Below are 288,358 nucleotides of genomic sequence, written 5' to 3' on the forward strand. Positions count from 1 at the left end.
GCTGCCCAAACGGGTTGTTGCTCAGCGCCACAGGTGATGTCTGAACAGTTTCTCCTTCTACTTCCAGGTCCAGCTGGGCCACACCCGGGCTCACTAGGCATACCATGCATTTTGCCCTGGACAGAGCAAGTTTTATACTGTCGATCTGCTTTTCGCAAGGGCTGTGATCTCCCGCTTCAAAATCCCTCGTGCGTGCTACCTTATAAGCTGCCTTCACGTCTCTTAACCTCTCTCCCTGTTCTTTTAACTGTTTAGTTAGGCGAGCGTTTTCCTCTCTTAACACTAACTCATTGCTTTTAGCCTCGGTGACTTGACACCGAAAATACTCATGTCTGTTCCTGTGTTTCTCTGCTATCTGTAACTTCTCCTGACTTTGGGCCTGTAATTCCTGCAGTAATCCCTCCCCTGCTATAGCTCTTGCTTGGGACAGTTTGGCTGCCTCCTGGAGCTCTTCTGTTCAGATCTTGATGTGCTGATGGCCTTTTCCTCCGACTTTTTATGATCCTTGCTCTCAGTCCATTTGGCTGCAGTGTCCATGGGACGCTCAGCGCGCAACAGACTGGTCACCCATTTCTTGGTGATATTCACCTTCTCAAACACATAAGAGGAAATCCTCTCTTCCATCTTCGTTGTTTCATCAAGTACAGGGTCCATTTCATTACATTCTTTTGCCAAGGTCCTGCCACGGTCGCCATTATCTGTAAGGGGTGGTGAGTGTGGTCAGATTTGCCACTGACTCCTGAGTGGATCGAATCGCTCCCACTCCCTTGGTTCTAGGCGTTGGACTTATTTGGGGTTGTAATGAAATTTCAACAGACAACTGAGTTGGTGAAAAATAACTTGGATTTTATTTGAGACAGGAAAATATACACAACACAACAATCTTATCACTCTAAAAGGGGGAGCACTTCGATATATACGAGGGAGAATAACAGTAGGCAGAATACTTCAACCCACCCAATCCCACTACACTAACTAGGTTGGACTCCAGAGGACCAGGGATAATGCTCACCCAACGACCTCTTTTAACAGTTGTAGAGGGTCGCGATTTCGGGGCTCTCTAGATGTGGTGGTTGGGGCCTGCCGTACTCCGGATGGGTTAGATGATTTCCACTGCGTTACTGCTTCAGTCACCGCGTGTCCGCTGATGCGGTCGGGTGCCTAGAGTCTTTTAATCAAATCTTACCCAGGGGTAAGTTAGAATAGTTTGTAGAGTGGAAATAAACTTGCGAATCTTCGGTTTCCTCCAGATTGGTTTCTTGTTGGTCGTGGTGGCCCAATACTACCTAGTTGCTGGTAAAATTTTGGTTATTTATTTCTTGGGGGCCTTTAGTTGCCGTGATGCATTGATGCTGTCTTCTCCTGCCTCGCACTCCAGATACTTTTGTGCTTCTTCTCAGAACCGAACTCCATGACCAAAAGAACCGATTTTTCTCTCTTTTCCTTCCGTTTTCCTTCCGTTTTCTTCCCGTTTCTCCGATTGTTTCAACTGAAAATGCAGGCCCCAATTATACCGTTTGAGGCCTTGCTTATATGCCCACCAAATCTTCTCTGGCCCATTGTCATTTTTGGCGGGCTCATTCAAATTAATATTTCTCGAATTCTTTAACGGGTTTCGAGCTGCTCCCATCTATCTTAATAGATTTAAGTTGGTGTGAACTAGTTTCGGGATGGTCCATCGAAACCTAAATTGGCTTTAAATGACTGTATAACCTCTGGTCGGATTAGTAAATTTTGTCATTTCCTGCTGGGGCCGGGGCCCCTTTTAGTGGTCAGTGGCAAGTACTGCATTATGCATCCTCTTGATGGCTCTGTAATTTTGGCGGGAACTGCTCTTCCGTTGGCCTATTGTCATTATGTAACACGACTGAGACTATCCAGTACATTCCCAGACGGTTTGGCTTATGCCAATACCCAAACTGCTTGTATTACAGGGGCCCATCACAACCCCTTTGTCACAGCCTTCCACAGGCCTGGACATGGCCTTTGAAAATAACCAAAATCCTGCAGTTTTGACTGTAAGCCCCTTTTTGGCCCAATATTCTTTAAACAGTCCAACAATCTCTGCTTTGGGGTAATCTTCTTGGTTTGGGGGAATCTGCAGAATTTTGCGAAAATTACACATAGATGGAGGTAGAGAGGAGAGATTATTAGAAATAGATAGGAAGAGAGAGGCTAACGGATATAAAGAAGAGCGATGTGAAATTATTACATAGCGATAGGGAGACAAGGAGAGAGAGGGTGAGAGGGATAGAGGAGAGATAGATGATAGCAGACAAATGCGGAGTGAGAAGCATATTATAGAGAGAGGGAGATGTGGTTCCCTCTTGGTTCTGTAAAATCATGTGTGCTGTGGGCCCTTTGAGCTGTTAAACATCCTTTGGCAGAACGTGATTTATTACTGGGTGTGATCACAGATTTTTTTATCTCCAAAAATGGCAATGAGCTGAGTTTTGCCATTTCCACAGAAGGCACTTGTTGGAAAGACAGTAGAGTTGTTCCAGGAAGAAAGTGGATTCATTTAAATAAACTGGGGTGACAGAAGCAAGAATTGATGTCTCAACACTGATCTGACAGAGACTGGAGCAGAGAAATCCCAGGGAGGGGCATTACTGAGAGTGTTAGGAGGCAGTGATCATTGGGAGAGGCCCAGGCTCCATCCCCGGCCTGTTCTGAGATGGCCTGATCTCACACCCGGTGTGGGACTCAGCCCCGCACAGGCAAACACAGTGCAGGAGAGGCCCAGGCTCCATCCCCGGCCTTTGCTGAGTTAGCATTATCTCATCCGCTGTGGTACTGAGCACCCCCAAACACAGAGCAGGAAAGGCCCAGGCTCAGTTCCCGGCTTGTGCTGAGTTAGCTTTACCTCACCATCTGTATTACTGAGCCTCACATGCGCACAGAGAAGGAATTGCCCAGGTTCCATCCCCGGCCTGTGCTGAGTTATCCTGAAATTAACTGCTGTGTTACTGAACCCCACACACACAGATCAGGAAAGGCCCAGGCTTTATCCCCGGCCTGTAGTGAGTTAGCCTGAACTCACACACCGTGTGGTACTGGGCGCCACATACACAGCGAATGGGACAGTGTAGAGTGAGCTTTACGCTGTATCTTAACCCATGCTATATCTGCCCTAGATGTGTTTGATGGGGCCGTGTAGAGAGAGCTTCACACTGTATCTAACACGAGCTTTATCTGCCCTGTGAGAGTCTGATGGGAAAGTGTAGAGAGAGTTTTACTCTGTATCTAATCCCTGCCGTACCTGCACTGGTAGTGTTGATGTGAAAGTGTACAGGGAGCTTAACTCTCTAACTAATGCGAGCTCTATCTGTCTGGGGAGTGTTGATGGGGAGTGTAGAGGCAGATTTACTTTTTATCTAACTCGGTGTTTATCTGCCCTTGGAATGTTTCATGGGACAGTGTAGAGAGAGCTTTACTTTGTTCTATCTCGTGCTGTTCATGCGCTTGGAGTGTTTGATGGGACAGTGTAGAGGGAGCTTTACTCTCAATTGTACCCTTGCTATATCTGCCTTGGGAGTGTTTGATAGGACAGTGTACACGGAGCTTTACTCTATCTAACCCTTGCTTTACCTGTCCTAGGAGTGTTTGCCGGAGGAGTGTACAGGGAGCTTTTCTCTGTATCTAACCCTTGTTATACCTGCCGTGGAAGTGTTTGATGGGAGAGTGTAGAGGAAGATTTACTCTCAATCGAACATTTGCTATACCTGCACTGTGAATGTTTGATGGGACAGTGTAGAGGGAGCTTTACTCTGTATCTTATCCCTATTATACCTGCTGTTGAAGAGTTTGATTGGACAGTGTAGATGGAGCTTCACTCTGTATCTAACCCTTGTTATACCTGCCCTGGAAATGATTGATGGGTCAGTGTTGAGGGAGCATTACTCTGTATCTAACCCCGTGCTGTACCTGCCGGGGGAGCAGATTAATTTAAGATGGCTGTCATTAACCAGGCCTCACATTCCTGACCATTAATCTGAGACTGTGTATATGTTGGTCAGTCCTGTTATTACAAAACACCTTCTGTTCAGCCTGTAAGGTTCAGTCTATCGCTGGCATCCCAGTTCTTCGGGCAGTTCATTCATGGTCAGTGCTGAGTGTTTCTATTGAACCCTGGGTGGCGTCACAGTCTGTCTCCATCGTGATTTCCACTTCGGTAACATCGACCGTCTCCACCCCTGCCTGAGCTAACCTTCTGCTGCAACCATCACCCATGTCTTGGTTACCTCCAGACATGGTATCCTGAGAACAAATAGATAGAAATAATGTAATAGAAATATAATCAATGATTATCAATTCACTGATTGAAACCTGGCGATGCCTGTGTTCTAAGTGTGGCGTCATGCTCATCTAAATAAATTACATAGAATCATACAGCACAGAAGGAGGCCATTTAGTCCATCGAGCCTGTGCCAGCTCTTTGAAAGAGCTGTTCAAGTAGTGCCCCTCCCTGTTCTTTTCCCAAAATCCTGCAAATCCTTCACTTCCATAAGTGATCCCGTTCCCTTTTGAAAGTAATTATTGTACCTTCTTCTGTCAGCTTTTATGGCAGTGCATTACAGGTCATAACAAATCGCTTCTTAGAACAGATTCTCCTCATCATCCCTCTGGTTATTTTCCGAATTATCTTATATATCTTTGTCTTCTGGTTACCGAGCAGATATTTTCTCATTTATTCTATCAAACACGTGCAAATTTTGAACATCTCCAGTATATCTCCCTTTTATATTGCGTGCTCTCTGGAGAACAATTCCAGCTTCTCTTGTCTCTCTGCATAAATTAAGTTCCTCCTCCTTGGTACCATTGTAGTAAATCCCCTCTGTGCCCAATCCAAGACCGCGACATCCTTCCTAAAGTGTGCTGCCAAGAATTGGACACAATACTCCAGCCGCGGCGTAAAATTGTACAACATAATTTATATTGTCACTCCTCATTGACTTCCCAGATTTAACCATCACATTTCTCTGCATTAAATTTCATTAGTCTTTATTTCATTTTGACTAATTCATGAGATGTGGTCATGGCTGACACGGTCAGCAATTATTGCCCATCCCTAATTACTCTTGAGAAGTTGGAGTTGCGCCACCTTCTTGAACCGCTGCAGTCCGTGAGGCAAAGGTTCTCCCACAGTGCTGAGAGGGAGTTGCAGGATTTTGACCCAGAGACGATGAAGTAACAGCGATATACATCCAAACCAGGAAGGTGTGTGACTTAGAAGGGAACTTAAAGGTGGAAACGTTTCCATGCGCCTGCAGCCGTTATCCTTCTAGGTGGTAGAGTTCACGGATTTGCCAGGTGTTGCCGAAGAAGCGTTGGCCAGTTACTGCAATGCATCATGTAGAGGGTACAAACTTAAGCCATGGTGCGCCGGCGATGGAGGGAGTGAACTTCTCAGTTGGTGGACTTGGTGCCAATCAAAGGAATTGCTTTATACTGGGTGATGTCGAACATCTTCAGCATTGTTGGGGCTGTACTCATCCAGACCAGTGGAATGTATTCCATAACACTCCTGACTTGTGCCTTGTAGATGGTGGAAAAACTTTGGGGTGTCAGGATCTGAGATAATCGCCACAGAATACCCAGGCTCTGATCTGTCTTAGTAGCCAAAATTGTTATGTGTCTGGTCCCAGTCCAGTTAAGTTTCTGTTGAAAGCTGACGCTCAGGATATTGATGGTGGCGGATTTGGCGATGGCAATGCCACAGAATATCACGGGCAGTTTGCTCTTGTTAGAGGTCATCATTGCCTGGAATTATGTGGTGCGTGTGTTACTTCCCACTTATCAGCCCAAGCCTGAAAGTCGTCCAGGCCTTGCTGCATGCAGACACGGAATGCTTCAATATCTGAGGAGTTTCGAATGGCAGTGAGCACTGCAATCGTTAGCAAAATTCCGCTTTTCTTAACTCATGATGAAGGGATGGTCATTGATGAAACAGCTGAAGATGGTTGGGCCTAGGACACTGCATTGAGCAACTCCTGCAGCGATGTCCTTGGCCTGAGGTTATTGACTTCCAACGCCACAGACATCTTCCTTTGTGCCAGGTATGAATCCAGCTAATGGAGCGTTTTCCCCCTCATTCCCAATGACTTCAATCTTACGAGGGCTCCTTGATGCCACACTTGGTCAAATGCTGCCTTGATGTACAGGGCAGTCACTCTCAACTCAACACTGGAATTCAGCTCTTTGTCCATGTTTCGATAAAGGCTGAAATGTAGCCTGGAGCCGAGCGGTCCTGGCTGAACCCAAACTGAGCATCGTTGAGTAGGTTATTGGTTGGAAACGACCACTTCAAAGCCGTGTCGATGAAACTTTTTAGCACTTTGCTCTTTTCACCAGACTGTCTCTGTCTCCTGAAGCCTGCTACTATCCCACTCACTGTTTACTACATTTCCTTGTTTCGTTTCTTCTGCATGAGTTCAAATTATGCCTAAGCCTATATCATTAATTTTTATCAAAATATCGATGGCTCGAATAGGGACCCCTTGGGGATAACACACGTTACTTCCCTCCAGTCTGAACAACAACCACTCACCACTACCTTTTGTTTTCTGTCCCTTAGCCAAAGTCCAATCCCAACTGCCACTGCGCCTTTGTTCTTAACAATCCATATAGACAATGTCAATCACGTCAAACTCAACAATCCGCTCCGTTACTTCATGAAAAACTTAATCCAGATTGTCAAACATACTTTTCCGTTAACATATCTGTTCTGGTTGTCATTTATTAATTCATGTCACTTTCCAAGTGACAGATACTTTTCTCCAGGAATATGGCCTCTAGAAATTTCCCCACCACCGACGTTACCCTGACTGGCCTGTAGTTACATTGTTTATCCCTCTCTCCTTTTTTTAGTCTTAGTGGACCATTTGCAAACCTACAATCCTCTGGCACCACACCCATATCCAAGGAGCAATGAATGATTCTGGCTAGATCCTGCGCTATTTCCACCATTCCTTCCCTCAGCAACTATCATTAATCCCATCCGGACCACGAACAAGTTCTATTTTACTATGGTTGAAAACGTGCTGGATTGAAAGGGTTAACTGATGCTGTTTGTTCAGTGACTGTAATTAATGTCAGTCTCCACGGGTTAACTGAAACTGTTTGTTCAGTGACTGTAATTAATGTCAGTCTTCATGGACCCTAATTGCATCAGTGCAGGGTTTCCCTCTTCTATTAATAAGGGACACCTTTCAATGTGTTATCCCATAGTATCAGTGACAGCATTGCCTCTGGCACTGACAGGGATCAACGCGCTGCTCTACATAGAGTGAGTTAGAATCTGAGAACATTAGATTGGAATGTTACACAATGGATTGGAATCTGAGAACAGAAGATTGGAATGTTACAACAATGGATCAGAATCTGAAAACAGTAGATTGGAATCTTACAACAATGGGCAGGAGTTTTTCCTGGGCGTTTGATGCACTTTCTGAATATTATGGTTTGCTATCATTACAAAGTCGGATCATTTATGCACTTCAGACGATTCAATCCATTTACTATCCCCTCCTTGCAGTTGTTGGTGTTCCTGGTAAGGCTCTCCATATTGCTATTAAGTCTATAAACCGTGTTTAACAGCATTACTGTTCTTATTTTTTACAAACCCCTACATTGCTGCAGTTGTTATTCCTGGTAAAACGCATTTTTGTGGCGCCTTCCAAGACCACCATATGTCTCAAAGTGCTTTACAGCCAATTAAGTACTTTTTGAAGTTGAGCCACTGTCGTAACATGGGTAAGTCTCTGTATCCAGCTATTAACACGGCAAACCTTTGCATACTTTATCACTATTCTCGTATGTTACTCTCTCATATTTGCTGCTATTGTTGTTCCTGCTAAGTCTCTACATCCAGCAATTACATCTGTTACACCACGTCTCACTGTATTACTGTGTTTGTCAATTAAATCTTGGAAACACCAAAACCAGTGTCTTCGGTCCTCGTCACAAACTCCATTTATTTAATCTACCAATTCAATCCCCCTCCCTGCCCAACGTGTCAGGATGTCCCAGACTGTTTGCAACCAGGGCGTTTTCTGTGATCCTGAGCTGAGTACCTACCTCGTATCCTCTGATTCAGCAGTCCTGCCTAAAATCACCTCCATAATATCGACCGTGTCCGTCTCTCCTCAGCCCTTCCACTGCATAAACCTGACTCGACTATTCCAATAATCTACTGGCTGACCACCATAAACTAGAGCTAATCCTAAACTCTGCTGCCCAAAACCGAACTCGCATCATGTCCTATTCACCCATCACCCATTTGCTCGCTGACCAACATTTGCTTCCGAGTGGGAAAAGCCTCGATCTTAATATTCTCCTCATTAAAGTCAAATCCCACCATGGCCTCACCACTCCAATCAGTCGCATTTCCCAATTCTTTTCCCATAGTCCTTCTGATTGCTACCCTTCAAGTATTTATCCAATTCCTCTTTTTAATTTAATGTATTCCCTGCTGTTCCCCTCCCAGTCTTTCTGTCTCTATCTTTCTTTCTCTCTATCTCTCTCTCTCCCTCTGCTCTCTCTCTGTTTCATGCTCATGGAATCATGAAATGGTACAGCACAGAAGGAGATCATTCAGCCCATCGTGTCCGTGGTGTCTCTTTGAAAAAGCAGTCTCATTATTCCTACTCTTCAGCCAGAGCCCTGTAAAAAATTCCCCTTCCACTAATTATCCCATTCCCTTTCGAAAGTTACTATTGACTCGACTTCCACCACGTTCTCAAACAGTTCATTCCAGATCACCACAACTCAGTGCAAAAAGAACATTCTCCTCATCTCTCCTCTGGTTCTTTTGCCTATTACCTTAACTCTGTGTCCTCTGGTTACCCACCTGTCTGTCAGTGGAAAGAAAATGACAAATGCACTCGATCAAATTCATTCAAAGTTTTGAAATCTATATTAAATCTCTCTTTATGAAAAATGATACAGATAAACAACGTGTAAAATCTTTCAATTTGGGAAATGCCCATTTTAATAAGCTGAGATGTGATTCAGCAAAAGTGTACTGGAAACATTCACCTGGAGTTAAATCAGTGTCAGAGCAATGGGCTCTTTCCAGGGTGAGATAGAGATGGTTCAGAGCAAATATGTTCCCACAAAGAAAAAAGTAAAGGAAAAACTTTCATTTATATAGCGCCTTTCAAGACCAGTGGACTTCTCAAAGCGCTTTACAGCCAATGAAGTACATTTGAAGAATAGCCACTGTTGTAATGTGGGAACTGCAGCAACCAATTTGCACACAGCAACATCCCACAAACAGCAATGTGATAATGGCCAGATAATGTGTTTTGTTGTGTTGATTGAGGGACAAATAATAGCCAGGACACCGGGGATAAATCCCATGCTCTTCTTCGAAATGGTGCCACGGGGTCTTTTACATCCACCTGAGAGAGCAGACGGGTCCTCAGTTTAACGTCTCTTTCAAAAGACGGCACCTACGACTTTGAAGCACTCCCTCAGCACTGCACTGGTGTGTTAACCTAGCTTTATGAGCTCAGCTCCCTGGAGTGGGTCTTAAACCCACAAAATTCTGACTCAGAGGTGGGTGTGCGACCAACTGAGCCACAGCTGGCAAAAAGAATGGGACTCAACAAACTAGAGCCCACTGAATGTGAAGAAGCTTCCAGGGGAGTATAAGGGAAATAAGGGAAGCTTTTCTCAGATACTGAGAGCTCACAACTACAGAATGTCCAGAGCAGTATAGGAATTGCAGGGGGTAAAAAGTATTACATAGCAACTCGAGACTCCTCCCGTCTTTCCTCATCTAACTCTATCAGCAGAACCCTGTATTCCCTTCTCCCTCATATGCTTATCTAACCGCCCCTTAAATGCATCGATACTATTCGCTTCAACCACTCCCTGTGGTAGTGAGTTCCACATTCTCACCACACTCTGGGTAAAGACGTTTATTCTGAATTCCCTATTTGATTTTTTGGAGACTATCTCATATTGTTGACCTCAAGTTTGCTCTCCCCCAGAAGTGAAATCACTCTCTCTGTGTCTAATCTATCAACACCTTTCATGATTTTAAAGAACTCTCTTAGTTTACCACTCAGCCTTCTCTTTTCAAGAGAAAATAGTCCCAGACACTTCATCCTTTCCTGGTAGGTGTTCCCTCGCAATCAGGTTTCTTCTTTGTAATTCTTCGCTGCCCCCTCTCCAGTGCCTTTATATCCATTTTTCTAATATGGCGACCAGAATTGCACACAATAATCCAAGTGTGGCCTAACCAAGTCCACACCAATGTTCGATACAAGTTTAGCTTAACTTCACTACTTTACAATTTTATCTTTCTAGAAATAAACCCTATTGTTTGGTTTGTTTTTTCTAAGTTCATGTTAAATTGTGCAAATACATTTCAATGATTTGTGTATTTGTACTTCTAGATCCCTTTATTCCTCTACCCCATTGTTGATTCTTATTTTCCAAGTAATATGTGACTTTCCTATTTGTCTTACCAAAATATGATACCTCACATTTATGTGTGTTGAATTTCATTTGCTAATTATATGCCCAGTCTGCAAGATTTTTAACGTGTTCTTGTAATTTGTTGCAGTCATCCTCAGTATTGGCCATCCCCTCCAATTTAGTGTCGTCCACAAATGTAGAAATTGTGTTCTACATTCCAAAGTCTAATTCATTAATTATAAATTGTGAACAGCAGTGGTAGCAGCACTGATCCTTGTAGAACACGACTACCCACGTTATGCCACCCTGAATAACTACCCTTTACCCCTACTTTTTGCTTTCTGTGTTGATGCCAGCTAGCTATCCATTGTGCTACTTGTCCCCGACTCTGCATTCCCTGAACTTATTGATTAGACTATTATGTGTTATCCATTTTCGAAAGCCTTTTGAAAATCTAGATAGATTCCATCTACTGCATTTTGATTGTCTACTCTCTCTGTTACCTCTTCAATAAATACCATTAGTTTTGTCAAGCAAGACTATCCCTTTTGAAATCCATGCTGACTATTCATTCTTATGTTTCTCATTGCTAGATTTTTTTTAATGTTATCATTTAGAAGGGATTCCAATATTTTTCCAACCACCGATATTAATCTGATTGGTCTATAGTTCCGTGGACATGTTCTAGCTCCCATCTTATATATAAGTATTACGTTAGCTAATCACTCGTCCTCTGGCACTAGAACTTTTGCGAACGAATGATTAAATATGTGTAGTGATGCCTCTGCTCTCTCTTCGCAAGATTCTCTTAAACACGTGGATGTAATCCGCCCACACCAGAGGTTTTATCCTCTTTTATTTTGATAAGTTTATTTAATATATCTCTTCATTTTATATTAAATGCAGTTAACTCGTTACTAATCTCATCATCCAATATCATATCCACCTCTTCTATTTCCCTTGTAAATATTGAAGCAAAGGAATTATGTAATATCTCTGCCAACTCTCTATTGCTGCTTGTGGCATTACCCTCCCTATCACTTACTGGCTCTATTACTATTGCGACTTTGCTTTTTTAATGAGATGCCTGTAAATTATTTCAATATTTTGTTTTATGTTCCTTGATAATTTAATTTTTTAGTTCCAGTTTGCCTTCCAACTTGTTTTTGTGAGTCCTCTGCTAAAAGCTTCATATTCTCCCTTATCACTCTCCCCTGCTGACAATGGTCTTAATGTATGCCGCTTTCCTTATGCTCAATTTTTCCCTTACGCCTTTCTTCATCCACGGTGATTCATTAATGTTTAGCTTGTTCTTGTTTATTAGCAGAATATATTTTTCCTTGGCACTATTGAACACTGTATTTAATGTTTACCACTGCTGTTCTACATCGTTGTTCTCCAATGTTGTCTATTTTATTTTCCCAAGTGCTATTCTCAGCCCCTCAAATCAGCTGTTCTCCAATCTATTACCCTTGTCTTTGACATACTTATATCCTTCTCATTTATTATCTTAAAGAGTATTATATTATAGTCACTATTGCCTAGATGTTCCCCTAATTTTACTACTCTTATCTGCTCTGTTTAATTCCCCATTACTAGATCCAATAGTGAATCCTCCCTTGTTGGGATTTTTACATATTGGTTAGAAAGGTGTCTTGTACACATTGTTGTAACTCCATTCCCTTATTCCCTTTACCTGCCTCAGTTGATCAATTAATATCTGGGTATTTGAAAGCCCCCTTGATTATTATTCTGTGTTATTTACAAATTTACCTAAGTTGTCTTCATATTTCTTCCTCCACCTCTCTTCCAATATTAGGTGGTATGTTGACGACCCCTATTAGTGTGATTGATTCTTCATAATTTTTCATCTATATCCACGTTATTTATATTTCTGTCTTGCTGATACCTGCATCACTTTTGTCTAATGCCATTATGTTATCCCGAATAAGTACAGCTACTCCAACTCCCATTTTTAACTCTTTCTATCTTTTCTAAATATGTCAAAACCAGCAATGTTTAATTCCCAGTCCTTATTTTCCGTTAGCCATGTCTCAAGTAAAAGAAATGGAGTGAATGAAAAAAATATTAACATGTTAAATCAAGGAAAACCCAAATATATTTAATAAATAGAGAAAGAGCAAGAGGATCACTAAGGAAAGTGTAGGGCCTATTAGAGACAAAAAAAGGTAACCTGTGTGTGGAGGCATAAGACATGGGTATGGTTCTAAAGGAATACTTTGCATCTGGCATCACAGAAAAGAGCAATAATAGAGAGTCATAGAGTCATAGAGTAATACAGCACGGATAGAGGCCCTTCGGCCCATCGTGTCCGCACCGGCCATCAAGCCCTGTCTAATCTAATCCCATATTCCAGCATTTGGCCCGTAGCCTTGTATGCTGTGGCATTTCAAGTGCACATCCAAATGCTTCTTAAATGTTGTGAGGGTTTCTGCCTCCACAACCCTTTCAGGCAGTGAGTTCCAGACTCCAACCACCCTCTGGGTGAAAAGGTTCTTCCTCAAATCCCCTCTAAACCTCCCGCCCTTTACCTTGAATCTATGCCCCCTAGTTATTGACCCCTCTACTAAGGGAAAAAGTTCCTCAGCATCCATCCTATCTATGCCCCTCATAATTTTGTACACCTCAATCATGTCCCCCCTCAGCCTCCTCTGCTCCAAGGAAAACAAACCCAATCTGCCCAGTCTCTCTTCATAGCTGAAGCGCTCCAGCCCTGGTAACATCCTGGTGAACCTCCTCTGCACCCTCTCTAACGCGATCACATCCTTCCTGTAGTGTGGCGACCAGAACTGCACACAGTATTCCAGCTGTGGCCTAACCAGTGTTTTATACAGCTCCATCATAACCTCCTTGCTCTTATATTCAATGCCTTGGCTAATGAAGGCAAGTATCCCATATGCCTTTTTTACCACCTTATCCACCTGTTCCGCCGCCTTCAGGGATCTGTGTACTTGCACACCCAGATCCCTCTGACCCTCCGTCTTGCCTAGGGTCTTTCCATTCATTGTGTATTCCTTTGCCTTGTTAGTCCCCCCAAAGTGCATCACCTCGCACTTTTCCGGGTTAAATTCCATTTGCCACTGTTCCGCCCATCTGACCAACCCATCTATATCGTCCTGCAGACTGAGGCTACCCTCCTCGCTATTTACCACCCTACCAATTTTTGTATCATCCGCGAACTTACTGATCATACCCTTTACATTAATATCCAAGTCATTAATGTAGACCACAAACAGCAAGGGACCCAGCACCGATCCCTGTGGTACCCCACTGGCCACAGGCTTCCAGTCACAAATACAACCTTCGACCATCACCCTCTGCCTTCTGCCACTAAGCCAGTTTTGTATCCAATGTGCCAAGGCACCCTGGATTCCATGGGCTCTTACCTTCTTGACCAGTCTCCTGTGCGGGACTTTATCGAAGGCCTTACTGAAATCCATGTATACCACATCAACTGCGTTACCCTCATCCACACACCTAGTCACCCCCTCAATGCAGACATTGTATTTAAAGAGGGAGTGTGTGAAATATTACATGAGCTTAGCATAGAGAGAGAAGAAGTATTAAGAGGTTTTGTATCTTTGAAAGCAGATAAATTGCCCGGCCCAGATGAAATGAATCCGAGGTGTTAAGAGAGGCAAGAGAAGGTTGTGTCTGAGTGACTTGATTGAATGTTATGAGGAGGTAACGAGGAGGGTCGATGAGGATAGTGCATTTATTGTAGTCCACATAGCTATTAGCTAGTCGTTTGACAAAATTCCAAGTAACAGGTTGGTCAAAAAGGTAAAACCCCAAGGGCTCCAAGGGAAAGTGCAACTTGGATCCAAAATTGGCTCAGTGACTGGGAGCAAAGCGTAATGATCGATGGGTGTTTTTGTGACTGGAAGGCTGTTTCCAGTGGGATTGTGCAGGGTGTAGTACCAGGTGACTTGTTTTTTGTGGAAATATCAATGACTTAGACCTCAATATAGGGGGCATGATTAAAATGTTTGCAGATGATACAAAAATTGGCCGTGTGGCTGAAGTGAGGAAGAAAAATCTAGACTGCAGGAAGATAACAATGGAGTGGTAAGGTGGCAGAAAATTGGCAGAATGAATTCAATCCGAGGAAGTAGGCAGGGCTAACAAATAAAGGGAATACACAACAAATGATAGGATACTGTGAAATGTAGAGGAACAGAGGTACCTTGAAGTGCATGTCCGCAGATCCCTGAAGGTAGCAGGCCAGTTAAATAAGGTGTTTAAGAAGATATACTGGATAATCTCCTTTATTAGCTGAGGCATAGAATGTAACAGCAGAGAGATTATACTAGAACTGTATAAAACACTATGTAGGCCACAGCTAGAATACTGTGTAAAGCTCTCGTCACTTTACAGGAAGATGTCATTGCACTCGAGAGGGTACAAAGGAGATTTACGAGGAAGTTGCCAGGACTGGAGAATATTGGCTATGAGGAAATATTGGACACGCTGGGGTTGCTTCATTTGGAGCAGAGAGGGCTGAGGCAAGATTTAATTAATGTGCATAAAATTATGAGGGGCTTGGATGGAGTTGATGGGAAGCACCTTTTTCCATCAGAAGAGTGGTCAATAACGAGGGGCATAGATTTAACGTAATTGGTAGAATGAATCGAGGGGAGTTGTGAATTCCTTTTACCGAGTGGGTGGCGGGAGTTTGAACCTCACTGCCTGAAAGGTTGGTAGAGGCAGAAACCATCATCACATTAAAAGGTACTGGGATGTTCACGTGAATTGCCAAAACCTGCAATGCTACGGACCAAGAGCTGGAAAGTGGGATCAGTCTGGATGGCTCCTTTGTGACCAGCCTCCTTCTGTGCTGTACATTTCTATGATTCTATGATTCTATAATTCTATAATTCCTTTAGATTTGCTGCTCTAAAAAAATCAATCCCAGCTTCTCCAGCCTCTCCACGCAACTGAAGTCCCAGATCCCTGGTACAATCCTTTTAAATCCCTACACCATCTCTAATCCTTGACATGCTTGGCAAAGTGTGGTGCCCAGAATTGGACACAATCCTCCAGCTGGGGTCTAACCACTGATTTAGAAAAGGTTAGCATTTCTACCTGAATTTTGTTACTCTGTGTCTCTGTTTGTAAAGCCAAGTACTCTGTATGCTTTATTAGCAGTTGTCGCAACTTGTCCTGCCACCTTCAATAAATTGTGTAATGTTCCCTTGCTCTGTCTGATCGTGCAGCCACTTTAAAATTGTACCGTTTAGTTTATATTGCCTCTGCTCGTAGTTCCTAAAAAAATGTATCACTTCACACTTCTCTGTGTTAAATTGTTTCTGCCATGTAACAGCCCATTTCACCAATCTGTCTATGTGCTCCTGAAGTCTGTTTCTACCCTTCTCACTGTTACTTAACATTTCGGAGATTTCTATTATCTGCAACCTTTGAAATTATGTGCTGTATACCCAACTCCATGGCATTGATATACAGGAAAAGAGCAATGGTGCCAATACCGACTCCTGGAACGACCACTGTATACTTCCCTCCAGTCTGAAAAACAACCGTTTACAACTACTCTCTGTCTCTTAGCCAATCTCCGAGCCCTGTTGCCACAGCCCCTTTAATCCCATGAGCTTCAATTTTGGTATTATGTGGTACTTTATCAAAAAACTTTGGAATGCATAGGGAAATTGGGAAAGCGTTAGCAGTATCAAACATAAAACCATAGAATTGATCATAGGTCGCACCTGGTTTCAAGCAATGAATTACAAAATCATTGACTTTATTCCCATTGTATTATTTATATGTACTTGCTCTCAGGATATGGGTGCCGCTGTCAAGGGTGGTATTATTTGCCCATCTCTAGTTACCCAAGATAAAATGGTGGGCCCTCATCTTGATGTGCTGCTGTCTGTGAGGTGAAGGTGCTCCCACAATGCACTTACGGAAGAATTTCAGGCTTTTGACACAGTGACGATGAAGGAACGGCGATATATTTGATGGGTATGGTAGCACAGTGATTATGTTGCTGGACTAGTAAACCAGATGCCCGGACGAATGACCCTGAGTTCTAATCTCAACAGCTGGGGAAATTAAGCTCAATTAATTAAAGACATCTGGATCAAAAAGCTAGTCTAAGTAACGGACACCATGAAACTAATGGATTGTAGTAAAAACCCATCTGGTCTTCTTTAACAACAATAACAACAGCAACAACGTGTATTTACATAGCGCCTTCAACGTAGTAAAACGTCCCAAGGCACTGCACAGGAGTATTATGGGACAAACACATAGACACCGAACCACATAAGGAGAAATTAGGGCAGGTGACCAAAAGCTTGGTCAAAGAGGTAGATTTCAAACTGCATCTTTAAGGGGGAAAGAGAGGTAACGAGCCGGAGAGTCTTAGGCAGGGAATTCCAGATGTCAGCGTTTAGGCAACAGAAGGCACAGCCACAAATGATTGAGTGGTTATCACCAGGAATGCTCAAGAGGGCAGAATTAGTGAAGCATAGATACCTCGAGGGGGATCGGGATGAAGGAGATCACAGAGATAGGTAGGGGCGAGTCCATCGAGTGATTTTAAAACAAGGGTCAGAAATGTTATATCGAGGCACTGCTTAACCAGGAGCCAATGTAGTTCAGCGAGAGCATGGGTGATGGGCGAACGGAACTTGGTTGATTTAGGATAGGTGCAGCCGAGTTTTGGAAGATCTCAAGTTTCCATAGGATAGAATATGGGAGGTCAGCCCGGAGTGCATTGTAATATTCAAGTCTAGAGTTAACAAAGACGTGGATGAGGGTTTCACCAGTGGCACTGAGGCAAGGGCTGAAGCCTGATTGCAGTGATTCAAACAAGGAATTGCGGGAAAGATAGGCACGGATTTGGACACATTCAATTAATTTAGAGAGGAAAGGGAATTTCAAGATGTGGCATTAGATTGCAAGCCAGTGAGGTCAAGGTTTCTATGCGGAGGAGAGGTTTGCTGATGGCAGTTTTGAATGAGAGGGGGACAGTACCCGAGCAGAGAGAACCGTTAACAACGTCAGCTAACATGGGAGCCTGAAAAAGAAGTAGGGTGGTCAGCAGTTTGCTAGGAATAGGGTAGAGGGAGGAGGAAGTTGGAAGTTGGTCTCCTGGACAAGAAGAGTGCGGAGCGGTCAAGAGCGGAGATCAGAGAGAAACTGGAGAAAGATTTGAGTTGGAATTGGCTGGGTAATAAACTAGCATGTATTGAGAATTGGTTAACAGACAGGAAACAAAGAGTGAGGGTAAATGGCTCTTTTTCAGGGTGGCAGGCAGTGACTAGTCAGTTACCGCACGGATCTGGTCTTGGGCCCCAGCTATTCACAATCTATAAAAATGATTTGCATGAGGGGACTAAATGTATCATTTCCAAATTTGCTGATGATACAAAGCTGGGTGACATTGTCAGTTGTGCAGAGCGTAGGAAGAGTCTTCAAGGGGATCTCGACAGGTTCAGAGAGTGGCCGAGGACATAGCAGATGGAATACAAACTTAATAAGTGTGAATTATCCACATTGGTAGAAAAAACAGAAATGCAGAGTATTTCCTAAATGGTGAAAGATTGGGGAAAGCAGATGCTCAAAGTGACCTGTGTGTCCTTGTACATGAGTCACTGAAAGTGAATGTGCAGGTGCAGCAAGCCATTAGGAAGGCACATGGTATGCTGGCCTTCATTACAAGAGCATTTGAGTACAGGAGTAAAGAAGTCTTACTCCAATTATACAGGGCCTTGATGAGACCATACCTGGAGTACTGTGTACAATTTTGTTCTCCATACCTAAGGAAGGATATACTTGTCATAGAGGGTGTGCAATGAAGGTTCACGAGATTGTTTCCTGGCGTGGGAGGACAGTTGTATGAGATGAGATTGAGTAAACTATGTCTGTATTCACTTGAATTCAGAAGAATGAGAGGGGATCTCATTGAAGCATACAAAATTATTACGGGGCTTGATAGGCTGGATGCTTGGAGAACGTTTGCCTTTGCTGGGGATTCTAGAACAAGGAGCCAGAGCTTCGAGATAAAAGGTAGGACATTCAGGACAGAGATGAGAAGAAATTTCTTCACACAGTGGGTGATCAATCTTTGGAATTCTCTACCCCAGAGGGCTGTGGATGCTCAATCATTTGGAATATTGAAAACAAAAGTCGATAGATTTATGACAAGTAAAGGCATCAAGGGATATGACGATAGGGCCTCCTCCTGCTCCCATTTCTTATTTTCTTGTGTTTTTAGTTCAGGGCTAGGGTAGGGGGGAACCTGAGAGCAAGTTTGGCCCGGTGGGCTAGAGGAAGGAAGGGAAGTAGCAGAGGCAGCTGAACGGATGGTCTCAATCATAGAGGCAAAGTAGTCCATGAGCTCCTTACACTTGTCATCGGAGGTGAGGGTGGAGGAGACTGTGGAGAGGGGTTTAAGAAGACGGTTAGCAGTAGAGAATAGGAGCCGGAATTCATCTTTGCTTTCCAGAATGATTCTGGAATACTGAGCAGTATTGGCAGATGAGAGCAGGATCTGAAAATGAATGATCTGACACACCAGTTAAAGACAAACCAGTCATATAGGCTCCTTTAAAAGACAGGACCAGTCACTCGGGCTTCTTAAAGAGACAGGACCAGTCATATAGGCTTATTAAGAGACAGTACCAGCCACACAGGCTTTTTAAAGCGACAGAACCAGTCGTAATGTTTATTAAAGAGGCAGGACCAGTCGCAGCGCCTTCATAAAGAAGCAGGGACAGTCGCATTCGCTATTTAAAGAGACTGAACGAGTCACACAAGCTATTTAAGGAGACAGGACCATTCACACAGGATTTTTAAATAGACAGTACTAGTCACACAGGCTCTTTACAGATACCGGACTGGTCACAAGGTCTTTATAAAGAGACAAGTCCAGTCACTTAGGTTTTTTTAAGAGACACTACCTGTCAAACAGACATTTTAAAGAGACAGGGCCAGTCACACAGGCTTTTTTATAGATACAGGACTGGTCACAATGTCTTTATAAAGAGACAAGTCCAGTCAGATATGTTATGTAAAGAGACACTACCTGTCAAACTGACATTTTGAAGAGGCAGGACCAGTCACTCGGGCTCTTTAAAGAGCCAGCACCAAACAAGGAGGCATTTCGAAAGAGACAGGACAAGTCTTACAGGCTTTTTAAAGAGACAGGACACGTGATAATGGCATTTTAATGAATCAGAAACACTGATAACTGCTTTTTCAAGAAACAGGGCCAGTTAAATAGATTTTTGAAGAGACAGAGTCAGTCACACCGGCGTATTTAGGAGAAACAACTGTGATAGCTGAAGGGTCTAGAACTTTCTCTCGAGCGAATGTACTTAACAGAAGTATTCGGACCGGCAATTCTAGGAACCCATATTAGTCCTTACAGATTAGTAGACAATTAAAGTTCGTTCACAGATTATAATCTTGTCCTGAATATAACCCCTTTGAACCTGATTATTTTGCAGACTCTTAGTTTTAATATGTTTAATTTTCCTTAATTTTGAGAAAGGTTCGGTGTTTTTTATTTATTGATTCTTTCATGGACTGTGAGCATCACTGGCAAGACAAGCCTATCCCTAATTGTCCGTGAGAAGGTGGTGGTAAGCTGCCTTCTTGAACCGCTGCAGTCCTTGAGTTTTAGATACCCTCACAGTGTCTGACTTTGGTACAACTGTGTGGCTTGCTGGGCCATTTCAGAGGGCAGTTATGTGTCACACACATATGAGCAGCCCTGGTGAGGATGGCCGATCTCCTTCCCCAAAGAACGTCATTGAACCAGTTGGGTTTTTCCAACAATCCGGTAGATTCAGGGTCTCCATTACTGATACCAGCTTTTTAATTCCGAATTTATTTTATTAACAGAATTTTAATTCCCCAGCTGCCATGGTAGGATTTGAACTCACGTCTCACGGATTAATAGTCCAAGCCTCTTGAATACTAGTCCAGTAAAATAACCACTACTCTAATGTACTCGGTGTCTACAGAGAGTAATTCATAATACTTTTGACTTATGCCTTTTAGGTTTTGGAAAGGCTTTGAGGATTCAGGAGGTGAGTTACACGCCACAGAATACCTAGCATCTGACGTGCTGTTATAGTCATTTATGTGGCTTGTCCAGTTGATTTTTTGATTAAAGGCGACCCCTAGGATATTGATGCTAGAGGATTCGGTGATGGAAATGCAATTGACTGTCAAATGCTGGAATTTAGAATATCTCTTGCTGGAGTTGGTCATCGCCTGCTGCTTGTGTGGAGAGAATTTACAATAATGATACCATGGGTGAGGGGCTTCAATTAAGTGGAGAGACTGGAGAAGCAGTGATTCTTCGCCATAGAGCAGAGGAGGTTAGTGGGAGATTGAATAGAAGTGTTCAAAATGTTGAGGGTTCTGATAAACCGGGAGAGTTCAAAAGCAGCGGGAGCAGAGTGAGAGCGCCAAAACCCGGGAGAGTTCAAAAGCAGCGGGAGCAGAGCGAGAGCGCCAAAACCCGGGAGAGTTCAATAGCAGCGGGAGCAGAGCGAGAGCGCCAAAACCCGGGAGAGTTCAATAGCAGCGGGAGCAGAGCGAGCGCGGCAAAACCCGGGAGAGTTCAAAAGCTGCGGGAGCAGAGCGAGCGCGGCAAAACTCGGGAGAGTTCAAAAGCTGCGGGAGCAGAGTGAGAGCGGGAAAACCGGGGAGAGTTCAAAAGCTGCGGGAGCAGAGCGAGAGCGGGAAAACCCGGGAGAGTTCAAAAGCAGCGGGAGCAGAGCGAGAGCCCAAAACCCCGGAGACTGCAATAGCAGCGGGAGCAGAGAGCGACAAAACCCGGGAGACTGCAATAGCAGCGGGAGCAGAGCGAGAGCGCCAAATCCCGGGAGAGTTCAATAGCAGCGGGAGCAGAGTGAGAGCGACAAATCCCCGGAGACTGCAATAGCAGCGGGAGCAGAGCGAGAGCGCCAAAACCCGGGAGAGTTCAAAAGCAGCGGGAGCAGAGTGAGAGCGACAAATCCCCGGAGACTGCAATAGCAGCGGGAGCAGAGCGAGAGCGCCAAAACCCGGGAGAGTTCAAAAGCTGCGGGAGCAGAGTGAGAGCGGGAAAACCCGGGAGAGTTCAAAAGCAGCGGGAGCAGAGTGAGAGCGCCAAATCCCGGGAGATTTCAACACAGCGGGAGCAGAGCGAGAGCGCCAAAACCCGGGAGAGTTCAAAAGCATCGGGAGGCGCTGAGATAAAAAAATAAAGTGTAAATAAGTAAAAGTTAATAGAAATGTGACGTCACTAGAAAGCAGGTAAGTGATTGGTTGGTAAGTATTTCTATATTTCTTGTCTTTTCTCCAAACTTGAGCGTCTAAATTTAAGTGCCATGGTGTAGATTAAAAGATATAAGTGTTCCAAATGTTAAAACGAATTAGTTAATTGAGATGGGACACCATGCAATGTGATGTTGTTTTTGCATGTCGGAGCTGGCGGACACCATTGAGGTCCAAGACGACCACATCTGCATAAATGTTGGCGGCTCGAGGAACATCGGCTCAGAGTTGATGAGCTGGAGTCCGAGCTTCAGACACTGTGACACATTATGGATGGGGCATGTTACTTGGACACTATGCACCAGGAGGCAGTCACACTGACTAAATATTTACTTCCCATTTGGCCCATGGACAGGGACAGGAGGGTGTGACTACAACCGAGGCAGGTATTGGGATACAGGAGGTAATGTTGGAGGAGCCACAGCAACTGGGCCTTGTCCAAAAGGTACGAGATTCTTGCTCCCTATGTGGACGAGGCCAGGGACTGCAGGGAGGATGAGCAAATTGACCACAGCACCGTGGTACAGGGAGCAATTCAAGTGGGGGAGCAAAAATAAATGTTGTAGTGATTGGGGACAGTATAGCGAGGGGGATAGATACTGTTCTCTGTAGCTGAGAATGTGTGAGTCCCGAAGGCTATGTTGCCTGGCCGGTGCCAGGGTTAAGGACAACTCCTCTGGGCTGGAGAGAAAATTGGAATGAGGGGGGGGAAGAACCAGTTCTCATGGTCCACGTAGCTACCAATGACATAGGTAGGACAAAGAAAGACGTTATGCTGATGGAGTATGAGCAGCTAGGGGCTAAATTAAAAAGCAGAACCACAAATGTAATAATCTCTGGATGACTACCTGAGCCACGAGCGAATTTGCATAAGGTAAATAAGATCAGAGATATGAGTGAGAGGTTCAAAGTCTGGTGTGGGAGAAATGGGTTTCGATTTGTGGGGCACTGGCACCAGTACTGGGATAAGGGGGAGCTGTTCCGTTTGGATGGTCTTCACCTGAACCATGCTGGGGTTAAAGCCCTGGCAAATCGAATAACTAGGGCTGTAGACAGGGATTCAAAATAAATATTTGCGGGGGGCGGTGGATCCAGGTGAGTGGGAAAATAAACAGTGAATGAGAAATGAGAATGCAATAGAGCAGGTTATAGATGGGGGAAACAATAACCAGAGTGTGGCAGGAAGGGACAGAATGTTTAAAAATATGAGTGTAACGGAAAAAAGGCCAAAGCAAGGAAAAATAGTAAAAAGACAAAGTTATAAGCTCTATATCTGAATATTGGTTCCTAACAAGATAGATGAGTTGATTACACAAAAAGATACAAATTGGTATGATCTGATCGCCACTACAGAGAAGTAGTTGCAAGGCAATCAGGGCTGATAACTGAATATTCAAGGGTATATGGTCATTTAGAAGGATAGAAAGAAATGAATGGGAGGTGGGGTGGTTTTATTGGTAAAAGATGGGATCAGTGCAGTGGTGAGAAGTGATATTGGCTCAGAAGATCAAGATGTAGAATGGATTTGGGTGGAGGTAAAAAAATAATAAGGGGTAAAAGTCTCTGGTGGGCGGAATGTACAGGTCCCTGAACAGTAGCAATGCTGCTGGACAGAGTATAAATCAACAAATAATGGAAGCCTGTAAAAAAGGTATGGTAACAATCATGGATGATTTTAATATCCATACTGATTGTACAAATCAAATTGGCCAAGTTAGCCTGGAGGGGGAGTTGATAGAGTGCAAGTGGGATGTTTTCCTGGAACAGTATGTAAAGGAACCAACCAGGGGTCAGGCTAGCTTGGATCTGGTACTCTGTAATGAGGCAGAATTAATAATTGAACTCAATGTAAAGGATCCTCTGGGAAAGAGTGAACATAGCATGGTTGAATTTCAAATTCATTTGGAGGGTGACAAAGTTGTATCCCAAACCAGTGTCCTGATGGTAAACAATGGCAAAATTATTGGCATGAGGGCAGAACTGGCTGAAGTGGAGAGAAAACACAAATTAGAGGGTAAGAAGTTGAAATGCAGTAGCGGACATTTAAGGAGATATTTCATAACTCTCAACAAAAATGATGGTATCAAATTGAAAAAGAAGGCATACAATGTTGTTAAGATTAGTGGGAAACCAGAGGATTGGCAATTCTTTAAAAACCAACAAAGAGTGACTAGAAAAATGAAAAAGGGAGAGAAGATGAATTAAGAGAGTAAGCTGACAACAAACATTAAAACAGGAAGTAAGAGCTTCTACAGGTATATAAAAAGGAAGAGGGTAGCTAAAGTAAACATTGGTCCCTTATAGGATGAGATTGGGGAATTCGTAATGGGGAACGGTGAAATGGCAGTGATTCGGAACAAATATTTTGCATCTGTCTTCACTGTAGAAGACACTAACAACATCCCAATAATGGATAATAAAGGGCCACAGGGAGGGGAACTAAAGACAATCACTATCACTAAGGAAATGAGACTCAGTAAAATAATGGGGCTAAAAGACGACATGTCCCCTGGACCAGATTGTCTGCATCCCAGATTCTTAAAAGAAGTGGCTGCAGAGTTAATGGATGCATTGGCTGCAATATACGAACATTTTCTGTACTCTGGAGAGGTCCCAGCGGATTGGAAACCGTAATGTAACACCCGTATTTAAGAAAGGAGGGAGACAGAAAGCAGGACATTATAGACCAGTTAACCAGAAAATGATGGAGTCCTTCATTAAGGAAGCAGTTGCTGGGCATTAGAAAAACATACTGTAGTCAAACAGAGTCAGCAAGGTTTAGTAAAGGGAAGTCATGTTTAACAAATTTGCTGGATTTATTTGAGGATTTAACAAGCAGGGTGGGCAAGGGTGAGCCAGTGGATGTGGTGTATTTGGATTTCCAGAAGGCATTCGATAAGGTGCCACATAAAAGGTTACTGCATAAGATAAGAGCTCACGGAGTTTGGGGTAATATATTAGCATGGATAGAGAATTGGCTAACTAACAGATAATAGAGATTCGGAATAAATGGGTCATTTTATGGTTGGTAAACGGTAACTATTGGGGTGCCACAGGGATCGGTGTTGGGGCCACAACTATTTACAATCTACATTAACGACTTGGATGAAGGGATCGAGTGTAATGTAGCCAATTTTGCGGATGCCACAATGATGTATGGGAAAGCAAGTTGTGCAGCGGACTCAAACAATCTGCAAAGGGATATAGACAGGTTAGGTGAGTGGGCAAAAACCTGCGAGATGGAGTATAATGTGGGAAAGTGCGAGGTTATCAACTTTGGCAGGAAAAATAAAAAAGCAAACTATTATTTAAATGGAGAGCGATTACAAAATGCTACAGCTCAGATGAACCTGGGGGTCCTTGTGCATGAAACATACAAAGTTAGCATGCAGGTCCAGCAAAAAGATCAAAAAGGCAAATGGAATGTTGACCTTGATTTCAAGGGGGTTCGAGTATAAAAGCAGGGAAGTCCTGCTACAATTCTACAGGGTATTGGTGAGACCACACCTGGAGTATTGCGGACAGTGTTTGTCTCCTTATTTAAGGAAGGATATACTTGCATTGGAGGCAGTTCAGAGACGATTCACTCAGATAATTCCAGCGATGAAGGGGTTGACATATGAGGAAAGGTTGAACTGGCTGGGCCTATACTCATTGGAATTTAGATGAATGAGAGGTGATCTTATCAGAACATATAAGGTACTGAGGGGGCTCGACAGCGTTGATGCACAGAGGATGTTTCCCCTCGTGGGGAAATCTGGAGCTCTGGGGCACAGTTTTAGGATAAAGGGTCGCCCTTTTAGAACTGAGATGACGAGATATTTCTTCCCTCGGGGTCGTAAATTAGTGGAATTCTCTGCCCCAGAGAGGTGCGGAGGCTGGTTCATTAAATACATTTAAAGTGGAGATAGACACATTTTTGCAAGATAAGGGAGTGAAGGGTTATGGGGAGTGGGCTGGAAAGTGCCTTTAAGCCCAAGATCAGCCATGAACTTATTGAATGGCGGAGCAGGCTCGTGCAACCAAGCGACCTATTTCTACTCCTATTTCTTATTTTCTTATGATACAGTACAAAGGGGACATATTTCCACTGGCTGAATTGTCATTACCAAATGGCCGAACCTTGATCACGCAGTGAAATGATCTGGAATGAAATCTCCGAAATGTTGGTGGAAGCAGATTCAATAGTCTCAGTTGGTAGCAAACTCGCCTCTGAGTCAGAAGGTTCTGTGCTCAACTCCAACTCCAGGGACCTGCGTTCAAAAATCAAGGATGATACTCCAGTGCAGTACTTATGGAGCGCTGCACTGTCGGAGGGGCAGTACAGAGGGACATTGCAATTGCACTGTCGGACGGAGAGTACTGAGGGACCACTGCACGGTAGGAGGCTCAGTACTGAGGCATCGCTGTACTGTCAAAGCGGCATTACTGAGGGAGCGCTGCACTGTCGGAGGGACATTACTGAGGGTTCGCTGCAATTATGGAGGGACTGTACTGAGACATCTGCACTGTAGATGGGCCAGTTCTCAGAGAGCGCTGCACTGTCCGAGGGTCAGTATAGAGGGAGCGCTGTACCATCTGAGTGGCAGTACTGAGGGTGAGCTGCACTGTCGGAGAGGCAACTGAGGGAGCGCTGCAATGTTGGAGGCGCTGCACTGATGGAGCACTGCACTGATGGAGGGACAGTACTGAGGGAGCGCTGCACTGCTGGAGGGTCAGTACTGTGTGAGAGCTGAACATTCTGAGGGTCAGTATACAGGGATCGCTGCACTGTCGGAGGGGCATTACTGAGGGACCACTGCACTGTGGGAGGGACAGTCCTGAGGGAGCGCTGCACTGTCTGAGCGGCAATACTGAGGGATCGCTGCACTGTCGGAGGGGCAGTACTGAAGGAGTGCTGCAGTGTCAGAGGGGCAGTACTGAATGAACTCTGCAGTGTCGGAGGGGCAGTACCGATGGATCACTGTACTGTTGGAGGGTCAGTACTGAGGTACCGCTGCACTGTCTGAGGGGCTGTACTGAGGAAGTGCTGCACTATCAAATGGGTATTACTGAGGGAGCGCTGCACTGTTGAAGCGCCAGTACTGAGGGAGCACTGTACTGTCGGAGTGACAGTACTGAGGGAGCACTCTACAGTTGCAGAGTCAGTACTGAGGGTGTGCTGCGCTGTCAGATTGACAGTACTGATGGAGAGATGCACTGTCAGAGGGGCAGTACTGAGGGATTGCTGCACTGTGGGAGCGGCAGTAATGAGGGAGCCCTGTACTGTTGGAGGGGCAGGGAGCACTGTACAGTCGGGGGGACAATATTGAAGGACTGCTACACTGCCAGCATAAAGGTACTGAGGGAGAGCTCCATTGTTGCAGAGACAGTACGGAGGGAGCGCGGCACTGTCAGCGGGGCTGTACTGAGCGAGCGATGCACTGTTGGAGAGGCATTGCAGAGGGAGCGCTGCTCTGTCGTAGGGGCTGTACCATGGGAGTGCTGCACTGTCGGATGGTCAGTACTGAGTGAGCGCTGCACTGTCAGAGGGGCTGTACTGAGTGAGCGATGCACTGTCAGAGTGGCAGTGCAACACGAGCGCTGCACTGTTAGATGGTCATTACTGTGGGAGCTCTGAATTCGAGGAGGGACTTTACTGAGGGAGCGCTGCACTGTTGTAGTTGCATTCCTGAGAGATCACTGTCCTGTCGAAGGGACCGTCTTTAGGATGCGACGTTAAACCGAGGCTCTCTCTGCTCGCTCTCTGGTGGATGTAAAAGATCCCATGGCAATATTCGAAGAAGAGCAGCGAAGTTCTCCCCAGTGTTCTGGTAATTATTGATCTCAACAAACATCACTAAAACAGATGACATGGTCGTAATTGCAATGCTGTTAGTGCGAACTTGCTGTCTACAAACTGGCTGCCGTGTTTCCTATAGTACAACACTGACTTCACTTAAAAGTTACTTATTTGCCTGTAAAGTGCTTTAGGTCATCCCAAGGTCGTTAAAGGCGTTCTATAAATGCAAGACTTTCTTTCTTAACAGAAACATTCAAAAGGTAATGTGGTATATCCGTGAAGAGGAGAAATGTTCAGGACTAAGGGGCAACGGCTTTATTGTTCACTACCATTGACGAAAGGAAATGACAGCTTTGAAATAATCTGATCTGTTGACTGTGGGTTCGCTTGAATCTGTCTAATTCAATCCCACTGATCAGGATGGTAGTAGCACTGGATACGATGGATGGTATCCACAGTGTGAAGACGAGAATTATTCTCCACAAATACTGTGCAGTGGTAAGTTCTACCAATAGCGTCATGGACTGATGCATATGCGATAGCTAGATTGGTGAGGACCAGATCATGCAGGATATCTTCCTGTGTTGGTCCTCCTGCCGCAATGCCAGACTGGCAGCTCTGTTCTTCAGGGCTCGGTTAATGATGGTGCTTCAGAGTCACTCTTGGTGATGGATATTGAATTCTCCCCCTCCCCACCCAGAGAGAACAGGTTGTGCCTTTTCTGCTCTCGGTGCTCCGATCAACTGGTGTTCAGCATGAAGATGTGCTGATTCATCAGCTGAATGACGGTGGTAGGCGGTAATCATCAGGAAGTTACCTTGCTCATTTCTGACCGGGAACCTTGAGAATTCATTATGTCCTTAGGCATTGTTGAGGACTCGCATTATCTCTCCCCGCTGGCTGTATATTCCTGTGACCCCGCCGCTGGTGAGTCTGTCCTTCCGGCGGTACAGGAGATACACTGGGATGGTGATGGAGGACTTGGGAATGTTAACTGATAGTATTGGTTCTGCGACAATGATTGTGCGAGAATGCAATGTTTCCAGAGCGTTTCATAGAGTATTGACATAGTTACAGGGTACTTATCGCATTGGTTAATATTTTAAGCATTTTTCTTTGATTCCTTGGTGTCAAACCATTGCTCGTTTTATTATTTTCTCCCGCTATGTAAATCACTATTACAAAATTGGCTGGTTGAGGTCAATCATTAGAAACATCTAGTTATTCTTGTTCTAGGTTCAGGCAAATAGTATGGCCTGGAAATCAACTTGCTGGACTAAGGCGGGACCATGTAACCTTGGCAGCCATGCAAATGAAATTCCTGGACTGAGGCGGGCGCAGTGTTATCTAGGCAACCCTGGGAATGAAATTCATGTGCAGAGGCCGGGGCAGTGTAATCTAGTCTGCCCTGGGAATGACATTCCTGGACTGAGGCAGGAGCAGTGTTATCTGGGTGGCCGTGGGAATTACATTTTTGGATTGAGGCGGGAGCAGTGTAATCCAGGCGGCCCTGGGAATGAAATTCCTGGACTGAGGAGGGCGCAGTATAATCCAGATGGCAAAAGGAATTCAATTCCTGTTATGAGGCGGGAGCAGTGTAATATATTCGGCCATGGGAATGAAATTCCTGGACTGAGGCAGGAACAGTTTAATCTAGGCTGTGAGTTAAATTCCTGGACTGAGGGAGGGTGAAATGTGATGCATACACTCACTTTTAATTTAAGGCTGTGTACAATAGTGTGAGCTAGATTGTGTTGAAGTGAAGTGTTGGGGTGATAATGGCTCAATGAGTCTGTTTGTTCAATGACTGTAATTAATGCCAGTTACTGTGAGGTCTAATGATGTCACTCGGGGATTTCCCTCTGCTCTAAATAAGGAGCTCCCTTCACTGAGTGACCTCACACAATCAGCGCGCTGCCTCCAGCACAAAGACCACCAGCCTCTCACAGAAGGGATGTCGTGGGTTCGAGGGTCTCCATGGAATGTATTCTGGAACAGTGGTAGTTAACAAAAGTACTTTGGACTAACAACAAAAAATGTGAAAAACACTCAGCAGGTCAGGCAGCATCCGTGGAGAGAGAAAGAGTTAACGTTTCAGGTCTGTGACTGTTCGTCAGAACTGAAAAGGTTTCGAGTTGCAACCGATTTTAAGCAGCTTTAGGGGCAGGGAAAGGTGGTAGGATCAGAATGAACAAAAGGGTCGGTCTGTGATAGGGTGCAAGGCAGGAGTGGTTAAAGGTTGCAAATGGGGATGGGAGTAACATCAACCGCTGCCGCCTGAAAAAATAGGGGCCGAAGTTATGGTCCGAAATTGCAGAACTCAACGTTGAGTCCACAAGGCTGTACAGTGACTAAAAGAAAGAGGAAGTGCTGTTTCTTGAGCTTAAGTTGAGCTTCATTGCAACACTATGAAAAGCCGAGGACAGATAGCTCAGGGTGGAAGGGGAGCAGAGAATTAATGTGACAGGAGACCAGACGCTCGGCATTAAGCTTATGAACTGAAAGGAAGTGTTCCACAAAACGATCACCCAATCTGCATTTGGTTTCCCCATTAGAGTGGAGACCGCATCGTGAGCAGTGAATACAGTATACTAAATTGCAAGAAGTAAAATTAAATGGCTGTTTCACCTTGAAGGAATATTTGAAGCCCTGGACAGTGGGAAGGGGGATTGTAAAAAGGCAGGAGTTGCAGCTCCTGCGCTTGCCCGGGAAGGTTCTGTGGGGATGGGAGGGGCTGTTGCGGGTGATTAAGGAGTGAACCAGGGTATTACGGCGGGGGCGGGTCCTTCGGAATGCTGAAAGAGAAGGGGAGGATATACAAAATATTTACTATCCCCTTCTCGCTGCTGTTAATGTTCCTAGTAAGTATCTATGTCCAGTTATTAATTCTCTCAATCATAGTCTACAGAGCTGCAGGGATACCCGCCCTCCTGTATGCCTCAGAGACATGGACCATGTACAACCGTCACCTGAAAGCACTGGAGAGCTACCACCAACGCTGCCTCCGCAAGATCTTGCAAATCCATTGACAGGATAGGTGCACCAAAATCAGTGTGCTCGCTCAGGCCAATATCCCCAGCAGCGAAGCTTTAACCATGCTCGATCAGCTCCGATGGACGGGTCACATCGTGCTCATGCCCGATTTGATTCTCCCAAAACAATCGCTCTACACGGAGATCCGACACGGCAGGAGAGCCCCAGGTGGACTCAGGAAACGCTTCAAGGACACCCTCAAAGCCTCCTTGAAAACGTGCAACATCCCCACTGACATCTGGGAATCCCTGACCCAAGACCACACAAAGTGCAGGAGAGGCATCCGGGATGGCCACAAACTACTCGACTATCTTCGCCGGGAGCAAGCGGAAGCCAAGCACAAGCAGTGCAAGGAGCACACGTCAATTCTAGCACCCCACCCATCCGCCCCTTCAACCACCGTCTGCCTCACCTGTGACAGAGTCTGTAGGTCCCGCATTGGACTTATCAGTCTCCTGCGAACTCATTTTTAATGTGGAAGCAAGTCATCCTCGGTTCCGAGGGACGGCTTAAGAAGAGAAACCATGATACACTGTAATATTATTCTCGCTAATCACCGTGGAATACTCTGTTATTAATGGTAATCTGTGTTACAAGTTGTTGCATCTTTGTTAATACAAGAGTTGTTGTTTAAAAAGAATGGCACATCCTCGCTGCTGTTGGTGTTCCTGGTAAGTATCTGTATCCAGCTATTATTTTTTTTAATCATCTTTAACTGTATTTCTCTCCAAGCCATTCCCCATCCCATCCACACTGCTGTCGGCTATTGAATCTGAAGGTGATACAGCGTTAACAAGATTTAATTGTTCTATATTCAACTCAAGAAAATATTTTGACGAGACTCTCTCCTTAATGAAATCCGTTCTGCTTTCTACACTGAACATGTGTAACAGATCAGAAAAATATTGTCTTAATTGAGGAGATTTTCACCTAATGCCGAAAGATCATCGACCTGAAACGTTAACACTCTCTCTCTCTACAGGTTCTGCCTGACCTGCTGAGTATTGAAAACATTTTTTGTTCTTATTTCAGATTTCCAGCATCCGCAGTAATTTGCATTAGTTTTCACTTAATGCTCGGTATATTTACTGACACAGAGTCACAGGAGCAAATCCTGCAGATCACAAACACATCGTTAAATGTCTGACATATCCTCTAATCATTCAGTTGCAGTCAGTGTCTCCTTTCCCACCATCTCCAGTTCTGCATTAGTGGCACTGCTTCTGATGGTTAGATAAGGATTACAAGGATTATTTACATTCTCAAAAAACGTTCAGTCAGCCATATTTCAATGCGTTTATTTCCAATCTTTGTTTTGAATTTACAACTGGAGCCCATGCCCGTCTGTCACAGTTCACTGGATTCAGTGAGACCCAGAGTGATTCTTTATTCCCTCCTGCTGTATTGCAGGATAAAAAATCCTCGCTGATTGAAACTGAAGGACTGATGATAAGAAAATCCTTTCCTATTTTCTCGACCAATATTTTCTGCACAATTTGGAAACCAATAGGTGAAAAGATACAAGGATATATCTCTTCCAGTTGTGTTCAGATACTTTACAAAGCGTTCGGCGGCTCGTTGCCTGTCGGATAAGTCGCGATATTACGATGCTAATAAATGCATTAGTGGGCTATTACCTGGTCAATTATAAATAGTTATTTTAATTCAGAGTCCATTTTTTGCAATGTTATATGGATAATCTTCCTTTCAATGAGCTACAATTTGTGTATATAGCCAAAACTGTAGAAAGCTCAATCATAAACACAATTCTTACAGCCCAGTTATCTTTATAGCTGCAGTGCACATGTATTTATTTTCTCAGTATTTTCATATTACAGCTGCACATGTAAATACTGTAATTAATGCACGCCAAGATTGCAGTTTCTTTATTTTGCCGTTGCCTTCATTTTCTGTCCTAAATATAATGGCTATCTAACCAGGAGCTGGATTCCAAGTGGGATATCCCCCTCTCTAACATAAAGGGCACTGAAGCAAATTGCGCTGCGATAAATGCTGATTGATCCCGAGACACGAATGCTTCCTGAGAGGTTCTGGTCCTTTGCATCCCTGGTACCTCGGGCGGTGCTTTTGTCTGCTGGGCTAAAGGCAGATCTATCATTTAATCTCTCATTTATCATTCATCTGTTGCTTTCCTGTTGTATTTAGACACGTTTCATTGTTTGATTCTTCCATGTTTTCCCGATTATTCTTAAAATAAACCCTGTATTCAGCTCCACTGGTAATCGAATGAGATTATATCAGTGAAAATCACTAATGAGTTGCAGATTTCTCTCCGAATTCCTTCAAACTGCTACTCTTGCTCCCAGCCTGATGTATAATTTCCCTGTTTATTTCCCCTCCCAGCCTGATGTATAATTTCCCTGTTTACTTCCCCTCCCAGCCTAATGTATAATTTCCCTGTTTATTTCCTCTCCCAGCCTGATGTATAATTTCCCTGTTTATTTCCCCTCCCAGCCTGATGTATAATTTCCCTGTTTAATTCCACTCCCAGCCTAATGTATAATTTCCCTGTTTATTTCCCCTCCCAGCCTGATGTATAATTTCCCTGTTTACTTCCCCTCCCAGCCTGATGTATAATTTCCGTTTACTTCCCCTCCCAGCCTGATGTATAATTTCCCTGTTTACTTCCCCTCCCAGCCTGATGTATAATTTCCCTGTTTACTTCCCCTCCCAGCCTGATGTATAATTTCCCTGTTTACTTCCCCTCCCAGCCTGATGTATAATTTCCCTGTTTATTTCCCCTCCCAGCCTGATGTATAATTTCCCTGTTTATTTCCCCTCCCAGCCTGATGTATAATTTCCCTGTTTATTTCCCCTCCCAGCCTGATGTATAGTTTCACTGTTTATTTCCCTCCCAGCCTGATGTATAATTTCCCTGTTTATTTCCCCCCCAGCCTGATGTATAATTTCCCTGTTTACTTCCCCTCCCAGCCTGATGTATAATTTCCCTGTTTATTTTCCCTCCCAGCCTGATGTATTATTTCCCTGTTTATTTCCTCTCCCAGCCTGATGTATAATTTCCCTGTTTATTTCCCCTCCCAGCCTGATGTATAATTTCCCTGTTTACTTCCCCTCCCAGCCTGATGTATAATTTCCCTGTTTATTTCCCCCCCAGCCTGATGTATAATTTTCCTGTTTATTTCCCTTGCTCACAGTGAATTTAATGACGATTGTGATCCTGTCTCGGGGAAAGTGTGGTCTCTCCACATGTGTCACTCGCTACCTGCTGGCAATGGCAGCGGCGGATCTACTGGTCGTTATCCTCGACGTGATACTGAGGCAAATTCCGATTGTTTATTACAGACATTTTTATTTCGTGCGGTCAATCCCCGTGTGTAATTTACATGCCGTCCTGCTTTATGCAGCCACAGACTGTTCTGTCTGGTTCACCGTCACTTTCACCTTTGATCGATTTGTGGCCATTTGTTGCCAGAAGCTGAAAACAAAATATTGCACCGAGAAAACGGCGGCTGTGGTTCTGGGAACAGTGACTGTGTTGAGCGGTTCAAAGAACATCATCTGGTATTTTATGTTCACAGATCGGTATTGGCTTTGGAACATGCCTTGGTTTTGTGAGGTAACAGTCGGTGTTATGAAATCACGGGCCTGGGCAGCAATCGAGCTCCTTCATTACAGTCTCACCCCGGCTGTCCCATTTGTTCTAATTCTGCTGCTCAATGCTCTCACTGTCAGACACATTTTAGTGTCCAGCAGAGCCCGTAGGAGACTCCGGGGTCCCAGCAGTGGGGAGAGTCACAGTGACCCAGAGATGGAGAGCCGCTGGAAATCCATCATTTTGCTGCTTGTTATCTCTGGCAATTTCATCCTGTTATGGGTAGCGTTTATGGTGGTTTATATATGGAGCCGGATAGGTTCTATCAGTTATATGTCTGCAAATTCTCCTCCTTTCTTACAGGAATTAGGATTGGTGCTGCAGCTGCTGAGTTGCTGCACCAACACTGGGATTTATGCCGTCACCCAGACTAAGTTCAGAGAGCAGTTGAAGAATATGGGGAATTATCCTTTTACTCTGATTGTAAAATTCATTAAAGGATGATGTGAAGCAGATAATTCGCAGCCTGACAGCTGCCTTGGTGTGATTTTAAATAAAAGTATTCGTGTATGCGATGTGGGCGTCGCTGGCAATGCCAGCATTTATTGCCCATCCCTAGTTGCCCTTGAAATGGTGGTGGTGAGCCACCTTCTGGAACCACTGAAGTCCGTGTGGTGAAGGAACTCCCACAGTCCTGTTAGGGAGGGAGTTCCATGATTTTAACCCAGCGATGATGAAGGATCCGCAATATACATCTAAGTCAGGATGGTGTGTGATCTGGAGGGTGAATGCAAGTGTTGGTGTTCCCATATGCCTGCTGCTGTTGTCCTTCTAGATGCAAGAGTTTGCGGGTTTCTGAGGTGCTGCCAAAGAAGTCTTCGTGAGTTGATGCAGTGCATCCTGTATATGGTACGCACTGCAGCCACAGTACGCCAGTGGTGGAGGGAGTGAAGATTTAATTTGGTGGATGGGGTGCCAATCAAGCGGGCTGCTTTGTTTTCAATGGTGTCGAGATCCTTGAGTGCTGTTGGAGCTGCACTCATCCAGGCAAGGGGAGAGTTTTCCATCACACCCCTTATTTGTGGCTCGATGATAGTAGAAAGGCTTTGGGGAGTCAAAGGTGAGAGTCTCGCCACAGAATACCTAGACTCTAACTTGCTCTTGCTCCACATTATTTATGTGGCTGGTCCAGTTATGTTTCTGGTTAATGGTGACACCCAGGATAATGATAGTGGGGAATTCGGCGACGGTAATGCCACTGAATGTTAAGCGGAGGAGGTGAGAACCTAACTTGTTGGAGATAGCCATTGCCTGGCACTTCGTTGGTGCAAATGTTACCTGCCACTTATCAGGCCAAGCCTGAAAGGCTTCCAGGACATGTTGCATGCGGGCATGGATTGCTTCATTATCTGTGGAGTTGTTAATGGCGCTGAGCACTGTGTAGTCACCAGCGAACATCCCCATTTCTGACCTTATGTTGGAGAGAAGGTCATTGAAAGAGCAGCTGAAAATGGTTGGGCCTAGGTCACTGCCCTGATGAACACCTGCAGTGATGTCCTGGGGCTGTGATGTTTGACCTTCAACCACCACAACCATCTTCCTGTTTGCTAGATATGACTCCAGCCAGTGGAGCAATTTCCCCATGATTCCCATTGACTTCAGTTTTACTAAGGCTTCTTGATGCCACATTCGGTCAAATGCTGCCTTGATGTCAAGTGCTGTCACTCACCCCTCAGCTCTGGAATTCAGCTCCTTTATCGATGTTTGGACCAAGGCTGTAATGAGGTCGGGAGGCGAGTGGATTGGCGGCACACAAACTGAGCATCAGTGAGCAGGTTATTAGTGAGTAAGTGTCACTTGATAGCAATGTCGATGACACCCTCCATCACTTTTCTGAGGATTGAGAGTAGGCAGATGGAGCGTTAATTGGCCGGGTTGGATATGTCCTGCTTTTTGTGGACAGGAGATATATGTGCCGTTTTCCATATTGTTGGATAGATGCCAGTGTTGTAGCTGTACTGGAACAGCTTGGCTAGAGGTGCAGCTTGTTCTGGAGCAGAAGTCTGCAGCACAATAGCCGCGATGTTTTCATGGCACATAGCCTTTGCTGTATCCAGTGCACTCAGCCATTTCCTGATACCATGTGGAGTGAATCCAATTAGCTGAAGGCTGGCTTCTGTGATGGTGGGGACCTCGTGAGTAGGCCGATGTGGTCCATTCACTCGACAGTTCTGGCTTAATGTGGTTGCAAACGCATCAGCCTTGTATTTTGCACTCAGGCGCTGGGCTCCACCATCATTGAAGATAGGGATTTTCTTGGAGCCTCCTACTCCCGTTATTTGTTTAAGTGTCACCAACATTCACAACTGGGTATGGCAGGGCTGCCGAGATTTGATCTGATCAATTGTGGAATCGCTTATGGCCCATGGTGCAAAGATGGTGCAATCGGCGCCCATCGCAAATATGGCAATGACATTGCCTCACACAAAGATAATGGTGCCAACATGCCACACAAACATGGTGGTTCCATTGCCCCATAGCAAATGGCGAAATGCATATTCTTCACAAAGATAGCGGATCCGGTGCCCAGCACAAAAAAAGCACCTCTGACACCCCAATCAAAAAGGGCAGCGCTGGCGCTATGCACAAAGACGGCGGTTCTAGCCCCCCGTGCAATAATGGCGGCTCCAGCGCCCGTAACAAAGATGGCGGCACGGGTTATGACATTATAAATCTTTAAAAAGCATTATGATAATTAATAAATTTTTATTATTCAATCTTGTAATGTGGGCACCGCGGGCCAGGCCAGCATTTATTGCCCAACCGTTTCTGCCCTGGAGAAGGTTCTGTTGTGACTCCTCATACAATGGAGTGACTTGCAGATAATATTCAAACACATTGCTGGGCATTTAGAGTCACATTGCGTCCAGGATGGGTAACAACAGCCGACTTCCTTCCCTGAAGGACATTAGAGAACCAGCTGTGTTTTTGAGGCCAACCGGTAGTTTCCTGTTCACCACTAATGAGACTAACCTTTTGTTCCAGATTTGTTTAATTCATTTAATTTAAATTCCCCAGCTGTTGGGTGTTGAATTGTAGAGCATGCGTCCATGCATCTGGTTTACTTGTCCAGCAACATAAAGACTATGCTACCATACCCTTCAATATATCACCGTACATTCATCGTCACTGGGTCAAAACCTGAATGCCTTCCGTAACAGTATTGTGGGAGCACCTTCACCTCATGGACTGCAGTGGCTCAAGTTGAAGGCACACCATTCAATCATGGGTAACTAGGAGTGGGCAAGTAATACTAGCCTTGACAGTGCCACCCATATCCTGAGAACAAATAAAAATAAATATTATAATGGGAATAAAATCACTGATTATGAAATTCACTGACTGAAACCAGACGAGGCCTGTGATCAGAGTGGAGCGTCATATTCTGCTAAGAAAATTGTCAACACAACTTGGCTCACCAATTCTATGGTTTTATGATTGATACTACTCACCCTTTTCCAATTTCTCTATATTTTCAAAATGTGCTTGATAAAGTACCACATATTACCAAAACTGAAGACCATGGGACTAAAGTGGCAGTGGCACCAGTGAGTGGTGCGATGTATATCAGTATCACAATGACTGGTGTGGGGTATAACAGTCCAGAGTGTGACATGTATCACACTGTTTCAGTGAGGGGTGTGGGTTATATCAGAGTGTGTTACAGTGAAGGGTTTGGGGTATATCGGATTGTTCAGTGAGGGGTGTGTGGTATATCAGAAATAGTGTAGGTGTACGGTATATCAGATGCTTTAAGTGAGGGTTGTGGAGTATATCAGTGTTGGAGTAGAGTGTGGCGTATATTAGAGTGCTACAGCGAGGGATGTGGGTTAATACAGAGCATAACAGTGAGGTGTGTGGAGTATCTCGTAATGATACAGTGAAGGAGTCGGTTATATCAGTTTATTACATCGAGCTGTGTGAAGTATATCAGAATGTGTTGCAGTCTGGGCTGTGGGGTATATAAGAGTGTTATATTGAGTGGTGTGGCGTGTAATAGAGTGTTACAGTACGGGGTGCGATCTGTATCAGAGTGTTACAGTGATTGGTGTGGAGTATAGCAGAGTGTGTTAGTGTTGGAGGTGGAGTATATCATTGTTACATGAGGGGAACGGATTATATCAGAGTGGTGTGAGGTATATCAGTTTTACAGTGCGGGGTGTATCAGTGTTACATTGAGTGGTGTGAGGTAAATCAGAATGTTACAGTGAGGGGTGTGGGTATATCAGAATGTTACAATGAGGGTGCCGGTATATTCGAGTGTTACAGCAAGGGATGTGGTGCAAAGCAGAGTGTTACAGTGAGGCATGTGTGCTATACCATAGTGTTACAGTGAGGGTGTGGGTTATATCAATGTGTTACATTGAGGATTGTGGGGTATATCAGAGTGTTAAAGCGAGGGATGTGAAGTATATCGTAGTATGTTATGGGTTGCGGGGTATATAGCAGTGTTACATTGATGGGTGTGGGGTGCATCAGATTGTCACTGAGAGTGGTGTGGGGTATATCAGAGTGTGACAGTGTGGGTTTTGGGTTATGTAAGAGTGTTACATTGAGGGTTACGGGGTGTATCAGAGTGTCAAGGTGAGTGGTATGGGGTAGATCAGGTTGTTTCAGTGAGTGGTGTAGGTCTATCAGAGTGTTACAGCGAGGGGTGTAGGTTATATCAGACTGTTACTGTGAGGTGTGTGTGTCATTTCAGTATGTTATAGTTTTGGCTGTTAGTTTATCAGAGATATGCAGTGAGGAGTGTCGGATATTTAAGAGTGTTTCAGCGGTTTTGTGTACATCAGAGCCTTACAGTGAGGGGTGTGGATTATTTCAGTATTTTACAGTGAGGGTTTTGCGTTATATTAGTGTATTACATTGTTGTGTTTGGGGTATATTAGAGTGTGACATTGAGGGGTTTATCACGGTGTTACATTGAGGGATGTGAGGAATTTCAGATTGTTACATTTCGGGGTGTGAATTATATCAGAATGTGTTGCAGTGATGGAGTTAGACTATATCTGAGTGTTACAATGTGGGGGCCGGAGTATGTAAGAGTGATACGAGATATATCGTTATTACTTTAGGATGTGTGGGCTATATCAGATGATTACAGCGGTTGGTGTGAGGGATATCAGTGTTAGAGAGAGGGCTGTGTGGTATATCAGAGTGTTAGAGCGAGGGCTGTGGGGAATATCAGCGTGTAACAGTGAGTGGTGTGGGGTAGACAAGAGTCTTCCAGTGAGTGGTGTTGGCTATATCATAGTGTTAAAGTGAGGGTTATGGGGTATATCATAGTGTTAATTTGAGGTGTGTGGGGTATATCAGAGCGTTCTAGCGATGAGAGTGGCATATATCAGATTGTTACATTTAGTTGGGTGTGGGATATCAGAGCGTTACAGTGAAGAGTGTGGGGAATAGCAGTGTGTCACAGTGAGGGATGTTAGCTGTATCAGATTGTTACAGTAAGCGTCATGGTGTATATCAGAGTGTTAAAGTGAAGGGTGAGTTGTATATTTGAGTGTTAGACTGAGGGTTGTTGTGTATATCAGGGTTTTACAGTGAGGGATGTAAATATGAGAGTGTTACAATGAGTGGTTTAGTGTATATCAGAATGTTACAATGAGTGGTGTGGGGTGTATCAGATTGTTACAGTGCGGGGTGTAGGGTATATCACATTGTTAAAATGAGGGGTACGGGTTAAATCAGAGAATTAAGTGTGGTGTGTGTGATATTACAGAGTGTTATAGTGCTGGCAGTGTAGTGTATCAGAGATTTGCATTGAGGAGTTTGGTGTATATAAGAATGCTTTGGGGGTGTTGTGTATATCAGAGTGTTACAGTGAGTGGTGTGGGGGTATCAGAGTGTAACAGTGAGGGTTGTGAGGGATTTCAGTGTTATAGTGTGTGGTGAGTGGTATATAAGAGTGTTCCTTTGAGGGGTGTATCAGGTTGTTACATCGAGAGATATGAAGTTTGTCATAGCATGTTACAGTGTGGGTTATTTAAGCTTATTACAGTGAGGTGTGTGGGCTCTCTCATTCTGCTACAGTGAGGGTGGTGGGGTGTAACAGCGTGCTACAGTGTGTGGGGTATGTCTTAATATGCTACAATTTGCTGTGTTGGGTATATAAGAGTGTAACATTGAGGGATTTCGGGCATATCGGAGTGTCAAACTGAGTGGTGTTGGGTATATCATAGTGTTACAGTGTGGGGTCTGGTGTACATTAGAGTGTCACAGTGAGTGGTGTGGGGTATATCAGCGTGTTACAGTGTTGGGTGTGGGGTATAGTTGAGTGTTACATTGAGGGGTGTATCAGGGTGATAAATAGAGAGGTTTGAAGTGCTTCATAGTATGTTACAGTGTGGGGTATATAAGAGTGTGACAATGATGGGTGTGGGGTATATCAGTGTGTCACAGTGAATGATGTGTATATTTGAGTGTTATCTTTTGTGATGTGGGGTATATATGAGTGTTACATTTAGGGGGTATGGGGAGTATCAGAGTGTCACAGTAAGTGGTGTGTGGTATATCAGTGTGTTACAGAGTTGGGTGTGGGGTATATAAGAGTGTTATATTGAGCGGTTTTTCACGGTGTTACAGTGAAGGGTGTGAGGTATATCACAGTGTTACATTGTGTGCTGTGAATTATATCAGAATGTGTTACAGTGATGGAGTTAGTGTAAATCAGAGTGTTGCAGTGACCGGGCTGGAGTATATAAGAGTGGTAGCGGTATATCAGTATTACAGCGAGAGGTGTGTGGTATATCAGAGGATTCCAGTGTGTGGTGTGAGGGATATCAGTGTTAGAGAGAGTGGTGTGTGTTGTATATCTGAGTTTTACAGTGAGGGATGTGGAGTATATCAGATTGTTACAGTGAGGGTTTTGGGGGATAACAGAGTGTTAAAGTGTTGGGTGTGGGGTATATAATTGTGCTCCATTGAGGGGTGTACCAGGGTGTCAGTGAGGGTTGTGGTTTATATAAGAGTGTTAATTTGTGGGGTGTATCAGGGTGTTTCATCGTGCGGTGTGAAGTTTATCATAGTATGTTACTGTGTGAGGTATATAAGAGTATTACAGTGAGGGGTGTGGGCTATATTGTATTGCTACAGTGAGGCTTGTGTTCTGAATCAGCGTGTTACAGTGAGGGGTGTGGGGTATATCACAACATGTTACAGTGTGGTTTTTGGGGTATATAAGAATGTTACATTGAGGGATGTGGGGTGTATCAGAGTGTCACAGTGAGTGGTGTGGGGTATATCAGAGCATTACAGTGTTGGGTTTGGGGTATACAATAGTGTTACATTCAGGGGTTTATCAGGGTGTTACAGTGAGGTGTGTGAGTTATATGAGTGTTCCATTATAGGGTGTGAAATATATCAGAATGTGTTACAGTGATGGAGTTGGAGTATATCAGAGTGTTACAGTGAGGGGGCCGCAGTATATAAGAGCTGTACATGATATATCAGTATTACAGTGAGAGCTGTGGTGTATATCAGAGGATTACACTGAGTGGTGTGAGGCATATCAGTGTTAGAGAGAGTGGTGTGTCGTATATCAGATGGTTTAGCGCGATGGATGTGGGGGGCATCATAGCCTAACATTGAGGGCTGTGGGGTAAAGAAATGTGTTACAGTGAGTGTTGTTGGCGTATATCAGAGTGTTAGATTGAGTGGTGTAGTGTATGTCAGAATGTTACAGTGAGTGGGGTGGGGTGAATCATCGTGTTACAGTGAGGTGTGTAGGGTACGTCAGATTGTTATAGTGAGGGGGGTTGTTTAAATCAGAGTGTTAAAGTGTGGTGTATGTTGTATTTCAGAGTGTTATAGTGTTCGCTGTGTAGTGTAAAGAGATTAGCAGTGAGGAGAGTGGGATATATAGAAGTGCTTCAGTGCTGTGGTGTATATCAGAGTTTTACAGTGTAGGTTGTGGGGTATATACAAGTGTTACATTGAGGAGTTTATCACGGTGTTACAGTGAGGGGTGTGAGCTACATCACAATTATATTGTGTGGTGTGATATATATTATAATGTGTTACAGCGATGGAGTTGGAGTATATCAGAGTGTTACATAGAAACATAGAAGATAGGAGCAGGAGTAGGCCATTCGGCCCTTCGAGCCTGCTCCGCCATTCAATGCGATCATGGCTGATCATCCAAGTTCAGTACCCGGTACCTGCTTTCTCCCCATAACTCTTAATCCCTTTAGCATTAAGAAATATATCCAAATCCTTCTTGAATATATTTAATGAATTGGCCTCTACTGCCTTCTGTAGTAGGGAATTCGACAGGTTCACCACTCTGGGTGAAGAAATTCCTCCTAATTTCTGTCCTAAATGGCCTACCCCTTACCTTAGACTGTGACCCCTGCTTCTGGACTCCCCAACTATCGGGAGCATCCTTCCTGCATCTTGTCTATCCAGTCCTGTCAGAATTTTATAAGTTTCAATGAAATCCTCTCTCATTCTTCTAAATTCCAGCGAGTATAAACCAATCGACCCAATCTCTCCTCAGACGTCATATCCTGCCATCCCAGGTATCAGCCTGGTGAATCATCGCTGAACTCCTTCCATGGCAAGAACATCCTTCCTCAGATAAGGCGGCCAGAACTGCACACAATACTAAAGATGTGGTCTCACCAAGGCCCTGTACAACTGCAGCAAATCTTCCTTGTTCCTGTACTCAAACCCTCTCGCTATGAAGGCCAACATACCGTTTGCCTTCTTAACCGCCTGCTGCACTTGCATGCTTACCTTCAAGGACTGGTGCACAAGGACGTACAGGTCTCGTTGCACTTCCCCTTCTCCCAATCTATTGCCATTCAGATAATAATATGCCTTCCTGTTTTTGCCACAAAAGTGGATAACCTCACATTTATCCACGTTATCTTGCATCTGCCATGCTTCTGCCCAATCACCCAACCTGTCCAAATCATCCTGGATTTTCTCGGCATCCTCCTCACAGCACACACTCCCACCCAGCTTTGTGTCGTCTGCAAATTTGAAGATATTACATCTAGTTCCCTTGTCTAGATCATTAATATGTATTGTGAATAGCTGGGGTACAAGGACCGATCCCTGCAGTACCACAGTAGTTACTGCCTGCCACTTGGAAAATGACCCGATATTCCAAAACTTTGCTTTCTGTCTGCCAACCAGTTCTCTATCCAAGTCAGTACCTTGCCCCAATCCCATGCGCCTTAACTTTACACGCTAGTCTCTTATGCGGGACCTTATCGAAAGCCTTCTGAAAGTCCAAATACACAACATCCACTGGTTCTCCCTTATCTATTTTACTAGTTACATCCTCAAATAATTACAGTAGATTAATCAAGCACAGTTTACCTTTTGTAAATCTATGTTGGCTTTGTTCAATCCGGTCACTTTTTACATTGAGGGGCCGGAGTATATAGGTGTGGTGTGAGGTATATCAGCATTACAGTGAGAGGTTTGGGGTATATCAGAGGATTGCTTGAGTCGTGTGAGGGATGTCAGTGGTAGAGAGAGGGGTGTGTGGTATATCAGAGTGTTAGAGCGAGGGATGTAGTGAATATCAGAGTATAACTTGAGGGGTGTGGGATAAAGAAGTGTGTTACAGTGAGAGTGTTGGCTATATCATAGTGTTAAAGTGAGGAGGGTGGAGTATTTAATAATTTTAACTTGAGGGGTGTGGTGTATATCAGGCCTTTGCAGTGATTGGTGTGGCGTATATTGGAGTGTTACCTTTAGTTGGGTGTCGCATATCAGAGTGTCAGAGTGAGAACTGTGGGGAATAGCAGTCTGTTACATTGAGTGTTGTTAAGCGTATCAGATTGTTACAGTGAGGGTCGTGGTGTATATCAGAGTGCTAAAGTGAAGGGTGAGGTGTATATTTGAGTCTCAGAGTGAGGGGTTTGCGGTATATCATGGTGTAACACTGACGGTGTGGTCTATATCAGAGTGTTACAATGAATGGTCGGGGGTAAATCAGATTGCTACAGTGAGTGGTGTAGGTTCTATCAGAGTGTTACAGTGAGGGGTGTGGTGTATCACAGTGTTTTACATTGAGTGGTCTAGAGCATATCAGACTGTTACATTGAGTGGTGTGGGGTGTATCAGAGTGTTACAGTGAGGGGTGTAGGGTATATCAGAATGTTACATTGAGTGGTGTGGGGTCTATCAGATTGTTACAGTGAGGGGTGTGGGTTGAATGAGATTATTACTATGTGGTGTCTGTGTTATTTCAGAGTGTTCTAGTGTTGGCTTTGTAGTGCATCAGGAATTGGCAGTGAGGAGTATGGGAAAAGCAGAGTGCTCCGGGGAGTGTGGTGTATATAGGGTGTTAGAGTGAGTGGTGTGGGGCATATCTGTCTGTTACTGTGTGGTGTGTGGGGTATGTTAGAGTATTACAGTGAGGGGAGTGGGCTATAGCATATTGCTTCAGTGAGAGTTTTCCACTATATCAGAGTGTGTTAAAGTGATGGAGGTGGATTATATCAGCGTGTGTTACAGTGAGGGGTGTGGGTATATCAGATTGTTACAGTGAGGGGTGTGTGGTATATAATAGAGTGAGAGATGTGGGGTATATAAAATGTTAAAAGTGAGGGGTGTGGGGTAAATCAGTGTTCGAGTAATGGATGTGGCGTATATAAGCGTTTTAAAGCGAGGTATGTGGGAAAATGCAGAGTATTACAGTGAGGTGTGTGGGCTATATCATAATGTTACAGTGAATGTGTGGGTTATATCAGAGAATTACATTGATGGGTGTGAAGTATATCAGAGTATGTAACGGTGTGGGGTATATAAGAGTGTTACACTGAGTGGTGTGTGGTGTATTAGAGTGTTATAGTGAAGGATGCGGGCTATATCAGAGTGTTACAGTGATTGGTCTGGAGTATATCAGAGTGTGTTACAGTGATTGGGGTGGAGTACAGCACAGTTTGTTACAGGGATGGAGGCGGAGTATAACAGAGTGTTAAAGTGGGGGTGCCGGACTATATCAAATTGATGTGAGGTATATCAGTATTACAGTGAGGTGTGTGGGGTATATCAGAGCATTACGGAGTGTGGCGTATATCAATTTTTGTGTGAGGGCTGTGAGGTACGCCAGGTTGTTACAGCGAGGGATGTGGGGAATATCAGAGTGTAACAGTGAGGGGTGTGGGGAAAAGCAGAGTGGTAAAGTGAGAGTTGTTGGCTATATCATAGTGCTACAGTGAGGGGTTTGGGGTATATCAGAGTGTTAAATTGAGGGGTGTGGGGCATGTCAGAGCGATATAATGATGGGTGAGGCGTATATCAGAGAACTATAGCGAGGTTTGAGGTCTATATCAGAGGTTTACGGGGTTTTTGGGCATCTCAGGGCGTTGCACTGAGAAGTTTGGGATATATAGGAGTTTTACATTTAGTGGGATGTGGTATATCAGAGATGGACAGAGAAGAGTGTTTGAAATAGCAGTGCGGGCTGTGGGATGTATCAGAGTGTTAGAGTGATGGGAGTAGGGTACATCAAAGTGTTAAAGTGAAGAGTGTGGGGTATATCAATGGTTTACAATGAGGCATTTGGAGTATATCAGAATGTTATAGTGCGGGGTCTGGGCTATATCATAATGTTATAGTGAGGGTATGGGTTATATCAGAGTACTACATTGAGGATATGAAGAATATCAGCTTAAGTTACACTGTTGTGTGTTGGTATATAGCAGTGTTACATTCAGTGGCGTGGGGTCTATTAGAGTTTTACACTGAGGGTGTCGGTTATATCAGAGTATTACATTGCGGATATGAAGCATATCAGTGTATGTTACACTGTGGAGTGTGTGCAAATAGCAGTGTTACATTCAGTGGCGTGGGGTCTATTAGAGTGTTACAGTGAGGGATGCGGGCTATATCAGAGTGTCACAGTGATTGGTGTGGAGTATATCAGTGTATGTTACACTGTGGAGTGTGTGCAAGTAGCAGTGTTACATTCAGTGGCGTGGGGTCTATTAGGGTGATACAGTGAGGGATGCGGGCTATATCAGAGTGTCACAGTGATTGGTGTGGAGTATATCCCAGGAACTTCCCCCAGACCAAGAAGCGGCCCGATCTCTGTAACCTCCTCTTAGCCAGAACCCACTGTCTCTGTAACCTCCTCCAGCCCCTCCAATATCCCTATTCCTGTAACGTGAACGAGCCGTTCAACCCTCCCTATCTGTGTAACCTCCTTCAGCCCTACAACCCTAAATAATCTCCCTATCTCTGTAATCTCCACCAGCCTAAACAAACCTGCTTAGCACTGTAACATCCGCCAGCCCTGTAACCTTCCCTATCCCTGCAACCTCCTCCAACTCTACACCCACCTCTATCTCGGTAAGCTCCTAAAGGGCCTACAACGCTCCTTATCTCTGTAACCTCTCCCAAAATCTACAAAACACCCTATTTCTGCATCGTGCACCAGCCCTACCACCCTCCCTACCTCTGAAACCTCCTTCAGCCGTACAACTCTCCCCATCACTGTAAACTCATCCAGCCCCTGCAGCTCTCTCTATCTCTGTAGCCTCCTCAAGCTCCTGCAGCCCTCTCTATCTCTGTAACCTCGTCCAGCCCTAGAAACCTCCCTGTCTCTGTAACCTCCTCCAGACCTACAACCCTCCCTATCTCTGTAATCTCCTCCAGCTCCTCCAGCCCGCCCGATCTCTTTAACCTCCTCCAGCCCTACAACACCCACTATCTATGTAATCTGCTCTAGCTCCTAAAAGCCTCCCTATCTAACGTCATCCAGCCCATACGACGCGCCCTATCTCTGGAAAATACCTCCATCCCTCCAAACCTCTTTATCCCAGTAACTTCCTCCAGCCCTAGAAAACTCCCTATCGCTGTAATCTGCACCAGACCTAGTAAACTCCCCAGCCCTGTAAATTTATCCATCTCTACAAACCTCCCTATTATTGTAACATCCTCTAGCCACACACATATCCCAATCAAAGTAACCACCTCCATGTCTACAACCATCTCTATATCTGTAACCTCCTCCTGCCCTACAACCCTCCCTAAATCTGTAACGTCATCCAGCCCCTACAACCCTTCCTATCTCTGTAACGTCATCCAGGCCTACAACCCACGCTATATCCGTAAACTCCAACAGCCCCTACAACCCTCACGTTGTCTGCAACCTCCTCCACCCCTATAACCCTCACTATCTGTAACATTTTCCAACATTACAACCATCCCTATCCCTGTAATCTCTTCCATCCTTACAAACGTCCTTAACATGTAACCTCATCCAGCCCTACAAATCTCCCCATCCCAGTAACTTCCTCCAGCCCCTACAAACCTCCCTATCTCTGTAACCTCCTCCAGTCCAGAAACCACTAGCTTTGTAACCTCCTCCAGCCGATACAACCCTCTCCATATCAGCAACGTCCCCCAGAGCATACAACCCACCCTATCGCTGTAACCTCCTCCAGCCCCTACAAACCTTCCTATCTCTGTAACCTGCTCGAGCCATACAAACCTTTTTATCTGTGTAACATCCTACAGCCCTACAACCACCCCTATCTCAGTAACCTCCTCCAGCCCTACAGCCCTCCGTATCTCTGTAACCTCCACCAACTCCAACAATCCTCCTTATCTCTATAAACCCCTCCAACCCCTACAACCTTCGCTATATCTGTAACATTCTCCAGCCCCTAAACCCCTCTTTCTCTCTGTAACCTCCTCCAGCCTTACAAAACTCCCTATCTCTGTAATATCCCACAGCCCTAAAACCCTCCCTATCACAGTACCCTCTACCATATCTACAACCATCCCTATCTCTGTAACTTGCCCCAGCCCTAGAAACCTTCCAATCTCTGTAACATCCTTCAGACCTACCACTCTCGCAATCTCTGTAAACTCCTTCAGCCTCTACAACCTTCTCTATATCTGTGAACTCCTCCAGCCCCTACACCCCTCCCTATCTCTGTAACCTCCTCCAGCCCTACAACACTCCCTATCTCTGTAACCTCCTCCAGCCCCTACAAACCTCCCTATCTCTGTAACCCCCTCCAACCCCTACAACCTTCGCTATATCTGTAACATCCTCCAGCCACTAAACCACTCTCTGTCTCTGTAACCTCCTCCAGCCTTACAAAACTCTCTATCTCTGTAACATCCCCCAGCCCTAAAACCCTCCCTATCTCTGTAACCTCTACCAGCCCTACAACCCTCCCTATCTCTGTAACCTCCACCAACTCCTACAAAACTCTGTATCTCTGTAACCTCCTCCAGCCCTACAACCCTCCCTGATTCTGTAACTTCCTCCAGCACTACAACCCTCCGTATCTCTGTAACCACCTCCAGCCATACATACCGACGGTAAAGAAATGACATACCAGAGGCCGGCAATGGAGCCTGGAGGCTTCCTTCTCTGTGCGGGGTGCTCAGTACTACACCGTTTGAGAACAACTAACACAGCACAGGCCTGGAATGGAGCCTGGGCCCTTCCTTCTTGTGTTGGTTTCCGTACCAAACCGAATATGTACAGCTGATATGTCACAGACTGGGAATGGAGCCTGGGCTCTTCATTCTCCATGTGTAGGGCTCAGTGTCACCCCGAATGAGCGCAAGTAATAGACCACAGGCAGAGAATGGAGCCTCGGTCCTTCCTTCAATGTATGGGGCTCAGTACCTCACACCATGAGAACAACTAACACCACAGGCCGTAAATGGAGCCTGGGCTCTTCATTCTCAGTGTGGTGCTCAGTACCACACCAAATGGGAGCAGCTAACAGACCACAGGCTGGGAATAGAGCCTCGGCCCTTCCTTCTGTGTGTGGGGGGCTCAGTCTCTCAACGACATCAATGACTGAGAACAACTAACACACCACAGAACTGGAATCGACCCTGGGCCCTTCCTTCTCCATGTCGGGGGCTCAGTACCAGACTGATTTAGAACAACTAAAACATCACTGGACTGTAATGGTGCCTGGGCCCTTCATTTTCAGTGTGAGGTCTCAGTACTAGACTGATTGAGAACAACTGACACACCACAGGACTGGAATGCAGCCTGGGCCCTTCCTTCTCAGTGTGAGGCTCAGCGCCAAAGAAAACTGTAGCAGCTAATTGACCACAGGCCGGGAATAGATCCTCGGCCCTTCCTTCACTTTTTTTTAGGGCTCAGTACCTCACTGATTGATTGAGAACAACTAACACCACAGGCCACAAATGGAGCCTGGGCCCATCTTCCTCAGCGTGGGATTCAGTGCCACACCAAATGAGAACAACTAACAGACCACAGGCCGGTGATAGAGCCTGGAGCCTTGCTAGTCTTTGTGGGAGGCTCAATACCTCGACGACTGTGAATAACTAAATGGAGCATAGGCTCTTCATTCTCTTTGTGAAGGGCTCAGTACCACAATGACTGCGAACAACTGACAAACCACAGGCCGGGGTTCGAGCATGGGTAGTTCTTGCTCTTTATGGGGTTCAGAGTTGGGTTTGCTTGTGAAATCAGCCTAAACATTCAAAGTACAAACCACCCAACATCGGGCTCGAATCCAGGACGCTTAAATTTAGAGATTCATTCTCTAGTGGTTGAGCTAGCCGGGCCTATGTCAATCGATCCTCTCTGTCTGATTAATTACTTACGAGACGGTAGAAATGAACGGAAGAGATTTACCAGATTGGTACCAGGGATGAGGGACTTCAGTTATTTGGAAAGATTGGAGAAACTGGGGTCCTTCGCCTTAGCGCAGAGAGGCCCGGCTAGCTCAGTCACGAGAGATTGAATTGTTTAATCTCAAGCTCGTGGGTTCGAGCTCAACAGTTTAAATCCCCAAATCGCCGACCCTGCTCTGTGTGTTAAAGCTCTGCAACATTGTGCTGCTTTCGTGATTTTTAAATTGCTGCAAATTCAGCAAATGGAAGAGACCCGCAGCGATCGTTAAAATAATCTAATCCCTCCGATATTTAAAGGCTATACAGCATGTTGAGAACAACTGCAATCCCACGTGGCATTTTATTCATATTTGTTGCGATGTGATTTCCATTACTGCCATTTGTGGTACCTCTTTAATCCGCAGGTACACAGATGAGAAACTATTTCAGCATTCTCTCTGTACCTGACACTGCACTGGCAATGTTCCAGCAGAGCGGGGCCTCTCTTCAGCTCTTAATCGTGGGTTTAAATTTTTGTCCATTTTTTATCTCAAAAAACACTGAGGCTGTGTTAAGTTCTCTTTCCCTGAGACATTAAGAACATACGAACATGTCAATTAGGATCAGGATTAGGCCACATGGTCCCTCCAGCCTGCTCCGCCATTCAATAAGATCATGACTGATCTTTGACCTCAACTCCACTTTCCCACCCGATTGCCATATCCCTTGAATCACCGAGAGTCCAAACATTACTTTTAAAAAGCAGTTTTTGAGAAATTTTCCACTACTGCAAGGAATCGAATCTTCAATACTGAGCCTGCCTCCCGCAGTTAAACAGATCAGTTTACTGTCATTGTCTGGTCTACATTTCTTAGGGTTGTCCAGTCAGGGAGTTTGATGATTGAATTGACATTGATTGAATTGTTGGCTTGCTTTGCTTGTTCATCTTCAATATTTCTATTTAAATATATTAACCATGAGTGGGAATAGTGTCTCACGCTGCTGTGCCCACCTGACTGGCACTAATAGGTTCAAGTAAATTGAGCGTCTCAGTGCAGGTTTCCTTTGTGTGCAAATCAAGCATCCAGTCAAGCGAACAGCAGCTGCTCCAAGAAGAGCAGAAATTACCACTACTCACAGAAAGTGCGGGCATATTTAATCGTTATTAGGACCAAACATGATTTCTACCTTACTCCGTCAACCTGTGTGGTCAGTGAGTGATTCTGGACAGTCCCTGAATATGTAAATATGTATTCCACGGTATGACTGCTTTTCTCCTGTCTTTTTGAGGATTCAGCCCCATTGATCTGAGCCGTTTCTTACACAGGTGGCTGGTTAGTCATGTCAGTGCCGAGAATGCCGTGCTTTTACCTTTAACTATTTATTCCATGTGATTGCTTTATTCAGACTGGAATATTCTTTGGATCTCTGGAATCAGTAATGTAATCGGGTTAATGTTTTCATCCAACAATTAATGATCCCTGAATCAGGCCGAGCACTGACATCACTTTCGGGCAATTGCTACCTTTAAGGTTTCTGGTTCAGTTAATTGATACTGCAGCAGTTTCTGGGTGTTGGGTCGGCTAGCGTGTGCTGTGTTAGGTCCAGACAGCAGGTGAGATTCAATAGTTCAGCATAGACCAGAGAGGATGCCTGGAACTGTCCTGTTCCTTGTGGCTCAGTAACTCACCAGGCCATGGAATGATCCTGGGCCCATCCATGCTTTGTGTGGGACTCAGTATCGCACTGGTTGATATCTGCTAACAAACCACAGGTCTGGGAAAGAACCTGTGCCCATCCTGTTCAGCGGGGCGCTCAGTAACTCACTGGGTGGGATCAGCTAACACACCACAGTCCGGGAAATGTTTCTGGGCCCATCCTGCTCTGCTGGGTCTCAGTGCGACACTGTGTTAAATCTGCTAACACACCAATTCGGTGGGCTGATCCTGATTCCATCCTACTCGTTGAGTCGGGATCAGTACCTCACCAAATTAAAACAACTGATATATCACTGTCCGGGAATGTAGCCAGGCTCATTTCTGCTTTGTGTCAGGTGCTCAGTATCACACGGGGTGAGATCAGGGAAAACACCACAGGACAGGGAATGATCCTGGTCACTTCCTGCTCGGTGTGTTGGGCTCAGTACCTCTCCGAATTAGAACAACCGACACACCGCATACCGGGAATGGAGCCTGGGCCCGTCCTGCAAATGTGTTTGCTGCTCAGTATCACAACGGGTGAGATCGTGGAAAACACTGCAGGTCAGTGAATGATCCTGTGCTCTTCTGATCCGTGTTCAGGGCACAGTCCAGCTCCAAATGCGAACAACTGACATACCACAGGAGAGGGAATGCTCCTGGACTCTTCCTACACTGTGTGGAGTTGAGTAACTCCCGAATAAGAATAACAGACATACCACAGGACGGGAATGCTGCCTGGGCCCTTCCTAATCTGTGTGTGGGGCTCAGTACCACACCGAATGAGATTAACAGACATACCACAGGTCGGGAATGCTGCCTGGGCCCTTCTTTCTTACTTGGAGGAGCTCCATAACTCACCAAATGGGATTAACCGACACACCACAGGCCGGGAATGGAAACTGGGCCCTTCTGGCTCGTTGTGTGAGGTCAGGAAACACCCCGCAGGACAGGGAATGATCCTGGGCCATTCCTACAGTATGGAGCTCAGTACCTCACTGAATGAGAATAACAGCATAACAGAGGCCGCAAATGAAGCCTGGCTCCTTCGTACTTTGTGTGTGGAGCTCACTACCTCACCAACTGTGAACAACTGCAATAACACTTGTTGGAAATGGATCCTGGGCTCTTCCTACTCTGTGTGGAGCAGAGTACCTCACCGACTGCGAAGCACTGTATTACCACAGGCCGGGTATGGAGACTGGCTCCTTTCTTCTCTGTGTGTGGGGTTCAATACTTTACCGAATGAGAACAATCAACATACCACAGGTTGGGAATGGAGACTTTGCCCTTCCTGGTCTGTGTGAGGCTCATCCCTCACTGAATGAGACCAACTACCATAACACAGGCCGGGAATGGTGCCTGGGAAATTCCTTCGCTGTGTTTGGCGCTCAGTACCTCCACGAATGTGAACAGCTGCCATACCACAGGCCGGGAATGGGGCCTGGGCCCATCCTGCTCTGTGTGGGGCTCTGTGCCACTTTGGGTGTTATCAGCTAACAAACCACTTTCCGTGGAATGATCCTGTGCCCAACGTGCTCAGTGTGGGGTTTAGTACCAGACCGAGTGTTATCAGTTAACCCACCACCAGCACTTCAATGATCCTGGGCCCATCCTTCTCTAGGTGGGTCTCAGTAGCACACCGAGTGAAATCAGCAAACACACCACAGGCCGTGAATGATCCTGGGCCCATCCTGCTCTGTGTGGGTCTCAGTACAACACTGGGTGAGATCTGCTAACACACCACAGGCTGGATATGATCCTGTGCCCTTCCTGCTCTGTGTGGGTCTCAGTACCACACCCGGTGAGTTCAGCAAACACACCACAGGCCGGGAATGATCCTGGGCCCATCCTGCTCTGTGTGGGTCTCAGTACAACACTGGGTGAGATCTGCTAACACACCACAGGCTGGATATGATCCTGGGCTCTTCCTGCTCTGTGTGGGTCTCAGTACCACACTGGGTGAGATGAGCAAATACAGCACAGGCTGTGGAATGATCCTGCACCCATCCTGCTCTGTGTCGGACTCAGTGTCACACCGAGTGTGATCAGCAAACACACCACAGGCCGGGAATGATCCTGGGCCCTACCTGCTCTTTGTGGGTGTCAGTACCACAATGGGTGATATCTGCTAACACAACACAGGTCGGAAATGATCCTGGGCCCATCTGCTCTGTATGGGTTTCAGTAACGCACCGGGTGAGATCAGCAAACACACCACAGGCCGGAAATGATCCTGGGCCCATCCTGCTCTATGTGGGTCACATTACCATACCGGGTGAGGTCAGCAAATACACCAGAGGCCTGGTAATGATCCTAGGCCCATCCTGCTTTGTGTGGGTCTCAGTACCACGCCGGGTGGTATCTGCAAGCACAACACAGCCGGGAATGATCCAGGGTCAAACCTGCTCTGTGTGGGACTCAGTACCACACTGGTTGTGATGAGTAAACACACCACAGACCGGGGAATGATCCTGGGCCTATCCTGCACTGTGTGTGATGCTCTGTACCACACCGGGTGTGATGAGAAAACACACCACAGACCGGGGAATGATCCTGGGCCTATCCTGCACTGTGCGTGGGTCTCAGTACCGCACCGAGTGGGAGCAGCTTACTCAGCACAGGTCGCAGATGGAGCCTGGGATCATCCTGCTCTAACACAGGATTGGCCAGGATGTATCCAGCCTCAATCATGTTCTTTGGGTTTGACCACAACATTGATTCAGATCAGTTAGCAGTGCCTGAGTCTCTCCTGCTCTTTGTGTGGGGCTCAGTTTCTCAACTAATGAGAATATTCGACACAACACAGGCTGGTAATGGACCCTGCGCTTAACCTTCTCTGTGCTGGGGCTCAGCACCTCACTGAATGAGAACAACTGACAAAGCATAGGCTAGCAATGGTGCTTGGGCTCGTCATGCTCTCTGTGGGGCTCAGTACCTCACTGAATGAGAACAACTGACATAACACAGGCTGAGAATGGTGCTTCGGCCCTTCCTTCTTTTTGTATGGCTCAGTACTGTCTTGTTTTAAACACTTTGAATAAAAATAATAAATTACAGGACAACGGAGTATTACAGTTTAACTCTTTTATTAAGCATTAGGTCTGTGGTCTTACTCATAGCAGCACCAGGGGAAAAGGATGGTGTTAGGACCCTAGCCTGGGTCTTCAAAACAATAGTAGTTCTTACAGATGCCTGCAGGCCAATGACAGCTCAGCATGTGGTCACATGTGAATATAAAAGGTATTCCGTACAGATGCCTGCGGGCCAGTGATAATTCAATATGCAAATGTTACATTCCCATTCTTTGAAAAGAAAAATGTTATGCATTACTTTTAAACATTTCTTCTACGTAATGTTCTCGGTAGCACAAATATATAAGTTAGCTCAGCATTTAACTAGCACTGAAAACATCTCAACTTTTCAATAGCAATGTACAGTTTTTTTAGGGCAGCCATCCGCCTACACCCTTTGACAGTTCACTCTAGGCTTGACCTCTCATCCCGACCTTGTGTGGTATGAAACTAAGCATGCTCCTGAACCGGTCAACAATTTAGGCTCAGGTTTAGGTTCAGGTAAGTATGATGTGTTTTGTGTATTGCTCTGTTCATCACGCTCTGTTGAACTGATCCTCTCGTCAGAATGACGGTGTTGTTCCTTGGTGTTCAGGAGGTGCCTGCGATTGTGGCAGTACACCTGTCCTTCTGGGGAGCGGACGTGATACGATCGTTCAGTGTCAGCGGGCTGGATGACGACTGCTGGCTTCCAGTAGTCATGCTCCTGGATTCTGACAGAATCTCCATTGTGCAGCAGCGGCAGTAGTCTAGCTGACCTGTCATAGTATCTCTTTTTGCGTTGCTGTCTCTGTACACGGTTTGCATGCACTTGCTTGCAGTTGACGACCTTTGGCTGCAGCTACTGGTTGGTGCTTGGAAGGATTGAGCAAAGTCTGCGGTTCATCAACAGCTGTGTGTGTGATTTGAAGTTTTCAACCGGATTGTTGTGTTACTCAAGGAGACTGATGCAGGGGTCTCTTTTATCCACTTTGGCTTTGTCCATGAGTGTTTTTGCAATCTTTACAGTTTTTGCAGCAAGGCCATTACTTTAAGGGTAATGTGAGTTTGATGTGACATGTGTGAAATCCCATGCCTTGGCAAACGACTCGAACTCTTTTGCTTCGTATTGGGGGCCATTGTCTGAGACTAAAGTCTCTACCATGCCATGACTGGCAAACGCTGCCTTTAGCATGTGAATCACAGCTGCAGATGTGGTGCTGTGAAGCTTGTCCAGTTCAAAAAATCTGCTGTAGTAATCAACAGTCACTATGTGGTCCTCGTTGTTCCATATGAACAGCTCCGTTCAGCGAACTGCCAGGGCCTGTGTGATACGGGGAATTATCATGGGCTCTTTGACATTTGATGGGCGGCGTTCTAGATGAATGGAACATTTTCCGACAATGTCTTTAATGTGTTTGCACATTCCGGGCCAAAACATAAAGGCCCAGAACTTGGTGTCGGGGGCTTGCCGCGCGTGGAAGCCCCCGATGGGTGCTCACCCTGCGCGCTGACATCTGAAACCTGGCCCACAGTGGATTTCCTGTCAGTGGCCAGGTTCTGATGTCGGCGCGCTGTGCTAACCTGACCCAGCGGCGTAGTTAGTGCGATGTGCCGGCTGGGATCAGGTGAGCACTGTTCAGCCAATCAGGGGAGGGGAAACTTCATTCATAAGTTTTAGAGTAAGAACTGTCAAACTCATGAGAAGTTCTGCACCCCAAAACACTACTTAAAACTTTAAATACACTTTAATAAAACATCCCAATCATTAAATTAAGTACAAATAAGTTAAAAAAAAATAATTTAAACAATAATTTTTTTTTTGATAAAAGTAATTTTTTAATAAAAAGGGTCTAAAACTAAACTTACCTTTATTGTATTTTGTTTAAAATAATAAACCTGTGGAAATTTTTTTTCTAAATTACACTAAAACACCACTTACCTGTAAAAATAAATACTTAAGTGTGTTTTTTACAAGTGTAAAGACCGGAGGCCTTTAGACATGCGCAAATCCCCCAAAACACAGGAAATCCAAGACGCACGTGCTGCCCCCTGCAGCGCATGCGCTAGCCTCTTCAACTCTCGGGTGAGAGGAGAGGAAATGCCGGTTTTCGGCACATGCGCTGTGCATGCTGAAAACCGGCATTTCCTCCGGCCAGAAGCGTGAGTACCCCTTCCGTACTCACGTGTTTTGGGAGGAATTTCTGCCCCATTGTCACATGTTATTTGTTTGCATTTTTCCATGCCCATATGTCCAGCATGAATTTTTGTCAACATCTCTTCTCTGAGACTGGAAGAAATGATGATTTTCTCCCCTTTGAATACGATTCTGTTGATTTGTGACAGTTTGGCTCTGTGGTTCCAGAATTCAAATACGCTCTGAGGCCATTTCCTCCTTTGCTCAGGCCATCCTTCATGTGCGACTTTGCTGTGAGTTGTGTATCTTTCTCTGTTCCTGCTATGATCTCCTTCAGTTTTGTGTCACTCACAGGTAAGCTGTTGTACACCATGTGCTCCTGCACATCGAAGCCTTCACTGAGGCTGCTGTCCTGGTAGCTAAGAGACTTTCTGTAGAGCTTGTCTGCGATAGGAATGTCTTTGCCTGGACGGTGAATGATTGTGAATTCGTACTTCTGTTGCTGAAGGATCATTCTCTTTAGCCTTGGTGGGGCTGTGGCTAATGGTTCCTCATGATTGACTTGAGGGGCTTGTGTTCGGATCCCACAATGACTTGTCGGCCATAGACCTACTGGTGGAAATGCTTACATCCAAACAGAATTGCTTATACCTCTTTCTCGATTTGAGCAAATTTGATTTCACTCTCTGTGAGATACATGGAAGCATAGCCGATGGGCTTTCCTTCTTGCAGTAATACTGCACGTAGTCCATACTTTCACGCATCCACTTGTAGTCTGAGCTCTTTTTTGCGATCAAAGTAGGCAAGAACTGGTGCTGGTACTCTGGTGATTAGGTCTTTCATTTTCTGAAATGCTGTGCCATGTTGTTTGTCCCACAGGAACTCATTGGATTGTTTGAGCAACTGACGCATGGGTGCATTGATTTCGGAGAGGCTCGGGACAAACTTGGCTAAGTAGTTAACCATGCCTAACACTGTCTCTAGCTCTGCGCGGTTCTTCGGCGGCTCCATCTTCTTGATGGCGGAGATTTTCTCTGGATCCGGCTTAATAGCATTAGTTGAGAGGAGATGCCCAAAATAAGTGATATCGGTGGATCCGATTATGCTTTTCTCGTGGTTGTGCCAGATACCTTTCTCCCGTGATCTTTGTCGCATCGCACGGAGGTTCCTGTCATGTTCCTCTCTACTCCTGCCATATATGAGAATGTCATCTACGATTGCGACTTCTCCGTCGAGGCCTTCATAGGTTTCATCGATCTTCCACTGGAATTCATCCTGAGCTGAGATAAGACCAAATGGTAAACGCAGAAATCGGTAGCGTCCAAAAGGTTTGTTGAATGTTGTTAGCTCAGATGACCCTTCCGTGAGCTTAGTAGTCCAGTATCCTGATCGTGCTTCCGTTACACTGAAGTAACGTGCTCCCACTAGCTTGGGTGTGATGTCATCTAGCTTTGGTAGAGGGTAGTGAGGGCGTTTGCCAGCCTTGTTCAAATTTCTGGGGTCGAGACAGACTCCGAGCTTGCCTGCATGTGGTTTCTCAAACACTACTAACACGTTGACCCACTCTGTCGGTTTTGTTTCCTGGACGATGATTACTGTATTCTCCATGCTCTGCAGCTCCACCTTCAGGCGACTACGTAGAGCAAGGGGTATCCTTCTCGGTCGGCATACCACAGGGGTTGCTGCTGGTTCAAGGTGAATAGTGCATTCACCTGGGAATAGTCCGATTTCTTTGAAAACGTCAGCAAACTCCTCCATGACTGTCTGCTTCTCAACTGGTGCTGTCAATGATAGCACTAGCTTGACGAGGTCCATGTCTAAACATGACTTTATACCTAGCACTAGAGGTGCTCGAGTGTCAACAATGTAAATGTCCAACATCATGTCACTTTCTTTGTACTTGCATTTCATCACGCATGTGTCTTTTACAATGAGCTGCTCACCCCCTTAGCTGGTCAGTCTGTGTGAGGTGGGCTGTAGCTCACACTCATCCTTCAAGCTGTGATACTCACTCAGAGGAATTACATTAACCTGAGCTCCAGGGTATAGTTTATACTTAAGCTCTTTGCCCTGTTTTCCTATCTCAAAATCTGCAATGGCTTGCTCAGTCTCTGAAATCTGTTTTTTCTGTGACACAGAATCAATAAACAGTTCCTCTGCATTTGGCTCTCTATCTGGCATTTGGCTGTCACTCACTGTGTGTACTGCTTTCCAAAAAGAGTCCTGCAATCTTTAGCAAAGTGGTTCCGTTTACCACATTTAGCACATTGCCTTCCTTTGGCAGGACAATGCTCCTTTTCCCCATGCACCTTGTTTCCACAATATCCACAGTTTTTGAAGCGTTTTTATGTCTGTGTCGCTCATTTTTAGAACTCTTTGTTCTTTCTGTTCTGGAGCACAATCTCTGGGCGGTGTTCTTTGGTGTGTCTATTAACTGTGTGCACTGCCTGTTCACGCAAACTGCTCTGGCGCCAGTTATGGTTTTCAACTGTGCTTGGGCTCTTTCGTGTGATCTAGCTAATTCCATACCTTTGTCCAGCGTTAGCCTGGACCCAACATTCAAAAGTTTCTCTCTCACTTAAGCTGAATGTATTCCAAACACGATGCGGTCTCTGACCATCTCATCTTTATCTGCATATTCACAGTCTTTTATTAGCAGTTTTAATTCAGTCACAAACTGTTCAAATGACTCACTAGCTCCTTGTTCTTTCTCCTGAAACTTGTACCTAGCGAATATCGTATTTGTCTTGGGCATCACATATGATTCAAAACGGTCAAAATAACTTTTCAGTACCTTTGCTTCATCCGCCATAAGAGAACATGTGTTAAAAATGTCTTTCCCTTTTTCTCCGATCCACAGGAGTAGGTAGCTGCATTTCTTTCCTCCCGTTTGCTTTTCAGCGGACCCGTGAACATCAACTCCATGTGTTGCTTGAACGTGCGCCGTTCTCCCGGTAACTTCAAAGATTCCCAATTCATTTGAGGCAAGGGAGCTCCAACGATGTCTATTTGAAATCCCACCACTTCTGACACCATTTCTTGTTTAACACACTTTGTATAGAAATAATAAATTGCAGGACAACGGAGTATTACAGTTTAATTCTTTTATTAAGCATTAGGTCCGTGATCTTACTCATAGCAGCACCAGGGGAAAAGCATGACATTAGGAGCCCTAGCCTGGGTCTTCCAAATAATAGTAGTCCTTACAGATGCCTGCAGGCCAATGACAACTCAGCATGTGATCACATGTGAATATAATGGCCCAGAAATTCGGCTCTCCACGGGTGAATGCGCACGGTGTACTCACCCGTAGGCCGAATGGAAGTGTGGGTTTCCTGCATGCAATGCGTATGCGTGGGAAACCGGCACATCCGATCCTCTGAACGAAGGGGTTCAGAGTTCAAACGCGTGCGCAGGGGAGGCTGTGCGTGCGCTTTGAACTTTGTTTTTTTTTGCAGGTTTTCATGCGAGGTTAAGCCTGTAGGATTTACACATTTAAAAAGCAGGCGTAAGGCCTGCTTTTTACTAGGTAAGTGGTCAATTAATTAAAATGAAAACATTTTTTCCACAGGTTTATTATTTATAAATATTTTAAAGCAAGGTAAGTTTATATTGAGCCCCGTTTTTTTGGAAAATTATTTTTTTCAAAAATTTAAATAATATTTTAAAATACTTATTTAATGTAATTTGTAGCTAAAGTGTGATTTGAAGGTTTAATGGTAATTTGAGGCCCGTAGTTTCCATAAGTTTACACAGGTATTCCTGTCAATTTTATGAATGGGCTTTTCCCTCCTCCGATTGGCTGAGCATGGCTCACCTGATCCCAGGGGATGCATCGCACTAACTACACCCCTGGGACACGCAAGCACAGTGCGACAGCAGCTGGGCCAGGCCCCGGAGCGGAATTCCACGGGGCCCTGCAGCTCAACTGCAGGCACGCAAGGTAAGTGCAGGTCGGGGGCTTGCACCACCGGGATGCCCCCGACCCGAATTTCTGGGCCATTAGGTATTCCTCACAGATCCCTGCGGGCCAAAGATAATTCAACATGCTAATGTTACAAGTACCTCACTAAATGAGAACAACTTACTTCCCACACCGTGGAAATGGTGCTTGGGCCCTTCCTTCTGTGTAGGCCTCAGCACCTCACCGACTGTGAACAACTGACATGCCTCAGGCCGGGAACGGAGCCAGCACCCTTCCTCCGCTGTGTGTGGGGCTTGATAACCTCATCAAATGAGTATAACTGACATACCACAGGCCGTGAATTGATACTGGGCCCATCCTGCTCAATATGTGACTTAGGACAACTCTGGGTGATAACAGCTAACATACCTCAGGCTGGGCATTGACCTGCATCCATCCTGCTCTGTGTGGGATGCAGTATCATACCTGGTGAGATCAGCTAACACACCACAAGCCTGGGATGATCCTGACCCCATCCTGCTCTGTGTGTGGTGCTCAGTATCATAACGGGTGCTACCTGTTAACACATCAAAAGCCTGGTAATTTCCTCAGCCCAACCTGCTCTATATGGAGCTCTGTACCACACCGGATGTGATGATTAAACACACCACAGACCGTGAAATGATCCTGTGCCTAACGTGCACAGTGTGTGGGTCTCAGTACCACACCGAGTGGGAGCAGCTCACTCAGGACAGGTTGGGGATGGAGCCTGGGGCCTTCCTGCTCTGTGTGTGACTCCGTACCACACTGAGGAGATCCGTTATCACAGGATAGGCCAGCATGGATCCTGCGTCAAAACTGTTCTGTGGGGTTGAGCACAACACTGGTTCAGATCAGTTAACAGTGTCTGGGCCATTCCTGCTTATTTGTGATTCATTAACTGAACGAATGAGAATAACTGACACACCACAGGCTGGTAATGGAGCCTGGGCTCAAACTGCTCAGTGTGTGGGGCCCAGTAGCTCACCGAATGAGAATAATTGACACACCACAGGCTGGGAATGGTGCCTGGGCCCATCCTGCTCTGTGTGGCGCTCAGTATCACAACGGGTGAGATGAGGAAAAATACCACAGGACAGGGAATGATCCTGGGCCCATCCTGCCCTGTGTGGAGCTCAGTACCTCACCGAATGAGAATAACAGGCACAACACAGGCCGGGAATGGTGAAGGGCGCTTCCTGATCTATGTGGGGCTCACTACCTCACTCAATGTGAACAACTGATATACCACATGCCGGGAAAGTTGTTTGTGCCCTTCCCGCTCTCTGTGAGGCTCAATATCTCACCCAATGAGAAGAAATGATATACCACAGGTCGAGCATGGTGCTTGGGCCCTTCCATCTTGTGTACCTCACCGACTGTGAACAACTGACATAGCACAGGCCGCGATGGGTATCAGTACACTTCCTTCGCTGTGTATGGGACTCAATACCTCATCATATGAGAATAACTGATATACCACAGGCCGGAACTGGAGCCTGGACCCTTCTGGCTCTTTGTGGGGCTCAGTACCAAACCGGGTGAAATTTGCTAACACACTGAATCGGTGGAATGATTCTGAGCCCATCCTGCTCTGTGTGGTGCTCAGTACCACACCGGGTGTGGTCAGCTAAAACACCACAGGCTGGGGAATGCTCATGACCTATCCTTCAATCTGTGTGGGGCTACTTACCACATTCGGGGAGAGAAGCTCAGTCAGCACATGCCAGGGATGGAGCCTGGGATCTGCCTGCTGTGTGTGTGACTCAGTACCACACGGGGAGATAAGCTAACACAGGACTGGCTTGGATGTATCCTGCATCGTTCCTATTCTGTTGTGCAGAGCAATAAATGAGTTCAGATCTGTTAACAGAGTGTGGGCCATTCCTGCTTTGTGTGTGCGGCTCAGTAACTCACCAAATGAGAACCACTGATATACGACAGTCCGGGCATGGATCCTGGATCCTTCCTGCTCCTGTTTGTGTGCTGCAGTAATTCAGTGAATGAGCTCAACTAAAATATTGCAGAACGGGAAAGGAGCCTGAGCCCTTCCTCCTCTCTGTGTGGGGCACAGTACATCACGGAAAGTGAATAACAACATATTACAGACCTGGGCACATTCTGCTCTGTGTTTGGGGCACATGCCTCACAGAATGAGAATACCTGACACAACACAGGCCGGGAATGGAGCCTGGGCCATTTCCTGCTCTGTGTGTGGTGCACAGTACCACAACGGGTGAGATCTGGAAGAACACCACAGGACAAGGATTAATCCATGGCCCCTCCTGCGCTGTGTGGAGCGCAGTACCTAACCGAATGAGCATAGCAGACATAACACAGGCCTGGAACGGAGCCTGGGCCCATTCCTGCTCTATGTGTGGTGCACAGTATCACAACGGGTGAGATCATGAAAAACACCCCAGGACAAGGGAGGATCCTAGGCCCATCCTGCTCAGTTTGGGACTCTGTACCGCACTGATCGCGATCAGCTAACACACCACAGGCTCTGGAATTATTCTGGACCCATCCTGCTCTGTGTGTAGTTCAATGCCACGCCGGGAGAGATGAGCTAACACAACATAAATCTCAAGGTCCGGATGACCTACATCCTAGGTTTTTGAAAGAGGTGGCCATTGGGATAGTGGATGTATCATTTGTCATCTTCCAAAATTCTATTAATTCTGGAACGGTTCCTGCAAATTGGGGGAAAGCAAATGTAAACCCACTATTTAATAAAGGAGGGAGGGAGAAACCGAGGAATAATAGACCTGTTAGCCTCACATCAGTATTTGGGAAAATGCTGGAATTTATTATAAATGATGCAATAACTGGGCACTTAGAGACTAATAGTAAGATTGGGCAGTGTCAACATGGATTTATGAAAGGGAAGTCCTGTTTGATAAACCTATTGGAGTTATTTGATGATGTAACTAGTGGAGTAGACAAAGGGGAAACGGTAGAGTGGTGCATTTGGATTTCCAGCAGGCCTTCGATAAGGTCCCACACAAGAGGTTTGTGAACAAAATTAGGGCACATGGAATTGGGGTATTATACTAGCATGGATTGAGAATTGGTTAACAGACAGAAAACAAAGAGTAGGGATAAAATGGTCTTTTTCATGATGGCAGGCTGTGATTAGTGGTGTACTGCAAGAATCGGTGCTTGGACCTCAGCTATTCACAATCTATATCAATGATTTGGATGAGGGGACTAAATGTAATATTTCCAAATTTGTCGAAATCACAAAGCTAGGTGGCAGTGTTAGTTGCAAAGATGATGTGGAGAGGCTTCAAGCGGATCTCAACAGGCTCAGTGAGAGTGACAGAACATGGCAGATGTAATATTAGGTGGATAAATGTGAAGTTATCCACTTTGGTTGAAAAAATAGAAATGCATAGTATTTCCTAAATGTTGAAAGATTGGGGAATGCAGATGCTCAAAGGGAACTGGGTGTCCATTTACATGACTCACTGAAAGGGAATGTGCAGTTGCAGCAAGCCAATAGGAAGGCCAATTGTATGTTGTCCTTCATTACAAGAGGATTTGTGTACAGAAGTGAAGAAGTCTTACTCCATTTATATAGGGCCGTGGTGAGACCACACGTGGAATACTGTGTACAATTTTGGTTTCCTTACCTAAAGAAGCATATGCTTGCCATGGAGGGAGTGCAACGAATGTTCAGGAGATTGATTCCTGTGATGGCGGGACTTTCGTATGATGAGAGATTGAGTAAACGAGGCCTGTATTCTCTTGAAGTCAGAAGAATGAGGGGGGATCTCATTGAAGCATACAAAATTATTACAGGGCTTGTTAGGGTGGATGCTTGGAAATTATTTCCCTTGGCAGGGCAGTCAAGAACCATGGGCCACGTCCTCAGGATAAAGGTAAGGCCATTCAGGAATGAGATGAGAAGACATTTCTTCACAGAGGGTGGTGAACCTTTGGAATTCTCTAACCCAGAGGGCTGTGGAGCCTCAGTCATTGGGTATAATCAATCAAAAGTCGATAGGTTTCTGACCAGTAAGGGCATCAAGGGATATGGCGATATGGCCTGTGAATGGAGTTGAGGCAGAAGATCAGCCATGAACTCATTGAATGGCGCAGCAGACTAAAGCGGCCGAATGGCCAATCCTGCTCCTATTTCTTATGTTTTTATGTTCTTAGGTACCACAGGCCGTGGAATGATCCCGTGACTATCCTGTAAAGCGTGTGGTGCTCAGTACCAAACAAAATGAGAACAACAAAAATTCCACAGGCCAGGAATGGAGACTGGGTCCTTCCTGCGCTGCATGTGGGACTTAGTTCCTCACCAAATGAGAACAACTTCCATAACACAGGCTTGGAATGGGAGACTTGAACCATCCTGCTCTGGTTGAGGTGCTCACTATCACACCGGGTGAGATCAGCTTAAATACCGCAGGAGAGGGAATGATCCTGGGTACACACTGCTCTGTGTGTGGGGCACATTCCATCTCCAAAAGAGAAGAACTGACATACCACTGGACAGGGAATGATCGTGGGCCCTTCCATCACTGTGTGGAGCTGAGTACATCATGGAATGATATTAACAGAGATACCACATGCCGGGAATGGGAACTGGCTCCTTCCTTCTCACTGAATGGGGCTCAGTACATCACCTAATGAGAACAACTGACATACCACTGGTCGGAAATAATGCCTTGGGGCTTTCTTCTGTGTGAGTGGGATTCAGTACCTCACCGAATGAGAACAACTGCAATACCACAAGCCGGGAAAGGAGACACTACTGCAGGGAATCGAATCTTCAGGCCGGGAATGGAGTCTGGGACAATTCCTGCTGTGTGTGTGGTGCTAAGTATCACACCGGGTGGGATCAAGAAAAGCACCACAGGACAAGGAATGACCCTGGGCCCTTCCTGCACTTTGTAGATCTCAGTACCACACTTATTGAGATAAATAGACATAACACAGGCCGGGAATGGAGCCTGGGCACTTCCTGCTCTGTATGTGGAACTCAGTACCTCACCGAATGTGAACAACTAACATACCACAGGCCGGATAGGAGCCTGGTCCCATTCTGCTCTGCGTGGGTGTCAATAGCACACTGACTGATATCAGCTAACACGCCACCAGCACTAGACTGATCCTGGGCCCATCCTCCTCTCTGTGCTGCACAGTACCACACCGGGTGAGATCAGCTAACACACCACAAGCTTAGGATGATCATAGACGCATCCTGCTCTCCCACACTGGCCGAGATCAGATAACACACCACAGGCATTGGAATGATCCTGTGCCCATCATGCTCTGTGTGGGGCTCAGTACCAAGCCGGTTCAGATCAGTTAACAGGCCACAGGCCGTGGAATAATCCTGGGCCTGTCCTGCAGTGTGTGGGACTCAGTACCACAGTGAATGAGAACAACAGAAAAACGAAAGGCCCTGACTAGAGACTGGGTGCTTCCTGCTCTCTGTGTGGGGCTCAGTTATTCACCAAATGAGAACAACTAACATACCACAGGCCTGGAATGGAGCCTTGACCCATCCTGCTCTGTGTGTGGTGCTCAGTGTCACACTGGGTGAGAGGAACTAACATACAACAGGAGAGTGAATGATCCTGGGCACATTCTGTTCTGTGTGCGCTGCACAGTTCATCTCCAAATGGGAAGAACTGATATACCACAGGACAGGGAATCATCGTGGGCCCTTCCTGCACTGTGACAATCTGAGTACCTCACTGAATGAGAATAAAAGACATACCACAGGCCGGGTATGCATCCTGGTCCCTTCCTTCTCAATAAGAGGGGCTCAGTACCTCACCTAATTAGAACAAGTGACATAGCACAGGCCAGGAATGGTACCTTGTGCCTTTCTTCTCTGTGAGTGGGGCTCAGTACCTCAACGAATGAGAAAAACTGAAATACAACAGGCCGGGAATGGAGTCAGTGCTGCAGGGAATCGAATCTTCATTACTGAGCCTGCCTCCCGCAGTTAAACAGGGCAGTTTACCTGTCATAGTCTGATCTACATTTCTTAGGGTTGTCCAGTCAGGGAGTTTTTTGATTGAAGTAACATTGATTGAATTGTTGGATTGCTTTGCGTGTTCATTCTCAATATCTCTATTAAAATATATTAACCATGAGTGGGAATAGTGTCACCTGACTGGCACTCTTAGAATCAGGTAATTTAAGCGTCTCAGTGCAGGTTGCCTTTGTGTGCAAATCAGGCATCTAGTCAAGCGAACAGCAGCCACTCCCAGAAGAACATAAATCATCACTTCTCACAGAAAAGTTGTGCATGTTTTGTCATATTTAGAAGATGATTTCTACATTACGCCTTCAACCTGTGTTTTCAGTGAATGTTTCTGGACAGTCCCTAACTGTGTAAATTGGTCTTCCACGGTATGTCTGCTTTTCAGCCGTCTGTCTGATGATACAGCCCCATTGTTAAAGCTGTTTCTTCCACAGGTGGCTGTTTAGTGATGTCAGTGCCGATAATGCTCTGCTTTTGCCTTTTAATATTTATTCCTTGTGATTGCTTTATTCAGACTGAACTATTCTTTTGTAGGGGTTTTTTTCCTGCTCTCTTGCCCGTTCTCGCCTCCTGCCAGGCTTCGTGCAAGAATTACCCTTGAGTGGTTCGACCCACTCCCCCTACGGTTCTAGACCTTGGACTTAGATGCAGAGAACAGTTGTGCAGAGAAAAGAACTCAATAGACCAGGCTGAATAGCACGAAATGGATGCTTTTATTTTTAAACAGTTTGAAGCATTACAAAATACATGTCATAGGCACAGATTTAAGTAACTACAATCATGCACAAATTTATGAAATTGACTCTATGGAAATGGGGAACACACGGCACGGGTATAAAAGGGGAAACACATTACGATTTCCCTTAACTCCCTCCCCTATACCTAAACTAAGTTTCGACCTGGGGAACCTGGGATCATGCTCACCACTCTCGAAATCGCGAGAAAGGGGGGTTCGCAGCCTTTTTGGCACCGCTTTCCGTCGTCACGTGGATTTGGAAACTTCTGGCGCAGTCGATATTCTCTCTCTCTCGAAGCGGTGGGGTAGACGCAGCCTCGATGAGCGCTCGTTAAGGTTGAGATCCACTAAGTCGATTTGGGTTCATGGAGCAGACCCAGATGCAGGCTATGCACATGGGAGAATCTTGTGGCCTAGATCGCCAGTCCTCCAGAGGGTTTCTTCTCCGTCGGCCTGGGTCATCGATGATCTCCCGACCCCAGTACCCGGGCCACCCTCGTCGTCTTCTCGTCGTGGCCGAGCCTTGTTTGGCTGAACACCGACCACGTTGTCCTTTTACCGAAACCGTCCGTCTTTAAAAAAAACGAAAACGTTTTCATCGACTCTGCATCTGCCGAAGTGGAAGAGGCGCCGATCCTGGCCCCGTCCGAAGAAGTTGAAGTCGTCCAAGAAGAAGAAGCAGCCGCCGTCCAGTCAAGTGAAGTTGTTCAAGTTACCCGAAGTCCGAAGTAACTTAGATGGACTTTCAATCCATATTTATACTCTTTTGGGACAGTCTTATCTCCCGCCAAATCATAGTCCTGTCTTTGTATTAATTTTGGCGGGCAGAAATCTCTGCAGGGGCGCTTTGTCTTGTAACGGAGCCGGTGATAACTTAAACTGGCCTTCCTGGCCGATAATGTCTTTTGCATTGTCACCGCGGCTCGGTTCGCATATTGATCGGTCCGGAGATTTTCCTTGATGGCTGCTAAACGGTTTTTCCTTTGTACAATAAATGGGTATGAGTGATTTTGCATTGTCCGCCCATATCTTGATGGGCCCATCCTGTACTTGTAATCCATTGAATATGTATGCTGTTCCTCTGAGTTTCGGTTCCCAGATACTGGCTTTCGCGGGCTCACTGTCTTCAATCCACAAGCCTGTCTGGCTTGCAGTAACAGAAATAAAATGGTTCAGAAACTGATCACGGGGCCTGCCAGCCATTTTGTATGCCCTTTTATCAAAGGTTTTTCTGTGCAAGCTTACTTTGGTCATTAAACAGTCTTATTTTATCCATTTTTCTTGCGTGATTTTTGCTGAAAATTGCGAATCTTACACTTTGAATATCTGGAATCAGTAATGTAATCGGGTTAATGTTTTCACCCAACAATTAATGATCCCTGAATCAGACCGAGCACTGGCATCACTTTCGGGCAATTGCTACCTTTAAGGATTCTGGTTCAGTTAATTGATACTGCAGCAGATTCTGGGTGGTGGGTCAGTTTACATATGCTGTGTTAGGTCTAGACAGCAGGTGAGATGCAATAGTTCAGCACAGACCAGAGAGGATGCCTGGAACTGTCCTGTTCTTTGCAACTCGGTAACTCACCAGGCCAGGGAATGATCCTGGGCGCATCCTGCTCTGTGTGGGGCTAAACAGCACACTGGGTGAGATCAGCTAAAAAACAGAGGCCGGGGAATGCTCTTGGGCCTATCGTGCACTGTGTGTGGGGATCACTGGGTGAGAGCAGCTCACTCAGCACAGGCCGGGATGGATCCTGCCTCTTTCCTGCTGTATGGGGCTGAGCACTACACCAGTTCAGATCTGTTAACAGAGCCTGGGCCGTTCCTGCTCTGTGTTTGGGGATCAGTACCTCACCGATTGGAGAGCACCTGTTATACCACAGGCCGAGAATGCAGCCAGGCCCATTCCTGCTCTCTGTGAGGTGCACAGTATCACAAAGTGTCAGTTTGAGGAAAGCACCACAGGACAAGGATAGATCCTGGGAACTTCCTGCTCTGTGTTTGGGGTTCAGTTCCTCACCAAATTAGAATAACGGCACACCACATGCCGGGAAAGGAGCCTGGGCCCTTCCTGCTCTGTGTCTGGTGCTCAGGATCACACCGGGTGAGATCACGAAGAGCACCACCGGACAGGGAATGACCCTGGGCCCTCCCTGCACTGTGTAGAGTTCAGTACATCTATTGAGATTAACAGACATAACACAGGCTGGGAATGGAGCGTGGGCCCTTCCTGCTCTGCATGTGGTGCTCCGTATCACACCCGGTGAGAACAGCTAACATACCACAGGAGAGGGGACAGTCGTGGCACTTGCTGCTCTGTGTGAGGTGCACAGTTCAACTCCAAATGGGAAGAACTGACATAGCACATGAAAGGGAATGATCGTGCGTCCATCCTGCACTGTGTGAAGCTCAGTACCTCACCGAATGAGAATAACAGACATACAACAGGCCGGGAATGGAGCCTGGGCCCTCCCTTCCCTCTGGGTGTGGTTCAGTACCTCACCAAATGAGAATAACTGACACAGCACAGGCTGGTAATGGAGGCTGGGCCTATCCTGCACTCTGTCGGGCCAGTGCCATACCGGATGCGATCGGCAACACACCAAAGGCCAGGGAAACATCCTGGGCCTATCTTGCTCTGTATGGGGCTCAGTACCACACGGTGTGAGTTCAGGAACCACACCACATGCCTAGGAAGAGTCCTGGGCCTGTCCTGCGTAGTGTGGTGCTCAGTAGTACACTGGGAGGTGTCAGCGAGCCCGGCACAGGCCGGAGAATGATCCTGAGCAGATCCTGCTCAGTCTGGGAGTCAGTAGAACACTGTAGCTATCAGCAGACACGCTACAGGCTGCAGAATGACCCTGGGCCCATGTTGCTCTGTGTGGGGCTCATTAGCACACCGGGTGAGTTCAGGAAACACACCGCAGGGCTGGAAATTATCCTCGGCACATCATGCTCAGTGAGGGGCTCAGTAATACACTGGAAGTATCATCTGACACACTATAGGCTGCGGAATAATACTGGGCCCGTCCTGCTTTTTGTGGTACTTAGTACCACACCGGGTGAGATCAGCTAACATACCACTGGAGGGGGAATGATACTGGACCCATCCTGCTCAGGATCGGGCTCAGCATCACACTGGGTGAGATCAGCTAACACACCACAGGCCGTGGAATGATCCTGGGCCTACACTGCTCAGTGTCGTGCTCAGTATCACACTGGGTGAGATCAGCTAACACACCACAGCCAATGAAATGATCCTGGGTCCAACCTGCTCTGTGTGGGGCTCAGTACCACACCGTGTGAAATCTGCTAAATCACCAATTCGTTGGAATGATCCTGAGCCCACTCTGTTCCGTGCGAGCCTCAGTACCACACCGGGTGTGATCAGATAAAACACCACTTGCCGGGCAATTCTCCTGGACCTATCCTTGTCTAGTTTTGTCTCAATACTGCACTGGGTGAGAGCAGCTCACTCAAAACAGGCCGGGGATGGAACCTGGGTTCTTCATGCTCGGTGTGTGACTCGGTACCACACGCAGGACAGGCCGTGATGGATCCTGCATCATTCCCCTGTTCTTTGGGGCTGAGCACTGCACTGAGTCGGAACTGTTAACAGAACCTGGGTCATTCTTGCTCTGTGTGTGGGGATCAGTACCTCACCGAATGAGAACGACTGATATACCAGAGGCCGGGAATGGAGCCAAGCCCCTTCCTGCTCTAGAAACATAGAAGATAGGAGCAGGAGTAGGCCATTCGGCCCTTCGAGCCTGCTCTGCCATTCAATGAGAACATGGCTGATCATCCAAATTCAGTACCCTGTCCCTGCCTTCTTCCCATATCCCTTGATCCCTTTAGCATTAAGAAATATATCCAACTCTTTTTTGAATATATTTAATGTACTGGCCTCCACCGCCCTCTGTGGCAGAGAATTCCACAGGTTCGCCACTCTCTGGGTGAAGAAATTCCTCCTCATTTCAGTCCTAAATTGCTTACCTCTTATCCTTAGACTATGACCCCTGGTTCTGGAATCCCCGGCCATCATAAACATCCTTCCTGCATCTAGTCTGTCCAGGCCTGACAGAATTTTATAAGTTTCGATGAGATCCCCTCTCAATCTTCTAAACTCCAGTGAGTATAAGCCCAATCGACACAATCTCTCCTCATACATCATTCCTGCCATCCCAGGTATCAGCCTGGTGAATCTTTGCTGCACTCCTTCCATGGCAAGAACTTCCTTCCTCAGGTAAGGCGACCAAAACTGCACACAGCACTCAAGGTGCGGTCTCACCAAGGCCCTGTACAACTGTAGCAAGACATCCTTGTTCCTGTACTCGAACCCTCTTGCTACGAAGGCCAACATACCATTTGCCTCTGTGTGTGGTACACAGCATCACACCGGGTTAGATCAGGGAAAACACCACAGAACAGGGAATGATCAAGGGCACTTCCTTCACTGTCTGCGGGGCACAGTTTCCCATCAAATGAGAACAGCTGATATACCATAGCACAGGGAATGATCCTGGACCCTTCCTACTCTGTGTGTGGTGCTCATTACCTCACCGAATGAGAATAACAGACATACCACAGGCAGGGAATGATGCCTTGACATTTCATGCCCAGTGTTTGTGGCTCAGTACCTCAGCGGATGAGAATAACAGTCATAGCACAGGACGGTAATGATGCCTTGACCCTTCAAGCCCCGTGTGTGGGGCTCAGTAACTTAACGAATGAGAACAACTGAAATACCACAGGTTGGAAATTGCGCCTGGGCCCATCCTGCTCTCATGTATGACTGCGTACCACACGGGGGAAATCAGTTAACACAGGACAGGCCGGGATAGATCCTGCGCCTTTCCTGTAAAGTGGGGTTGAGCACTAGACCGGGTCAGATCTGTTAACAGATTCCGAGCATTTCCTGCTCTGTGTGGGTGTCAGTTGCTCACTAAATGAGAACAACTAACATACCATAGCCCTGGATGGCTCCAGGCCCGTTCCTGCTATTTGTGTGGTGCTCAGTACCTCACCAAATGAGAACAACAGAATACCACAGGCCAGGAATGGAATCTGGGCCCTTCGTCCTCTGCGTGTGGGCCTCAGTTGCTCAACAAATGAGAATAACTGGCACAGCATAAGCCGGGAATATAACATGCACCCATCCTGCTCTGTGTGTAGTGCTCAGTATCACACCGGGTCCGATCAGCTAACAAACCAGAGGACAGGCAAAGATCCTGCACCCTTCCGGCACTGTGTGGAGCTCATTAACTCACCGAATGAGAATAACAGTCATACCACAGGCCGGGAATGGAGCCTGGGCCCCCCATCTCTCTGGGTGGGGTTCAGTACCTCACCGAATGTGAAGAACTGACACAGCACAGGCCTGGAATGGAGCCTGGGCCTATCCTCCACTATGTGGTGTTAAGTACCACACTGGGTGAGATCAGCTAATACACCACAGGCCTGGAAATGATCCTGGGTACAATCTGCTGAGTGTGGGACTCAGTAACACAGTGGGGGAATCAGGTGACGCGCTACAGGCTACAGAACGGTCCTGGGCCCATCCAGCTCAGGGTGGTGCTCAGTACCACACTGGGTGAGATCAGCTAACGCAACGCAGGCCTGGAAATGATTCTGGGCACATCCTTCTAAGTGTGGGGCTCAGTACCACACTGGGTGATATCATCTAACACCCCACCAGGACTGGAATGATCCCAGTCCAATTCTGCTCTGTGTGGTGCTCAGTCCCACACTGGGTGAGAGCCGCTCACACACCACATGCAGAAAAACAATCCTGGGCCAATCCTGCTTTTTGTGGGACTCAGTACCACTCTATGTGTGATCAGCTAACACAACACAGGTCGTGGAATGATCCTGGACCCATCCTGCTCTTTCTGTGGGGCTCAGTAACACACTGAATGAGAACAGCTGAAATAGCACAGGCCTGGAATGGAACCTTGACCCATCCTGCTCTGTGTGTGGTGCTCAGTATCACACCTGATGAGATCAGCTAACATCCCACAGGAGAGGGAATGAACCTGGGTACTTGCTGCTCTGTATGCGGGGCACAGTCCATCTCCAAATGAGAACAATATACATACCACAGGCCGGGAATGGACCCTGGGCCCTTCCTTGTCACTGAATGGCGCTCAGTACTTTACTGAATGAGAACAACTGAAATTCCAAAGGCCGGGAATGGAGCCACTATGGATCTTCATTGCTGAGCCTGCCTCCCGCAATTAAACAGGTCAGTTTACCGTCATAGTCCGATCACCATTTCTTAGGGCTGTCCAGTCAAGGGGTTTGATGATTGAAATGACATTGATTGAATGTTGGATTGCTTTGAGTGTTCATTCTCAATATCTCTATTTAAATATATTAACCATGAAATGGAATAGTGTCTCGCGCAGCTGTGCCCACCTGACTGGCACTAATAGAATCATGTAATTTGAGTGTCTCAGTGCAGGTTTCCTTTGTTTGCAAATCAGGCACCCAGTCAAGCGAACAGCCACTACTCCACGAACAGAAAACACCACTTCTCACAGAAATGCGGGCATCTTTAATTGTTATGAGGACAGAAGTTGATTTCTACCTTATGCCGTCAAACTGTGTGGTCAGTGAGTGTTTCTGGACTATCCGTAACTGTGTAAATATGTATTCCACGGTATGTATCCCAGTTCGGGGGAGAGCAGCAGCAGCGGAGGTGAGCCCGGTATAAAAACCGGCGCCAAGGCAGAGGCCCGACCAGTTCGGGGGAGAGCAGCAGCAGCGGAGGTGAGCCCGGTATAAAAACCGGCGCCAAGGCAGAGGCCCGACCAGTTCGGGGGAGAGCAGCAGCAGCGGAGGTGAGCCCGGTATAAAAACCGGCGCCAAGGCAGAGGCCCGACCAGTTCGGGGGAGAGCAGCAGCAGCGGAGGTGAGCCCGGTATAAAAACCGGCGCCAAGGCAGAGGCACACCAAATCAACAGCAGAGGAGAGAGGTAAAAAGTAATCCAAGTGTGACGTCACCAGGGAGCAGGTAAGTGATTGGTTGGTGAGTATTTCTCTCTTTTCAATACAAGCTTGAATTCTGTGGTGTTACACTTCTGTGGTGTAGTGGGGACAGTTGGTAAATAAAGCGCCCTAGAGTATACCTGTAACTGGGGTATTGAATAAATTTTTTAATTAATTAAAGGAGTAAGTCATGGGAGGAGAGCTCAGACCCGTGTTCTGCTCCTCTTGCTCCATGTGGGAAATCAGGGAAGCTGCCAGTGTCCCTGACGACCATGTGTGCGGGAAATGCATCCAGCTGCAGCTACTTGCAGACCGCATTGCGGCGCTCGAGCTGCAGGTGGATGAATTTTGGAGCATGCGCGATGCTGAGAGGCTCGTGGATAGCACGTTTAGCGAGTTGTTCACGCCTCAGGGCAGGGCGGCACAGGGGGTGACCATCAGGCGGAGCAACAAAGGCAGGCAGGTAGTGCAGGGAACCCCTGTGGGCATCCCCCTTTCAAACAAGTATACCGCTTTGGATACTGTTGAGGGGGATGACTCACCAGGGGAAGGCAGCAGCAGCCAACTTCCTGGCACTGGGGGTACTCCTGCTGCCCAGGAAGGGGGGAAAAAGAGTGGGAGAGCAATAGTGGTAGGGGATTCTATAGTAAGGGGAACAGATAGGCGTTTCTGTGGCCGTAGACATGAATCCAGGATGGTTTGTTGCCTCCCTGGTGCCAGGGTCAAGGATGTCACTGAGCGGCTGCAGGGCATTCTGGAGGGGGAGGGTGAACAGGCAATGGTCGTGGTCCACATTGGTACCAACGACATAGGTAAAAAGAGGGATGAGGTCCTGCATCAAGAATTTAGGGAGCTAGGTAACAGATTAAAGAGCAGGACCTCAAAGGTTGTAATCTCTGGATTACTCCCAGTGCCACGTGCTAGTAAGTATAGGAATGGGAGGATAGAGCAGATGAATGCGTGGCTAAAGAGTTGGTGTAGGGGGGAGTGTTTTACTTTCCTGGATCACTGGGCCTGCTTCTGGGAAAGGTGGGACTTGTACAAGTCGGACGGGTTGCACCTGAACCAGAGCGGGACAAATATCCTTGCGGGGAGGTTTGCTAGCACTGTTGGGGAGGGTTTAAACTAACTTGGCAGGGGGATGGGATACAGAGGGGAGCTGAAATAAGGGGGGATGTGCTGCCAATTATAGAGAAAAAAACAAGTCAGCTTGGTAGACAGGGCAAATATATAAGGGCAAGGCTGGATGGCATCTATTTTAATGCAAGGAGTCTTGCGAATAAGGTGGATGAACTGAAGGTGTTGATAAACACATGGGAGTATGATATTGTTGCTATCACGGAGACATGGTTGAGGGAAGGGCAAGACTGGCAGCTCAATATTCCGGGGTACAGAATCTTCAGGCGAGACAGAGGGGGAGGTATAAGAGGAGGGGGTGTCGCAATATTAATTAAGGAGTCAATTACTGCAGTAAGGAGGGATGATATATTAGCAGGGTCCTCTAATGAGGCCATATGGGTGGAGCTTAAAAACAAAAAGGGGGCAAGCACTTTGCTGGGAGTGTACTATAGGCCTCCAAACAGTCAGGGGGAGATAGAGGAACAGATATGTAGGCAAATCTCAGAGAAATGTGCAAATAATAGGGTAATAATAATGGGGGATTTCAACTTCCCCAATATTAACTGGGATAGTCAGAGTGTGAAAGGCTCAGAGGGTGTAGAATTCTTAAAGTGCATCCAGGAGAGCTTTTTGAGCCAGCATGTAGAAAGTCCTACAAGAGAGGGGGCGGTACTGGACCTAATTCTCCGGAATGTGGCCGGCCAAGTGGAAAAAGTGCTAGTAGGTGAGCACTTTGGTGATAGTGATCATAATATGGTAAGATTTAAGGTGGCCATGGAAAAGGACAGGGATGGGCCGGAAATAAAGGTTCTAAATTGGGGGAAGGCCGATTTTAATAGGATAAGGCAGGATCTGGCCAAAATGGACTGGGATCAGCTACTTGTAGGAAAATCCGCATCGGAGCAATGGGAGGCTTTCAGAAGGGAGATTGAGAACATACAATGGCAACATGTTCCCGTAAAGGTCAAGGGTGGTTCCAAAAACCACAGGGAACCTTGGATGTCAGGGGATATACGGGAATGGATTAGGAAAAAAAGGAGGGCTTTTGGTAGATACAAAAGGCTAAAGACGGAGGAAGCCCTAGAGGAGTACAAAAAGTGCAGGGGGATACTTAAAAAAGAAATTAGGAGATCAAGGAGGGGCCATGAAATAACACTGGCAAGCAAAATAAAGGAAAATCCGAAGATGTTTTATAAGTATATTAAGGGTAAGAGGATAACTAGGGAAAAAATAGGGCCCATTAGGGACAAAAGTGGCAATCTGTGTGTGGAGCCGGAAGATGTAGGAGGGGTTCTGAATGAATTTTTTGCGTCTGTTTTCACTATGGAGAAGGACGATGTAGACATAGAAATAGGGCGGGGGGACTGTGATATGCTCGAACATATTAACATCGAGCGGGGGGAGGTATTGGCGGTTTTAGCTGGCCTAAAAATGGATAAATCCCCAGGCCCGGATGAAATGTATCCCAGGCTGCTGTGTGAGGCAAAGGAGGAGATTGCGGGGGCTCTAACACATATATTCAGGACCTCTCTGGCCACAGGGGATGTGCCAGAGGACTGGAGAACCGCTAATGTAGTACCATTATTCAAGAAGGGTAGTAGGGAAAAACCGGGGAACTACAGACCAGTGAGCCTAACATCAGTGGTAGGAAAATTATTGGAAAAAATCCTGAGGGACAAAATGTGTCTCCACTTGGAGAGGCAAGGATTAATCAGGGATAGTCAACATGGCTTTGTCAAGGGAAGATCATGTCTGACTAATTTGATTGAATTTTTTGAGGGGGTGACTAGGTCTGTGGATGAGGGTAACGCAGTGGATGTGGTATACATGGATTTCAGTAAGGCCTTCGATAAAGTCCCGCACAGGAGACTGGTCAAGAAGGTAAGAGCCCATGGAATCCAGGGTGCCTTGGCACATTGGATACAAAACTGGCTTAGTGGCAGAAGGCAGAGGGTGATGGTCGAAGGTTGTTTTTGTGACTGGAAGCCTGTGGCCAGTGGGGTACCACAGTAATCGGTGCTGGGTCCCTTGCTGTTTGTGGTCTACATTAATGACTTGGATATGAATGTAAAGGGTATGATCAGTAAGTTCGCGGATGATACAAAAATTGGTAGGGTGGTAAATAACGAGGAGGGTAGCCTCAGTCTGCAGGACGATATAGATGGGTTGATCAGATGGGCGGAACAGTGGCAAATGGAATTTAACCCGGAAAAGTGCGAGGTGATGCACTTTGGGGGGACTAACAAGGCAAAGGAATACACAATGAATGGAAAGACCCTAGGCAAGACGGAGGGTCAGAGGGATCTGGGTGTGCAAGTACACAGATCCCTGAAGGCGGCGGAACAGGTGGATATGGTGGTAAAAAAGGCATATGGGATACTTGCCTTCATTAGCCGAGGCATTGAATATAAGAGCAAGGAGGTTATGATGGAGCTGTATAAAACACTGGTTAGGCCACAGCTGGAATATTGTGTGCAGTTCTGGTCGCCACACTACAGGAAGGATGTGATCGCGTTAGAGAGGGTGCAGAGGAGGTTCACCAGGATGTTACCAGGGCTGGAGCGCTTCAGCTATGAAGAGAGACTGGGCAGGTTGGGTTTGTTTTCCTTGGAGCTGAGGAGGCTGAGGGGGGACATGATTGAGGTGTACAAAATTATGAGGGGCATAGATAGGATGGATGCTGAGGAGCTTTTTCCCTTAGTAGAGGGGTCGATAACTAGGGGGCATAGATTCAAGGTAAAGGGCGGGAGGTTTAGAGGGGATTTGAGAAATAACTTTTTCACCCAGAGGGTGGTTGGAGTCTGGAACTCACTGCCTGAAAGGGTTGTGGAGGCAGAAACCCTCACAACATTTAAGAAGCATTTGGATGTGCACTTGAAATGCCATAGCATACAAGGCTATGGGCCAAATGCTGGAATATGGGATTAGATTAGACAGGGCTTGATGGCCGGCGCGGACACGATGGGCCGAAGGGCCTCTATCCGTGCTGTATTACTCTATGACTCTATGACTCTATGACTGCATTTCTCCCATCTGTTGGAGGATTCAGCCCCATTTTTCTGAAATATTACTTACACAGGTGGCTGTTTAGTGATGTCGGTGCCCAGGATGCCGAGCTATTAACTTTCACCGTTTATTCCATGTGATTGCTTTATTCAGCCTAGAACATTCTTTGAAACTCTGGCATCAGTAATGTAATTGGGTTAATGTTTTCCAACAATTAATGATCCCTGAATCAGGCCGAGCACTGGCATCACTTTCGGGTAATGGCTACCTTTAAGGTTTCTGGTTCAGTTATTTGAGACTGGGGCAGTTTTTGGATGGTGGGTCGGCTAGCATGTGTTGTGTTCATTCCAGAGAGCAGGTGAGATGTGATAGTTCAGCATAGACCAGAGAGGATGCAGGGAACTGTCCTGTTCCTTGTGGCTCAGTAACTCACCAGGCCATGGGATGATCCTGGGCCCATCCTGCTCTCTGTGGGGCTCAGCAGCACATCGGGTGAGATCAGCTGACACACCATAGGCCGGGGAATGACACTGGGCCCATATTGCTTCTTGTGGGCCTCATTCACAGTGCTTCAGAGTTTCTTTTATATTCGTTCACGGGTTGTTGTCGTCGTTGGCAAGGCCAGAATTTATTGGCCATTCCTAATTGCCATTTCAGAGGGCAGTTAAGAGTCAACCACATTGCTGTGGGTGTGGAGTCCCTTATACGCAAGACCAGGTAAGAATGGCAGATTTCCTTCGCTAAACGATATTAGTGAACCAGATGGGTTTTTATGAAAATCTGGTACTTTTGTGGTCACCGTTATTGATATAAACTTTTTTTTCCAGATATACTTAATTAACTGAATTTAAATTCCACAGCTGCGTTGGTGGAATTTGAACTCACATTTCTGGATCATTAGTCTAGGCCTCGGAATTACTAATCCAGCCACATTATCACTACACCACCGTTCCGGATATCTGCTAACACACCAAAAGCCTGGGAATGAACCTGGGCCCTTGCTGCTCTCATAGAGTCATAGAGTCATAGAGTTATACAGCACAGAAAGAGGCCGCGCCGGCTATCAGGCCCTGTCTAATCTAATCCCATTTTCCAGCATTTGCTCCGTAGCCTTGTATGCCATGGAATTTCAGGTGCTCATCCAAATGCTTCTTGAATGTTGTGAGGGTTCCAGATTCCAACCACCCTCTGGGTGAAAAAGTTCTTCCTCAAATAACCTCGAAACCTCCTGCCCCTTACCTTGAATATATGCCCCTTTGTTATTGACCCCTCTACTAAGGGAAAAAGTACCTTTCTATCTACCATATCTATGCCCCTCATAATTTTGTACACCCCAATCAGGTCCCCCCTCAGCCTTCTCTGCTCCAAGGAAAACAACTCCAGCCTGTCCAGTCTTTCTTCATAGCTGAAGCGCTCCAGCCCAGTTAACATCTTGGTGAATCTCCTCTGCACCCTCTCCAAAGCAATAACATCCCTCCTATAGTGTGGTGACCAGAACTGCACACAGTATTCCAGCTGTGGCCTAACCAGCGTTTTGTACAGCTCCATCATAACCTCCCTGCTCTTATATTCTATGCCTCGGCTAATGAAGGCAAGTATCCCATATGCATTTTAACCACCTTATCCACCTGTTCTGCTGCCTTCAGGGATCTATGTACATGCACACCAAGGTCCCTCTGATCCTCTGTCTTTCCAGGTCTTACCATTCATTGTGTATTCCCTTGCCTTGTTAGTCCCTCCAAAATGCATCATCTCACACTTTCAGGGTTAAATTCCATTTGCCACTGTTCCGCCCATCTGAACAACCCATCTATATCGTCCTGCAGACTGAGGTTACCCTCCTCGCTATATACCACCACACCAATTTTCAATTCATCTGCGAACTTACTGATCAAACCTTTTACATTCACATCCAAATCATTAATATAGACCACAAACAGCAAAGGACCCAGCACCGATCCCTGCGGTACCCCACTGGACACAGGCTTCCATTCACAAACACAACCTTCGACCATCACCCTCTGCCTTCTGCTACTAAGCCAGTTTTGGATCCAATGTGCCAAGGCACTCTGGATCCCATGGGCTCTTACCTTCTTGACCAGTCTCATATGCGGGGCATTGTCAAAAGCCTTACTGAAACCCATGTATACCACATGCACTGCACTACCCTCATCCACACACCTAGTCACCCCCTCGAAAAATTCAATCAAATTAGTCAGGCATGATCTTCCCTTGACAAAGCTATGCTGACTATTCCTGATTAATCCGTGCCTCTGCAAGTGGAGACGAATTCTGTCCCTCAGAATTTTTTCCAATAATTTCTCTACCACTGATGTTAGGCTCACTGGCCTGTAATTCCCTGGTATATCCCTACTAACCTTCTTGAATAATGATACTACATTAGCTGTCCTCCACTCCTCTGGCACATCCCCTGTGGCCAGAGAGTTTCTGAAAATTTGTGTCAGCTCCCCTGAAATCTCCTCCTTTGCAAAACACAGCAGCCTGGGATACATCTCGTTCGGGCCTGGGGATTTATCCACTTTTAAGCCTGCTAAAACTGGTCGTACCTCCTCCCTCTCGATGCTAATATTTTGAAGTATATCACAGTCGCCCTGCCCGATTTCTATGTCTACATCGTCCTTCTCCACAGTGAACACAGCTGCAAAAAATTAATTTAAAACCCCACCTACACCTTCTGGCTCCACACACAGATTGCCACTTTGCACCCTAATGGGCCCTACTCTTTCCCTAGTTATCCTCTTGCACTTAATATACTTGCAAAAGACCTTAGGATTTTCCTTTACTTTGCTCGCCAGTGTTATTTCATGGCCCCTCCCCGCTCTCCTAATTTCTTTCTTAATTAACCCCCTGCACTTTTTATACTCGTCTATGGCTTCCTCTGTCTGTAGTCCTTTGTATCTGCCAAAAGCCCTCCTTTTTTTCCTAATCCATTCTCGTATATCCCTTGACATCCACGGTTTCCTGGGCTTGTTGGTCCCACCCTTCACCTTTACGGGAACATGTTGCCATTGTACTCTTTCAATTTCCATTCTGAAAGACTCCCATTGCTCCGATGTGGATTTTCCTATAAGTAGCTGATCCCAGTTCACTTTGGCCAGATCCTGCCTTATCATATAAAAATCGGCCTTCCCCCAATTTAGAACCTTTGTTTCCGGTCCATCCTTGTCCTTTTTCATGACTACCTTAAATCTCATCGAATTATGGTCACTGCCACCAAAGTGCTCACCAACTAACACTTCTACTACTTGCCCGGCCACATTCCCTAGAATTAGGTCCAGTACCGCCCCATCTCTTGTAGGACTTTCTACATGCTGGCTCAAAAAGCTCTCCTAGATGCATTTTAAGAATTCTGCACTCTCCAAGCCTTTCACACTCTGACTAACCCAGTTAATATTGGGGACGTAGAAATCCCCCACTATTATTACCCTATTATTTACACAGTTCTCTGAGATTTGCCTACATATCTGTTCCTCGATCTCCCCCTGACTGTTAGGGGGACTATAGTAGACTCCCAGCAAATTGCTTGCCCCCTTTTGTTTTTAAGTTCTACCCATATGGCCTCATTAGAGGAACCTGTTAATATATCATCCCTCCTTACAGCAGTAATTGACTCCTAAATTAATATTGCGACACCCCCTGCTCTTTTACCCACCCCCCCTGTCTCGCCTGAAGATTCTATACCCCGGAATATTGAGCTGCCAGTCTTGCTCCTCCCTCAACCATGTCTCCGTGAGAGCAACAATATCATACTCCCATGTGTTCATCAATACCTTCAGTTCATCCACATTATTCGCAAGACTCCTTGCATTAAAATAAATGCCATCCAGCCTTGCCCTACTCCCTTGTGCCGTTACATATTTGCTCTGCCTTCGAATCTGACTTGTTTTTTCCTCTATATTTGGCTGTACATCACCCCCTATTATAGCTCCACTGTTTATCCCATCCCCCTGCCAAGTTAGTTTAAACCCCCCAACAGTGCTAGCATATCTCCCCGCAAGGATATTTGTCCCGTTCTGGTTCAGGTGCAAACCGTCCGATTTGTACAAATCCCACATTCCCCAGAAGCAGACCCAGTGATCCAGGAAACTAAAGCCATCCCTCCTGCACCAACACTTCAGCCACGCATTCATCTGCTCTATCCTCCTATTCCTATACTCACTAGCACGTGGCACCGGGAGTAATCCAGAGATTACAACCTTTGAGGTCCTGCTCTTTAATCTGCTACCTAGCTCCCTAACTTCTTGCTGCCGGACCTCAAATCTCTTCCTACCCATGTCGTTGGTCCCAGTGTGAACCACGACTTCTGACTGTTCACCCTCCCCCTTCAGAATGCCCTGCTCTGAGTGGGGCTCAGTAGCACACTGGGTGAAATCTGATTACAAACCAATTCGGTGGATTGATTCTGAGCCCATCCTGTTCTATGTGGGGCTCAGTTCCACACTGGGTTTGAAGAGCTAAAACACCACAGGTCGGGGAATATTTCTTGGCCCATCCTGCTCTGAGTGCGTCTCAGTACCACACTGGGTGAAATCTGCTTACACAACAATTCGGTGGATTGATCCGGGGCCTATCCTGCACTGTGTGTGGGGATTATTGTGTGAGATCAGCTCAGGACGGGATTGATCCTGCCTCTTTCCTGTTCTGTGGGGCTGATCTGTTAAAAGAGCCTGGACCATTTCTTGTCTGTTTGTGGGGACCAGTATCTCACCGAATGAGAACAAGTGATATAGCACATGCCGGGAATGGAGCCATGCCCATTCCGACTCTGTGTGTGGTGGTCAGTAACATATGGGGTGAGATCAGGGAAAACACCAACAGGAAAGGGTATGATCCTGGGTCCTTCCTGCTCAGTGTGTGGGGCTCAGTACCTCTCCGAATGAGAACAACCGATAAACAAGAGGCCAGGAATGGAGCCTGGGCCCATTCTGCTCTGTGTCACACTGGGTGAGATCAAGGAAAACACCACAGGACAGGGAATGATCATGGGCCCTTGCTGCAATTGGTGCAGCTCAGTACCTCACCGAATGAGAAAAACAGACATACCACAGTTCGGGAATGGAGCCTGGGCCCTTGCTAATCTGTGTGTGGGGATCAGTACCTCTATCAATGAGAATAACTGACACACCACAGGCCGGGAATGGAGCCTGTTCGCTTTCTTCTCACTGGGTGGGGCTCAGTACCTCTCCGGATGAGAATATCTGACATACCACAGGCAGGGAATAGAGACTTGGCCTTTCCTGCTCTGTGGGTGAGGGTCTGTTCCTTATCAATGAGAATAACTGACTCACCACAGGCCGAGAATGGAGCCTGGACATACGTTGTGTGGTGCTCAGTATCACGCCGGGTGAGATCAGGGAACACACCACAGGACAGGGAATGATCCTGGGCCCTTTCTGCACTTTGTGGAGCACAGTAACTCACCGAATGAGCATAATAGACATACCACAGGCGGGGAATGGAGCCTAGGCCCTTCCTGCTCTGTGTGCAGGGCTCAGTCCCTCATCGAATGAGCATAACAGACATATCACATGCTGGGGATCGAGCCTGGGCCCTTCCTGCTCTGTGTGCAGGGCTCAGTGCCTCACCGAATGAGCATAACAGAGATATCACATGCTGGGGATCGAGCCTGGGCCCTTCCTGCTCTGTGTGCAGGGCTCAGTACCTCACCGAATGAGCATAACAGAGATATCACATGCTGGGGATCGCGCCTGGGCCCTTCCTGCACTTTGTGCAGGGCTCAGTACCTCACCGAATGAGCATAACAGAGATATCACATGCTGGGGATCGAGCCTGAGCCCTTCCTGCACTGTGTGCAGGGCTCAGTACCTCACCGAATGAGCATAACAGAGATATCACATGCTGGGGATGGAGCCTGGGCCCTTCCTGCTCTGTGTGCAGGGCTCAGTACCTCACCGAATGAGCATAACAGAGATATCACATGCTGGGGATGGAGCCTGGCCCCTTCCTGCACTGTGTGGGGCTCAGTTCCTTTACGACTGTGAGCAACTGACATACAATAGGCCATACAATGATCCTGAGCTCATCCAGCTGTGTGTGTGACTCAGCACCATATTGATGAGATCAGCTAAGACACCACAGGCTGTGGATTGTTACTGGGCCCATCCAGCTCTGTGTGGGGTTCATTACCAGACTGAGTGACATCTGCTAACGCAGTACAGGCCTGGGATTGATCCTAGGTCCATCCAGTTCTGTGTGGGACTCAGTACCCCACAAGTACAGATCAGCTAACACAGGAAAGGCATGAATGGATCCTGCTTCTTTCCTGCTCTGTGGGGCTGAGCACTTCAGCAGTTCAGTTCTATTAACAGGGCCTGGGCCAATCCTACTCTGTATGTGGGTATCAGTACATCATCGACTGAAAACAGTTGAAATACCACAAGCCGGGAGTAGAGCATAGGCCCATCCTGCTCTGTGTGTGTTGCTCAGAACCTCACAAAGTGAGAATAACAGACATACATCAGGCCAGCAAAGAAGCCTGTGCCCTTCCTGCTGTGGGTGTTGTGCTCAGTATCACATCGGGTGAGATCAGGGAAAACACCACAGGACAAGGAATGGAGCCTAGCACCTTCCTGATCAGTACCTCGCAGAATGAGAATAAATGACATATCACAAACTGGAAATTGAGCCTGTGCCATTCCTACTCTTTGTTGGGCTCAGTACCTCATCGAATGAGAGTAGCTGACATACCACAGGCTGGGAATAGAGTCTAGGCCATTCCTGATTTGTGTGTACGGCTCAGTACCTCACCGAATGAGAATAAATTACATAGCACAAACCGGAAATGGAGCCTTGGCCCTTCCTGCTCTGTGTGGGGCTCAGTACCTCATCGACTGTGAACGACCGACATACAAGCGGCCAGGAATCATCCTGAGCCCATCCAGCTCTGTGTGGGACTCAGTACTGTTATAAATCTCATCATTCATCAAGAAACTACCCGTGAAATAACGCTGGACGGCTAGCTGGTGGCGACGTCCAAGGAATATAAATACTCGGGCGTTGGCCCCATCCATTCAGGGACATTTTGTAAGACAAGGAACTAGTGAAGTACAACTAGCCCTCCATGTTCTGAAACAAGTTGATAAAAGCCTTGCTTTATGCTCAAACCAAGTGCGTATGAATTTTATTCCGTCAATTTAATCAACTTGATATCGACTCCACGCTTTGGGTGATTCTGGAAGAGCCAGCTACAACTCGAAACGTAGAAGGGAACTCAGACAAGTAATCGATCCATCATGGAGAAACGACCAGGACCCGAATTCACTTACAGCCGCTAATGTATGGAAACACTGGTATCATACCTTTAGCAACTTCCTTGAGGAGTGTCGTGAGAATGTTCCTAACAAGTTGTGAATGCTTGCTAATTATGTATCCCCTCATGTGTTTGATTATTACGAAGACTGTGTAGACTATGACGGCGCTATCCAAACACGACAGCATCTATAATTCATGTCCCCAAATGAAATTTTTGCTCGGAATCTACTGGCCACAACTCGACAATAACCCGGGGAATCACTTGACCAATTCCTTCAGAAACTTTGCAGGCTCAGCAAGGATTGTAATCTTAAAGCTATTACAGCTGGGCAGTACCAGGAGGAGTTAATTTATGGTTCCTTTATTAATGGGATTGCATCTCACTTCATACGTCAGCGACTGTTGGAGAAAAAAACCCTCAAGTTACAGGCTGCCTCTGACCAGGCATGTTCGCTGGACTTAGCAAAGAGGAATGCAGACACCTATCTTTCACCACGTGCACGGGCTGCTGCTATCACTTTTAGTGACTATTTCGATAGGCCTCGGGTGGAAGCCCTCACGGACGATGACTCCAACCCGTCTGATAACAACCCTACCCTAGAAACCTGCACTGATGACGACCCCGCCCTAGCAGCAGCTTGGCAATCTGGAAAGAAGTGTTCTTCTGTGGAGGTGCGTTCCATTATCGGAAATTTTGTCCTGCTCGTAACGCGATCTGCAATCATTGCAGCAAGAAAGGTCACTTTTTAATGTATGCCAGTCAAGAGCCGCTGTTAGTAAGAAAGGCCACTTTTCAAAGGTATACCGTTCAAGAGCTCCTGTTAATTTTGCAGCGACTATCTATAAAACTGCTCCTCCCCCACGAGCCACTACTAAGATTACAGCTGCTATCTATGAAACTGCTCCACCCCAAGAACCACTACTATGGTTACAGCTGTCTAGGGGAAAACTGCCCCTCTTCACATCACAGCTGTTTTTCCCCAAAGTCTGTCCCATGCAGCCACGAAGATTTTGATAAATGGACACATTTTCAGTGCACTAATTGGCTCATGCAGCTCTGACAGCTTCATTAATGAGCGGGCTGTAATAAGTTAAAACCGCGTATTTACCCCTCGGACAGGGAAATTGCAATGGCTCTGATGACACTGACCACCAATTCTTCCAGCTTTTTTTCTTGTCGACCTTATTCTCATTGGCCGCACTTATTTCTCCACCCGTCTCGGGGTGCTCAAGAACCTATGCAGTGATGTGCTCCTGGGACAGGATTTCCAGAAACAACACAAAAGACTCACGTTCGAGGTTGGATGGTCAAACCGGAGCTTACTATTTCCAAATTACTGTTTTGTGCGCTTTCGGCGGAGTCGCTGAACGAGCCTTCCTTGTTTGCCAATCATTCCCCCCGATGTAAGCCCATAGTCACTAAGTCACGACGTTTCAGCCAAGATGTTCGATCCTTTATTGAGACAGAAGTCTCTCGCCTTCAGCTGACGGTATCATTGAGCAATGTTCATCTTCCTGGCGGGCTGAAGTCGTCGCTTTTCAAAATGCTCTGAAGCAACACAAGAGCTGTCTTTGCATCGATTACTCGCAAACTATTAACCAGTATACCGACCTGGATGCCTACCCACTATTACACATTGATGACATGGTCAATAACCTTGCCAACTGCAAGGTATTTTCAACTTTTGATTTAAAGAGCACATATCATCAAGTGCTGTTAAAGGACTCTGACAAGAAGCATACGGCCTTTGAGATCAATGGTCAGCTTTACCAGTTTTGTCACCTTCCATTTGGGGTCACCAATGGGGTGGCTGTCTTTCAACGGGCAATGGATAGCCTAGTCAAACAGGAGAACTTAACAGGCACTTTTCCATATCTGGATAATATCAACATTGCTGGGCATGACCAGAAGGAGCATGATGCCAAACTCCAGAAATTTTTTGACGTTCTCCATCATCGCGACTTAATCTGAAATGAGTTCAAATCTGTGAAATCTGTACCATCCGTCAACATCCTTGGCTACTGGGTGGGCAATGGTGTAATCAAACCGGATCTGGAGCGACTTCGTCCACTTCAGGAGCTCCCTCCCTCTATGAATCTCGGCTCTGTTTGTCGGGCATTCAGCATGTTCACCTATTATGCAAAATGGATACCCCACTTCTCCGACAAGATCCAGCCCCTGCTTCATCCAGCTTTCAACCACCTCAAGTGAAAACTAGAAAAAGCCATGCTTCAGTCCATTGATGAAAATCTTCCTTTCATGGTCGAGTGCGATGCATTGGATGTGGCGATCTCTGTTACTTGAATCAAGGTGGTCGACCTGTTGCATTTCTGTCCAGAACTTTGCAGGGTAGCGAGCTCCATTACCCTCCTATCGAGAAGGAGGCTACGGCCATCATCGAAGCAGCATGTAAATGGAGTCATTTCTCGCTGTCGCCATTTCACACTTATAACCGATCAGCGCGCCTTGGCCTTTATGCCGAATAACCGGTAACGCACTAAGATCAAAAATAACAAAATACAACTGTGGAGGATGGAATTGGCCACCTTTCCATACACCATACATTATCAGCTTATCGAAGAGAATGTGGCCCCGGTTACTCTCACGCGGGCATTCTGCTCTTCTATGTCAAAGTCGACTTTGGTGGATCTTCATACTGACTTAAGCCATCCTGCCGCTACCCATATGTTGCACTTTGTGCGATCTAAAAATGACCCATTTTCTACAGAAAATGTGAAAAGAACGTGCTCTTACTATAAAATTGTGCAGAGTTAACACCACAATTCTTCCATCCATCGGATTGCTCGCTCATACACGCTATACAACTCAGCAATGATTTTAAAGGCCCATTGCCTTCCTCAATGCGGAACACCTACTTACTGACTATGATGGACAAATATTCACGCTTTCGCTTTGCTTTCCCCTGTCCCAATATGCTTAATTCCACAGTGATCAAATGCCTTCCTCAGGTCTTTTCCCTTTGCGGTACGGCCAATTCATCCACACTGATCGGGGTCCCTCCTTCATGTCAAGCGAACGCAAAAGTTATCGCTCTCAATGGGGAATCGCCTCAAGAATAATGACACCATATCATCCCATTGGTATGGGACAGGTTGAGAGATACAATGCTATCATTTGGACCGCTGTTCATCTTGCACTGAGGTCACGCAACCTACCAGACCAGCCGTAGGAAACTATGCTCACTGACGTGTAGCATTCCATCAGGTCTCTCCTTTCTATATCTACCAATGTCACACCTCACGAGCGATTCTTCAGCTTCCAGCATCGCTCCACCCATGGGACATCTCTACCGTCATGGTGGGCAGCTCCTGGCCCTGTGCTGTTCCGAAGATTTGTCCGATCATCTAAAACTGATCCTCTCATCAACGAGGTAGAAATCACGGACGTCAACTTAACATACGTGCATGTGCGGTACCCTGATGGCCGGGAGTCCACCGTTTCGCTTCGGGACCTGGCTCCCTCTCTGGCCGGTTCCAGGGACCCAACCGATAGAGGGACCCACGGGGATGATGCCGAAGCTCTACACTCCCCCGAAGATAACGCCCTACCTGGGGCATCGAGAGATCTTCCAGCTGCCCCACCGGATCCACTCGGGGAGCCGAGCGCTCCCCGTGGGATGGCCACCCGAGGCTAGGACTCTGGTCAATCCCCAGCTGTCCAACAAGGTGAAGCCAGTTCTGCACCTGTGGGGACTCGCACCCGGAGTCACGATCTCCCCAGCCTCCCTCGGGTCGATCAGAGCAACACGGGCCCTGTCGATCCACCGGTATGGATCAAGCGGCCCAGGGACCAAGACACGGTCCGGAGAGACGTGCCTTCCAGCCATTAACAAAAATCTAAAAGAGTGCAGCTACTTGTGGTTCACCTGATATGCTAAGAGGAAGTCGTCGGACTTCCAAATCATTTAGGCAGGAATAATGTTATAAATCTCTTCATTCATCAAGAAACTATTCATGAAATAATGTTGGACGGCCAGCTGGTGGCCCCCTCCAAGGGGTATAAATACTCGGGTGTTGGCCCCATGCTTTCCCAGGGACATTTTGTAAGACAAGGGACTGGTGAAGTACAACTAGACCTCCATGTTCTGAAACAAGTTGATTAAAGCCTTGCTTTATAGGCAAACCAAGTGCATAGTGAGGTAAATTACATCAACCCACATCCTCAATGTAACATTATGATATAGCCAACACCAGTCACTTTAATAGTATGCGTTATCCCACAGCCCTCCCTGTAACATTCTTATAAATGCCACACCCATTACTCTAACATTGATATAACCCATACCCCTCATTTTAAACATCTGATATACACCACACCTTTCACACTAAGTCTCTAATACCACACACCCCTCACTGTAACAATCTGATATACCAGACACCCCTCATGGTAACAATCTGATATACCCCACAACCCTCACTGTAACAACCTGATATACACCACACCCCTAACTGTAACACCGATATACCACACACCCCTCACTGTAACACTCTGATATACTACACCGCTCACTGTAACACTCTGATATATACCACACCCCTCACTAAAAACTCTGATATACTATGCCACTCACTGTAACACTCTGATGTACCCCACACCCCTTACTGTAACACTCTGATATACCCCACACCCCTCACTGTAACACTCTGACATACTAAACTACTCACTGTGACACTCTGATGTACCCACACCCCTTGCTGTAACACTCTGATATACCCCAAAACACGTCACTGTAAGACTTTGATATAACCTACACACCTCAATGTAACACTCTGATATACTGCACCACTCAGTGTAACACTCTGATATACCCCTCACCCCTTACTGTAACACTCTGATATACCCCACACCAGTCACTGTAAAATTGTGATATACCCCACACCCCTCACTGTAACACTATGCTATATTCACAACCCTAACTGCTACACTCTGATACGTGCCCACTCTGGACTGTTATTCCCCACACCAGTCACTGTAATACTGATATACCTCGCAACACTCACTGGTGCCACTGCCACTTTATTCCCGTGGGCGTCAGTTCTGGTAATATGTGGTACATTATCAAGGATCTTTTGAAAATAAAGGGAAATTGGCAATGTGTGCGTAGTATCAATCATAAAACCATAGAATTGGTAAGCCAGGTTGTGTTGACAATTTGTTTGGTGGAACAGGACGACCCGCACTGATCACAGGTCTCGCCTGGTTTCAATCAGTGATTTTCATACTCAGTGATTTTATTCCCATTTTATTATTTATATGTATTTGTTCTCAGCATATGGGAGGCACTGTCAACGCCTGTATTTCTTGCCCATCCCCAGTTACCCATGATTAAATGGTGGGTCTTCATGTTGTGCTGCTGCAGTCAGTGTGGTGAAGGTTCTCCCACAATACTCTTACGGAAGGAATTTCAGGCTTTTGACCAGTGACGATGAAGGAACGGCAATATATTTGAAGGGTACCTTAGGATAGTGGGCATGCTGCTGGACTAGTTAAAAAGATGCCTGGAGGAATGATCCTGAGTTCAAGTCCCAACAGCTGGTGAATTTAGATTCGAATATTTAAACAAATCTGGGACGAAAGGACACTGTCAGTAATGGTCACCATGAATCTACTGGATTGGCGTAAAAACACAGCTGGTTCACTAATGTCCTTCAGGGAAGGAAATCTGCCTTCTTTACCAATTCTGGACGCAATGTGAATCCAGACACACAGCAATGTGTTTGATTCTCAATGGCCCTCTGAAATGGCAGAGAAAACCACTCAATTGTATTAGGCGGCTCAGCACCACCTTAAGCAAGGCAATTAGGGATGGCCAATGAATGCAGGCATTAACAGTGATGGCCATAGTCCAAGAATTAATTAAAAAAATTATTAATTATGCTAATTATAGAGCTTCATAATGTTGTAACCAGAGCTGCCATCTTTGTTACGTGCGTCGGAGCCGCATTTATTGAGCGGGGTGCCAGAGCCGGCATCTTCGTGTGGAGCGCCAGAGCTGACTCCTTTGTGCATGGTGCCATCTTTGTGCAGGGTGCCGGAACCACCATCTTTTTGTAAGATACGCATTCTGCCAACTTGGTGCCGGCAATGGACCCACCATTTTTGTGCAGTGGATCGGAGTCCCCATTTCTGTCTGGGGCAATGGTGCCGCTATCTTTTTGACGGGCGCTGAGTGCGTCATATTTGTGCGCGTTGCTGGGTCCGCCATCTTTGTTTTTAGAATCTCCCCGCTGGCCCAGGAGAGAGCGGCTCGCTACAATATCAGGCCCATGGAGCTGTCAGGCTGCAAAGTCTCCACTTCACATCATCCTTTAATGAATTTTACAATCACGGTAAAGGGATATTTCCCCACATTCTTCAACTGCTCTCTGAACTTAGTCTGGGTCACGGCATAAATCCCAGTGTTTGTGCAGCAACTCAGCATCTGCAGCATCAATCCCAATTCCTGTAAATAAAGAGGTGCATTTACAGACACAGGCCTGATAGACCCTATTCGGCTCCATATATAAACCACCACAAACACTGCCCATAACAGGATAAAATTGCCTGAGATAACAAGCAGTAAAATGATGGATTTCCTGCGGCTCTCCATCTCTGGGTCTCTGGGACTCTCCCCACTGCTGGGACCCCGGAGTCTCCTGCGGGCTCTGCTGGACACTAAAATGTGTCTGACGGTGAGAGCATTGAGCAGCAGAATCACAACAAATGGGACCCCCGGTGTGAGAATATAATGAAGGAGCTCGATTGCTGCCCAGACCCGTGAATTCAAAACATCTTTTGTTACATCACAAAACCAGGGCATGTTCCAAAGACCATACCAACCTGTGAACATAAAATACCAGAAAATGTTCTTTGAACCGCTCAGCACAGTCACTGTTCCCAGAACCACAGCTGCCGTTTTCTTGGTGCAATATTTAGTTTTCAGCTTCTGGTGGCAAATGGCCACAAATCGATCAAAGGTGAAAGTGACAGTGAACCAGACAGAACAGTCTGTGGCTGCATAAAGCAGGACGGCATGGATATTACACATGGGGATGGACCGCACGTAACGAAAATGTTCCAAATAAACAATCGGAATGTGCCTCAGTATCAGGTCGAGGAGAACGACCAGTAGATCAGCCGCTGCCATTGCCAGCAGGTAGCGAGTGACACATTTGGAGAGACCGCACCTTCCCCGAGACAGGATCATAATCGTCACTAAGTTCACTGTGAGGAAGAGAAATAACCAGAGACATTATACATCAGGCTGGGAGGGGAAATAAACAGGGAAATTATATATCAGGCTGGGAGGGGAAATAAACAGGGAACGTATACATCAGGCTGGGAGGGGAAATAAACAGGGAAATTATACATCAGGCTGGGAGCAAGAGCAGCAGCTTGAAGGAATTCGAGGAGAAATCTGCAACTCATTAGCGACATTCAATGATATAATCTATTTCTATTACCCGCAGAGCTGAATACAGGGTTTATTGTAAAAATAATCGGGAATACATTGAAGAATCAATCAATGAAATCGGGCCAAATACAACAGGAAAATAACAGATGTTAGATCAATGTGTGATTAAATGCTAGATCTACCTTCAGCCCAGCAGACAAAAGTACTGCCCGAGGTACCAGGGACACAAAGGACCAGAACCTCGCAGGAAGCCTTTGTGTCCCGGGATCAGTCAGCTTTTGGAGCGGTGCAATTCGCTTCATTGCCCTTTATGTTAGAGAGGGGGAAATCCCGCTTGGATTCCTGCTCCTCGTTAGAACATCCATTATATTTGGGACTGAAAATGAATGCAACGGCGAAATACAGAAACTACAATCTTGGCGTGCATTAATTAAAGCCAATTGTATTTGAAATGTAAGGCTGTAATATGAAATGACAAGGAAAATAAATACAAGTGCACTGCAGTTATAAAGATAACGGGCTGTAAGAAGTGTGTTAAAGATTGTGCTTTCTACAGTTTTCTTTAAATACACATAATACAGTGATAATAATTTGGTGAGATTTAAGGTAGTCATGGAAAAGGACAAAGATGGACTGGAAATAAAAGTTCTAAATTGGGGGAAGGCCGATTTTAACACGATAATGCAGCATCTGGATAAAGTGGACTTGTAGGAAAATCCACATCGGAGCAGTGGGAGTCATTCAGAAAGCAAATAGAGAGAATACAGCGCCAACATGTTCCCATAAAGGTCAAGGCTGGAACCAACAAGTCCAGGGAAGCCTGGATGACATGGGATATACAAGAATGGATTAGGGAAAGAAAGGGAGGCTTTTGGCAGATACAAACTACTAAAAACATGTGGAAGCCCTAGAGCAGTATAGAAAGTGCAGCGGATTATATAAGAAAGAAATTAGGAGACCGAAGTGGGGGCATGAAAAAACAGCGGGCAAAATAAAGGATAACCACAAGGTGTTTTGTAAGTATATTAAGGGCAACAGAGATAACCAGGGAAAGAGTACGTGCCATTAGGGACCAACGTGGCAGCCTGTGTGCAGAGCCGGAAGGTGCAGGTGAGGTTTTATATTAATATTTTGCATCTGTGTTCACTATGGAGAAGGAGGATGTAGGCACAGAGATCAGGCAGGGGGATTGTGATAAACTTGAACAAATTAGCATTGAGAGGGAGTAGGTAACAGCAGTTGTAGCGGGCATAAATTTGGATAAAACACCAGGCCTGTGGTGTATGTGCCTTTAAGAGCCCCAGGTGTGCGTAATGCCGGTAATTGCCACTTGGGCTATATAAGCCTGTGTATTGTGTATATCCTTTAGAAACCCCCCCCCAGACTTTGCTTAGTAAATACCTATGAACCAATTCCTGTCTTCAGTGTCTTTATCAACACACGGACACTACAGTGGCGATGAAGTGGAAACGGACTTACCGGCAATTCGGCAGCACCTCAAGGACATCGATTCCTCCGGCGTCCAGAAGACTCAAGGAAGTGAGAAAAGCTGTGGTTTCACCAGCTGGCCAAGCTGGTGGCAGGTACTGCGCTAATCCTTCCTGGGGGTCAGGCTTGGGCTCCAGCGGCGGGCTCTACAGCTGAGACAGGCAGCGAAATCGGAGGCAAGCAATAACGGACTGGGAGGGAGCACTCGGGAGACGGCCGGTGCGGCAAGCAGGTCAGCGTTCAGAGCTCCGGCGGAAACGAGTCTCCAACAGTAAATTAAAAATAAAGAGAACGCAAACTGCAGTAAACAGCGTTGTTATCGGCAGCAGCGGCGGGAAAGCACGGAAAGCGCCATACCTTTGCTACAGAAAAGAAAAAAAAAAGCGCGGGAAGCACCATATCTTTTCTGAAATGCCTAAGTCTGGCAATATTGATGCTTTTGATAGCGAAAGAGAGCCTAATTTTGGCAATATTGATGCTTTTGATAACGAGATAGAGGATTGGACGACATATGTGGAAAGTGTGGAGGTATATTGCACCGCAAATGGAATAGAAGATGAAAAAAAGCTTCACTGCTTCTTGATCTAATGGGCGCAAAGACATACAAGCTGTTGCGAAACTTAATCACTCCAGCCGAACCGATGGACAAGAATTTTGAGGAGATTGTTGATACCCTACACTGCCAATTCGAGGCAGGACTGGCAGATTCTCTGCGAGACAAATTCATCTGCGATCCCCTAAGTGTAGAAATACAAAAAAAGGTATCTTCTGAGAAAGATTTTACACTGGACAAGGCTTTCAGTGCAATAGGAGCTGCAAAGATACCGCAAAGGCCACAGGACTTCGGCACCCATGAAATGAAACGGGGTTTCGAGAGATGTTATCGCTGCGGCAGATCCACCCATGACCAGAGGGACTGCTGGTTCAAGGAAAAAGCATGCAGGCGATGCGGAAAGATGGGACACATTCCACGTGTGTGCCGATCTGTAAATAAAAAATCCACTAACGGGAAAGAATCAATAAGGAAAAGCACAGAAAGTTACAAATGATGATGGACAGTGGCTCCGCGGACCAGAAGAGCGATTGCGACTCCGGGAACAAGAGACTAAGCTCTCTCAAATTACATAATGTCATTGCCAAAGAAGATTACCAGACCATTTGGGTTACCCTCACAATAGCGGGGTCCCCAGTTAAAATGGAGCTAGATACAGGATCAGCTCTGACCGTCATAAATCGACGGGATTACGAGCGGCTATTTCTGCATATACCTTTAAAAGACACATCCATTATCTTGAAAACATATACGCGGCAGAAAGTATACCCCAAAGGAAAAATAAGGGTGCCCGTTGTATACAACGGCAAGGAAATACAGAAGTTGTATTTATACGTTCTACAAGATGGTGGTCCACCGCTGTTGGGACGTGAATGCATCAGAAAAATACGTTTAGACTGGCACTCCATTCAGGCACTGACGGTGACCAGTAAGGAAAAAAATGACGATGACGTCATACCTGAACAATTAAAAGACATCTTGGCCAACGCCAAGGAAGTGTTTCAAGAGAAACTAGGAACCTTGAAAGGCATCACCGCCTCAATAAAAGTGGAAGATGCAGCAATTCCCAAGTTTTTTAAGGCAAGACCGGTGCCATACGCAATTCGTCCAGCAGTCGAAGCAGAGCTGGAGAATTTGGAAAAGGCAGGCGTATTATCTAAAATAGATTGGAGCGAGTGGGCAACACCCATCGTCCCAGTCATGAAGAAAGCATTGAAGGGTGATGGATCTGAAGAACAGAGAAAAATTCGCATCTGTGGAGATTTCAAGGTGACTGTAAACCCGGTCCTTCACACAGTACAGTGTGCTCTTCTGAGGATAGAAAATATTTTCGCCTCACTATCCGGAGGGAAACGTTTCACCAAAATTGACTTGGCACAGGCATACCTACAGATGGAGGTTGAAGAGGCCTCTAAAAAATATCTCACGATAAATAAACACAAAGGTCTGTACCAGTACAATCGACTGGTTTACGGAGTAGCATCCGCTCCAGCTATCTGGCAAAGAGCTATGGAGCAAGTCCTCCAAGGGATTCCGGGGACTCAATGCTACCTAGACGACATCCTTGTAACAGGAGAAAACGACAACGAGCACCTTGCCAATTTAGAGCAGGTGTTCACTAGGCTGAGAAAACGGGGCCTACGAGCAAATCGCACCAAGTGCGAATTTTTCCGAAATCAAATATCATATTGTGGCCACATAATAAATAAGGAAGGGTTGCATAAGTCACCTGAAAAAATTGAGGCGGTCATAAAAGCCCCAGCACCTGAAAATGTTTCACAATTAAGGTCGTTCCTGGGATTAATAAATTACTATCATAAATTTTTACCGAACCTATCAACTCTTCTACACCCTCTTAATGAACTGCTGCAAACAGGAGTAATTTGGAAATGGAACGAAGACTGCAAAAATGCCTTCCATAAATGCAAAGACTTAATCACATCCAAAGAATTTTGGCTCATTACAATCCATTACTGCCAATCAGACTGGCGTGCGATGCATCCCCTTATGGCATAGGAGCAGTATTATCGCATAAATTCCCTGATGGCTCGGAACGGCCGATAGCTTTTGCGTCACGCTCATTGCACTCAGCTGAGCGTAACTATGCCCAAATCGACAGCCAAGCACTCAGCCTGGTATGGGGAGTAAAGAAATTCAACCATTACCTACACGGACAAAAATTTACCTTGTTGACTGACCAACAACCCCTCATCTCCATATTCAACCCTAAAAAGGGTGTTCCCATTATGACAGCACAAAGGCTACAGCGGTGGTCCCTTTTTCTAGGGGCACACCAATACAACATAGAATACAAAGCGTCAAAACAGCATGGGAATGCTGACGGTTTATCGCACCTACTGTTCCAACGATAGAAGAGGCACCTACAGTAGACCCAGTAGAGATATTCCACTCTACCATAGTGGAATGTCTACCAGTGACAAATTCTGCAATTGAAAGGGAGACAAGAAATGACCCGACTCTCTCACGGGTCTACGATTTAACAGTGAAGGGATGGGCAGCACATGGCGAACCACTGTTGCCTGCATTCTCGCAAAGAAGAGAACAGCTGTCAGTGTGCCGAGGAACCTTGATGTGTGGAACCAGAGTGGTGATTCCACCCAAACTCCAGGATAAAGTGCTAAAGGAGCTTCACGAGGGGCATCTGGGTGGAGTGAAAATGAAGAACCTAGCCAGGGCGTTTGTATGGTGGCCAGGTATCGATGGAGACATCGAAGAAATGACCAAGAGCTGCCTAGGATGCCAGAAGGTCCAAAACAATCCACCACAAGCCCCTCTACATCCATGGGAGTGGCCCTCATCTTCTTGGCAAAGGGTACACATCGACTTTGCCGGTCCATTTATGGACTCAATGTTCTTAATCGCGGTTGATGCACACTCCAAGTGGCCGGAGGTAATAAAGATGTCCACCACCACCACGGAAAAAACCATCACAGTATTAAGGACCATATTTGCCAGGAATGGGCTACCAGAACAGATCTGTTCTGATAATGGACCGCAATTTGTGTCCGAAGAATTCAGAAAGTTCTTAAAAATCAATGGGGTTAAGCACTACACGTCCGCCCCATACCATCCCGCCACCAATGGATTGGCTGAAAGGTTTGTCCAGACCTTCAAGAAGGCCATAAAGGCCATGGGTAATGAAGACATAAAACTTCAGCACAAGGTGGATAAATTCTTATTCGCATACAGGAATGCAACACATACAGTTACCAACCAAACTCCCGCCATTATGTTCTTCCATAGAAACCTAAGATGCCGGCTGGATTTGGTCAAGCCCAACATCAGAAGTGACGTGGAGAACCGGCAGTTTCAAGGCATGAATGAAAGGCCAACTAGAACCTTCAAGATATGTCAACAGGTTTTGGCTCGGGACTACCGTACCGAGAAATGGCAGCCTGGAACTATCTGCACACGACTACGACCACTAATGTATACCGTGGACATCGGAGAAAGCATAATGAGGCGCCATGATGACCAAATCATAAAGTCATCTGAAAAGGGACAACCTACACCACCACTCTATACATCTAACGATGAAGTAGAGATACCCATATCTACCTCCGATCCGGTGATACTGGGACCCGAAAAACCCGACACTGGCATTCAAGCCGAATCAGCCTTGCCAGAAGAACCTACTACACGACCAGAAACTACTACACCCCCGAGGCATTATCCGGACCGAGTCAGGAAGCCTCCTGAGAGACTAACTTATAATTAATTAATTACATCAATGAATATTATTTTGCATATAACATGTAATTAATAATTACTTAAAATATGATGTACTGGTTAGCTAAAAGGGGAGGAATTGTGGTGTATGTGCCTTTAAGAGCCCCAGGTGTGCGTAATGCTGGTAATTGCCACGTGGGCTATATAAGCCTGTGTATTGTGTATATCCTTTAGAAACCCCCCCCCCAGACTTTGCTTAATAAATACCTATGAACCAACTTCTGTCTTCAGTGTCTTTATCAACACACGGACACTACAAGTCCCAGATGCAATGCATCCCAGCCTTCTTTGTGAGGCAAGGGAGAAGATTGCAGGGGCTCTGATACAAATTTTCAGAACCTCTCTCGCCACAGGGGAGCTGCCAATGAAATGGAGGACAGATGATGGAATACCATTGTTCAAGAAGGGTAGTAGGGTTAAACCAGAGAATTATAGGCCAATGAGGCTAACGTCAGTGGTTGGGAATTTATTGGATAATATTCTGAGGGAAAGAATTAGTCTCCACTTGGAGAGGCAATAATTAATCAAGGATTGCCAGCATGGCTTTGTCAGCGGGAGATCATGTCTAAACAATTTGATTGAATTTTTCGAGGGAGTGACTAGATGTGTGGATGAGGGTTGTGCTGTTGATGAAATCTACATGGAATTCAGTAAGGCTTTTGACAATGTCCCGCATGGGAGACTCGTCAAGAAGGTAAGAGCCCATGGGATCCAGGTCAATTTAGCACAATGGATCCGAAATTGGCTTTGTGGCAGGAGGCAGAGGGTGATCACCGATTGTTGTTTTTGTGGCTGGAAGCCTGTGTCCAGTGGTGTACTGCAGGATTCGGTGCTGGGTCCTTTGCTGTTTGTAGTGTACATTAATGCTTTAGATATGAATGTAGGAGGTATTACCAGTAAGTTCGCAGAAGTCAGGAAAATTGGTAGAGCGGTAATTAGCGAGGAGGGAAGCCTTAGTCTCGAGGACGACATAGACGGGTTGATCAGACGGGCAGAACACTGGCAAATTGATTTTAAACCTGAAAATTGTGAGGTGTTTCATTTTGGGAGGACTAACAAGGCAAGGGAATACACAATGAATGGTAGGACCCTAGGAAGGACAGAGGATCAGAGGGACCTTGGCGTGCATGTACATAGATCCCTGAAGGCAGCAGGAAAGGTAGATAAGGTGGTTAAGAGGGCATATGGGATACTTGCATTCATTACCCGCAGCATAAAATATAAGAGCAGGGAGTTTATGATGGAATTGTATAAAACGCTAGTTAGGCCACAGCTGGAATACTGTGTGCAGTTCTCGTCGCCAAACAATACATAAAAACATAAGAACATAAGAAATAGGAGCAGGAGTAGGCCAATCGGCCCCTCGAGCCTGCTCCGCCAATCAGTAAGATAATGGCTGATCTGATCCTAACAGCCAATCTCTATCACAGAACTATCTCCTGAAACCAACAGAATTAGACACATGAAATAGAAGCAGGATCAGGCTACACGGCCCCTGGGCCCGCTCCGCTAACCACAGGGCCATGATCGATCCGAACCTAGACTCATGTCCAAATTCCTGCCCGCTCCCCGTAACCCTTAATTCCCTTTACTTCTAGGACACTGTCTATTTCTATAATAAATTTATGTAAAGATGCAGCTTCTACAGCTTTTTGGGGCAGCATATTCCATGGGCCTACCACCCTGTGAGTGAAGTAATTCCTCCTCATCTCAGTTTTGAAAGAGCTGCCCCTTATTCTAAGACTATGCCCCCTAGTTCTAGTTTCACCCATCATCGGGAACATCCTCCCCGCATCCACCCGATCCAACCCCTTCACAATCTTATATGTTTCAATAAGATCGCCTCTCATGCTTCTGAACTCCAATGAGTAGAGTCCCAATCTACTCAACCACTCCTCATATGTTCATCCCCTCATCCCTGGGAATAACCGAGGGAACCTTCTTTGTACTGACTCGAGAGCAAGTATGTCTTTTCTTAAGTATGGACACCAGAACTGTATGCAGTATTCCAGGTGCGGTCTCACCAATACCTTGTACAACTGAAGCAATACCTCCCTATTTTTATATTCTATCCCCCTAGCAATGAAAGCCAACATTCCATTGGCCTTCTTAATCACTTGCTGCACCTGCATACTAACATTTTGAGTTTCGTGCACCAGGACCCCCAGATCCCTTTGTACTTCAGTGCTTCAAAGTTTCTTGCCATTAATAATAACTTGCTCTACGATTTTTCCTGCCAAAGTGCATAACCTCACATTTTCCAATATTGTATTCCATCTGCCAAATCTCTGCCCACTTACTTAGCCTGTCTATGTCCACTTGCAGGTTTTTTATGTCCTCCTCACTCACTACTTTCCCTCCCATCTTAGTATCATCTGCAAACATTGATATGTTACACTCGGTCCCCTCCTCCAAATCGTTAATATAGATTGTAAAGAGTTGGGGACCCAGCACTGATCCCTGCGGAAAACCACTAGTTACTGATTGCCAGTCTGAGAATGAACCATTTATCCCAACTCTCTGCCTTCTGTTAGATAGCCAATCCTCTATCCATGCCAAAATATTACCCCCAATCCCGTTTTTTTTTATCTTAAGCAATAATCTTTTGTGTGGCACCTTGTCAAATGCCTTTTGGAAGTCTAAATACACTACGTTCACTGGTTCCCCTTTATCCACCCTATATGTTACTTCCTCAAAGAACTCCAGCAAATTTGTCAAACATGACTTCCCCTTCATAAAACCATGCTGACTTTGTCCTATTAAATTATGATTATCCAAATGTCCTGTTACTGTCTCCTTAATAATGGACTCCAATATTTTACCTACCACAGATATTAGGCTAACCGGTCTATAGTTTCCAGCCTTCTGTCTACTGCCCTTTTTAAATAAGGGTGTTACATTAGCAGTTTTCCAGTCTGCCGGGACATTTGCTGAGTCCAGGGAGTTTTGGAAAATTATTACCTTTGCATCCACAATCCATACCGCCACTTCCCTCAAGACCCTGGGATGTAAGCCCTCAGGTCCAGGTGATTTATCCGCCTTGAGTCCCATTATTTTACCGAGCACCACTTCCATGGTGATTTTGATCGTGTTTATCTCCTCCCCCCCTATAGCCCCCTGTTTGTCCAGTGTTGGGATATTCTTAGTGTCCTCTACTGTAAAGACTGATACAAAATATTCATTCAGTGTTTTTGCCATCTCCATATTTCCCACCATTAACTTCCCTGTCTCATCCTCTAAGGGACGAACATTTACTTCAGCCACCCTTTTTCATTTTATATAACTATAAAAACTCTTACTATCTGTTTGTATATTTTTTGCCAATTTATTTCATAAACTATCTTCCCTTTCTTAATCAATCTATTTGTTATTTTTTGCTGTCTTTTAAAGTTTTCCCAATCCTCTGTCCTCCCACTAGATTTGGCTACCTTATTTGCCCTTGTTTTTCGTCGAAAACTATCCTTAATTTCTTTACATAGCCACGGATGGCTGTCTTTTCTTTTACACCCTTTTCTTCTCAGTGGAATATATATTTTTTGGAAGTTGTAAAATAACTCCTTAAATGTACACCACTGATCATATATCGTCTTACCTTTTAATCTATTTTCCCAATCCACTCTACTCAATTCCGCTCTCATACCTTCATAGTCTCCTTTATTCAAGCTTAGCACGCTTGTTTGAGATCCAACCTTCTCACCCTCTAATTGAATATGGAATTCAACCATGTTATGGTCGCTCATTCCAAGGGGATCCTTTACTAGGACATTTTTAATTAATCCTGTCTCGTTACACAGGACCAGATCTAAGCTTGCTTGCCCCCTGGTCGGTTCAGTTACATACTGCTCAAGAAACCCATCCCTAATACACTCAATGAACTCATCCTCAAGGCAGCCCTGCCCAATTTGATTTGCCCAATTAATATGATAGTTAAAATCCCCCATAATTATAGATGTTCCCTTATTACAAGCCTCAACGATTTCCTGATTGATACTCCGTCCAACCGAGTTGCAACTGTTCGGAGGCCTATAGACTATGCCCACTAGTGTTTTTTTCCCCTTATTATTCCTTATCTCCACCCAAACTCATTATCCTGATCTTTTGACCCAATATCTTTTCTCTGTATTACAGTGATTCCTTCCTTTATTAACATAGCCACCCCACCTCCCCTTCATTCCTGCCTGTCCTTCCTGATCGTTAAATAACCTGGTATGTTTAATTCCCAGGCATTGTCACCCTGCAGACATGTTTCTGTAATGGCCACAAGATCATACCCATATGTAGTTATTTATGCCATTAACTCATCTATTTTGTTACGAATGCTACGGGCATTCAGATAGAGAACTTTCAAATATGTTTTGTGACACTTAGTTCCTGCTTTTGCCCTTTTTATTACTTTACCTTTTACTCCATACCTTCTATCCCTTCCTGACACGCTCTGGTTTTTAATTTTCCCACTGCTACCTAATTCTATGACCTTCTCTGTTGTCATTTTTATTATTTGCTCTCTAGGAACCTCCTCCCCACTAGTTAGTTTAAAGCCCTCTCTGCAGCCCTAGTTATATGATGCGCCAGGACTCTAGTCCCAGCACAGGCCAAGTGAAGCCCGTCCCAATGGAACAGCTCCCTCCTGCCCCAGTACTGGCGCCAGTGTCCCTGGAAGCAAAACCCATTTCTCACACACCAGTCTTTCAGCCACGCATTTAACTCTCTAATTTTATTTGTCCTAGCCAAATTCGCTCGTGGCTCAGGTAATAATCCAGAGATTATTAACCTTGAGGTTGTATTTTTTAGTTTGACCCCTAGCTGCTCATACTCCTTTAACAGAACTGGCTTCCTATTCCTATTTACATCGTTTGAACCAGCATGGACCACGACGACTGGATCCACCCCCTCCCACTGCAAGTTTCTTTCCAGCCCAGAGCAGATGTCCTTAACCCTGGCAGAGGGTAGGCAACACAGCCTACGGGACTCTCGCTCTTGGCTGCAGAGAACTCTATCTATCCCGCTGATAATACTATCCCCTACCACTACAACATTTCTATTTACTCCCCCCTCTTGAATGGCCCCTTGTTCGACAGTGCTGTGGCCAGGTTGCTCATCCTCCCTGCATTCCCTGCTCCCATCCCCACAGTGAGTAAGAACCTCGAACCTGTTGGATAAGAGCAAGGGCTGTCGCTCCTCCAACAACACCTCCTGGTTCCCCGTAACTGCCTCGCTACTAATGTCACTCCGTCCTGTCCCTGACCATGGGCTACATCTGAATTAATTAACTTCATAGGTGTGACCACCTCCTGATGCACAGAGTCCAGGTACTTCTCCCCCTCCCTGATGTGTCGCAGTGTCTGAAGCTCAGACTCCAGCTCATCAACACGGAGCTGGAGATCCTGCAGCAGCAGACACTTGTCACAGAAGTAATCACCGTTAGCCTCAATGGGGTCCACAGGCTCCCACATCTCGCAACAGTAACACATCACCTGCTCCATTGTGTGCAATTAATTTAAAATATTTATTGCCCGATTATAGATGCTATTATCCCCTTTAATTAATTGGATTTAAATTAAATCAATCCCTCTAATTACACCAGTTAAATGGTTTTCCAACTGTCCCCACTACACCACAGAGACCCCAGAAAAACCCCCCGCAGAATTTAAGCTTGTAATGAAAAGGAGAAAGAAAGAAATACTCGCCAACCAATCCAACCAATCACTTACCTGCTTCCTGGTGCCATCACAGTTGGATTACTTTTTACATCTCTCCTCTGCTGTTAAATTGGTCCGCCTCACCTCGCTGAATCAGCCGCCTCTCCCCAACTGCCGCCGCTATTTGATTTTCCTCAGGTGCTTCCTCGCAGGTCCGCTCTGGTCGGGCCTCGGTTCGCTGAATCAGCTGCCTCTCCCCAACAGCCACCGCTATTTGAATTCTCCTCAGGTGCTTCCTCGCAGGTCCGCTCTTGTTGGGACTCGGTTCGCTGAATCAGCCACCTCTCCCCAACTGCCGCCGGTATTTGAATTCTCTTCAGGTGCTTCCTCGCAGGTCCGCTCTGGTCGGACCTCGGTTCGCTGAATCAGCCGCCTCTCCTCAACTGCCGCCGCTATTTGATTCTCCTCAGGTGCTTCCTCGCAAGTCCGCTCTGGTCGGGCCTCGGTTCGCTGAATCAGCCGCCTCTCCGCAACTGCTGCCAGTATTTGAATTCTCCTCAGGTGCTTCCTCGCAGGTCCACTCTGGTCGGGCCTTGGTTCGCTGAATCAGCTGCCTCTCCCCAAATGCCGCCGGTATTTGAATTATCCTCAGGTGCTTCCTCGCAGGTCCGCTCTGGACGGGCCTCGGTTCGCTGAATCAGCCGCCTCTCCGCAACTGCTGCCAGTATTTGAATTCTCCTCAGGTGCTTCCTCGCAGGTCCGCTCTGGTCGGGCCTCGGTTCGCTGAATCAGCTGCCTCTCCCCAACTGCCGCCGGTACTTGAATTCTCCTCAGGTGCTTCCTCGCAGGTCCGCTCTGGTCGGACCTCGGTCCGCTGAATCAGCTGCCTCTCCCCAAATGCCGCCGGTATTTGAATTATCCTCAGGTGCTTCCTCGCAGGTCCGCTCTGGTCGGACCTCGGTTCGCTGAATCAGCCGCCTCTCCTCAACTGCCACCGCTATTTGATTCTCCTCAGGTGCTTCCTCGCAAGCCCGCTCTGGTCGGGCCTCGGTTTGCTGAATCAGCCGCCTCTCCGCAACTGCTGCCAGTATTTGAATTCTCCTCAGGTGCTTCCTCGCAGGTCCGCTCTGGTCGGGCCTCGGTTCACTGAATCAGCTGCCTCTCCCCAAATGCCGCCGGTATTTGAATTATCCTCAGGTGCTTCCTCGCAGGTCCGCTCTGGACGGGCCTCGGTTCGCTGAATCAGCCGCCTCTCCGCAACTGCTGCCAGTATTTGAATTCTCCTCAGGTGCTTCCTCGCAGGTCCGCTCTGGTCGGGCCTCGGTTCGCTGAATCAGCTGCCTCTCCCCAAATGCCGCCGGTATTTGAATTATCCTCAGGTGCTTCCTCGCAGGTCCGCTCTGGTCGGGCCTCGGTTCACTGAATCAGCCGCCTCTCCCCAACTGCCGCCGGTATTTGAATTGTCCTCAGGTGCTTCCTCACAGGTCCGCACTGGTCGGCCCTCGGTTCGCTGAAATAGGATGGATGTGATTGCATTCGAGAGGTTGCAGAGCAGAGTCACTAGGATGTTACCTGGGCTGGAACGTTTGAGCTCTGAAGAGAGACTGGACAGGCTTGGGTTGTTTTCTTTAGAGCAGAGATGGCTGCGGGGGGACCTGATTGAGGTGTACAAAAATTGTGAGGGGCATAGATAGGTTAGATAGAAAGGAACTTTTCCCCATAGTAGTGGGGTCAAAAACCAGCGGGCACAGTTTCAAGGTAAGAGGCAGGAGGTTTGGAGGGGAATTGTGGAAACGCTTTTAAACCCAGAGGGTGGTTGGAATCTGCAACTCAGTGTCTGAAAGGGCGGTAGAGGCAGGAAACCTCACAACATTCATGAAGCATTTAGATGCGCACTTGAAACACCATAGCATACAAGGCTGCGGACCAAGTGCTGGGAATTGGGATTAGAATAGATAGCGCTTGATGGCCGGTGCAGATACAATGGGCCAGAGGGGCTCGTTCTGTGCTGTATAACACTGTGACACAAATTGTAGCTCATTGAAAGGAAGATTTTCCATATAACATTGTAAGGAATGGATTCTGAATTAAAATAAATAGTTATAATTGACCAGGTAATAGCCCACTAAATGCATTTATTAGCACCATAGTCACGTGATTTATCACACAGGCAACGACCTGGCGAAACCTTTGTGAAGTATTTGAACTCAATTTGAAGAGATTTATCCTTGTACTTTTTCACCTGTTGGTTACCAAGTTGTGCAGGTAATTTTAATCCAGGAAATATGAAAGGAGTTTCTTATCCTCAGTACTTCAGTTACAATCAGCTGGGATTGTTTATCCTGCAGTGCAGCAGGAGGCAACAGAGAATCACTCTGGGTCTCACTGAGAGATCCACTGAACTGTGACAGGCGGACATGGGATCCAATTGTTAATTCAAAACAAAGATTGGAAATAAACGCATTGAAATATGGCTGAGTGAACGTGTTTTGAGAATTTATCCTTATAATCCTGTTCTAGCCATCAGAAGCAGTGCCACTAATGCAGAACTGGAGATGGTGGGAAAGGAGACATTGACTGCAATGAGTTATTCGCGGATATTTCAGACATTTAAAGATATGGGTGTGATCTGCCATGATTTGTTCCTGTGACTGTGTCAGTAACCAGGCCGAGCATTAGGTGAAAACAAAAGCAAATTACTGCGGATGCTGGAAATCTGAAATAAGAACAGAAAATATTTTAAATATTCAGCAGGTCAGGCAGCAGCTTTGGAGAGAGAGAGAGTTCAAGTTTCAGGTCGATGATTTGTTGTCATTCGGTGAACATTCTCCTCACAAAGACAATGTTCCTCTGATCTGTTACAATAGTTCAGTGTAGATTGCAGAATGGAATTCGTTAAGCAAATAGTCTCGTCCTATATATTTTCTTGAGTTGAATATAGAACAATTGAATCTTGTTAACACTGCATCACCTTCAGAATAAATAGCCGACTTCAGTGCGGATGGGATGGGGAATGGCTTGGAGAGAAATACAGATAAACATGATTTACAGAATGAATAGCTGGATACAGAGACTTACCAGGGACACCAAAAGTAGCGACAGGGTGTGGGGAGAGGAAATTATAAGAACAGTAATACAGTTAAACATGATTTATTGAATTCGTAGCTTGATACAGAGACTTACCAGGAACACCAACAGCAGCGAGGATGTGGTGGGCTTTTTAAACAACAACTCTTGCATTAACAAAGATTCAACATCTTGAAACACAGAATACCATTAATAACAGAAGTAACAAGAATCATATTGCAGTGTAACCTGGTTTCTCTTCTTAGGCAGTCCTTCGGAACCGAGAATGACTTGCTCGCACACTAAAAATGAGTTCACAGGTGACTGATGAGTCTAATTACAACCTACAGTCTCTGTCACAGGTAGGGCAGACGGTGGTTGAAGGGGCATGTAGGCGGGGTGCATGGCTTGATGTGCGCTCCTTGCGCTGCCTGCGCTTGGCTTCTGCTTACTCCCGGCGAAGAGACTCATGGTGTTCAGCACCTTCCTGGATGCTTCTCATAGATAGAGTCATAGAGTCGTAGAGTTATACACCACAGAAAGAGGCCCTTCGGCCCATCGCGTCCGCGCCGGCCATCAAGCTCTGTCTAATTTATCCCATTTTCCAGCATTTGGTCCGTAGCCTTGTATGCTATGGTATTTCAAGTGCTCATCGAAATGCTTCTTGAATGATGTGAGGGTTCCTGCCTCTACCACCCATCAGGCAGCAAGTTCCAGATTCCAACCACCCACTGGGTGTAAAAGTTCTTCCCCAAATCCCCTCTAAACCTCCTGCCCCTTACCTTGAATCTATGCCGCTTTGTTATTGACCCCTCTACGAAGGGATAAAGTTCATTTCTATCTACCGTATCTATGCCCATCATAATTTTGTACACCTCAATCAGGTCCCCCCCCCCCCAGCCTTCTCTGCTCCAAGGAAAACAACCCCAGCCTGTCAAGTCTTTCTTCATAGCTGGAGCGCTCCAGCCCAGGTAACATCCTGGTGAATTTCCTCTGCACCCTCTCCAAATCAATCACATCCTTCCTACAGTGTGGCGACCAGAACTGCACACAGTATTCCAGCTGTGGCCTAACCAGCGTTTTGTTAAGCTCCATCACAACCTCCCTGCTCTTATATTCGAAGCCTCGGCTAATGCAGGCAAGTATCTCACATGCCTTTGTAACCACCTTATCCACCTGTTCTGCTGCCTTCAGGGATCTATGTACATGCACTCCAAGGTCCCTCTGATCCTCTGTCTTTCCTAGGGTCTTACCTTCCATTGTGTATTCCCTTGCCTTGTTAGTCCCTACAAAATGCATCACCTCACACTTCTCAGGGTTAAATTCCATTTGCCACTGTTCCCCCCTCCTTACCAACCCATCTATATCGTCCTGCAGACTGAGGCTACCCTCCTCGCTATTTACCACCCCAACAATGTTCGTGTCATCTGCGAACTTACTGATCATACCTTTTACATTCACATCCAAATCATTAATTTAGACCACAAACAGCAAGGGACCCAACACCGATCCCTGCGGTACCCCACTGGACACAGGCTTCCAGTCACAAAAACAACCTTCCACCATCACCCTCTGCCTTCTGACACTAAGCCAGTTTTGGATCCAATGTGCCAAGGCACCCTGGATCCCATGGACTCTTACCTTAGAACATAAAAAATAGGAGCAGGAGTAGGTCAATCGGCCCCTCGAGCCTGCTCCACCATTCAATAAGATTATGGCTGATCTGATCCTAACCTCAAATCTTCTATCACTCTCCATCCACCCTAGCCCATGTGATCTCCCGGGAGAGGCGAAAAACCAGATAAAACACCCAATGGCAATTTGGGAGAAAAAAATCTGGGAAATTCCAATCCGACCCATCTCGGCGATCGAAACTCATCGAGGAGATCACTCTGTCCCTTTATTTTCTACAGTACTTACCTTCTGTAAAGGCGATCTCCACCCCAGCCAAGAACAGGAATAAAACCATCTCCTGATATCTAACACAGAATTAGAACACAGTAGGAGCAGAACCAGGCTACATGGCCCATGGGCCCACTCCACTGCCCACAAGGCCATGACCATTCCGAACCTACACTCATGTCCAATTTCCTGCCCGCTCCCCGTAACCCTTAATTCCCTTTACTTCTAGGATACTATCTATTTCTGTTTTGAATTTATTTAATGATATAGCTTCCACAGCTTTCTGAGGCAGCAAATTCCAGAAATCCACCACCCTCTCAGTGAAGAAGTTTCTCCTCATCTCAGTTTTGAAAGAGCAGCCTCTTAATCTCAGATTATGCCCCCTACTTCTAGTTTCACCCACTTTTGGGAACATCCTCACCGCATCCACCCGATCAAGCCCCTTCACAATCTTAGATGTTTCAACAGGATCGCCTCTCATTCTTCTGAACTCCAATGAGTAGAGTCCCAATCTACTCAACCTCTCCTCATATGAAAACCACCTCATCCCCGGGATTAACCGAGGGAACCTTCTTTGTGCTGACTCGAGAGCAATTATATCTATTCTTAAGTATGGACACCAAAACTGTACGCAGTATTCCAGGTGCGGTCTCACCAATACTTTGTACAACTGCAGCAATACCTCCCTGTTTTTATATTCTATCCCCCTAGCAATAAAAGCCAACATTCCATTGGCCTTCTTGATCACTTGCTGCACCTGCATACTAACCTTTTGAGTTTCGTGCACCAGGACCCCCAGATCCCTTTGTACTACAGTACTTTCCAGTTTCTTGCCATTAAGATAATAAATTGCTCTATGATTTTTCCTGCCAAAGTGCAAAGCCTCACACTTTCCAGTATTGTATTCCATCTGCCAAATCTCTGCCCACTTACTTAGCCTGTCAATGTCCCTTTGCAGGTTTTTTATGTCCTCCTCACTCATTACTTTATGTCCCGTCTTTGTATCATCTGCAAATTTTGATATGTTACACTTGGATGTAAAGAGTTGGGGACCCAGCACTGACCCCTGCGGAACACCACTAGTTACTGGTTGCCAGTCTGAGAACGAACCATTTACCCCAACTCTCTGCTTTCTGTTAGAGACCCAAACCTCCACCCACGCCAGAATATTACCCCCAATCCCGTGATTTTTTATCTTGAGCAATAATATTTTGTGTGGCACCTTGTCAAATGCCTTTTGGAAGTCTAAATACACTACGTCCACTGGTTCCCCTTTATCCACCCTTTATGTTACTTCCTCAAAAAATTCAAGCAAATTTGTCAAACATGACTTCCCCTTCATGAAACCATGCTGAGTTTGTCCTATTAAATTATGTTTGTTCAAATGTCCCGTTACTGTCTCCTTAATAATGGACTCTAACATTTTACCAACCATAGATGTTAGGCTAACAGGTCGATAGTTTCCAGCCTTCTGCCTACTACCCTTTTTAAATAAGGGTGTTACATTAGCAGTTTTCCAATCTGCCGGGACCTTTGCTGAGTCCAGGGAGTTTTGGAAAATTATTACCAATGCATCCACAATCCCTACCGCCACTTCCCTCAAGACCCTAGGATGCAAGCCATCAGGTCCAGGGGATTATCCACCTTGAGTCCCATTATTTTACCAAGTACGACTTCCTTAGTGATTTTATCGTATTTAACTCCTGCACCCTCGAGTCCCCTGTTTGTCCAGTGTTGGGATATTCTTAGTGTCCTCTACCGTAAAGGCAGATACAACATACTTGTTCAGCGTTTTTGCCATCTCCATGTTTCCCACCATTAATTTCCCGGTCTCATCCTCTAAGGGACCAACATTTACTTTAGTCACCCTTTTTCTTTTTTTTTTAACTATAGAAACTTTTGCTGTCTGTTTTTATATTTTTTGCTAATTTACTTTCATAATCTGTCTTCCCTTTCTTAATTAATCTTTTCGTTATTTTTTGCTGTCTTTTAAAGACTTCCCCATCTTCTATCCCCCCACTAGATTTGGCTACCTTATATGCCCTTGTTTTTAGTCTGATACTATCCTTAATCACTTCACTTAGCCATGGATGGCTCTCTTTTCTTTTACACCCTTTTTTCCTCAGTGAAATATATATTTTTTGGAAGTTGTACAATAAGTCCTTAAATGTACACCACTGATCATGTACCATCTTACCCTTTAATCTATTTTCCCAGTCCACTCTTATCAATTCTGCTCTCATACCTTCATAGTCTCCTTTATTCAAGCTCAGCACACTTGTTTGAGATCCAACCTTCTCACCCTCTAATTGAATATGGAATTCAACCATGTTATGATCTCTCATTCCAAGGGGATCCTTTATTCGGACATTTTAAATTAATCCTGTCTCATTACACAGGACAAAATCTAAGGTTGCTTGCCCCCTGGTCGGTTCAGTTACATACTGCCCAAGAAACCCATCCCTAATACACTCAATGAACTCATCCTCATGGCAGCCCTGCCCAATTTGATTTGTCCAGTTAATATGATAATTAAAATCCCCCATAATTATAGCTGTTCCCTTCTCACAAGCCTCAACTATTTCCTGATTAATACTCCGTCCAACAGAGTTGCAACTGTTCGGAGGCCTATAGACCACACACACAAGTGTTTTTTCCTCTTATTATTCCTTATCTCCACCCAAACTGTTTCACTATCCTGCTCCTTTGACCCAATATCATTTCTCTGTATTATAGTGATTCCTTCCTTTATTAACATAGCCACCCACCTCCCCTCCCTTCCTGCCTGTCCTTCCTGATTGTTAAATAACCTGGTATGTTTAATTACCAGTCATGGTCACCCTGCAGCCATGTTTCTGTAATGGCCAAAAAATCATACCCATATGTCGTTATTTGTGCCATTAACTCATTCATTTTGTTACGAATGCTACGTGCATTCAGATAAAGAACATTCAAATATGTTTTGTAACATTTAGTTCCTGTTTTGTCCCCTTTTAGTACTTTACATTTTACTCCATACCTTCTGTCCCTTCCTGACACGTTCTGTTTTTTTAATTCCCCCACTGCTACCTAAGTCTCTGACCTTCTCCGTTGTCATTTCTATTTTTTGATCTCTAGAAACCTCCCCCCCCCCACTAATTAGTTTAAAGCCCTCTCTACAGCCCTAGATATATGATTCGCCAGGACTCTAGTCCCAGCACTGGCCAAGTGGAGTCGCTCCTAACGGAACAGCTCCCTCCTGTCCCAGTACTGATGCCAGTGTCCCAAGAAGCAAAACCCATTTCTCCCACACCAGTCTTTAAGCCACGCATTTAACTCTTTAATTTTATTTATCCTAGCCAAATTCGCTTGTGGCTCAGGTAATAACCCAGAGATTATTCCCCTTGAGGTTCTGTTTTTTAATTTGAACCCTAGCTGCTCATACTCCTTTAACAGAACCGTCTTGCTTGTCCTATCTACGTCGTTTGCACCAACATGGACCACGACAACTGGATCCTCCCCCTCCCAATCCAAGTTTCTTTGCAGCCCAGAAGAGATGTCCTTAACCCTGGCACCTTCGGGACTCCCGCTCTTGACTGCAGAGAACCCTATCTATCCCCCTAATGATTCTATCCCCTACCACTACAACATTTCTGTTTACTCCCTCCACTTGCATGGCCCCCTGTATCACGGTGCTGTGACCTGGTTGCTCATCCTCCCTGCAGTCCCCTCTCCCGCCCTCACAGGAAGTAAAAACCTCGATCCTGCTTGACAAGAGCAAGGGCTGCGTCTCCTTCAACACTACATCCTGGATCCCTGTACCTTCCTCACTCGTAGTCACACCGTCCTGTCCCTGACCACGGACTACATCTGCAGTAATTAATTTCATAGGTGTGACCACCTCCTGAAACATAGAGTCCAGGAACTTCTCCCCCTCCCTGATGTGTCGTAGTGTCTGAAGCTCGGTCTCAAGCTCTTTAACATGGTGGTTGAGTTCCTCTATTAGCAAACACTTATAGCAAAATTAATCACCGCGAGCCTCAATGGGGTCCACCAGCTCCCAGATTTCGCAACAGTGACACATCACCTGTTCACCCATAACTATGTAATTAATTAAATTTATTATTATTAGTTATGAAGACCCTCTGACCCGATGCAGATGATATTTTACACCACTATTCAATGGGACTTACCAACTTAAAGGAATAAAAGAGCAGGAAGAAAACCAACCAACCAGCTGATCACCAACCTCCTCCTTGAATACTGTCTGTGGGGCCTGTTTGGTTGACTCGTCTCGCTGCTCTGCTTCCGCAGTCCTGTCTAAGCCTGGGGAGTGGGGAACAAAACAGAACAAAAAACACACCCTCACCTGCCACTTGCCCGAACTCTCCCTCTTACCAAACTCTAGGCGCACTCAATGCACAGCACTCCGTGCACAAGCACTAGTCCTGCCCCTTTTATACCCGGATTCTACTTCCGGTTTAAACTCCCTAACAGTTTAATATACACTTAAAAATTAAACACACTTCAAATAATTAACTTTTTAACACAAAAATTCACAAAATACACTTAAATGACTTTTATCCCTCTTACCAAACTCTAGCAGCACTCAATGCACAGCACTCCGTGCACAAGCACTAATGCCGCCCCTTTTATACTATCTTCTTGACCAGTCTCCTATGTGGGACTTTATTGAAAGCCTTACCACATCCACTTGCACTACTCTCATCCACATACCCAGTCACCCCCTCGAAAAATTCCAATCAAATTAGTCAGACATGATCTTCCCTTGACAAAGCCATGGTGACAATCCCTGATAAATCCTTGCCTCTCCAAGTGGAGGCGAATTCTGTCCCTCAGAATTTTTTCCAATAATATCCCTACCACTGATGTATGTCTCACTGGCCTGCAATTCCCTGGTTTATCCCCACTACCCTTCTTGAATAATGGTACTGCGTTAGCTATTCTCCAGTCCTCTGGCACATCCCCTGTAGACAGAGAGGTTCTGAAATTTTTTGGCAGAGCCCATGCAATCTCCTCCTTTGCCTCACACAGCAGCCTGGGATACATCTCGTCCCGGCATAGGGATTTATCCACTTTTAAGCCTCCTAAAACCGGTAGTACCCCCTCCCTCTCGATGCTAATACGTTCAAGTATATCACAGTCCCCCTGCCCGATCTCTATGTCTACATCGTCCTTCTCCACAGTGAACAAAGATGCTAAAAAATCATTTAAAACCCCACCTACATCTTCTGGCTCCACACACAGATTGCCACTTTGGTCCCTAATGAGCCCTACTCTTTTCCTAGTTAACCTCTTGCCCTTAATATACTTATAAAAATCTTAGAATTTTCCTTTATTTTGCTCACCAGTGTTAATTCATGGCCCCTCCTCGCTCTTCTAATTTCTTTTTTAAAGATCCCCCTGCACTTTTTATACTCCTCTAGGGCTTCCTCTGTCTTTAGTCCTTTGTATCTGCCAAAAGTCCCCCTTCTTTCCTAATCCATTCTCGCATATCCGTTGACATCCAAGGTTCCCTGGGCTTGGTGGTCCCACCCTTGACCAATACGGGAACATGTTGCCATTGTACTCTCTCAATTTCCTTTCTGAAAGACTCCCATTGCTCCGATATGGATTTTCCTACAAGTAGCTGTTCCCAGTCCACTTTGGCCAGATCCAGCCTTATCATATTAAAATCAGCCTTCCCCCAATTTAGAACTTTTATTTCCGGTCCGTCACTTTCCTTTTCCATGACTACCTTAAATCTCACCGAATTATGGTCACTGTCAACAAAGTGCTCACCTACTAACACTTCTACCACTTGCCCGGCCACATTCCCTAGAATTAGGTCCAGTATCGCCCCCTCTCTTGTAGGACTTTCTACATGCTGGCTCAATAGGCTCTCCTGGATGCACTTTAAGAATTCTGCACCCTCTAAGCCTTTCACACTCTGACTCCACTTTGTGCGGTGTTGGACCAGGGATTTCCAAATGATGGTCGGGATGTTGCACATTTTCAAGGAGGATTTGAGGGTGTCCTTGAAGTGTTTCCTCTGCCCACCTGGGGCTCACTTGCTGTTTCGGAGGTCCGAGTAGAGCTCTTGTTTTGGGAGTCTTGTATCGGGCATGCGGACAATATGGCCCATCCATCGGAGCTGATTGCTGTGGTCAATACTTCAATGCTGGAGATGTTCGCCTGAGCTGGAACCCTGACATTGGCGCACCGATCCTGCCAATGGATTTGCAGGATCTGGCTGATGCAGCATTGGTTGTAATTCTCCATTGGTTTGAGGTGCCTGCTTTACATGGTCCATGTCCCTGAGGCATTCAGGAGGGCGGGTATCACTACTGCTCGATAGACTGTGTTTCATAGAATTAATAACTGGACATAGATACTTAATAGGAACATTAAGAGCAGCGAGAAGGGGATAGTAAAACTTTTGTATATCCTCCCCTTCCCTTTCAGCATTCCGAAGGAAACGCTCCCTCCACAATACCCTGGTCCACTTCTTAATCACCCCCAACAGCCCCTCCCATCCCCGCATCCTTCCCGTGCAAGTGCAGGAGATGCAACACCTGCCTTTTTCCCTTCTCCCTTCCCACTGTCCAGGGCCCCAAACACTCCTTCCAGTTGAAATAGCGATTTACTTGTACTTCTTGCAATTTACTATACTGTATTCGCTGCTCACAATACGGTATCTAATACACTGTTCAGAAACAGAATGCAGATTGGGTGATGGCTATGCGAACACTTCCGTTCAGTCTGTAAGCTTGACCCCAAGCTTCTGGTCTCCTTCCACTTTAATTCTCTGTTCACCTCCCACTCTGCCCTCTCTGTACTCGGCTTCTTACAATGTTCCAACGGCACTCAATTTAAGCTCGAGGAACAGCACTTTATATTCCTATTAGGCACTTTACAGCATTCTGGACTCAACATTGAGTTCCGCAATTTAGAACCATGTCCTCGGTCCCTACTTTTTTCAGGCAGCTGCTTTTGATATTTCTCCCATCTCCTTTTGCAACATTTAACAACTCCTGCCTTCCACCCTATCACAGAAAGACACTTTTGTTCTTTTCTCCACCCCTCCCGAATTTTCCTGCCCCGGAACCTGCTTAGAATCTGTTCCAGCTCTAAAATGTTTCAGTTCTGACGAAGGGTCACAGACCTGAAACGTTAACTCTTTCCCTCTCCACAGATGCTGCCTGACCTGCTTAGTGTTTTCAACATTTCCTGTTGTTAGTCCAAAGTATTCTTGCTAAGCGCCACTGTCCAAGATGACATTCCCTAACGATCCTAGAACTCAAGGCATCCCTTCTGTGAGAGGCTGGTGGGTTTTTTTTGGAGGCAACGCGCTGATTGTGTGAGGTCACACAGTGAAGGGTGCTACTTATTTAGAGCAGAGGGAAATCCGCAATTGACATCATTAGGCCTCACTGTAACTAGCTTTAATCACATTCATTGAACAAATAGACTCATTGATCCATACTCACCACAACAATTCTCCTCATCACAATCTAGCTCACATTATTGTACACAGACTTAAATTAAATGTGAGCGCCTGCATAACATGTCACCGATCCTCAGTTCAGGAATTTAATTCTCAGCACCGCCTCGATTAAACTGTTCCTGCCTCAATCCAGGAATTTTATACCGAGGGCCGCCTAGGTTACACTGCTCCCGCCTCAATCCAGGAATTTAAGTCCCACCGCCACCCAGATTACACTGCTGCTGCCACAGTCCAGGAATTTCATTCCCAGGTCTGCCTCGATAACACTGCTCCCGCCTCACACCAGGAATTTCATTCCCAGGGCCGCCAAATTTACATGTCCCCGCCTCAGTCCAGTAAATCTAGAACAAGAACAACAAGGTGTTTCTAATGATTGACCTCAACCAGCCAATCTTAAAATGCTGCTTTGCAGAGGAGGAGAAAATAATAAAACGAGCAAAGGTTTAACACCAAGGCATCAAAGGAAAACGCTTAAAAGATAAACCCATGAGATAAGTAACCTATAACTGTCTCAATACTCCATGATACGCTCTGCAAACAGTGAATTATCGCACAATCATAGTCACAGAATCATAACTATCAGTCAACATTCCAGACTCCTCCCTCCCAGTGTATATCCTGTTCCACCGGCAGGACAAACACACCAGTGGTGGGGGCGCAGCGGTATACAATCGTTTGGGAGAGATCTTGCGCCGCCTCAACATTACCTAAGGACATAATAAAGTCCCATTGCTTCCAATCAGACATGGGCAAGGTAAATTCCGGCTGGTCACCACCTACCACCCTCATTCAGCTGGTGAATCAGCACATCTTCATGCTGAACACCAGTTGATGTGAGCAACGAGAAGAGAAAGAACACAAAATATAGTCTCTGGGTGGGGAAGGGGAGACTTAAATGTCCATAACAAAGAGTGGCTCGGAAGCACCATATTTATCCGAGCCCGGAAGCAAAGCTGCCAGACTGAATATACAGCAGGTGGTGGGAGAATCAACAGGGGACAATAGCCTGCTTTACCTCGTACTCACCAATCTACCTATCGCATATGCATGTGTCTATGATGATATTGTTAGGATTGACCACTGCAAAATATTTGTGGAGAATAAGTCTCGCTTTCACACCGATACCACCATGCATCGTGTCATTTGTTACTCCCATCGTGCTCTGTGGGTTGAAATTACACAGATTGGTACGATCCCATAACCAACAGATCAGATTATTTGAAAGCTGTCATATCCTTTCGCGAAAGGAAATGAAAAACGTAACCGTTTCCCCATAGCCCTCATTTTTTTTTCTTTACAAGCATATATCGAATTACCTTTTGAAAGTTACTATTAAGAAATAAAGCCTTGCATTTATAGAGCGCCTTTATCGACCTTATGATGACCCAAAGCACTTTACAGCCAAAGAAGCACTTTTGAACTGAAGTCAGTGTTGTACTGTAGGAAACACGACAGCCATTTTGTGCACAGCAAGTTCCCACAGACAGCATTACAATAACGATCAGGTCATTAGAGATGTTGATTGAGATAATTATTGGCCAGAACACTGGGGATAATTCCGCTGCTCTTCTTCAAATGGTGCCCTGGGATCATTTACATCCACCTGAGAGAGAGAGCAGACAGGGCCTCAAATTGACGTCGCATCCGAAAGACAGCCACTCTGACAAGACAGTGCTCCCTCATTAATGCCCCTCCGACAGTGCAGCATTCCCTCAACACTGCACCTCCGACAGTGCAGCAACCGCTCAGTTTTAGCCCTTCGACAAAACAGTACTCCCACAGTAATGTACCACCGAGAGTGCAGCGTTACCTCAATACTACACCTCCGAAAATGAACCGCTCGCTCAATTTTACTCATCGACAATACAGTGCTCCCTCAGCACTGCCCCTCCAAAAGTGCAGCGCTCGCTCAGTATTACCCCTTCAACAATACAGTGCCCCTTCAGCACTGCCCCTTCGAAAGTGCAGCGATCGCTCAGTACAGCTGCACCGAATGTATAGCATTCCCTCAGTACTGGCCCTCCGACAGTGCAGTGGTCCCTCACTACTGCCACTCTGAGAGTGCAGCACCCCCTCAGTGCTGACCCTCCAACAATGCAGCGCTCCTTCATTACTGACCCTCCAACAGTGCAGCGCTCCCCCAGTGCTGACCCTCTGACAGTGCAGCGCTCCCCCAGTACTGACCCTCCAACAGTGCAGCACTCCCTCAGTACTGACTCTCCGACATTTCAGCGCACCCTCAGTACTGACCCTCGGATATTTCAGCTCTGCCTCAGTAATGATCCTCCTAGAGTGCTGAATTCCCTCAGTACTCCCCCATGGACTCTGAAGTGCCCCCTCAGTGCTGACCCTCTGACCGTGCAGTGGTCCCTCAGTACTGTCCCTCGGACACTACAGCGCTCACTCACTACTGAGCCTCCGACATTTCACAGCTCCCTCAGTGTGACCCCTCTTGCAGTACAGTGCTTCGTAACTACTGCACTGGAGTGGCAGCCTAGATGTTTTTACTCACGTTGCTGGAAAGGGCCTTGAACCTACAACCTTCTGAGTCAGAGGCGAGTTTGCTACCGACTGAGCCTATTGAATCTGCTTCCACCCGCCTTTCAGGGAGTTAATTCCACGTTACCATATAGCGTGTTCAAGGTTCGTTCTTTTAGTAATGACAAGTCAGCCAGTGGTAAACGTTTCTCCTTAATTACCGTATCAAAACCCTCAACATTTTTAGCACTTCTATTCAATCTCCCCCTAAACTTCTATGCTCCAAGGAGAGCACTCCCAGCTTCTCCAGTCTCTCCACATAACTGATATCCCTCATCCCTGGTGTCATTAAGGATACATTCGCTTCTGACTAGCGCCAGACGATGACGACCTCCAACAATACATAGTCTAACCTTGACAGTGATTGGCATTTCAATCACCAAATCCTCTACCATCAAAATCCGAATGATCGCCATTGATCAGAAAATCAACGGGACTAGCCACATAAATGCCATGGGTACTACAGCAGGTCAGCGGCTAGATATGCTATCGTGAGCAACTCACCTCCTGACGCCCCGAAGCATGTCCAGCACCTAGAAGGCACAAGTCAAGAGAGTTACGGATTACTATCTGTAGACACCGAATACATTGGCATGGTGGATATGTTTCCTGACTATTAATCCAGAGACTGGGACCAATAAACTGTAAGTCTTGAGTTAAAATCCCACGTCCACGGCTGAGAAATTACATATAATTGAAATTAAAAATCTATTATCAGTAATGGAGATCATGAAACTACCAGATTATCAACTGCTTCAATAATGTCCTTAAATGATGGAAACCTGCCATCCTTACTTGTGTTGCCCATATGTAGTTGACTCTTAACTGCGATCTGAAATGACTGAGCAAGACACTCGGTTGTACCAAAGTCAGACACTGGGGAGTACCTTCACCACAAGGACTGCAGCGGGTCAAGGCAGTGGATCAGCACCACCTTCTCAAGGGCAATTAGGGATTGTCTGTATCTAGACTTGCCAGCGATGCCCAAATATATCAAGTAAACTTATTAAAACTGAGAGTCTGCAAAATACTCATGTTCTAAAGGGTCATATTCAGGACAAGATTAGAATTTGTGAACGAACATTAATGATCTAATAATATGTAAGGACAGATATGGGGTCTGAGAATTTCCGTTCTGAAATCATCTACTTTGTGACGTCGCCAGAGAGGAATTCCTAGGCTCTTTTGCTTTCACCATTTTCCTCTTTAAAAAGCCTGTGTGACTGGTCCTGTGTCTGTAAAAGTGTAGTAAACATTAAGCAGGATAGTGATAGTCTTCAAGAGGAAATCGACAGGCTGGTGGAATGGGCGGGCACGTGGCAGATGAAATTTAATGCAGAAAAATGTGAAATTATACATTTTGGTAGAAAGAATGAAGAATGGAAAGATAAACTCAAGGATACAATCCAAAAGTGGATGTATGAACAGAGACACCTACGGGGTATATGTGCAAACATCCTTGAAGGTGGCAGGGCTGTTTGAGAAAGCAGTTAAAAAATCTTACAGGATCATGTGTTTCATGAATAGAGGTATAAAGTGTATATACCGAGTGTAATTTAGCCTGATTTTGCGGATAATACAAATGTGGGTAGGAAACAAGCTGTGCAGAGGAGCAAAGAATTTGCAAAGGGATATAGACAGCCTAAGTGAGTGGGCAAATATTTGGCAGAAGGTGTATTATGGGGGAAATTGCGAGGTTATCCACATTGGCAGGAAAAATAAAAAAAATATTATTTAAATGGAGAGAGATTCCAAAAAACTGCAGTTCAGAAGGACCTGCGGGTCCTTTTGCATGGAACACAAAAAGTTAGCATGCAGAGTCAGCAAGTAATCAAAAAGGCAAATGGAATGTTGGCCTTTATTGCAAGGAGGTTGGAGTATAAAAACAGAGAAGTCCTGCTGCAACTGTACAGGGTATTGGTGAGACCACACCTTGAGTACTGCGTACAGTTTTGGTCTCATTATTTCAGGAAGGATATATTTGCATTGGAGGCAGTTCAGAGACGATTCAGTAGGTTAATTCCAAAGATGAGGGGGTTGACTTATGAAGAAAGGTTGAGCAGGTAGGGGCTATACTCATTGGAATTTAGAAGAATGAGATGTGATCGTCCTGAAACATATAAGATACTGAGGGGGCTCGGCAAGATAAATGCAGAGAGGATGTTTCCCCTCATGGGGGAAGCTAGAATTCGGGGGCATATTTTCAGAATAAAAGGTCGCCATTTTCGAACTGGGATGAGGAGGAATTTCTTATTTTGTTTCATTCGTTTTCATGGGATTAGTGCGTTGCTGGAATAACCATCATTTATTTCCCATCCCTAATTGCCCTTGGATCTTTAAAAAGGCTGTCTGTTTAAAAAGGCTGTGTGACGAGTCCTGCCTCTTTAAAAAGCCTGCGTGACTGGTCCTGACTTTCGAAAAAGCCAGTTTAACTGGACCTGTCTCTTTAAAAAGCCTGTATGACTTATCCTAACTATTTAAAAAGCCTGTGACATTGGTCATCTCTCCTTAAGAAGCCTGTGTGACTGGTTCTGTCTGCTTAAAACGCACGTGTAACTGGTCCTGTCTCTTTCAAATGCCTGTGTGGCTTGTCCTGTCACTTTCAAAAGCCTGGGTGACTAGTGCTGTCTCTTTAAAAAGCCTGAATCTCTGGTCATGTTTCTTGGAAATGCCATTGGGAGTGTTCCTGTCACTTAAGCAGCCTGTGCGACTGGTTCTCTCTAATTGCAAAGCGTGTGACACTTGTCATGTCTCTTTAAAAAGCTCGAGTGACTGGTCCTGGTTATGTAAAAAGCCTGTGTGACTTGTTATGTTTGTTTTAAATGCCTGTGTGACTGATTTTCTCTCTTTACAAAACCTGTGTGACTGGCCCTGTGTCTTTGCACATGCACATTCTCCCCGTGTTTGCGTGGGTTTTCTCCGGGTGCTCCGGTTTTCTCCCACAGTCCAAAGATGTGCGGGTTAGGTTGATTGGCCATGATAAAAATTGACCCTTAGTGTTATGCGGGATTAAATACGTGGGGTTACAGGGATAGGGCTTGGGTGGGATGGCTGTCGGTGTAGGGACCGGGTGCTAGGGTTTGGATGATCAGCCATGATCTCGTTGAATGGCGGAGCAGGCTCGAAGGGCCGAATGGCCTACTCCTGCTCCTATCTTCTATGTTTCTATGTTTACAATGTATAGTGAACAGTGAGTAGAATAGTGATGGACTTCAAGATGAAATAGACAAGCTGTTGGAATGGGTGGACACGTGGCAGATGAAATTTAAAGCTGAAAAAAGGAAAGCTATATATTTTGGTAGGAAGAAGGAAGAGAGGAAATATAATCTAAAAGATAAAATCCTAAAGTGCGTGCATGAACAGGGAGACCTACGGGGAAAATGTGCACAAATCATTCAATGTGGCGGGGCAGTTTGAGAAAGAAGTTAAATAAGCTTCCGGGATCCTGGGCTTGAGGAATAGAGGTGCAGAGTATTAAAGCATGGAAATTATGATGAACGTTTATAAAGCACTGGTTTGGCCTCAACTGGAGTATTGTGTCCATTTCTTGGCACCGCACTTCAGGAAGAATGTGAAGACCTTAGAGACGGTGCAGAAAAAATTTACGAGACTTATTCCAGGGATTGGGGACTTCAGATATGTCGATAGACTGGAGAAGCTGGGGTTGTTCTCCTTAGAGCAGAGAAGATTGAGAGGAGATCTGATAGAGTTGTTCAAAGTCATGAGGCTTCTGGACCGAATGGATAGAGAGAAACCCCTTCCCATTGGCAGATGTGTGCAGAACCAAATTAAAAGTGACTGGCAAAAGAACAAAATGCGAAATTAGAAAAAAAAATTACGCAGCGAGTGGTTAAGCTCTGGAATGCACTGCCTGAAAATGTGTTGGAGTCAGACTCAATCACGGCTTTCAAAAGGGAGTTAGATAATTACATGTAAGAAAATCTAATGCAGGGCTATGGGGAAAGGACGCCGGAGTGGGACTGGCTGAGGTGAGCTTGCACAGAGCAGGCACGGGCTCAATGGGACCAACGGCCTTCTTCTGTGATGTAATCATTCTATGATTCTATGATTTTGACTCATTAAGAAGCCTGTGTGACCGGTCCTGTCTCTGTAAAAAGCCTCAGTGATTGGTCCTCTCTTTAAAATGCCCGTGTGAATGTTCCTTTCTCTTTTTGATGCCTGTGTCCCTGGTTCTGTCTCTTTAAAAAGAATGAGTGACTGGTCCTGTCTCTTGAAATAGCCGATTTGTAGAATCATAGAATCATAGAAAGTTACAGCACAGAAGGAGGCCATTTCGGCCCATTGTGTCCACGCCAGCCATCAAAGAGCTATCCGGCCTAATCCCACTTCCCAGCTCTTGGTCCGCAGCCCTGCAGGTTAGAGCATCCCAAGGGCACTTCCAAGTGCTTTTTAAATGTGGTTAGGGTTCCTGCCCCTACCTCCCATTCACGCAGTGAGTTGCAGACCTCCACAACCCTCTGGGTGAAAACCTTTCCACTCTAAACCTTTCAGCAATTACTTTAAATCTATGCCCCCAGGATTTAGACCCCTCTGCTAAGGGAAGTAGTTCCTTTCTATCCATTTTATCTAGACTCCTCATAATTTTATACACCTCAATATGGTCTTCCCTCAGCCTCCTCTGTTTCAGGGAAAACAGGCCCAGCCTATCAATGTTTCATTATAGCTAAGATTCTCTACTCCAAGCAACATCCTTGTAAATCTCCTCTGTACCCTGTCCAGTGCAATCACATCTTTCCATTCATGTGGTGACCAGAAATGCACGCCATAATATAGATGAGGCCTAACTAATGTTTTATATAGTTGAAACATAATCCCCCTGATCTTATATTCTATACCACAGATAATAAAGTCAAACATTCCATATGCCTGCTTACCCACCTTATCTACCTGGCCTGCTTCCTTCAGGAATCTATGGACATGCACTCCAAGGTGCCTTTGTTCCTCTACACTACTCAGTGTCCTATCATTTAATGTGTGTTCGCTTTCCTTGTTAGCCCTCCCCAAATGCATTACCTCACACTTTTCCTGATTGAGATCCGTTTGCCAATGTTCTGCCCACCTGACCAATTTATTGATATCTTCCTGCAGGGTACAGCTTCCTTCTTCAGTATCAACCACACAGCCGATTTTACTATCATTTGCAACCTTCCAAATCATACGCTCTATGTTACGGTCTAGGTCATTGATATATACCAAAAAAAGCAAGGGACGTAGTACTGAGACCTGCGGAACACCTTTCAATAAGATCATGGCTGATCCAATCTTGGTCTCAAGACCACTTTCCCGCTTTCTCTCCGTACCACATGATTCCCTTGTAGTTAAAATGCCTGTCAATATCCGCCTTGAGTTTATTCATTGACTCCGCCTCCACAGCTCTCTGGGTAGAGAATTCCAAAGATTAACGACCCTCTGAGACAAGATATTCCTCCTCATCGCCGTTTCAGATGGGCAGCCCCTTATTCTGAAATTATGCCCCCTAGTTCTAGATACCCAACTAGGGGAAACATCCTCTCAGCATCCACCCTGTCAATCCCCCTCAGATTCTTCTATTTTTCAATAAGATCACCTCTCATTCTTCTCATCTCCAATGAGTATATGTCCAACCTGCTCAACCTTTCGTCATACATCAACCCCTTCATCCTAGGAATCAACAGAGTCAACCTTCACTGTACTGCCTCCAATGCAAGTATATCCTTCCTTAACTATGGAGAACACAACTGTATGCAATATTCCAGGTGCGGTCTCACCAGTGCCCTGTAATGTTGCATCAAAACATCCCTACATTTATAGTTTATACCTCTTGCAATAAATGCCAACAATCCATTTGCCTTCGGAATACCTGCTGTACCTGCATGCAAAATTTTAGTGTTTCATGTACTAGAATCCCCAGAATCCTTTGTACTGCAGCATTTTTAGTCTCACTTCATTTAAATAATAAGTAGCTTTTTCATTCTTCCTTCCAAAGTGTATAACCTCACATTTTCCCACATTGTACTCTATCTGCCAATTTTTTGCCCACCCACTTAACCAATCTATATCCCTTTGCAGACCCTTTGTGTCCTCCTCACATCTTGCTAACCCACCTATCTTTGTATCATCAGCAAGTTTGGCTACAGTACACTCGGTCCCTTCATCCAAATCATTAATATAGATTGTAAATAGTTGAGGCCCCAGCACTGATCCCTGTGGCACCCCACAAGGTACTGATTGCCAACCGGAAAATGACCCATTTATCCCGACACTCTGTTTTCTGTAAGTTAGCCAATCCCCTATCCATGACAAAATAATGCCCCCAACCCCGTGAGCTCGTATCTTGTGCTGTAACTTTTTATGTGGCACCTAATCTAATGCCATCTGGAAATCCAATTACACCACATCGACTGGTTCACCTTTATCCATCCTGTTTGTTACATCCTCAAAGAACTCTGGTAAATTTGTAAAACACCATTTCCCTTTCATGAAACCATGTTGACTCTGCTTGATTGTCTTATGATATTCTAACTGTCCTGCTATTACCTCCTTAATAAAGGATTCCAGAATTTTCCCAATGACAGATTTTAGGCTAAATGGCCTATAGTTTCCTGCTTTCTGTCTCCCTCCTTTCTTGAATAGTAGCGTTATATTTGTGGATTTCCAATCCGCTGGGACCTCTCCAGAATCCATGTAATTCTGGTAGATTACAACCAACGCAACCATTACCATGCAGCCACTTCTTTTAAGACCCTAGGATGCTGGCACATAGGTCCTGGGGACTTGTCGGACTTTAGCCCCATTAGTTTGCCTTGTACATCTTCACTCAGAGCAGCGGCGGCAGGCAGCGAGAAGCGGGACCTGGGCGGCGGCGATAAAAAGCGGCAGCGAGGCCAGGAGAGGCCTCAGAGCAGCGGCGGCAGGCAGCGAGAAGCGGGACCTGGGCGGCGGCGATAAAAAGCGGCAGCGAGGCCAGGAGAGGCCTCAGAGCAGCGGCGGCAGGCAGCGAGAGAGGCGGGACCTGTGGGAGATTCGGCGGCGAGGTACAAAAGGCAGCAGCGAGGCCAGGAGAGGCCTCAGAGCAGCGGCGGCAGGCAGCGAGAGAGGCGGGACCTGTGGGAGACTCGGCGGCGAGGTACAAAAGGCGGCAGCGAGGCCAGGAGAGGCCTCAGAGCAGCGGCGGCTGGCAGCGAGAGAGGCGGGACCTGGGGGAGACTCGGCGGCGAGGTACAAAAGGTGGCGGCGAGGCCAGGAGAGGCCTCAGAGCAGCGGCGGCAGGCAGCGAGAGGCGGGACCTGAGGGAGACTCGGCGGCGATAAAAAGCGGCAGCGAGGCCAGGAGAGGCCTCAGAGCAGCGGCGGCAGGCAGCGAGAGAGGCGGGACCTGTGGGAGACTCGGCGGCGATAAAAAGCGGCAGCGGGGCCAGGAGAGGCCTCAGAGCAGCGGCGGCAGGCAGCGAGAGAGGCGGGACCTGTGGGAGACTCGGCGGCGATAAAAAGCGGCAGCGGGGCCAGGAGAGGCATACCAAACTCCAGTCTGCGAGCTCAGTAGTTGCAGAGAGGTACAAAGTAATCGGGGTGTGACGTCACCAGGGAGCAGGTAAGTGATTGGTTGGTGAGTATTTCTCTCTTTTCAAAACAAGCTTGAATTCTGTGGTGTTAAATTTCTAGGGTCTCTGTTGTGGTGAGGACAGTTGGTAAATAAAGCGCCCTAGAGTATACCTGTAACTGGGGTATTGAATAAATTTTTAGATTAATTAAAGGAGTAAGTCATGGCAGGAGAACTCAGACCCGTGTTCTGCTCCTCCTGCTCTATGTGGGAAATCAGGGACGCTGCCAGTGTCCCTGGCGACCATGTGTGCGGGAAATGCATCCAGCTGCAGCTACTTGTAGACCGCATTGTGGCGCTCGAGCTGCGGGTGGATGAATTTTGGAGCATACGCGATGCTGAGAGGCTCGTGGATAGCACGTTTAGCGAGTTGTTCACGCCTCAGGGTAGGGCAGCACAGGGGGTGACCATCAGGTGGAGCAACAAAGGCAGGCAGGTAGTGCAGGGAACCCCTGCGGACATCCCCCTTTCAAACAAGTATACCGCTTTGGATACTGTTGAGGGGGATGACTCACCAGGGGAAGGCAGCAGCAGCCAACTTCCTGGCACTGGCGGTGCTCCTGCTGCCCAGGAAGGGGGGAAAAGGAGTGGGAGAGCAATAGTGGTAGGGGATTCTATAATAAGGGGAACAGATAGGCGTTTCTGTGGCCGTAGACGTGAATCCAGGATGGTTTGTTGCCTCCCTGGTGCCAGGGTCAAGGATGTCACTGAGCGGCTGCAGGGCATTCTGGAGGGGGAGGGTGAACAGCCAGTGGTCGTGGTCCACATTGGTACCAACGACATAGGTAAAAAGAGGGATGAGGTCCTGCAGCAAGAATTTAGGGAGCTAGGTGAAGGATTAAAGAGCAGGACCTCACGGGTTGTAATCTCTGGATTACTCCCGGTGCCACGTGCAATAAGTATAGGAATAGGAAGATAGAACAGATGAATGCGTGGCTAAAGGGATGGTGCAGGGGGGAGGGCTTTAGTTTCCTGGATCACTGGGCCTGCTTCTGGGAAAGGTGGGACTTGTACAAGTCGGACGGTTTACACCTGAACCAGAGGGGAACCAATATCCTTGCGGGGAGGGTTTAAACTAACTTGGCAGGGGGATGGGGTACAGAGTGGAGCTATAGTAGGGGGTGATTTATAGCCAAATACAGAGGGAAAAACAATCAGCTGGGAAGGCAAAGCAAATATGTGAAGGCAAAAGAGAATATGGCAGGGCTGGAAGGCATTTATTTTAATGCAAGGAGTCTTGCAAATAAGGTGGATGAACTGAAGTTGTTGTTGAACACATGGGAGTACGATATTGTTGCTATCACGGAGACATGGTTGAGGGAGGGTCAGGACTGGCAGCTCAATATTCCGGGGTATAGAATCTTCAGGCGAGACAGAGGGGGGTGTAAAAGGGGAGGGGGTGTTGCAATATTAATTAAGGAGTCAATTACTGCTGTAAGGAGGGATGATATATTAGCGGGTTCCTCTAATGAGGCCATATGGGTAGAACTTAAAAACAAAAAGGGGGCAAGCACTTTGCTGGGAGTGTACTATAGGCCCCCAAACAGTCAGGGGGAGATAGAGGAACAGATATGTAGGCAAATCTCAGAAAAGTGCGAAAATAATAGGGTAATAATAGTGGGGGATTTCAACTTCCCCAATATAAATTGGGATAGTCAGAGTGTGAAAGGCTTAGAGGGTGCAGAATTCTTAAAGTGCATCCAGGAGAGCTTTTTGAGCCAACATGTAGAAAGTCCTACAAGAGAGGGGGCGGTACTGGACCTAATTCTGGGGAATGTAGCCGGGCAAGTGGTGGAAGTATCAGTAGGAGAGCATTTTGGCGACAGCGACCACAATTCGGTGAGATTTAAGGTGGTCATGGAAAAAGACAAAGACGGCCCGGAAATAAGGGTTCTAAATTGGGGGAAGGCCGATTTTAATATGATAAGGCAGGATCTGGCCAAATTGGACTGGGAGCAGCTACTTATAGGAAAACCCGCATCAAAACAGTGGGAGATTTTCAGAAGGGAAATAGAGAGAGTACAACGCCAACATGTTCCTGTAAAGGTCAAGGGTGGGACCAACAAGCAAAGGGAACCTTGGATGACAAGGGATATACAAAAATGCATTAGAAATAAAAGGGGGGCTTTTGGCAGTTACAAAAGACTAAAGACGGAAGAAGCCCTAGAGGAGTATAAAAAATGCAGGGGCATACTTAAAAAAGAAATTAGGAGGGCGAGGAGGGGCCATGAAATAACACTGGTGAGCAAAATAAAGGAAAATCCTAAGATGTTTTATAAGTATATTAAGGGCAAGAGAATAACCAGGGAAAGGGTAGGGCCCATTAGGGACCAAAGTGGCAATCTGTGTGTAGAGCCAGATGATGTAGGCGGGGTTTTAAATTAATTTTTTTGCATCTGTGTTCACTATGGAGAAAGATGATGCAGACATAGAAATCGGGCAAGGGGGCTGTGACATACTTGAACATATTAGCATCGAGAGGGAGGAGGTGCTAGCGGTTTTAGCAGGCCAAAAAGTGGGTAAATCCCCAGGCCCGGACGAGATGTATCCCAGGCTGCTGTGGGAGGCAAAGGAGGAGATTGCAGGGGCTCTGACACAAATTTTCAGAACCTCTCTGGCCACAGGGGATGTACCAGAGGACTGGAGAACAGCTAACGTAGTACCATTATTCAAGAAGGGTAGCAGGGATAAACCAGGGAATTACAGGCCAGTGAGCCTAACATCTGTGGTAGGGAAATTATTGGAAAAAAATTCTGAGGGACAAAATTAGTCTCCACTTGGAGAGGCAAGGATTAATCGGGGATAGTCAGCATGGCTTTGTCAAGGGTAAATCATGTCTGACAAATCTGATTGAATTTTTCGAGGGGGTGACTAGAGGGGTAGATGAGGGAAATGCTGTGGATGTGGTTTACATAGACTTCAGTAAAGCTTTTGACAAAGTCCCGCATAGGAGACTGGTCAAGAAGGTAAGAGCCCATGGGATCCAGGTTGCCTTGGCGCGTTGGATCTTAAACTGGCTGAGTGGCAGGAGGCAGAGGGTGATGGTCGAAGGTTCCTTTTGTGACTGGAAGCCTGTGTCCAGTGGGGTACCTCAGGGATCGATGCTGGGTCCCTTGTTGTTTGTGATCCATATAAATGATTTGGATGAGAATGTAAAAGGTATGATCAGTAAGTTCGCAGATGACACGAAAATTGTGCGGTGGTAAATTGTGAGGAGGAAAGCCTCAGGCTACAGGACGATATAAACGGGGTGGTCAGATGGGCGGAAAAGTGGCAAATGGAATTTAACCCTGAAAAGTGCGAGGTGATGCATTTTGGACGAACAAATAAGGCAAGGGAATACACAATGAGTGGTAGGACCCTAGGAAGTACAGAGGGTCAGAGGGACCTTGGTGTACATGTACATAGATCCCTGAAGGCAGCGGAACAGGTAGATAAGGTGGTTAAAAAGGCATATGGGACACTTGCCTTCATTAGCCGAGGCATAGAATATAAGAGCAGGGAGGTTATGATGGAGCTGTACAAAACGTTGGTGAGGCCACAGCTGGAGTACTGTGTGCAGTTCTGGTCGCCTCACTATAGGAAGGATGTGATTGCTTTGGAGAGGGTGGTAAGAAGATTCACCAGGATGTTACCTGGGATGGAGCGCCTCAGCTATGAAGAGAAGCTGGACAGGCTGGGGTTGTTTTCCTTGGAGCAAAGAAGGCTGAGGGGGGACCTGATTGAGGTGTACAAAATGATGAGGGGCATAGATAGGGTAGATAAAGAGGAACTTTTCCCCTTAGTAGGGGGGTCAATAACAAGGGGGCATAGATTCAGGGTAAGGGGCAGGAGATTTAGAGGGGATTTGAGGAGGAACTTTTTCACCCAGAGGGTGGTTGGAATGTGGAACTCAATGCCTGAAAGGGTGGTAGAGGCAGGAACCCTCACAACATTCAAGAAGCATTTGGATGAGCACTTGAAATGCCATTGCATACAAGGCTATGGACCAAATGCTGGAAAATGGGTTTAGACTGGACAGGGATGGATGGGCGGCGCAGACACGATGGGCCGAAGGGCCTCTTTCTGTGCTGTAAAACTCTATGACTCTATGACTCTATGACTATTGATAGGGACAGTTTTAAGTTCCTCCCTCTCTATAGCCCGCTTGATTTTTTTATTATTATTGGGATTAGTGAGAGCTATGCATATATGTGCACAAATCGTTGAATTTGGCAGGGCATGTTATGAAAACAGTTAAATAAAGCTTACGGTATCTGGGCTTCATGAAGAGAAGTACAGAGTACAAAAGCGTGGAAATTATGATGAACCAGTATAAAACACTGGTTCGGCCTCAGCTGGAGTATATAGGAAGGGTGTGAAGGCCGAAGAGAAAGTGCAGAAAAGATTTACGAGAAAGAATCCAGGGGGGAGGGTTTTCACTTTCTTGGATAGACAGGAGAAGCTGGAGTTGTTCTCCTTAGAGCAGAGACGTTTGAGAGGAGATTTGATAGAGGTGTTCAAATCCATGATGGGTCTGGCCAGTGTAGATAGAGAGAAAAGGTTCCCATTAGCAGAAGGGTCGAGAACCAGAAGACACAGATTTATGGTGATTGGCAAAAGTGCCAAAGGCAACATAAGAAATACATTTTTACACAGCGAATGATTAGGATCTGGAACGCACTGCCTGAAAGGTTGGTGGAGGCAGACTCAATCACTGCATTCGAAAGAGAGTTAGATATATACCTGAAAGAAAATACATGCAGGGGGCACAGCGGGGGAGTGGGAATTGCTGATTTGCTCTTGCAGAGAGGTGATGTGGGCTTGACGGGCCGAATGGTCTTCTTCCGTGCTGTAACCAATCTATGATTGAAAGTCGGTGTCACCGGTTATTCCTCTTTAAAAAACATATGTGACAGGTCCCATCTCGTTAAAGTGCTTGTATGAGAGATCCTATATCTTCAAAAAGCCTGGTTAACAGGTCCACTCTCTGTAAAAATCCTGCGTAAAAGGTCTTGTCTCTTGAAAAAGCTTGCGCGACAGGCCCTGTCTATTTAAAAAGCATGGGTGACTGGTCCGGTCTCTTTAAAAATCCTACGGGACTAGACGTGTCTCTTTTAAAGGAAAATGTGACAGGTCCTGTCTTTTTAAAGAAGCCGAAGTGACTGGTCCTGTTTCTACAAGTACCCTGGGGATATAGATAGACAAAGTGAGTGGGCAAGAGCATTGCAAACTGAATAATGCGTGGAGAAATGTGCTGTTATCCAATTTGGTAGGAAAAATAGAAAAGAAAATTATTTTTTAAATGGTGATATATTGGGAAATGTTGATGTTCAGTGGGACCTGGGTGTCCTTGTACACCAATCAATGAAACATGCAGGTACAGCAAGCAATTAGGAAAGGAAATCGCATGTTGGCCTTTATTACCAGACGATTGGAGTTAAAGAGTACAGTCGTCTTACTGCAATTATAGAGAGCTCTGGTGAGACCATACCTCGAGTATTGTGGACAGTTTTTGCCTCTTTACCTGAGGAAGGATATAATTGCAATCGACGGAGTGCAACGAATGTTCACCAGGCTGGTTCCTGGGATGGGGGGATAGACATATCAGGAGCGATTGAGTAGACTAGGCCTATATTCGCTGGAGTTTATAAGAGTGAGAGGTGATCTCATTGAAAAATACAAAATTCTTACAGGGCTTGACAGGGTAGATGCCGGGAGGATGTTTCCCGTGGTTGGGGAGTCAAGGACCGGGGATCAAAGTTTCAAAATACCGTAAGGTGTCGTCCAATTAGGACTGAGATGAGGAGACATTTGTTCACTCAGGGGGTGGTGAGTCTTTAGAATTCTCTTCCCCAGAGGGCTGTGGATGCTCAGTCATTGAATATATTCAAGACAGAGGTCGATAGATTTTTGAATATTAACGGAATCAAGGGATATGGTGATAGTGCAGGAAAGTGGAGATGAGGTGCAAGATCAGCCTTGATCGTTTTGAATGACGGAGCAGGCTTTAAGGGCCAGATTGTCTACTCCTGCTCCTATTTCCTATGTCCTTATGATCCGATACCGCCCGTTTAGTGCCACAACACATTCAGCGATAGCCGCCTGAGAAGAATTTCCCGGCCCTTGTCTGCAGACATCGGCACATAATAAATTTCACAGAGTGCTGACGAATTGGGCTTAGTCTTTGCCTCTCAAAGGCTCGGCTTCAATCCATTCAGGGTCATTTATTACTTCCGAGTTAGATTGCTACATGTGTGAGGATATAAAAAAGTTATATCTAAAATTAACTACAAACATTTCATTCTGATCTAAAACTCTTCTGTCAGTGTCCTAACTCGCACCAAGTCCCATTCACCCATCACCAATGTGCTCGCTGACTTACATTCCCTCCTGTTTCGGCAATGCCTCAATTTTGACATTTTCATCGTCGTGTTCAGCATCAAAGGATTGACAAGCGTCCAGTAAAGGACTTGCATCCCAAAAATGCCATACGTTCTTCTCAACCCCCAGGGCTGCAGTTGGATTGCTACAATTGGCATCAGGGGGATGAGGGACAGGGGAGGGGGTAGAAATCTGTTCGGACTGTAGCACAAAACACCACCACCTCCATTTTCCCACTTCATGTCACACAGCATGCAGGCATGGACTTGTTAAAACTTTCTTTCTTGGGCGCCGCTGGAAAGGCCAGCATTTATTGCCCATCCCAAACTTCTTATGTGGAGCTGGCGTATACAACTGAGAGGCTAGCTAAGCTATTTCAGTGCAGCAGTTAATATGCAACCTCACTGCTGCGGGTCTGGAGTCACATTTCGTTCAGCATGGGTAAGGACGGCAGATATTCGTCCCTAAAGGACATTAGTGAACCAGATGGGTTTTATGACAATCTAGCAGTGTCATGGTCACCATTACTGACCCTCACTTTTTCTTCCAGAATTGTTTAATTAATTGATTTTAAATTTCCAGCTGGTGGAGATTGGATCATTTGTCAAGGCATCTTGGTTTACTAGTCCAGCAGCATAACCACTATGCTACTGTACACTTCAAACATATCGCCGTTCCTTCATCATCACTGGGCAAAAGCCTGAAATTCCCTCTGCAACAGTATTGTGGGAGCACCTTCACCACATGAAATGCAGCGGCTCAAGATGAAAACTGTTGGTTTGATTTTCATCAATGCCATGGACTTTGGTATACAGCGCATAATTTCAAATTTTGCAGCTGTCGAGGAAAGTCGGAAATGTTAATAAACAGAGGGAAAGGTGCTAAGAGACATGAGGAGGAAAGAGACAGAATGGTGAAATGGGCAGATTCATGGCAGATACAATTTACCGCAGAGAAGTGTGAGGTGATACATTTTGGTAAAAAGTATGAGCAGAGGCAACATAAACTAAACGGTACATTTTTAAGGGCGGGTGCCCTATCAGAGAGATCTGGACTGTAATTACACAAATCTTTGAAGGTGGCAGGACAAGTTGTGACGACTGTTAAAAAAACATAGAGTCCTTGGCTTTTCAAACAGAGACCCAGATTATCAAAATCCAGGAGGAAATGCTCAGCTTAGGCACCAGCTGAAGTATTGTGTCCAATTCTGGGCACCACACATTGGCAAGCATGTCAAGGATTAAAGAAAGTGTAGAGGAGATTTACCAGAAAGGCACCAGGATCAGCGACTTCAGTTACGTGGAGAGTCTGGAGATGCTGGGATTGTTCTTTTTAGAGCAGCGAAGGTTAACAAACATAGCTTTATAGAATCATAGAAATAGACGGCACAGAAGGAAGTCATTCATCCCATCGTGGGTGCGCTGTTCAGAAAAGTGCCATCCAGCTTAATCCCACTTTCCAGCTCTTGGTCCGTAGGCTTGAAAGCTGTGACACTTCAAGTGCACATCGAAGTTCTTTTTAATGTGCTGAGTGTTTCTGCCTCTACCACCTTTTCAGGCAGTGAGTTCCAGATCACTACCGCCCTCTGGTGAAAAGAAAATCTCCTCATCTCCCCTCTAATCCTTCTACCAATTACTTTAACTCCATGCCTGCTGGTTATTGATCTCTTTGCTCTCGGTAATTGGTGCTTCCTATCCACTCTATCTAGAACCTGACAAATTTATACACCTTAATTCAATCTCCCCTCAGCCTCCTACTTTCCAAAGTTAACAGCTCCAGCCTATCGAAACATTCCTCATCGCTAAAATTCTCCAGGTCTGGCAACATCTTCATGAATCTGCTCTGTACACTTTCAAGTGCCGATACATCTTTCCTGTAATGTGATGAACTGAACTGTATACAATAATCTTAGCAGTGGCCTAACTAGTGTTTTATAAAGTTCTAGCATAACTTCCCTGCTCTTATATTCTCTGCGTTGGCTAATAAAGCAAAGTATCACATATGCCTTCTTAATCTCCCCATCTACATGTCCTGATACATTTAGGGATCTGTGGACATGCATTGCAAGGTCCCTCTGTTCCTCTACACCTCTGATTACCCTCGCATTAATTGTGTCTTCCCTTGCCTCATTGCTCCCTGCCCCACAAATTCACTAACTCACACTTCTATGGATTGAATTCCAATTGGCACCTGACCAGTCCTTTGATATCTTCCTGCAGTCTACAGCTATCTTCCTCACTATCAACCACACTGTCAATTTGTGTATCATCCGCAAACTTCTTAATCATGGCCACAGCATTGCAGTATGAATCATTGATATCTATCACAAAAAGCAGGGGACCTAGTACTGAGCTCTGCATAACCAGACTTGAACAGCCTTCCAATCACAAAAACACCTGTCAACCATTAGCTTTTGTTTCCTGCCACTGAGACAATTTTGAATGCAACTTGCAACTTTCCCTTGAATCCCATGAACTCTTTTACTTTTTTACTAACCTGTCATGTGGGACCTTGCCAAAGTCTTTGCTAATACATATGTGGTACGTCAAATGCACTACACTCATGGACCCTCCCCGTTACATCATTAAAAATTCAATCCTGTTACTGAGACACACCCTTCCCTTAGCAAAACCATGCTCACTGTCCTTGATTAATCCGTGCATAACTAAATGCCGAATCTACTGGCCGTCAGAATATTTCCAATGATTTTCCCCAAGATATTATGCTCATTGACCTGAAATTGGCCCATCCCTTTCGCCCTCGTTAAACAACGTTACAACCTGAGCAGATAACCACTCCTCTGGCAACGCTTCAGTAGTCACTGAGGATCTCAAAATGATGGTCTGAGCGTTTACTATTGCCCATCGTACCTCTCTTAACAGCCTGAGATAAATTTCATCCAGGCCTCGTGATTTATCTACATTGAAAAATGCTAAACGCCATAATATATCTTCTCCCACTTTGCTTATCTCTTCAATATTTGAGACTCCTCCTCCTTAACTACAATGTCAGCAGCATCCCTCTCTGCTGTTTTACCAAAGGCAAAGTACATACAAAAACCATACCCAGGTCTTCCACCTCCATACACAGGTTACCGTTTTGGACTCTAATAGGCCCTACACTTTCCTTAGATATGCCCTTGCTCTTTATATATATATAAAATATATTTAAACGTTCCTTGATTTTAATTGGCTATACTTTTTCATGCCCAATCTTCTCCTCCCTAATTTCATTTTAAGTTTCATCCCTGCACTTTTTACACTCCTTTAGGCTTTCTGGAGTATTGAGCTCTCGGTATCTGCCAAATGGTTACCTTTTTTTCAATATCCCAACTGTATGTTCCTTGAAATACAACGGACTCTAGAATTGGATTCAAATCCTATTTCGTTGTGGAAACATATTTGCTCCGAAACCTCACTATCTCCTCTTCGAATGCTTCCCACTGCTGGCATTGATTTCCATTCAAGTAACTTTTTCCCATCCACTCTTGCTAAATCACATCGCAGCTTAACAAAATGAGCCTTTCCACAATTGAGAACTTTTAAACATGGTCTGTCTTTGTCCATTTCCATAATGGGAGATTTAATAATGATGGTCAAACTCATGATGGGTTTTGATAGAGTACATAAGTTGAAACTGTCTCCAGTGGTAGAATGGTGGGTAACCAGAGGTCACAGATTGAAAGAATTTGGCAAAAGAATCAGCGGAGAGATGAGGAGAATTTTCGTTATGCAGTGAATCATTGTGATCTGAAATGCACGGTCTGAGAAGGTGATGGAGGCAGATTCAATGTAGGTTTCGACAGGGAATTGAATTATTAGTTTAAGAGGACATTTTTACAGGGTTCTGGCTAAAGGTTAGGACTAATTAGATAGCTCTTTCAAAGAAACGGCACGAACACAATGGGACAAATGGCTTCCTTCTGTGCTGGATCATGTTTTAATTCTATGAGGAGCAGACAGACAGAGAGAGAGAGAGACTAGTGGGAGAGAGAAAGAGAAAGAAAGAACAATAAAGAATGAAAGACTGGGAGAGTTACAGAGGAAAATACATCTCCTTTGAAGCAGATTTGGATAAATGCTTGAAGGGGAACAATTTGCAGGACAATGGGAAAACAGCAGGGGAATGGGACTAATTGGAGGGGTGAGGCCATGTTGGGATTTGAACACAAAGAGGAGAATGTTAAGCTTGACATGTTGCCGGATCGGGAGCAAATGTAGGTCAGCGAACACATGGGCGATGTGTGAAAAGTTCATGATGCATGTTAGGATAAGGAGAGCAGAGTTTTGGATGAGCTCCAGTTTATGGAGGCGTGTAACTGGGAGGCCCACCAGGAGAACATTGGAATAGTTGAGTCTAGATTTAACAAATTGGTTATTGCAGCAGAATGGCTGAGACGGGACCGAGATGGGTGATATTGATGGTGTGGTGATTCAATGGATTACATATCTATTGGTGGATATAGAGACTTACCGGGGCAAAAATGAAAGAGTAGATTAAAAGAACATTAATGCATTTAGCAAAGGTTTGAAGAGTTAGTCATTGGATGCAGTGTCTTTCCGGGAACAACAACAGCAACAAGGAGGGGAGAGTAAATGACAAGAACAGTAATGCAATTAAACATGGTTAATAGAATAGCTGGATAGAAAGACTTACCAGGAACACCAACAGCAGCAAGGAGCGGATAGTAAAAGTATTGAATAATCTTAAGTGCTAAATAGATCCGCCCTTCTAATGGTATTCTGCCATAATATGCAGACAGATATTCAAACTCAAAGATGAAACTCCTGCACATTGTTGTAACATTCCAATCTACTGTTTTCAGATTCTGATCCATTGTTGTAAAATTCCAATCTACTCTTCTCATATTCTGACTCCCTATGTGTGGAGCATTGCGCTGATCCCTGTTAGTGCCGGAGGTGAAGCTCTCACTGAAACATAACACATTGAAAGGAATCCCTTATTAATAGAAGAGGGAAACCCTGCACTGGTACAATTAGAGTCCATGGAGACTGACATTAATTAGAGTCACTGAGCAAACAGCTTCAGTTAACCTATGGAGACTGATATTAATTACAGGCACAGAACAAACAGCTTCAGTTTACCCATGGAGACTGATATTAATTACAGGCACTGAACAAACAGCTTCAGTTAACCCCATTCAATCCAGCATGTTTTGGACAACAGTAAAGTAGAACATTTCTGCCGTCCAAATGGGATGTATGAGTGTTGCACTCACACCACACAACTGCCAGGTAATTTCTATCTCCAACAACAGCCATCTCCCCTTGACATTCAATGGCATTACCATAGGCAAATCCCGCACTATCCACATCCTGAGGGTCACAATTCAACAGAAAATTGACTGGACCAGCCACATAAAAACTGTGGCTACAAGAGCGAGTCAGTAGCTGTGTATTCTGCCCAGAAACTATGGGGAACATAGGGTCTGATGAAAGGGAGGAACTGAAAGAAATCTTTATTTGTAGGAAATGGTGTTAGGGAAATTGATGGGATTGAAGGCCGATAAATCCCCAGGGCCTGATAATCTACATCCTAGGGTAATTAAGGAAGTGGCCCTAGAAATATTAGAAGCATTGCTGATCATCTTCCGACATTCGATGGAATCTGGAACAGTACCCATGGTTTGGAGTGTAGCTTATGTGATAAAAATGATAACTTCCGGGAAGTTATGTCATCACTTCCTGTGAACTATGAACTATGAACTGTGTACATAACTCACTTCCTGTCATATGTCACTTCCTGTTGGACTGGTATAAATACTGGTCTGTTCAGTATTGTAAGAGGCTTCTACCAGAGGCATGGTAAAGACCTCTCTTGTGTATATAGTGTGTTTATAAGTTACTTAAAGCTTACTTTAAAGTTACTTGATGGTAAGTCTCCTTTTTCTTACATCAATTTAAGTAACTTAATATTTACACTGACAAATACTAGACCTTCAGACAAACTCGGAAGTTAAGGATCCAGGGAACCACCCATCATGGAGAAAATCCTTAGACCTATTCATCTGGACTTGGACCCGAATACACCAGCAGCTGGCAGGGTATGGAAGCATTGGTATCGTACTTTTGAGAATTTTCTGGATGAATGTAAAGCGGATGCTCCTGCTAAATTGAAGATACTTGTCAATTATGTGAACCCAAAAGCGTTCGAATATGTTGATGAATGGGATAATTACGAAGAGGTGATTCGGGCACTTAAACTGTATGCGAAGACCCCAAATGAGGTCTATGCTAGACATCTACTGGCCACAGCCCGACAAGGGCCAGGGGAATCAATTGATGAATTCCTGCAAGAACTTCGCAGGCTCAGCGTAGATTGTAACTTTCAGGCAGCCTCAGCTGAGCTGTACCGCCAAGAAATGATTCGTGATGCTTTCATCTGCGGGATTGCCTCTCCATTTATACGCCAGCGTCTACTAGAAAGTAAAACGCTTGAGCTACAAAAAGCTTTTGACCTAGCCTGTTCACTGGATTTGGCAAAGAGAAATGCAGACCTCTATCAGCTGGCCAGATCTCGATCTGCTGCTGTAGCTGCAACCAGAAAATTCAAGCGGTCTCAGGTGAACCCTATCATGGGGGAATCTAATTCTGATAATTCTGATGAAGAAGAGGAGGACGACCCCACTTTAGCAGCCTCTTGGCAATCTAGGAAGGAATGCTTCTTTTGTGGAGATGCTTTTCACCCTAGGAAAACCTGCCCTGCTCGCAATGCAATCTGCAGTTATTGCGGGAAAAAAGGACACTTTGCTAAAATTTGCCTATCAAGGGCCTCTACGAGGGCCAATCCAGCTAAGGCCTACCGAACTGCCCCAATTAGGGCCTATCAAGATGCTCCAGCTAGGACCTATCAAGCTTCCTCTCGAGCTCTCCCCCGAAGAAGCACACCGAGAGTTTTAGCCACTCTCTGTGCAACGACACCAATTACAGCTGCTTGCCCACAGAACCTGTCACATGCAGCCACAAAAGTTTCAATCAAAGGGCATACCTTAGATGCCTTAATTGACTCAGGAAGTACTGATAGTTTCATTAAGGAACAGATTGTTGCGAAATTGAAACTACATGTCTTCCCATCGGACCAGGCAATTGCGATGGCCCAGTCATCACTTAATACCAGAATCTCTGGCTTTTGTGTTGTTGATATGACACTTCATGGTCGTATGTATCCCTCCACCCGACTTTCGGTGCTCAAGGACTTATGTCGTGATCTCCTCTTAGGGCTGGACTTCCAAAAACAGCATAAGAAACTCACCATTGAGTTTGGTGGATCCAAACCCGGACTTACTATTTCTAATATACCGTCTAAATTACCATTGTGTGCATTATCAGCAGCTTCACTGGATGAACCCTCATTTTTTGCCAGTATTCCGCCTCAATGCAAACCGATAATAACGAAATTGCGGTGCTTTAATCAGGAAGACCAATCTTTTATTGCGGCTGAAATCTCTCGACTTCTAGCAGAGGATATCATTGAACCATGTTCGTCGCCCTGGCGGGCTCAAGTCGTCATTGTCAAGAACCCTCTAAAACCTCACAAACAGCGACTATGCATCGATTATTCGCAAACCATCAATCAATATACCGACTTGGACGCCTACCCATTGCCACGCATTGATGATATGGTTAATAAACTGGCGGAATACAAAGTGTTCTCAACTTACGATTTAAAAAGTGCCTATCATCAGTTACCCTTGAAGGTCTCAGATAAGCAGTACACAGCCTTTGAGGCTAATGGACGGCTGTACCAATTTCGTCGCCTCCCATTCGGGGTTACTAATGGAGTGGCTGTCTTTCAACGGGCAATGGATGGCCTGGTTAAGCAGGAAAACCTAAGGGACACTTTTCCCTATCTTGATAACATTACCATTGCAGGTCACGATCAACAGGAACACGACTCCAACCTCCAAAAATTTCGGGATGCCCTCCATCGCCGTAATTTGACCCTGAATGAATCCAAATCTGTTGAGTCGCAACTGACCATCAACATCCTTGGCTATTGCGTAGGCAATGGTATCATTAAGCCAGACCCAGAAAGACTTCGCCCGCTCCAAGAGCTCCCGTCACCTAAGAATCCGGCTTCTTTACGTCGGGCTCTCGGTCTGTTTGCATACTACGCTAAATGGATTCCTCATTTTTCAGACAAAATCCAACCCTTCCTGCATGCTAGATCATTTCCACTGGGAACAGCGGCTGTTGCAGCCTTTAACCTTCTCAAAAAACAGTTGGAGAAAGCGGCTCTTCACTCCATTGATGAGAATCTCCCTTTCGTGGTTGAATGTGATGCCTCGGAGGTGGCGATCTCGGCTACTCAGAATCAGGAAGGTCGTCCTGTAGCATTTATGTCCAGGACCTTACAAGGTGCCGAGCTACATTATCCTCCGGTTGAGAAAGAAGCCACAGCCATCATAGAGGCAGTACGGAAGTGGAACCATTTTCTAGCTCGCCAGCACTTTACATTGATCACGGACTAACGATCAGTCGCCTTCATGCTCGATAATCGAAAACGAACCAAAATTAAGAATAATAAAATACAACTTTGGAGGATGGAACTGGCCTCTTTTGGTTATACCATTCTCTATCGGCCTGGCAAGGAGAATGTGGCCCCGGACACCCTCACACGGGCATTCTGCTCCAATATGTCATCCTCCACTCTCATGGATGTCCACAATGGTTTGTGTCATCCTGGCGTTACGCGCATGCTACATTTCGTACGATCACGGAATCTTCCTTTTTCCACTGGAGATGTAAAGAAAATATGCTCAGAATGCCGGCTTTGTGCGGAATTAAAACCTCAGTTCTTCCGCCCCTCAGATGGTATACTCATACATGCAACCCAACCGATGCAACGACTTAGCATCGATTTTAAGGGCCCAGTGCCCTCTTCAACTCGGAACACATATTTGCTCACCATGATCGACGAATATTCACGTTTTCCGTTTGCCTTCCCCTGCTCCAATATGCTGGCGTCCACAGTAATCTGCTGCCTTGAGCAGGTATTTTCTCTCTGTGGCATGCCGGCTTATATTCACTCAGATCGGGGTCCATCCTTTATGTCAAGGGAACTCAAGGACTACCTCTCAGAACGGGGAATTGCTACAAGCAAAACAACACCATACCATCCCATCGGAAATGGGCAGCTAGAGAGGTATAACGGTATCATCTGGAATTCCGTACGTCTCGCTTTAAGATCTCGGGGCCTACCAGACCAGCAATGGGAAACAGTGCTTCCGGATGCATTGCACTCTATACGGTCCCTGCTTTCTACAGCCACAAATACTACACCTCATGAGTGGTTCTTTGGATTCCAGCGTCGCTCATCTCATGGGACATCACTCCCGTCATGGCTAACTACTCCTGGACCTGTATTACTCCGAAGGTACGTTCGGACGTCTAAAAATGACCCTCTTGTAGACGAGGTCGAACTAACCGATGCCAACCCCACCTATGCAAACATACGATATTCCGACGGCCGAGAATCTACCGTATCATTACGGGATCTGGCTTCCTGCCCACCAGGACCTAGTGGGACATCAGGTGATGGCATTTCACCAGGAAACTCTTGGGACCTATCGGGTACCCCTCTCCAGGATCCTGATCGGACACCAACTAGCTTGGTGCCAGTAGAACCCCGTGCTCAAGGTTGCGACCCTCCCAGTACCGCGCATGAAAGTACTGATCCACCACAGACCAGCTCTGCACCTCCCTCTGAACAGAGGCAGTCCAACTTTGAACCTATTGGGGCTCGTACTCGAAGCCATGATCTCCCCGACCCTTCACAGGGCAATCCAGGCCACACAGACTCTGACCAATGGCCAACCGCATGTAAGCGGACCAGCGACCCTCTACGACGGGAATCCAAACGGGTGCGACTCTTCCTTGTTCGGCGGCTGCGGACCAAAAGGTAGACCACAGCCTCCTAATCCTGCAGGAGGGAAGAATGTGATAAAAATGATAACTTCCGGGAAGTTATGTCATCACTTCCTGTGAACTATGAACTATGAACTGTGTACATACCTCACTTCCTGTCATATGTCACTTCCTGTTCGACTGGTATAAATACTGGTCTGTTCAGTATTGTAAGAGGCTTCGACCAGAGGCATGGTAAAGACCTCTCTTGTGTATATAGTGCGTTTATAAGTTACTTAAAGCTTACTTTAAAGTTACTTGATGGTAAGTCTCCTTTTTCTTACATCAGCTTATGTTACACCACAATTAAAAAAAGTGGTAGAGAGAAAATGCGGAATTACAGACCGGTAAGCCTGACATCGGTAGGGGGGGAAATGGTAGAGTCCATTATAAAAGCTGTAATAGCAGAGCACTTGGAAAACAGTGACAGGATCAGACAAAGTCAACATGGATTTACAAAAGGTAAATCGTGCTTGACTAATCTACTGGAATTTTTTTGAGGATGAAACTAGTCAATTAGGTAAGGGAGAACCAGTGGATGTGGTGTATATGGACTTTCAGAAGGCTTTTGATAAGGTCCCACATAAGAGATTCACGTGTAAAGTTAAGGCACATGGCATTGGTGGCAAGGTTTTGACTTGGATAGAGAACTGGTTGGCAGGTGGAAAGCAAAGAGTTGGAAAAATGGATCGTTTTCCGAGTGGCAGGCAGTGACAATTGGGGTACCGCAGGGATCAGTCCTTGGACCCCAGCTTTTCACAATATATATTAATGATCTAGACAAGGGAACCTGATGTAATATCTCCAAATTTGGAGACAAAACGAAGCTGGGTGGACCTGAGTATTGTGAGGATGATGCCGAGAAACTACAGGATGATTTGGAGAGATTGGGTGATTGGGCAGAAGCATGGCAGATGCAATATAACGTGGATAAATGTGAAGTTATCCACTTTTGTGTCAAAAACAGGAAGGCAGATTATTATCTGAATGGTAATTGATTGGGAGAAGGGGAGCTGCAACGACACCTGGGTGTCCTTGTGCACCAGTCGCTGAAGGTAAGCAGGCAGGTGCAGCAGGTGGTTAAGAAGGCAAGTGGTACGTTGGCATTCATAGCGAGAGGGTTTGAGTACAAGAACAAGGGTGTCTTGCTACAGTTGTACAGGGCCTTGGTGAGACCACACCTTGAGTATTGTGTGCAGTTTTGGTCGCCTTATCTGAGGAAGGATAGTCTTGCCTTGGAAGGAGTTCAGCGAAGATTCACCAGGCTGATAACTGGGATGGCAGGAATGACGTATGAGGAGAGATTGCTCGATTGGGCTTGTACTCGCTGGAGTTTAGAAGAATGAGAACTGAACTTGGATGATCAGCCATGATCGCATTGAATGGCAGAGCATGCTAGAGGAGCCGAATGGCCTACTCCTGCTCCTAGCTTCTATGTTTCTATGACTGTCTCACCTCCTGACAAGGGAAAGCCTTTCCACCGTCTACAAGGCACAAGTCAGGACTGCGATGGAATACTCTCCACTTGTCTGGATCAGTGCAGCTCCAACAATACTCAAGAAGCTCGACTCCATCCAGGACAATGCAGCCCGCTTCATTCGCACCCCATGCACAACATTAAACATTCAATAACTGCACCGCCTGTGCACCTTGGCCACAATATGTACCATCTACAAGATGTACTCAGCAACTCAACAAAGCTTCTTCGGCAGCATCTCCCAACCCGTGACCTTTACCACCTAGAAGTAAAAGGGCGGCAGGCGCATGGGAACACCACCACCAGTACATTCCCATCCAAGTCACACACCTTCCTGGAAGTATATCGCCGTTCCTTCATCGTCACTGGGTGAAGTCCCTCCGTAATAGTGCTGTGGGAGTACGAATATACGAATTAGGAGAAGGGCTAGGCCATTCGGCCCATCGAACCTGCTCTGGCATTCAATAAGACCATGGCTGATTGATTACTCCACATTTCCGCCTAACCCCGATAACATTTCACCCCTTGCTTATCAAGAATCGATCCACCTCTTCCTAAAAAATATTCAAAGACACTGCTTCCACCGCCCGCTGAGGAAGAGGTTCCAAAAGCTCATTCCCCATGAAAAAGAGTCTCCTCATCCCTGTCTAAAATGGGCGACCCCTTATTTATAAGGTGACACCTAGTTCTAAATTCTCCTACAAGAGGAAACATCCTATCCACATCCACACTGTCAAGGCCCCTTAGGAACTTATATGTTTCAATCAAATCAACTCTTTACTTTGAAACTCCAGCGGAAAAAAGCCTAGCCTGTCCAACCTTTCCTCATAAGAATACCCACCCCTTCCATGTATTAGACTAGTAAACCTTCTCTGAACAGCATCCAACGCTTTTACATCCTTTCTTAAATAAAGAGACCATTACTGTACTCAGTATTCCAGATGTGGTCTCACCAATGCTCTGTATATTTGAAGCATAAACTCTCTAATTATGTATTCAATTCCGCTCGAAATAAACTTTAACATTCTATTAGCTTCCCTAATTACTTTCTGTACCTGCATACTAAACTTTTGTGATTCATTAACTAGACACCCAGATCCTTCTATATCTCAGACAGCTGCAATCTCTCAGAATTTGGATAATATGCTTTTTTTATTCTTCCTTCCAAAATGAACAATTTCACATTTTCCCACATCATGCTTCATTTGCCAGAATTTTGCCCACTCACTTAACCTATTTTTATCCCTCCTTACGTCCTCTTCACAATATACTTTCCTCCGTTGTGTTATCAGCAAATTTAGCAACCATACTTTCGGTGCCTTCATTCAAGTCATCTATATAAATTGTAAAAAGTTGAGGCCCCTGCACTGATCGCTGTGGCACACCACTCGTTACATCTTGCAAACCAGAAAATGACCCATTTAAGCCTAGTCTCTGTTTCCTGTTAGCTAGCCAACATTCTATCCATGCCAGTATATTACCCCCTACAGCATGTGCTTTTACTTTCAGCAATAACCTTTGAAATGGCGCCTGATCAAATGCTTTCTGGAAATATAAGTACAGTACATCTACCGGTTCCCCTTTATCCACAGTGCATGTTACTTCCTGAAAGAACTCCTATAAATTGGTTAAACATAATTTTACTTTCGCAAAAACATTTTGAATCTGCCTGATTAGCTTGAACCTTTGTAAGTGCCCTGCTATAGCATATTTAATAATGGCTTCTAACAGCTTCCCTATGACAGATGTTAAGCTAACTGGCCTATAGTTTCCTGCTTTCTGTCTCCCTCCCTTTTTGAATAAAGGAGTTACATTTCTTATTTTCCAATCTAATAGAAGCTTTCCCGAATTGAGGGAATTTTGGAAAATTTAAATCAACACAACAACTATCTCACTAGCCACTTCTTTCAAGACCCTAGGATGAAGTCCATCAGGACCCGGTGAATTGTCAGCCCGCAGCTCAATGATTTTGCTCAATACCACTTCAATGGTGATTGTAATTTTTTTTATTTCCCCCTCCCTACCATTTCCTGATTTACAGCTATTTCTGGGGTGTTATTGTATCCTCTATAGTGAAGACTGATGCAGAATACCTGTTCAATTCAACTGCTAACTCCCTATTTTCCATTATTAATTCCCCAGACTAACTTTTATTGGGCCCAACGCTCACATTGTTAAATCATCTCTTCTTCAAATATCTAAAGAAATTCTTACTATCTGTTTTATATTTCTAGCTAGCTTTCCCTCGTACTCTAATTTTTCACTCCATATTAATATTTTAGTCATTATTTGCTGTTTTTTATATTTAGTCCAATCTTCTGACCTGACACACATCTTTCAGCAAATATATGCTTTTTCTTTGAGTCTGATATCACCTCTAACTTTTTTAATTAACCACGGTCGGTGGAGCCTCCCCTAGCAATTTTTCTTTCTCGTTGGAATGTACATATTCTGTGTATTCTGAAATATCAACTTAAATATCTGCCAGTCCAACTCTATTGAATTATCCCTTAACTTAATTTGCCAGTTCACTGTAGCTAGCTCTGCTTTCATGCCCTTCTAATTACCCTTATTTAAGTTTAAAATACTAGTCTTGGACCAACTCTTCTCTTCCTCAAACTGAATGTAATATTCAATCATATTCTACTACCTTCACATCAGGGACTGCAGCGGTTCAAGAAGATGGCTCAATTCCACCTTCTCAAGGGCAATTAGGGATCGGCGATACATGCTGGCCGTGCCAGCCATGGGACATGCAATGAATTAATAAAAATGTAATGCAGAGAGGTGTGAACGATAAATCTGGGAGGAAAATTAGGAGAGGCACTATAAACTAAACTGTACAATTTAAAGGGGGTGCAGGAAACGAGACTCTTGGGACTTTATGTACACAAGACTTTGAAGATGGCAGGTCAAGCTGATAAGATTGTTACAAAAAAACACCGGAGCATTAGCTTTATAAAAAGAGGCAGAGTACAAGATAAGGAAGTTATGCATTTATATCATTTTTAAATCACTGGTTAGGACCCAGCTCGTGTATTTTGTCCAATTATTGGCAGCAATCTTAAAGAAGGATATCAAGGTCTTGGAGTGGGCAAAGAGGAGATTTACTAGAATGGTACCAAAAACGAGGGGCTTAATTAACAAGGAGAGACAAGAGAAAATGGAATTGTTCTCCAGAGAAAAAGAAGGATAAAAGTGAGATATATTGGAGATGTTCAAAGTTATGACGGGTTTGATAGAGTAGATCAGGTGAAAATTTTTCCACTGGCACGGGGGTCGGTAACCAAAAGACACACATATAAGATAATTGGCAGAAGAACCAGAGGGAACATGAGGAGAATTTATTTGACGCACTGAGTTTTTATGATCTGGAATGCACTGCCTGAAATGCTGATAGAAGCAGATTCAATAATAACTTTTAGAAGGAAACGGGATCAGTACTGGAAGCGAGGGAAATGCAGGTCTATGGGAAAAGAACAGGGGAGGGACACTAATTGAATAGCTCTTTCAAAGATTCAGCAACGTTTCGAACGACTAAATGGCCTCCTTCTGTGCTGTATGATTCTGTGAGACTGTGATAAAAGAAGCCATTGAGTCTTTTTCTCATCTGTAGAATCGACGCTCTGCAGTTTTTGAGCCTAAATCTAATCATTACTTATAATCTGATAAAAGTGACAGCGGAAAAGCAAACACAATGTGCTGGTGAGAATTCGAGTGTGGACAAATGAAGGGATTGCAAAGTCTCTGAAGGACGGGCTCAGTCAAGAATATTTTTGTGGAATTTATGGGATTTTTCTGAGGGTATTTTCCCTGTTATGGGATCGCCCTCTGCAGATACGTGAAAGACTAGTTTGTTAAAACTCCAGAGAACGCATGGCATTTGGCTGTGACAAAAGAACTGTCCGTCATCCTGTATGTATGGTTTCGCCCGACAGTCCTGGAAAAAGGAAGGGGGCCATTGAACTTGAGTAGAAAAACCACTCTAATATGTAAAAGCACTTCTCACCTCCATCTCAGAAGAGAAGCAGAACAATGAACCCATTGGCCTCAGCAAGCCAAAACGGAGCCAGTTTTTTTCCCAACACAAAGACCGAAAGATATGTCCCAGGTTTATGGCCATTAATCCAATATGCATGGGTCCGAGGTTGACTCATCACAGATTAAGCACCAGAGTGCTCAGAAGCAAAAGGATTTTAAAGATTGACAGGAAAAGATAGGGACTACTATATAGATAGATTAATTTTCACCATTCTATCTCTCTCTCTCTCACTCTCTCGCTCCCTGCTCCTACAAGATCGAACTGACAAGAAGCACTAGAGAAGCCGATCGAAACTGACCACGTGTGGGGGTAAGCATAGTCTCTCAGAAGTGAAGCTTTTGGGCTATTTTGCGTTGGGAGCTTGGTTTGGTTCAGCCAGGCGAAGGGGTTTATGTGACTGGATAACTCATTGATAGGGGTGGAATTATAGTCCACCATAGCAACAAGGGACTTACTGCTTGCTATAGTCCCCAGTTTTGTACTGTATGTATGATGATTGTAATCTGGATTTTATTCTCCACAGTGATAGTGATTTCGTTTAGTAGTGCATGTATTAGCCAGTGTATGTTAGACCAAATAAATACAAGTTCGATTTTTCGCTGAAGCATTCCTGTCCATGACTTATTCCATTTACACTCTGAATAATAATTCCCGGGTATAGAACTTTCATAAGGCAGGGGCGATTCGATCCATCCATCAAGCAACTGGGCTTAGATCAAAAAATGCTTACATCTCTTGGCGACTGGTGGCAGGAACTTGGTTAAAGGGTGTAAATCAGTCATGGACAATGCTTTTGGCGAACGATCACAAATGGAGGAAAATATTTCTTCATATGTGTTTAAGAAGGTTAACATCATTTAGAAGTGTGTGCTAGGCTTGTTGTGTGCTGAGTGTCCGGTGGGTGCAGCGGCAGAATGTACAGGTTGCAAGGAAAAGGGGTACTAGAGGGTGGTTAGAAACATAGAAACATAGAAGATAGGAGCAGGAGTAGGCCATTCGGCCCCACAAGTCTGCTCCGCCATTCAATGAGATCATGTCTGATCATCCAAATTCAGTAGCCTGTCCCTGCCTTCTCCCCATATCCCTTGATCCCTTTTGCCTTAAGAAATATATCTAACTCCTTCTTGAATATATTTAATGAATTGGCCTCAACTGCCTTCTGTGGTAGAGAATTCCACAGGTTCACCACTCTCTGGGTGATGAAATTCCTCCTCATCTCTGTGCTAAATGGCTTACCCCTTATCCTTAGACTGTGACCCCTGGTTCTGGACTCCCCGACCATCGAGAACATCCTTCCTGCATCTAATCTGTCCATTCCTGTTAGAATTTTATAAGTTTCAATGAGATCCCCTCTCATTCTTCTAATCTCCAGCGAGAATAAGCCCAATCGATCCAATCTCTTCTCATACGTTATTCCTGCCATCCCACGTATCACTCTGGTGAATCTTCGCTGCACTTCCTCCATGGCAAGAACATCCTTCCTCAGAGAAGGCGAGGAATACTCAAGGTGTGTTCTCAACCAGGCCCTGTACAACTGCAGCAAGACATCCTTGTACCTGTACACGAATACTCTCGCTATGAAGGCCAATATACCATTTGCCTTAGGGAGGATAACGCTCGCTTGTCGAGTGAGGTAAAGTTGCTCGGAGAGCAGTTGAAGAATATTCAGGTGGCATACCGTGTCGCCAGCACTGGAGGGTTTGATATGGGTAATCATAGTCGTTGCCCGGAGCAGCTCTGGAATTTGATCGATGCCTTCTCTAAGGCCAAAGGGATGGACTGCTTGATAGCTCCAGGAATGTCCCGGGTAGATGAGGAAGAGCAGGAGGGAGATAAGGAGGATCGTAAGGCAGAGGAGGACGCTCGACCACCACCCGAAATGCTGGCATGAGTTCCCATGTTTCATGTCTGGCTGCGGAAATACTGAGAGCCGGTAGACGGTCAACTGCAAGGAGCACTGCAGCGTGACTCCGTGGTCCCATATACAACCCCCCAGCTGCAGGCAATGGTCTCTAACCTGACTAAACTTACCAGCTCAGTGGGCCCATCTGTCCATTTTACGGATATGGAGCAGGTGGGGTGATCAATAATTTTAACGAAGGTGAGACGGTCAAGTTATTTTATTTTCACCGGATAGTAGGTTGTACCAGTAGCTCTCAGCAGGTAGCAAGAAGGGGCAGGGGACGTTAGAGGGGATAAAGGATGGCATTCTAGAGGCTATGGGCCTCAATGATGGAAGTCCCTTCTCCCGAGTGGAAGGGACACTGCAGTCAGCTGGGGAGGCACCGCAGGCTTTCACAGACAGGCTTGACCCATCTCCCGGAGTGCCTGTGCAGGAGTGCCCGACCGGGCGCAGCTGCAGGGGGAGCCTAGGGCTCATTGGTTGAGGACCCTGGTGGGGAACAGTGGCCAAACTAAAGGGGTGGTTGGACTCCAGGGATCCCCAGACCACAGAATAGAGTGTGATCCAGCAGTTAACTCTCTCTTTTAAGAATGTTAGGGGTGAGGCTGACAAACCAAAGGGCAGCGTACATGAGTTAAAGCCTAGAGGAGACAGCTTTGGAAGAGAGTGGCGCCAGGAAGCGGGTAGCTCAGAGAAGAAACAAGGTTGTTAAAGGTGCGGGAGTAAAGAGCACTGGAGGAAAGACTGCCCAGTCTCTGACAATAGGAGTGGGAAAGGGGATCCTCCAGCGCCAGTGCAGAAAGGCGCTGCTATGGCAGGAAGCAGCACTGCTCCGTTCGCGAAATTAGTGGCTGTTCTCCGCGCAGTCTTCCGGCAGAGCAGGGTAGGGTTGAGGCTGCAGCGGGCTGCCTTCTCCCATCCGCCCTGTACAATACCAACCAATGACTAGGGGCTTCTCAGCCCGTTTAGCAGTGCCCACTAAGTTATGATGCTTGGAAAAGACCGTGCGTGAAAATGGGGGTGGAGAAGGTGCAAGGGACCTATCTGCTGGACACTGGAGCTTCAGGTGCCATTGTTTATGCGGATAAACCGACCACATCCCCTCTATCGAGCGGGGCACAATATACCTTAATAGGGTTCACCAGGAACGAACAGGCTGGGTCTTTTTCCATCAAGCTAGACATCGATACGGGTACACTCTATACGGTGTGGAAATGTGTCCTGATGCGGTGGCAGCGGGAGGGATTAGGCATTTTGGGGGCAAACTTCATACTGGCCCACAGGATATTGGTGGATTTCCGAAATCACTGTCATTGGGGGGCAGTATGCACGGGAAAGTAGAAGGAGGTAGTAGATATACCAAGGAAGCAAGGCAAGGGAACCGTGTGTACGATGAAGCCCAAGAATAGTTATGACCTTGAAATTTTGGTCACATCTACCCCGGCAGAGTACATAGCGGATGTGCGAGCCAACCTCGCGGCATTCGCTACATGCAAGCACGACTGTGGGAGGGTAATAGGGGTGGAGGTCAGAGTAGAAGCAGACGCCATGGCTCGACCACAGAAGCAGTTCAACTTCCCCAGAGAGGCAGAGGCGGATTCAGAGATGGCAGTGGGATCACTGGTTGAGCAGGTTCTGTTGAGAAACATAGCAACGCATGTGAACTCTCCGATTTGACCGGTTAGGAAACTGGACAATTCGTGTAGAGCCACTGTGGACTATCGGGTTCTTAACAAGAACATCCCAGCCTGTGCCCCCACCATCGCAGCCATAGCCAACCTGATCAGGAGTATCCCAACATCCGCAAAAACATTCATGGTGCTGGACATTTCGAACGGATTCTGGTCAATCCCTCTCTTTCACTTTCAAGGGTCACCAGTACACATGGACCTGCCTTCCCCAAGGGTTCACAACATTTCTTCTATTTTCTACCAATGTATAGCCAGCTGTTTAAAAGGGTTCAGCAGACCACAGCAGCTTGTGCATTACGTGGACGAGTTGCTGTTGTTCTCCAACGAGGGGGTGGAGCATGGCCCACTGCTGGCTGAGCTGTCAGGTCTGTTAAAGGAATCTAGGTTCAAGGTTAATCCCAGGAAAGCACAGATCGGCCAACAGGAATAAAATTCCTCGGGCTGACTATACGTGCTGGGGAGAGGGCCTTCGATGAGGTGAGGAGGAAGGCGGTAGAGGAGCTATCTGCCCCGACCACGGTAACGGGGGTAAGATCCTTCCTGGGACTCGCAGATTACTGCAGGGATTTCATAGAGGACTATGCCACTTAGGCAGCTCCTCTACACCGGCTCCTCCACAAGGGAGTGGGCTGGGAGTGGGATGAGGAGTGGAAGATTTTAGTCATCTGGAGGGAGATCTGCAGACCCCACCGGCTTTAGGAGCAATTGATGGGGGAAATGATTTCTTTTTGGAGGGAGCAGCCACAGGGGACATTTTGAGCGCAGTGCTGCTCCAGGAGCGGCATGGCAAGTTGAGGCCTGTGGTATACTCATCAAGAATCCTCACAGATGTAGAGAGGGGTTACTCCAATTGTGAGAGGCACAAGCTTTCCAAACATTGGGCCGTGAGGAGATCAGAAATCTTGATGAGGGTGTTCCCGGCAACTATCTTAATTCAGGTTGTGGATGGGAGGATAAAGGAAGGAATGGTGAGCAGTGCACACATTGCTCGCTGGACTTTATTGCTCTCGCAGATGAATTTGAGTGTGAAAGGCCTCTGTGAGCCCAAGCTCGCCGCTAATTTGATCTACCCAGTGGTGGGCAACAAATGTTCTTTTGAAGGGTTATGAGATGTCGACATAGGGTTTTGGGCTGCGATCCATCCCGTGGGCCGCGAGATCTATGTAGACGGGTCCAGTACAGTGGCGGCCGGGGAGCGACTCACTGGATGCGGGATTTTTGACCCAAAGTCAGGCATTGTCAAGGCCATTAAACTCCCGAAGCACCATGAATGCTTAGCATGCAAAACTGTCTGCGGTGGTGTATGTGGTTACCCACCCCGAAGAGTTCCCTATGCCCTACACAAGTTGCACAGACAGCATGTTCACTTGCAATTCGTGTACTGAATATTTAGCCATCTGGTCTCGTCGCTGGTTCACATCTGCAGACGGGAAACCCCTGGCAACCAAGCCACTGTTGCGACAGATCTTAAGATCGATAGGAACCCAGGGGGATTTCTATATCCACAAATCAAGTCCCATTCTAAGACAGAACCCCATGCAGAGGGCAATCAGCAGGCCGACGTGCTGGCCAAAGAGGGAGCTCGAACGGGCATGTTTTGGGTTCCATATGGGTCGAGTAAGTTAGCAGCGATCAGAGACAGGGGTGGGACCCAAGGGAGTGCAGGGGTAGCATTGGCCTCGGACCTAAATATGTTCCAGGCACGGTTCATGCCCTAAAGACACTTCTGGAGACGCTGGCTAAGGAAGATAAGGTAGAGGATGCATATGGAGTGGCAGGTATTACGGTAAAGGAAGGGATGGTGTTCAGAGGTGAACAGTGGGTAGTTCCGCAGCAGCACAGGAGAGAATTCCTTCAGTTGGCTCACGAGGGTCCAGGAGTGGTGCACCCCGGGTCGGAGACCACCTGGCAACGGGTTGAACAAGCAGGGTGGTGGCCGTAACTGAGGGATGATGTCTGTGACTTCACCGCAGTTTGCCTGGTGTGTGCTGCAAACAACCCTGACCCCTAGAAAAGGAAGGTATCCAAAGGACACACTAGGAGTGTGGAGGGACCATGGCAATCCATACAGGTCGATTATATCGGAGCGCTGCCCACTGCTTGGCCTGGTAGATGTGTTCTATGAATGGGTAAAAGCCTTCCCTTGCCGAATAGCTACTGTTTTTGGGACCGCAAGTATCTAATGAGAGACGTGTTCTCTAGGTGGGGGCTACCACAGTATGGGAAGTCCGACCAGGGGAGTCACTTCACAGGGGCAGTCATGCTGGCGACTCTGATGGTGCTTGGTGTAGAGGTAAAATGGGGCATCACACACAACCCGCAGTCATCGGGGATTGTGGAGCAAATTAATAGGACCCTCAAGGAAAGGTTACGGAAGAAGATGGGAGACTCACCTTGACAATGGGTGGAGGTCTTGCCGTTAGTTCTGATGGGGGTCCGAGCCAGCCCGTCAAGAAGCACAGGGTATTCCCTGCATGAGCACATGACTGGCAGCGTCATGAGAACGCCCAGTCATGTACTGGCCCCGGTTCTCACAGAAGGTCAGTTGAGAGAGGTGAACCGGGACCAGTTTGTTAAGAACTTGCTTGAGTATCTCAGGCAGATCCATTGGCAGGCTGCCAGTAACATGGGGAAGCAACATCGTAGAAATCGTTTATTGCATGAGCCTGAGAAGCCGAACGAGTGGAAGGTCGGAGATCAAGTAATGGTTAGAAACTTCACCAGTGTAGGGTCATTTGAAGCGCTGTACATGGGTCTGTACAGTATCGTGGATAGGGCAAGTCCGACAGTATATGCAGCCAAAATTCCCCGACGCACTAAGTGGTTCCATATCAATCAGTGCAAAGCTTTTTAACCCTGGGGAACGAGCTGATAAGAAGAGGAAACAGCAGGGAGTGGTGAGCTGCGCTACAGGTGTGGGTCTCCAGCCCCTAATCTGGGACAGTTAGGAGCCCACCGAAAGACCAGTCATTCCGCCTGTGGGGGCAGCAGTGAGAAGAAGTTCCAGGATCCCACGGCTGAGGGTGCCGTGGGCGCCTCCTTACACACCGGTGCATGAAGGAAGCCAGAGGCTTTAGAGGCCCAGTGTCGAGGAGACCTAGTGTGGCCACCCGGAGATGGGTGGCACTGTACATAACATATTTCTCTCCTTTCGGTTGCCTTAGCTTGTCTGTATAGTTTGGATTTTAATCGTGTGTGGCTGCGTCTGGAAAGGTAAGGCTCACCAAATGACAACGTTGGATTCTGTGTGCTTTCATGGAACACCAAGCCAGCACGAGTCGCAGGGGTGACACCGAGGAATTGGTTATCTTTGGCTTCATCGGCGGAGGTGTCTGAACGGGACCACTGGAGGTGGCTCGAAGGATGGGGCGAGCATCTATCTCCATGAGGGAAGATGGCCTGGATGGCTGGGGTCGAATACCACCCGGCATTCCAGCCATGATGAGTTCACCTATGGTGAAGTGTGCATCCCATGCCCGAGAACAGCAGTTACCGACTCCCGGGTTAGGGTAACAGAGGGTAAACGGGTGAGCCTTAACTGGTGGGGACACATTCCACTAGGAAGGTGGTGGTGGCTCAAGAAACTGAGCGTGGATACAGGGGACCAGACAGCTGACTGGGAAAGACTAAGTAATGACACGTACTGGACGATCACGGGTTCTCAGTGAGCAGTGAATGAGTGTTGGGATAAGTGCTAGGAATCCGAGGAAGGGATTTATGTGTGTATGTGGGGTCGGAAAAGATCTGCCCTGCGGGTGTGCCGATCACGTTTAGCAGGCGATGGCAGGACGTCGGGGGTGGGATCGGTTGGGATCGGAGTGTGGACTCCTGTGTAAACCAAAAACGCCTGAACACCATCAACGCCACAGAGCTCATCTCATACACCAGGATGCCCCCGCCCAGAGCCCCGACGGTATAGAAAACTGTAGATGGGTGATCCACCACCACCAGGTTTCCAGGGAATTGGTTGGTGCTAATCCCTACTGACAAAGTGATGTTGCAGAACGTGCACAACGCCGTGGCTTACGTGATGCTGAACCTGACTGAAGTCCATCTGCCTCTGTGGTGTCCAAGGAACACGGAGAAGCTTCATGAAGCTCTGCTAAAAGCGATGTTTCAAGAATTTTATGCACTGGACTATCTAAATGTAAAGAAAGAACAGCTTTATAAACTGAATGTTGGGAATAGTGTGTGGTCCAGGAGGTAGGGAAGAGGGATCTGGAATGACGTAGCCACAGCGTTCAGTACAGGAACGGGTATTATTACTAATATGGATGATGCACAACTCCAGATGCAGATCACTGGGTTAAAGAAACAACTGCGTAAGATTCTAGGGGAAGAGAATACAATGGTGGGTTCAGAGCTTCTTGCGGACAAGGCAATGACCGTTCATTTATAAGGAGGTCATTGCGGAGCTGGAGAGGTAAGCAAAAACTGTCAATGATTTGCTACAGGAGGACAGTAACGCCTCGGAGCAGGCTGCACGGAACCAGGTTTGTGTGTTGTATGGAGCATGGTTGCTGGGCGAGGGCCGCAATAACCTGGAGGACCTAAGGCAAGGTTGCGTCTCTTCATGGTTAAGCAACAAGCATCTCGCTACGCTGCACCCATTCAGCTCTTTGGTCAGACGGGGTGCACACGTAATACTGTGTCCCCAGCACTTGAATGTTTTTACGTGACCAAAATCGGGGTTTGCTTCTGCAGGCGCGGAACCTATCAATTGCATCATGGAAGTGATGGCCCCAGATCAATAACTCCACAGGTAGCATACCTGTGGAGTGGGGCATACTATGTCACCACAAGTGTGCTCCGCTAATGGTACATCCAGGACATGTGGTGTCCGGTAAGCGAGAGCAGTTCTTGATTCAAACCCAAGGCTGAGGTTCAAGTGGCAAAAGAGTGAATTACTCCCATTCCCGAACCCTCGGCCATTCACTTCACTGTGAACAACACCTTCACGAGTCTCCAGTACTATGTGGAGCATTTCGAGTACCCGATTCCTTTTCTGCTGGAACACCTCACTGAGTTAATGAAGAGCGTTGTGCTCTCCCAGAAACATTTTTACACTCTAGAGCAAAAGACAATAGAAGTGGGGGAGGAGATCAAAGATATTGTCTCTCCACCATGGTGGGGCATCGGTCTGATTATAGAGATTCCTTCCTGGATCCTCATCTTTTCCCATGCATTAGTTATCATACAATTGTTCCTTGTAAGCTACTTGTTTTACACCAGCTGCAGGCAATGTAGACAGATGCTCCAAGCGCGGTGGCAAGATGTGTTAGATCGATCCGGAAAGGTGTTATTAATTTGTGTTGATGATGGATTCTCCCTATAAAACTTGTAATTACCAAAGTTCTGTAAGCAAGTGTATTGTATTCTGGTTAAACTTTTACATTCCGTATTGCGCAATGTGCGCTGTTGCATTTTTGTAATTTGTTACCACCTTTCAATGCTGCACTGTCTGATGTGCGTGGTGACTTTTTGGTAACGTCCTTTGGCTCTTATTAATGTTCTGTATTTTGATTTGACGTTTGTCAGTGGGAATTGAAACCCAGACGTTTGAATGTGTTAAGAATCCGTTTCGCTAATGTTTTACTCAGTAGAAGGGATCTATGACACGCAGTAAGTGGTACAGTGCCATGGTAATAAAACGTAAGGTCAGGGAAAAAGCTTCACTTGTGGGAGTATTTGACCTTTGCTCTCTCGTCGAGTGATGCTTTGTGGAAGGAAAAGCATCAAACGGGGGACTGAAGGGATCGCAAAGTCTCTGTTTGAAGAAATACTCTGTCGAGAATATTTTTGTGGACTTTATGGGATTTTCTGAGGGCATTTTCCCTGTGGTGGCATCGTCCTTGCAAATGTGTGGAAGGCTGGTTTGCTAAAACACCAGAGAATGCATGGCAGTTGGCTGTGACTAAAGAACAGTCAGTCATCCAGAATGTATGGGTTCACCCGACTCTCCTGGAAAAAAGAAGGGGCCATTGAACTTGATTAAAAGGCCACTCGAATATGCAAAAGCGCTTCTCACCTCCATCTCAGAAGAGAAGCAGAATAATGAACCCACTGGCCTCAGCCAGCCGAAACGGAGCCAGTTTTTTTACCAACACAAAGACCGAAAGATATGTCCCAGACTTAGGGCCAATAATCCAATACGAATGGGTCCGATGATGACCCATCACTGATTAAGCACCGGAGTGCTTAGAAACAAATGGATTTTAAAGATCAGCGGGAAAGGATAGGGGTAGCCAGACTACTATAAAGATAGATTCTTTTCAACCATTCTCTCTCCCTCTCGCTCCCTGCTCCTACAAGATTGAACTAGCAAGAAGCACCAGACGAGCGGAGCAATCGAAACCGACCGCATGTGGGGGTAAGCATAGTCTCTCAGAAGCGAAGCTTTTGGGATATTCCGAGGATGGGAGCTTCGTTTGCTTCAGCCAGTTGAAGGGGTTCATGCGACTGGGTAATTCATTGATAGGCGTGGAATTAGAGTTCACCATAGCAACAGGGGAATTGCTGCTTGTTATAGTCCCCAATTTTGTGCTGTATGTATGAAGATTGTAAGCTGGATTTGATTCTCCACAGAAGCAGTGATTTCGTTTAGTAGTGCATGTTTTAGCCAGTGTATGTTAGACCAAATAAATATAAGTTTGATTTTTCACCGAAACATTCCTGTCCATGACTTATTTCATTTACACTCTGAAAAATAATTCCCGGGTATAGAACTTCCGTAAGGCGGGGGCGATTCGAACCGTCCATCTAGAAATTGGGCTACGATCAAAAACCGTTTACACCATCAAACACTCCCAAGATATGTACAACGTGAATTAAATAGAGAGTAAAGTTCCCTCTACACTGCCCCATTAAACACTACAAGGGCAGGTAAAGCTTCGTCTACTCTGTCACATCAAGCACACCCAGGGCACGTAAAGCAATGGTGAGATAAAGAGTAATGATTCCTACAAATTATCCGATCAAACACTCCCAGGCCAGGCACAGCACGGGTTAGATACTGAGTAAATTTCCATTTACACTGTCCAAGCTAACACTCCCAGGGCACGGAAAGCAACGGTTACATAAAGATTAATACATTCTCCACATTGTCTGATCAAACACTCGCAGTGCACGTACAGCACTAATTAGATACAGAGTACAGCTCCCTCAGCACTGTCCCATCAAACACTCCCAGTGCACGTACAGCACTGGCTAGATGCACATTAACGCTCCCTATACGGTGTCCCATCAAACACTTCCTGGGCAGGTACAGCATCTATTAGGTAGAGAGTAAATCTCCCTCTGTACAGACCCATCAAACACTCCCAGGGCAGGTACAGCACGGGTTCGATACAGAGTAAGGCTTCCTCTAAACTCTCCCATGAAACCATCACAGTGCAAGCACAGAACTGGTTAGATGCAGATTAGATCTCCTTTCACACAGCCCCATCTTACAGTCCCAGGGCATGTAACGCGATGGTGAGATAAAGTGTTCTGCTTCCTCTACAGTGCACCATCAAACTCTCCCAGGTCACGTGCAGCAATGGTTAAATATAGCGTAAAGTTCAATCTACACTGTCCCATTAAACACACCTAGGGCACGTGCTGCTGTGTTGAAACACGGATGAAGCTTCCCATGCACTGCCCCACCAAAAACTCCCACGATAGTTAGAGCATGAGTTAAATAGAGAATACAACTTCCTCTATACAGTACCATCAAACACGCCTAGGGCGGCTACAGCACGGGTTAGATACAGCGTAAAGATCTCTCTACACTGTCCCATCAATCACTCCCAGGGCAGCTATAGCACGGGTGAGATACAGAGTAAAGCGACCTCGAAAATGGACCATCAAACACGATCAAGGCAGTTACAGCATGGGTTAGATACGGTGAAAAGCTCCCTCTACATTGTACCATCAAACGCTCCCAGGGCACATGCTGTTCTGGTGAAACACAGAGTAAAGCTTCCTATGCACTCACCCATCAAACACTCCCACGATTTTTATAGCATGAGTTAGATACAGAGTAAATTTCCATCTACACTCTCCCATCAAACACTAACTGGACAGGTACAGCACAGTTTAGATAGAGAGTAAACCTCCCTCTACACTGTTGCATCAAATACTCCCAGGTCACGTAACGCAATGGTTAGATAAAGAGAAATGCTTCCTCCACATTGTTCGATCGAACAGTCCCAGGGCACGTACAGAACTGGTTAGATACAGATTAAATTCCCCTCTTCACTGTTCTATCAGACACTCCCAGGGCACGTGCATCAATGGTGAAATGCAGAGTAAAACTGCCTCTGCTCTATCCCATCGATCTCTCTCAGTATAGATACAGAATGAGTTAAATAGAGAGGAAAGCTCCTTGTACACTGTCCGAACTAACACTCCATAAGCAGATAAAGCACTGGTTACATACAAAGTAAAGCTTCTTCGACTGTATCCCATCAAACACTCCCAGGGCAGGTACAGCACGGGTTAGATACAGAGTGAAGCTCCCTCCAAACTGTCCCATCAGACACTCCAAGGGCTGGTACAGCACGGATTTGATACAGAGCAAAGCTCCCTCCAAACTGCCCCATCAAACACTCCCAGGGCAGCTAAAGCACGGATTAGATAAAGAGTAAATCGCCCTCTACACTGCCCCATCAAAAACTCCAAGCACAGGGACATCCACATTAACTCTGGACCGCAATAAGACACATAGCTTCAGGTCAAGTATTCGCAAGACAATCTCCTGCTGATTCCCACAGACATCCCACACTCAGCTGATGAATCAGTGCACCTCCATGTTGAACACCACTTGGAAGAAGCACTGAATGTAGCATGAGTACGGAATTTACTCTGGGTGGGGGGACACATTGTCCATCACCAAGAGTGGCTCTGTAACTCCACTACTGACCGAGCTTGCAGAATGCTGAAGGATATGGCTGGCAGTCCGAGCCTACGACAGGTGGTGAGAGAAACAACACGAGGCAGGAATGTACTTGTCCTCGTTCTCACCAATCTACCTGTCGCAGATGCATCTGTCCATGACAGAATTGATAGCAGTGACCAACGCACAGTCATTGTGGAGACGAAGGCCCGTCTTCTCACTGTGGACACCTCAATTGTGTTGTGTGGCACTACCACCGTGCTAATAGGGATAGATTCAGAAAAGATTTGGATCTCAAAACTGGGCATCCATGAGGCGCTATGGACCATCAACAGCAGCAGAATTGTATTCCACCACAATCTGTAACCTCATGGCCGTGCATATCTCTCAGTCTAACATTACCACCAAGCCAGGGGACAAACCCTGGTTCAGTAAGGAGTGTAGGCGAGCATGCCAGGAGCAGCACCAGGCGTATATATAAATGAGGAGCTAGTCTGGGAAAGCTGCAACACAGGAATATATGCACGCTAAAAAGCGGAAGCAGCATGCTATAGACAGGGTGAAGTGATCCCACAATCAACGGATCAGATCAATGCTCTGCTGTACTGCCATATCCAGTCGTGAATGGTGGTGGACCATTGAACAACAAACGGGTGGAGGAGGCTCGATGAATATCCCCATTCTCAATGATGGTGGAGCCTAACACATTAGTACAAAAGTCAATACATAATCATTTTCAACTTTCTTCACCCAGAAGTGCCGAGTTGATGATAGATATCGGCCTCCTCGTGAGGTCCCCACCATCATAGAAGCTAGTCTTCAGCCAATTCGATTCATTCCACGTGATGTCAAGAAACGGCTGAGCGTACTGGATACAGCGATGGCTATGGGTCCCGAGAACGTCCCGGCAGTTGTGCTGAAAACTTGTACTCAAGAACTAGCCGCGACACTAGCCAAGCTGCTCCAGTACAGCTACAACATTGGCAACTATCCGGCAATGTGGAAAACTGCACAGGTATGACCTGGCCACTAAAAGCAGGACAAATACAACCAACCAATAACCGCCCCATCAGTCTACCGTGAACCACTTGCAAAGTGATGCAATGCGTCATCAACAGTGAGACCAGGCCGCACTTAATCATCAATAAGCTGCTCACTGATGCCCAGTTTGGGTTCCGCCAAGATCACTCGGCCCTCGACCTCATTACAGCCTTGTTCAAAACATAGACAAAGGAATTGAAATCCAGAGGAGAGGTGAGAGTTGACATGAAGGCTGCATTTGACTGAGTGTGGAATCAAGGGGCCCTAGTAAAATTAAAGTCATTGGGAATCAGGAGGAAAACGGTCCATCAGCTGGAGTCATACCTAGCACAAAGGAAGATGCTTGTGGTGGTTGAGGTTCAATCATCACAGCCCAAGGACATCGATGCAGGCGATCCTAAGGTCAGTGTCCTCGGACCAAACATCTCCAGATGCTTCATGAATGAACTTCACACCAACATAAGTTCAGACATGGGGATGTTCGCTGATGACTGCACAGTGTTCAGCGCCATTCACAACTCCTCAGATAATGAAGCAGTCCATGCCCGCATACAACAAGACCTGGACGACGTTCAGGCTTGGGCTGATAATTGCCCAGCAACATTCGCGCCACAAAAGTGCCAGGGAATGATTATCTCCAACAAGCGAGAGTCTCACCATCTCCCCTTGACATTCAACGGCATTACCATCGCCGGATCACCCACCATCAACATCCTGGGTGTCACCATTGACCAGGAAGTTAATTGAGCAGCCACATAAATACTGTGGTTTCAAGAGCAGGTCAGAGGCTAGGTATTCTGCAGCGAGAGTCTCACCTCCGGACTCCCCAAAAGCCATTCCACCATCCACAAGGCAAAATTAAGGAGTGTGTTGGAATACTCTCCACTTGCCTGGATTTGTGAAGCTCCAACAACACTCAAGAAGCTCGAAACAATCCAGGACAAAGCAGCCTGTTTTTTTGGCACCCCATCCACCACCTGGAACATTCACGCCCTCCATCACTGCTGTACCATGGCTGCAGTGTGTACCATCCACAAGATGCACTGCAGCAACTCGCCAAGGCTTCTGCGGCAGCACCTCCCAAACCAGCGACTTCTTCCACCTAGATGGACAAGGGCAGCAGGTGCATGGGAACACCACCACCTCCAAGGTCCCCTCCAAGTTGCACACCACCCCAGCTTGGAAATATATCGATCGATACTTCATTATCGCTGGTTTAAAATCCTTGAAATCCCTACCAAACAGCACTGTGGGATTACCTTAACGACAATGAGTGCAGCGGTTCAATAAGATGGCCCACAACCAGCTTCGCAGGGGCTATTAGGGAAAACCAATAAATGCTGGCCTTGCCTCCCACAGTACTGCCCCTCCGACAGGGCAGTGTTCCCTCAGTCCCAACCCTCCGAGAGTGCGGTGCTCCCTCAGTACTGTCAATTCAAAAGTGCAACCGACCCTCAGTACTGTCCCTCCAGCTGTGTGGCGATCCATCTGTACTCCCCGTCAGAGAGTGCCGCGCTCTCACAGCACTGACCCTCCGAAACTGCAGCACTCGCTCAGTACTGTCCACTGAGAGAGTTCAGCGGTCCATCAGTACTGTCCCTCCCACATTACAACGCTCACTCAGTACAGCCATTCTGACAATGCAGCGCTCCCTCAGCACTGCCCCTCAGACAACGAGGCGCTCCCTCATTTATGTCCCTCCAACAGGGCAGCACTCCCGCAGTAGCGCCCCTCCGATGGCACAGCGTTACTTCAGTACTGCCCCTCCAACAGTGCGGCACTCACTCAGTACTGCCCCTCTGACAGTGCAGTGCGTCCTAAGTACTGCCCCACCGAGAGTGCCGCGTTCTCTCAGTCCTGCCCATCCGACACAGTAGCATTCTCTCAGTACTGCCCACTCAGAGAGTTCAGCGGTCCATCAGCAAAGAATAACAAAAAGTTTGATTAAGAAAGGGAAGATAGATTATGAAAGTAAATTAGCAAAAAATATAAAAACAGATAGTAAGAGTTTTATAGTTATATAAAAATAAAACGGTTGGCTAAAGTAAATGTTGGTCCCTTAGAAGATGAGACCAGGAAATTAATGGTGGGAATTATGGAGATGGCAAAAACACTGAATGAATATTTTATTTCAGTCTTTACAGTAGAAGACACTAAGAATATCCCAACACTGGACAAACAGGGGGCTAAAGGGGCGGAGGAGCTAAACACGGCCAACATCACTAAGGAAGTGGTACTCGGTAAAATAATGGGAGTCAAGGCGAATAAATCACCTGGACCTGATGGCTTACATCCGAGGGTCTTGAGTGAAGTCGCGGTAGGGATTGTGGATGCATTGGTAATAATTTTCCAAAACTCCCTGGACTCGGTAAAGGTCGCGGCAGACTGGAAAACTGCTACTGTAACACCCTTATTTAAAAGGGCAGTAGACAGAAGGCTGGAAACTATGGACCGGTTAGCCTAACATCTGTGGTAGGTAAAATTTTGGAGTCCATTAGTAAGGAGACAGTAACAGGACATTTGGATAATCATAATTTAATAGGGCAAAGTCAGCATGGTTTTATGAAGGGGAAGTCATGTTTGACAAATTTGCTGCAGTTCTTTGAGGATGTAACATATAGGGTGGACAAAGGGGAACCAGTGGACGTACTGTATTTAGACTTCCAAAAGGCATTTGACAAGGTGCCACACAAAAGATTATTGCTTAAGATAAAAAATCACAGGATTGGGGGTAATATTTTGGCATGGATAGAGGATTGGCTATCTAACAGAAGCCAGAGAGTTGGGATAAATGGTTAATTCTCAGACTGGCAATCAGTAACTAGTGGTTTTCCGCAGGGGTCAGTGCTGGGTCCCCAACTCTTTACAATCTATATTAACGATTTGGAGGAGGGGACCGAGTGTAACATATCAAAGTTTGCAGATGAAATTAAGATGGGAGGGAAAGTAGAGAGTGAGGACGACATAAAAAACCTGCAAGTGGACATAGACAGGCTAAGTAAGTGGGCAGAGTTTTGGCAGATGGAATAGAATACTGGAAAGTGTGAGGTTATGCACTTTGGCAGGAAAAATCGTAGAGCAAGTTATTATCTTAATGGCAAGAAACTGGAAATTACTGAAGTACAAAGGGATCTGGGGATCCTGGTGCACGAAAATCAAAAGATTAGTATGCAGGTGCAGCAAGTGATTAAGAAGGCCAATGGAATTTTGGCTTTCATTGCTAGGGGGATAGAATATAAAAATAGGGAGGTATTGCTTCAGTTGTACAAGGTATTGGTGAGACCGCACCTGGAATACTGCGTACAGTTTTGGTGTCCATACTTAAGAAAGGACATACTTGCTCTCGAGTCAGTACAAAGAAGGTTCACTCGGTTAATCCCGGGGATGAGGGGATGGACATATGAGGAGAGGTTGACTCGCTTGGGACTCTACTCATTGGAGTTCAGAAGAATGAGAGGCGATCTTATTGAAACATTAAAGATTGTGAAGGGGTTGGATCGGGTGGATGCGGGGAGGATGTTCCCGATGATGGGTGAAACTAGAACTAGGGGGCATAGTCTTAGAATAAGGGGCAGATCTTTCAAAACTGAGATGAGGAGGAACTACTTCACTCAGAGGGTGGTAGGTCCATGGAATATGCTGCCCCAAAAAGCTGTAGAAGCTACATCATTACATAAATTTAAAACAGAAATAGACAGTTTCCTAGAAGTAAAGGGAATTAAGGGTTACGGGGAGCGGGCAGGAATTTGGACATGAGTCTAGGTTCGGAACGGTCATGGCCCTGTGGGTATCGGAGCGGGCCCAGGGGCCCTGTAGGCTGAACCTGCTCCTATTTCGTGTGTCTAATTCTGTTAGATTCAGGAGATGGTTCTGTGATAGTGGATTGGCGGTTAGGATCAGATCAGCCATAATCTTATTGAATGGCGGAGCAGGCTCGAGGGGCCGATTGGCCTACACCTTCTCCTATTTCTTATGTTCTTATGTAGTACTGTCCCTCCGACATTACAACGCTCACTCAGTACAGCCATTCTGACAATGCAGCGCTCCCTCAGCACTGCCCCTCAGACAATGAGGTGCTCCCTCATTTATGTCCCTCCAACAGGGCAGCACTCCCGCAGTAGCGCCGCTCCGATGGCGCAGCGTTACTTCAATACTGCCCCTCCAACAGTGCGGCACTCAATCAGTACTCCCCCTCCAACAGTGCAGCACGCCCTCAGTACTGCCCCACCGAGAGTGCCGCGTTCTCTCAGTCCTGGCCCTCCGACACAGTAGCACTCCCTCAGCACTGCCCCTCCGAGAGTGAAGCTTTCCCTTAGTGTGGAAACTCTGACAGTGCAGCGCACCCTCAGTAAAGACCCTCCGACAGTGCAATACTCCCTCAGTACTGCCCCTCCGACAGTGCAGCACGTCCTCGGTGCTGCGAATCCGACAGTGCAGCTCTCGCTCAATACATCCCCACTGACAGTGCTGCGCTCTCTCATTCCTGCCCCTCTGACAGTGCAGCACTTCCTCATTTCTGGCAATCCGACAGTGCAGCGCTGCCTCAGTACTGCCCCTCCAGCAGTGCGGAGTTCCCGCAGATCCACCCCTCCGAGATACCCTCTTTAATAGGAGCCCCTGATGGAGAGACTACCTCATTAATAGGGGTCCCTGATGGAGAGACTCCCTCTTTAATACGTGTCCCTGACGGAGAGATTACAACTTTAAAAGGGTTTCCCGATGGGGAGATTCCCTGTTTAAAAGAGGTCCCCGACGGAGAGACTCGCAGTTTTAAATGGGTTCCTGCCGGAGAGATTACCTCTTTAAATGTTTCCCTGACAGAGAACATCCCTCTTTAATTGGGGTCCCTGACGGAGAGACACCCACTTTAAAAGCGGTACCTGATGGAGTGATTACCTCTTTAAATGGTGTCCCTGTCAGAGAGAAATCCTCTTTAATAGGGCTCTCAGCCAGAGAGAGTCCCAATAAAAGGGGTCCCTGATGGAGAGAATCATTCTTTAATAGGGTTCTCTGACGGCGAGGCTCCCTCTTTAAAAGTGGCCCCTTATGCAGAGACTCGCTCTTTAAACATCAGCTTGGGTGAACCTAAGAAGCAGCAAAGGGCGGAAACTTTGGTTGGAGTTGTGTATAGGCCAACAAAGAGTAGTGGTAATTTAGGGCACAGTATCAATCAAGAAATTAGAAGTGCCTGTGACAAGGGCAATACAGTAATCATGGGGGACTTTAATCTACATTTTGACTGGGCAAATCAAATTACAAATAATGGTGTGGAGGACGAATTCTTGGAATGCATGTGAGATGGTATTCTGGATCAGTATGTGGAAGAACCAACCAGGGAACAGGCTATTCTAGATCTGGTACTGTGTAATGAGAAAGGGCTATACAATAACCTTGTAGTAAGGGGGCATTTAGGGACAAGTGATCATAATATGATTCAATTTTACATTAAGTTTGAGAGTGATGTAGTGCAATCTGAAACTAATGCCTTCCATCTAAACGGAGGAAACTACACGTGTATGAGGAACAAGTTGGCCATGGTAGATTGGGAGAACACACTAAAAGGTGTCAAGGTGGACATAAAATGGCTAACATTCAAGGAAATAAAGCATAATTTGCAACAAACGTACATTCCTCTAGGGCATAAAAACCCAAAAGGAAAAGTGAATGAACCATAGCTAACAAATTAAATTAAAGCTAATATTAAATCAAAAGAGGAATCTTATAAAGTTGCCAGAAAAAACGGTCAGCCTGAGGATTGGGATATTTTTAGAAGTCAATAAAGGGGGACAAAGAAATTGATAAAGAATGGGTAAATGGAATATGAGCATAAACTAGCGAAAAATGTAAAAACGGATTGTAAAATCTTCTGTAGGTATGTGAAAAGGAAAAGATTGGCGAATGTAAATGCAGCTTCTTTACAGTCAGAGACGGGAGCATTTACAATGGGGAGTAGGAAATGGTTGGAGAAAATAAATAAATACTTTGTTTCCTTCCTCACGGAGGAAGACACAAAAACCCTCCCAGAAATAAGAGTAAACCAAGGGTGTGACGAGAATGATGAACTAAAAGAAATTATTAATAAAGAAAGGTACTAGCAAAATTAAGGGGAATAAAAGTCAATAAATCCCAAGGACCGGATGATCTACATCGTAGGGTTTTGAAAGACGTGGCCTTTGGAACAGTGGTCGCATTGTTTGTCATCTTCCAAAATTTTTTAGCATCTTGAACGGCTGCTTGCAGATTGAAGGATAGCAAGTTAAATGGCAATAGATTGGGAGAGGGGGAAGTACAGAGAGACCTGGGTGTTCTTGTACACCAGTCACTGAAGGCGAGCATGCAGGTGCAACAGGCGGTCAAGAAGGCAAACGGTATGCTGGCCTTCATAGCAAAAGGGTTAGAATACAGGAACAGGGATACCTTGCTGCAGCTGTACAGGGCACTGGTGAGACCACACCTCGAGTACTGTGTACAGTTTTGGTCGCCTCATCTGAGGAAGGATGTTCTTGCCATGGAGGGGGTGCAGCGGCGATTCACCAGGCTGATACCAGGAATGGCGGGAATGACCTATGAGGAGAGACTATGTAGTTTAGGGATGTACACACTGGAGTTTAGAAGATTGAGAGGGGACCTCATAGAAGTGTATAAAATTCTGACAGGTCTAGACAGACTGGATGCAGAAGGAATGTTTCCCTTGGCGGGTGAAAACAGAACTAGAGGACATAATTTAAGGATAAGGGCTAAACCATTTAGGACAGAGATGAGGGGGAATTTCTTCACTCAGAGAGTGGTGAACCTGTGGAACTCATTGCCACAGAGGGCAGTGTACGCCAGCTCATTAAATATATTTAAGAGGGAATTAGATATATTTCTACGGGCAAAAGGGGTTAAGGGTTACGGAGAGAAGGCGGGGACGGGATACTGAATTAAAGGATCAGCCATGATCTCATTAAATGGCGGAGCAGGCACGAAGGGCCGAATGGCCTACTCCTGCTCCTATCTTCTATGTATCTATGTATCTATGTAAGTGTAACCCCTTTTTTTAAGAAAAGAACGAGAGAGAAAACGGGGAACTACAGAACTGTTACGCTCACATCAGTAGTTGGGAAAATGCATGAATCTATTAAAAGGGATGTAATAACTGGGCACTTATAAACTAATAGTAAGATTGGGCAGAGTCAACATGGATTTATGAAAAGGAATCGGTTTGCCAAACCTACTGGAGTGCTTTGAGGCTGTAACTAATGGAGTAGACAAAGGGGAACTGGTAGATGTGTTGTATATGGATTTTCAGAAGTCCTTCGATAAGGGCACACACAAGAGGTTGGTGACCCAAATTAGGGCACATGGAATTGGGGGTCATATACATGCATGGACTGAGAATTGGTTAGCAGGCAGAAAACAAAGAGTAGGGATAAATGGGTCTTTTTCAGGATGGCAGGCTGTTAATAGTGGGGTACCATAAAGATCGGTGCTTGGGCCCCAGCTATTCACCATCTATATCAATGATTTGATTGAGGGGACTAAATGTAACATTTACAGATTTGCTGATGATAAAAAACTAGGTGGCAGTGTCAGTTGCAAAGAGTATATTAAGAGGCCCCAAAGGGATCTCGACAGGTTCAGTGAGTGGGCGAGAACATGGCAGATGGAATTTAACGTGGATAAATGTGAAGTTATCCACTTTGGTAGAAAAACAGAAAGGCAGTGTATTTCATAAATGCTGAACGATTGGGAAATGCAGATGCTCAAAGCGATCTGGGTGTCCTTGTACATGAGTCACTGAAAGTGAATGTGCAGGTGCAGCAAGCCGTTGGGAAGGCAAATCGTATGCAGGCCTTCCTTAAAAGAGGATTTGAGTACATGAGTAAAAATGTTTTTCTCCAGTTATATAGGGCCGTGGTGAGACCAAAACCTGGAGTGCAGTGTAAAATTTGGTCTCCTTATCTAAGGAAGTATATACTTCCTTAGAGGGAGTGCAACGGAGGTTGAATACTGAGATTGTGGGACTGTCGTATGAAAATAGATGGAGTAAACTAGGCCTATATTCTCTTGAATTCAGAAGAACGAGAGGGGATCTCATTGAAGCGTGCACAATTATTACAGGGCTTGGTAGGGTGGATGCTGGGAGAATGTTTCCCTTGGCTGGGGAGTCTAGCACTAGGGGCCACAGCCTCAAGATAAAGGGTACACCATTCACGACTGAGATGAGAAGACATTTCTTCACAGAGAATGGTGATTCTTTGGAATCCTTTAAGTCAGAGGGCTGTGTAGGCTCATTCATTTGGTATATTCAAAACAGAAGTCGATACTCTTCTGAAAAGTCAGTGCACCAAGGGACATGGCGATATGGCCGCTGAATTGAGTTGAGGCAGATGATCAACCATGATCTCATTGAATGGCAGAGCAGGCTCGAGGGGCCGAATGGCCGACTCCTGCTCCTACTTCTTATGTTCTTAAGATCTTATATATCGAACCCGTGCTGTACCTGCTCTGGGACTGTTTGATGGGGTGGTGTAGAGGAAGCTTCGCTCTGTATCTTACACTTGCTGTACCTGCCCTTGGAGTGCTTGATCGGGCAGTGTAGAGGGTACTTTGCTCTGTATCAAACCAGTGCTTTACTTGGCCTGGGAGAGTTTGCTGGTACAATGTAGAGGAAGCCTTTATCTAATCATTGCATGGCAAGCTGTGGGACAGTTAGATGGGACAGTGTGAAAGGAGATTTAATCTTTAGCTAACCCGTGCTGTACCTACCCTGGGATTGTTTGAATGGTCAGCGTACAGGGAGCTTTACTCTGTATCTAACCAGTGCAGTACATGCACTGGGAGCGATTGATTGGACAGTGCAGTGCGAGCTTTACTCTGTATCTAGCCTATGCTGTAACTACCCAGGAACTGCTTGATGGGACAATTTATTTTGTTTTAGTTTCTTTTTGGGATGTTGTGGTCGGTGGCAAGGCCAGCATATATTGCCGATCTCTAATTGCCCTTGAGAAGGTGGTTGGGAGTCTCCTTCATGAACCGTTGCAGTCCATGTGGTGAAGGTACTCACACAATGCTGTAAGGGTTGGAGTTCCAGGATTTGGACCCAGCGACGATGAAGGATCAGAGATATACTTCTAAGTCAGGATGGTTTGTGACTTGAAGGGGAACTTGGAGGTGGTGGTGTTCCCATGCGCCTGCTGCCCTTGTCCTTCTACGTGGAAGAGGTCGCGGGTTTGGGAGGTGCTGCCAAAGATGCCTTGGCGAGTTGCTGCAGTGCATCTTGTAGATGGTGTACACTGCAGCCACGGTACGTCGGTGGTGGAGGGAGTGAATGTTTAACGTGGTGGATGGGTTGCCAATCAAGCGGGTTGCTTTGTCCTGTATGGTGTCGAGATTCTTGAGTGTTGTTGGAGCTGCACTCATCCAGGCAAGTGGAGACAGGAAGGAAAGGGAGGTGGGTTGCTATGTTAACCAAGGATGGAATCACTGCTATAGTCAGAAATGATATTGGGTAAAAGGATCAGGATAGTGAAACAGTTTGGGTGGAGATAAGGACTAATAAGGGGAAAAAGTCACTAGTGGGCCTAGTCTATAGGACTCCTAACAGTTGCAACTCTGTTGGTCGGAGTATAAATCAGGAAATAGTTGGGGCTTGTAATAAGGGAACAGCTGTAATCATGGGGGATTTTAACTTTCATATTGACTGGACTAATCAAATTGGGCATGGCAGCATTGAGGAAGAGTTCATAGAATGTATTAGGGACGGGTTCCTTGAGCAGTATGTAAGTGAACCAACCAGGGGGCAGGCAATCTTAGATCTGGTCCTGTGTAATGAGACAGGATTAATTAAAAATGTCCTAGTAAATGATCCCCTTGGAATGAGTGACCATGATATGGTTGAATTCCAAATTCAGTTTGAGGGTGAGAGAGTTGGATCTCAAACCAGCGTATTAAGCTTAAATTAAGGAGACTGTGAAGGTATGAGAGTAGAATTGTCGAAAGTGGACTGGGAAAACAGATTAAAGTGTAAGACGGTACAAGAGCAGTGGTCTACATTCAAGGAGGTATTTCACATCTTTCAAGATAAATATATTCCACCGAGGTAAAGGGGAGTAAAAGAAAAGACAGCCACCCATGGCTTAGTAAAGTAATATAGTACAGTATTCGACTGAAAACAAGGGCATATAAAGTAGCCAAATCTAGCAGGAGGATACAAGATTGGGAAGCATTTTAAAGCCAGCACACAATAACTAAAAGATGAATTAAAAAAGGGAAGATAGATTATGAAAGTAAACTAGCAAAAAATATAAAAACAGATAGCAAGAGTTTCTACAGCTATATAAAAAGAAAAAGATTGGTTAAAGTGAACGTTTGTCCCTTAGAGGATGGGACCGGGAAACTAGTGGTGGGGAAGATGGAGATGGCAAAGACGCTGAACAAATAATTTGTATCAGTCTTTACAGTAGAGGACACTTAAAATATCCCAACACTGGTCAAACAGGGGGCAATGGCGGGGGGGGGCGGTGGTGGGGACTAAACACGATTACAATCACTAAGGAGATGGTACTCAGTAAAATAATGGGACTTAAGGCGGATAAATCCCCCGGAGCTGATGGCCTACATCCTAGGGCCTTGAGAGAAGTGGCGGTAGGGAATGTGGGTGCATTGGTGATCATTTTCGAGAACTCCCTGGACTCAGGAAAGTTCCCGGCAGATTGGAAAACTGCTAATGTAACACCCTTATTTAAGAAGGGAAGTAGACAAAAAGCTGCAACTATAGACCAGTTAGCCTAACATCTGTGGTTGGCAAAATGTTGGAGTCCATTATTAAGGAAACAGTAACAGAGCATTTGGATAAACATAATTTAATAGGACAGAGTCAGCATGGTTTTACGAAGGGGAAGACATGTTTGACTAATTTGCTCGAATTATTGAGGATGTAACATACAGGGTGGATAAAGGGGAACCAGTGGATGCATTGTATTTGGACTTCCAAAAGGCATTTGACAAGGTTCCACACAAAAGACTACTGATCAAGATAAAAAAATCACGGGATTGGGGTAATATACTGGCATGGGTGGAACATTGGCTATCTAACAGAAAACAAAGAGTTGGGATAAATGGTTCATTCTCGGGCTGGCAATCAGTAATTAGTGGTGTTCCGCAGGGGTCAGTGCTGGGACCCCAACTCTTTACAATCTATATTAACGATTTGGAGGAAGGGACCGAGTGCAACATATGCAAGTTTGCCGACGATACAAAGATGGGAGGGAAAGCAGTGAGTGAGGATGACATAAAAAACTGCAAAAGACATAGACAGGCTAAGTGAGTGGGCAGAGATTTGGCAGATGCAATATAATGCTGGAAAGTGTGAGGTTATGCACTTTGGCAGAAAAAATCAAAGAGAAAGTTATTATCTAAATGGAGAGAAACTGCAAAGTGCTACAGTACAAAGGGATCTGGGGGTCCTGGCGCATGAAACACAGAAGGTTAGTATGCAGGTGCAGCAGGTGATCAGGAAGGCCAATGGATCTTGGCTTTAATTGTAAGGGGGATGGAGTATAAAAACAGGGAATCTTGCTGCAGTTATAAAGGGTACTGGTGAGGCCACACCTGGAATACTGCGTGCAGTTTTGGTTTCCATATTTAAGAAATGATTTACTTGCCCTCAAAGCGGTTCAGAGAAGGTTCACTCATTTGATTCCAGAGATGAGGGGGTTGACGTATGAGGAAAGGTTGAGTATGTTGAGACTCTACTCATTCGAGTTCAGAAGAATGAGAGGCGATCTTATCGAAACATATAAGTTTGTCAGCGGGCTTGATCAGGTGGATGCGGTGAGGATGTTTCCACTGAGGGGTGAGACTAGAACTAGGGGGTATAATTTTAGAATAAGGGGCGCCCGTTCAAAACTAGATGAGGAGAAACTTCTTCACTCAGAGGGTAGTAAATCTATGGAATTTGCTACCCCAGAGAGCTGTGGAAGCTGCAACATTAAATAAATTTAAAATGGAGATAGACGTTTTCAGAGCAGATAAGGGAATTAGGGGTTACGGGGAGAGGGCAGCGAAGTGGACCTGATTCTAGATTCAGTTCAGCCATGATCCTATTGATTGGTGGAGCAGGCCCGAGGGGCCGTATGGCCTGCTCCTGCTCCTATTTCTTATGTTCTTATGTTCTTAACACACACCTTAATTGTGCCTTGTACATGGTGGGAAGGCTTTGGGGAGTCAGGATGTGAGAAACTAACCACAGAATAACTAGGATCGGACCCGCTCTTGTTGCTGTATTATTTATGTGGCTGAGCCAGATACGTTTCAGGTCAATAGTAACACCCAGGATGTTGATGGTGCGGGAATCAGCGATGGTAATGCCATTGAATTTCAAGGGGCGGTGGTTGGATTCTCATTGTTGATGATAAGCTTTGCCTGTCACTTCTGTGATGCGAATTATACCTGCCACTTATCAGCCCAAGTCTGAATTTCGTTCAGGTCTTGTTGTATGTTGCCATGGTAGCCTTGAGGAGGAGTTCATAGAGTGTTCCGGAATGGTTTCCTAATGGAACCAACTAGGAAGCAGGCTATTTTGGAGCTGGTACTATGTATTGAGATAGAATTAATACATTATCTCATAGTAAAGGATCCTCTAGTAAAGAGTGATCATAGCACGGTTGAATTTCAAATTTATTTGGAGGGTGAGAAAGTTGCATCTCAAACCACTGTCCTGATCCTAAACAAAGGCAATGACAGTAGCATGAGGGCAGAACTGGCTAAAGTGGAATGGAACAAGAAATTAAATGTATGACAGTTGAAATGCAGTGGCGGACATTTACGGAGATATTTCATAACTCTCAACAAAAATATATTCCAGTGATAAAGAAAGATTTTAAGAGATCGGAGCACCATCCGTGGGTAACTAAGGAAGAAAATGATGGTATGAAATTGAAAACGAAGGATTACAATGTTGCCAAGATTGGTGGAAGACCATAGGGTTGGTAATTTTTTTAAAAAACCAGCAAATGATGAAAAAACAAATAATAAAGAGAGAGATGATGAATTATGAGTGTAAACTGCCAAGAAATATTAAAACAGATAGTAAGAGCTCTACAGGTATATAAAAAGGAAGAGGGTAGCTAATGTAAACTTTGGTCCCTTAGAGGATGAGACTGGGGAATTAATAATGGTGAACGGGAAACTGGCAGAGATTCTGACCAAATATTTTGTATCTGTCTTCACGGTGGAATCACTAACAACATCCCAATAATGGATAATCAAGGGGCCAAAGGGAGGGGGTACTAAAGACAATCACTATCACTAAGGAAATAGTACTTGGTAAAATAATGTAACTAAAAGTTGAGAAGTCCCCTGGACCAGGAGGCCTGCATAACGGGGTCTTAATATAAGTGGCTGCAGAATTGTGGATGCAATGGTTGTAATATAGCAAAATTCCCTGGACTCAGGATATTTCCCAGCACAAACCCCAAATGTAACAACCCTATTTAAGAAGGGAGGGAGACAGAAAGCAGGAATCTATAGAAAAATTAGCCTAACATCTGTCGTTGGGAAAATGCTGGAGTTCTTCATTAAGTAAGCATTAGCAGGGCATTTGGAAAAACATAATGCAGTCAAGCAGAGTCAGCATGGTATTATGAAAAGGAAATCATGTTTAACAAACTTGCTGTAGTTCTTTGAGGAGGTAACGAGTAGGGTGGACAAAGGTCAACCAGCGGATGTGGTGCATTTCGATTTCCAGAAGGCATTCGATAAGTTGCTACATAAAAGCTGTGTATAAGATAAGAGCTCACGGAATTGGGGGTAATAAAATAGCATGGAAAGATAATTGGCTAACTAACAGGAAGCAAGGAGTCGGGATACATGAATCATTTTCCGGCTGGCAAACAGTAACTAGTGGGGTGCCACAGGGATCGGTGCTGGGACATCAACTATTTACAATCGATATTAATGACTTGGTTGAAGGGACCGAGTGTAGCCAGGTTTGCGGATGATACAAAAATGGCTGGGAAAGCAAGTTGTGCAGAGAACTCAAAGAACCTGCAAAGGGATATAAACAGGCTAAGTGTGTGGGCAAACTTTTGGCAGATGGAGTATAATGTCGGAAAGTGCGAGGTTATACACTTTGGCAGGACAAATAAAGAAGACATTTATTATTTAAATGATGAGAGATTGCAAAATGCTCAAGTTCAAAGGAACCTGGGGGTCTTTGTACATGAAACACAATCGGTTAGCATGCTGGTACAGCAAGGAATCAAAAAGGCAAATGGAATGTTGGCCTTTATTACAAAGGGGCAGGAGTATAAAAGCAGGTATGTCCTGCTAAAAATGTACAAGGTATTGGTGAGACCACACCTGGAGTACTGCATACAGTTTCGGTCTCCTAATTTATGGAAGGATATACTTGTATTGGAGGCACTTCAGAGATGATTAACTAGGTTAATTCCAGAGAAAAGGGGATTGACGTATGAGGCAAAGTTGAGCAGGCTGGACCTATACTCATTATAATTGAGAAGAATGCGATGTGATCTTATTGAAATATGTAAGAAACTGAGGGGACACGACACGTTAGGTGCAGAGAGGATGTTTCCCCTCGAGGGCAAATCTAGAACGCGGGTCAAAGTATTAGAATAAAGGGTCGCCCTTTTAGAACTGAAAGGAGGAGGAAAGTCTTCTCTCAGAGGGTCGTAAAACTGGAATTCTCTGCTCCATAGAGCTGTGGAGGCTGGGTCATTAAATACATTTAGCATGGAGATAGACAGATTTTTGCAAGATACGGGGGTGAAGGGTTATGGGGAGCGGGTGGGGAAGTGGCTTTGAGCCCAAGATCGGCTCGAGGGGCCAAGTGAACTATTCCTGTTTCTATTGCTTATGTTCTTATGTTCATTATCTGAGGAGTTGTGAAAGGCACTGAGCGCAGTGCAGTCATCAGCGAACATCCCCATTTCTGACCTTCTGTTGGAGGGAAGATCATTGATGAAGCAGAAGAATATGGTTGGGCCTAGGACACTGCCCAGAGGAACTCCTGCAGCGATGTCCTGGGGCTGTGATGATCGACCTTCAGTCACCACAACCATCTTCCTTTGTGCTATGTATGACTCCAGACAGTGGAGACTCCCCCCCGCGCCCAGATTCCCATCACTTCAATTTTACTAGGGCACCTTCATGCCACACTCGATCAAATGCTGCCTTGCTATGTAGAGGAAGAATCACTCTGTATCTAACTCGTGCTGTACCTGTCCAGGGAATGTTTCATAGGACGATGCAGAGGAAGATTCCCTCTGTAGCTAACCGATGCTCAACCTGCCCAGGGAGAGTTTGATGGGACATTGTTGAAGGAGAGTTACTCTGTATGTAACCCGTGCTCTATATGCCCTGGATGTGATGGAGGAAGCTTAACTCTTTATCGAACAATTGCTTTACATGTCCTGAGAGCGTTGGATGCGACAGCATAAAGGTAGGTTTAATCTGTATCTATCCCGTGCTGTACCAGCCCTGGGAGTGTGTGATGTGACAGTGTAGATGGAGCTTCGCTCTTTATCGAACCCGTGCTGTACCAACCCTGGGAGTGTGTGATGTGACAGTGTAGCGTTTGTTTAACTCTGCAGCTACACCGTGCTGTACCTGCCCTGCTAGTGTTTGATGCGACAGTGTAGATGCAGCTTTACTCTTTATCTGACCCGTGCTGTACCAGCCCTGGGAATGTTTGCTGGGAAAGTGTAGAGGGTGCTTTACCCGGTTTCTAAAACGTGCTGTACCTGCCCTAGGAATATGTGATGGGACAATGTAGAAGAAGCTTGACTCTCTATCTTACCAGTGCTTTACGTACTTTGGGGTTGCTTGATGGGACTGTGTAGAGGGGGATTTATTCAGTATCGAAACTGTGCTGCACCTGCCCTGGGAGTATTTGATCGCACCATGACTAGGATGCATTACTCCTTATTAAACATTGCTTTACGTGCACTGAGCGTGATTGTTGGGACAGACTAGAGGGAGCTTTATTCTGTATCTAACCTGTGCTGTACATATCGTGGGAGTGTTTGATGGGGCAGTGCAGAGGGAGCTTTACTCTGTATCTATACTGTGCTGCGCATGCCTTGGGAGATTTTGATGGGGCAATTTAGAGGGACCTTAACTCTTTATCTAACCCGAGCTGTGCCTGCCCAGGGAGTGTTTGATGGGACAGTGTAGAGGGAGCTTCACTCTCTCTCTAACCCTTTCTGTACATGCCCTGGGAGTGTTTGATGGTACAGTGTAAAGTGAGCTTTACTCTGTATCAAACCTGTGCTGTACCTGAAATAACAGAAAAAGCTGGAAAAACTCAGCAGGCCAGGCAACATTCGTGGAGAGAAATTAGAGTCAACGTTCCGGGTCAAATCCATTTATCCAGACGAAAGAGGTACAGGGAATGAAATTGATTAAGAGGCTGGGCTGGGAGAGAACAAAAGAGAAGAAGAGACATTAAGAGGTATTCAAAACGAGACGAGATAGTGATAGGACTAGTGGAGACAAAATACAGATCTACATTAGATGTGAAATGCGCTGGCAGAATGGGAGACAGCTGCCATGTGGGAGAGAGAATAAAAAGGAAAGGGGGGAGGGAAAAACCCAAACAAAGGTGTGGAAAAAATATATATGTAAAAATGTAATATGGGCCGAGGTTATGATCTGAAATTGTTAAACTCGATATTGAGTCCGGAAGGCTGTAATGTGCCTAATCGGAAGAAGAGGTGCTGTTTTCTCGAGTTTAAGTTGAGCTTACGTGGAGCAATGCAAGAGGCCAAGGATGGTGAGGTCCGAGTGGGAATGGAGCGGTGAATTAAAATGACAGGCGACTGCAAGCTCGGGGTCACCCTTACGGACTGAACGGAGGTGTTCTGCAAAGCAGTCACCCAATCTGCGTTTGGTCTCCAAAATGTAGAGGAGACCGCATTGTGGGTAGCGAATACAGTATACTAGATTGTAGAGCGAAATTGACTCTGTATCTAACCCATGCTGTACCTGCACTGGGAATGCTGGATGGGACAGTGTAGAGGAAGATTTATTCACTATCTAACTCATGATGCATCTATCGTGGCATTGTTTGCTGGGACAGTGCAGAGGAAGCTTAACTCTGTGTTTCAATAGAGCAGGACCTGTCCTGAGATTGTTTGCTGTGACAGGGTAGAGGGAACATTACTCTGTATCTAACCCGTTCTGTACCTGCCCTGGGAGTGTTTGATGGTACAGTGTAAAGTGAGGTTTACTCTGTATCTAACCCATGCTGTACCTGCACTGGGTATTTTTGATGGGCACTGTAGAGGGAGATTTATTCCCTATTGAACTCATGCTGTACCTATCAAGGCATTGTTTGGTGGGAAAGTGCACAGGAAGCTATACTTTTTTATTCACCAGGGCAGCATGTGCCCTGGATGTGCTTGATGCTACAGTGTAGAGGCAGCCTTGCTCTGAATCTCTGATATATCACGTAAAACTCATATTTACAAGCTCTGATATACCCCACACCCTTCACTGCAGCACTCTGATATACCCCACATCCCTCACTGTAACACTCTTATATACCCACATCCCTCACTGTAAAACTTTGATATACACCACATCCCTCACTGCAACACACTGAAATACATCACACCACTTACTGTAACATTTTTATATACACCACTCCACAAACTGTAACACACAGATATGTCCCAAACCCCTCACTGTAACACTCTGATAGAACCCACACCCCTCACTGTAACAACCTGATATACCCCACACCACTCACTGTAACACTACGTTATACCCCCACAAAGTAACACTAGGATATAACCCAGACATCTCACTGCAACACTCAGATACGTGCCGCACCCCAGAAGCACTCTTATATTTCCCACACCATTCACTGCAACACACCTAACACTGTACCACCCTGATATTTGCCACACACCTCACTGTTAACATCTGACATAACGCACATCACTCACAGTAAACCTCGGATATACACCACACCTCTCACTCTAACTCTCTTATATGCCACACTCGCCTCACTGTAACAATCTGATACACCCCACACCCCTCACTTTAACACTCTGATATATCCCCACATCACACTGTAACAATTTGATATACACACGTCCCCACTATAACACTCTGATATACATAGAGACATAGAAAAATAGGAGCAAGTTTAGGCCATTCGGCCCTTCCAGCCTGCTCCGCCATTCAATATGATCATGGCTGATCCTTTATCTCCATATCATATTCCCGCTCTCTCCCTATACACCCCACACCACTCACTGCAACAATCTGATATATGGCACACACTGGGCTGTAACTCCCCATAACACTAACTGTAATACTGATATACTTCGCACCACTCACTGTAACACATTCTGATAAACTCCACAACCCACACTGTAATACTCTGAAACACCCCACATAGCAACACACTGAAATACCCCACACACCTGAGTGTAAAATTATGATATAAGATACCCTTCAATGTAACACTCTGATTTACACCACACCACTAACTGTAACACTCTGATATACTCCACACCCCTTACTGTAACACTCTGATATACCCCACACCCAGTAACACTCTGATTTACACCACATCACTAACTGTAACACCCTGATATGCCCCACACCCCTCACTGTAACACTCTGATATACCCCACACCCAGTAACACTCTGATACACCCCACAACACTCACTTAAAGACTCTTATATACCCCACACCGCTCACTATAACATACTGATATACCGACAGCACTCACTGTAACATTCTCTGATATATCCCACATCCCTCACGTTAAAACTCTGAAATACTCCTCCCCCTCACTGTAACACATTTCGATACACCCCACATCCCTCAATGTAATACATTGGTATACCCCAAACCCATCGCTGTAAAAGTCTGATGTACCCCACACCCCTCACAGTAACAGATTGATATACCCCACAGCCCTCACTGTAACACACTCTGTTACACCCACACAGCTCACTGTATAACTCTGATATACCCCACACCCCTCACTTTAACAGTCTGATATGCCCAACATCTTTCACTGTAACACTGTGATATACCGCACGACATTCAAGGTAACTCTCTGATTCATGCCACACTCTGGACTTTTACTCCCCACACCAGTCACTGTAATACTGATATACCACGCACCCCTCACTGTAACATCTGATACATGGCAAACTGTGGACTTATTCTCCACACCAATCACTGTAATACTGATACACCTCGCACCACTCACTGTTGCCACTGCCACTTTAATCCCATGGGCTTCAATTTTGGTAATATGTGGTACTTTATCAAGCACCTTTTGATAGGATAGTGAAATTGGGAAATTGTGAGTGGTATCAATCATAAAACCATAGAATTGGTCAGCCAAGTTGTGTTGACAATTTGTTGGGTGGAACATGAGTCCCTGCTCTGGCCACAGATCTCGCCTGGTTTCAATCAGTGATTTTCTAAATCAGTGAGTTTATTCTCATTTTATTATTTATATGTATTTGTTCTCAGGATATGTTGATGCTGTCAAGCCCGGTATTACTTGCCCATTCCCAGTTACCCGTGAGAAAATGTGGAGCTTTCATCTTGAGCCACAGCAGTCCGTGTGGTGAAGGTGCTCCCACAATACTGTTACGGAAGTAATTTCAGGCTTTTGACCCAATGACGATGAAGGAACTGCGATATATTTGAAAGGTTCAATGGGATAGTGGTTGTGTTGGTAGACTAGCAAACCAGATGCCTGAACGAATGATCCTGAGTTCAAATCCCATCAAGCTGGGGAATTTATATTCAGTTAATTAAACAAATCTGTAATAAAATGACTATGAAACTACTGGATTGTTGGTAAAAACACATCTGGTTCAATAATGTCCTTCAGGGAAGGGACACTGCTGTCGTTACCCAGTCTGGATGAAATGTGACTCCAAACCCACAGCAATGTGGTTTGGCGATTGACGACCCTCTGAAATGGCCTTGCAAGCCACTCAGTTGTATGAGGCGGCACACCGCCACTTCACTAGGGCAATTAGGCATGGACAATAAATGCTGGCCTTGCCTGTAACGTCCATTTTCCAAGAATGAATCAGGAATGATATCTTAATGATCATAATGATTTATAAAGAGTTATAATTTTGTAACCAGAGCCGCCATCTTTGTTATGGGGCCCCAGAGCCGCCATCTTTGTGCGAGACGCAAGCGCCGCCATTTTTTGGGGGCACCAGTTCCGCCATCTTTGTTAGGGGCGCCAGAGCCTAATCTTTGTGCCGGATGCCGAAGCACTCATTTTTGTTAGGGGCGCTGCTGAAGTTTTCTTTGTGAAGGGCAACGGAGATGCCATAATTGTACGGGACCCCAGGGGGGCTTCTTTGTGCATGGTGCAGGGGCAGCCATCTTTTTGCTGGGCGCCGGGGCCGCCATCTTTGTACTGGGTGCTGGGGCCATCAACTTTGTTGGGAGTGCCAGGGCCGCCATCTTCTGCGGGGAGCTGAGGCTACCACATTTGTACGTGGCGCCGGGGCCGCCATTTTTGTGCTATGCACTGGGGCCGCCATCTTTGAGGGGAGCGCCAGGGCCTCCATGTTGTGCAGGGAGCCGAGGCCTCAATCATTTTGTGAGATGCCAGAGGCGCCATCTTTGTGCGGGATGTCAGAGCCGCCATCTTTGTTACGTGAATTTTCCCGCCGGCGCGCGGCCCGGCACGTGTAGAGCGGTTCTCCACAATATCAGATACATGGAGCTCTCAGGCTGCAAAGTCTCCACTTCACATCATCCTTTAATGAATTTTACAATCAGAATAAAGGGACATTTTCCAACATTCTTCAACTGCTCTCTGAACTTAGTCTGTGTGACGGCATAAATCCCAGTGTTTGTGCAGCAACTCAGCATCTGCAGCATCAATCCTATTTCCCTGACAAAATGTGGCAGAATTAAAGACACAGGCCACAAAAACCATATTCGCCTCAATATATAATACACCATAAAAACTGCCCATAACAGGATGAAATTGCCAGAGATAACAAGCAGTAAAATCATGGATTTCCTGCGGCTCTCCATCTCTGGGTCTCTGGGATTCTCCCCATTGCTGGGACCCCGGAGTCTCCTGCGGGCTCTGCTGGACAATAAAATGTGTCTGACGGTAAGAGCATTGAGCAGCAGAATCAGAGCGAATGGTAGCAACGGGGTGAGAATATAATGAAAGAGCTCGATTGTTCCCCAGGCCCGTGAAAACGTAACATCTATTGTTACATCACAAAACCAGGGGAGGTTCTGAAGCCGATACCGACCTGTGAACATAAAATACCAGGTGATGTTCTTTGAACCGCTCAGCACAGTCACTGTTCCCAGAACCACAGCCGCTGTTTTCTCGGTGCAATATTTAGTTTTCAGCTTCTGGAAACAAATGGCCACAAATCGATCAAAGGTGAAAGTGACGGTGAACCAGACAGAACAGTCTGTGACAGCATAAATCAGGACGGCATGGATATTGCACACGGGGAAGGACTCCACGAAACGAAACTGTTCCCTATAAACAATCGGAATCTGCCTCAATATCAGGTCAAGAATAACGACCAGTAGATCGGCCGCTGCCATGGCCACCAGGTAGCGAGTGACACATTTGGAGAGACCGCACTTTCCCCGAGACAGGATCACAATCGTCACTAAGTTCACTGTGAGCAGAGATACATACAGGGAAATTATACTTCAGTCTGGGAGCAAGTACAGCAGTTTGATGGAATTTGGGGTGAAATCTGCAACTCATTAGCGACATTCACTGATATAATCTAATTCTATTGCCCGTGGAGCTGAATACAGGATTTATTGTAAGAGTAATCGGGAATACATTGCAGAATTAATAAATGAGACAGGGATAATTATAACATGAAAGTAACAGATGTTTGATCAATGACAGATTAAATGATAGATCTACCATTAGACTAGCAGAAAAAACACCGCCGGAGGTACCAGGTTCACAAAGGACCAGAACATCTCAGGAAGCATTCGTGTCCCGGGATCATTCAGCATTTGGAACGATGCAATTAGCTTCAGTGCCCCTGTATTAGGGAGTGGGGAACCCAGTGGATTTCTACACCTGCTTAGAATAAGCATTATATCTAGAACTGAAAATGAATGCAACCACAAAATACAGAAACTGCAATCTTGGTGTGCAATAATTACAGGCAATTGTATTTAAAATGTATGGCTGTAATATGCAAGCGCTAAGAGAGTAAATACCAGTGCAATGCAGTTATAAAGATAACTAGGAAGTAAGAAGTGTTTGAAGTTTGAGCTTTCCTATGTTTTGTTGAAATACTCAAATTGTGGCTCATTAAAAGAACGATTTTCCAAATAACATTGCAAAGAATGGAATCTGAATTAAAATACATAGTTATCATTGACCAGGTAATATGCCAGTAAAGGCATTTATTAGCATCATAATCACGTGACTCATCCCACAGGCAACGAGCCGCCGAACGCTTTGCAAAGTATCTGAACACAAATGGATGAGATTTATCCTTGTGCTTTTTCACCTGTTTTTGTCCAACTTGTGCAGAGAATATTATTCGAGAAAATATGAAAGGATTTTCTTATCCTCAGTACTTCAGTTAAAATCAGCTGGGATTGTTTATCCTGCAGTACTGCAGGAGGCAATAGAGAATCACTCTGGGTCTCACTGAGAGATCCACTGAACTGTGCCAGACCGGCATTGGCTCCAATTGTAAATTCAAAACAAAGATAGGAAATACACGCATTAAAATATGGCTGACTGAAGGTTTTTTGAGAATTTAACTGATCCTTGTAATCCTATTCTAAACATCAGAAGCAGAGCCATTAATTCAGAATTGGAATTGGTGGGAAAGGAGTCACTGACTGGAACGGAATGAATCGTGGATATTTCAGACATTTAAAGATGTGTTTGTGATCCGCCAGGATTTGTTCCTGTGACTCTATCAGTAACCATACCGACCATTCACTGAAAACAAAATCAAATTACCATGGATGCTGTAAATCTGAAATAAGAACAGAAAATATTTTAAATATTCAGCAGGTCAGGCAGCATCAGTGGAGAGAGAGAGAGAGTTATCGTTTCAGGTCGATGATCTTTTGCCATTCGTTGAAAATCTCCTCAACCAGACAACATTCTTCTGATCTTTTACAAATGTTCAGTGTAGATAGCAGAACGAAATTCGTTAAGCAAAGAATCTCGTCCAATATATTTTCTTGTGTTGAATATAGAAGAATTGGATCTTGGTAACACTGTATCACCTTCAGAATCAACAGCCGACAGCCGTACGGATGGGATAGAGAATAACAAGGACAGGAATGCAGTTAAACATGAATTATAGAATTAATAGCTGGATACAGAGGCTTACCAGGGACACCAACAATGGCGAGAGGATATGGGGGAGTAAATGACAAGAACAGTAATACAGCTAAAAATGAACTGCAGAATGAATACCAGCACAGCAGCAGTAGCGAGGGGGTATGGGGAGAGTAAGTGACAGGAACAGTAAGACAGCTAAACATGATTTATAGAATTAATAGCTGGATACAGAAACTTAGCAGGAACACCAACAGCAGCCAGGATGTGCCAAACTTCTTAAAGAACAACTCTTGCATAAACAAAGATGCAACAATTTGAAACAGAAAATACAATTATAACTGAGTAGGCCACGGTATATAGCAAGAATAATATTAGTGTAACAAGATTTATAGAATTAATCACTGGATATAGATACTTACAAGAAACACTAACAACAGAAAGAAGGGGATAGTAAATATTTTGTATATCCTCCCTTCCCGTTTCAGCATTCCGAAGGAACCGCTCCCTCTACAACACCCTGGTCCACTCCTCAATCACCCCCAACAATCCCTCCCCTCCCCACGGCATGTTCCAGTGCAAGTGCAGGAGATACAACACCTGCACTTTTACCTCCTCCCTTCCCACTGTCCAGGGCCCCAAACACTCCTTACAGGTGAAACAGAAATTTACTTGTACCTCTTACAATTTAGTATACTGTATTCGCTGCTCACGATGTGGTCTCCTCTATATTGGAGAGAAGAAAGGCAGATAGGTTGATTACCCAGCAGAACACTCCTGGTCAGGCTGTAAGTGTGACCCCGAGCTTCCGGCCCCCTGGGACTTTAATTCGCTGCTCCCCTCCCACTCTGACCTCTCTGTCCTCGGCTTCTTACACTGTTCCAATGAAGCTCAATTTAAGCTCGAAGAACGGCACTTTATCTTTCTATTAGGCACTATATAGCATAATGGACTCAACATTGAGTTCCGCAATTTCAGACCATAACCTCCGCCCCTATTTTTTTACAGGCGGCAGCTGTTGCTTTTTCTCCCATCACCATTTGCTACATTTATCCACTCCTGCCTTTTACCCTATCACAGACAGACCCTTTTTGTCCTTTACTCCACCACTCCCCAGTTTCCCTGCCCCTGCAATTGCATAAAATCTGTTACATTTCTAACTTTTTCAGTTCTGACGAACGGTCACAGACCTGAAATGTTAATTCCTTCTCTCTCCACGGATGCTGCCTGACCTGCTTAGTGTTTTCAACATTTTTTGGTGTTATTCCAAAGTATTCTTGTTAACTACCACTGATCAAGAATACTTCCCATAGATAACCTCGAACCCACGACATCCCTTCTCTCAGAGGCTCGTAGTCTTTGTGCTGGAGGCAGCGCGCTGATTGTGTGAGGTCACACAGTGAAGGTTGCTCCTTATTTAGAGCAGGGGTAAATCCCCGAGTGACATCATTCGGCCTCACTGTAACTGGCATTAATTACATTCATTGAATAAACAGAATCGTTGATACATTTTCACCTCAACACTTCACTACAACACAATTCAGCTCACATTGTTGTGCACAGCTTCAAATTAAAAATGAGCATATGCTCAACATTTTACCCCTCCTCAGTACAGGAATTTCATTCCCAGGCCGCCAAGATCACTCTGCCCCCGCCTCAGTCTAAGAATGTAATTCCTTGGGCCGCCTACATTACACTGCTCCCGCCTCACTCCATATATTTAATTCCCTGGGTCGCCTAGATTACACTGCTCCCACTTTAGTTCTGAAAATTCATTCCCTGGGCTGCTAAGCATACACAGTTCCCGCCTCATACCAGGAATGTCATTCCCATGGTGGCCTCGATATCACACTTGTTCCTTCAGTCCCGGAGCTTCATTCCCATGGCCGCCTTCATAACTCTGCTTCCACCTCAGTCCAGGAATTTCATTCCCATAGATGCCTCGATTAAACTGCTCCTGCCTCACTCCAGAAAGTTGATTCTAAGGGCTACCGAGATTTCACTGCTCCAGCCTGAGTCCAGGAATTTCATTCCCAGGGCTGCCATAGAGTCTTGGAGTCATAGAGTTATACAGCACTGAAAGAGCCCTTCGGCCCATCGTGTCCACGCCAGCCATCAAGTCCTATCTGTTCTAATCCCATTTTCCACACTTGGTCCATAGCCTTGTATGCTATGGCATTTCAAGTGCTCATCTAAATGCTTCTTGAATATTGTGAGCGTTTCTGCCTCTACCACACTGTCAGGCAGAGAGTTCAAGTTTCCAACCACCTTCTGGTGAAAACGTTTTTCCGCAAATCCCCTCTAAACCTCCTGCCCCTTACCTTGAACCTATGCCCCCTGTATATTGACCCGACTACTTATGGGAAAAGTTCCTTGCTATCTACCTTATCTATGCCCCTCATAATTTTATACACCTCAATCAGTTCCCTCCTGAGCCTTCTCTGTTCTAAGGAAAACAATCCCAGCTGAGGTGCTGCAGCACGGGTAACATCGTGGTGAATCTCCTCTGTACCATCTCCAATGCAATCACTAGCTTCCTATAGTGTGGCGGCCAGAACTTCACACAGTGTTCCAGCTGAGGCCTAACTAGCGTTTTGTACAGCTCCATCATAAACTCCCTGCTATTATATTTTATGCCTCTGCTAATGAAGGCAAGTATCCCATATGCCGTTTAAACCACCTTATCTACCTGTCCTGCTGCCTTCAGGGATCTATGTACATGCACAGCAAGATCCCTCTCATGCTTTGTCCTTCCTAGGGCCCTACCGTTCATTGTGTATCCCCTTGCCTTGTTAGTCCCCCAAAAATGCATCACCTCACACTTTTCAGGGTTTCATTCCACTTGCCACTGTTCTGCCCATCTGACCAACACATCTATATCATCCTGTAGCCTGAGCCTTCTCTCCTCACTATTTAACACATCAACAATTTTCTTCTCATCTGCGAACCTTATGATCATACCTTATACATTCATATCTAAATCATTAATGTAATCTACAAACAGCAAAGGACCCAGCACCGATCCCTCAGGTGCACCACTGGGCACAGGCCTCCAGTCACAAAAAAATCCTTGGAACATCACACTCTGCCTCCTGCCACTAAGCCAATTTTGGATCCAATGTGCCAAATTGCCCCGGATCCCATGAGCGCTTACATTCTTGATCAGTCTCCCATGTGGAACTTCGTCAAAAGCCTTACTGAAGGCCATGTAGACTACATCAACCTTCATCCACACACCTAGTCAGCCCCTAGAAAAATTCAATAAAATTGGTCAGACCTGATCTCCCCCTGACAAACCAATGCTGGCTATACTTGATTACTACTTGCCTCTCCAAGTGGAGACTAATTCTGTCCCTCAGAATTTTTTCCAATATTTTCGCTAACAAACTCACCTTGGGAGTTTCCTTTATTTTGCCCGCCAGTGTTTTTTCATACCCCTCTTTGCTTTCCTAATTTCGTTTTTAATAACCCCCTGCACTTTCTATAATCTTATAATCCTCTAGGGCTTCCACAGTTTTAGTCATTTATATCTGCCAAAACCCCCCTTTTTGTCCTCATCCATTCTTGTTTATCCCTTGACATCCTGGGTTCCCTGGGTTTGTCGATCCCACCCTTGACATTTACAGGAACATGTTGGCGTTGTACTCTCCCTATTTCCTTTCCGAATGACACCCACTGCTCTGATGTGGATTTTCCTACAAGAAGATGATCCCAGTCCACTTTGGGCAGATCCTACCTTATCATGTTAAAATCGGATATCGCCCAAATTTATTTCCGGTCCATTTTTGTCCTTTTCCATGACTACTTTAAATCTCACGTAATTATGTTCACTGTCACCAAAATGCGCTCCTATTGATACTTCTACCACGTGCCCAGCTACATTCACTAGAGTCAGGTCCAGTACCGCCTCGACTCTTGTAGAACTTCCTACATGCTGGCTCAAAATGCTCTCCTGGATGCACTTTAAGAATTCTGCACTCTCTAATCCTTTCACACACTGACTATTCCAGTTAATGTTGGGGAAGTGGAAATGACCTACTCGTATTACCCTATTAATTCTACACTTATGAGATTTGCCTACATGTTTGTTTCTCTATCTCCCCCAGACTCTTTGGAGGCCTATAGTGCTTGCCCCATTTTTTAAATTAGTTTTACCCATATTGCCTTAAATGTGGAACCTGCTAAGTTATAATCCTTCCTTACAGCAGTAATTGATTCCTTGATTAATATTGCGATAACCCCTCCTTATTCACAACTCCCCCTCTGTCTCGCCTGAAGATTCTATAGCCCGGAATATTAAGCTGCCAGTCCTGCCCCTCCCTCAACCATGTCTCTGTGATAGCAACAATATCATACACCCATGTGTTCATCAACAACTTCAATTCATCTGCCTTACTCTCAAGACTCCTTGCATTAAGATAAATGCCATCCAGCCTTGCCATACTCCCTTGTGCTGTTACATATTTGGTATGCCTTCCAGGATGATTGTTCTTTTCCTCTGTATTTGGCTGTGAATCAGCCCCTACTATAGGTACACACCATATCCCATCTCCCTGCCAATATAGCTTGAATCATCCCCAACAGTACTAGCAAACATCCTGTGATGAAATAATGCTGTGTTCTGGCATTTGTATTGTCTGTTGTTGTTGTACTTGTTAATGTCTGGAATGTTCTACAGGTGTAACCACTAATGCTCCTCCCTAGCCCCGCCCCTCTGGATCCTCCAGATTGGAGTGAGTCTTACTTGTAAGAGCTGGGTCTTACTCATAAGGGCTGGGTCTTACTCATAAGGGCTGGGTCGGCGATGAATGATGGTTGCCCTGTGTTTACTTGATGCCATGTTCGTACTTAATAAAAGCCTTTAGTTTTAAGCTTTAACCTCTTGGATTCAGGCTGTTATTTGGCACATCAATTTTATTAAGTAACAACTTTTGGAAGATGGATCGATTTTTGAAACCAGAGCGTCTGTATATCGATCCCCATTTGGCAGATGCGTCGAAGAAATTTATGCATTGGCTTCGATGTTTTGAACACTTCATCGCATCGTTCGATCCGACGGTTAACAAGTTGGGTCTTCTAACCAACTTGGTAAGTCATCAAACTTACTCTATAATTGAAGCTATTATTATATATGATGAGGCCCTCGCAGCCCTTAAGTCCCAATACCTTAAGTCGGTTAACGAAGTATACGCCAGGTATCTTTTGTCTATTCGCAGGCAATTACTCGAGGAATCCTTGGACGATTTCCTGCAGGACCTTAAGGCTTTGGCTAAGGATTGCAACTACAAGGCTGTCTCTGCCATATTGTATCAGGAAGAAGCCATCCGCGATTCTTTCATATCTCGCCTCCGATCTAATTATATTAGACAGAGACTCCTCGAGAATGACTCGTTAGTTTTTAAAATGGTCGTCGCTACTGCTGGATCAGTAGATGTGACCCAGAAAAATTTAGAAGTGTATGCATCAGCCCATGCGTCTTTTTCAGCCTTGTGTGTTCCGAGTATGGAGGCATCCATAACACCATTGGAGCCGCCACTTAATCCTATTGTTGCGGCTGTACCCCATGGGTCGAAGTGTTATTTTTGTGGCCAATCTAAACACCCCAGGCAAAGAAGCACAGCCAGAGAGGCTACCTGTTTTAAATGTAAGAAACGGGGACATTTTAGTAAACTGTGTAAGGGTAATCCTGTACCCGATGTCTTTTATGCTGCCGCCTATCATTTTACTCTAGCCTCAGTTACGGTTGACCAGACCATACCGTGTTCCTTGTCGAAATCAATGATGGACATCAAGATTAATGGTCGTCGTACTGGGTGTTTGATAGACTGTGGCAGTACTAAAAGTTTTATACACCCCAACCTTGTTAACACCTGTTCATTGAAGGTGTATCCTACTTGAAGTGAAATCGTGATGGCGTCCAAGTCTCTTACTTCGGAGTTAACTGGATATTGACCGCTAAGGATATGGAGTATAAGGACTTTAAACTCCTCATATTACCTCAGTTGTGTGTAAACTTAATTTTAGGCTTGGACTTCCAGTGTCAGCATGAGAATGTCACCCTTAAGTATGGTGGATCCCAGCCTCCATTCACAGTCTGCGGCCTTTCTATTTTAAAAGTAATCCGCCTTCTTTGCTCCTGAACCTTGCTCCTAATTGTAGACCTATAGCAACTACGAGTCGACGGTATAGTTCAGAAGATAAAACATTTATAAAAGAGGAAGGCTTCAACAGGAGGGTATTATCGAACACAGTAATAGCCCGTGGCGTGCCCAGGTGGTGGTGGTTAAAACTAATGAAAAGAAAAGATTTGTGGTCGATTATAGCCAGACTATAAACTTGTATACCCAATTAGACGCCTGTCCTTTGCCTCGTATTTCTGAGATGGTGAACCAGATAGCTCAGTACCGCGTGTTCTCCACCATTGATTTAAAGTCTGCCTATCATCAACTCCCCATTAAAATAGAAGACCGACCTTATACAGCCTTCAAAGCTAATGGGCGCCTGTACCAATTCCTAAGGGTGCCCTTTGGAGTGACGAATGGGGTATCCATCTTCCAACGGGAGATGGATCGTATGGTGGATGACTACACGTTGGAAGCAACATTTCCGTACCTGGACAATGTCATGATCTGTGGGCACGACCAACGGGAGCATGATAAAAATCTCGCTAAGTTCCTAGAGACTGCAAAGAGGATAACCCTGACCTACAACGAAAACAAGTGTACCTTTAATACTACACGTTTGTGTATTCTTAGTTGCGTTGTGGAGAATGGGGTAATCGGGCCAGATCCTGAAAGATTACGCTCGCTTAAGAAGTTACCTTTACCTCACACTGTAAAAGCTTTAAGAAGGTTTTTGGGATTCTTCTCGTACTATGCCCAGTGGGCGGCTAGCTACTCAGATAAATTCCGACCTCTTATTAAGTCGACGTCTTTTCCGCTATCGGCGGAAGCTCAGGAGGCTTTCTTTAATATCAAATGGGACATTGAGAAGGCATTGGTATGTGCCGTGGATGAGAAGATCCCTTTTCAAGTGGAAAGTGATGCATCTGAATTTGCGTTGGCAGCATCTCTCGTACATTGCAAGGACCAGAAGTTCGACATTCTTCAGTGGAAAAGGAGGCACAGGCGATTATCGAAGCAGTCAGGTATTGGAGACATTCTCTTGCTGGCCAACGCTTTACACTCATTATTGACCAGTGATCTGTGGCCTTTATGTTCAATACTAAGCAGAGAGGCAAGACCAAAAATGATAAGATTTTAAGATGGCGAATAGAAATATCAACATATGACTATGATATTCAATACAGGCTTTAGTATTCAATGAGCCATCGGATGCTTTGTCACGAGGAGTATGTGCTAGTCTAGGTTTGGTTAAGCTTCAAAGTCTCCACGAAGTGCTTTGCCACCCTGGGGTTACCAGAATGAACCACTTCATTAAGTCCCACAATCTACCCTACTCTATTGAGCAGGTTCAGAAAATGACCAGAACCTGTCGTGTTTGTGCTGAATGCAAACCCCGCTTCTTAAAGCCGTCCGAGCCAGCTCATCTTATGAAAGCAACTCGACCATTTGAGCGTTTGAGTCTCGATTTTAAAGGTCCCCTTCCATCGAGTGACCGTAATGACTATTTTCTTAATATTATAGACGAGTACTCTCGTTTCACTTTTGTTATCCCCTGTCCAGATGTGACTAGTGCTGTTGTAATTAAATGCCACTGCCAACTGTTTTCCTTGTTTGCATGCCTAACTATATACATAGTGATCGGGGTTCTTCCTTCAGGAGCGAAGAATTGCGACAGTTTTTGCTATGGAAAGGGATTGCAACGAGTAGAACTACCAGCTATAACCCTCTTGGTAATGGGCAGGTCGAGAAAGAAAATGCGACAGTGTGGAAGGCTATCATACTTTCTCTGACGTCGTGAACACTGCCGATATCTCGCTGGCAGGATGTCCTGCCAGACGTGTTGCATTCCATAAGGTCTCTTTTGTGTACAGCGACGAATGCCACCCCTCATTAAAGGATGTTTAGTTTTCCAAGAAAAGCTACTAATGGAGTATCGTTACCCACATGGTTGACGACCACGGGCCCTGTGTTGTTGTGCAGACATGTGAGAGGCCACAAGACTGATCCACTGGTGGAGGAAGTACAACTCCTCCATGCTAATCCCCAGTATGCGTGCATTCCATAACCGGATGGGCGAGAGGATACGGTCTCTATTACAGATCTTGCACCTGCTGGAGCTCGAAAAGAGTTCGACTCTGAGAGTAGAGTTTTCAATCGTGGTATTGGACGTTCAGAGACACAAACGTTCAGTGTGGAAAACACTGATGATTCTGGGAATTCGAATGAACCGGAGTTAGTACTCCGGGAGGAGCCTCAGCAAGAGTTATGTCGTTCCCAGAGGACTATCAGACCTCCTGACAGACTGAATCTATAGCAAGGGGTGAATGTGATGAAATAACTCTGTGTTCTGGCATATGTATTTTCTGTTGTTGTTGTACTTGTTAATGGCTGGAATGTTCTGCAGGTGTAACCACTAATGCTCCTCCCTAGCCCCGCCCCAATGGATCCTCCGGATTGGTGTGAGTCTTACTTATAAAAGCTGGGTCTTACTCATAAGGGCTGGGTCGGTGATGAATGATGGTTGCCCTGTGTTAACTTGATGCCATGTTGTTACTTAATAAAAGCCTTTAGTTTTAAGCTTTAGCCTCTTGGATTCAGGCCGTTATTTGGCACATCACATCCCCACGAGGATATTTGTTCCACTCTGGTTCAGGTGCAACCCATCCGAATTGTAAAGGTCCCACCTTACCCAGAAGCAGCCCCAGTGATCCAGGAAACTAAAGCCCTCCCTCCTGCACCAAATCTTTAGCCATGCATTCATCTGCTCTATCCTCCTATTCCTCTACTCACTAGCACGTGGCACCACGAGTAATCCAGAGATTACAACCTTTGAAGTCCTGCTTTTTAATCTGCGACCTAGCTCCCAAAATTGCTGTTGCAGGACCTCATCCATCTTTCTACCCATGTCGTTGGTACCAATGTGAGCCACGACCTCTGAATGTTCGCCCTCCACCTTCAGAATGCCCTGCAGCCGTTCAATGAGATCCTTGACCATGGCACCTGGGAGGGAACATACTATCCTGGAGTCGCTTTGTAGCCAAAGGAACGTCTATCTGTTCCCCTTATGATAGAATCCCCCATCACTATTGCTCTCCCATTCTTTTTTAATCCCCGCCTGTGCAGCTGAGCCATTCGTAGTGGCAATGACTTGCTTCTTGCTGCATTCCCCTAAGAAACCATCTCCCCCATTTTAATCCAAAACAGAAAATCTTTTGGCGAGGGAGATGGACCCAGGGGACACCTACTCTACCTTTCTAGTTCTTTTACTCTGCCTGGCGGTCACCCATTTCCTGTCTGCTATGCACTCTTTACCTGCAGTGTGACCACCTCGTTAAACGTACTATCCATGAAGATCTCTGATTAGTGGATGCTCCACAGTGACTCCAGCTGCAGCTCCAGCTCGGAAATGTGGATCTCGAGTAGCTGTAGCTGGAGACACTTCCTGCACATGTGTTTGCCCTGGACACCGAAAGTGTACCTGACTTCCCACATAGCACAGGAGGAGCACTCCATGGCGCATAGCTGCCCTGCCATATCCTAACCTTAATTTATTTGCTTAACTTACTTTAAATAAATAAATGTTAAATACACTAGGGAGCTTACTTCACCTTAAATACTACTTCATCTAAACTAGAGACCTTACTTTGAGTTGAAGGACAGGACTGTAGAAATACTCACCAGGTCCTACTTACAAATCTGCTCCTTCCCTTGTATTGAAGTCACGTTAGCGGTTTCGCAGTTGTTGCTGTTTGACTGCTGCCGCTCTCGGACTCTTTCCTTGGTGCACAGAAAGAACCAAACCCTACAGGGTGAAAACTTAGGAAATACAAAGGAAAGCAAGGCAGCTCCCCCTTCCACTCCTCACCTAACTCCCTGACTCAATCAACTCCAGCACTCTGTTCAACCCGCACTCAGTGCAAAATCGCAGTTCAAAGCCTACTTTATAGGCCCTGAAACAAATGAGAATTGCTGAGCCCAGCTGCAGGAGTACCAGTGTAATCTACTTTCCCTAATTAACTGATTAAGCTGCTCTGAATTGTAGGCCTTGTATATCCCATTATAATCCTGCTTAAAGCTGGGAAATGTAGATTTTAAACTCTAAAGAGTAACAGTGAATGTGAAACAAACAAAAGTTTGATTTTAGCAACCAGTTAAGACTCCCTGACTCACCAAACTTGCAGCACTCTGTTGAAACCGCACTTTGTCCAAAATCGCACTTCAAAGCCTGTTTTAAAGGCCCTGAACGATGGAGACTTGCTGAGCACAGCTACTGGAGAACCAGTTTAATCTAGTTTCCCTAATTAACTGCCTTCATCTGCTCTGAATTGTAGGCCTTGTATATCCCTTAATAACCCTGCTTAAAGCTGGCAAATTTAGATTTTAAACAGTTAACAGTAAATACCGAGATAACACTGCTCCCACCACAGTCCAGGAATTTCAATTGCAGAGCAGCCAATGTTATATTTTCCTGCCTTAGTCGACCGAATTGATTCCCAGGGCATTCTATTTGCCAGAATCTAGAACAAGAACAACAGGGTCTTTCTAATGATGGACCTGAAACACCTAATCTTGTAATTGTGCTTTGCAGAGGGCGCAAATAAAAAAACGAGCAAAGAGTTGACACCAAGGTATCAAAGCAAAATGCTTAAAATATTAACCCATGAGATAAATATGCTGGATCTGTCTCCATGCTCCATGAAACTCTCTGGAGCATTCAATTCTCGCACAATCAGCGCCTTCCCGGATGCTTCTCCTCCACTTTGAGCCGTCTTGGGCCTGGAATTCACAGGAATCGGAGGGGATGTTGCACTTTTCCAAGGAGGCTTTGAGGGTGTCCTTGAAGCGTTCCCTCTGCCCACCTGGGGCTCTCCTGCCATGTCGGAGCATCGAATAGAGCACTTGTTTTTGGAGTCTCGTATCCGGCATTCGGAGTGTGTTCAAAGCTTTAATGTTGGGGATGTTAGCCTGAGCGAGATCACTGACGTTGGTGCACCTATCCTAACAATGTATTTGCAGAATCTTGCGGATGCAGCTTTGGTGATACCTCTCCAGTTCTTTTGAGGTGTCTGCTTGACATGGTCCATGTCTCTGATGCGTAGAGGAGGGCGGCAATCATGACTGCTCTGTAGACCGTAAGCTTAGTGCCAGGTTTGAGGTCATGGTCTTCAAGCACACTCAACCTCAGGCGACCGAAGGCTGCACTGGCACACTGAAGGCTGTGTTGGACTTCGTCATCGACGTCTATCCTTGTAGAGATTAGGCTATCAAGTAATGAAAAGCGGTCCACGTTGTCCAAGGCTTGATCGTGGATTTTGATAAACAGGGGGCAGTACTGTGAGACGCAGGGAGGTTGGTCGAGGACCTTTGAATTATGGATGTTTAGTGTAATATCTATGCTCTGATCCGCTTCAGTGAAGGTTTTCATGATGTTTTGGATTTTGGCCTCCGAATGTGCGCAGCTGCCTGCATAATGTAATTTGATGACAGATGATGGGACGACCTTGGATCTGGACAGGAGGCGACGGAGGTTGAGCAGTTTCCCGTTTTTCTATAGATTACCTCCACTCCAGCGGGTAGCTTGCTGAGGGTGAGATGGAGCATTGCAGCAAGGAAGATCGAGAAGAGCTTTGGTGCGATGACACAGCCTTGCTGGACGCAGGTCCGTATATGACTTGGATCTGTGGTGGAACTGTTGGTCAGGATCATGGCATCCTTGTCATCATGAAGCAGGCGGAGGAGAATGATGACAACATTTTGACCGCAGCCGAATTTGAGGAGGACACTAATAATCCCTCACAGTTGACAGTGTTGAAGGCATTTGCGAGGTCAAGGAAGAGCATGAACAGTGGTTGGTGCTGTTCCCTGCATTTCTCTTGTATTTGATGCGCGGTGAAGATCATGTCCATTATTCCCCTTATGGGCGGAATCCGCATTGCGAAACTGGGAGGAGCTCTTCAACCACTGGGAGAAGGTGATTGAGCAGGATTCATGCAAATGACTTTCCCTGAGGCAGACAGCAGGGAAACTCCTCTGTAATTAGCATAATTGGACTTGTGTAGCGCTCCCTCAGTACTGAATCTCCAACTGCTCAGCGGTCCAATAATACTGACCCTCCAACAGTGCAGGTCTCCCTCAGTACTGCCACTCAGACACAGCAGCGAACCCAAAGTACTGCCCACCCTAATGTGCAGCGCTCCCTCAGTAAAGAACCTCTGACTGAGCAGTTATTCCTCAGTACTGACACTCCGACAGTGCAGTGCTCCCTCAGTTCTGACCCTCCGATAGTGCAGAACTCCCTCAGTACTGCGCAGCAGAGAGTGCAGTTGTCCCTCAGTACTGCGCCTCCAACAGTGCAGCATTACTTAAGTGCTGACCCTCCAACAATGTAGCGCTCCTCAGTACAGACCCTCCGACAGTGCAGCGGTCCCTCTGTACTGACCCTCCATCAGTGCGCCTCTCCCTCATTACTGCCCGTCCAACAGTACAGCGCTCACTCAGTGTTGCCGCTCCGACAGTGCAGCGCTCCCACAATACCGCCCATCCGACAGTGCAGCACTCCCTCAGTACTGACCATCCGACAGTGCAGCGCACCCTCAGTAATGATCCTCTGACAGTTGTGCGCTCCCTCAGTGCTGCCCCTCTGACATTGCAGCACACCTTCAGTACTGCCCCTCTCACAATGCAGCGCTCCCTCAGTACTGCACCTCCGACAGTGCTGCACTCCATCAGTACTGCGCATCAGAGAGTGCAGCGGTCCCTCAGTACTGTGCCTCTGATAGTGCAGTGTTACCTAAGTTCTGACCTTCAGACAATGTAGCGCTCCCTCAGTACTGACTCTCCAACAGCACAGTGCTCCCTCTTTACTGACCCTCCGACAGTGCGGCCCTCCCTCAGCACTGTGCCTCCCGCAGTGCAGCACTCCCTCAGTACTGTCACTCCGGCAGTACAGTGCTCCCTCAGTACTACCCTTCTGACAGTGCAGCTCTCCCTCAGTACTGCCCCTCCAACACTGCAGCTCTCAGTCAGTACTGCCCCTCCGACAGTGCAGCCCTCACTCAGTACTGCCGCTCCGGCACTGCAGCGCTCCCTCAGTACTGTCACTCCGGCAGTACAGCGCTCCCTCAGTACTGACCCTTCGACAGTGCAGCACTCCCTCAGTATTGACCCTCCGATAATACAGTGCTCCCTCAGCACTGACCATCTGACAGTGCAGCGCTCCCTCAGTTCTGACTTCTGCAAAATAAGCAGGTTCAAAGGGTTCATATTCGGCACAAGATTACAATCTGTGAACGAACATTAATGGTCTAATAATCTATAGCGACAGATATGGGGGCCTTGAATTTCCGCTCCAAATACGTGTGCTTGGTGCCGTCGCTCGAGAAGAATGCTAGGCCCTAGAGATTTCACTTTTTTTCTGTAAGAAGCCTGTGAGAGTGGACCTCTCTCTTAAATGGCCTGAGAGACTGCTTCTGATTTTCTTTAAAAAGCCTGTGTGTGTGGTCCTCTCTCTTTTGAAAGCCTGTGCGACTTGTCCTGTCTCTTCAAGAAACCTTCTGTAACTGGTCCTGCCTCTTTTCAAAGACTGTGTGAATGGATCTGTCTCTTTATAAAGCCTTTGTGACTGGACTCTTTAAAATGCCTGTGAGAGTAGACCTGTAACTTTAAAGATCCTATGTCTCTTGTGCTATCTATTTAAAAAAAGACTTTGTGACAGCTCCTGTCTCTTTACAAAACCTGTGTGAGTGGTCCTGTCTTCTTAAAAGACGTGTGAGTGATCCTGTCTCTAAGTAGCCAATGTTAATGTTCTAGCTTCTTTAAGAAACCTCTGTGGCTGATCCTGTTTCTTTAAAAAGCCGGTATATCTGTTCCTGTATCTTCATAAAAAAGCCTAAGTGACTGGTCCTGTCATACTTTTGAAGAAAGTGTGACTGTTTCTGTTTCCGCAAAATGCCTCTGAGTCTGTTTCTCACTCTTTAAAAAGCCTGTCTGGCTGCCCCTGTCTCTTTAAATAGGTTTTGTTGCTGTTCCTGATTCTTTAAGAAGCTTCTGTGGCTGGTCCTGTCTCTTAACGAAGCCTCTGTGATTGGTTCTGTCTCTTTAAAAGGCCTGTGTCACTTTCCCTATCTCTTTCTATGGACAATGCGACTGGTCCTGTATATCTATATATATATAAACGGATACGTCTGTCTGTCTGTCTGTCTGTCTGCCCTCACGTGTGCGTCTGTCCGGCTATGCGCTCGAAAGTAACAGAGCGTACCTACGCGCGCGTTACCTCCGAAGAAAGCTTACACTTCCGGGACGCTGGTAAGCAGATTTACTTTTCGGTCGGATGAAAATTGTTCGCGCCTTATGCAAAAAACCTTCAAAATTAAATTCATTATCTGCTAGCATTGATTGACTGACAAGGTTCGACCAATCCTGTGCCGTCACGATTGACCAATCCTACAGTACAGTCCCCTGATGGTTGGCCAATCGGTGTATGTGTGTGTGGGCGGGACTAATCGTTTTCATCTCGGGGATCTGGCAGCCATTGTTTCGGTGCCATGAATTCAGCTTCCAGCTCAAACTGATTTGAAAGTTAGTATCTCTTTTAAAAATAACATAAGATTTACCAAAATCGTTTTATAAGTACTTTCACTTTCATCTTTCAAGGTATTAAAAGGTAGAAATGTTGCCCGGCACCAGATTCACAAAGGGACACAGACAGGGCCCCAAAGCCTGGCACTTGATTTAAACCGCCCACCCCAAAACAGCCCTGGCAAAGCCGGGCTCCCCCAGCTAGTCTTTAATAAGTCTGTGTGACTGGTTCTGATTCTATTTAAAAAGCATTTGTGACTTGTTCTGTCTCTTTACAAAGACGGCGTGACTGGTTCTAATTCTCTTTAAAACGCCTGCGTGACTGGTTCTGTCCCTTTAAAAAGCCTGTTTGACTGCTTCTGTCTCTTTAAAAAGCCTGTGTGACTGGTCCAGTTGCTTTTTAAAGACAATGTGACTAGTCCCGTGTCTGAAAAAACCTGTGTGACTTGTCCTCTCTCTTTTAAAAGCATGTGGGACTGATTCTGCCTCTTTAAAGAGCCTTTGTGACTGCACATGTCTCTTTTAAAAGCCTGTGGGACCGATTCTGTCTCCTTAAAAAGCCTGTGAGTGGTTATGTCTCTTTAATAATCCTGTGTTACTGGTTATCTCTTTTTACAAAGCCTGTATGACTGATCCTGTCTCTTTAAAACGGGTGAGTGACAGATTTTGTCTCTTTACAAAGCCTTTGTGACTGGTCCTTTCTGCTTTAAAGGTCTGTGCGACTGGACTGTCTCTTTAAAAGAAAGAAGGAAGACTGGCACTTATAACGCGCTTTTCACGCCCACCGGACGTCTGAAAGCGCTTTACAGCCAATGAAGTACTTTTGTAGCACTGTTGTAATGTGGGGAAAGCGGCAGCCAATTTAAACACAGCAAATTCCTACAAGCAGCAATGTGATAATGACCAGATAATCTTTTTTTTATGTTGGTTGGAGGATAAATTTTGGCCAGGTCACAGATAGCCTGTGTGACTGTTCCTGTCTCATTGAAGAGCTTGTGTGACTGGTGCTGTCTCTTTAAATAGCCTGTGTGACTGGTCCAGTTTCTGTTTAAGGAAAATATGACTGGCGCTGTCTCCTTTAAAAGCCTGTGTTACTGGTTCTGTCTCTTTTAAAAGGCTGTGTGACATTTTCTGCATCTTTAAGAATCCTGTGTGACTGGTTCTGTCTCTTTGAAAGCCCTGTGTGACTGGACCTGTCGCTGTAAAACATCTGGCTGATTGTTCCTGCCTCTTTAGAAAGCCTGTTTGACTGGTTCTGTCTCTTTTAAAGGCAAGTGTGACTGGTTCTGTCGCTTTAAATAGCCTGTGTGACTGGTGTGGTCTCTTTAAGGTAACTTTGTGACTGGTTCTGTGTCTGTTAAATGCTTGTGTGACTGGTCCTGTTTCTTTTGTAAGACTGTGTGACTATTCCTGTCTCTTTAAAAAGCCTGTGTGACTGGTCGTGTCTCTGTAAAAAGCCTGTGTGACTGGTCCTGTCTCTGTAAAAAGCCTCTGTGATTGGTTCTGTCTCTTTAAAAGGCCTTAGTCACTGGTCCTATCTCTTTCTAAGGACAATGCGACTGGTCCAGTCTCTTTAATAAGTCTGTGTGACTGGTTCTGATTCTATTTAAAAAGCATTTGTGACTTGTTCTGTCTCTTTACAAAGACTGCGTGACTGGTTCTGATTCACTGTAAAACGCCTGTGTGACTGGTTCTGTCTCTTTACAAAGACTGTGTGATTGGTTCTGTCTCTTTAAAAGGCCTGTGTCACTGTCCCTATCTCTTTCTAAGGACAATGCGACTGGTCCTGTCTCTTTAATAAGCCTGCGTGACTGGCTCTGATTCTCGTTAAAAAGCCTGCGTGGGTGGTTCTGATTCACTTTAAAATGCCTGTGTGAATGGTTCTATCTCTTTAAAAGCCTGTTTGACTGCTCCTGTCTCTTTAAAAAGCCTGTGACTGGTCCAGTTTCTTTTTAAAGACAATGTGACTAGTCCCGTCTCTGAAAAAACCTGTGTGACTTGTCCTGTCTCTTTTAACTGCATGTGGGACAGATTCTGTCTCTTTAAAAAGCCTGTGTGACTGCACCTGTTTCTTTTAAAAGCCTGTGGGACAGATTCTGTCTCTTTAAAAAGCCTGTGTGAGTGGTTATGTGTCTTTAACAATCCGGTGTGACTGGTTATCTCTCTTTACAAAGCCTGTATGACTGATCCTGTCTCTGTAAAACGGGTGTGTGACTGATTTTGTCTCTTCACAAAGCCTTTGTGACTGGTCGTATCGGCTTTAAAGGTCTGTGTGACTGGACTGTCTCTCTAAAAGAAAGAAGGAAGACTGGCGTTTATATCGCGCTTTTCAGGCCCACCGGACGTTTGAAAGCGCTTTACAGCCAATGAAGCACTTTAGTAGCACTTTTTTAAAGTGGGGCACGCGGCAACAAATTTGCACACAGGAAATTCCGACAAGCAGCAATGTGATAATGACCAGATAATCTTTTTTTTATGTTGGTTGGAGGATAAATATTGGCCAGGTCACAGATAGCCTGTGTGTCTGTTCCTGTCTCTGTAAAATGCCTGTGTCACTGGTCCTGTCTCTGTAAAAAGCCTGTGTGACTGGTTCTGTCTCTTTAAAAGAAAGAAGAAAGGCTGGCGTTTAACTGGCCCCTCTCTCGACCACCGGACGTCTCTAAGCGTTTTACAGCCAATGAAGTACTTTTGAAGCACTGTTGTAATGTGGGATACGCGGCAGCCAATTTCTAGACAGCAAATTCCCACAAAAAGCAATGTGATGATGAACAGATCATCTGTTTTAATTATGTTGGTTGAGGGATAATTATTGGCCAGGACACAAATAGCCTGTATGATTGTTCCTATTTCATTGAAAAGCCGTTGTGACTGGTCCTGTCTCTTTCAAGAGGCTGTGTGACTCGTCCTCTCTCTTTTAAAGGCTGTGCGACTGGACCTGTCTCTTTATAAAGCCTGTGTGAAGGGTTCTGCCTCTTTGAAACCCCTGTGCGACTGGTCCTGTCTCTTTATAGAACTAATCCTGTCTCTTTAAAAAGCCTGTGTGGCTGGTTCTGACACTTTACAAAATGTGTGCAACTGGTTCTGTATCTTTAAAAAGCCTTAATGAATTATTTCTGACCTTGCAATTTAAGAACAGCCGGAATGGATTTTGTTTTTTTTTAAACAGTGGACCATGCGTTTCGGGACCACAAGTGTGTTGATGGTGCAGGATTTCTGAGACTTGTTCTTTGGCACAGAGTGGCTTCACAGAGTTGCGGAGAATTCTTTGTTGTAAAAGTAGAGTTAAGCATTGAAGACTTAGGCCTAGAAATTAGTCATTGACTGCAGTGGAACTGAATATCAGGCGCTGCGTGTAACGGCGCCCGATCCGATAATGCCCATTTACCGCCACCCACCGAGACGAATTTCTAGGCCCTTGTCTGCAGACATCGGCAGATATCAAATGTCACAGCCGACTTAGATTTTGCCTCTCAAAAGCTCGGCTTTAACCCATTCAGAGTAATTTGTTGTCTTCCGTGTCAGATTCCTCTACTCCCTGACCTACACTGTCTCCCGGTTCGGCAATCACTCGATTTTAAATTTCTCTTCTTTGGCTTCAGCCCCAAGTCATTGCCAAGTCTCCAGTAATGAACTTGCAACCCGAAAATGCCAGACGTTTGTTTGTTTATGATTAGTATTTTACCATAAGTTCTTTTCACCCCCCAGGGCTGTAGTTGGATTCTTAGAATTGGCATCAAGTGGAGCAGGCACAGGCGAAGGGTAGAGTTTGGCTCGGACTTTAGCACAAAACACCACCACCCCCAATTTACCACTTCAAATCACACAATATCTGGAGTTGGACATAAAAAATACACTATTGCGATCTGGACGTCGCTGGCAAGGCCAGCATTTATTGCCCACGCTAATTGCCCTGGAGAAGGCGGTGGTGAGCCGCCTTATAGAACTGATTGGCTTGCTAGGGTATTTCAGAGGGCAGTTAAGAGTCAACCACATTGCTGTGGGTCTGGAGTCACATTTCGTCCAGAATGGTTAACAATGGCAGATTGTCTTCCCTAAAGGAAATTCGTGAACCAGATTTGTTTAACTGCAATCCGGTATTTCATGGTTAGCATTAATGACACCAGATTTTTATTCCAGATTTGTTTAATAAATTTAACTTAATTCCCCAGCTGGTGGGATTTGAACTACAGGATCACTCGCCCGGGCATTTGGTTTACTAGACAAGCAACATAACCACTATGCTACCATACCCTTCAAATATATCGCTGTTCCAGCATCATTACTGGTTCAAATGCATGCAATTCCTTCCGTAAGATTATTGTGCGAGCACATTCACCACACGGACTGCAGCAGCTCAAGATGAAGGCCTTCCATTTTATCATGGGTAACTAGGAATGGGCAAGTAATGCCGGACTTAACAGCGGCACCAATATCCTGAGAACAAATAAATATAAATAATAAAATGGGTATAAAATCAATGATTTTGGATTTCATTGATTGAAACCAGGCGATACATATAATCCATGCAGACGTCATGCTCCGATAAACAATTTGTCAAAGCAACTTGGCTCATCAATTGTATGGTTTTATGATTGATCCTACTCACACTTTCCCAATTTCCCTATCCTTTCAAAAGGCGTTTGTTAAAGTACCACGTAATATCATCATTGAAGCCCGTTGGATTACAGGGGCAATGGCAACATGGCTCGGAAATTGCCTAAGAGACAGACAGTAGTGGTAAACGATTGTTTTTCAGAGTGGAGGGAAATATAAAATGTTGCTCCCCAGGCGTCGACATTGGGACCATTGCTCTTTTCATGTATATCAATACATGGGCTTTGGTATACAGCACAAAATTTCAACGTTTGCAGATGATAGGAAAATCGGAAAGGTTAATTAACAGTGAGAACGTTAGTAACAGACTTCAAGAGCATGCAAGATACACTGGTGAAACGGGATGCTTCATGGCAGAAAAACTTAACCCAGAGATGAGTGAAGTGATACATTTCTGTAGAAAGTATGAGCAGAGGCATAAAAACTAAACGGTACAATTTTAAAGTGGGTGCACGATCAGAGAGAGCTGGGGAGTATTATAAATTTTTTGAAGGTGGCTGGACAAGTAGCGACAGATATTAATAAAACAGACGGTGTCCTTGGCTTTACAAACAGAGACACAGAGTAACAAAAACCAGGGAGAAATGCTAACCTTTTCTAAATCACAGGTTATGCCTCAGCTGGAGCATTGTGTCCAATTCTGGGCACCACACTTTGCCAAGCATGTCAAGGATTAGAAAAGGTGTAGAGATTTATCAAATCACAGAAATCACAGAAACCTCACAGTACAGATAGAGGCCATTTCGGCCCATCGAGCCTGCACCGACACATATCCCACCCGATCCCCGTGTTTGCGTGGGTTTTCCGGCCTGTTATCAGGGATCTGGGACTTCAGTTACGCGGAGAGACTGGAGAAGCTGGGTTTGTTATTTATAGAGCAACGAAGGTTAAGGAAAATAGAATTAAAGATCATGGAAATGTACGGCACAGAAGGAGGCTATTCGGCCCATCGTGTCTGCCCCGGTCTCAAAAGAGCTGTCCAGCTGACCCCACATTCCAGTTCTTGGTCCAGATCCTAGCAAGTTGTGACACTTGAAGTGCACATCCCAGGGCTTTTTAAAGTGATGAGGGTTTCTGCCTCTACCATCCTTTCAGGCCGTGAGTTCCAGACTCCCACCACCCACTGGGTCGAAGGAATTTTCAACTCTCCTCGAATCCTTCTACAAATTAAGTTTAATCTATGCCCCTGGTTATTGACATCTCTGCGAAGGGAATAGCTGCTTCATATCCTCTCTATCCAGGCCGCACATAATTTTATGCACCTTATTTAAAACACTCTCTCAAACTCCTCTGATTTGTACAGATCGAGCACAACCTCTCTGCGGTTATATTCTATGCCTTGGCTAATAAAATATAGTATCCTCTATACCTTCTTAACCACCTACCCACCTGACCTGCTATTTCATGGGTCTGTGGACATGCACTTCGGGTCGCTCTGTTCAACTACATTTCTCAGTATCCTACCAATTATTGTGTAATCCCTTGCCTTGTTAGCCCTCCCCAATTCTCCAGATTGAATTCCATCTGACACTTTTCCCGCCACCTGACCAGTCCATAGATATCTTCCTGCAATCTACAGCTTTCTTCCTCACTATCACCCACACCGTCTAATTTGGTATCATCTGCAAACTTTTCAATCATGCCCCTTACATTGATGTCTAAGTCATTGATGTATACCACAAAAAGCCAGGAACCTATCACTGAGTCCCGCAGAAACCCAATTCAAACAGCCTTGCAGTCACAAAAAACACACTTCGACAATTGCCCTTTACATCCTGCCACTGAGCCAATTTTGGATCCAACTTGCCACGTTCCCTTGGATCCCGTGAGCTTTTACTTTTTTTACCAAGCTGTCATTTTCGACGTTGTCAAATGCCTTGCTAATAGCTATGTGGACTACATCTAATGCAGTACCCTCATCGATGATCCTCGTTACTTCCCTATCAAATTCAATCAAGTTACTCAGACACAACCTTATATTGTCTCTCTTAACAGCCTGGGATAGAATTCATCTGGGACTGGCAATTTAGCTATTTTCAAAGTAGCAAAACCTCTTAATAATTCCCCTCTCTCTATGCTTATCCTATCTAATATTTCACAGCCATCCTCTTTAACTACAGTGTCTGCAATGTCCTTCTTTTCTGTGAATACAGTCAAAAAGTATTCCTTAAGATCCATACTGATGTCTTCTTCCTCCACACACAGGTTATCTTTTTGGTCTGTAATAGGTCCTACACATTCCTTAGCTATCCTCTTGCTCTTTATGTTTTTATAAAACATCTTTGGGTTTTCCTTGATTCATCTTGTTAATATTTTTTCCTTCCATCTCTTTGCATTCACTGAGACATGGCTAATGAAAATTCAGGACTGTGAATTAAATATTGCAGGTTATAACATATTTAGAAAAGATAGAGAGAGGGAAAAGGGAGGTGGAGTAGATGCACTTATTTGGTATAAATAATGGCAGTAGATCAAAGTGACGCAGGTATCAGAAAGATAGTAATAGAATACATGTGGATAGAGATGAAAGATTTTGGGGCAGAAATTCCTCCCCAAACGCGTGAGTACGGAAGGGGTACTCACGCGTCTGGCCGGAGGAAATGCCGGTTTTCAGCATGCAGAGCACATGCGCTGAAAACCGGCATTTCCTCCCCTCTCACACAAGAGATGAAGAGGCTAGCGCATGCGCTGTAGGGGGCAGTTCCTGCGTCTTGGATTTCCTCGGTTTTGGGGGATTTGCACATGTCTAAAGGCCTCCGGTCTATGGAGAAAGACGATGCAGACATAGAAATCGGGCAAGGGGACTGTGACATACTTGAACATATTAGCATCGAGAGGGAGGAGGTGCTAGCGGTTTTAGCAGGCCAAAAAGTGGATAAATCCCCAGGCCCGGACGAGATGTATCCCAGGCTGCTGTGGGAGGCAAAGGAGGAGATTGCAGGGGCTCTCACACAAATTTTCAGAACCTCTCTGGCCACAGGGGATGTACCAGAGGACTGGAGAACAGCTAACGTAGTACCATTATTCAAGAAGGGTAGCAGGGCTAAACCAGGGAATTACAGGCCAGTGAGCCTAACATCTGTGGTAGGGAAATTATTGGAAAAAATTCTGAGGAACAAAATTAGTCTCCACTTGGAGAGGCAAGGATTAATCGGGGATCGTCAGCATGGCTTTGTCAAGGGTAAATCATGTCTGACAAATCTGATTGAATTTTTCGAGGGGGTGACTAGGGGGGTGGATGAGGGAAATGCTGTGGATGTGGTTTACATGGACTTCAATAAAGCTTTTGACAATGTCCCGCATAGGAGACTGGTCAAGAAGGTAAGAGCCCATGGGATCCAGGGTGCCTTGGCGCGTTGGATCCTAAACTGGCTGAGTGGCAGGAGGCAGAGGGTGATGGTCGAAGGTTGCTTTTGTGATTGGAAGCCTGTGTCCAGTGGGGTACCTCAGGGATCGGTGCTGGGTCCCTTGTTGTTTGTGATCTACATAAATAATTTGGATGAGAATGTAAAAGGTATGATCAGTAAGTTTGCAGATGACACGAAAATTGGTGGGGTGGTCAATTGCGAGGAGGAAAGCCTCAGGCTACAGAACGATATAAACGGGTTGGTCAGATGGGCGGAAAAGTGGCAAATGGAATTTAACCCTGAAAAGTGCGAGGTGATGCATTTTGGATGGACAAATAAGGCAAGGGAATACACAATGAGTGGTAGGACCCTAGGAAGTACAGAGGGTCAGAGGGACCTTGGTGTACATGTACATAGATCCCTGAAGGCAGCGGAACAGGTAGATAAGGTGGTTAAAAAGGCATATGGGATACTTGCCTTCATTAGCCGAGGCATAGAATATAAGAGCAGGGAGGTTATGATGGAGCTGTACAAAACGCTGGTGAGGCCACAGCTGGAGTACTGTGTGCAGTTCTGGTCGCCTCACTATAGGAAGGATGTGATTGCTTTGGAGAGGGTGCAGAGAAGATTCACCAGGATGTTACCTGGGATGGAGCGCCTCAGCTATGAAGAGAGGCTGGACAGGCTGGGGTTGTTTTCCTTGGAGCAAAGAAAGCTGAGGGGGGACCTGATTGAGGTGTACAAAATGATGAGGGGCATAGATAGGGTAGATAAAGAGGAACTTTTCCTCTTAGTAGGGGGGTCAATAACAAGGGGGCATAGATTCAGGGTAAGGGGCAGGAGATTTAGAGGGGATTTGAGGAGGAACTTCTTCACCCAGAGGGTGGTTGGAATGTGGAACTCAATGCCTGAAAGGGTGGTAGAGGCAGGAACCCTCACAACATTCAAGAAGCATTTGGATGAGCACTTGAAATGCCATTGCATACAAGGCTATGGACCAAATGCTGGAAAATGGGATTAGACTGGACAGGGATGGATGGGTGGCGCAGACACGATGGGCCGAAGGGCCTCTTTCTGTGCTGAAAACTCTATGACTCTATGACTCTATGACTCTAAAGCACACGTGAGTATTTATTTTTACAGGTAAGTGGTGTTTTAGTGCAATTTAGAATTTTTTTTTCCACAGGTTTATTGTTTTAAAAAATGTACAATAAGGTAAGTTTAGTTTCAGACCCTTTTTATTAAAAATTTATTTTTTCAAAAAAAAATATTATTATTTAAATTTTTTTAACTTATTTATACTTAATTTAATGATTGGGATGTTTTTTTAAATTTTATTTAAAGTTTAAGTAGTGCTTTGGGGTGCAGTACTTCTCATGAGTTTGACAGTTCTTGCTCTCAAACTTATGAATGAAGTTTCCCCGCCCCTGATTGGCTGAACAGTGCTCACCTGATCCCAGCCAGCACATCGCACTAACTACGCCGCTGGGTTAGGTTAGCACAGCGCGCCGACATCAGAACCTGGCCAATGAAAGGAAATCCACTGCGGGCCAGGTTTCAGATGTCGGCGCGCAGGATGAGCGCACATCGGGGGCTTGCCCGCGCGGCAAGCCCCCGACACCAAGTTCTGGGCCAATAAAGGATCAGTCACGCTAATAGTGTAGTCAACAGACCACCTAATAGTGGAAGAGAGTTGGAAAAAGTAAAATGCAGACACATTCGGGAAATTAGTAAAAAAATAAAATAATAATAATGGGGAATTTAAATACCCAGATATCATTTGGGCAAAAGAGGCAGACAAGGGGAATGAGGGAATGGAGTTCCGAGAATGTGTACAAGACTCCTTTGTTACCAATATTTTAAAAGTCCAACAAGGGAGGATTCACTATTGGATCTAGTAATGGGGAATGAAACAGAGCATATTAGAGAAGTAAAAGTAGGGGAACATCCAGGCAATAGTGACCATTATATAATACGCATTAAGATTATAATTGAGAAGGGCATAGGTGTGATAACGGCCAGGGTAATGGATTGGGTAACAGCTGATTTTGAGGGGCTGAGAATCACTCTTAGGAAATAAAATGGCCAAAATTCGCAAGCAATGATGTAGAAGAGCAATCCTGCCTACCTCTGTAGCCTTCTTCATCGCTACAACCCTCCCTATCACTTTAACATCCTCCTGCTCTATAACCCTCCGTATATCTGTAACCTACTCCAGCCATACAACACTCCCTATCTCTGTAAACACCTCCAGGCATACAACACTCCCTATCTCTGCATCCTCCTCTCCTCCCTACAACCCTCCCTATCTCTGTCACCTCAAGTCAGATTTAACAAAGACACGGGAGAGGGTTTATGCAGCAAAAGGGCTGAGAACGTGCAGAGATGGTCGATATTATGGAGGTGGTAGTAGGCAGGACTTATGGTTCAGAGGATATGTGGTCGGAACTCAACTCAGGTTCATAGAGAAAGCCATGGTTACAAACAATCTGGTTCATTCTCAGACATTGGCCACGGGTGGGGGACTGAACTGGTAGATAAAAAATGGAGTTTGTAATGAGGACTGAAGGCAATAATACAGTGAGATGTGGTGTACAGATCTTATTGCTGGATGTAGAGAATTAACAGGAACACCAAACGCAGCACAGATGAGAGAGTAACTTCCAAGAATAATAATACAGCATGCAATGTTTTGCAGAGTTAATAGCTGGATACAGAGACATAGCAGAAACAGCAATCGCAGCAAGGAGGGCAGAGAAAAAGGTAAGAAGAGTAATGCAGTTAAACACGGTTTTTGGAATTAATAGCTGGATAGAGAGACTTACCAGCAACACCAACAGCAGCAAGGAGGGGGTAGTAAATGCACTGAATAATCAGAAGTGCGTAAAAGATCTTATTTGATAATGATAGATAATCATAAAAGTCAGAAAACATGTCCAACGCCAAGGAGAAACTCTTGCCCATTGATGTAACATTCCAATCTACTGAATTCAGATTCTGATCCATTGCTGTAACATTCCAATCTAGTGTTCTCAGATTCCAACTCATTCTCTGTTGAGCAGCGCACTGATCACTGTTACTGCTGCATGTGATGCTTTCACTGAAACTATGGGATAACACATTGAAAGGAATTCCGTATTAATAAATGAGGGAAACCATGCACTGATGCAATTAGGGTCCACAGAGAATGATATTAATTACAGTCACTGAACAAACTGCTTCAGCTAAGCCGTGGAGACTGACATTAATTACAGTCACAGAACAAACAGCTTCAGTTAACAAATGCAGACTGACATTAATTACAGTCACTGAACAAACATCTTCAGTTAACCTATTGCAATCCAGCACGTATTGTATCACAGTAAAATAGAACATTTCCGCGATCCAAATGACATGTATGAGGTTTGTTGAGGGAAAGAGTGGTGGAAATATCGCGGGATCTGCCCAGAATCTTTCAATCCTCCTTGGATATGGGAGTGGAGCCAGAGGATTGTAGGGATGCAAATGTTACAACCTGTTTAAAAAAGGAGAGAGGGTTAAACCCTGTTACTACGTGCCAGTCAGGCTAACTGCAGCGGTGGGGAAACTTCTAGAGGCCATATAGCCGGAGAAAAGTATCTGTCCCTTGCAAATAAACTGGCTTAATAAGTGACAGCCAGCACGGATATGTTAACGGCAAAGTGTGTCTGACAAACTAGATTGAATCCTTGGATGAAGTAACGGAGAGGATTGATGAGCGCAATGTGGTTGACATTTTTGCAGGAATTTAAAAATGCATTTGATAAAGTGTCTTTGAATAAACTTGTTAAGACCAAAGGGACAGTGGTAGTGCGGTTCTGCCATTGGCTAAGAGACAGAAAACAGAGAGTAGTGTTGAATGGTTGTTGTTCAGACTGCAGGGAAGTATACAGTGGTGACCCACAGGGGTCGCTAATCAGACCACTGACCATTTTGGTCAATATGAAGCAAACTGTCTTACATATATATTTATATATATACAAAGGGCATAACTTGAACTTTTGCTGATGACACAAAACTAGGAAATGTATTAAACACTGAATGGGATAGGAGTAGTCTTCAGGAGGACATAGACAATCTGGCGAAATGAGCAAATTGATAAAAGGTGTCCTCAACAGTGTTATTAAGTGGTACCTACTCACCAATAACGTACTCACGGACGCTCAGTTTTAGTTCATCCAGGACCACTCCGCTCCAGACTTCATTACAGCCTTAGTCGAAACATGGACTAAGAGATTAATTCGAGAGCTGAGGTAACAGTGACTGCCCTCCACATCAAGGCAACATTTGACCAAGTGTGGCATCAAGGAACTCTCGTGAAATTGAAGTCATTGGGAATGAGGCAGAAAGTTCTCCATTGGCTGGAGTCATAACTAGCACAAAGGAAGATGGCTGCTTCATCAATGACCGTCCCTCCAACATAACGTCAGAAATGGGGATCTTCTCTTATGATTGCAGTTTTACCTTCCAGTCACAACTCCTCAGGTAATGAAGCTGTCAGTGCTCGCATGCAAGAAGACCCTGACGACATTCAGTCTTGAGCTGATAAGTGGCAAGTAGCACTCGCACCACACAATTGCCGGGCAATGACGATCTCTAACACGTGTCACCTCCCCGTGACATTCAATGACATTCCCATCGTCAAATCCCCCACCATCATTGTCCTGAGGGAGACCATTCACCAGAATTTTAACTGGACCGAGACCAGCCACATAAACAGGGTGGCTACAAGAACAGGTCAGATCCAGGTCAGCACAACAACCATTCACCACTACTCTCCGACACCCCAAAGCCTTTCCACCATCTACAAGGCACAAATCAGGAGTGTGATGGAATACTTTCCACTTGTCTGGATGAGTGAAGCTCCAAAACACTCAATATTCTGGACATCCTCCAATATAAAGCAGCCCACTTTATTGGCACACATCCTCCATCTTAAACGTTCACTCCCTCCATCACCGGCGCACCATGGCTGCAGTGTGTACCATCTACAAGATGCACGGCAACAACTCGCCAAGACTTCTTCGACAGCACCTCCCAAACCCGCAACCTCAAACACGTAGAAGGAGAAGGGTAGCAGACGCATGGAAGGATCACCACCAAGTTTCCTTCCAAGTCACACACCTTCTTGATTTGGAAGTATATCGCCGTTCCTTCATCATCCCTGGTCAATATCCTGCAACTCCCTCCGTCACAGCACTATGGGAGTAAAGTAGCCTCACGAGCTGCAGCGGTTCAAGAAGGCGGCTCAAAGCCACATTCTAAAGGGCAATTAGCAATGGCAATATTTGCTGCCCGTGCCAGCCATGGCCACATCCCATGAATTAATAAAAATGTATAAACGACAGATGAAATTTAATGCAGAGAGGTGTGTAGGCTAAATCTGGGAGGAAAATGAGGAGAGGCAATATAAACTAAAATGTACAATTTTAAAGGTGGTGCAGGAAAAGAGACACCTGGGAGTTTGCATACACAAGCCTTTGAAGATGGCAGGACAAGTTGACCAGATTGTTAAAAGAAACATATGGGATTCCTAGCATTATAAATAGAGGCAAAAAATAAAAGCATGGAAGTTATGCTGAAAAATTATAAATCACTGGTTCGGCCCCGGCCGGAGCATTGTGTCCAATTCTTGGCACCACCCTTTAGGAAGGGTGCCAAGGTCTTGGAGTGGGCACAGAGGAGATTTACTGCAGTGGTCCCAAGGCTGAAGGTCTTAATTTATGCGGAGGTACAAGAAATGCTGGAATTATTCTCCAGAGAGCACGCAATATAAAAGGGAGATATATTGAAGATGTTCAAATTTATTACGGGTTTCATAGTGTAAATAAGGAGAAAAAAAATCTACAGGCAGGAGGGTTGCTAACCGAAAGACAAAGGTTTAAAATAATTGGGAAAAGAACCAGAGGGAAGACGAGAAGAATTTGTTCTACGCTGTGAGTTGTTATGATCTGGAATGCACTGCCTGAATAGGTGATCGAAGCACATTCAATATTAATTTTCAAAAGTGACCGGGATCAGCACTGTAAGTGAGGGATTTGCAGGTCTGTGGGAAAGGAATAGGGGAGTGGCACTAATGGAATAGTCTTTGAATGAGCCGACACAGGCTCCATGAACTGAAGGCCTCCTTCTGTGCTGAATGATTCTGTGATTATGTGATAACAGAAGCCATTGAGTCCTGGTCTCGTGTGTAGATTCGGCCTTCTGCAGTTTTTGAGCTGGATTCTAATCGTTACTTGTAATCTTATAAAGTCGACAGCAGAAAAGCAAACACAAAGTGCTGGTGAGATAAGGTGTGTTGACAAATTTATAATAGAGTTTATAAAAACTGAAATCATGAAAAAATTATGAGAACAATATAGAGGCCATGAATATAAGTTATTCACTTATAAATGCCATCAGGTATTCAGGAGAAACCTCTTTACCCAGAGAGAGGTGAGAATGTGGAACTCGCTACCACAGAGAGTGGCTGAGGTGAATGGAATTGATCCGTTTAAGGGGATGCGTGATAAACAAATGGAGGAGAAAGGAATAGAAGCTTATGCTGATAGTTTAAGATAAAGAGGGGTGGGAGGAGGTTCGTATGGGGCATAATCACCGGCATGGAGCAGTTGGGCCGAATGGCCTGTTTCTGTGCTGTACATTCTTTGTAATCTATTTAGAGGAGCATGAAGCCCCGATCTGATCACAGGCCTTGCCTGGTTTTAATCAGTGAAGTAAAAATCATTGATTATAATCCTATTACATTATTTATATCTATTGTTCTCAGGATATCCTTTCTTGAGGTAAGCAACACATGGATGCGGAATCAGCAGAAGATGAGCTCAGGCATGGGCGGAGATGGCCGATGTTATGGAAGTGGAAATCAGGATGGAGACTGACCGTGACGCCTCGCTACGTTCAATAGCAACACTCAGCGCTAGCCCCTAAGGAACTGCCCGAGGAAGCCGGATCCCTGTGAGAGACAGAATCTTACAGGGTGAACAGTAGGTGTTTTGTTATAACAGGACTGATTATCACAAACACAGTCTCAGATTAATGGTCAGGTATTTGATACTTTGGGAATGACAACCATGTTAGTTTAAACTGTTCCCCTGGCAGGTACAGCACGGCGTTAGATACAGAGTAAAGCTCCATCTACACTGTCCCACCAAACTCTCCCAGGGCAGGTAGAGTACGTGGTTTGATACAGAGTAAATCTCCCTCTACACTGTCCCATCAAACACTCCCAGTGCAGGTACAGCATGGGTTAGATATAGAGTACTGTACCATACTCTGTGTATGAGGTGCTCAGTACCAAATCGCTTGTGAGTTCAGCTAACACAGCACAGGTCTGGGATGCAGCCTTAGCCTTTCCTGCTTTGTGTGTGTGAGGGGCTCAGTACCACTTTCTTCCTGGCACCTCTCTACCGTCCTTCCAAAAAGTGGCTTCTATTTAGTTGGCAAAAGCTCAGCTCTGTGACATTATTGGAGATATTAAATCTGGGAGCACAACCAGTAATAAAGCACATTCTATTAAAGGACCATGAACAACTCAAATGGCACAAATCACACAGAATATTACAGAAGTAAGAATGAAACACATCTCCCTCTCTCTATAATCTGCTTCTCACTCCGCGTGTGTCTGCTATCATCGATCACTCCTTTATGTCTGTTACCCCCTCTCTCTCCCTTTCTATATCTAATAATCTCTCCTCTCGCTGTAGCATGATCTATCTCACCCCGATCTCTGTCATCCTCCCTCTCTCCCTACATAAACATAATAATCTTTCCTCTCTCTATCTCCTATCTCTCCTTTATCTCCATCACACTTTCTCTCCCTACCTATATCTATTAATCTATCCTCTCTATATATCCATTTACCTCTCCTCTCTATTTCTGTCACATTGTACATCTTCGTCTCTCCAAAGGAGATTGACAAGATAGGTTCTGAAAGGTTGATTCCCCTGGCTGGAGTGTCTAGATCTAGGGGTACAATCTCAGGATAAGGGGTAGGGCATTTAAGACTGAGATGAGGAGGGATTTCTTCACACAGAGAGCTGTGATTTTTTGCAATTCTCTGCCACAGTGGACTTTGAAAGATGATTCGTTGTGTATATTCAAGGCTGAGGTAGATGTCTTTGGACTCTAGGCGAATCAATGGTATGGAGAGTGGAGTTGAGCTCCTCATTCCATTGGCTGGTGCAGCTGGCAATCATACGTGGCTGCACGCACTGTAATAATTTTACCTATTTCAATGCTATCACCTCTCATTCTTCTAAACCCTAGAGAATAAAGGCCTGTCTACTCAATCTCTCCTCATAGGACAATCCCCCCATCTCAGGAACCATTCTGGTGAACCTTCCTTGCACACCCTCTATGACAAATATATCCTTCCTTACGTAAGGAGACCAACACTGTACACAATACTCCAGGTGCTGTCTCATCAGGGCCCTATATAACTGCAGTAAGACGTCTTTATTCTTTTACCACTTAGAGCACAGAGCAATCCTACCCGACCATTGGCCCAGAGCGTGTCCTTAACCATCAATCCACACACACTTATGATAAAACTGTCAGCCAATCAGATGAAGCTCTCGCCCACCCCGCCCCCAGTGGCACCGTATCCTGCGCTGTCTGCAGACACTGGCGCTCTGGCCATTGCCCCCCACACCCCGCCCGCCGCTCCAGCTCTCCACATTCAGCTGCCTGTGAATGCGACTGCGCGGGGCCTTGCAGAGGACTACGCAAACATGCATCCGCGCAGCTTTGCGGGAACATTGGGGCAAGCTCGTATTAATGTAAATGATTGGGAAAGTCAGGAAAGAGTCGTAAATTGATAAGCTTTCTCTTGGCGATGTTTGTTTCATTGCCTATACTGAACAATAAGGAAACTGAATTTTATAGCCTGGCCATTACCCGAGACATCGGGACCACACAGAGGGAGATGAACAAAGATCTCCAGACACCAGACGATCTTTCGATAAGATCACCTGAAAGCCCGAGAATGGCTTGGATCAGATGTCAGGTGTGTCGTGATATTGGGCTGCCATTGAGTGCGTGAACGAATGAGTCTCAAACATGCTCCGTTATCGACAACAGCACAATATGAAAAGGCTAATATGGCTCAGGAGAGTGAGACACTTTTTAAATAATAAAGGCCATGACACAGTCTGCAAAGAGAAATCGATTTTAAATATTCAGGATAGAGTTAAACACCCTGTCAGTGGCATTAACATTAAAAGTAAAGAGAATGCTGATCAAATTAGGATTTCCTTACAGCTACATTGGTCGTCAGCTTCAAGGCCTCCACTAAGTTCTGAACAAAGAAAGCTTGTAGGGAGGCTGAAAACATCAAAAATAAGGGAGGCCGAGACCTGACTCTGTCTGGACAAGGTGGCCGTGGTTGTATCAATATCAGCTACACGCTGAAGGTGTGAGACCAGGAGGCCATACCTTGCAGGTTCCATAACAAATCATGGATACAAGTGAGAGTCAACCTCCATGAGGAAGCATAAGACATCAAAAGTGTTTAAATTGTAATCAGTGAAAAACCGAGGTACAGCATCTCAAAGGCATAAATTCGGTGGTAATAGAGAAAGAACCCTAAAGCAGGTTCCTTGGGAAGATTGGGAGTCCTGTATGTGGGAGACCAGGAGGACTCCGCTGAAGCAGGTGAGATGGGACACACCCTGACCGCAAATATTAAATTGGTCACTGAATTCATAGGGTTCAGTTGAAGAGTTAATATCACACTAGGACAAAAAGTAATTCGACAACATTGTAAAAACTTCGATATAAACTTGCAAGATAACAAATGTTTTATGTTGATAAGTAATATGAACTATTGCTTTGCCAATTACAAAGGCTTATGGTGATCAACGTAACACTAAAATCTTTGTGAGAAGAAAAAGGCATCCCAGCTCAAAAACAGATATCTACCTGTCCAATCCAGCAAAATAACCCAAACGTTGATGGACTAGAAATAATTGATTCAGGGTATGTATTATATAATGATGTGTGTTGAAATTGACTGGTTGCATTAAACATGAACTTGAATCTGACAACCAGATTATGTGAAGGGAGTTATTCACAATTAATAGGCAAAATGGAAGGAGAATTAGTAAAGAATGTGCTAGTAAAGAACAGAAAACAGGAACCAAGGGCTGAGGAAGATGGGGAGCATAAGGAGAATCAGTTTAAATCACGAAGGAAGCCAGGGCTGGCAGAATGGCGTTGAATAGGAGCCTCGGCAAGGTTAGCGGAAGTAAACAGAATAGATATAGAAAGTATGGAGGGACAGGATGAGATAATGAAGAGGCAATTAGAAAGATTATTTGCAAACAAGGAGGTTAACCAGAATCAGCAGCTTACTAGAGGAATCGTGTGAAGCCCCTGTGTGACATTTGTGATGAATGTGATACAGAAGGAACTGGACAACATAGAGGGTAAACAAATCCCTTTGTTTATTCATGGAGAACAACTGTGAAAATGGTTGAAAGGAACCACGACAGAGGCTATAATGGCCCAGTAATTCCGTTCCAAATGCGTGAGTACGGTCGGGGTACTCACGCGTCTGGCCGGAAAAAATGCCGGTTTTCAGCATGCACAGCGCATGTGGGGAAAACCGGCAATTCCTGTCCTCTGAACGAAGGGGTTCAGAGGCACAGCACGTGCGACTGCACAGGCAGCGCGTGCGCAGTTAGCTTCGTCAATTTCATTCATGGATTCAGTGAGGTTAAGTCCTTACAACTTACATATGAAAAAAGCATGTGTAAAGCTGCTCCAGAGGCTGCGGAGGAAGATATATTTTATCATGGAGCTTCTGAAAGGCAATATTTTTGTTTGGGAAAGGGAGGAAAGTTATTTTAAGAAATGATGAGGTAAGTTTTAAAGTTTAATTTTTTTTTTTAAACGGGTTTTCAGTACTATAGGTAGAAGGAGCAATTGTGGCTGTGTGAATTGAATTTGCTGTGTTTATTAAATGTGAAAATGACTGTTCTAAAATGAGTAATGTAACATTTCCAACATTTTTAAGAAAGAAACTTTTCATCAGTAATATATTCTTTTAAGTAATTATGTATGTATGTCCGTATATATTCCTTTACGTATATGTATATATTCCTTTACTTATGTGTATGAATGTATGTATTTAATTATGATTTTCCAATAAGTTACTTTCTCTGAAAGTCATAATTAAATACATACATTCATACACATAAGTAAAGGAATATATACATACATACATATACGCAAACGAATATATACAGACATACATACATAATTACTTAAAAGAATATATTACTGATGAAAAGTTTCTTTCTTAAAAATGTTGGAGTCATTTTCACATTTAATAAACACAGCAAATTCAATTGACATAGCCACAATTGCTCCTTCTACCTACAGTACTGAAAACCCGTTTTAAAAAACAAAAATAAACCTTAAAACTTACCTCAGCATTTCTTAAAATAACTTTCCTCCCTTTCCCAAACAAAAATATTGCCTTTCAGAAGCTCCACGATAAAATATATCTTCCTCCGCAGCCTCTGGAACAACTGTACTCATGCTTTTTTCATGTGTAAGTTGTAAGGACTTAACCTCACTGAAAGCATGAATGAAACCGGCGAATTTTACTGCGCACGCGCTGCCTGTGCAGTCGCACGTGTTCTGCCTCTGAACCCCTTCGTTCAGAGGACAGGAAATGCCGGTTTTCCCCGCATGTGCTGTGCATGCTGAAAACCGGCATTTCCTCCAGCCAGAAGCGTGAGTACCCCAACCGTACTCATGCATTTGAAACGGAATTACTGGGCCAACATTATACATGTCAATAAAATGAAAAATTTAACAATTGCACGATTTGCCCCCTCGCATCTGCGACTGAGGGTCCAAGGATGTGCATTGCGCAAAAGGTCATCGTCGTACGTATCCTCACACTGTTCCCTTTCGGGAATTGTCTGAAGTGGTGGAAGGATTTCTGGCCACGTTAACGCTCCTTCCGTGACCATAACCATCTTCATACCAGCCATTAGGGTGGTTAGTCCTATGGCGTGAGGGTTTTACGGGCTCCAACAACCCATCTGAGGGGGGGGGGGCACCCACACCCGCGGACGCAAGTATCCCGCTGGATGTCCACCCAGAATTTATAGTTGGAGCTCCGACTCCACTTGCCGGGACTGTCTGGAGCGGGGTTCGAAACCCTACTCATTCTGGCCCAGCGGCGGGGATGCTTACCGCTACGCAAAAGGCCCACTCTGCGCAAAAGGTGACACCCATATGTTTCCTGCACCTTTTCCCTCCCCGTGACTGGAGCCCTATGCTGCCACTTGAAAGACCAAGCTATCATCTGTCCTTTTTGCGGCGCCTTTGACTTCTCGTCACCAATGATGAGCAGGCGCTGCGCCTCCACCTCGTTGAGGAGATTGCTGAGGTCATCATCAGTTCAATTGTGAGTTCTTTTAATGCCATGAATTGTGCTCATTCCAGCCATTTCACGTTGCAAATCGGAGTGGGCCTTTGGCGAGTTCGAACTGTAAGCGATTATTTATAAAGAGTTTTGATTGGCTTTTGGTATGTGCAAGATTAAGTCCTTTCCTGAGTTGATTAGTTTTAAAGGGAAGATTGTGTGTTCTGTCTCCTCCAGTTGCCTGGTTTGAAATAATAAAATCAAAGCTGTCCCCCAACTGGCCCAGGCATGTCAAGTTCCAAGCTTTTTTGAACTTGACATCCTGCCTGCTGGGTCCCACTTTAACCTTGCAGTTTTGCCATAAAGTCCAAAAGACATTTCCTTCAGGGTTCCTTTATTAATAACTTGGAATATGTGGGAATTTTGAGAATCCTACACTCTTCCCTGTGATACTGAAACTCGCTTCAAGTATCATACTTGCAAAGGTGAGCAAAATTCCTGAACCTCCATAGCCAATCTTCCCCTATAATTACTTATCAAGAATCCCAAGGCACACACATTCCCCATTTTGTAAGAATGTAGTGTACATAAGTATACATAGGTAAAATACAGTTATTTACACATATCCAAGCATGGAGGGGGTCCAACACCCCTGCACCACTCGGTACTCATACATCTTTATTAAAAATAACACGTCAAATTCTTTATTAAAAAAAAGAAACACACAATAAACAACAATCTTTATTCAGAAACACAAAAATAAAAGATTCATACAGGTGTATCTCTCTCCACCTTAACATAATGCTTCTTCCAAGGCCTTTTATTTTGGAATTGTAGTGTTTTGCATTTTCCCTTGCACTGTGTGCACAACAGATACAATACTATTCCCAGCTGGCAAACCAGGAGGATTTGGGAAGCTATTCTAACCCATGAAAGGACCTCTATGTTTTCAAAAATGTCGCACCAGGGTGGGAATGTGATAACTTGAATCTCTCCCTCTATCTCGTTTGTTTTCTGTTCTAAAGTGCAGAAATGCTTTTCTGATATCTCTACAGCTTTTAGTAACTTGGTAAGATGTTCTGATAGATGGGGAATTTCGTAGCCGAAATGTGCTGCATATTTTTGCAGGTTGGTAAAATTTTCTGTTACAGTGAGGTGAACACTGGAGGGTTCAGGAATGGGGACAATCCGTTCCTGGGCCACTTGCACTTCTGCCTCAGGTTTAAAGCAGAAACTGCTGACACTTACCAGAAACCAGCTCTGCTGTCCAAGCTGGCAGTGGGGTGCACTTGTGGTGAAACAATGGCCCAGAAATTCGGTCTCCACGGGTGATTATGCACGGGGTACTCACCCGTAGGCCGAATGGAAGTGCCGGTATTCTGCATGCACTGCGCATGAGCGGCAAACCGGCACTTCCGATCCTCTGAACGAAGGGGTTCAGAGGTCGAAGGCAGCCCCAGTGGAGGCTGCACCTGCGCTTTGAACTTATTTATTTTTGCAGGTTTTCCCGGGATCGTAATTTGCCGCATTTAGAAATGTAAAAAGCAGGTGTAAGGTTTGCTTTTTACAAGGTAAGGGGTCAATTAATTAAAAGTAAAAAATTTTTTCCACAGGTTTATTATTTTTAAATTAAAGCAAGGTAAGTTTATTTTTTGCCCCGTTAGAACATAAAATTATTTATTTCAAAAATTTTAATTATTGTTTAAAATAGTTATTTAATGTAATTTATAGTTTATTTAAAAAGTGTGGTTTTATTTAAAATTTATTTAAAGGTTTACTGTTATTTTGGGGCCATAGTATTTATACGTTTTGACAGGTCTTCCTGTCAATCTTATGAATGGGCTTTTCCCTCCTCCGATTGGCTGCCCATGGCTCACGTGATCCCAGGGGATGCATCGCACTAACTGCGCCCATGGGACATGCAAGCACAGCGCGCCGACAGCTGGGCCAGGCCACGGAGTGGAATTCCACGGGGTCCTACAGCTCAACTGCCGGCACGCAAGGTAAGTGCATGTCGGGAACTTACACCCACGGGAATCCCCCGACCTGAATTTCTGCGCCAATATGTCCCACCTCCTATACATCCTACCTGTGGCGGAACATGGTCTTGTGCCATTACCTCCATGGTACATTTTATAGGTCTTGCAACTGCAGCTTTAAACACGCACTGTGGTTTTGAATAGGCGTTCAAGTGCTGGGGACACAGTAGTATGTGTGCTCCCCAGCTCCGGCACCCCGAGAGGTTAGTACCTGTCATAGCGTGCTCCCACTTTATGACATAAGGTGGGACCGCTGTGAAACGGATGTGTGCACCCCTTGAATGAGCCCAATGTTCTCTATCCTGTATACCAGTGTGGGTTGGGCTGTCCCACTCATGACCGGCATCCTCACTGCTATTCCCATGATAGCATTATTGGAACGTCTAGAATCCACTGGGACAGGGTAGGCTTCAGAAGCTAGCCGGAGTTGACACGGGCTCAAGGAATTCTCAAATGGGTGGAGGGCTGCCAGTTGCTTGTTGCTGATCCAGGAGGTGACTAAACCTTGTTTTAAATCCTCCAGGTTACTCTGGCCCTCGACTAGCAAACATGCCCCGTATAGCACACACAACTCATTCTGTGCAGCTTGATCTGACGGATTCCTGTCCTCTCGTATAAGGGCATTTACAGTTTTGCCGTGTCTTTCCAGCTCATCAATGATCTCTTTTAAATGGACCATCATTGCTTGGTCCTGGTGTAACTCTGAGCCGTCTACTGTGTTTTCGTCCATTAAGATTGTTCGTAATTGTGTTTTTAAACCGTTTATCTTTGTCTGCCATTCTATATCATCCAGGCTGTTTATAACAGAGGATCCTGTGTTATATGCAGTGAAAACATCTTTCCAGGTTTCCCTTCTTTGTCCCCCCGTGTTTCGAAAGTACTCAGTGTGTGTAGTGTACAGTTCGGTTTTGTCTACATTGGCAAAATTGAACTAGTATAATTTCCTAAACATTTCTCTTAACAGGGCCTGGTGTAGCTGTTCTGTCTCCGTGGGGCACCACTCAGGTAAGTGTACCTCTGTGAGATTTAGAATCACGGAAGCTACCACGTAGTCTACCCCCTGGTCTAGCACCTTTTCGGTTGGCACTAGTACCAGCCCATTCCCTGGTCCCCTGGAGGTGGCAGGGCATCTCTCTACGTATGTCCTTGCTGCCTGAGTCATGGGCAGGGGCTTTCGGGCACGTGCCACGAGTTCAGTGGCTTTAACTGGGGCTGGGGAGTTTGGGACTATGCAAGTGTTTAGGTGGGTATCCCATTCCACCCCCTTCCACCTATCCTGCCATGATGCGGAAAATATGATGGATATGCCCGTGGGGCCGGCCCTTGCGATCCCCACATGTGGACATAAATTTCCTGTTCCAACTCCCACCACTTATCCCAGCACACACTAGCTCCCCCTTGGGTCACTGTGAGCGTCCGGTAGGTGTCGTTCCCCAGTCGTTCCCAGTCAGCTGTACGGTCCCCCATGTCTGTGCTCAGCTTCCTGAGTCAACACCACCTTCCCAGGTGAATTTGCCCTCTGCAGGTCAGGCACACGTGTTCCCCCTCAGTGACTCCGACCCCTGTGGCCACAATCTGTATGCTGGGGCAGGGGAAGGATGCCTCACCGTAGGTGAATCCGGTCTGGCTGGAGTACCGGGTGGAGTTGGATCCCAGCCACCCTGGCCATCTTACCTCATGGGAATAGATGGCGAGCTCCTCCACGCAATGTTTGCTGCTCCCAGCATTTACAACCGGTGATCTCTCTCATGAGCATCCATAAATGTGTGAGTCCTCCACGTCACCTCGCCTGCCAGTGCTCATTCCTATCAGAGCGAGTAGGAGTATGCCCCACTTCATTTCGAAAATCCCTTCTGTAAGGAGATATAAGAGCATATAGCCAGGTCCCGAGAAGATTCTCTGGCTTGGGTAAAACATTGTCGAGTCTTGCGATCTCGACTCAATAAAAACACTCTTAAAACAATAACACTTAAAATACCAATCAACTTGTTTAAAATTAAACGAAACACCAAAACTTAACAATCTCAACGTTACATTACAGAAGCTATGTACATCCGCCGCCCTTCACCGAGCGGCCATCCTAATCGCTGTTCGGGCTGCAGCACACTACTCCCTTCGGTGTGGCTGCCCTGTCCTGTCCTTTTTGCCCCTCACAGGCTGTGGCTGCTGGCTGGGGACCTCTGTCATCAGATCGATCCCTGACTTGAGAGGCTGCCCGTTTAAACTAGGGAGCTGGTGACCACGGTTGCTTTGGCCATAGCGTTCGTGTGGACCTTCTAGGGACTTTAGCTGGTGGGGTATTTCTGGCTGGTGCGTCTTTAACACGAGCCACTGCCCCCTCCTGTGCGGTCTATGAACTTTCCACTACCGCTGGCTGGGGATTTTTACCCTCAGGCTTTACCTCTCCTAAACCTGTGCTAGGGGCAGGCAACTCTACGCAGCCTGATGCTGCAGGCTGAGGGTCCTTGCCCTCACATCCCACCTCTCCTAAACCTGGGTTAGGTGCAGGTAACTCTCTGCAGCCTAATGCTGCAGGCTGAGGGTCCTTGCCCTCAAATCCCAGCTCTGCTAAACCTGGGTTAGGGGCATGTATTTCTCTGCAGCCTAATGTTGCAGGATGAGGGTCCACGCCCCCAGGTCCCACCTCGTCTAAGTCCCTGATGAGTGGGGGTGTATCCCAAACGGTGGGTGGGATGGCCCTTCCTTAAATAGAGCCACTGCACCTGCCTGTGCAGTGTGTGAGTTTGCTCCTGCTGCAGACTGAGGATTTCGATCCTCAGATCTTGCCCTAACTGGCTGTTCCCTTCTCTCGGGCTTAAAAAAATTACATTGATTAATGTGGAACCATTTGATGCGCCGAGGCATATTCATGGCGTATATCATGGGGCTTGCCTTGTCTACAATGCTGTAGGGCCCCATGTATAACGGTTCTAGTCTTCCTGCCTGAGCAAAATTCCTCACCATGACCTGATCCCCTATCTCCCACTCATGGTGTGCTCGGTGTTCTAACAGCAATCGCTTACTCCGATGCTGCTTTCCCATGTTCCCAGCCGCCTGCTCATGGACCTGTTTAATGTGCTCAAATAGGTTCCTGGTGAACCTGTCCCGGTTTACCTCCCTGAGCTGACCTTCTGTGAGCACCAGGGCTAGTACATGGGTGGGGGTCCCCCGAACTCTACCAGTCATCAGCTCGTGTGGGGAATACCCCATGCTTTTTGACTGGCTGGCTCGGATCCCAATCAGGACCAACGTTAGGAACTCTGCCCATTTTCTAGGTGAGTCTACCGTCTCGTTACTTATCCTTTCTTTCAAGGTCCTGTTCATCCTCTCCACAAACCCTGATGACTGTGGGTAGTGTGCAACGTGCCATTTCCCCTCAATGCCGAGCACTATAAGGGTATTCTGCATGACCTGCACGGTAAAATGACGCCCTTGATCGGACTACACGTACTATGGTAGCCCCCATCGCGAGAACACCTCCCTGACCAGGATCCTGGCTATACCCAGAGCTGTGGCTGTTCGGCAGGGGAAGGCTTCTATCCACTTTGTGAACACATCTACCAGGACTAGGCAGTACTTATAGCCTCTCTGGGCAATGGGTAGGGGCCCGATGTAGTCGCACTGGATCGACTGCCATGGTCCCTCTAACCTCCTGATGTGTCTCAAAGGTACCTTCCTTTTGTGGGTGTCAGGGTTGTTAGCAGCAAACACCAGACAGCTGGCACAGAACTCGTGGACAACTTCCCTGAGTCCTGGCCACCATTCCGCCTGTTCCAACCGCTGCCAGGTGCTGTCAGGCTCGGGATGCCCCGCTCCTGGATCCTCATGTGCCAGTTGAAGGAATTCCCTCCTGTGCTGCTGTGGTACTACCCATTGTTCTCCCCTAAAGAGCATGCCTTCCTTCACAGAGAGGGCTGCTGTGCCGTAAGCGCCCTCTACCCTTTTCCCCTCAGTCACTGCACTGAGGACTGCCTTGAGGAAGGTACTTGGGTTTGGACCGTCTTAAGGTCCGGAGTTAAAGCTACCCCTGCACTCCCTTGTGTCCCATCCTACCCCTGACTGCTGCTATATGAATGGACCCATATGGGTCCCAGAAAGTGCCAGTGTGTGCACCCTCCTTAGCTAGCACGTCGGCCTGCTGTTTGCCCATACTCTGGGGTTCTGTGGAGGAATGGGCCTTCACATTGTGACTGAAGACCTCTCCTTCCTCCCCCACTGCTGCCAATATCTTTTCCAGCAGTGGTTTAAATTCCCTCCATTCGCTGTGTTTGCCAACCTCATCCGTAAAGAAGCCAAAGCCAGGACCGACCTCAGCTTCAGCCTCTTCTCCTCCCACCCAGCACTTGCCACAAGAGACAAGTTTGACAGACATGGAAAGACACCAATATCTGCCCACCAAATGCAAGTGTCCTCAACCGAGAACACGAAGGATCAGAAGAAATCTGAGGATATGAGCAAACAATGCCCCATCCACAGCAAGCCCCATCCATTAAAGAAGTGCAGAGGCTTCAGAGAGATCTCAATGGAAGACCGCAAACAGTATCTCAAAGAGAACTCTATATGTTTCAAGTGCTGCTCTGCCACGAACCATCTCGCCAAGAACTGCAAGGTAGATGCAAAATGCACAGAATGTGAAGGTGATTGGCACATTTCAGCACTCCACCCAGGCCCAGCTCCTTGGAAGTCAGATTCGCCTCCTCCCGATCAGAGCATGGCGTGGAGAGAGAGGGAGCTGCCGTTCCGGAGATTACATCCAAGTGCACCGAGGTGTGTGGAGCAGGAGTGAGCGCAAAAGCATGCTCCAAGATATGCCTCGTTAATGTGTACCCTGTAGGTCGTCGCCAGGAATCTGAAAAGATGTATGTAATACAAGCAAACAAAGCAATCATTCTCTAGAAAGATCCGAGTTGTTCAACAACTTCAAGGTCAAATGAAGTCCATCACCTTACACGCTGAAGACGTGTGCTGGAATTTCAGAGACAACCGGCAGGAGGGCCTATGGTTACATTGTTGAGTCAGCCGACGGGAAGTTTTGTCTCTCGCTTCATACACTGATCGAATATAATAAAGTCCCCGACAACCGTTCTGAGATTCCCACTCCGAATGCAGCTCATCACCACCGTCATCTGAGACGCATTGCAGACGTGATCCCACCTCTAGATCCAGACGCAGACATACTTCTGTTGTTGGGAAGGGACATCCTGAGGGTACATAAGATAAGGAAACAGACCAACTGTCCACATGACGCCCCTGTCGCCCAAAGGCTAGACCTTGGCTCGGTCGTTATTGGAGATGTATGCCTCAGGGGTGCTCACAAGCCATCTAAAGTGAGCACAATCAAGACTTCCATCTTGGAGAATGGTCGTCAAGCTACCTTACCCCATGCAGTAGTCAGATCCGAGCGACAGAGAAATTCAGTCATGCAGCCCAGCCTCAGAACCCCCCAGTGCTGATCTCCACAGACAGCACACAGATGATGCTCACTGGAGAGAACCCGGGTCAGTCAGTCTTCTGTCACACCGCCAATGACCACAAACTTGCTCCTTCGATCGACGACATGAGATTCCTCCAGATTATGCACAATGAGGTCTCTCGTGACAGCTCTAACAGCTGGGTTGCACCCTTTCCCGCCCAGAAACCCAGACGACGGCTGCCGAACAACAGTGAGTGTGCCTAAAGGCGTCTCAACTCACTCCGTCGCACACTAGAGAAGTAGCCGAAGATGGAAGCACACTTCCTAGAGTTTGTCAAGAAACTGTTTGTCACCGATCATGCAGAGGTTGCTTCTCCACTCCAGGAAGGCCAAGAGTTTTGGTACCTCCCTTCCTTCAGTGTCTATCACCCCAAAAATTCAGAAGAGATCCGCATGGTGTTTGACTCCAGTGCACCATATCAGGGAGTCTCTTTCAACGATGTACTCCTCACAGGGCCCGACCTCAACAACGGCCTCTTGGGGGTACTCATGAGATTCAGGAAAGAGCCCGTCGCCATCACTGCCGATATCCAGCACATGTTTCACTGCTTTGTGGTGAGAGAAGACCACAGCGACTACCTCCGCTTCCTGTGGTATTGCAACAACGACCCCAACAGAGACATTGTGGACTACAGAATGTGTGCCCATGTCTTCGGGAATAGCCCGTCCGCTGCTGTTGCTATATACGGACTAATTAGGGCTGCCAAGGAAGAAGAAGATGACATTGGCAGTGATGTGAGAGGGTTCATCGAATGAGAGTTCTACGTCGACGATGCACTGAATTCATTCCCGACCGAAGCAAAGGCCATCAGTACCCTTGGCCGAGCTCAGGAACTACTTGCACTATCCAACCTTAGGCTACTCAAGATAGCCTCTAACAGACCAGCAGTGATGGAGGCATTCCGCTTGAAGATCGTGCTAAGGACGTCAAAGATCTGGACCTCTTCACTGATGACCTCCCCCTACAGCGTAGCCTAGGAGTGTCTTGGAACATAGCAACAGACACATTCACGTTCCAATCCTTAGATGACAAGTAACCCTTCACACGTAGAGGAGTGCTCTCTACAGTCAACAGACTATACGACCCTCTTTGCTTTTTAGCCCCTGTCACCATACAAGGCAGGCTACTCCTCAGGGAACTCTCCACACGCGCTGAATATTTGGATTCACCCCTCGCTGAAGAGATGGAAGCAGAGTGGGACAGATGGAGAGACACACTTCAAGAATTACAGGAGATCCGAATACCTCCCTCCTATACGTCCTTCTCTCCCTCAAATGCCCAATTCAAAGAGGTTTGTGTCTTTGCTGACGCATCCACTAAAGCCATTGCAGCTGTGGCTTACCTGAAGGTCACCACTCAAGATGGACAAAGCAAAGTCGGCTCTGTCTTTGGTAAGGCCATGTTGGCACCCCAGCCAGACCTCACCATCCCCAGATTGGAACTGTGCGCAGCAGTTTTAGCAGTTCAGATTGCAGAGTTTATAGTAGAGGAGATTGATCTGAAGTTCGACAGCATCAAGCATTATATAGACAGCAAAGTGGTGCTAGGATACATCCATAACCAAAGTAGACGGTTCTACTAATACATGAACAACAGGGTCCAACATATTCGACAGTCCACATCCCCCGAACAGTGGAGGTACATCCCCACAGACCTGAACACAGCTGACCATGGGTCTAGATTTGTAACAGCGTCCCTGCTCAGCAGCATGACTTGGCTATCAGGACCTGCTTTTCTTCAGGATCAGTCTCTGCACTCCTCAGAACTCAATGAGTCTTTCGACCACCTCAACCCTGTTTCTGACTCCGAGATACGCCCACAAGTCACAGCGAACGTTACTCATATCTCTAAGGATCTGATGAGCACCAAACGCTTCGAGCGCTTCTCCAAATGGAACACTCTCATAAAGACAGTAGCACGCCTAACCCACATAGCTCATACCTTCTCCCAGTCTACACAAGGGAGTAGCTGCCATGGGTGACATATCTGTCACAAGAGTCCCTCTGAAGAGGAGCTCAAGAGTGCCAAAATCCTTGTGATGAAGAGCGTCCAACACGAGTGTTAATCAGAAGAGTTGAAGTGCATAGCAGCAGAACGCAAACTATCCCCTCACAGAAGTCTATGGAAGCTGCATCCTATCATCGACACTGACGGACTTCTCAGAAGTGGTCCTTCTTTTGTCGCCAGAGGACTCCAGTGACAAGTAGAGTTAGGATTAAGTGGAGTTGCTAGCGACCCCAGATGGGGAGTTTTCTGGATTTATTACACGCAGATAGCACCCTCTAGTGGTAGTTAGTGTATATCAGTGTTAGTGTATAGCATTAGGTTATTTGACCTTGTTCCTGTTTGACCCGGAAGTAGTATTCCAGGAAGAACCTGGCAAAGTTGTGAAGAAAGCTACGTAAGGGATTCTGAATCCTGTTCCATCTCTTCTCATACGCTAGGCAAGGCGCAATGTCTGTGAGTATCTTTGTTTAATAACATGAGAACAATCTTGTCAGTGTAGTATTTTGACAATACTTTGTCTATAAGTAGTTAATAGTTGTTAGTTACCGACGTTTTGCTCCAGTGCTATTTAGTTATACAATTAGTCTATTCTATTGTCATAAACATGTTTATATCTTAAGTAACATCTAATGTATAGTACTCAGTTCTATGTACAAAACATACTTTGTCTTTGTTTACAGTTTCACAAATTTGTTCAAGTAAAGCTTCAAAACAGCAAACCCGCTTCTCGAGCAATTATTTGAATGAGTGTTTAGCTGGCTCGATAACTAGAAAGGAGCACGCCTAGCGAGACCAGTACAGTTGTTGTTGTGAACTTTAGCTTGTAAAGTGGAAAACTTCGGGTTATGTTCTTCCAGTGGTGGTCTGGTCATCGAGTTTTTGTTGCGGCTGGGGTTCGGTTGATGGTCTTCGGTGTCAGCTCAGTCGCGGTGGCCTACATCATTACCTGTGCAGTGGTAATGATCTGAAGGAATGGTTTACCCTCCCCTTTGTTACCACAGTGCTCGTGGTTGGTAAGGCTGTGGTTGCGGCCTAGTTGTCCTTTGTCGAGCCTGCTCCACTGTGCCCACTCACCGTGATGTTGGGTGAGCCTTCCTGTTGGCTTCACTTTGCCCCCTCTGGTGTCGTTTCGATCCCGAATGCCACACACACTTTGGTTACTGGTGGGCCTACAATTATACTCTTTCTGAGTTTTTTATCTGCGCTCCAAATCAGGGTTAGTTCTTAGACTGATTTTTGGCGGGCTCGTTAATGTGATTATAGTCTTTCACCTTAACTGGTTTTTCGGCCGTTTTCCAGTTACTAAATGGTTTTTAATGTCTTGGTGTTTGTTATGCATAATGTAAATCGGTATCTTCCTGGCTTGGTAGCTAGTTTAAACTGTAAGCGATTATATATGCATAGTCTTGATGGCTTTACATTTGTTCAAGTTTAAGTCGTTTCCTGTGTTGATTTGTTTCAAAGTGAAGAATGCGTGTTCTGTCTCCTTTAGCTGCCTGGTTTGAAATCACAAATCAAGCTGTCTCCCACAGGCTCGGGCATGTCAAATTTTGAGTTTTGAACTTGACATGCTGTTTGCAGGGTCCTGCATTAACCTTACATGTTTGCCCATGTGGTCCAAAAGCCATTCCCTTTAGGGTACCCATGTTAATAACTTGTCCTTCAGGGTCCCTTATTATTAACTTGGGAGATGTGGGAATTTTGAGAATCCTACAGATATACCCCAAACCACACACTGTATCTCTCCGCCTTACACCACATCCCTCGCTGTAACTCTCTAATATACACCACACCCCTCACTGTAAGACTCTGATATACCCCACACCACTCACTTTAACACTATTACATACCACACACCCCTCACTGTAACACTGATATACACTGAAACCCTCACTGTAATTCTCTGATTTACTCCACACCCCTCACGTTAATACTGATATACCTCACAACACTCTGATATACTCCGGCCCCTCATGGTAACACACTGATATACTCAAAGTCAATCACAGTAAAACACACTGATATACGCCACACCCCTCGCTGTAACACTCTGATATACCCCACACTTCTCACTGTAACACTCTGATCTATCCCACAATGTAAGATACTATAATATGCTTCACACACCTCAATGTAAGAGTCTGATATAACCCACAGCCGCACTGTAACATTATGATATAATTCACACCACTCACTGTAACATGCTGATGTAGCCGACACCACTCACTGTCAGACTTTGATATACCCCACACCACTCACTGTAACACATTGATATGCGACATACCCCTCACTATAGCATTGACACACCTCACACCCCTGACTGTAATTGTCTGATATAATTCACGCCTCTCACTATAATAAAGATATTACTCATACCACTCTGATATACTCCGGGACTGTCACTGTAATTCTGAAATATTCCACCTCCATCTGCGTAACACACTCTGATATACTCCACACCCCTCTCTCTAACACTCTGAAATACAACACATCCCTCATTCTAACACTGATATACCTCACATCACCCACTGTAATCCTTTGATATACCCCACATCTCTCACTTCAATACTAATATACCTCGCAACACTCGTGTATACTCCGGCCCCCTCACTGTAAAACTCTGATATACTCCACCTCCGTTACTGTAATACACTGTGATACACTTTACTCCCGGTTCTGTAACACTCTGATATACACCACACCGCTCACTGTAACATTCTGAGATACGCCACTCCACTCACTGTAACACCCTGATAGATCACACACCACTCAATGTTACACACTTATAAACCACTCCTCCATCACTGTAACACACTTGGTTATGTTTCACACCCCACAATTTAACACTCTGATATACCCCACAGTGCCCACTCTAAAACCCTGATACACAACTCAATGGAAAACTCTAGCCGACCACCGAACTCACATTTCAACACTATGAAAAACCCCATACAACACACTGCGACATTCTTACACCCCACACCCCTCAATCTAATACTCTTATATACCCCAATCTGTAATATACTATGATATTTTTCACACCCCTCGCTGTAACACTGTGCTATAACACACACTCTCACTGTAACACTATGATATAGCCCACACACCTCATTGTAATACTCAGCTGTACCCCACATGACTCGCTGTAACACACTGATATACCCCAAACGTCTCGCTGTAAAACACTGATATACACTACACCCCTCACCGTAACACACTCGTATTCCCGCTTCTCTTCACTTTAATTCTTTAATGTACTCGGCAACCCTAACTATAACACTCTGATATACCCCACCCCATTCACTGTAGCACTCTGATGCATGCCACACCACTCACTGTAATACTGATAAAACTCACGCCATCACTTTCCCACAATCTGGTATACGCCAACCCCACACTGTAAAACTCTGATATACCCCACAGCCCTCAGGGTGTCTCAAGACCGATGTCCTAGGGTGAGTGTTTCATAGTGCTCTGGGGGAGGGTTTAAACTAAAATGGCAGGGGTTGGGAACCTGAGCAGGGGGACAGTGGAAAGGGAAACAAGGATAAAAGAAAAAGATAGGAAGGAGAAAAACAACAGTGGCAGTCAGAGAAATCAATGGTTAAAACAAACATGGCCACAGTAAATAATAATTCTAATAGGTCTAAGAGCATTAAAAAAACAAGTCTGAAGGCATAGTGACTTAATGCGAGGAGCATTCTTAATAAGGTGGATGAATAAGCTGCACAAATAGAGGTAAGCGATTATGATTTGATTGGGATTACGGAAACATGGCTCCAGGGTGGCCAAGGCTGGGTACTCAACATCCAGGGGTATTTAATATTCAGGAAAGATAGGCAAAAAGGAAAGGGAGGTGGGGTAGCATTGCTGGTTAAAGAAGGGATCAACACAATTTAAGGAAGGATATTAGCTCTGATGATGTGGAATCTGTATTGGTAGAGCTGAGAATCACCAAACTGTATTGGTAGAACTGAGAAATACCAAGGGGCAGAAAATGTTAGTGGGAGTGGTATGTAGACCTACAAACAGTAATGTGGAGGTTGGGGATGGGATTAAAAGGGAATTTAGAGATGCATGCAATAAGGGTACACATCATCATGGGTGACTTTAATCTACATATAAATTGGGCTAACCAAATTAGTAACATTAATGTGGAGGAGGAATTCCTGGAGAGTTTACGGGATGGCTTCCTGGACCAATATGTCGAGGAACCAACCAGAGATCAAGCCATATTAGACTGGGTATTATATAACGAGAAAGGATTAATTAACAATCTTGTTGTACGAGGCCCCTTGGGTTGGAGCGATCATAATATGATAGATTGCTTCATTAAGATGGTGCATGAAGTTGTTGACTCAGAGACTAGGGTCCTGAATTTAAACAAAGGAAACGACGATGGTCTGAGGCGCGAGATGGGTAGGATTGATTGGGGAATGTCACTCAAAGGGTTGACGGTGGATAGGCAATGGCAAGCATTCAATGACTGCATGGATGAACTACAGAATTTGTTCATCCCAGTTTGGCATAAAAATAAAACAAAAAAGTGACTCAACCGTGGCTAAAAAGGGAAATCAAGGACATCATAAGTTCCAAAGAGAGGAAATATAAATTGACCAGAAAAAGCAGTAAACTTGAGGATTGGGAGCAGTTTAGGATTCTACAAAGGAGGACAAAGGGATTAATTAAGAAGGGGAAAATAGAATATGAGTGTAAGCTTGTGGGGAATATAAAAATTGACTGGAAAAGCTTTTATAGATATGTGAAGAGAAAAAGATCAGTGAAGTCAAGCATATGTCCCTTGCAGTCAGAATCAGGTAAATTTATATTGGGGAACAAAGAAATGGAAGACCAATTAAATACATATTTTGGATCTGTCTTCACAAAGGAGGACACAAATAATCTCTCAGAGATGTCGGGGAACATAGGGTCTGATGAAAGGGAGGAAGCGAAAGAAATCAGTATTTGTAGGGTAATGGTGTTAGCGAAATTGATGGGATTGAAGGCCGATAAATCCCCACAGCCTGATAATCTACATCCTAGTGTAATTAAGGAAGTGTCCCTAGAAATAGTAGATGCATTGCTGATCATCTTCCAACATTCGATTGAATCTGGAACAGTACCCATGGATTGGAGGGTAGCTAATTTTACCCCACTATTCAAAAAAGGTGGTAGAGAGAAAACGGGGAATTACAGACCGGTAAGCCTGACATCGGTAGTGGGGAAAATGCTAGAGCCCATTCTAAAAGATGTAATTGCAGAGCACTTGGAAAACAGTGACAGGATCGGACAAAGTCAACATGGATTTACAGAGGGTAAATCGTGCTTGACTAAACGACAGGAACTTTTTGAGGATGTAACAGTTAAAATAGATAAGGGAGAACCAGTGGATGTGTTGTATTTGGATTTTCAAAAGGCTTTCGATAAGGTCCCACATAAGAGATTAGCGTGTAAAATTAGGGCACATGGGATTGGGGGCAAGGTATTGACTTGGATTGAGAACTGGTTGGCAGACAGAAAGCAAAGAGTTGGAATAAATGGCTCTTTTCCAAGTGGCAGGCAGTGAAAATGGTGTACCGCAGGGATCGGTCCTTGGACCCCAGTTATTCACAATATATATTAATGATCGGGACGAGGGAACTAGATGTAATATCTCCAACTTTGCAGGCGACACAAAGCTGGGTGGGCGTGTGTGCTGTGAGGAGGATGCCGAGAAAATCCAGTATGATTTGGACAGGTTGGGTGATTGGTCAGAAGCATGGCAGATGTAATAAAACGTGGATAAATGCGAGGTTATCCACTTTGGTTTCAAAAACAGGAAGGCAGATTATTATCTAAATGGCAATAGATTGGGAGAAGGGGAAGTGTAACGAGACCTGCGTGTCCTTGTGCACCAGTCGCTGAATGCAAGCATGCAGGTGCAACAGGCGGTTAATGATGGCAAATGGTATGTTGGCCTTCGTAGCGAGAGGGTTTGAGTAAAGGAACTAGGATGTCTTGCTGCCGTTGTACAGGGCCTTGGTGAGGCAGCATCTTGAGTATTGTGTGCAGTTTTGGTCGCCTTATCTGAGGAAGGACGTTCTTGCCATGGAAGGAGTGCAGCGAAGATTCACTAGGCTGATACCTGGGATGGCAGGAATGACGTATGAGGAGATATTGGGTCGATTGGGCTTGTGCTTCCTGGAGTTTAGAATAATGAGAGGGCATCTCATCGAAAATGATAAAATTCTAACCGGACTGGACAGACTAGATGCTGGAAAGATGTTCCCGATGGTCGGGGAGTCCAGAACCAGGGGTCACAGTCTAAGGATCAGGGTTAAGCCATTTAGGACAGAGATGGGGAGGAATTTCTTCACCCAGAGAGTGGTGAACCTGTGGAATTCTCTGCCAAAGTAGGCAGTAGATGCCAATTCATTAAATATATTCAAGAAGGAGTTGGATATATTTCTTAAGGCTAAAGGGATCAAGGGATATGGAGAGAAGGCAGGAACAGGGTACTGAATTTGGATTATCAGCCATGATCTCATTGAATGGGGGATCAGGCTCGAGGGGCCGAATGGCCTGCTCCTGCTCCTATATTCTATGTTTCTATGTTTCTATTATATTTCATCTCTATCCACATGAATTATATTTCTCTCTTGCTGATAGCTGCGTCACTTTTTTCTACTACCATTATGAATCCCTAATAAGTACAGCTACTCCAACTCCCCTTTGTCCCTCTGTCTACCATTTCTGAATATGTTTTACACTGCATTGTTTAAATACCCGTCCTGATTTTTCGGTAATCATGTCTCAGTGAAAGCAAAGAGAGGGAAAGAAAAAATATTTCAATTTAAACAAAGAAAACCCAAAGATATTTTCTAAATTCATAAAGAGCAAGAGGCTATCTAAGGAAAGAGTAGAGCCTTTTAGAGACAAAAAATGAGTCCTGTTTGTGGAGGTGGAAGACATGGGTATTGTTCTTCAGGAATACTTTGCGTCTGTCTTCACAGAAATGAGGGACAATGCCGACATTGTAGTTTAAGATGAAGAGTGTGAAATATTTGATGCGATTATCATAGAGAGAGAGGAAGTATTAAGATGTTTTGCACCTTTGAAATTAGCTAAATCGCCAGGCCCGGAAGAAATGTGTCCCAGGCTGCTAAAAGAGACAAGAGAAAGTTGAGTCTGAGTAACTTTATTGCAATTTATGAGGAGGTAACGAGGAGGGTCGATGAGGGTGGTGCATTTGATGTTGTCCACGTTGATATCAGCAAGGTGCCAAATGATAGGTTGGTCCGAAAAGTAAATGGCCATGGGATCCAAGGGAAGTGGCACGTTGGATCCAAAATTGGCTCAGTGGCAGGATGCAAAGGGTAATGGTCGACGGCTGTTTTTGTGACAGGAAGGGTGTTTCCAGTCGGGTTCTACAGGGCTCACTGACAAGTGCCTTGATTTTTGTGGTATGCATAAATGATTTAGACCACAAGGTATGGGACATAATTAAAAAGATTGCTGATGATACAAGAATTTGGTGTGTGGTTGATAGTGACGGAGCAAGCTGAAAACAGCAGGAAGATATCAATGGACTGGTCAGGTGGGCAGAAACGTGGCAGCTGTAATTCAATCCGGAGAAGTGGTGAGGGCTAACAAGGCAAGGCAATAAACAATACATTGCAGGATACTGAGAAATGTAGAGGAACAGAGGGACCTTCAAATGCATATCCGCAGATCCCTGAAGGTAGCAGGACAGGGAGTTATGATTGGTAAAAAGCTATACAGGATACTCTCCTTTAATAGACAAGGCATAGAATATAACAGCAGAGAGGTTATACTAGAACTGTATAAACACTATTTAGGCCACAGCTAGAATACTGCGTACAGCCCTGATCACAATACAGGAAGATGCGATTGCACTAGAGAAGGCAGAGAGGAGACTTACGATGATGTTGCCAGGACTGGAGATTTTTAGCTATGAGGAAATATTGGACAGGGTGGGTTTGTTTTCTTTGGAACAGAGGATGCTGAGGGAAGATTTAATTAAGGTGCATAAAATTATGAGCGGCCTCGATAGAGTAGAGAGGAAGCCGCTATTATGCTTAGCAGAGAGTTCAATAACCAGGGGCATAGAATTAACGCAATTGATAGAAGATTTCGAGGGGTGTTGTGAATTCCTTTTACTCAGTGGATGGTGGGAGTCTCGAAATCACGGCCTGAAAGTGTGGTAGAGGCAGAAACCCTCATCACATTAAAACGTATCTGGATGTGCACTTGAAGTGCCACAACTTGCAAGGCTAGGGGCCAAGACCTGGAATGTGGATATAGGCTGGATAGCTCTTTTGCGACCGGGACAAACACGACGGGCCGAATGGCCTCCTTCTGTGCTGTTTCTTTCTATGATTCTACAATTCTATGTTTCTTTACATTCGCTGCTCTAAAAAGAACAATCCCAGCTTCTCCAATCTCACCACCTCAGCCCTTCTGCTGCATAAACCCTCACCCGTGTCTTTGTTAAATCTGATTCGAGGTTACAGAGATAGGGAGGGTTTTAGGGCTGGAGGAGGATGCAGAGATATAGAGCATTGTAGGGCTGGAGGAGGTTGCAGAGATAGGGCGAGTTGTAATGCAGGAGTAGGTTTCAGAGATAGTTAGTGTTGCTGTTATACATCATTGCTTGCGAATTTTGTCCAATTTATTTCCAAAGTTTCATTGTCTGCCTCTCAAAATCAGCTGCTCTCCAATCTATTACCCTGGTCGTTGTCACACATATGCACTTCTCAATTAATATCTTAATGCGTATTATAGTATGGTCATTAGTGCCTGGATGTTCCCCTACTTTTACTTCTGTTATCTGCTCTGGTTCATTCCCCATTACTAGGTCCAATAGTGAATCCTCCCTCGGACTTTTAAATATTGGGTTACACAGGAGTCTTGTACATATTGTCAGAACTCGATTCCCTTATCCCCCTTAACTGCCTCTTTTGTCCAATTGATACTTGGTTATTTTAAATCCCCCATTATTATTATTATTTTACTAATTTCCCGAATGTGTCTGCACTCTCTTCCACTATTAGCTGGTCTGTTAAATGCGGTATTAGTGTGATTGATCCTTTATTATCTTTCATCTCTATCCACATGTATTCAAATTCTATCTTTCTGAAACCTGCATCACTTTTATCTACTGCGATTATGGTATCTGTATTAAGCACAGCTACTCCACCTCCCTTTTCCCTCTCTCTAACTTTTCCAAATGTGTTATAACCTGAAGTATTTAATTCACAGTCCTGAATTTTCTGTAGCCATGACTCAGTGAAATCAAAGAGTGGGAAGGATAATTTATTAACAAGTTAAATTAAGGAAAACTCAATGATGTATTATAAATCCATAAAGAGCAAGAGGATAACTAAGGAATGAGTAGGACCTATTACAGACTAAAAAGGTAACCTGTGTGTGGAGGCAGAAGACACGGGTATGTTTCTTAAGGAATACTTTTCGTCTGTGTTCGCAGAAAAGAAGGACAATGCAGACACTGTAGTTAAAGAGGAAGACTGTGAAATATTAGAAAGAATAAGCTTAGTGAGAGAGGAAGTATTAAGAGCTTTTGCTTCTTTGAAAATAGATAAATTGCCAGTCCCAGATGAAATGTATCCCAGGTTGTTAAGAGAGACAATATAAGGTTTTGTCTGAGTAACATGATTGAAATTCACAGGGAGGTAACGAGGAGGATCAATGAGGGCAGTGCATTAGATGCAGTCCGCAAGATATTAGCAAGGCATTTGACAACCTCCAAAAGGACAGGTTGGGAAATGTAGTAAAAGCCCACGGGATCCAAGGGTAAGTGGCAAGTTGGATACAAAATTGGCTCAGTGGCAGGTTGCAAAGTGTGCTCATCGATGGGTGTTTTTGTGTGTGGAAGGATGTTTCCATTGGGTTTCTGCAGGACTCAGGACTAGGTTCCTTGCTGTTTGTGATTTATATCAATTATTCAGACCTATAGAAACATATAAGCATAGAAAATAGGAGCAGGAGTAGGACATTCGGCCCCTTGAGCCTGCTCTGCCATTCAGTGCGATCATGGCTGATCATCCAAAATTCAGTACCCGGTCCCTGCTTTCTCCCCATACCCCTTGGTACCGTAAGAAATATATCCAACTCCTTCTTGAATATATTTAATGAACTGGCCTCCACCGCCTTCTGTGGTAGTGAATTCCATAGGTTCACCACTCTCTGGGTGAAGAAATTCCTCGTCATTTCTGTCCTACATGGTCTACCCTTTATCTTTAGACTGCATCACCTGGTTCTGGACTTGCCGACCGCGGGAACATCCTTCCTGCATCTAGTCTCTCCAGTCCTGTCAGAATTTTATCAGTTTCAATGAGATCACCTCTCATTCTTCTATGCTCCAGCGAGTACAAGCCCAATCGAACCAATCTCTCCTCATACGTCATTGCTGCCATCCCAGGTATCAGCCTGGTGAATCTTCGCTGAACTCCTTCCATGGCAAGAATATCCTTCCTCAGATAAGGCGACCAAATCTGCACATAATACTCAAGATATGGTCTCACCAAGACCTTGTACTACTGCAGCAAGACATCCTTGTTCCTGTACTCAAACCCTCTCGCTATGAAGCCCAACATACCATTTGCCTTCTTAACCGCCTGCTGCACCTGCATGCTTAACTTCAGTGACAGGTGCACAAGGACACCCAGCTCTCGTTGCACTTCCCCTTCTCCCAATCTATGGCCATTCAGATAATAATCTGCCTTCCTGTATTTGACACCAAAGTTGATAACCTCGCATTTACCCACGTAATATTGCATCTGCCATGCTACTGCCCAATCATCCAAACTGTCCAAATCATCCTGTAATTTCACGGCATCCTCCTCACAGCACACACACCCACCCAGCTTTGTGTCATCTGCAAATTTGGAGATGTTACATCTAGTTACCTTGACTAGGTCATTACTATATCTTGTGAATAGCTGGGGTCCAAGGACAGATCCCTACGGGACCCCACTAGTCAGACAGAACCAGTCACACAAGCTTTTAAAAGAAACAGGACCAGTCACACAGCCTTTTAAAATAGAAAGCACTAGTCAAACAGGCTTTTTAAAGACACAGAACCAGTCGAACAACCTTTTAACAGAGTCAGCACCAGTCACACATGCTTTTCAATGACACAGGTAAAGGCACACAGGCTAGATGTGACCTGGCCAATATTGCACCTCCAGCCAACCTTAAAAAAAAGATTGTCTGGTCATTATCACATTGCTGCTTGTAGGAAGTTGCTTTGCACAAATTGGCTGCCGCGTTCCCCACATTACAACACTGCTTCAAAAGTACTTCATTGGCTGTAAAGCGCTTTCAGACGTCCAGTGGGCGTGAAAAGCGCGATATAAACGCCAGTCTTTCTTCTTTCTTTTAAAGAGACAGTCCAGTCACACAGACATTTAAAGCAGATAGGACCAGTCACAAAGTCTTTGTAAAGAGACAGGATCAGTCACACAACCGTTTTAAAGAGACAGGATCAGTCATACAGGCTTTGTAAAGAGAGATAACCAATCACACAGGATTGTTAAAGAGACATAACCAGTCATACAGGCTTTGTAAACAGGCAGAATCAATCCCACAGGCTTTTAATAGAGACAAACCCAGTCACAAAGGCGTTTTAAAGAAACAGAAACAGTCCCACATGCAATTAAAAGAGACAGGACTAGTCATGCAGGTTTGTTTCAGAGAAAGGACCAGTCACATTGTCCTTCAAAAGAAACTGGACCAGTCACACAGGCTTTTTAAAGAGACAGAACGAGCCACACAGGCGATTTGAAGAGACAGGACCAGTCGCTTTGTCCTTAGAAAGAGATAGGGACAGTGACACAGGCCTGGTAAAGAGACAGAACCAATCTCACAGGCTTCTTTAAGAGACAGGACCAGCCACAGAGGCTTCATAAAGAAACAGGAACAGTCAGAAAAGCTATTTAAAGAGACAGGATCAGTCACACTTTCTTTTTAAAGAGCGAGAAACAGTCTCACAGGCATTTTAAAGAAACAGAACCAGTCACACTATCTTTAAAAGGAGACAGGACTAGTCACATAGGCATTTTTTAAAGAGAGAGGACCAGATATACAGGCTTTTTAAAGAGACAGGGTCAATGGCAGAGGGTTCTTAAAGAACCTAGAACATTCACATTGGCTATTTAAAGAGACAGGACCAGTCACACGTATTTTAAGAAGACAGCACCTGTCAAAAAGTATTTTTAAATAGATAGCACCAGAGACAAATGATTTTAAAAGTTACAGGTCTTGTCTCACTGGCATTTTAAAGAAACTGGAAATAAGACTTTATAAAGAGACAAGTCCATTCACACAGTTTTTGAAAAGAGGCAGGACCAGTCACACAAAGTTTGTTCAAGAGACAGGACAAGTCGCACAGGTTTTTAAAGAGAAAGGACTAATTACAATGGCTTGTTAATGGGACAGAACCAGTCACACAGGCTTACTAAAGATAATCAGAAGCAGTCACACAGGCTTATTAAGAGATAGGAGCAGTCACACACGCTTTTCAAAGAGACAGCACCAGTCACAGAGGATTTTAAATAGAAAAAAAGGTGGAAGCTCAAGGGCCTAGAAATCACTCTCGAGCAACGGCACTAAACAGACGTTTTCGGATCGGAAATTCAAGGCCCCCATAGCTGTCCCTACAGATTATTAGACCATTAATTTTCGATCACAGATTGCAATCTTGCTCTGAATATGAAACCTTAGAACCTGCTTATTTTGCAGAGGGGCAGTACTGAGGGAGTGCTGCACTGTCAGAGGGTCAGTACTGAAGGAGTGCTGCACTGTAGGAGGGCCAGTACTGAGGGAGTGCTGCACTGTCGGAGGGGAAGTACTGAGGGAGCGCTGCACTGTCGAAGGGTCAGTACTGAGTGAGTGCTGCACTGTCGGAGGGGCAGTACTGATGGAGTGCTGCACTGTCGGAGGGTCAGCACTGAGGGAACGCCACACTGTCGGATGGGCAGTACTGAGTGAGGGCTGCATTGTCAGAGGGCAGTAATGAGGGAGTGCTGCACTGCCGGTGGGTCAGTACCGAGGGAGCGCTGCACTTTTGGAGGGTCAGTACTGAGGGAGTGCTGCACTGTCGGATGGTCAATACTGAGGGAGCGCTGCACTTTCGAAGGGGCAGTACTGAGTGAGTGCTGCACTGTCGGAGGGGCAGTACTGAGGAGCGCTGTACTGTCGGATGGACAGTGCTGAGTGTATCTGCACTGTTGGTTGGGCGGTACTGAAGGAGCGCTGCACTGCCGGAGCGGCAATACTGAGGGAGTGCTGTACTGTCAGAGGTGCAATACGGCTGGTGCACTGCACTGTTGGCGGGGCATTACTGTGGGAGCACTGCGCTGTTGGAGGGGCAGTACCAAGGGAGAGTTGCACTGATGGAGGGTCAGTGCTGTGGGACCGCTGCACTGTCGGAGCGTCAGTGCTGAGGGAGCGCTACATTGTTGGAGTGATAGTACTTAAGTAATGCTGCACTGTCGGAGGTGCAGTACTGAGGGAATGCTGCACTCTCTGATGCGCAGTACTGAGGAAGTGCTGCACTATTGGATAGGCAGTACTGAGGGAGCACTGCATTGTCCGAGGGGCAGTACTGTTTGATCACCGCAGTGTTTGCGGGGCAGTACTGAGGGAGTGCTGCACTATTGGAGGGGCAGTACCGATGGAGTGCTGCACTGTCGGATGGGCAGTACTGTTTGATCGCTGCACTGTTGGAGGGTCAGTAATGATAGACTGCTGCACTTTTGAAGCGTCAGTACTGAGGGAGCGCTGCACGGTTGGAGTGTCAGTACTGAGGGAGCGCTACACTGTTGGAGGGTCAGTACGGAGGCAGCGCTGCACTGTCAAAGGGTTTGTACTGAGGGAATGCAGCACTACAAATGGGCAGTTCTAAGGGATTGCTGCGCTGATAGAGGGTCAGTCTTGAGGGACCGCTGCACTGTTGGAGGGGCAGTACTGAGGGGGTACTATTTTGTCAGAGGGGCAATACTGAGGGAGCGCTACACTGTCGGAGGTGCAGTACCGAGGGAGTACTGGACGGGCATTCTTTTGGATGCGATGTTAAACCTAGGCCCTGTTTGTTCTCTCTCAGCTTGGTGTAAAAGATCCCTCGGCACTATTCAAAGGAAAGCAGCGGAGTTATCCCCAGTGATACTTTGGTTCTGTCTTCACAAAGGAGGACACAAATAACTTCCCAGAGATGTCAGGGAACATAGGTTCTAATGAATGGAATGAACTGATAGAAATCAGCATTTGTAGGGAAATGGTGTTAAGGATATTGCTGGGATTGAAGGCCAATAAATCCCCAGGGCCTGATAATCTACATCCTAGGGTACTTAAGGAAGTGGCCCTAGAAATAATAGATGCATTGCTGATCATCTTCCAAAATTCGATGGAATCTGGAAAAGTACCCATGGATTGGTGGGTAGCTAATGTTACCCCACTATTCAAAATGGGTAGTAGAGAGAAAACGGCGAATTACAGACCGGTAAGCCTGATATCGGTAGTGGGGCAAATGCAAGAGTCCATTATAAAGGATGGAAAAGCAGAGCACTTGGAAAAAAGTGACCGGATCGGACAAAGTCAAATTGGATTTGCAAAAGGTAAATCATGCTTGATTAATCTAATGGAATTTTTTGAGGATGTAACTGGTAAAATAGATAAGGGAGAACTAGTGGATGTGGTGAATTTGGACTTTCAAAAGGCTTTAATTATGGTCCCGCATAAGAGATTAGCGTGTAAAATTAAGGCACATGGCATTGGGGGCAAGGTATTGACTTGGATAGAGAACTGGTTGGCAGACAGAAAGCAAAGTGTTGGTGATGCGCTATCAATTACTCATAAAAGACTGAGAGTTAAGAGAGTAACTAAAGGCTTTTATTAACAAAAGAATGAAGGTCTGCCTCGAGTGGTCGACCGGTCCAGAATACAAAGGGCTGGGGAGCAGTCACCTTTATACTAGGACTTGTGGGAGGAGTCAGCCGAGGCATGTCCAGGCATGTACACAGTGGAATACAAACAGTGGTTTACCACATTCACCCCTTGTTTAAAATTGAGTCCGGCGGGGTGAAGTGTATTAAAAGTTAGTGTATTGGAATCTCTCCGGAGGTCTTGTCTGCCGCTGTGATCGGCGTGGCGACGGCAGGGGTAGTGGAGCTTCCGGCGTCGAGTCCTGCGTAGGCTGTGGCACAGGCGTGTCATCCTCGTAGATGTCGAGCGGGTCGCGGGGCCCAGGCCTGCCGTCTGCTGGGGCTGGATATCGGATCGTGGGGGGGGGTGGTAGTGAGTAGTGGGTTACTGCGGCCCCCGAGGGTGCAAGGTCTCTTATGGAGACTGTGTCCTCCCACCCGTCCGGGTATGCAATGTAAGCATACTGGGGGTTGGCGTGGAGGAGGTCGACCCTCTCGACCAGGGGGTCCGTTTTATGGGTCCTCACGTGTCTTCTCAGTAGGACCGGCCCTGGGGACGTCAGCCATGGCGGTAGCAATGTCCCCGATGTGGACTTCCTTGGGAAGACAAACATTTTCTCATGAGGGGTGGCGTTAGTGGCAGTGCAGAGCAGTGACCGAATAGAGTGGAGCGCATCGGGGAGCACATCCTGCCAGCGGGAGGTTGGAAGGCCCCTAGACTTTAAGGCTAGCAGGGCGGCCTTCCAAACTGTCGCATTTTCTCTTTCCACCTGTCCATTCCCCCGGGAGTTGTAACTGGTTGTCCTGCTTGTGGCAATACCCCTAGTTAGCAGGTACTGACGGAGTTCATCACTCATAAACGATGAGCCCCGGTCGCTATGGATATAGCTGGGGAAACCGAATGGGGTGAAGAGGTCGTTCAGACATTTAATGACCGTGGCACTGGTCATGTCCGGGCAGGGGATGGCGAACGGGAAACGGGAGTACTCATCAATAATATTGAGTAAGTACACATTGCGGTCGGAGGAGGGGAGAGGCCCTTTAAAATCAACGCTCAGGCGCTCGAAGGGGCGAGTGGCTTTTATCAGGTGGGCCCTGTCTGGTCTATAAACGTGCGGTTTGCACTCAGCGCAGACTTGGCAGTTCCTGGTCATGGTCCTGACCTCCTCAATAGAGTAAGGCAGGTTGCGGGCCTTGATGAAGTGGAAGAACCTGGTGACCCCCGGGTGGCAGAGCTCATTGTGGAGGGCCCGCAGTCTATCGATCTGCGCGCTGGCGCAGGTGCCACGCGATAGTGCATCCGGAGGTTCATTGAGCTTCCCGGGCCGGTACAAGATCTCGTAATTGTAGGTGGAAAGTTCGATTCTCCACATCAAGATCTTGTCATTTTTGATTTTGCCCCTCTGCTTGTTGTTAAACATGAAAGCAACTGAATGCTGGTCAGTGAGCAGGGTAAATCGTTTTCCAGCCAGGTAGTGCCTCCAATGACGCACAGCCTCCACAATTGCCTGGGCCTCCTTCTCAACAGCGGAGTGTCTGGTCTCCGGGCCTTGGAGGGTTCGTGAAAAGAAGGCCACGGGTCTCCCCGCCTGATTGAGGGTAGCGGCCAGGGCAAAGTCGGATGCGTCGCTTTCCACCTGGAATGGGATGGATTCGTCCACTGCGTGCATGGTGGCTTTGGCAATGTCCTCCTTGATACGGTGGAAGGCTAAGCGGGCCTCTGCCGTCAAGGGAAAAGAGGTGGACTTGATCAGCGGACGGGCCTTGTCCGCATAGTAGGGGACCCACTGGGCGTAATAGGAGGATAACCCTAGGCACCTCTTCAGGGCCTTGGGGCAGTGGGAGTTCTATAAGGGGACGCATCCGGTCGGGGTCGGGGCCGATGACTCCGTGTTCCACAACACAGCCAAGGATGGCGAGGCGGTTTGTGCGGAATATGCACTTCTCCTTGTTATATGTCAGGTTCAGGAGTTGGGCGGTGCGGAGGAATTTTTCGAGGTTTGCGTCATGGTCCTGCAAGTCACGGCCGCAGATGGTCACATTGTCCAGATATGGGAAAGTGGCCTGCAACGCATTTTGATCTACCATCCGGTCCATCTCCCTTTGGAAGATGGAGACCCCGTTGGTGACGCCAAAGGGAACCCTAAGGAAGTGATAGAGGCGGCCGTTTGCCTCAAAGGCGGTATACTGGCGGTCCTCAGGGCGGATAGGGAGCTGGTGGTACGCTGATTTCAGGTCAATGGTCGAGAAGACGCGGTACTGCGAGATCTGGTTGACCATATCAGCTATGCGGGGGAGTGGGTAGGCATCCAGCAGGGTGTAGCGATTTATTGTCTGGCTGTAGTCGATGACCAGGTGCTGCTTCTCGCCGGTCTTAACGACCACAACCTGGGCTCACCAGGGGCTGGTGCTGCCCTCAATAATCCCTTCCTTCAGGAGCCGCTCCACTTCGGTTTTAATGAAAACCCTGTCCCCGGCACTGTATCGCCTGCTCTTTGTGGCGATGGGCTTTCAGTCGGGGGTGAGGTTAGCAAACAGTCGGGGGGGGGGTGACTCTGAGTGTGGAGAGGTTGCACCTGGTGCGCGGCGGGCAATTTGGAAGCTGCTGGCTGCGGACTGTGAGTGGGGGTAGGGGTCCGCCGTACGCCATCGTAACACTTTTAAGGTGGCACTGAAAATCTAACCCCAGCAGGACAGCAGAGCAGAGGTCGGGCAGGACCGGAAGTTTAAAATGATCGTACACAGTCCCGTCTACTACGAGTGTCACCACGCAGTAGCCGCCGATGTCCGCCGACTGGGACTCGGAGGCCATAGAAATCCGCTGGTGCACAGGCAGGACTGGGAGAGAGCAACGCTGCACCGTGTCGGGGTGGATGAAGTTCTCCGTGCTCCCAGAGTCAAAAAGGAAGATTGTATCGTGACCATTTACCTTAATGTCCATTGTGGAGCTGGCCAGCTGGTGCGGTCTCACTTGGTCCAGTGTAATGGATGCCAGCGTAGGGGTCGGTGTGTCGCTGCGGGTATCAGATGAGGCAGTGTTGGGGGCCTGCTGCGTTCCGGCTGTCATCCAAGATGGCGGCATCCATGATCCCCATGTGGCTGGAGGCGTCCAAAATGGCTGCTGTACCGGTGGTTCGCACATGGCCGGGGAGGCCCAAGATGGCGGCCCGCATGGCCCACATGCGGCGCTGCTGGGGTTCGGGGTGGCTTTGGCCCTGCAGACGCTAGCGTAGTGTGCCTTCTTCCCGCAGCCCGAGCAGATCGCGTTTTTCGCCGGGCAGCGCGCTCTGGGGTGTTTTGCCTGGCCACAGAAGTAGCATTTCTGGCCTTGGGGCACTGCTGTCTGGCCTTGGGACACTGCTGCGGTAGTTGGGCCGTTGCTGGGGTGTGGCTGGGGTGGCACGGCGCTATGAGGCGGTCCTACCGTGTCCCAGGCTGTCATTCCCCGCGGCGTCCACGGTGCAGAGGAGTAGGCATCCATGCCCCGGTAGGCTGCATCCAATGATAGTGCGAGTTCAGAGGCCTTGTTGAGGTCGAGGTCACTCTGCTCCACCAGTCGCTGTCGGGTGTAATTGGATCTGTGGCCCGCTACAAAAGTGTCCCGGATAAGTTCCTCTGTGTACACGGCGGCCTTTACATCCTTACAACCACAGGCCCGGCCAAGCACAGACAGTGCCTGAAGGTATTCCACGGTCGATTCCCCAGGTTGTTGTTTACGACTCCCCAGAAGGTGCCTGGCGTACACTTCATTCACTGGGCGCGTGTACTGGTCCTTGAGGAGCTTGATAGCGTCCGCATGCGAGGTCGCATCTTGGATGACCGAGTACACTCGGTGGTTCACTTTAGAGGTCAGGACATCCAGTTTGTCCTCGTTCAATTTGATTGCTGCGGAGGCGGTCAGGAATTTTTCGAAACACTTAAGCCAGTGAGTAAACTTGGTGGATGAGTCCGCCTCCCGATAATCTAAGTCCAGGCATGCTGGTGTGAGGATCTTCTCCATTATAAAAATTTTGTTAATAAAATTGATGCGCTATCAATTACTCATAAAAGACTGAGAGTTAAGAGAGTAACTAAAGGCTTTTATTAACAAAAGAATGAAGGTCTGCCTCGAGTGGTCGACCGGTCCAGAAATACAAAGGGCTGGGGAGCAGTCACCTTTATACCAGGACTTGTGGGAGGAGTCAGCCGAGGCATGTCCAGGCATGTACACAGTGGAATACAAACAGTGGTTTACCACAGTTGGAATAAACGGTTCTTTTTCCGACTGGCAGGAAGTAATTAGTGGGGTAAGGCAGAGATCGGTCGTTGGACCCCAACTATTCCCAATATATATTCATTATCTGGACGAGGGAACTCGATGTAATATCTCCAAGTTTGCAGACGACACAAAAGCTGGGTGGGCGTGTGTGCTGTGAGGAGGATGCCGATAAACTCCTGTATGATTTGGACAGGTTGGATGATTAGGCAGAAGTATGGCAGATGCAATATAATGTGGATAAATGCGAGGTTATCCACTTTGGTCTCAAAAACAGGAAGGCAGAATATTAAATGAATGTGGGAATAGATTGGGAGAAGGGGAAGTGAAACGACACATGGGCATCCTTGTGCACCAGTCGCTGGAATTCAGCATGCAGGTGCAGCAGACGGAGAAGAAGGCAAATGGTATGTTGGCCTTCGTAGCGAGAGGGTTTGAGTACAGGAACAAGGATGCCTCGCTGCAGTTGTACAGGGCCTTGGTGAGACCACATCTTGAGTATTGTGTGCAGTTTTGGTCGCCTTATCTGAGGAAGGATGTTCCTGCCATGGAAGGAGTGCAGTGAAGATTCGCCAGACTGATACCTGGGATGGCATGAATGACGTATGAGCAGAGATTGGGTCGATTGGGCTTGTACTCGCTGCAGTTTAGAAGAATGAGTGGGGATCTCATCGAAATTTATAAAATTCTAACAGGACTAAACAGACTAGATGCTGGAAATATGTTCCCGATGGTCGGGTAATCCAGAACCAGGGGTCCCATTCTAAGGATAAGGGGTAAGCCAATTAGGACAGAGATGAGGAGGAATTTCTTCACCCAGAGAGTGGTGAACCTGTGGAATTCTCTACCACAAAAGGCAGTAGAGGCCAATTCATTAAATATATTCAAGAAGGAGTTGGATATATTTCTTAAGGCTAAAGGGATCAAGGGATATTGGGAGAAAGCAGGGACAGGGTACTGAATTTGGATGATCAGCCATGATCTCATTGAATGGTGGAGCAGGCACCTATATTCTATGTTTCTATGATCTGGCCAATACTTATCTCAATCAATATCACTAAAACAGATGACCTGATCGTTATTGCAGTGCTGTTTGTGGGATCTTGCTGTGTACAAATTGGCTGCCCTGTTTCCTACAGTACAACACTGACTTCACTTCAAAAGGACTTATTTGGCTGTAATGTGCATTGGGTCGTCCCAAGGCCGTTAAAGGCGCTCTGTAAATGCAAGTCCTTCTTTCTTAATAGAAACATTCAAAAGGAAATTTGATAAATACTTGAAAAGGAGAAATATTCCGGACTTTGGGGAAACGGCTTAGTTTTCACTACCATTCTCGAAATGCTATGACAGCTTTGAAATAATCTGATCTGTTGGTTGTGGGATCGCTTGAATCTGTCTAATTCTATCCCACTGAGCACGACAGTAGAGGCACATGATACGATAGATGATGGTGATAGTTTGAAGGCGAGACTTATTCTCCACAAATATTGTGCAGTGATCAGTCCTTCCAATAGCATCATGATAGATTCATATGCGAAAGCTAGATTGCTGAGGACGAAGTCACACAGGCTATTTTCTCATGTTGATTCTCCCACCACCTGCTGCAATCCCAGTGTGGCAGTTCTTCAGGGCTCGGTTAATGTTGGTGCTTCTCAGCCACTCTTGGTGATGGAGGTTGAAGTCACACCCTCCCACCCAGAGAGTATATTTCGGGCCCATTCTGCTCTCAGTACTTCAATCAACTGGTGTTCTGAATGAAGATGTGCTGATTCATCAGCTGAATCAATGTGCTAGGTGGTAACTAGCTGGAAGTCACCTTGCCCATGTCTGACTGGAAGCCATGAGACTTCATTATGTCCTTAGGCAGTGGGCAACACCAACATCGAGAGACCAGAACGTGGTACTGCTATTGTTGACCGGGAGCTCAGGCGTTTCAATGTAGACATTGCTGCCCTAAGTTAGACCAGGCGGGCAGGGTCAGGCCAGCTCAAGGAGCAAGGTGCTGGTTACGCCTTCTGCTGGAAAGGCAAACCTGAACAAGAACGCGGGCTCCATGGGGTCGGCTTCATATAAAAAGTAAGCATGTTGGACGTCTTAGAGACACACCTTGTGGAATAAACGAGTGCCTACTGACTCTACGACTCACGCTAGCCCGGCACCAGTCCGCTATGGTCATCACTGCATATGCCCCAGTGCTGGAAGCCACAGACGATGACAAAGAGGAATTCTACTCCAGCCTCGAATAATCCCTCTCCCGAGTAACAACGGGCAACTAGCTAATCTCCCTTGGCGACTTTAAGGCCAGAGTTGGAAAGAACACAGACCACTCGGGAGGTGTGATCGGCAGAGAGGGGGTAGAGGAAGGCAAATCCAACAGTATTCTCCTCCTGACGAAATGCTTAGAACAAGACCTTACCACAACCAGCATCTTGTTCCATCAGAGAGATAAGTACAAGTCTTCACAGCAACACCATCACACCAAGCACTGGCATCTGCTGGACTACGTCATCGTCTGAGCGAGGATAGCATGGACATCCATATCACCCGCGCCATGAGAGGAGCTGATGACTGCTGAACAGAGCACCTTCTAATCCACGCTGTCATCTCCATCAACGCAGCCCCAAAACAGCGGCGACAACAGAAACAATGCAACAGGAAGATCAACGCTGGAGCACTCAAGCACCCTTCTAAGAAAGCCCTATTCAGCATGCGCCTCACAACCAACCAGACAACTCCACGTGAATCAGAGGCACAGAGTGTCCACAGCGCCTGGTCTGCACTCAAGTCCTCCATTATCAGCACCTGTGAAGAGACGCTCAGTCACTCGACCAGGAAACACCAAGACTGGTTCGACGAGATGGCCAGAAGATCCACGAGCTAATAAGCTGCAAGTGCAAGGCATTCCTGATCTTGAAACAGCAACACAACTCGAGAGCTGGAAAGCAGCTCTACAGACGCCTGAAGGCCGATGTCCAACAAAAAACTTGCGATCAAAAGAACAGGTGGTGGGTGGAGAAAGTGCAGGAGATCCGGCAGCTAGCAGACAATTGCGACACGCGTAGATTATTTAGCGGAGTCAAGACCACCTACGACCCAAGCACCAAAGGGCCTAACCCACTGCGGGCCAAGAACGGAGAGGTAATCATCAAGGACAGAGAGGCAGTCGGTGCACGCTGGATGGAGCACTTCGAAGTTCTCCTTAACCGAGATTCAGTCTTCGACATGACTGTCCTCAACTCCATCCCAGAGCAAGCTACCCGCCACCATCTCAGCACAATCCCAGCCCGGCATGAGGTTGAAAAGGCCACCCGACAACTGAGGAACAACAAGGCCTCAGGAGTAGATGGTATCCCCGCCGAGGCACTGAAGCATGGCGGAGAAGCACTATTGGCGCGAATACATGAACTCATTTGTCTTATTTGGAAGGAGGAGAGCAGGCCAGTGGATCTCAGAGGTGCCGCAGTTGTAACCATCTTCAAGAAAGGAGACACGTCCGATTACGATAATTACAGAGGAGTTTCCCTGCTGCCTGCCACAGGGAAAGTCATTGCAAGAATCCTGCTCACTCGCCTTCTCCCAGTGGTTGAGGAGTACTCCCAGCTTTGCAATGTGGATTCCGTCCACTAAGGGAAATAATGGACATGATCTTCACCGCGCATCAAATACAAGAGAAATGCAGGTAATAACACCAACCACGGTACATGGCTTTCTTTGGCCTCACAAATGCCTTCGACACTGTCAGCAGTGAGGGATTATGGAGTGTTCTACTCAAATTCGGCAGCTCTCAAAATGTTGCCATCATCCTCCGCCTGCTTCACAACGACATGCACGCCATGATCGTGACCAACGGTTCCACCACAGACCCAATTCACGTACGGACCGGGATCAAGCAAGGCTGCATCATCGCACCAACGCCCTTCTCAATCTTCCTGGCAGCAATTATTTATCTCACCCTAAGTAAGCTCCCCGCTGGAGTGGTGGTAATCTACAGAAAAAATGGGAAACTGTTCAAACTCCCAAGGTCGTCACATCCTCTGTCATCGAATTACAGTATGCAGACTTCTGAGCACATTCGGCAGCAAAACCCCAAACCATCGTCAAAACCTTCACAGAAGCGTGCAAGATCATGGACCTTACATTAAACATCTGTAAGGACCAATCTTCCCGAGCCACACTGTACTGCCCCCCATGTGTCAAAATCCATGATCATGCTTGGACAACGTAGACCCCTTTTCATACCTCGGTTGCATAATGTCTACAAGGGGAGACATCGATGGTGAAGTCCAACACAGCCTTCAGTGTGCCAGTGCAGCCTTCGGTCACCTGAGGATGTGTGTGGTTGAAGACAATGACCTCAAACCTGGCACCAAGCTCATGGTCTACAGAGCAGCAGTGATTCTCGCCCTCCTGTACGCTGCAGAGACATGTACCCTGTCGAGCAGACACCTCAAGGCTCTGGAGAGTAACAACAAAGCTGCCTCCGCAAGATCCTGCAAATCCATGGTTAGGATAGGTGTGGCAAGCTCAGTGATCTCGCTCAGGCTACCTTCCCCAGCATTGAAGCTTTGAATACGCTCCACATGCTCGATAAGAGACTCCCAAAACAAGTGCGCTACTCGCAGCTCTGACATGGCAGGAGAGCCCCTGGTGGGCTGAGGAAACACTTCAAGGACACCCTCAAAACCTCCTTGGAAAAGTGCAACATCGTGTCCGATTCCTGGGAATTCCTGCACAAAGACCGCTGAAAGTGGAGGAGCAGCATTCGGGAATGCGCTGAACTCCTCGTGTCTCTTCCCCGGGAGCAAGTGGAAGACAAGCACAAAGAGCAGAAGGAGCGCACGTCAACACAAGCAGTCCATCCACCCACCCCTTCAACCACCGGCTGCCCCACCAGTGACAGAGACTGTAGGTGCCGCATTGGACTCGTCATTCACATGAGATCTCATTTTTAGTGTGGAAGCAAGTCATCCTCGGTTCCGAGGGACTTCCTAAGAAGAGAAGAAGAGGCAATGTTGAGGAGTCACAGGATCTCTCCCAGCCGACTGTTTACCCCTGTGATCCCACCTCTGGTGAGTCTGTCCTGCCGGTGGAAAAGGATATAATCTGGGATGGTGATGGAGGAGTCGGGAATGTTGACTTATAGGTCTGCATCTGTGGCTATGACTGTGAGAGATTTGAATGTTTCTAGAGAGTTTCATGGAGTATTGAGACAGGTCCAGGATATTTACCTGATTGGATAATATTTTAAGCATTTTGCTTTGATGCCTTGGTGTCAACCCATTGCTCGATTTATTATTTGCCCCTCTGTTAAGCACCATTACAAGATTAGGTGTTTCAGGACAATCATTAGAAACACTCTGTTGTTCTTGTTCTAGATTCTGGCAAATAGAATGTCCTGGGAATCAACTTGGTGGACTGAGGCGGGAACATATAACATTGGCTGCTCTGCAATTGAAATTCCTGGACTGCGGTGGGAGCAGTGATATCTAGGCATTTACTGTTACTGTTTGCTGTTGAAAATCTAAATTTCCCAGCTTTACGCAGGGTTATAATGGGGTATACAAGCCTACAATTCAGAGCAGCTGAAGGCAGTTATTTAGGGAAAGTAGATTAAACTGCTTCTCCTGCAACTGGGCTCAGCAAGTCTCCTTTCTTACAGGGACTATAAAACAGGCTTTGAACTGCGATTTTGCACTGAGTGCGGTTTGAACAGTGTGCTGGGATTTGATTGAGTCAGGGAGTTAGGTGAAGTATGCAAGGCGGATCTCCCTTGCTTCGCCTTTGTTTTTCCTAACTTTTCACCCTGTAGGCATTGGTTCTTACTGTACACCAACGAAAGAGGCCAAGAGTGGGAGCAGTCAAACAGCAACAACTGCGAAAATGCTAACATGACTTCTCTACCACGGAAAGTGCTGATTGGTAAGTAGGACCTGGTGAGTATTTCTGCAGTCCAGTCCTTAAATTCAAAGTATTATCTCGAGTTTAGAGTGAGTACTGTTTAAAGGGAAGTAAGGTCCCTAGTGTATTTAAGATTCATTTATTTAAAGGAAGTAAAGGGAGTAAATTAAGAGTAGGACATGGCAGGGCAGCTCGGCATCGTGGCGTGCTCCTCCTGTGCTTTGTGGGAAGTCAGGTACACTTTCGGTGTCCCGGGCGAACACATGTGCAGGAAGTGTATCCAACTGCACCTACTCGTATTCCACGTTTCGGAGCTGGAGCTGCGGCTGGAGTCACTGTGGAGCACCTGCTAAGTTGAGATCTTAGTGGATAGCACGTTTAACGAGGTGATCACACCACAGGAAAAGAGTGCACAGAGAGACAGGAAATGGGTGACCGCCAGACAGAGTAAAAGAACGAGTAAGGAAGTGCAGGTGTCCCCTGGGTCCATCACCCTCTCTGACAGATTTTGAGTTTTGGATACTGGGGGAGGAGATGGTTTATCAGGGAAATGCAGCAGGAGCCAAGTCCGTGGCACTACGAGTGGCTCAGCTGCACAGGAAGGGAGTAAAAAGAGTGGGAGAGCAATAGTGATAGGGGTTTCTATCGTAAGGGGAACAGATAGACTTTTCTGTGGCCGCAGACGTGAGTCCAGGATAGCATGTTCCCTCCCAGGTGCCAGGGTCAAGGAACTCACTGAACAGCTGCACAGCATTCTGAAGGGGAGGGTGGACAGTCAGAGGTCGTGGTTCACATTGGCACCAATGACATGGTTAGCAAGAGGGATGAGGTCATGCAACAAGAATTTAGGGAGCTAGGTAGCTGATTAAAAAGCAGGATCTGAAATGATGTAATCCCTCGATTACTCCCGGTGCCACGTGCTAGTGAGTATAGGAATAGGAGGATAGTGCAGATCTATGTGTGTCTAAAAAATTGGTGCAGGAGGGACGGCTTTAGTTTCCTGGATCACTGCATCTGCTTCTGGGGAAGGTGGGACCTGTAAAAGTCGGATGGGTTGCTGCTGAACCGGAATGGGACGAACATCCTTGCGGGGATGTCTGCTAGTACGGTTGTGGGTGGTTTAAAGTAACATGGCAGGGGGATGGGATACAGTGTGGAGCTGTAGTAGTGGGTGATGCACAGCCGAACATGGAGGACAAAAAACACATCTTCCTGGAAGGCTGAGCAAATCCATAACGTCATAAGGGAGTACGGCAAGGCTGGGTGGCATTTATTTGAATGCAGGGAGTCTTGCGAGTAAGGCAGATGAATTGAAGTTGTTGATGAACACATGGGAGTAGGATATTGTTGCTATATCAGAGACATGTTTGACGGAGGGGCAGGACTGGCAGCTCAATATTCCGGGATATAGTATCTTCAGGCTATACAGAGTGGTGGGCGAAACTGGAGGGAGTGTCGCAATATAAATCAAGGAGTCAATTACTGCTGTAAGGAAGGCATATATCTTAGCAGGTTCCACTAATGAGACCATAAGGGTTCAACTTTTTAAAAAATGTGTCAAGCACTATGCTGGGAGTGTAGTATAGGCCCACAAACAGTCAGGGGGAGATAGAGGAAAAGATATGTAGGCAAATCTCAGAGAAGTGTAGAAATAATAGGGTAATAACAGTAGGGGATTTAAACTTCCCCAATATTAACTGGGATAGTGAGAATGTGAGAGGCTTAGAGGGTGCAGAATTCTTAAAATGCATCCAGGAGAGCCTTTTGAGCCAGCATGTAGAAAGCCCTACAAGAGAGGGAGTGGTAATGGACCTAATTCTAGGGAATGTAGCCGGGCAAGTGGTAGAAGTGTCAGTAGGAGAGCATTTTGGTGACAGTGACCATAATTCCTTGAGATATAAGATAGTCATGGACAAGGAGAAAGATGCACCGGAAATAACGGTTCTAAATTGGGGGAAGGCCGATTTTAATATGATAAGGCAGGACCTGGGTTCAGCTACGTGTAGGAAAATCCACATCAGAGCACTGGGAGACAGTCAGAAAGGAAATAGAGAGAGTACAGCACCGACATGTTCCCATAAATGTCAATGGTGGGCCCACAAACCCAGGGAACCCTGGATGTCAAGGGATATACCAACATGGATAAGGGAAAAAAAGAGAGGTTTTCGGCAGTTACAAATGACTAAAAACAGAGGAAGCCCTAGAGGATTATAGAAAGCGCAGGGCATTACTTCAAAAAGAAATCAGGTGAGCGAAGAGGGGGCAAGAAAAAGCACTGGTGGGCAAAATAAAGGAAACTCACAAGGTGTTTTATAAGTATATTGAGGGCAAGAGTTTAACCAGGGAAAGAGTAGGGCACATTAGGGACCAAAGTTGCCATCTGTGTGTAGAGCCGGTAGATAAAGTTGAGGTTTTAATTTAATGTTTTGCATCTGTGTTCCCTATGGAGAAGGTGAATGTAGGCATAGAAATCAGGCAGGGTGGTTGCGATACACTTGAAAAAATTAGTATTGAGTGGGTACCAGCGGTTTTAGCAGGCTTAAAGGTGGATAAATCCCCAGGCCCAGACGAGATGTATCGCAGTGTGCTACGTAAGGCAAGGTAAGAGATTGCAGGGGCTCTGACACAAATATGCAGAACATCTCTGGCCACAGGGGAAGTGCCAGAGGACTGGAGGACTGCTAACGTAGTACCATTATTCAAGAAGGTGAGCAGGGATGAACCAGGGAATTACAGGCCAGTGAGCCTAACATCAGTGGTAGGGAAATTATTGGAAAATATTCTGAGGGACAGAAATGGTCTCCACTTGGAGTGGCAAGGATTAATCAAGGATAGTCAGCATGGCTTTGTCAGGGGGAGATCAAGTCTGACAAATTTCATTGAATTTTTCGAAAGGCTGACAATGGTTTGTCGATGACGATAGTGCTGTTGTTGTAGTCTACATGGGCTTCAGTAAGGCTTTTGACAATGTTCCGCATGGGAGACTGGTCAAGAAGTTAAGCGACCATGGGATCCAGGGCAATTTGGCACTTTGGATCCAAAATTGGCTTAGCGGCAGGAGATAGAGTGTGATGGTCGAAGGTTGTTTTTGTGACTGGAGGCCTGTGTCCAGTGGTGTACCGCAGGGATCGGTGCTGGGCCCTTTGCTGTTTGTAGCGTACATGAATGATGTAGATATGAATGTAGGAGGAATGATCAGCAATTTCGGAGATGAAAATAAAATTGGTGGAGTGGTAAATAGCGAGGAGGGAAGCCTCAGGCTACAGGATGATATAGGCGGGTTGGTCAGATGGGCAGAACAGTGGCAAATGGAATTTAACCCTGAAAAGTGTGAGGTCATGCTTTTTGGGAGGACTAACAAGGCAAGGTAATACAATATGAATGGTAGGATCCTAGGAAGGACAGAGGATCAGAGGGACCTTTGTGTGCATGTACATAGATCCCTGAACGCAGCAGGACAGCTAGATAAGGTGGTTACACAGGCAGATGGGATAATTGCCTTGATTAGCCGAGCCATAGAATGTAAGAGCAGGGCGGTAAGGATGTAGCTGTACAAAACGCTAGTTAGGCCAAAGCTGGAATACTGCGTACAGTTCTGGTGTGCACACTATTGGAGGGTTGGGATTGCATTGGGGAGGGTGCAGAGGAGATTCACCTGGATGTTACCTGGGCTGGAGCGTTTCAGCTATGAAGAGAGACTGTACAGGCTGGGGTTGTTTTCCTTAGAGCAGAGAAGGCTGAGGGGGGACCTGATTGAGGTGTACAAAATTATGAGGGGCATAGATAAGGTAGATACCAATGAACTTTTCCCCTTAGTAGTGGGGTCAATAACCAGGGGGCATAGTTTCAAGGTAAAGGGCAGGAGGGTTAGAGGGGATTTGAGGAAAAATGTTCTCACCAGAGGGTGGTTGGAATCTGGAACTCACTGCCTGAAAGGGTGGTGGAGGCAGGAACCCTCACAATATTCAAGAATCATTTGGATGAGCACTTGAAACGCCTTAGCATAGAAGGCTATGGACCAAGTGCTGGAAAATGGTATTAGAATAGATAGGGCTTGAGGGCCGGCGCCGACACGATGGGCCGAAGGGGCTCTTTCAGTGCTGTATATGGCAGCCCTGGGAATGAAATTCCTGGACGGAGGTGGAAGCAGTGTAATCTAGGAGGCCCTAGGAATCAACCTTCTGGAGTGAGGCGGGAGCAGTTTGATCTGGGCGTCTCTGGAAATGAAATTCCTGGACTGAGGTGGAAGCAGTGTTAAGAAGACGGCCATGGGAATGAAGTTCCTGGACTGAGGGAACAATAGTGTTAACTAGGCGGCCATGGGAATGACATTCCTGGTATGAGGCGGGAACTGTGTAATCATAGCGGCCCAGTGAATTAATTTCCAGGACTGAAGTGGGAGCAGTGTAATCTAGGCGACCCAGGGAATTACATTTCTGGAGTGAGGCAGGTGCAGTGTTTTCTAAGCGGCCAAATGATTTACATTCTTGGACTGAGCAGGAGCTGTGTAATCTAGGTGGCTCTGGGAATGAAATCCCTGTACTGAGGAAGGGTAAAATATTGAGCATACGCTCATTTTAATTTAAAGCTGTGTACAATAATGTGAGCTAAATTGTGTTGTAGTGAAGTGTTGTGGTGAAAATGTGTCAATGAGTCTGTTTGTTCAATGAATGTAATTAATGCCAGTTACAGTGAGGCCTAATGATTTCAATCGCGGATTTCCCTCTGCTCTAAATAAGGAGCTCCCTTCGCTGTGCGACCTCTCACAATCAGCGCGATTCCTCCAGCAAAAAGACCACCAGATTCTCAGAGAAGGGATATCGTAGGTTCGAGGGTCTCTATGGTAAGTATTCTTGATCAGAGGCAGTTAACATTAATACTTTGGAATAACAAGAGAAAATGTTGAAAACACTCAGCAGGTCAAGCAGCGTCCGTGAAGAGAGAAAGAGTTAACGTTTCAGGTCTGTGACCGTCCGTCAGAACTGAAAAAGTTAGAGATGTAACAGATTTTAAGCAGGTGCAGGGGCAGGGAAACTGGGGAGGGGTGGAGTGAAGAACAAAAGGGTCTGTCTGTGATTGGGTGGAAGGCAGGAGTGGTTCAATGTGGTAAATGGGGATGGGGGAAACATCAACCGCTGCCACCTGAAAAAAATAGGGGCGGAGTTTATGGTGCAAAATTGCAGAAATCAATGTTGAGTCCAGAAGTCTGTAAACATTTACAATCCTCTTCTTTCTGGTTTTAGTGTTCCTTGTAAGTATCTATACCCAGTAATTAATTATATAAACCATGTTACCCTGTAATATTATTCTTACTTTGTACCGTGGCCTACTCAGTTATTAATTCTATTCTGTGTTTCAAGTTGTTGCATCTTTGTTAATGCAAGAGTTGTGCTTTAAAAAGACTGGCACATTTTCACTACTGTTGGTGTTCCTGATATTCATTCTATAAATCACCTTAAGCTGCATTACTGTTATTGTCATTTCCTCCTCCCACACCCTCTCGCTATTTTTGGTGTCTCTGGTAAGACTCTGTAACAAGCTATTAATTCTATAAAACATGTTTAACTGTATTTCTCCCCTTATCATTCCCCATCCCATCCATACTGCTGCAGGCTGTTAATTCTGAAGGTGACACAGTGTTAACAAGATTCAATTGTTCTATATTCACCTCAAGAAATGTTATTGGACGAGGCTCTTTATTTAACGAATTTCGTTCTGCTCTCTACACTGAACATTTGTAACAGATCAGGAGAATGTTGTCTTGGTTGAGGAGACTTTTCAACTAATGGCGAAAGATCATCGAGCTGAAACGTTCACTCTCTCTCTCTCCATTGATGCTGCCTGACCTGCTGAGTATTTAAAATATTTTCTGTTCTTATTTCAGATTTACAGCATCCACGGTAATTTGATTTTGTTTTCAATGAATGGTCGGTATGGTTACTGACAGAGTCACAGGAACAAATCCTGGCAGATCACAAACACATCTTTAAATGTCTGAAATATCCACAAATCATTTAGTTACAGTCAGTGTACCCTTTCCCACCATCTCCAGTTCTGCATTAGTGGCACGGCTTCTGATGGTTAGATTAGGATTACATGGATAATTTACATCTCAAATTATTTCATAGTGTTTATTTACAATATTTGTTTTGAAATTACATTTGGATCCTATGCCCGTCTGTCACAGTTCAGTGCATCTCTCAGTGATACCCAGTGTGATTCTATATTCCCTCCTGCTGTACTACAGGAACAAGGATGTCTTGCTGCAGTTGTGCAGGGCCTTGGTGAGACCACATCTTGAGTATTGTGTGCAGCGTTGATCGCCTTTTCTGAGGAATAGGAGGATAGAGCAGATGAATGTGTGGCTAAAGAGTTGCTGCAGGAGGGAGGGATTTAGTTTCCTGGATCACTGGGCCTGCTTCTGGGGAAGGTGGGAATTGTACAAATCAGACGTGTTGCACCTGAACCAGAATGGGACAAATATCCTTGCGGGGAGGTTTGCTAGCGCTGTTCAGGGGGGTTTAAACTAAAATGGCAGAGGGTTAGGAACCTGAGCAGAGAGACAGAGGAAAGGGAAACAGGGATAAAAGCAAAAGAGAGGAAGGAGACAAACAAAAGTGGCAGTCAGAGAAATCAACGGTTTAAATCAAACGTGTGACAGTAAATAATAATTCTAATAGGTCTAAGAGCGTTAAAAAAAACAAGCCTGAAGGCTTTGTGTCTTAATGCGAGGAGCATTTGTAACAAGGTGGCCGATTTGGCTGTGCAAATAGAGGTAAACGAATATGATTTGGTTGGGATTACGGAAACGTGGCTCAAGGATGGGCAAGACTGAGAACTCAACATCCAGGGGTATTCGATATTCAGGAAAGATAGGCAAAAAGGAAAGGGAGGTGGGTTAGCATCACTGGTTAAAGAAGGGATTAATACAATTGTAATGACGGATATTAGCTCTGATGATGTGCAATCTGTATGGGTAGAATTGAGAAATACTAAGGGGAAAAAAACATTAGTGGGAGTTTTATATAGACCTCCAAACAGTAAGGCGGAGGTTGGGGATGGCATTAAAAGGGAAATTAAAGAAGCGTGCAATAAGGGCACAGCAGTCATCATGGGTGACTTTTATCTACATATAGATTGGGCCAACCAAATTAGTAACAATACTGTGGAGGAGGAATTCCGGGAGTGTTTACGGGATGGTTTCCTGGACCAATATGTCGCAGAACCAACCAGAGATCAGGCCATCTTAGAATGGGTATTATGTAACGAGAAAGGATTAATTAGCAAACTTTTTGTACGAGGCCCCTTGCGTCTGAGCGATCATAATATGATCGAATTCTTCATTAAGATGGAGAATGAAGTAGTTGACTCCGAGACTTGGGTCCTCAATTTAAATAAAGGAAACTACGATGGTCTGAGGAGCGAGTTGGGTAGGATTGATTGGGAAATGGCACTCAAAGGGTTGACGGTGGATAGGCAATGGCAAACATTCAAAGACCGAATGGAAGAGCTACAGAATTATTTGTTCCTCCCAGTTTGGCATAAAAATAAAACAAAAAAGATGACTCAACCGTGGCTAACAAGGGAAATTAGGGATAGCATAAGATCCAAGGAGAGGTGTAAGATTCGAAATTTTCAGCAATAATCAAGCAAGAAAACAGGATAAAGTAAGACAGTTTATTGACCAAAGTAAGCTTGCACAGAAAAACCTTTGATAAAAGGGCATACAAAATGGCCGCGGGGCCTCGTGATCAGTTTCTGGACCATTTGATTTCTGTTACTGCAAGCCAGACAGGCTTGTGGATTGATAACAGTAAGCCCGCGAAAGCCAGTATCGGGAAACCGAAACTCAGGGAAACAGCATACATATTCAATGGATTCTAAGTACAGGACAGTTTCAGGCAATCAGGATGGGGCCCATCAAGATATGGGCGGACAATGCATGAACACTTATACCCATTTAATGTACAAAGGAGAAACTGTTTAACAGCCATCAAGGGAAATCTCCAGACCGATCAATATGCGAACCGAGTCACGGTGACAATGTAAAAGACATTAAAAGACATTATCGGCCAGGAAGGCCAGTTAAGTTATCACCGGCTCCCGTTACAAGACAAAGTGCCCCTGCAGAGATTTCTGCCCGCCAAAATTAATACAAAGACAGGACTATGATTTGGCGGGAGATAAGACTGTCCCAAAAGGGTATAACTATGGATTGAAAGTCCATCAAAGTTACGGTTACACAGATCCAGGATCAAGTTCACGTTTCACTTCTTCGGAATTCGACCAAGACGTTTCTTCTTTTCCAGGACGCTTCGGACTGACTTTTCAGTGCAAGGCAGCACTTCGATTTCGGGACACGATTGGTGTTCAGCCAGACAAGGCTCGGCCATGACGGGAAGACGACGAGGGTGGCCCGGGTGCTGTTGTCGGGAGATCATTGACGACCGAGGCCGAAGGAGAAGACACCCTCGGGAAAAAACCGATGATCCAGGTCGGATAAAAAGGACATTCCGAGCCTAGCCAGGCAAGGCCTCGACACGTGCATCCATTTCTCCAACATCACATTGGTGGCAGGGACTGCTCCATGAACCCAAATCCACAATAGTGGATCTCAACCTTGACGAGCGCTCATCGAGGCTGTGTCTACCCCGCCGCCTCGAGAGAGAGAGAATATCGACTGCGCCAGAAGTTTCCAGATCCACGTGACGACGCAAAGCTGTGCTAAAAGATTGCGAACCCCTTTTTGTGATTCTGATAGTGGTGAGCATGATCCCGAGTTCCTCAAATCGAAACTTAGTTTAGGTATTTAGGGGAGGGAGTAAGGTTAAATCGTAATGTGTTTCCCCTTTTTCGACGTGCTGTGTGTTCCCCATTTCCATAGAATCAAGTTCATAAATTTCTGCATGATTGTAGTTACTTTAATCTGTGCCTATGACATGTATTTTGTAATGCTTCAAACTGTTTAAAAATAAAAGCATCCATTTCGTGCTATTCAACCTGGTCTATTGAGTCCTTTCTCTGCACTACAGTTCTCTGCATCTAAGTCCAAGGTCTAGAACCGTGGGGGAGAGTGGGTCGAACCACTCAAGGGTAATTATTGCACAAAGCCTGGCAGGAGACAAGAACGAGCAAGAGAAACCCCCTACAGAAATGGCGACCGCGGCAGGACCTTGGCAGCAGGAAAGTAGTGTGTTAGATCAAGGTCTGAATAAACGAATTGTGATGGATGAAAGAATAGCGGATTATGTTTTTGGAAAAGTCAACCTCACAAAACAATGGATATCTGACCTATTAAGGGATAGGCGCCTGCTAGACGCAGCCATCAAGTGGACAGAGGGAAAAGAGCATAAGAAATCTGTAGAAAAGGCGGTCTGGCTGATGTGCTACAAGAAGCAAGTCCAGCTTTTGGACCAAGTCGTTGCAGCACAAACAGCCCAGATCAAAGGGTTGCTTACAGACGTAGAGGAAAAGGTTGCGGGAGGTCAAAAACTGATTGAATCGCTTAACGCGCTGAATCAGGAACGCCACTCCACAACTCGCTGCCACAAAACCCGGGTAGAGTATTTAAAAAGTCAGGTCATTGAAGCCAAGGCCTGTGAAGGTAGAATGAGAGAGAGGTGTTTCCGTCCAGCTAAGCAAATAGAGACCCAAGGGGAAAAACTTCTGGGAGCCAGGGCAGCATATAAGATGGCCATGGAGGATAGATCTGAGAGCACCGACCACAGCGCTTGCTGCCGGGAGCAAGAGGACCTGAGAACGGCCCTAGCCAAGGCAAACGGGTTGGTGTGTCTCCTAAACCCACCAGCGAGCCAGCTATTGCTAGCCAAGGAATCCAAAAGACCGATTCCACAAGAGATAGTTCAGGAACCAACCCCCGAACCCTCTGCGCCTCCTGCTTATGATGAGTCTTGGATTCTGGGGAAGGAAACGGAGATGGTAGGTGAAGAGATTCTTGAGGTAGAGCAACACCAGATAGTAGAGTCGGGGCCGGCGCCGATGTGTGCAACTCGACACCGGAGGCTCGGTCTGAATGAAGACAATGGCGAGGACGGACCCCTTGTGAATCAGATCATAATGCCCCACAGTGCACAACAGCTGAGGGCAATGATAAGTCAATTCCCAAAATTCTCTGAGTCAGGAGATCCCTCCGTCCATTTTAGGGACGTGGAGCAGACCGCAGCAGTTAATGACTGCGACGGGGTTGAACAGTCCAAAATGCTGCTGTTCTCCCTGGACAGCTCGCTCCTCCAGTGTCTCCCTGACGAGAGCAAGAGAGGGCACAGGGAATATGAGTTGTTACGGGACGAGATCCTGTAGATTATAGGAGAGGGTGACGGAACTCTGTTCCTCCATTTAGAAAAGACAGTGCAGCTAGAGGGAGAACCCCCACGGGTTTTCGCCGGAAGGTTGTGGCCCGTGTATCGGCGCAGCTGCCCGGGAGGACCGGAACGGAACACGCTAAATGATGAACAAAGGGCTCATTGGCTCCGGTGCCTGGTAGCAGGTTGCTTGCCAATAGTGAGGGAGCAGGCCAAGGCATGGTTTGACCCCACTAACGACCGCTCCACGGAGGAACTAGTACTTGATCAGCTCACGATCAGTTACAGGAACAACAAGGGTAGGAAAACGCCTGTTTTAAAAGGAAAGGTACATGAGGCAAGGCCCGCAGCTTCTGCTAATAAGGAATGGCATCAGGAGGGGAATCGCCCTCCCCAAGCCAACAGCAGTTGTTACGGGTGTGGGAAGGAGGGTCATTGGCGCAAGGACTGTAGGAATCCATGGATGGATAAGAGAGAGAGAATGTTCGCCGCAGCCCAAGCCCAAGCCCAAGCCCAGACCGTTGCCCCAGCACCAGGCCAAGCCCAAGCCCAGACCGCTGCCCCAGCACCAGCCCAGAACCCAACCGTAGCCCCTGCCCCAACAACAGGAGGTGGTGCGGTTGTGGATCCCGCTACGATTGAGTCAATCTTGGAGACTATGCGGTCTCTGATGACTTCGCAGGGGAAGGTAGCGGTCGCCAACAGCCCTATTGCTCCCGAGACCCCAACCGAAGCACCTAAATGACTGACGCCTGCGCAGCCCGTCTACTTGTGTCTACTCCGCTATGACGCCTGGAGAAGACCTGTGGTGGAAATGGAGGTGGAAAGGGAAAAAGGTAGTTACCTGTTGGATACGGGAGCTTCGTGTACCGTGATCCACACAGCTAGACCTTTTGCCTCACCTCTGTCCACCCAGGCTCCATTCTTAGTAGCGGGTTTCACAGGCAGAGAACAGGCTGGCGCGTACTCCATCCCGCTCTCCATTCATTTGGGAGCACTCCACACCACAGGTACGTGTATCCTTTTGAAGTGGAGTGAGGGGGGTGGAAAAGGCATCCTCGGGGCTGATTTCTTGGTGGAACACGGGATCCTCGTGGACCTGAGAAATCACTGTCTCTGGGGAGCCGAGAGCGGTTTAGGTAAGGTAGTCGTAATCCCAGGGAGGGAAGAAAAGGGGGCCCTGTGCACCATGAAGCCGTCAGGAGGTTACGATCTCGAGCTCATGGTAGCGAATGTCCCAACGGACTTGCAGGCGTGTGTGTCGGAAAATCTGACCATGTTTGCCACCCACAAGCACGACTGTGGGAGAGTCACTGGGTTTGAAGTCAGCGTAGACGGGGACCCCATGATCCGACCCCAAAAGCAGTATAATATCCCCAAGGAGGCAGAACCCGACATGGAGACTGCAATATCTTCATTGGTGCAGCAGGGCGTATTGAGGCCAATAGCCACTCGCGTGAACTCCCCCTTATGGTCGGTAAAAAAGCCGGACAATTCGTGGAGAGCCACGGTGGACTACAGAGTCCTCAATAGTAACATCCCAGCCTGCGCGCCCACGGTAGCAGCAGTTGCAGACCTAATAAGGAGTATTCCAGCATCGGCGACCACGTTCAAGGTGCTGGACATCTCGAACGGTTTCTGGTCCATTCCGCTGTGGCGGGAGGATCAGTACAAGTTTGCCTTTACTTTCAAAGGGCAACAGTACACTTGGAACTGCTTGCCGCAGGGTTTTCACAACAGCCCCAGCATTTTCCATCAATGCATGGCGGGAAGTTTAAAAGAATTTAGCCAGCCCAATCAGATAGTGCAGTATGTGGATGACCTACTCCTGTTCACGGACACAAGGGAGGAGCACGGCCCACTATTCGCCGAATTATTGGAACTCTTAGAAAGGAAGTGTTTCAAGGTAAACCCAAAGAAAGCACAGATCGGCCAGCAGGAAGTCAAATTCCTGGGTCTGGCCATCCACGCTGGAGAAAGAGCCATAGATAAGGCCAGAAGGGAATCAGTACAAGATCTGCCGATCCCCAACACAGTAACGGGTGTAAGGTCCTTTTTGGGATTGACCGGGTACTGCAGAGATTTCATCGAGGACTATGCTGCCACAGCAGCCCCGCTACTCCGACTCTTACACAAGGGAGTTGAGTGGTCTTGGGATGAGGGGTGCCAGGCAGCATTCGAGAAGTTGAAAAGAGATCTGCAGGCCGCGCCAGCCCTCGGGGCCATAGATGGGGGAGAGGAGTTCTTCCTGGAGGTAGCCGCTAGTGGGGACAGCCTGAGCACCGTGTTGCTCCAGGAGCGGCACAGCAAGCTGAGACCGGTAGTTTATTCCTCCAGGGTGCTCACGGATGTAGAGAGGAGTTTCTCCAATTGTGAACGGCATCTCCTGGCCACGCATTGGGCTGTGAACAGATCAGTGATCTTCACAGGAACCTCTCCCATCACGCTCCTCACCCATCACACCCCCACAAAGATGCTTCTGGATGGAAGGATTAAGGATGGGACCGTAAGCAGCGCTCGGATTGCGCACTGGACCCTCCTCCTTTCCCAGTTGGATCTCAAAGTTAAAGGTCTCTGCGAGCCAAAGCTCGCAGCCAACATGGTATATCCCGGAACAGCCCATCGGTGTTCCGTAGAAGGGGTATGGGAGGTCAACATAGGTTTACGGGCCGGGATACACCCCACAGGCTGCGAAATCTACGTAGACGGTTCTAGCACTGTATCTGCTGGCGAACGACTCACAGGGTGTGGAGTTTATGACCCTGCGGCAAACATTGCCCTGGCAATTAAGCTCCCCAGCACTATGAGCGCACAGCAGGCTGAACTGTCCGCGGTGGCGTACGTGGTTACCCACCCCGAGATTTTCCCAACCCCATACACGATTTGCTCAGACAGCATGTTAACATGCAATTCGTGTACGGAGTACCTCACCATCTGGTCCCACCGCAGATATACCTCCGCGGACGGGCGCCCTTTAACAGTTAAGCCCTTGCTGGAAAAGATCCTGGCAGCTGTGGGAGAGGAAGGGGAGGTGTTCATCCATAAGGTGAAGGCTCATTCCACCACAGAACCCCGCAGTCAGGGCAACCAGCAGGCGGATGCGCTAGCCAGGGAGGGTGCCCGCAATGGCATTCTCTGGGACCCCTATGGACCCGGACCCATGGCGGCGATCCAAGGCAGGGAGGGAATTCCAGGGAACACAGGGGTGACACCGCCCCCAGACCTAAAGACCGTCCAAACCCTGGATCCCGCCCTAAAAACAGTCCTAAAAGCCATCACAGAAGGCAAGCAGGTAGAGGGTCCGTACAGTACGGCAGCCCTCTCAATCAAAAAGGCATGCTGTTCTGAGAGTAGCAGTGGGTTGTGCCGCAGCAGCACCGGAGGGAATTCCTGCAACTGGCCCACGAGGGTCCAGGGGCGGGACACCCCGGGCCTGAGGTTACCTGGCAGCGGGTAGAGCAGGCGGGATGGTGGCTGGGACTTCGGGACGATGTCCGTGAATTCTGCACAAGCTGTCTTGTGTGCGCTGCAAACAACCCAGACTGCCACAAAAGGAAGGTGCCCATGGGGCACATCAGGAGGGTAGAGAGACCATGGCAGTCGATTCAGGTCGACTACATAGGGCCCCTGCCCACCACCCAGGGAGGCTATAAGTACTGCCTTGTCCTGGTAGATGTGTTCACCAAATGGGTAGAAGCTTTCCCGTGCAGAACAGCTACGGCACTGGGCACTGCTAAGATCTTGATTCGGGAAGTGTTCTCACGGTGGGGACTCCCCCGTTTTGTAGAGTCCGACCAAGGGAGTCAGTTCACCGGTCAAGTAATGCAGAACGCCCTCATGCTCTTGGGCATTGAGGGGAAGTGGCACGTAGCATACAATCCCCAGTCATCTGGGATTGTTGAACGCATGAATCGGACCCTCAAGGAAAAGCTGAGGAAAGAGACAATGGGCTCGCCCCAGAAATGGGCGGAGGTCCTGCCTTTAGTCCTCATGGGGATCCGAGCCAGCCAGTCCAAAAGTACGGGGTATTCCCCACACGAATTAATGACTGGAAGGATCATGCGAACACCCACCCATGTAATAGCCCCCGGTGCTCACTGAGGGCCAGCTCCGAGAGGTGAAGCAAGACAAATTCGTCCAAACCCTTTTGGAGCACCTGAAACAGATTTATGGGCAGGCGGCTGGGAACATGGGAAGACAGCACCAGGGAAATCGACTGTTACTGGAACCTCGTAAGCAACAAGAGTGGGTAGTCGGAGACCAGGTCATGGTCCGAAACTACGCCAGGGTAGGGAGTTTTGAACCATTGCACATGGGGCCTTACAGCATTGTAGACAAGGCCAGCCCCATGGTTTATGCAGTGAAGGTGCCCCGACGTACCAAATGGTTTCACATTAACCAATGTAAACTGTTTAAATCGGGTGCACAAGGGCCAACAAAAGGGACCAGGTCTGAGAACAAAAATCCTCAGCCTGTAACAGAGTCACAGACCACACAGGCTGGAACAGTAGCCTGCGTGAAGGGAGGGGCCACCCCATCGGAGTGGGAGGTCTCCCCTCTAATTTGGGATTCGGACGAGGAAGAGCCCGAACAGCTCGACCTCGCCTTAGGCCCAATCACGGAGGAGGAAGAGTGAGAGGACGATGATCCCGCCCTCGACTCAAGCTTGGGGGAGGTAGGGAATGGGGGCAGAGACTCACTACCTGTAGGGACAGGTGAGGTGGAGTCGGAAGCCACAAATCCCGGCCCCGGGGGGGCGGAGCCTGAGGGAGGGGAGCTGGAGCCGGCAGCTGTGGTGGAACCACAGGCTGTGATGGTGACAGTCCCAACCCCCAGTCCATCAGCCCCGGGAGCCTCACCCAAAGCAGCCCCTCGTAGGTCGACTCGAGCGCCCCAGCCCAGAAAGTTTTGTCCAGATTCTCCCCATTTTTACCAACCTCGGTTGAGAGCAGCCCCAGAAAGGCATGGTTCCCGTTCCACAGCGACAGGCTGCGGGGGATCAAAGCCGAAGGCTAGTGCAGCCCCACCGCAGGGTGTGGCACGCTGCAGCCCTCACAGGAATTCAGTAGGCCGCCCGGCGGAGGGCGGCGCTGTACATAAGTTAAGTTAGGTAATTATGATGATAGTTTAAGGAATAAAAAGTTTACGGTGTTAAGAAATGTTAAGAGTACAATTTTGAAGTCTGCCCGGTATGTGTGCTTGTTTGGGAGAGGGGTCCAGGAACCCGTGCGTCCATTTAATTAGGCCAGCACCTATTGGGAGCCTGGCTACATCATTTTATTGGTTACAGAAACCTGGGATATGATGAAAAAGATTCTCATCGTGTTCGTGGCGATTGGGTGCGGGTCGGCCTACCGAGGCCGCACCAAGGATGTCATCATCTTCGGGTGTTCCGGGGACACGGCCCCCATCGCAACGGATGGGACAGGGGAGCGAGAGGTTGAGGAAACCGCCACCTACTTCCACCAAGGGAGATGGCCAGGTTGGCTGGCGACGAATTCTATGGAATACTCCAGCAATTTCGGTTTTGCCTACCAAGAGACTTCGTTAACGTGCCCTCGGGTGAGGATCCTTGCACCCAGAGTCAGCGTTACCGTGGGAAAGAGGATCTGTCTGGTGTGTAATGGGAACGTACCACTAAGGCGATGGTGGTGGCTGCGAAAGCTGGGAAAGGACATGAAGAACTCTACGGTCGAGTGGGAGCGACTGGGTAATAATGCCCATTGGACTATTACGGGGACTCACGGACAATTACGTGTGTGTTGGGACAAATGGTGGGAACCAGATGAAGGAATATATGTCTGTATGTGGGGTTCAAAACGCGTTTGCCCCAAGGGCGTATCCATCTTCTTCCAGAGGCAGTGGCAGGATGAAGGAAAGGGGATGAGATGGGATGTCAGCACTCGAGCGTGCAGAGCCCCATACTCCACTATTCCGGTAAACACCACTGAACTCATCACACGCCCACGCAAGCCCCTGCCCATGCTTCCGGTAGCAAAAGCCCAGAAAGAAGGGTGCCCAACCACCACCAAGGGACCCAGGAACGGTTTAGTATTGGTACCCACCGGTCAGGTGCTGTACCAAGGAGTACACTACGCGGTGGCCTCAGTGATTTTAAACCTCACTGAGGAACGATTGCCAGAGTGGTGTCCCAAAGAAACGGAACAATTATGCCAGGTCCTGATAACTCGAGTGATTAGACAGTTTTACGAGTTTGACTTTGCCGACATCGACAAAGACAAATTATACACCACACCACCAGAAGTTTTGGATCGAGTCAGGAGGCAAAGAAGGGGTACAGTAAATGACATATTCACTGCTTTTAATACCGGGACATCTGTCGTCAACGCTCTAGATAACGTGGAGCTGCAGACACAGATCAACGGTTTAAAAGCCCAGTTAAGGAACATACTGACAGACGAAAATAAGGTAGTGGGTTCTGAGTTACATGAGGACCAGGCCATGACACTACACTTTAAGGAAATAATAGCTGAGCTGGAGAAACACGCGAGAACGATAAATGCGCTCATTAAGGAGGATCGGAATGCATCCGACCAAGCTGCGCAAAACGAGGCCTGTGTGCTATACGGGGCGTGGTTACTGGGCGAGGGCCGCAGTAATCTTGAGGATTTAAAACAGGGTTTGGTCCCGTCCTGGATCAGCAACAAGCACTTGCAAGCGCTCCAACCTTTTGAGAATGCATTAAGCCCATGCCAGCTCAGACTAGCTGCAGAAGCGTACCCAGTCCCAGTGGACTGCGGACGTTCGAATCATACTATCATGGGAATAGTGGTAAGAATGCCGGTGTTGGGTCCCGCAGCAAAGCCTGCCCCGGTATACAGGGTGGAGAACATTGGAGTCATTCAGGGGGGTGCACACATTCGTTACGCAGTGGTGCCGCCTTACATCATCAGATGGGAGCGTACGATGACAGGCACCGACCTCTCGGGGTGTCGGAGCCGGGGAGCACACATCATCCTGTGTCCCCAGCACTTGAATGCCTTTTTGAAACCACAGTGCGGGTTCAGAACCGCTAGCGCGAAGCCGATAAATTGCACCATGGAGGCAATGGCAGAGGACCATGTGCCCCCGCAGGTAGCATATATCGGGGGTGGGACATACTGCGTCACCACTGCAGCGCCTCACTACCACCACGGACAACACGAGTGGTGTTCGATCAGTGATAACAGTTTCTGTTTCAAACCCAGGGCCGAGGTTCAAGTGGCACAACAACGAATTGTTCCCATTCCTGCACCCTCCACCGTTCACCTCACTGTCAAAGAGAATTTCACGGACTTGCAACGATTCATCGCGCATTTTGGTTATGTCATTCCCCCTCTTCCCGAACACCTCACCAAGATTTTATAAGCCGTTATAGTTTCACAGAAACATTTTTACATACTGGAGCAGAAGACTTTAGAGATAGGAAAAGACATATTGGACATAGTCATCCCACCATGGTGGGACTTTTTCACTAACATAGAGGTCCCGGCCTGGATTAGAATAGCATCCCACATCCTAGTAGTGTGTCAGGTTTTAATTGTGATATTTTTGCTATTCGTGCATTGCAAAAGAGGCAAACGCCTCCAGAGGCACGAGAACACAGGAGAATGGAGAGAACGCTATGTGCGAATGGGGGAAGAAGACACCCCACTTTAAGTTGCTAGTATTGAAGATTAAGCGGCCCTCCATTTTTAGATTTTGGCCATTTGCGTGTTTTTGTTTTACGCATATGAATATTGTTATCTTATTAGTCGTTCTTATGTTTTTGGATTAATAAAAGGTGTATGCAGGTGGTGCAAGAGGGTATCAACCCCTGCACATCTGACAGATGAATGTGTTATAGTTTAAGAAGTGCTGCCTATGATTGTCCAAATGTGCAAAAAGTAATTTTCGTTTTTTTCGGAAATGGGAACTGCATGTGTCGTGAGGGTCATAGATAGTTAAATGCCAGGAAAGTTTGGATGTGGGGAATCAGGGAAAATTTGCTCACCAAGGATCATTGATACCTCTAGCAAGCTATCAGTATCACAGGGGGGCCTGTAAGATTCGAAATTTTCAGCAATAATCACGCAAGAAAACAGGATAAAATAAGACAGTTTATTGACCAAAGTAAGCTTGCACAGAAAAATCTTTGATAAAAGGGCATACAAAATGGCCACGGGGCCTCGTGATCAGTTTCTGGACCATTTGATTTCTGTTACTGCAAGCCAGACAGGCTTGTGGATTGAAAACAGTAAGCCCGCGAAAGCCAGTATCGGGAAACCGAAACTCAGGGAAACAGCAGACATATTCAATGGATTCTAAGTACAGGACGGTTCCAGGCAAACAGGATGGGGCCCATCAAGATATGGGCAGACAATGCATGAACACTTATACCCATTTAATGTACAAAGGAGAAACCGTTTAACAGCCATCAAGGGAAATCTCCAGACCGATCAATATGCGAACCGAGTCACGGTGACAATGTAAAAGACATTAAAAGACATTATCGGCCAGGAAGGCCAGTTAAGTTATCACCGGCTCCCGTTACAAGACAAAGCGCCCCTGCAGAGATTTCCGCCCGCCAAAATTAATACAAAGACAGGACTATGATTTGGCGGGATAACTATGGATTGAAAGTCCATCAAAGTTACGGTTACACAGATCCAGGATCAAGTTCACGTTTCACTTCTTCGGAATTCGACCAAGACGTTTCTTCTTTTCGAGGACGCTTCGGACGGACTTTTCAGTGCAAGGCAGCACTTCGACTTCGGGACACGATTGGTGTTCAGCCAGACAAGGCTCGGCCACGACGTGAAGACGACGAGGGTGGGCCGGGTGCTGTTGTCGGGAGATCATCGACGACCGAGGCCGAAGGAGAAGACACCCTCGGGAAAAAACCGACGATCCAGGTCGGATAAAAAGGACATTCCGAGCCTAGCCAGGCAAGGCCTCGACACGTGCATCCATTTCTCCAACATTACATTGGTGGCAGGGACTGCTCCAAGACCCCAAATCCACAATAGTGGATCTCAACCTTGACGAGCGCTCATCGAGGCTGTGTCTACCCCGCCGCCTCGAGAGAGTGAGAGAGAATATCGACTGCGCCAGAAGTTTCCAGATCCACGTGACGACGGAAAGCTGTGCTAAAAGATTGCGAACCCCTTTTTGCGATTCTGATAGTGGTGAGCATGATCCCGAGTTCCTCAAATCGAAACTTAGTTTAGGTATTTAGGGGGGTGTGTAAGGTTAAATCGTAATGTGCTTCCCCTTTTTTGACATGCCGTTTGTTCCCCATTTCCATAGAGTCAAGTTCATAAATCTGTGCATGATTGTAGTTACTTTAATCTGTGCCTATGACATGTATTATGGAATGCTTCAAACTGTTTAAAAATAAAAGCATCCATTTCGTGCTATTCAACCTGGTCTATTGAGTCCTTTCTCTGCACTACAGTTCTCTGCATCTAAGTCCAAGGTTTAGAACCGTAGGGGGGAGTGGGTCGAACCACTCAAGGGTAATTATTGCACAAAGCCTGGCAGGAGACCAGAACGAGCAAGAGAAACCCCCTACAGTAGCCCTGTTTTTTAGGGCTCGGTTAATGATGGTGCTTCGGAGCCTCTCTTGGTGATGGACATTGAAGTCTCTTGTGCCCTTTCTGCTCTCGGTGCTGGCATCAACTTGGGCCCAGCATGTAGATGTGTTTATTCATCAGCAGAATGAGGGTGGTAGGTGGTGATCAGCAGGAAGTTACCTTGCCCATATCTGACTGGAAGCCATGAGACTTCATTATGTCCTTAGGCAATGTTGCAGGATCACTCCCAGCCGACTGTATACCCCTCTGCCCTCGCCTCTGGTGAGTCTGTCCTCCCGGTGGAACAGGACATACACTGGGATGGAGATGGAGGAGTCGGAAGTGTAGGCTGATAGTATTTGTTCTGTGACTACGATTGTGCGAGAATTCAAAGTTTCCAGAGCGTTTTATGGAGAATTGAGAAGGTAACAGGGTATTTATCCCAATGGTTTAAGCGTTATCCTTTGATTACTTGGTGTCAAACCTTTACTCATTTCATTATTTGCTCCCCATCTGTAAATCACCATTATAATTTGGGCTGGTTGAAGGCAATCATTGAAAGATCTTTTTGTTCTTGTTCTAGATGCAGCCAAACAGAATGCCCTGGAAATCAACTTGCTGGAGTGAGGTGGGAACAGTGTAATGTCTGCATCTCTGGGAATGAAATTCCTAGACTGAGGCGGGAGCAGTGTAATGTCTGCGGCCCTGGGCATGAAATTCCTGGACTGAGCCGGGTGCATTGTAATCTAGGCATCGCTGGGATTGAAATTTCTGGACTGAGGCGGAAGCAGTGTAATCTCGCTGGCCCAGGTAATGAAATTCCTGGACTGAGGCGGGAGTGGGGTAATTCATTCCCCCGGGAATTAATTTCCTGGACAGATGCTTGGGAGCAGTGTAATCTAGGCGACCCTGGGAATTAAATTACTGGACTGAAGCATGGGAGCAGTTTTATATTGTTGGCCATTGGAATCAAATTCCAGGACTGAGGCAAGGACAGTATAACCTTGACGGTGCTGGGAATGAAATTCCTGGAGTGAGGGAGGGTGAAATGTTATCTTGATAACTGCAGTGCACTTGTATTTATTTTCTCAGTATTTTTATATTACAGCCGTACAATTTAAATACAATTGGCTCTAAGTAATAAATGCCAAGTTTGAAGTTCTGTATTTTGCCATCGCATTCATTTTCAGTCGTAAATATAATGGATATCTAACCAGGACCAGGAATCCAGCGGGATTACCCCCTCCCTAACACAGGGGTACTGAAGTGAATTGCACAACTCCAAATGCTGACTGATCCCGGGACACAAAGGCACCTTTAGAGGTTCTGGTCCTTTGTGTCCCTTGTACCTCGGGCGGAGCTTTTGTCTGCTGGGTTAAGGTAGATCTACCATTGAATCTCTCATTGATCAAACATCTGTTACTTTCCTGTTGTATTTAGCCCCTTTTCATTGATTGATTGTTCAATGTATTCTCAATTATTCTTACAATAAACCCTGTATTCAATGCCACTGGTAATAGAATTAGTTTATATCAGTGAATGTCGATAATGAGTAGCAGATTTCTCCCCAAATTCCTTCGAAATGCTGCTCTTGCTCCCAGCTGGATGTATAATGTCCCTTTAATATTTCCTATCCCAGCCTGATGTATAATTTCCCTGTATATTTCCCCTCCCAGACTGATGTATAATTGATGTGCCTCAATAAATCCGAGACTCGATGTTAGCGAAACAAAACAAGGCTTTTATTGACTTAGAAGGTAACACACAGAGGAGAATGTATCTTCCATCCAGAGGTCTGCCGTACTGGATGTGCTGCAGGTTGGGCCAGCTTACATAGGAGCCAGGTATGGGTGGAGCCCTACACATAGTACAATACAATGGAAATGAAACTGAAACCAACCACAGTCACAGGCAGAGAAATACTGATGAGTGATGAATGGAATATTTCATCACATTCACCCCTTCTATAGATTTAGTCTGTTCGGGGGTTTGATAGTCCTCTGCGACCGACGTGGCTGTTGTGGTGCCACGGGTGTCGGCTGGGTGTCCCCGGTGGCCTCCTGGGTCTCTGCCGGGGGTGCCGCCAGGGTTGTTAAAGGGGTAGTTGGTGGGGGTACCGTTGGTCGATGTTCTTCCGGGGGTGATGAAAGAGTAGTGGGTGGGTAAGAGTTGCTGTGGTCGTTGTTGCTGCTGTTGTCGTGGTTGTTGTCATTACCGGCTGGGGCGATGTCTTTTATGGACACGGTGTCCTCCCTTCCATCGGTGTGCCGGACATACGCATATTGGGGGTTGGCGTGGAGTAGGTGCACTGACTCCACGAGAGGGTCCGTCTTGTGGCCCCTCACATGCCTTCGCATGAATACTGGACCTGGGGTGGAGAGCCATGACGGCATGGATACGCCTGAGGTGGATTTCCGGGGAAAGACAAACATTCGCTCGTGAGGCATGGCATTAGGGCAGTACACAATAGCGACCGTATCGAATGGAGCACATCTGGGAGGACTTCCTGCCAGCGGGAGATAGGGAGGCCTTTAGTCCTTAGAGCTAGAGTGACTGCTTTCCATACTGTCCCGTTCTCTCGCTCCACTTGACCATTACCCCGGGGGATGTAGCTGGTGGTACGGCTCGTGGCGATCCCCCTGGACAGCATGTACTGGCGTAGCTCTTCACTCATCAAGGACGCCCCCCTATCCGTATGGATGTAGCTCGGCATACCGAACAGGCAGAACAGGCTGTTGAGGCATTTAATGACCGTGGCGCTGGTCGTGTCTGGGCAGGGGAAGGCGAATGGGAAACGAGAGTATTCGTCCACAATGTTCAGGAAGTAAACATTGCGGTCGACGGACGGCAGGGGGCCTTTGAAATCTAAGCTGAGCCGCTCAAAGGGCCGTGTAGCTTTGATTAAGTGGGCTCTATCTGGGCGGTAGAACCGAGGCTTGCACTCAGCGCAAGTGCGACAGTTCCTGGTCAGGGACCGAACTTCCTCAATCGAGTAGGGTAAATTGCGGGACTTTATGAAGTGGAACAGCCGCGTGACCCCTGGGTGGCAGAGGTCATTGTGGAGGGTCTGTAGCCGATCCCCGGTGGCGCTGGCACACAACCCTCGTGAGAGGGCATCGGGGGATTCGTTAAGGGCCCCTGGCCGGTAAATGATGTCATAATCGAAGGTGGAGCGCTCGATCCGCCACCTAAGAAACTTATCATTTTTAATCTTCCCCCTCTGTTTATTATTGAACATAAACGCTACCGACCGCTGGTCAGTAAGTAGGGTGAAGCGTTTGCCGGCTAGGTAGTGGCGCCAGTGGTACACTGCCTCCACGATGGCTTGGGTCTCCTTTTCTACGGAGGAGTGTCTGATCTCGGGCCCTTGGAGTGTCCTCGAGAAGAAAGCTACGGGCCGCCCCGCCTGGTTGAGGGTGGCCGCCAAGGCAAAGTCAGACGCATCACTTTCCACTTGAAAGGGAGTGTTCTCATCCACTGCCTGTAGCGTGGCCCACTCAATATCCTGCTTAATGCTTTTGAAGGTGGCATGGGCCTCAGCAGAGAGCGGAAAAGAGGATGCTTTCAAGAGGGGGTGGGCTTTGTCGGAGTAGTTGGGGACCCATTGGGAATAATAAGAAAATAACCCCAGGCACCTTTTCAGGGTTTTGGGAGTGTTGGGCAGGGGCAGCTCCCATAGGGGGCGCAATCGGTCGGGGTCTGGTCCGATTTCCCCATTCTCCACCACGCTGCCTAGAGGCGCGTGGTGTTGTAAACGCACTTGTCCTCGTTGTAGGTGAGGTTGAGGTTTTGTGCGGTTTTCAGGAACCTCTCGAGGTTCGAGTCGTGATCCTGCTGGTTGTGACCGCAGATGGTGACGTTGTCGAGGTAGGGGAAGGTTGCCTGCAAGTGGTGGTCATCGACCATGCGGTCCATCTCCCTCTGGAAGACCGAGACCCCATTCGTCACCCCAAAGGGGATTCTGAGGAATTGGTAGAGGCGCCCGTTCGCCTCGAAGGCGGTGTACGGGCGGTCCTCTGGTCTGATAGGGAGCTGGTGGTACGCTGACTTGAGGTCGATGGTGGGGAACACCCGGAATTGGGCGATTTGGTTCACCATTTCTGATATGCGGTGTAGCGGGTAGGCGTCTAGTTGGGTGTACCTGTTGATCGTTTGGCTATAGTCGATCACCATCCGTTTCTTCTCGCTAACCCTTACCACCACCACTTGGGCGCACCATGGGCTATTGCTGCGTTCAATAATGCGCTCTTTCAGGAGCCTGTCTACCTCGGTCGCGATAAACCGCCTGTTCTCCCAGCTGTACCTCCTGCTTTTGGTCACTATTGGCTGGCAGTTAGCGGTAAGGTTCGCGAATAGCGAAGGCGGCTTTACCTTCAGGGTAGCCAGACCACACACTGTGAGGGGCGGCTGGGACCCACCGTAATTGAGCGTGATGCTTTGGTGGTAGCACTGGAAATCCAGGCCCAAGATCACGCTCGCACATAGATTCTTCATGATTAATACTTTAAAATTATCGTATACAGTTCCGTTAATGGACAATTGTACCGTGCAGTAACCCATAATGGTCGATGTCTGGGTTTTATCAGCCATAGAGATGATACCCCGAGTAGGGACCACCTTTAGGGAGAGTTGTTGTACCAGTTCAGGGTGGATAAAACTCTCCGTGCTTCCACTGTCAATTAAACATTTAACCCTGCACGCGTTTACCTCGATGTCCACCATTGATTTGGATAGCGGGTGCGGCCTGGTCTGGTCATCTGTGACCGATGCCACTGTAGGGCCCTGATCGAGACAAGATGGCGTCCACGCTGTCTGCTCACAAGATGGCGGACCCCACGAGGTCGGGCAAGATGGCGTCCAAGATGGCCGCTCCCATGGCGCACACGCGGCGGTGGCGGGTTTTCCGGCGGGGTTCCCTCTGCACACATTCCCGAAGTGCCCCTTCTTACCGCACTTAAAGCAGGTGGTGCCTTTCACCGGGCACAGGTTTCTGGTGTGCTTCGGCTGCCCGCAGAAGTAGCAGTTGGGTCCCCAACGCATCGCGGCTGTCGTAGGGCTTCTGGGGGGAGAGCGGGGCCCCGACGGTATCGGGCTGCTGGGCGGGGTAGATGCCTTCCAAGATGGCGGCGCCCTTGGTGCACACGTGGTGGCGTGGATGGCGTGGGCTGAAGAGTAGGCGTCCGAGTTTCTCTGGGCCACATCCAGGGATCGTGCTGTGTCCACAGCCTGTTTCAAGTCCAATCCCGTTTTTTCCAGCAGTCTCTGCCGGATGTAAGTGGAGCTGAGGCCTGTGATAAAGGCATCGCGAACAAGCTCGTCGGTGTACACTGCGGCTTTTACATCTTGGCACTTGCAGTCTTTGCCAAGCGTTTTCAGGGTGCCTAGGAACTCCTCCACCGATTCCCCAGGTCGCTGTGCGCGAGTAGCGAGCAGATGCCTAGCATACACCTCATTCGTAGGCTGCTGGTAATGCGCCTTTAAGATGTCGCAGGCGGCCGGGTACGTGTCAGCGTCTTGGATGAGGGGGTAAACCCGGTGGCTTACCCAATTCCGCAGAATTCCGAGTTTCATACTCGCAGCGTCCGTAGCGTCTTTGACGGCTGCGGAATTGTCCAGGAAGAATTCCATACACATAAACCAGTGTCCGAAGTGTGCCGATGCGTCCGAAGCATGCTGGTCCAAATCGAAACGTTCGGGTTTCAAGAGTTGATCCATTGTGTTGAAAATTAAGTCAATAAAATTGATGTGCCTCAATAAATCCGAGACTCGATGTTAGCGAAACAAAACAAGGCTTTTATTGACTTAGAAGGTAACACACAGAGGAGAATGTATCTTCCATCCAGAGGTCTGCCGTACTGGATGTGCTGCAGGCTGGGCCAGCTTACATAGGAGCCAGGTATGGGCGGAGCCCTACACACAGTACAATACAATGGAAATGAAACTGAAACCAACCACAGTCACAGGCAGAGAAATGCTGATGAGTGATGAATGGAATATTTCATCACAATAATGTCACTGATTAATTACCCTCCCAGCCTGATGTATAAAGTTCTTGTTTATTTCTCTTGCTCACAGTGAACTTAGTGACGATTGTAATCCTGTCTCGGGGAAATTGCGGTCTCTCGAAATGTGTCGCTCGCTATCTGGTGGCCATGGCAGCGGCGGATCTACTGGTCGTTATCCTCGACCTGATACTGAGGCAGATTCCGATTGGTTATTTGGAATATTTTCAATTCGTGTGGTCCATACCCGTGTGTAATATCCATGCCATCCTGGTTTACGCAGCCACAGACTGTTCACCTTTGATCGATTTGTGGCCATTTGTCACCAGAAGCTGAAAACTGAATATTGCGCCAAGAAATCGGCAGCTGTGGTTCTGGGAACAGTGAATGTGTTGAGCTGTTTAAAGAACATTTTCTGGTATTTTATGTTGACAGCTTGATATGGGCTTTCCAACAGGCCGTGGTTTTCTGTTGTAACAAAGGATGTTTGTAATTCACGTTTCTGAGCAGCAATCGAGCTCCTTCATTATATTCTCACCCCGGGGGTCCCATTTGTTCTGATTCTGCTGCTCAATGCTCTCACCGTCAGACACATTTTAGTGTCCAGCAGAGCCCGCAGGAGACTCCGGGGTCCCAGCAGTGGGGAGAGTCCCAGAGACCCAGAGATGGAGAGCTGCAGGAAATCCATCATTTTACTGCTTGTTATCTCGGGCAATTTCATCCTTTTATGGGCAGTGTTAATGGTGATTCATATATGGACCGGGATAGGGTTGATCTGGCCTGTGTCTGTAAATCCTACTTTTAATTTAAAGGAATTGGATTACATGCTGCAGCTGCTGAGTTGCGGCACAAACATTTGGATTTATGCAGTGACCCAGACTAATTTCAGAGAGCAGTTGAAGAATGTGGGGAAATATCCCTTTACACAGATTGTAAAATTCATTAAAGGATGATGTGATGGGGAGACTTTGCAGCCTGATAGCTCCCTTGGTCAGATTTTTTAAAAAATATTCGTGTATTGGTTCTGGGCGTCGCTGGCAATGCCAGAATTTATTTCCTACCCCTAGTTGCCCTTGAGAAGGTGGTGGTGAGCCGTCTTCTTGAATTGCTGCAGTCCGTGTGGTGAAGGTGCTCCCACAGTGCTGTTAGACAGGGAGTTCCAGGAATTTGATCCAGCGATGATGAAGGATCAGCGATATACTTCTAGGTCAGAATGGTGTGTGACTTAGAGGGGAACTTGGAGGTGATGGTCTCGCCATACGCCTGCTGCCTTTGTCTTTCTAAGCTCGCGGGTTTGGGAGGAGCTGCCGAAGAAGCCTTGGTGAGTTGCTGCAGTGCATTCTGTAGATGGTACACGCGGCAGCCACGTACGCCGATGGAGAAGGGAGTGAATGTTTAAGGTGGTGGATGGGATGCCAAACAAGCGGGCTGCTTTGTCCTGGATGGTGTCGAGCTTTTTGAGTGTTGTTGGAGCTGCACTCATCCAGGCAAGTGGAGAATATTCCATCACACTCCTTACTTGTGGCTTGTAGATGGTGGAAAGGCATTGGGGAGTCAAAGGTGAGACACTCGCCGTAGTATACCTAGCCTCTGACCTGCTCTTGCTCCACAGTATTTATGTGTTTGGTCCAGTTAAGGTTTCGGTTAATGGTGACCCCCAGGAAGATGATAGTGGGGGTTTCGGGGATGGTAATGCCATTGAATTTCAAGTGGAGGTGATTAGACTCTCGCATGTTGGACATTGTCATTGCCTGGCAATTCTGTGGCAAGAATGTTACCTGCCACTTACCAGCCCAAGCCTGATCATCGTCCAGATCTTGTTGCATGTGGGCATGGACTTCTTCATTATCTGAGGTGTAGTGAACGGCACTGAACACTTTGCAGTAACCAGCGAACATCCCCATTTCTGACCTTATGTTTGATGGAATGTCATTGATGTAGTAGCTGAAGATGGTTGTGCCTAGGAGACTGCCCTGATGATCTCCTGCAGTAATGTAGTGGGGCTGTGATGATTGACCTTCAACCACCACAACCATCTTCCTTTGTGCTACGTATGACTCCAGCCAGTGGAAATTTTCCCCCCGATTCCCATTGACTTCAGCTTTACTAGGGCTCCTTGATGCCAGAATCGGACAAATGCTGCTTGGATGTCAAGTGCCATAATTCTCCCCTCACCCGTGGACTTCAGCTGCTTTGTCCATGTTTGTACCAAGCCAGTAATGAGCTCGGGAGCCGAGTGGTCTTGGAGGAACCCAAACTGGGCATCAGTGAGCAGGTTATTGGTGAGTAAGTGCCGATTGATAGCACTGTCGATGACACCTTCCATCACTTTGCTGAGGATTGAGTGGAGACCGATGGGGCATTAATTGGCCGGGTTGGATTTGTCCTGCTGTTAGTGGTCAGGACATACCTGGGCAGTTTTCCACATTGTTGGATAGATGCCAGTGTTGCAGCTGTCCTGGAACAGCTTGGCTAGAGGCCCGGCTAGTTCTGGAGCACAAGTCTTCAGCACAATAGCCGGGATGTTGTCGGTGCCCATAGCTTTTCATGTATCCATTGCACTTAGCCGTTTCTTGATATCACTTGGAGTGTATCGCATTGGCTGAAGAATGCCTTCTGTGATGGTGGGGAAATTGTGAGTGGGCCGAAATGATCTATCCACTTGGCAGTTCTGGCTGAAGTTGGTTGCAAATGCTTCAGCCTTGTCTTTCGCACTCACGTGCTGGGCTCCACCATCATTCAGGATGGGGATATTCCTGGAGCCTCCTTCTCCCGTTAGTTGTTTAAGTGTCCACAACCATTCACGACTGTATGTGGTAGGACTGCAGAACGTTGATCTGATCCGCTGATTCTGGGCTCACTTAGCCCTGTCAATAGAATGCAGTTTCCACTTTTTAGCATGCATGTAGTCCTGTGTTGCAGAATCCCCAGGTTGACAGCTCATTTTTAGGGATGCCTGGTGCTGCTCCTGGCATGCACTTCTGCACTCGTTGTTGAACCAGGGTTGGTCCCCTGACTTGGTGATAATGGTAGTCTGAAGGATATGACGGGCCATTAGGAGTATTGTGGCGAGCCACACTCACCTGGGCCACACGAGCTCGCACCAAGATGGAACTAAACATAACAAAGATGTCGCCCCCGGCGCCCCTCACAAAGGTGGCGCACCCTCCGCATGGTTCAAATATGGCGGAACTGGCACCTATTACAAATATGGCGACGCTGTCGCCTCACAAAAACATTAATGGCACTGACGCGCCACACAAATATAGTGGTTCCATTGCCCCGCACCAAATGGCAGAACGCACGTTCCCACAAAGTTGGCAGCTTCATCATCTGGCACAAATATAGCGACTCTGGCCCACCTAACAAAGATGGCGGCTCTTGCGCCCCGCAAAATAATGGTGGCTTCAGTGCCCCGCAAAATAATGGCGGCTCCAACGCCCATAACAAAGATGGCGGCACTGGTTACAACATTGTAGCACTTTATAAAACATTATGATAATTAATATATCTTTTTTTATTCATTCTTGTAATGTGGGTGTCGCTTGCAAGACCAGCATCTATTGCCCATCCATAATTGCCCGGGAGAACTTTGTAGTGTGATGCCTTATACAACTCAGTGGCTTGCTGGGCCATGTCAGACGAGCAGTTAATAGTCAACCAGATTACTGTGGATTTAGAGTCACATTGCGCCCAGGATGGGTAACGATGGCAGATTTCCTTCCCTGAAGACATTAGTGAACCAGATGTGTTTTTACGACAATCCTGTTGCTTCATTGTCACCATTACTGACACTAACCTATTGTTCCAGATTTGTTTAATTAATCAAATTTTATTACCCCGCTGTTGGGACTTGAACTCAGGATCATTCGTCCAGGCAGCTGGTTTACTTTTCCAGCAACATAACCACTATCTCACTGAAGCCTTCAAATATATCTCCGTTCCATCATCGTCACTGGGTCAAAAGCCTGAAATTCCTTCCATAATATAAATAATAAAATGGGAATAAAATCACTGAATATGAAATTCACTGATTGAAACCAGGCGAGGTCTGTCATCAGAGTGCGGATTCATGTTCCACCAAACAAACTGTCAACACAACCTGACTCACCAATTCTATGGTTTTATGATTGATTATACTCACACTTTCGCAATTTCCCTATATTTTCAAAAGGTGCTTGATAAAGTACCACATATTATTAAATTGTAGATCATGGGACTAAAGTGGCAGTGGCAGCAGTGAGTGGTGCGAGGTATATCAGTATTACAGTGAGGGGTGTGGGGTGTAACAATCCAGAGTGTGGCATGCATCGGAGTGTTACAGTGAGGGGTGTGGGATATATCAGAGTGTGTTACATGACGGTTGTGGGGTGTATCACATTGTTACAATGAGGTGTGTGTGATATATTTGAGTGAGTGAGAAGTATGGGGTATATGCAATGTTTAAAGTGAGGGGTGTGGGGTATATCAGTGTTAGAGTAATGGGAGTGGTGTATATAAGTGAGTTATAGTGAGGGATGCGGGATAACGCAGAGTATTAGAGTGAGGGGAGTGGGCTATATCACAATGATACAGTGAAGGTGTGGGTTATATCAGAGTATTACACTTGGGGTGTGAAGTATATCAGAGTGTGTTATATTGAGTGGTAGTGGGTGTTATAGAATCATCCAGTGAAGGGCACAGGCTAAAGCAGATTTTTACACTGATTGTTGTGGAGTATAGCACAGTGAGTTACGGTGATGGAGGTGGAGTATATCAGACTTGAACATGAGGGGACCGGAGTATATCAGAGTGGTGCGAGGCATATCAGTATTACAGTGAGGGGTGTGTGGTATATCAGAGTCTTACAGTGAGCGGTGTGGGGTAAATCAGAGTTTTACAGTGAGGGGTGTGGTGTATATCAGAGTGTTACAGTGTAGGGTGTGGCACATCAGGGTGTTACAGTGAGGGGTGTAGGTTAATCAGAGTGTTACAGTGAGGGGTGTGGTCTATATCACAGATTTACAGTGAGGGGTGTAGTGTATATCGGAGTGTCGCAGTGAGGAGTGTGGTCTTTATCAGTGTGTAAATGTGAGGGTTGTGGTCTATATCAGGGTGTTACAGTGAGGGGTGTGGTGTATATCAGAATGTTTCAATGAGGGGTGTGGTCTATATCAGGATGTTACAGTGAGGGGTGTGGTGTATATCAGAATGTTATACTGAGGGGTGTGGTGTATATCAGTGTGTTACAGTGAGGGGTGTGGTCTATATCGGAGTGTTACAGTGAGGGGTGTGATGTATGTCGGAGTGTTACAGTGAGGGGTGTGGGTTATATCAGAATGTTATAGTGAGGGATGTAGTGTATATCAGACTGTTACAATGAGGGTGTGGTCTATATCGGAGTGTTACAGTGAGGGCTGGGGTGTATATCGGAATGTTACAGTGAGGGGTGTGCAGAATATCAGACTGTAACAGTGAGGGGTGTGGGGTATATCAGAGAGTTACAGTGAGGGGTGTGGGGTATATCAGTGTGTTACAGTGTGGGGTGTGGTGTATATCAGTGTGTTGCAGTGAGGGGTGTGGTTTATATCAGTGTGTTACAGTGAGGGGTGGAGTGACTGTCAGAGTCATACGTTCAGGTCTTTGGGTATATCAGAATGTTACAGTGAGGGGTGTGGCCTATATCAGTATGTTACAGTGAGGGGTGTAGTGAATATCAGGGTCGTAAATTAAGGGCTTTGGGGTATATCAGTATGTTACAGTGAGGGATGTGGGCTATATCAGAATGTTATAGTGATGGATGTGGTGTATATCAGACTGTTTCAGTGAGGGTGTGGTCACTATCACGGTGTTACAGTGAGTGCTGTGGTGTGTATCGGAATGTTACAGTGACGGTTGTGCGGAATATCAGACTGTTACAATGAGGGGTGTGGGGTATATCAGAGTGTTACAGTGTGGGGTGTGGTGTATATCAGAGTGTTGCAGAGAGGGGTGTGGTTTATATCAGAGTGTTACAGTGATGGGTGTAGTGAATATCAGAGTCATAAATTCAGGTCTTTGTGGTATATCAGTATGTTACAGTGAGGGGTGTGGGTATATCAGACTGTTACAGTGAGTGTGTGTTCGCTATCAGAGTGTTACAGGGAGTGCTGTGGTGTATATCGGAATGTTACAGTGAGGATTGTGCGGAATATCAGACTGTTACACTGAAGGTTGTGGGGTATATCAGAGCGTTACAGTGAGGGGTGTGGGGTATATCAGAGTTTTACAGTGTGGGGTGTGTTGTATTTCAAACTGCTGCAGTGAGGGGTGTGGTTTATATCAGAGTGTTACAGTGAGGGGGTAGTGAATATCAGAGTCATAAATTCAGGGCTTTGGGGTATATCAGAGTGTTACAGTGAGTTGTGTGGTCTATAACAGAGTGATACAGTGAGTGGAGTAGTGAATATCAGGGTCATAAATTCAGGGCTTTCGGGTATATCAGTATGCTACACTGAGGGGTGTTGGGTGTATCAGAGTGTTACAGTGAGGGATGTGGGGTATATCAGAGTCTTAAATTCAGGGGTTTGTGGTAGTTCAGAATTTTATAGTGATGGGGTGACGTATATCAGAGTGGCCTCCATGGTGACCTCGATGAGGAAGCAGACGATCTCAAAAGGGTTAGTTTTGGAATCAGTGACAAACCGAGGTATGGCCTCTCAAAAGCCTGATTTCGGTGGTAATGGAGAAAGATCCCTAAAGCAGGCTCCTTGGGAAGATTTGGAGTCCCGTATGCGGGAGACCAGGAAGACTCCCTAGCCAGGTGGAACAGAACACACCCAGGGCCCTATATAATTGCAGTAAGACCCTTCTGTACCACATTCATCACAATGGTCACGCAGGGGCTACATCCGATCCCTCTAGTAACTCCTGATTCCGGTTAACCTCATGGATTGCAAATAATGTTTGTAATTGCCTCTTCATTATCTCATCGTGTCCCTCCATACTTT

At 46.2% G+C, this 288,358-nt stretch overlaps 2 protein-coding genes and 1 pseudogene across 2 annotated transcripts; 2 read left to right on the top strand and 1 right to left on the bottom strand.

The window, feature by feature from the left end:
* Nucleotides 1-6,940: 6,940 nt before the first annotated feature.
* Nucleotides 6,941-34,634, top strand: LOC147092044 (putative G protein-coupled receptor 139). Its single transcript, XM_085976414.1, has 2 exons — nucleotides 6,941-7,552; nucleotides 33,733-34,634. Exons 1-2 carry the CDS (start codon nucleotides 7,330-7,332, stop codon nucleotides 34,632-34,634), a joined length of 1,125 nt encoding a protein of 374 aa, XP_085832540.1. The 5' UTR covers nucleotides 6,941-7,329.
* A 57,451-nt stretch (nucleotides 34,635-92,085) lies between these two features.
* On the bottom strand, nucleotides 92,086-117,808 carry LOC147092045 (putative G protein-coupled receptor 139). Its single transcript, XM_085976416.1, has 2 exons — nucleotides 117,769-117,808; nucleotides 92,086-92,987 (listed from the first exon to the last, which is right to left on the bottom strand). Exons 1-2 carry the CDS (start codon nucleotides 117,806-117,808, stop codon nucleotides 92,086-92,088), a joined length of 942 nt encoding a protein of 313 aa, XP_085832542.1.
* Nucleotides 117,809-117,956: 148 nt separating this feature from the next.
* On the top strand, nucleotides 117,957-199,134 carry LOC147092046 (uncharacterized; annotated as a pseudogene).
* Nucleotides 199,135-288,358: the final 89,224 nt, after the last annotated feature.

Source organism: Somniosus microcephalus, unplaced genomic scaffold (assembly GCF_052327205.1).
Source record: "Somniosus microcephalus isolate GS21.2 unplaced genomic scaffold, FLI_Smic_1.0 unresolved_chr2, whole genome shotgun sequence".
In the NCBI taxonomy this organism is placed as follows: Eukaryota; Metazoa; Chordata; class Chondrichthyes; order Squaliformes; family Somniosidae; genus Somniosus; species Somniosus microcephalus.

Coding starts and splice junctions, on each gene's coding strand:
- LOC147092044 (XM_085976414.1), top strand. CDS start 7,330: ATGGATTGGAATCTGAGAACAGAAGATTGGAATGTTACAACAATGGAT. Junction 7,553..33,732: donor TGCAGTTGTTGGTGTTCCTG/GTAAGGCTCTCC, acceptor CCTTGCTCACAG/TGAATTTAATGACGATTGTG.
- LOC147092045 (XM_085976416.1), bottom strand. CDS start 117,808: ATGTCTGATTGGAAGCAATGGGACTTTATTATGTCCTTAG. Junction 92,988..117,768: donor GGACTTTATTATGTCCTTAG/GTAATGTTGAGG, acceptor TCTTCCTCACAG/TGAACTTAGTGACGATTATG.